This window comes from Spermophilus citellus (assembly GCF_964194105.1).
Source record: "Spermophilus citellus genome assembly, chromosome: 7".
Classification (NCBI taxonomy): domain Eukaryota; kingdom Metazoa; phylum Chordata; class Mammalia; order Rodentia; family Sciuridae; genus Spermophilus; species Spermophilus citellus.
This window is the reverse complement of record NC_138188.1, coordinates 158,915,523-159,203,880: the sequence shown is the minus strand read 5'-3', so window position 1 is coordinate 159,203,880 and position 288,358 is coordinate 158,915,523. Positions and strand designations below refer to the sequence as shown.

At 49.7% G+C, this 288,358-nt stretch overlaps 1 protein-coding gene and 1 long non-coding RNA gene across 2 annotated transcripts; one reads left to right on the top strand and one right to left on the bottom strand.

Moving 5' to 3' along the window:
• Nucleotides 1–73,227: 73,227 nt before the first annotated feature.
• Nucleotides 73,228–256,056, top strand: KCNJ6 (potassium inwardly rectifying channel subfamily J member 6; the record flags this gene model as incomplete). Its single annotated transcript, XM_081302464.1, has 3 exons — nt 73,228–73,261; nt 178,455–179,375; nt 255,731–256,056. The coding sequence occupies 3 exons, from the start codon at nt 73,228–73,230 to the stop codon at nt 256,054–256,056; spliced, it is 1,281 nt and encodes a 426-aa protein (XP_081158590.1).
• Nucleotides 167,966–170,474, bottom strand: LOC308653791. Its single transcript, XR_014023112.1, has 3 exons — nt 170,223–170,474; nt 169,200–169,382; nt 167,966–168,060 (listed from the first exon to the last, which is right to left on the bottom strand). It is a non-coding gene; the product is annotated as an uncharacterized lncRNA (long non-coding RNA).
• Nucleotides 256,057–288,358: the final 32,302 nt, after the last annotated feature.

Sequence of the window (288,358 nt, the reverse complement as noted above, 5' to 3'; positions counted from 1 at the left end):
TGGCGATGGGCATTTTGATCTGATTGATCACTAAGAATCAGGTGGATGCTTCTTCTAAGGTGACGGCTCTGCCTATAAAATCAGAAATTCTCTAATGGAAGGAGGGTCTGATCCTAACTCAGGTTGCCCTCTTGGGATTCAGAGCCTCTTCTCCAGTTCCAAAACCCCAGTCAGCTCTACCCAAGGCCCTTGGTGGGGATAAAGATGTCAAATCTTCGAGGAAGGACCCTGCAGTGCGTCTACTTAGCTCAAACCGGGCAATAGATGAAAACACTGTCAGGTTCCTTTAGAGTCATGCTTTGGGCATAAAGCCACGTTTCCAGATGAAATGCATTGCCTGACTTAGGATTCTGGGAAATGCAGAACGTGCACCTGGGATCACCAAGTGACCACACAATTCAAACTGTTCCCTATGCATTGCTGTTATATGACATGTGGAACCATCCTAGATTGTATGTTTGCAGGAGCATTGCATTATAGAACGGAGACACCACTGTACCAGCTTTCCACTGCTGTGAGTTCCTGTTGGTCTGGCCTGAGCCCACAGGGCGTGGTGTGATTCATGGGGGTCCATTGGCATGTAGGTATAAAATGGGTCCATCCGGTCTGGAGGGTAAGAAAACACTGCCTAAGCAACTGGCCAAGACCCCTAGGCACTCCTCACCCCTCTGTGGCCTCACAGGGAAATCTTTAAGATCAGCATTCCTGAGTCCTCACCTTCCCCAGTGATTCCTTTGATCCCCATATGCAAAATATATTCATCCCCACCCAGAGACTCACCCAGTCATGTTATAGGCTGGAGATTAGGATCCTTTATCTTTATCCAGAGCAGAGGGGGCTCCTTGAAACCAGCAACTCTTAATCTAGAGACTCATGAACTCAAAGGTCACAGTATCTGCCCCATACACCCAGCAAACAATGTTGAGCAAGAGCAAGATAATTGCATTCAATATTCTCATTTTTTAAAAAGTGATGAGGCACACAGCCGTCACCAGTCACAGCAATTCCAAAATACAACCAGAAACATGGGTCGGCTCCCTCCAAGGGGCAGGAAGGTTCCACGATTGAGGCTCAGCTCTTCCCAGTTCTTGGCTCCTTCTTCAGGACCATCTTTGTCTTGCCCTCTGACAGACCTTGGTTTTCCACCAGAAATGACCTGTGTCTTCACACACGTGGGTCTCTCTCCTGCTTGTGGAAAATTGGGGGACCCAACTTTATGTTTTAAAGGGATTCTGTCTTTTAATTCAAGTTGGCAAACCCCTTTAAATACATTGTGAATTTTCCAAGAGCAATGGGGATTCACCCCCATGAAGCCATGGTTTCTTTCAAGACAGACCACTCTCTGCTCTGAGCCTCCTGGAGGACTGCAGGATGCCATGCCCCTAAGGTTGTTTTTGCTTTTTGTTTTTTGGGTTTTTTTGTACTAGGGACTAAACCCAGGGGTTCTTAACCTCTGAGCCACATCCCCAGCCCAGTTCCTAAGATTTTTAAAAACTGTTTTTGCCTCACTGAGGAAGGAACCAGACACCTTCTTGAAACTTTTAGGACTCCCATAGCCACATTCTTCATTTGATCCTTATCCTGTGACTATTCCTTAGTTTGAGACTAATTCACCAATTGAAAAAAAAAAAAAGACTGAGGATGAGAAACACTTATTTTCTAACCAGCAGATTCTGCCTCTTTTTTCTTTCCCCAAACAGAACAAATTCCCTCCCTCTCTTTCCTCTCCTCTCCTCTCCTCTCCTCTCCTCTCCTCTCCTCTCCTCTCCTCTCTTCTCCTCCCCACCGCCCCCTTACTTCCTTCTAATGTGTAACTAACATCCTACCTAGAATCCTCTTGAACTCAGGGGCACTCAACCACTGAGCCATGTCCCCAGCCCTATTTCGTATTTTATTTAGAGACAGGGTCTGAATTGCTTAGTACATTGCTTTTGCCGAGGCTGGCTTTGAACTTGCCATCCTCCTGCCTCAGCCTCCCAAGCCCCTGGGATTACAAGTGTGTGCCACCACGCACAGCTGCAGGTGTGTTTTCTATGACTGAATTGTTGCAGGTGATAATTTCGGAGGATTCTGTGGATTGGTTGGAGGTTTCTCCTGCTGGGTTTTCCTTAGAGGGCCACCAGGGGCTAGGGTTAGCTGGGACACCTGAGAGGGCTGGGCTTCTCCCACCCAGAGGTCTTCCATTCTCAAGGAGGCCATGCAGCCTCAGGAGCCGAGTTCCAAGAGGGCTAGCCCCAGGGCAGAAGCATTTATATTTGATGAGGTCCCATCAGCCAAGCCAGTGTGTCCCAGCACTGAGTCCATGTGAGCTGGGGTCTAAGACGGCCTGGATTCCAGATGGTTCATTGGAGGCCATCAGTGTGATATCTAGCACAGGTATATAGGACCTGGGGCCCAGACAGAATGGAAAGTTTAAGTCAGCTGCACAGGAAAGGTGACCTGAAATCTGTGTTACCTGATCCTTCCACTTTGCTTTTTTTCTACCAACATATGCTATGGCTGAACTGTGAGTTTCCAAAACCCCTTCAAGAAGAAAGAAAAACTAAAGCCCCGATTCATTTATACCAGACAAAAATGGACTCAGGAGAGGTGGTGGGAAAGGGCAATCCTCCAGAGACAGGTATTCAGGTGGTGTTTTAAGTTATCTCCATAGAATGGAAAGAAAGGGGGTGTGGGGTACAGAAAAACCTCGATTCGTGTCACTGGGACTGGGAATCAGTGTCATGCAGTGTGGGAAGAAGATGCCCATGTCCAGAAGAGGAGGAGATCAAGGCCCATTCTCCCCTGCAGATGGTGCCATGCTTTGAGGAGACAGGCAGCCACTTTGTGACTGAGTCACTGATTACGGGGGACTCCTTCATTGGGCTTTCACTGCTAGAACAACTTCTGCCTCGTCCATTCCCACAGTATCTCTCTGAGCAAGGGTCAATTTTGTGGTAAGTTAATCGTGAAAATGGGCTGGTGACAATGGAATTCACTGGGCTTACCTCATGTCCAGGAAATGGCTATTTGGTAGAAGAGTGGAATGGTCTTCTAGAAGCTCTGTCACAGCACCAGCTGGGGGTCAGCATTGGGTGAGGTTTGGATTTGGTTTGTGACATGTGCTTTAAACTGGCAAGCAATACATGTGCTGTCACTTCACAGCCAGACGCACAGAATGAGTGGCCAATACCAATGGTATCGGGAATAATAAATATTATTTTAATAATAATAAAGATTTGCTAAACATTATTATTTAATATTATTTACCAAAAAAAAATTTGCTTCTTGTATTAGTCGTTTTCCATTGCTGTGACAAAATATCTGATAAAATCAACATACAAGAGGAAGGATGTACTTTGGCTCATGGTTCCAGAAGTTTCAGTCGGTGGTCACTTAGCTCCGTCATACTGGGCCCAAAGCAAGGCAAACACCATGGCAGGGACCACATGGTAGAGCAAAGCTGCTCACTTCATGGAACCAGGAGGCAGAGAGAGAGAGGAAGGGGTCGGGGACGAGATACAGCCTTCCAGAGCACATCTTCAGTGACCTACTTCTTCCGACCAGGCCTCACTTCCTCAAGTTTCAACCACTTTCCCCGTAGCCCATTAAATCACGACTCCATCAGTGGATTAGTCTATTGAGAACATTGACTTCACCTTGAACTAACCACCTTCCGAAGGCCCCTAGCTCTGAACCTCTTATTACTCCTTTTCTAAATAGGCCTGGAAAACAATGACAACTTGATAATGACCACACCACCACATCCCCAGTGTGATCAAGGACGGTTGGAGTCACTTGTCCAGGTGAGGAAGTCCATCCAGCCATGTGTTGACAAAGGGACAAGCTGGTGCAAGAAAAGACGGTCACTACTATGATCAGAGCCCTTAGGACCGTCTGGAGATGTGCCATAGTGAGGGGCTATGGTAGGAACAGGCTGGGACCACAGTCACATGCTGGACACCCACAGGAGTGAACTGAACCTTGTGCCTCTTCTAATCGCCTCTGGCCTTGGTGAGAGTGTCTTTCAGACATCACAAAGCTAACATCCAAAATTGTTCTAGGCGTATAATAAGAATTGTGCTGCATTCCACTGTCATGTATTTTAAAAAGGCCAAACACCCACACCTGGCCAGCTAGTTGGACATATAGAGGAGGGTTCAGAGGAAAGTGGAACAGCTGCCTTCCACTGCTGCTTCACACCGATGAAGAAGTTCAGCGGATCAGCAAAAATCCGTGCCTCTCTTGGTGTCCCCATCAAAACTTCACTTTGACACACTGTTTCTCCAGGTGTGGCCTCAGCTAATAAGAACTCTAAGAAGTGAGGGTGTGGTTGGCAGGATTCTAAGATGCCTCCAGTAGTCCTGGCCCTGCTTTACACCTTCCTCCCGGGTGGCCATCCAATGTTACCTAAGGGTTGCTGCAAACAGAATTTTCAGAGATGATTAAGATCCTAAATTAGTTGATCCTAAGGTAAATAAATGATAGAGGTAGGCCTGAATGAATCACATCTGACTGTTGAAAGAAAAGGTTTTTCCCCGGCTGGCCGAAGAAGTTGGAGAACAAAATGTGGGATAGATTCTATGTCCCTTTGCTGGCTCAAAGATGGAAGGACCATGTGGTCAGGAATGCAGACAGACTTTCAACGCCAAGTACAGTTGCCCGCCTACTACAAGCCAGTAAGACAACGGGGCCTTAGTCCTGGGATGGCAAGAAAGTGAATACCACCAACAACAGCAGTTAACACCAGAGCCTCGGGGGCCCTCTGTTTTGGAGAGCAGCACAGTGGAGGTGCCCAACCTGCTCCTCCAGCCTCACCCTGACTCCCACTCTGAGCAATGACACATGTGCTGCATTCCCCAAGTCAGATATCAGAAGTGAATGAAATGGACATTAGGTTCCAAGAGAACACGTAGCAGAGCTCCTTCTGGCCCCAGTAATTGATTCAGGATTGGGACTTGTTAACTAATCAGAGACAATAAGAAGCATTCTCAGAACTTTACGGGAACTTGAAACTGCGGTTGACATCTCCGTGGACTGGAAACTGGGCGGGTATACATCCTGATCTGCGTGAAAGCACACAACTTCACTTTTCTTGATCCCGAAGATGACGCGCGTCTACAACTAACAAACAGCTGGCATTTGTGGAGCAGTGACGGCACAACAGACCCTGTGCTGTATTTTTGTACGTATTACTGCTGGAGAATCCACGGGGTGGAATCTCTCACTTGTACTTCTCGAGGACAACTGCAGAACATACTGGGAATGTAGTGTCCTGAGATGCAGAGGCGTTGGCTGGAAGGGCGTGGGCTCTCCTGCTCCCCTAGAAATAAGACGTCTTTCAACTTTAGCCCAGTGAATCTTGTTGCCCTGAGGTTTTATACACAGGCTTTCCTCTGAAGCCTCCCCCCACTATGGTGCTAGTGGGACACACAAAGATGAGATTTTTGTCCACTCTACTCAGCTTTCCTGAGCCTGGGGTTACCAGTTTACCCTAAACCTTGGGCTGCTCTTGTCTCTCATTGCCTCGGTTTTAGTAATAGACCTACTGCGTGTAACTCATCCCTACACTCAGGTAGGAAGAACAAATACAGACCAAGGTGCAGTGGGCTGACCAATGGCCAATGGACCTGCCATTTGTGTGGATGAGATGAGCCAGATCCCACTTCAAGGAAGGACGTGGCCTAGCTCCTAGAAGGCTGCTGTAGACAGCCTTTATCTGTCAGATACAGGGAGCCAGCCTGGGTCACTGGTAGAGGCTATTTGGGTTCTGTGCAGGACAACTCTAATGGGCTGTTTTAGCTTAGAGCTCTCCATGGGATCAGACAAGGTAAAGCCCAGTTCTCCACTACCTTCCCTGGGTGTTGATACCATGGACATTGCATCCTTTAGAAATGTCCCTACTAAACATACAGCACATTGAACTCCATCTCAGATCGGTTTCCCAAAGAAAAAGCCACACCATTCTATAGATAAAACCATACAGCAGGGAACTCCCACCTCAGCCCATCACTGGACCTGTCTTCTGGAGTCTGGGGCTGCCTCAGCATTTGAATCTTGCTTTGGACTTCTCGAGGCTGATCTGGAAACTGGAAGTGGACTCTACTGTGACCCTGGGGAGGAAGTGGGTCAGGTCCTTCCAGGAGAGCTATGGAAGCATGGGAACTCTGGGCAAGAGTGACCCTCTGCTGAAAGCCACGTGGTCCATGTGTGGCCTATTGCTGGATGTCCCGTGTGACCAGAGGTGACTCACAATTATAATAGCACACAGAGAGGGACCTTCACGCGCTCTCCAGCTCAGAGCCTCTTTTCTAAGAGTATTGTTTAATTTTTTTTTAAGATTCTGGGCATTTTAGCAAATGATTAACCACAGAAAGAGCATCCTACAAATTCAATTCCCCTATTTTGGCCTTGAGTATTTCTTTTGTACAGATGTAATGTCAATTAGAATCACTTCTTGTGATAGGCAGGAAAACCAGGTTTCCTTTATGATTCCTTGTTTGTAATCATTATCTCCCGTGGGCTTTCAAAATGCATTTGAAGCTATTATGATTTTTTTTAAAATTTTCACTTTAGTGAATTCTTGGGTGAAAACTGTGATTAAAAAGGCTGAACATGCTACACAGTGAACTAATCAAACATTATAAGAGAGAATCTATCAAATGAGTCTCTGGACTACACCTCTCATCATCATGAAATCAAACTAAAAATATATAATGTCAAAATATTTAAAAGTAGTACTAACTTAAGATTAGTTAGACTAGTGAATATAGATAGCTCCAAAATAAGGAAAATGTGTAGGAGATGAAAATGGATCAGGAAAAGTGGAAGTAGTCACTGAATAATTGGGATTAGAAGTGCCAAAGACCTTACATGCTTGGGACCACAAGAAACTCCTTTCTTCACCAAAGTTCTTCATCTTCTATACCTGGAGACATTTCTTTTTCTTGTGGGGCAAGCGGGGGGGGGGGGCTGTTACTGTGGATTGAACTCAGGGGCACTGGACCACTGAACCACCTCCTCAGCCCTATTTTTTATTTTATTTAGAGACAGGGTCTCACTGAGTTGCTTAGTGCCTTGCTTTTGCTGAGGCTGGCATTGAACTCAGGATCCTCCTGCCTCAGCCTCCCAAGCCACTGGGAATATTTCTTAAGAATGCATCTCTACATTTACAAGCAGTGAAAAAAGAAAAAAAAGAGTGCAACTACTGTATATGGAGAGTCCCTAACTAAGAAATATGGATGAAATCCATTTAGTCTACTAGAATTAGAACTGTAGATAGAATAATTTTAAAACTTTTTTCTTGATACTCTTTAAGATGTCCTTTTATGGACAAAATTGTATTTTTAAAACTAATATGTCCTTCCTCTCACTTTAAGGATTGTATGTGTGTTGGTGTGCAAGTGTATAAAGGCGGACAAGGAACGGGAAAGGAAGAACTAGATTTCCACACCACACTAAGGCCTCAAATCTACAACAAGCCCTGAAACAGAGGCCAGACCCCACCCCCAGTAAACACCTGTGGTAGCAGCTTATTCAGGATAAGGCCATGTGTATGCCTGGCCCAGAGAGATAGACTAGACTGGGCTATAAATTACCACAATCGATAAAGGAGGAAAAAACGAGATTGCCCATAACAAATGACATCCTGTCGAGGTAATTCAGTTTGTCAATTTTACTAGCTAATAAGCCTCTATTGCAGTTGATATGTGGAAGAGGTACTGGCTCATTTATATAAAATAATCAATGAATCCTAAAAGCCACCATTTATATCAGATTTGGAGCTCTGGTCCACCCAGAATAGCTCCCTTGCCTTCACCTGAAATCATAAAACAAATGTGTAAAGTGAGGCCCCAGACATGCTGAATACAACGCACAGGCCTTTGAGAGAGAAGCTCTAGAGAACTCAGAGTAACGGCAATTTGCATCTCTGATAAACAGCTTCCTGATTTTCAGATGTTGCCACAGATTCCTGTTAGTTACACCAGTGCAGATCACTGTCTGGGCTCCAGGGAAGAAATGAATTTAGTTAAGCCAATTGTTCTTGTCTCTGGCATTAATCAAACCCCATGCATGCTAATGTGACCCATCTTGTGCTCCTAGCCGTTCTCAAAGAATAGAAGCCCACACCTTGCTGGCAGCTACTTTAAGTTAGGGAGATTTCCAAGCATGTAAGGAGAAAACTAGGTTATTTCCAGTTCTTGACTATCTTATTTAGCCTAATGTCTTGTAAGAAAGAGACTTTGCGAAACCCTTCGACTGGTGGAAATCCAAACACATACACACACACATACATATACAAAAACAAAATTAGCAGGCAGATCTGTAGCAGCTTTGCAGATTAAATAGAGTGTTCTTTAGACAACTATTGTCAAGATGTGCTGTTCTTTTAATGCTCCAGGGCTGTTCCACCAAAATCCTGCATCTTGTGTCCTTACTGGAGCCCCTCAGGGATTGTTTGGTCCCGTTTTTCCTTGTTTATCTTTATCTCTGACACAATTACTAGATCCAGCAGACCCTATGGAGCATAAAAATCACATGTTAGACATACTAATATCTTCTGTGTGGGGGATATGGGCTCAGAAGTAAGAGCAGGCTGGATTTCAACCTCTCAGGGAAAAATCAACAACAAATACAAGCTCCCAAGATCTGTGCCTCCATGATGCCGATTAAGGCAAAGTCATCTTTAGAGAGCAGTCAGTGTTCTTGAGGGGCGGAATTTCTGTATCATTAGAATGTGTAAATGTAGAACAAAATTATCTTGGCAATATGAGGTCTTGATGAGCTTTTTCTATAGAATAGGGTCACCTTCTTGGATGAAGATTCTGTGTCTTGTGGAAGGAAATCCACTTTGTCTATTATTGAAAGACCCATTATAAAAGTATAAACCAATAGTTTTAGTTGCTTTTACAATTTACTTGTCAATCTATGACTCCAAAAGGAAATGATGGCATAAAAGAAAGGTTTGTACATAGATAGAAGCAACTTGTAGGAAGCGCTTGGAAATGAAGAACTACTGTTTGCAACAACCACAAGAAAAAGAGGAGATGCAGGAGGGGAGCCCTACAAGATGTCCCTGAAATAACAATACAATGCAAGTTAAGCTCAAAGCCAGGAGCAGGTGATTGTCAAAGAAGGGTTCCCAACAATTCAGTTTTTCAAGTAGTCCAGATTATGCTCGGAAAAGATCACATCCTTTGTCTCCTTGAAACCCAAAGTGGGTGTGGGGTGATGCAGCAGCTGGTACCACGCCCCAGTAGGGTTGGACAGGACAGACTGAGTGGACTGGCAGAGCGGGTCACTGCCAGGTGCAAGGAAAGCCCTGGGGCGCGGCCCCGCCCCTCCGACCTAGCTTGCTCGCTGCTCCCCCTCCCGGCCAAGGGGACAACGTGCAAGCTCCAGCTCTGGCGCTGGGCTACCTCTCCGGGATTTCAGCCCCAGTCCCAGAGACCAGACAGACCCCCTTTCTCCTGATACTCTCCCCACGCCCCCTCCCAAAACTAAGGACCTAGTCCTTAAAACCAACATACAAAAACTGATCGGTGAGTTTCGACTCTCCTACTTCCTAGGTGTTTCCCCAGGAATAACCCAGTGACATGGGTGACAGGTAGGGTCTGGGGAACTAAACCCAAAAAGTTCCCCCAGGACCCACGTTTCCAGGTTCGTGCTGGAGTGGGGGGGGTGTTTTCTGCGCCCGCCGGCTCCCCCGCCTCGCTCCACCGCAATCTAAAATAACAGAGCGGATGGGCGGCGGGGTGGGCGTCCGGGGTCCAGCTCCCTGCTCTCGCCCCCGCCCCCTTTCTCCCGCGGACGCGCTGTGCGGCCGCACTTCCCCAGCGCGCGGCGCTGCGCACGCTGTTATGCCAGAGTCGCGTCGGTTGGTGAGCTGACAGCGCGGCTCGACCAGTCGGCTGGAACTGAGTAGCATTCACTGAATCTGCGGCTCTCATGACGTCTCCCTGCGTGGTCCACCACTTTGCTCCTAACCCAGGAATATTTTTTTTCTGTCACTCTTGCCTTTTCCCTCTTCCTTCCGCCGGGTCTCCCTCCCCCGTGCCTGCCCAAACGCACACCCCTCCGCCCCTCCTTCGGTCCCAGCGCCCAGCCCTCCGCTCCACTCTCGGCCAAAGGGAGCCAGTCTGAAGACGGCCGCACCTGGCTGGAGAGGTTGGCGGGCGGAGGGTGGGGGTCCGCGGGAACCCGCAAGCTGGAGCCGGAGCTGGATGGACCGCGAGAATGGAGTCTCCTAACAGCCTCCCGGGGCTGATGTGAAGTCGGACCGTCTGCTTCCAGTTTTTCGTTTCCTTCTCGTTTTTTGTATTTCCTGCCCTCGCCATCCATCGTGGAGTGAATTATTAAATGCTTGCTCCGCTCAAGAGAGATCATGATTGAGTGAGACCACCCTGTCCGCAACCAGGTAAGCGGGGCGCCGAGTTGCTGGAAGGCGAGAAGCTGGCCTCCAGCCGGGCAAGACGCTCTCTGTTCCCTGCCCTCGGGCCCCCACTCCCCCTCCCCAGCTGCAGGCACCTCCACTCCGATGAGAAACATGATGCCCAAGTCCACCGAAAGGCAAGGGAGAAGCCGGTTACATAACCGAGGGAAATCTGTTTCATATGGTTTTCATTAGCAACTGAAAACTCGCACGGGGGGGGGGGGCGGGGGGGGGAGGAGGGGTCTGCATGCCCTGGGCTCCGAGGAACCCAGTCGGTTATTGCAGACACCATTTCAACATCCGCCGGCAAAGACGAAATGCACTCATGAACTGGCAGGGGAGGCTTGCGGTGTAGTCATTTACAGTCGGGAAAAGCCCATTGTCTTTATCCAAAGCTGTATCCTTGGTCTGCTTTTGCATAACGAGGAGAGAGGAGAAGAGGAAAACAAGGAGGAAAAGTGAGAGGTGGGGAGAAATAGACAATAAGATGAGGAATAACTCCTAACTGTTCTCTATCAGTAAACCCGGAGATGTGGACATGATAACTAAAAACAGTGAACAAGAAGATCTCCCTAGAAGTAAACTGAATTATTCTGTAGTTGGAAGGGGAAAAACACCCTTCAGATAAAATGAGATGCTCATGGCATTTAGAGGGTTGGGCGAATTGGTTGACTTTGCTTCCTCCTGGGTGTATTTTCATTTGCAGCAAGACATTAAGCTTGAATTAGTTTTTAACTGAAAAAGAAAACATTAGTATTCCCCAAACCCAATAAAAAAAAAAAGCATAGGTGGATCCACAGGTACATCTTTTGGACTAGACTCAATATGGAGAGACTCTGGGGGGAAGCATATCTTAATAGAAGCAGCCACCGAAATGAGATGAGGTTAGTGGAGAAACAAAATACCAGAATTTTCCAAAGAATCCTTTCTCCTCCCCCCCCCCCGCAAAAAAAGAGGAGAAAACCCTCCAGCGTTTGGGAGTTGGAGATTCATAATATGTTTAAAGTGGCTCCTGACTGGACTGCTTCATCCGAAGTCTGAGGTCCCAGGGAGCCACGCAGCACAAGGTGCAATACCACCTCCCTATTAGCTCGGGTCCCTGCCTACCTTTTTTTTTCCGCTGAGAAACAGAGAATGGGGATGCCTGGGAACCGCTTAGAAAGAAAAGGGGGCTTCCTATAGTCAGCGATGAGCTAACTGAGCTTCCCCCATTTTGCCTGGAGAAGGAAACAGAGAGAGCTCTAGTCTCCATGGCGACCCAGGTGGGAGGGAGAAGGCAGCGCTGGTGACAGGGGGGAAAATGCCGGACAAAACTTTCCCAGCTCCCTGGCAGAGAAATAATCAGCCGTGTGCCCTGTGGAGGATCCCAGGCGTCTGCTGTGCCCAGCTGCCTGTTGACCACCCGCGAGAGGGCGCTTGGCAGGTTCCTCTCCAAAGGGGCCAAAGTTCCCGGGGCCGCAGACGTGGCTAGGGAGCAGGTGCTTAATTCAGCACCAAGGCCAGAGCACAGGCGACCATGGTCAGCCTCCAGGTCGGTCCTTAGCCCCAGAGAGCAAGCTCCTTTGGTCCTAGGAAGCTGATCATTTTCTGTCAAAGAACGGTTCCCTGCCCGACTAGAATCTGGTTATCAGATCATCCGCGGAATTATGTGGAACACTGGAGCTTGCAAATCATCCATTTCAGGCATGGCAGTGCATCAGAGTAACTATTCAAAACCAAGAACCCCGAAAGAGCACACGATCTGAGCTGAACAGAGGATGGAGGAAAGATATGGTCATTGGGGAGAAAGGGTTGGGGGCGGGGAGCAAACACACACACACACACACACACACACACACACACACACACCCCTGATGAGAGCTGTCTAACTTCAGCCAAGTCTCTTTAGCTTACAAAAGCATCCTTTGATTCCCCGCCCTCTCCCACTCCCCTCTCTAACTTTTTGCTAGACATAGATGGCAGAAAGGTGTGTGGCAGCACTGTGGTTAGTGAGAGACCAGCCAACCAATCCTGTTGTAGGGTCCTAAGACCCAAGAGGGCAGAGAAACTGTAGACTCCACGGGACTCTAAGCAGAGCCGAGTGAACTCCTAGAAAAGGAGGAGAGGGTGGGGTGAGAGCCAGTGATGAGGTCCTCAAACCAGCGTGTGAGCAAGCTGGCTACACATCCAAGGTTGCAGGCATAGAAAACCCAGAGGAGTTGTTTCTCTTAGTAAAACAAGGAAAAAACTGTGCAGAAGGGCAGGATTCATTATCATTCAACTTCGTTTGGATATTCATTCAGGGAAAAACAGGTAAGTCCGTGGAGCCATTCTGCCCTCACCTCATCAGAAGCTGGTCTTGCCTGCTTGTCTTTGGTAGTAGATCTGTGGGGACACAGATCCTAATGAGGAACAATAGTATAGGAAGGTGGTGGTCATAGTTTAAATAGAAAGCCTGTAAGGGTGGCCTGTAGGTGTTACAAGGTGCAGTTCGAATGGTAGAACACTGTCAAGGTTTGGCAACTGTAGGACATGTTGATAAGGTTTCTAAAATACCTTTGACTGCTTTTCTCTTTTGACGGTGCTCTTGTGCATGGGCTCTTAAGTTGGTTTTGGCTTGTTGTTCATAAAGGTAAACAAGACATATCCCGGTTTTCCTTGCTGGGCTTTCCAACTGTGGGCGTGTTGTTGTTTTCCAAAGATAATGCATGCAGAGTGCTCGGGTGCTGTTAAAGCAATGTGTTTACACCTTTCAGTCCTGTTTTAATGATTGCTAGCTAATAAGGGCACAGAAATTTGTTCCAATCCTGGGCAAAAGTATGAAAGCATAATATTTCTTGAATTTAAGTACCTGGTGAGTGTTGAGAAGTTTATCCATTATTTAATTTACAAAAGCGTTGTTATCTAAAATAGAGGAAGTGATACACAGAGTATTGTTAGGATTGAACCAAGTGGCTACATGTTGGCCTTGTTCCACCTGGTATGACCAGCAGAAGGGAAGTAGAGATTAGTTATGAACAAGCTACATAAGAATGTAGGTTGTTAGACATTCTAATATTCAATTTCTCTAGTGAATTTTCATAAAGGAAAGGCATGTAAGTAACTTGAGTAAAAAAAAAAATTCTCAATCAATCTTTAGTTCTGTTAAGCTCCATATTCATGTAACTAAACTAAGAATGGAAATTGCTCAATCAATAATCTTCAGTTCCTGTGGATCCCATGCTCATGGATTTAGCACTAATTTACCAAACTCTGAGTTGCTTTCTCCCTAGGTGGTTATTTGCTGAACAAAGGGTCATTATGTCGTTATGTAGTCAGTAGAATACTCCAAAATAATTGATTCACCCATTCCAGGTAAAACTTGCTTCAAGAAGGGCAACTTAGTAAAATTCACCGCCGTGTGTTTGGATCCATTTTGCAAATAAAAAAAAATATTTGAAACCTCACCCTGGTATTTCTGAACCATCAGTAAATTGTATTTTCATTTTGATGACCCAAGTCATGATTTAACTTAGGTGCACCACTTCCTTTGAGATATGAAAATGCTTTAATTCACCCTCCTTCCTTCCTGTCCTCTCACAAACTATCTCTACTCTATAGGATTGAAATATATGTAAATGTCTATGCAATAGAAAAATCCACTGGAGATTAAAATAAGCGAATGTCCCCTTATAGAATCCTCACCCCATCCACTGGTTTTCACAGGCAGAAGAAGGTGCTGCCATCAAGAGTCGGAGAAACAAACCCCACTGAAAGGCAGTCAGCAAGCCAAAGCTCCCCCTTTCTCCCCAACTCTGCCTTAATCAAGTGATGCGTAAGTGACATGTGATTAGTGAGGAACATGCACAGAGAGGCAGAGGAGAGACAGGAAGCAAGCCCAGGAAAAGACAAGCATTTGTTTTCATCAGCTTTAAAGTGATGATAACTTTCAAAAAAATTCATTGTATTAGAACTTGAAGCTTGATGAAATTGGGATGTTGAAATTTAATGAATTTAGACTTATAGCTTATTGAGATGACATCTGTTGTTTCTTCATAGTAACTGTCATGTACGTGCCAAAAAAGAATTGATTCACTCCAGAGTTTTAGAAAATTATTGAATTTTTATTGAAACACTATTGTTATAACGGGTCCCCTTTTTGAGGTGTAGTTAAAGTGTTTGGGGATAGAGAAAAATAACACATACTCATTTAAGTTAAAATACATCTTTAAATGTATTTTAAATAATTACAAATAATTATCTCTGGAAATAATTAAGACGTGATACAAAGAAGAGATGATCTTAATTGTCATTACTACTCTAATGGCATTCTAAATTTCCTCTGACAATGTTCAAGGATAGACATATACTTTATATCATTTAAAAGCATTAATTAATAGCAAAATTAGTTGCCTCAAATAAAGGACAGTAACATCTTTAAAAAGAAATGACTGTCTTTCCTTAGGCATAGCACACCTCTAATAAGTGGTAGATGTATTTATTCACTTACTTTTTATTTGAATAATTACTTAAACCAAAACTCAAAGAATGTTTGTGCCCAGTACAAAATATTAAAATAGCCATTCAAATCTCTTTCTTGTCCTCTCTCAATTGCAATATGTGAAGTTAACCCTGAATTTAACCCATAGTGATTTAATTCACCTCCATGCCATGTGCCAAGCCAGTTTATGCCCATGAACATCCCCACTCCACACTTTGCATTTCCTCCCTGCGCCTGTGCTTAGAAGCAAGGTCACAAAAGCCCTGGTGTTTTCTTTGGTGGAGAGCTTTGGCTAACACTCACCAGTCTCCTGTCTAGGCAGAGTGTGGCTTCTGGTATGAGTCCTCCACCAGAGGAAACAGCAAGGACATCTGTGGGTAAAAGGAGCCACATCCTCACCAGCAACTGTCTTGTGGGATGATCTGATCATCTCATGTGCAACCTGAGAGACATTTATACATCAAATTTACTCCTGGTGCTAGGGGAGTTTCCTCTTCAAAATTGCCAGTATGCACTTTTTTTCCTGTCCAGATGAGAAATTATTTTTTTAGTGATGCTTTAAATTTCCTTCATGTCATCTAACAGGAATTTGTGTGTCAATTGCGTGGCAGGTGGTGCTGCTCCATGACCATGATCAGGGTTTCGCTAACTGCATTTGCACTGAGATCTAAATGTATACCTTTTTTTGGGGGGTGGGAGGTATAGACTCAGTGACTGACAGCAAATCCAGCATCTCAATGGCTTATGAGATAAGGTTTATTACTCCCCAGAGCTACCTGCCTTCGCCAGTCAGTTGAGACTCTTCCCCCTGTGTTTTCTCCATTCAAGGATCCACGTTGAAGGACCACTCAAATCTGGAACATTCCATTGCAGTGTCAGAGAGCAGAATGTCAAATTAAGTAATGACCTTTAAAATTCCTACCCAGCTATGGCACAAGTGATCCATTCCCTTGACCAAAACAAGTGACATGTGACACCTCTGGTGATGTTCAATGGGATGGAGGTGGGTGTTTTATCCACAGTGAGGCACTGCAGGTCATGTGGGAACAGGTGGAGTCCGACCCTCCTCTTACAGAGCAGAAAGTGAACAACTGGGGACAACTATTTAATCCACTACACTAACTGTGTGACCTTGATCAATTGCACATTGGTTTCCTAACCTATAAAATGAAGATAAAAATACAGACATCTACCCCAAGATATTGTGAGACTTAATGTTATACTATGAGGCTCTTAGCACAATGTCCAGAATGAAGCAAGCACTTTATATACAGTAAGTGTAGCCATGTGGCGTAAGTCTGTCCTGCAGGAGGCTGCGTTACAGTGTCCCTACCCCACTTAGTGGAAGTTAATTTTCTGTAGCTTCAGTTACCTCCAGACAATGATAGTGAGAAAATATTAATATTTGTCTTGACTCTTTGAAGAGATGGAGTCCATATTCATATAACTTCATTATATATCATTCTATTTTATTATTAGCTATTGTTTTGGGGTTCTTTTTGCGGGGAGCCAGGGATTGAACTCAGGGTACTCAACCACTGAGCCGCATCCCCAGCCCCTATTTTGTATTTTATTTAGAGACAGGGTCTCACTGAGTTGTTTAGTGCCTCGCTTTTTCTGAGGCTGGCTTTCAATTCAAGATCCTCCTGCCTTGGTCTCCTAAGCCACTGGGATTACAGGTGTATACCACAGCACCCAGCTTAGCTATTCTTGTTAATCTCTTACTGTGCCTAATTTATAAATTAAAATTTATGTATTTTTCATAGTTGTGTATGTGTATAGGAGAAAAAAACATAACATATGTAGGGGTTGGTCCTATCCATGACTTCTGGCATCCGTTGAGGGCCTAGGAACCCTGCAGAACCCGGCTGTAATTAAATATCAGCTACAAGAGAAAAATCCTGAATCTCAGCTCTTTAGCAAAATAGAAGATCTTTCTCATTCCCGTTAATCTAATTGGACTGATGCTATGCAGGGACCCAAGCTGATAGACACTTTGTCATCTTTAACAAACACATGACTTCTAAGATCTCCTGAGTGCTGATAGATGGCTAGCAGACGAGGAAAGAGGGATGGTTATGCAGGAGGTTTGAATGGTCCAAGCCTGGAAGTAACTGATATCACTTCAGGCAATTCTCCACTAATTGCAAGGATGTCTGGAGATTGCAGGTTAACTCTGTGCCCAGGATTGGTAGGGAAGCTGGTAGGGTAAATTCATGGAGTCTTTGGTGTATATACCCGATATAAATGTCTGGCATCAAAGAAATGTAGCTAGTGGGGGCCAGGAGTAGGGTGGGAAAGAGCAAATACTGTCCCAACAGTGAAAAGATTCATTGTAGAAACAGTATGAGTCATTCTTCATTTTTGTACAAAATGAATGAATTGGGATCTTTTAACTTTTGGTGTGAGTGCCGAGAGTGTTTAACAAGAAGATGCAAATCCACATTGTTTGACTACTGTTTGTTGTACCATCATTCCAGTAGACACAAAGGAGGGCCAACTCCACACCCAGGCTCAGGAGCAACTTCTTCTCCTGACAAGCACACCCACGTGATGTCTGAGAACGCTGGAAAATTAGATGCTGTCTTCCAATACCTGCTACTTGCTGTTGACTAGCAATTTGTGTTCTGTTTTGTATCACACAAATGTCTATAGGTTAGACACTCGCCGTAAGTTTAAGCTGAATTGATCTAACAATAGTCTGTGTTCTCCTGAAAATAGACCATGTAATTTATGAGTAGTCTTTGAGAACCTCTGCCTGCCTCAAGGAGGGAAGGTATCTTTGGAAACTAAGACTTACACCTTTTCTCTAGAAGCTACATACAGTTTAGTGCTAAACTTATAGCCTAGAAAAGAGAAATTTCAGGGGAGAATATTGAGAAGGCTGCTAGAGACAGAACCAGAAAGACCAGGGTGTGATTTCTAACGCTTCTATCTCTTACTCCCACTCTCCTAATTCAGTGCCCAAACCACAGTCCATTTGTGTAGGCCCAACCCAAAATGGTGAGCATCAATAATACATGCAAATCCTTCCATGGGAAAGTTATACTAGATTAAAGAACTTTTAGCAACTTTAAATATCTTGCTGTTCCAAACAAAATAATGTCTCATAGTGGAATATCAATTTAATGAAGATTGCTTTTGAGGTAAGGGTTCACTTTCTATGATTTTAGTCTAAAAGGGATATAATCCAATCAGTTAAATGCAGAAGGGAGATACCAGGATGGTAGGTGAGTCCAAAGCACATACTATAAGAAAGAATTAGAGGTGTTTTCCATGGAGAATTTAAGGGGACACAATTGTTGTTTTCAGGCACATTGAAGTTAGAAGATGGTGGGCTCCAGGGGATCAAACTAGGCCTAGTGGTAGAATCTACTGAGTTTCCTGTATTGGTTCAATATGAATTTTCTGTAATCAGAGCAGGGCAGAGTAATATGGGCTGTTCCTTCCCTCGGCTCAGCACTGAATCCTCCATCCCTGGGAGGCAGGAAGAGGCTGGAGAGCTATGGAGTGGGCTGGTGCACATGCACTTTATGGTCTCTGAGACTTCTAGCCTCTGTGACACCCTCCAGTGTCAGTCAGCAAATTCGACTGAAGCTCTGTGCTACAAGGGGCCATTGCTTTATTACCTGAGGGACTATCTTCTCTATAAATCAATGAATCATATTTAAGCAGAGTGGCCTTCCATCTATGTGGTCAGTCAGAGCAGGTCTGGAGCACAGCCATCAATGACTAGGACACAGGGCTACAGAGTCACCACCCACAGAAGTGGGTGAACCCTGTGAATAGGCACAGCTTCTCTTCCATCTGAAGATGGGGAACAAAACGTCCCATTGGAGACTTCTCAAGAGCTTCAGAGTCAGGACCCCATGACACATCAACCAGAGTGACTCCAGATTGTGGACATCTCTTATCTGCAAAATATGTCATAGTTCAGTCCTTCTTCTTTTCTTTTAATCTTTGGTCTCAGGGATTGAACATATGGGTGCAGAACCACTGAGCCACATCCCCAGCCCTTCTTTGTTCATTTTTTTATTTTGAGACAGGGTCTCACTAACTTGCTCAGGGCCTCACTAAGTTGCTGAGGCTGACTTGCTACTTTCCATCCTCCTGCCTCAGCCTCAGAAGCCACTGGAATTACAGATCAGGCATGTGCCACTAGTTTATTCCTTTGTCTACTACTGCCACACAAAGGCACAACTAGAGATGGAGTTGGCCAATCTTCTTCTGCATGGGCAGATCTCCCTGGGCTCAATGCCTATGGGAAAAGAAAAGGCTTTTGGTGCAATAGATTGAATATGCATGCTCACACTACATTGCAAAGATTACGGGCATGAAGAAAAATCTGTTCTGTTGCTCTCATTATATAAATAAACCACTTAGTCTTTTGGAATTACAGTTAATCCATCCAGAAGTGGGGTTTTTGTTCTTTTATATATTAATAATGTCATTTATTATCTTTTAAATAAGACAGTGTCTGCAAATAAGAATGGTGTGCCCTTGAGAAAAGCCATATTAAGAAAATTGAATAGAGGGTTTATCATGGCAAACCTTCATGCAATCGAGTGAGGGAAAACTGTACTATATAAATTTACCTCCTTTTAAAATATATCTTGACTATCTTCATTTTTCAGAAATCAGCCTTTAATAGCTAATGTCCTGATTGTTATAGCTCCCAGGGTTAGTCAATCCACAAATCTCCAATGAGTACCTACTATGTAAAGAAGAGAGAGGAGAAATCGGAGAGAAATGACCTGGTTCCAGCCCTATGGAGGGCTGCCTCCAAGGCATTAAGAGGTGTTGATGAAACAGTAACCACAACACAAGGGTCACACTGGACCAGAAAGAGAGCAGGGCTAAGTTTCAGGTAGCACAAGGAACATTAGGAGGGCTGTCCTTTGGGAAAGGAAGAAGAATCCACCTTCTTCCTGTAGTGTTGGCCAAGCAGGTGGACCAGGCAGGTGTGTAGTCTACCACACGCTGGAGAGAACACAGAGCTGTGCCCGGATGGTACCTGAGCTGGCAGATCTTTGAGAAGTACCTGCTTTGCCTCTGGCAGTTTAATCTGCTGCCGTGATCGAGGCCGAACGGCAAGAAAATGCAGGTTTAGCAGACAACTAAGAGAGTGATGGACAAGGAAGAAGAACCACGCATGCCCAGACTCATCCACGAGCAGCCGAAAAATGGTCCAGGTTCAGCGCCATCAATAGCACTGAAAGCAGACGATCACTCATGGGCCGAGGAGCAGGCTGATGGTGGAGTCCTCCCAAAGGAAGCTCTCCCAATGCACTCCACGAGCAAGAGCAACGGCACGTGGCCATGGTCCAGACGCACTCCAGTGAATAAACAACCCTGCCAAGAAGGAGCCTCTGCAGCAGCGTCCAGGTAGAGCTGGGCTGTCACCGACATATGCAGCAACCTGCTGCAGCACTTAAGAGCCTGCCTTGGGGTGGACCTTCCTGGACACTGCGGGGTCAGGTACCACCAAGTAACAATGGGGGGTTTGCTGATCCTGAAGACAACGGGACCACTTTATTTTGTGATCAGGAGCAGAGAGTAGACAAGACTCCTATCTCAGGTGCAGAAACAAGGTTGTCTCATGACTATGTGCAAATACTACACAGGCATCAAAATATAAAATAAAATATAGAATAAAAATAGCATTGCTTTATATTCATCTCAGACCTCTCATAGGCATATATGTCAAATGACAAGCATTTTCTCTGCCCATGGAGTAAAAGTCACTTAGGCATTTATGGAAGTCACAAGGAATACAGACTGACTCTGCACCATCATGAACAGAGGCCCCGCAGGAACACAGAGTCTACACTGAAAACACAAAATGGGCTTTCAATGGAGCCTCCCTGTCTGTGAATGACCTTGACAGCAGGGCTCACTTCAGTACAGTGTTGTGTGGGGGTGGATTTAGAAACTCAGGACAAATGAAGATGCTATTTACCAGACCCCAAAATGATTCTGAGACCTCAAAAATATTAAGCTGAAATGCCTTGCTTTCAAGGCATTTTATTTTTTCGGGGAAATCGTTTGGCCTGCACCATCAAGATGAACGTCTGATCTCCATTCCTGCTGGGCGCACAAGTGGCGTTTATTTTAAATTAGCGGTGCTGAACCTTTTGTGAGACTCAGCAGCCACGTTATGTCAGGCACCGGGCTGATAGTGGCTATTGTGTGGGGTTCCAGGATCAGACATATATTTCACCTGAAAATCCTTGGCTATAAATAATCACCCAGATAAAACCAAATCTGTCCCTAACAGCCCTCCCACAGAGTGTGTACACCTGGGTCTTATCACAGCTGATGGAAAGATGACGTTATGGCTCCAGTGACACATAGAACTCTTCTGGAATGGAATTCAGTTGAAACCCAGCAGCAATTTCCAAATAAACCTCCACTATTTTCACAGCGTTAATAAGGGTTTCTAAAAGTAAGCGATTATTAAACTATACTGGACCTTTTGTGGTGACTCTCTAATGTAGATTGTCCTTTCATTGCAAAGGAAGTATGAGAGGCTATGGGCTCTGAGGACAGGCCCCGGTGTCCTGGGACAACACGGTGGTCCTCACGGGGCTACTGAGTCCCTGAAGTAAGCAAGTATCATGCTGCCTAGTCCCTTCTTCTCCTTTCTCCTTAAGAAGTGTTGATGAAACAGTAACCACAACACAAGAAAGCTGGACTTTCCTTCTTACATTTCCAGGTGAGTTTAGATATTGCTAGATTAAAGTGACATTTGGTGCTTGCAGAGTAAACACCCAGTGACAAGCCTGGAGTGCCCATCCTGGCTTTTTCCCATGCCCAGCCTTGGACATCAGGGGCCCTGTGGAGTCATCTGTGTCTCATATTCAACCACAGAACAGATCCAGTCGCACGGTCCCTTACAGCACCCCAAGATCAACTACATGAGCAAAGACAGGAGAAGCCTCATTGAGTTGGCAAAGAAAGGAGAAAGGTGGAGAGGGGCCTGGAATAGCTTAGCAACCAAGAAGGACCTGCAGCGGTGGGAGAGGTGGGCAGGCTTCCAATCAGGAGCCACGGAGACAGGCTTGGGAGGTAAGCAACAGGGCCTTGCTGAACTCCGAGGTTTGGACACCTGGAAGGGCTTTTAGAGGAAGGAAGAGGAACTGTCATCTCAGAGAAATTAAAAGGATAAATGAGACAGTTTCTTGAACTAAATAGCCAGGTTGCTGAATTTCAGGTATCGGAATAGAATCCAAGGAAATGCCACCAAAATGCAAACCACATTCCTGAACTGGAGCTCTCTCCCTCCCACCACAGGCAGGGCCTCCGGGGTCCCTGGGGCAGTCACCTCCCAGCTAATGCTTAACCTGCCCGCCAGGCACTAGCCCGTGCCAAGGAAGGCAGAAAAGGCATCACTCCATCTGTTCTGGGTCCTTCCAATGGTTTTATGAAAGAGCCGCTCAGCATACTGTGTTTGAATAATGTCTCTCTGATGCCTTAGGTTTCCAACAGAACTATGGGAAACTCAACTCTTCAAAACGGTTTTGTTCAGAAGAGGAAACACCTGTGTTTTCTGTGCAGTTAAATAGTGGCCATTTCTGTAATTTCAGCAAGGACCCCACCCCACCCCCTGCACAAGAACTAAAATACCCAAATGTGGGCTGGGGATGTGGCTCAAGCGGTAGCGCGCTCGCCTGGCATGCGTGCGGCCCGGGTTCAATCCTCAGCACCACATACCAACAAAGATGTTGTGTCCACCGAAAACTAAAAAATAAATATTAAAATTCTCTCTCTCTCTCTCTCTCTCTCTCTCTCTCTCTCTCTCTCTCTCTCCTCTCTCACTCTCTCTTTAAAAAAAAAAATAAATTAAATAAAATACCCAAATGCTCTGTGTAGAGGTCTCAGGGGAGATGTGACATGGAAAGAGTTTGTTTTCTTCTCTGAGTAACGTGCACTAATGAAAACATCTATTCTGGTTGCCACTAAGATGCAATATTTGGAAAATGGAGGAAGATGAATAACTTTGTTTCCAAGGGCCATCGTAGGCAGGTGCCATGGGTTTCTCTGAGCAATGTAAAAATTGGAGCACAGTCCAGGCCACCGGTCTCTGCTGCTCTGCTTGGGTATTGTCCTTCGAGGTTGCTTTAAAGACCTATAAAGCCAGGTTCTTGTGCCGTTAGCCATAACCACATTTCTCTTCAAGGAGCCTGAGAGACCAGAGCTAACTTTGGGTCACAGACTTAGGCAGAATGAGTTTTGACAGATACCGAGCTCTCTTAGATAAGTTATTTGACTTCTTTCTGTGTCAGGATTTCCAGCTACAAAATAGGGATTCTGGGAGAAAAATAACCTAGTAAGCAATTTTCCTGTTCTTTGCTTCTGAGAAGATAGGGCATATTACAATCAACAATTTAATGACCTTACAAAATTTCAAAATGCCTGGGATATATGTTGCTTTGGGAAGCAGATAACCTTCTTACAGCCACACTGGTGGGAGCTTAAAGGAGAAATTAGCAAGTTTAAGGCTAAGACAGTGACCCAGACACATCACAGCCCCCCACGTCGTCAGAGGCTGCCCCCAGTTGTCCACTCTGCTGTGGGGAAGGGCACGTGCAGTTGGGAAGAATGCTTACCGACGAAATTTGAAAATTGAAGGTAAAATGCTGTTTAATCGTGAGTTGAGTAGCTAACCCCAACAATCCCTTTAAGCCAGAACACTCCATTCCTGAAGTACTCCCAAAAATGTGCAGAGTCCTGGGGAGGGAGGAGCTTCAGCCCCTGTACCTGTGTCCACAGTTACAGGCCACTTTCCAGAGCCATCGGGGAACGCTCTACCTATGGAGGTGGAGGGAGAGTGAGTCTGGGGTGCAGCCTCCCTTTCAGAAACCTCTTTCTCTAACACCTTTAAGGGGTTTCCCAGTTTTAGACTCCTCCCGTCTTTCAACATTCTTAGCAAGCCATCTGCGAGTGCTGACTGCTGACTCAGGAGAGCCAACAAATTCTGACGTCCATGAACTCTGCGCTCTCACAGATCCACCATGCAGGAGGAAACCAGGCAGGTGCTGCCCCTGGGCCTTTCTCATTATGAACTGCACGAGGAAGCTTTAGCAACGGCCAGCGTCTCATTGAGGGGTTCTTCTTCCTGCTGAGGAGGGTGTAAGCCACCGGAGAGCTTAAAGTCTAAAATGATTAGTGAAGAACAAAAGACAAAGAGTCATATATGTATTTACAAAGTGGAGCCCCCGACAGATCCAGTCCACATGAGAGCTGAAACTAGACAAAGGAAAGACAGGGGTACATCAAAGGCAGGGATAAGTTTCAAGAGCGAGTCCGGCTTTGTGATGTCTTGTGGTCAGCAGGTTGATTGGCATCTTAACAGTTCACACCCATCTCAGGTGCTGTGTGGGACACGGCTGAGCAGGATAGGAATTCACAATGTGCCAGGGCAGTTACCAGAGGAAATGTCCACTAGGCTCGATGCACAGTGGCCCACATGCAGCCCATGGATGGCTCGCAACAGAGATTGAGATCAACTGAGGTTTTATGTTTTTTTGAAAAAGCAAAGAAGGAAGAAGAAGAAAGAGGAGGACAGAGGGAGGAAGACAGTAAATACATGGCTTCGTTTATGGCTTTGGACTAACGCTGCAGCATTGCACGCTCTTGCCTCCTGCTTTCTCACCTGGTCATGCACCCTGAGGTCCCCCCAGGTCCTCAGCTGAGGGTGGACAGCAGTAGCCTTCTGCTGAGGGCCACACTTCCCACAGTCCAGCTGGCCCAGGCACTTACTCTGTAGGTTGAGCCTCCTCCACAGTGCTTCTGTGGCCCAGGATGTTCCTCCAACACCCCAGTCTCCTGTCGCATCCTAGGGACCTGCCGCCATCTCAGCCGCCACTGCGCCAAGTCCTCCATCCTGGCCTGATTCCCATCAGGATACCCGTTACCTCCCAACATGCCAAGTAAACTGGAGGCTGATTTTATCTTCTGTTTCCTGTAATACAGTCCCCTGGGGTGCAGTGCGTGTCTGCTTGGTTACAGGTGGATCCCTGGCATGACAAGTATTGTCATTTGCAGTTCGGGTGGTCAATGGTGTTGAAAAAAGATAGGATATCTTTGCAATAGTTGCTCTGGAAGTAACCATAAAGCAAATTTACTGTGTCTATATTACAGCCTTTATTTTGGACTTTCGGGAAGTTTCCACTCTTTGTTCTTGTAGATAATGCAGTTATAAGCGTCCTGCCTACACTAGACCTTTGTACCAACCTATCTGAATGCCTTTATTCCCTTGGTATGGAGCATTGCACATGTCACTGCTGGGTCAAGGGTAGGCATGTTTTATAAGCTCGTGTACCACCTCCCCAGTTGCCCTTCAGCAAGGCTGAACCCCCCCCCCCCCCACAGGGCCATCTCTAGTCACTGATTCTCTGACCCCACAGCAGCCTAGTGCATGTGAGAACACTTAAATAATCTGAACTGGTCCCTCTCAGCTGGCAGGGCCTTGCTCATTGGAGCCACTTGGCCCGCAGACCAGGCCTGTTATGCAGGAGGACTTAATATCAAACATCACGCATGAACGTTCCCATGTCTGTCGGAGAACGGACATTTTTGGAAATAATACCCCATTCATGAAGCCAAAAGGTTCTCACAAGAACCCAGGGAAACAGGGACACATGTGATCCCATTTTGTAGATGGCCAACCAAGGGCCAGGTTCACATGGGAGGTCACAGGACATGACCAGTGTTTAGAGTCAGAGTCAGGAGACTCTGGACTTGAGCTCTGGACGTCAGGAGCTGGACTTGTCCCACGTCCACCCTTTGGAATTCTCCCAGACTTTATTGAGATCCACTCCTCAGATAAAATTTACCGGCTGGGAACATCCAGGATATATTCTGCAGAAGAGATTTTGAGAGTCAGCAAAAGAGTGATAATGTGCTAGTTTCTTGAATATAGTTATAAATTTTAGATCTGAAGGAAGGGGAGCAGGAGAAAGAGGCGGGGACAGAGGGAGCCGTCTAGCTGAGGGCAGCATCCTTAACAATAGCTTTCCTAGTCTAACTTGGCCATATTTCAGGGCAAAACAGTTTTTCCTCTTGGTTCACAAACTATTATTAGTTTCACATGTGCAAGAATACCATTAAAGCAAGGTCATGATTTCTACTGAGATTAGACACCAACGATGAAAATCTCTTCCTGGGCCCACCATCCTCCCAGCCATCCCCTGAGAAACAGGGTAATGGGGTTACTCATCAGAGGGTTGAAGGCTCAACTTCCTTGTGGGGAAGGGGCATCTGTTTTTCATTTTAACTATGTAAATTTTTATCTTTCTTATTTTAAAACATTGGAAAAAAATGTTTTCTTCTCAAAAAAAGATATTTAGAAATTTGTATTCAAAACTGAAGAAACTGTGAAGAGATGGTAATTATCATGAGCCACATCAATTATGCATAAACTCGTAGGAAAGGACCTCTCCTTACTGGCTGTGCCTTCCTGTTTCAGCACTATGCATCACAGACACCATGATGATTCAGTTCCAGGACCTCCAACACCCAGTGCCCTGGTCTCGCCCACTTTTCATATAGGAATACTGAGACTTAGAGGGGAAATCTTTTGTTCCCCAGCAACACATGAAGTGCGTGGATTCCAATCTGGCTCTGCCAGTCCGTCGGCCATTTACAGCCCTTCTAGAGCTATAACAAAACAGTAACCCATTATTGGCATTTTTAAAATGGAAATGCAATGAAATCCAATAGGAACTACTTTCAAAGGACATTTGGTATGACCAACCTGGAATAGAATTTTCCATGACCAATAAAAACTCTAGAGCCCATTTGATGACCCTGTAAATGAAAATCAACGGATTCCATAGATGCCAGGCTTCAATCGTCAACCAAAGATGCTCAAACGGTGGTTTACAACAACAACCTTAGGCAGGCATGGGTAGATCTGGCAGATCTTGGCACCCTCATCCTGTTCCCTTCCATGTCTCCACGTGGGGACTCCCTCAGAGCCCCCCAGATGACTGACAGAGGCAGCCAGACCTGAGAGCCCACAGTAGCTGACGTACAGGGTCAGGTGCCAGATCCCCTTTGAGGACAATGATGGAAATCTTCCCCTCTACCCTCCGGTGCACTCTTGACTAGGAAGTCCTTCCTCGTGTTTTCTCTTGATCTTTACCCTCTCAGCAAGTGGGAATCAGGTCCCCCCAAGTTATAGGTGCTGGGGCAACTCTTGGGAGACAGACACACAGCGTTTTCACACCTGCAGGAGACACAGAACATGTATGGTCAGCCCTGCATATCCAGGGCTCCACAGTCCGATGGGTACAAATAACCACTGGGGGAAAATATTGGGGAGAAAGGTGCATTTGTCCTGAACATACCCTGACTTTACTCTTTGTCATTAGTCTCTAAACAATACAATATGACAACTGTATACATGGTATTGATGTTGTGACAGCAATTTGTAAGTCGCCTAGAGATGAGTTAATGCATCAGAGAGGATGTACGTGGATCTTATGCAACATCTGCACATGTCATGCGAAGGACTGTGTGTCCCCGAACTGGGCCTCTGAGGAAGGGTCTCACAACCAACCCTCTCAGATACTGAGGGACACCATGCTCGAATCGTGATGCTGTCCCGGAGACGACACGCTGTGGCCATGAAGCTGCACAGACCTTATCTGAGCCAAGGGTTCAAGGCAGATTCCCTGGTGGACATGGCCATCGGAGGCAGCAGTAGGGGCAGAAGCTTTGGGGGTGAAGGAGCAAGCTTGAATGTCACAGGCATCGCCTGCTGCCTGGGCCTCTTGGGAAAACACAGATTTGGACTCAGGAGAGCCGGGATGGGACCTGAGGTTGTACATTTCCAACAGTTTCCCTGGTGATGCTGTGCTGCCAGGCCAAAGTCATTTCCATGCATTCGCTGATGACCTGTCTTCCTGGGGATGGGGTCAGACAGACCCCCCACCCCAAGAAGGACCAAGGAGCTCCAGAGCTGAACTTTCACTGAGACATCCGCTTGATGTCTGTGTTTTGTAAATGGTTAAGCAAGAATCATAACGTTTCTTGAAGTTGAAAAGCAGTGGGAGGTGACAGGGCTTTCATCACACCATAATTTAATACATCGTTTTAGGATTTCCCAGGACCTGACGCTGCAGAGAATCGGGGAGACAGAATGAGAAAGGAAGAAGTGCAGCCTGAGTGCAGCTTGATTGCATCTATTTCCGACACAGCTCTGGGTTGAGTGCACAGCATCGCTCTGCCAAAGTGCATTGCGAGAACTTGGATGAGGTTATGTAGTGAAGCATTTTAGAATTAAATTCTACCCTTTGCAATCCTTGTGAAATAAACACCTTTGAATGGAAAGACCAAGGAAATTTCATCTGCTATCCCAGGATTATAATCCAGAACCCAAGGTAGAACTTGCTGGAAAGCAAGGTCAGAAAGCATTATTACAAACGGGAGTGGGAGGGGTCAGGAGAGAAGCGTGAAAGCCAGCCTTCCCACGCACCCCCCCCGCCAGGTGACAGACTGCACAAGCTGACACTGACACAGGGTCCACCAGGAGCTGTGCCCATCAAAGAAACCAGCTTCTCCTGCATAGAGAGCAGGGTGTGGGGAGAGTTGTAAAGGAATGCCTGGGAGCTTCATGAAAAAGTCCAAGCAAAGCTAAATGGGTAGCGGAGGAAGCTGAAGGCCCTGGGATTATCCAGCCTCCTGAATACTGGCTTCTTCTTTAAAAACTCCTCAATAAAAAATATCGCCACCTCATTGCGAGGGCCAACAGTAGACAACCAGGGGGTGCTTTGGCTGACGCACGTCCGCACCCCTGTCCCACACCTGCCCGGCCTCAGTCTCTGCTCCTGCCGCTCCCAGCCCCTTCACTTACCCTGAAGTGGAGACGGCCTAGTGGGGACCTCGCGGAGCAGCCTGCCTTCTCTGCACGTTTGCCCAATGCACTGCAAATTTCCCAAACCATTCTGAGCTACCAGACTTTAAAAGCCACATTTTCAAGAAGAAATTGTCAGCATAATCGCAGCCATCTTCCTTTTCCCCACCCCCGGTTTATGAACACTGCTCTTATTCCCATGAAGTAGAAACTAGCACGAGATGAAACCTGCTGGTCCGGAGACGCGCTGGTCTCTCCCTGTTCTCTCATTGAGACATAGGGGACAACTTACCGGCCCCTGAGATGGGGACATACTGGTTTCCCTGTTCTCTCCTTGAGAAGATAAAGAGGCATGCTGGTTTTCTTGTCGCCCCTGAGAGAAAGGAAAACTGCCTTTGTCCCCAACAAACAGACTTGCCTTCCACAAGATCAGGGGATGCTTGCCATGTCATGTCAGTCAGGACTAAACCCGCCCTAGCACAGGGCCATGATTCTAGCCTGTGAAAAGGGACATTCAAGGGGGAGTTGTGCTGCTGCCCCTCTGTCCGCCTAGAGCAGCCCGCCAGACTTCTGACAAGCAAACCCCTTCTCATCCCAGGTGTGTGTGTGTGTGTGTGTGTGACTAGTCCTGCGCCACCTTTCTTTCAGAAATATGGTCAAATCCTAGCATCCACTAAAGCTGGAAGGGAGCACCTGAGAAGGCTGAACTCTTTTATTAATTTATTTTAATGAGGTATATAGACAGCAGAACACATTTTGATTCATTGCACACAATTGCAGCACCACTTTGCATTTCTCTGGTGGTGCACAATGTAGCGTCGCACCATACGTGCAGTCATACACGTACCTGGGGTCATGATGTCCATCTCGTTCCACCATCTTTCCTGCCCCTAGGCCCCCTCCCAACCTCACCCTCCCCTTTGCCCAATCAAAGCTCCTCCATTTTTCCCATGCCTCCCCCACCTTAGGGATCGCTGAATTCTTTCCCGCAGTTTTGGAGTATCTTGTAAGGACTGTGGAAGAGTGAAGAGGGTGACTGGATCACCAATCACGTCTGACCTGGGCTTCAGGAGTCCGTGCTCCCAGCTCCTTCCTTCCTCCTGGCTGATGGTATGGGTCCTGGGGAGGCTGACATAGGCTTGTGGCATCAGGGTGGAGTGGGGACGGGGGCTTCCTGAGATCTCAATGGCCATGACCTCCACCGAGGAAGAACGTGCTGGCCCCGTCCCTGCTGTGTCTGCTCCCTGGTCCCCACGGTGGCCTGGCTTCTGTCCAACACTGGCCTCAGCACACCCCGCCTATCACCCCAGCTCCCAGCTCTGGTCCCGGTGCTGACTCCCTGACAGAGTCACAGCTGGCCACCCTGAGCCTGAGAGGGCAGGCCTTTCCGCCTCCTGTGGCTAGTTCCATCCCAAGCGCTCAGGTGGCGTGGGCCCCTCTTCCTTCTCACCTTGAGTTTTCCCCACGGTCCTCCCAACCCCACGGTAGTGTTCTTACCTCCCATTTGGTGAGAATAACTCTCTCATCACATCCTCTCTTCCTTCCAGATATGGAATTTGTAACTTCTCTCCCGAGTTCCCCCTGCACATCTCATGCCTGAAGCCAAACCCCAGAGGAGCTGTTTGGCCCTTGCGTTGGCAGGTCTGGCACCATGGCTGTTGGGGTGTCTAGAATGTGGCCGTTTGGTCTCGCAGGGTTCTTTCTCCTGGGCCAACTAGCTCCAGCCAGGGCTTTAATGGTGGAAGGACCACGGGTGAACAGGAAGGGGTGAGAACCCTGTGCCTGGGGGGAAGGGAGAGAGGAGGCAGGGGTCTGGGAGGATCCGGAAAGGTCGGCCAGTGCTCAGGATCCCACCCGGAGGGAGACCATTCACGCCTCCCACCCTGCTCCACCTCCACATCAGCCCTGCCCAGGCCACAGGAGCCAGAGCTGTCTTCCATGGGCTCACAGAGGTGCAGGCACCACCCATCCTGAAGTGGCCAGGTGGCCCCACTGTCCCAGCAGTCTGGCTGAACAGTCCCCAGATGCCCAGATGTGGCAGCAACAAGATGAACCCTTGGTCTGGCTGACCAGGCAGACTGTCAGCTCGCTGGGCTTCAGAGGGCCAGCTGCCCAGTGGCTGCCTCGGTCACCTGGGGAGAGCTCTAGCCCGCCTCTGGTCTTGTTGCTGTTGGCTTTAAGTTGATTCACCTGCCTTTGCTTCCACATTCTGTAGGAAGGGGGCAGAAAGCTGTCTGCAGGCATTTCTGCAGTGAAGTGCTCGCAGTTCAGTAGTACAGTTAAGTAGTCCTGTACTGACCACAGGACCTTTGTGGTCCCCCCCGCCAACACACATGCACCTAGGTCACTTATTTCCCAGGAAGTCTGCAAGGCTGTTCCTTCACATACATCCGGTTTCTTCTCAAATGCCATCTCAACAGAGAGGTGACCTCAGACAACCCTCACATAACCTCCTCTCATCACTCTTTATTTTCGTTCCCTCCTTTAATTCATGGTGAATAACATATCCTGAAGTTTACTTACAACTGCAGCATCCAGCTGATGCGTCCAGCTCTTATCTCCCACAAGATGTGTGCTCCTTGAGGTCAAAGACTGTCCTGTCTGTCGCTGCAGCCCCCGGGGACCTGGGAGGCTGAGCGAATACCACAGACATTTAATGAGCAGTTAGTGAATGAGCGACAGCTACCACTGGAAATCACAGCCAACGTAATTGGGCTTGGCTTGGCCGCAAGCCGACCTGTGGGTACTAGCCAAGGGTGGGCGAGGGAAGGCTGAGGAACACAGGAGGACCCTGTGCTGACTCGTGAGCTCAGCAACGAGGTGGAACAACCCCACCGCGGCCCTGCCAGCTTGGGTAGACCTCCCTTTGGGGGCCTCCAGCACAGGGTGACCTCCACCAGGACCTGGGCAGTGGGAGAGGGGAGGCTCATCACCACTGAGTGGGCCAAGCAAGGCCAGGCACAGGCCCCGGAGAGGGAGGGAAGGGAAGGAAGTGGGAACGGGGTCCTCCCTGCGCAGAGGAGGAGAGCAGCGTAGACAAGAGGAGAACCTCAGGTTGGATCAGGCAGGACAAAGAAGTGAATTTTAACACAGAGCTGAACCCTCCCTGAGTGCTCTCTGGGTGCCTGTGCTAGGCTAGGGCCAGGGAAAGACGCCTGAGGGGGGCCTCCAGCCTTCAAGACGTCCAAGTGCAGGTTCTAGAAATGGCTGGGGAACCAGACCCGGTCTTCAGAGGGGTTGACATACAGCAAAGTCAAAAGGAGTCGCAGCAGGCAGCCCTCGTCAGCCTAGAGCTCTCAATCCCAGCGCCTCCAGGGGCCATCCAGAGACTTAATCATGGGCTGCAGTTAAGTAGCCTGTATGTGCTGCACTTTATTAAAAGCGCCTTTCACTATCTCTATTTTTAGAAGATATTAATCATGTTACCTTTTGATTTGAAATTGGGACAGGTTGGTTCTCATTATAAGAGATTCTTTAAGGAGGCTGCAAAGACCAAGACGATCCACCCCCAAGCCCCCCTTGCTGCTCACCCCCTGTCCTTGTGCTCAGGAACAAGCTCTTGGCCAGTGGCAGAGCAGAGACACAGAGATGGTGCCCAGGTCAGGGAAAACCAGGTATAATGGTGACGGGACAGGCAGCTGCACACCCCAGCCCACCATTAAAAATGATCCAGTCTCTCATGCAGACCCAGATTTACGTGCAGCTCTGCTAGAACAGGAAGATAAAAAGTACTTTTTTTAAATAACTTTTTATTTTCCCTCTTGGAGGGCTATGGCCAACATGGTAGGAATTTTGGTAGCAGTTGGCAAAGACAATTTTAGAATTGATCTAAGATCCTCTTGGCTTCCAGCCCACTCAATTCTGTGACCATACTACCTATCTGATTCTGTAGCAGACCCACCCCTCATGTCACTTCATTAACCAGGAGATAACAGCCATGCCAAGACTTCTAAGAGCAATTTATGATCCTGGGTGATTACTGAGTGCTAATAAAACAAAGGAAAACAGAGGCTGGCTTGGAGAGGAGAGAGTATGCAGCAGTCAGTCATCTATTGCTGCATAACAAATGACCACAAACTGATCATGTCCCAGCACCTCCCCACTTACAAAATCAGAAGTCCAAGCCTAGCTGGGTTTTCACAAGGCTGCAATTGAGGTGTCAGCAGGGCTACAGTCCTTTCTGGATCCTCCTACCAAGGCAGATGGTTGTCGGCAGGTCAGGTCCCCATTCTTTTTTTTTTTTTTTTTTTTTTTAAGAGAGAGTGATAGAGGGAGAGAGAGAGAGAGAGAATTTTTTAATATTTATTTTTTAGTTATCGGCAGACACAACATCATTGTTTGTATGTGGTGCTGAGGATCGAACCCGGGCCGCACGCATGCCAGACGAGCGCGCTACCGCTTGAGCCACATCCCCAGCCCCCAGGTCCCCATTCTTGGCTGTCAGTCAGGGACTTGCTCCACTCCAAGGGTTTCCTCTTGCCTTGCCAAGTGAACCCTTCCATATGCCCTTACTTACTTGAATCCCACTTGTGTTTCAAGTGTCCCTTGCAAGGAAGAACCTGTCTTCTTTTAAGCATTTACCTAATTAGATCTGGCCCTCCCAAAATTGTCATCCTTTCTTAGCATCAAATGATTTAGAACCTTAATTGTCTCTGCAAAATCCCTTCCCAGAACTCTCCATTTTGGCACTGAATAACTCAGAGAAGGTGTGTATCCACCAGTGGCAGGGAGCTTGGGACCACCCTAGAACCCTTCCTATCACAATACACACACACAAGCACACACACACACACACACACACACACACACTCATGTGGCCACATTTTCTAGGCATCAGGCTGGAGAGATGGACCTTCCCACAGAGGACTGCCTGCCCACTCAGGAAGCGTGGCAGGGAAAATAAAGGCCACTGGTGCTGAGATGCAGAGGAGGAAGACGATACCCCGAGGGCAGAGAACTTTAGACCAGCCATGAAGGAAGAGGGGGAAGGGGAAAAGAGGAGGGGGCTGTAGCAGGAGCTGAGAAGCAGAGGGCAGGGCTTGTGCAGGACCTTCAGTGCTTTATTCTGACTCTGGAAGTGAGGCAGTCCTTCACAGAGCAAACCCAGAACCTGCGAGGACACTACGTGGGGCTGTCAGCCAGTGCCTACCCGCTCCTGAACTCGGGTCAGTTGAGATGAAGGTTCTTTCACAGGGAGCCTCCATCCATCTGTGGAGCATGACTGTAACTGGAGGTGGCAGCAACACGGACACCTGTGCCTCTCCCCAAGGCCCAGAAGGTGTTGCACTTCTAGACGTTTCCCTAAGTGAGACAGATTCAAGGTGCAGGAATACATAGGGCCCAAACTACACACCTGGCAAGTCTGTCTCAACACTCGGAGCTCCACTCAACAGACTCTGCGGAATCCAGAATCCTGACAGGTGGCCTCCCCAAGTCCAGAGCCTCCTATACAGCATTGCAGCAAGGGGCTCCATTGCCTTAAACCTTTTAAGCAGTTGCCAGCCTTCTGAAAAGCCTTCCCACCATACACCACCCATGACACATGAATGTGAAGGCCTGTGAATCAAGGGGCATTCTCCCTCTGCCAAATGCAGCTTGGCTTCTAGCAAACAGGCAGCTGTTTCCAACACCAGCCTCCTGAAGCCACCGGCCTGGACAGCCAACCAGGATTTGCTCAGCACTGCAACCCTGGGGATCTGGGGAGATCGATGTTCATCTACCAAGGAACTCAAGGTGCTTAGCGATCAAGCATCACTACAGGTAAAACAGACAACATCAAATCTGAAAGGATTCGGAAGTTCCAAACACCGCTGTCCAAGGTCCAGGCTAGTGACGGGCCTGGACCACGGCTGCACAACCTGGAAGCAACAGAATCAGACCCGTGTCTGGGTCTGAAGGCTTGGACTTTAGGAATAGGCAGCCTTCAGTTTTATATGAGCTTTCCCCTAGGAATAGGGTGAAGACAGTGCCAATCTCCTAGTCCCCAAGTCAGAGCCATGTCCCCCCTCCTCTGGTATTGACTACTTGGTCAAGTGTGACATCCGATGGCACAGTACCCATCAGGGTGAACCATCCACATCAGTGGCAACTGGCCTACCCGGCCAGGGACTGTCCTGCTGGGGCAGACAGGGGTCTGCAGACCATGTTAGCACCTCATCCCCACCTAGTTTATAAGGCCTGAGCTAAGAATGACTGACATTTTTAAAAGCATTGAAAAGAGTATTCAAGAGATCACCTATGATCTACAAAGAGTAAACTACTTGGTAGCTGTCCCTTAACTGAAATTCTTGTCATTCCCTAGATTCTGGGGTGAGCCTGCATTTCTGAAGAATTTCCAAAGACCACGGGAGGGGAGAGATGCCTGGAAAGACACCCACCACTTAGAAACAGAGCCGGGAACTAGAACTCAGGTCCTTTATTGCCATTGTCTGGAATGAGGGCCTGCGCGGGCATGAAATCCTGTGAACACACGTGCACACGCACATAGACAAATTGCATGCACGCAGGCGTGCACACATGCACCTTCACCCACGAGCACACACACACACAAGCATGTGTCGTGTCTTCAAGGCGGAGACTGTTCTCACTGTGGTCCGACTTCAGTCAGTTTGGTCCCAACGGTGGCGGCCATGCCACATGCCCTGTGCTCCCTCTGCCTCCATTGGCAGCTGGAGTCCACCACTCACTGTGGTCTAGGAAGCTCTAGGAGGCAGCCAGGCTGGGACAGCATGTGTCCAGGGAGACGCTGTGGGGAGCGACGGTGCTCACCAAGTGGGGGTGGCGGAGGTAGGAGCCTGGAAGAGCAGAGATCAGGCCCAGCTGCGCCGTGCACTCCCATGCCGTGGCTTTCACTGCCCTCTGTGGATAAGGTTTATTAAACTTTCATGAAACAGCCCCATTTCCCCAGCACCTTCTGCTTCCAGGAAACCCCAGACTGCTGAGCAGATTCCAGGTCCGTGTGGGTCAACAGCCCCTCCTGCCCACACCACTGTGGAAATGGGAGGGAAGCCATCCTCTGCACATGGTAGAGGATAGGAAAGGGGAACCGTCATGGATGGACCCAGACACCTCTTTAAAGGGGAAGGATCTGGGGGCTTCTAACTGGAGGCTCAAAAGAAGTCCCACCTTCAATAATCCACTCCATTTTGGATGCTTCCCAAGATGGGGCACTTTCCACCCCACAAGGAAGCCCTTTAGGGTCTGGATGTGAGGTGTTCCCCAAAAACTCATGAGTGAGGCAATGCAAAAGGGTTTAGAGGAGAAACGATCGGGTCATGACAGCCTTCACCCAATCAGTGGATTGATCCCTGATGGGATTGACTGGGTGGTGGCTGAAGGCGGGTGGGGTGTGGCTGGAGGAGGTGGGCATCAGGGGCACGGCTTTGGGTAGACATTTTGTATCCGGAGAGTGAAGTCTCTCTGCTTTCTCGTCACCATGTGAGCCGCTTCCCTCTGCCACAATTTTCTGTCACAATGTCCTGCCTCACCTCGAGCCCTGAGGAACGAGGCCAGCTCTCTGTGGACGGAGACCTCTGAAGCCATGAGCCCCAGATAGACTTTTCCTCCTCTAATTGATTTTGTCAGGTCTTTTGGTCACAGCAGGAAAAAAAGCTGACTAAAATCAGCCCTGTTCTGTTTAAGCACTTCTAGTGCTTAAATCACCTTTCATTGACCTCCTCCTGTCACCTGAGGGCAACCCTGGGGCTCCAGCCAACCTCTCACCTACAGACGGCAATCCACTGAATGTTGGCACCCCCCAAGTTCATACAGTGACCCCCCAAGGTGGTGGGACTCAGAAATGTGGCCTCGGGGAGGTCATCAGGGTTAGATGACGTTAGGAGGGTCGGGCCTCTGGAGGGGTTGGTGGTTGGAAGAAGGGGGCGCTCTCTGCTTGCTGCACTGAACAGAGGCCATGAGAGACATGTGGGAAGTCAGCCCTGTGCCATCCAGGAAGACAGCCCTCGCCAGGCTCCAACCTCAGCCCTGCCCTCCCCCCCCCCCCGACCTTGGACTTCCCAGCCTCCGGAACTCTGTGACATAAAGGTCTCTTGGCTAATCACCATCTGTGGTATTTTGGTAGGGCAGCTCAAGCAAACTGTGACCCAGACTAAATACAGCATCTATGATCTTCCTCTGGGTCAGCATCCCCCACCTGTCCACTCCAGTGGCCCCCCAGGGATGGGCCCCAGCTTGACCAGACCCTGTTCTTGCTGCTCTGTCCTCTCCATGAAGCCAAGAGCTCTGAGGGGAGAAATAGCACCTCGTTCACAGTGTATCCGAGTGCTGTGGAGCAGGGGCCCCGCAGGTATGAACGAACCATGAAAGAGAAAGTGCAGAGGCAGGGGCCCCCCTGTCTCCCCCCGTCCCACCCTCCGCACTTTGGGGCCATCTCCATTCTCACGGACACTCTGGGCTTGGGGGGTCTTGCTCTTCCTCCTCATTGTCTCCTCCCCTCCCTCCTGAGCCATCTCTGCCCCTGGGTTCTTGTTCTCGGGCTCTAATTCTTTGGAGTCTGCCTTCTGAAGACCTGGAGTAGGGCTCTTAGTGTGGAGCATGAGACCCATGAGTGGTTCATCAGTCTTCCACCAACAGGCTTCGATGTCCACCAGCTTGGAAACACTGCAGTGTGGAGAGGCGCAGGGACCAACCAGGAATCCCTCTTGGTGAGACGCCGATTGACCTTGAAGGGCCGTGACATGGGATGCAAAGCAGGCTGGCTGACCCTCATCTGACTGTGGCCTCCTCCTCCCACTGCACTCCTGGGAATCCTAGCTGACAAGACCACATTCCCAAGGTTCCCGTCCCTGTCATTTTACCCACCAGGCCTTCTTTGTTGAGGTGACTGAGAGTCGAGAGCACCCCCATCTCCCTGACTTCCCTTGAGAGAGGAGGTGGCGACCTTGACTCATAGCCCTGGAGGGGTCCAAGCCCTTTCTGTTGGTGAGGGCCTAGATGTCCCCCAGGCCAGCACTGACTTCCAGGGTGTCTGTCCAGAGCTGGGAGGGGACATGCAAGGTGCTCAACAACCGCTGGAGTGACTTCTTCTTCTGGGCGTGCCTCTAGGGGGCCTCTTTGAAATAAGAAATGAGGTGTGAATCTCAGGCCCCTGAGAATCTGGTAGCCCATGGCACTTTGGTCCCTGCCCACAACCCCAGGTGTCTTCAGAGCCACGCTTGTAGGAGCTCTGCTGCTCTTTAAACTTGCCCCCAGCCGTGGTGGTGCCACTGCCCGCCCTCCTCTAACCCAGCACCCCACACACGGAGAGGCCGAGCTCTCCCCAGTCCTCGAGCGTTTATCTGCCTGAAGCCCTAAAAACAAGCTGTGGAGCCGGGGGTGTTATTTTGGACAATTGACTTTTCCTTCTACCTAAAAGGGACCTCAGGGACCAAGGCACACCGCAGTCCTGTTTTCCACTAACCCAGCGTCGGTGTTGAGGGCAGCCCCCGGGGGTCACTGCCGCCCCTCTTGCCGCTGTGCTCTCTGTGCTGCCTGTTCCGGGGCAGGACAGCCTCTGAGTAAGAGCACCAGGCAGAGCCCCGCCAGGGACTGCCAGGGGCCGATGGAGCCATCCAGCTCCCCGCATGCCCCTCTGCTTCCGCAGCCCAGTGGCTGACACCCTGACTCCTGTGGATTGTCAGTCCAGCTAGTCTCAAGCCTGCGTGGCCTGCCCAATGACTGGCGAGCAGTCGGAGGGAAGGGACGGTGCCACTGGTGCTCACTGCCATGGCCAGGTTCTCAGCCCAGTCCCACCCTTGGCACACGGCGGGGTCAGTGCTTGTTGAACTGACTTGCTGTCAAGGATGGGATTCCTCTCGCCTTTCTCAATCATTCCTTCTACCAACCTCCCTGAAGACATAATCCAGCAAAACCAGGTGCTCTGACCCTGGGAAAAGAGCAGGTTGGCATCAGCTGAGAGGACCAGTTTTCACAGTGAGCACGGAGAAGGAACAGGGCTTCCGGTGCGGGTAGAGCTGGTCCTCCAAATTCCCTGGGCCTCCTCCCCACCCCCGCCCCTCTCCACCACCCTCCCCCACCTTTATTTGTCCCTCTGTGACTCAGTTGTGAATATGGTGTACTAGACACTCTGTGCCCTGATAGAATTTCAACGTGGCAAAGAGAAACACATGATTGGAACAAGCAGGAGGCTTCATTTATGAGGCTAGACATATCCTCATGGCCACGGCCTGCTGCCAAGACCACCCACCATCCACGCACATCAGCCCTGGCTTCCTCCATGAGACTGGGCTGGGCTTGGCTACAAGGAGGCTGGTTGACCACAGGTCTGTGGGACGGACCACCTGGCCCACCACGCGGAGGTCCACAAGGTCGTCCTGTTGCCTAGCTCAATGCACTCAATGCATGGCAATCCCTCAGAGCTGTCTGCTTGGAAAGATGTTGAGTATGATCATCTTATGAGAAAAACTTGTTAGTTCTGTCTCTCTCTAAGAAAAGAAAACTCCCTTAAAGATTCCTATAAACACAGCAATAGTCACAACAGGAAATGACATTATATCCCCATGCCTGGAATAATGCAATCACCCTCGAAGGTTACTTATTCTGAAACCAGCATCTTGCCATATTTTCCTCCCTCGAGCCTTGACTACTCAAAGGTCAATGCATATTATTTTCACAGTGTTGATCGACAGTGGACGGGAGCTCACCAGAAGAGATCAGTCCCTAAATGAAGCCATTTAGTCACCCCTTCATTCAACAGAATGTATTTTCACACTTCAGTCACTTTTACTCTTTCTTCAGGAGAGTCTCATAATCCCTTTTCTTTCTTTTTAATTTTCTCTTCTCTGATTTGTGTTTTATCTTGCAAAATGTCAAACAAATTAAGTGCATGAACTTCTGGTACGCACCAAAGAAAGAGACAGACACCATACACCCACTTCTGTTCTGAAACCTGGCATTCCATTACGTGCAAGCTGAAACTAGAGTCCGAACCAACAATTCCAGGAACCTGAGGCCCCTTCAGAGGGGGAAGTAGGAGAGGCAGGGGGATGGGTCTCTGAACTTCCCCATGGCCCTGCAGACTGTGGGTGGTGCGAGTCCCTGGGACATTCTGTAGGAGGTGCAAGGTTGGCCTGGAGCTTTAAATCTCAGTCGCCTGTGAGCCTAACCGGGAGTGTAACGCCCTTCGCTCCACATTAGGGTAGAGGAGTTAATAAAACATGCCAGCTCTTTCCCTTTATTTGAAAAGCAAATTGCTCATCTGGATTTCAAATGGGGCTGTAAGTTTTCATGTTTGGGGAAGAAGCATCTCAGATCAGAGACACGTTCTCCAGGCATCTCCCACGGGAAGCCGTTTCAGCCCCTGGATAAGTCAGAGTCTCAGGCGGTCGGCTTCCTACCAACCACTGACCGTTTTGTGGTGGAAGTTGCATGTTATACCAGAGGGGTGGGGGAACATGGCTCCTGCCTACTCTGGAATTGTTAGAAGACACAGGCCACGGGGCTCGAGGTTGGCAGTTCTATCATCGTACACAAATCAGCAGTGGTGGTTTCTCAAATCGGGTGTTGGTCCGAGGCCTTTGTACCTAATCCTGCCACTTTGGTCTCACTGTGGTGGAGCATAATAGGTGCAAATAACCTTCCAACAGCGCCCAGGTACACAGAGGGATTTTATGAAACCACTCGACCTCAACGTGAGGGCGGATCACTTTGGAACAGGATGCACAGGATTGAAAGGCTGAGGTTCCTGCGACTCAGACCACACAGGTAAACTGAGCACCAAAGCCCTGAGATGCAAAGGCAGGCCACCCTCTCCTGGAGCGCTCACATTCGATGGTTTCTTGGGTCATGGACATGAGCTGGCCTTACTCCAAAGTGTGTGATTTCATGGATTAAGTTCTCCAACACCCAAGTCAGCCTGGCCAGTTTGCTCTTGGGCTCACTCACAGATACGTCACAGTGTGTGTGTGCTCGTTCCTTATCAACCCCTCTGTGTATCTATCTCTCTATCCGTCTATCATCATCTGTTATCCTCTGTCATCATCTATCAACCATTTATCACCTAGCATCTACCTATCATCTATCAAGTATGCTTTGCACATAATGTTGCTTTGAAACAAACAGGATCTCTATGCCCTGATACGACAGATTTGGGGTGATAATAATTTGCTTTATTTTTCAAGTGTCCTGGGATATGTGACATTGCCTTTGTAATGATACAAAAGATAAAATCATTTATAAAAGGAAAGAAAAGCTAATACAAATACTCAAATGAGACCTCTCTGAAGATGGCTTTTTCTGGGGCAGACTGCCCGGGTTAAATGCCAGCTCTCCTCTTTCTCTGTTGGGTGACTTTGGACATGTTACTTCACCCGGAAAGCCTCAGTTTACTCATCTGTGAAATGGAAATGACAAGGGTGTCTATCTAGAAGGGTTTCGTGAGGTTGAAATGCGAACGTGTGTGGCGTGTGTACCTAGGAGCGCAGCGCAGCCTGTGTCCAGTTGCGGGCCTGCAGCCAGCACAATTGCCCGGGGCCCTGCCCCCCTTAATGCTTTGCTGTCATGGTCTTGAAACTCTTAACCATTTTGAACCAGAGGCCTGCATTTTTCATTTGCACTGAGGCCTACGAAGAAGAGCTGGTCTGAGTCCAGCAATGTGGGCTGTTATTGATCCACCCTGTTGCTTCTTCATCATTTCAAAGCTTAATACATGATCAAAACTTACTAATTACCTTTTAACATATAAACCACCCAGCAACACTATTAGGGCTCTGAATTATTTAGGAATTTTAAAAGAAAACCTAGTTGTGGGCTGAGAGGCCGCGGTCCCCACAGTGGAACCTCTGACAGCCAGGGCAGCAGCTGTGTTCTGGAAGGCAGGGGCAGGGGACCAAGCCACAGTTAGGTTCTGCCTTCTGAGCCCGACTCAGGAAGTTCTCACCTCCAACCTTCACAGAGCATTGAAGTGAGAGGCCAGGACTAGGGGACAAGTCAAAGCCATCAGCTGCCAGAGGCTGCACAGCCTGCAGCCACTCGGAAGCATGAACCCAGCAGCAGTGAAGGTGGAGAAGCTCAGGCGGGGCTGGGAGCCTCCTGGGAATGCCCAGGAGAGGACCCAGGGCTGCTCACTCTCCCTCTCCTCCTGGCTCCCCAGATCCAACTGGGAGGCAAATGCCCAGCAGCAGGGAGAGGAGGCAGCAGGAGGGGCCGGGGTTTGGAAGTCATAGGAGGGTGGCGATTCCCACGGGTACCGGGCCGGGGACACAGAATGAGTCAGGTTCTTAGAGGCCTTCTGCTTTTACATTCTTTTTTGTTTCATGATTTTTTTGTCTATTTGATTGTTTTTATAAAAATAATGCCTGTTGATGGGAAAGGGTTGCAGCTCACTTTGGAAGGAGGGGGATCATGCTCCAGGGAGAGCAGCATGGCCCTGCGTGTTCCTTTCTGGGACCACCGGTGGCCATGGCCCAGGGCAGTAAGAGCTCCTGTCTCCCATGAGACGTCCCTGCTCTTTGGGACCCAGGGACTCACAGGAATGAGGCTTCTGGGCTGTTGTGTGACCCTGGCTTTGAAGAAAGAAGGTGGTGTATGTCACAGGAGGACAGACAGGGCAATTCCAAGAGCCCAACAAAAGGAGGGAGTCGGGTGGTGACCCAGTCAGTGAATGTGGAGGATGGAGGGGGCAGGGACATGTAAGTGTGCCCAGTTGGGACAGTGGGCCCCTGTATCTCTGGGCCTGTGGACAGGTTCATAGTACAGGTTTTTGAATGTCTGAGTACTTATAAATTAGGGCTAATTAAACTACCTCGAGTCTAGACTGCTATCCAAGTTCAGCTGGGTAGGTTGAGTTTGAAATGTTTATTACACACCCAGAATGGAGAAACCCGCTGGCAGTCTGATACAAGAATCTGGAGTTCAAGGGCTCCAGTTAGGAATTTGGCCACTGGGTACTTAAAACAAGAGCAAGAATGGAGGAAGGAACAAGCCCAGCCCACCTATGGGGGACGATAGGTGGTAAGGAACCATCAAAGACAGGGAAGCAAGAGAGTCGGTGGGGCACCAGGCAGGAAGCAGGGATGATGTGAAGCCACCACCCAGGGGTTAACTGGGGAGCCAGCGCAGACTCCCCCATGGTGGGGGCAGAGAGGGTCAGCACAGGAGCAGGCTCCATGGTACAGGGCAGGGAAGGGCAGACCCCGGATCAGGAGGAGCTTCAGAGCAGAGGGGAGACATTGGAGAAGTGGCCATGGGCAAGTCTGCCACGAGCTGTGCTGTGTAAGTAGCATGGTGACGGTCATGCTGTGTTGCCCCGGCGGCCAGAGTGGCCCCTCCGCTGACCCAGTGCCCCTAACAAGGAAGACTTACATCTGGACCTCACAGGCCCCAACCCCAGGTAGCCACCAGCCTGTTCAGGTTCCCTGCATCCTTTCTCAGCCTGCGACTGGTCACGGCTTCTCAGCAATGAGGCCGCCTTGAACAGACGGATCTGGGCTCTGATGAGCCGCCCTGGGAGAGGCACTCCCTCGACAGCTTCTGCACGTGCCAGTTCATGTGTTATTCAATGAGCAAACCAGCTCAGCTCCCAGGGGAGCCCCGGAGACCCGCCTGGCTCCATATGGACAGATCACAGCAGTCCTTAGGCCCGCCCGACCTGTGCACTTCCCTTTGGTTTATGTGTCTACATTTGTTTGTTTAATAATTACCCCTCCCAAAACAAAGCCTAAACTGTATTTTTTTTGTGGGGAATTTGCCTTTATTTTTAAAAAATCTACACACTTACTTTAAGAAAAATGAAATCCATATGTTTCTGACTTATTTATTTTAAACCCATCAAAACATTTTAACAGCTGCCTAATGTCCAAGAATCATTTTGATGTTTCGTAATAGGTTTTTAAAAAACTTTTCCTCAAAAAGTAAAAGAAGAAACAGGTGGCTGTGGCTTTTGAATGGGAAATAGACCAAAACACCAAACCTCCGTTGCTTTGGATACATTTCGCACCCTGAACTCGCCTCCCCATGGCTGTTGGTCTGACAGTCCGCCCATCTGTCTGGCAGCGTAGGCATCTGTCTACAGAACCACACTGTTCTTGGGCAGCTTCCTCCTGACTTGAAGAGAAAGCCCTGAGCCTTGTGGGAAGCCTGCCCAAGGCTGCAGGTCCCATCTCAGGGGAGTCTTCAGCCCTGGGGTGACTGTTCCAGACACCTGTCCTGCCAAGAGTGAGCTGGCCTCTGGTCCACCTCGACCCACCCCTGAGCATGGTGCTAGGTGGCAGGTGGGAGGCACATGGGGTTGACGTCCCACTCCACAATTCCTGTCCACTCAACACCCAGTCGAGATTTGGGGTGGAGCTCGGCATTGGTCTATGGCTATGTTCAAGCAGAGCAGAACACCTCCTGGTTTTGATCCCAAAAGGGCAGAGCCCTCATCCAGTGACAACCGTGTCTGGGCCAGGGTGTGGGGCTGGCCGCACTCCAGCCCTCCCACCAGAGTTGCTCATCTCTGTCATTACTGAGCTCTCGTGGTAGTAGGTAGCCGTGGCAGTGGATGGAGCCTCCAGTGTCAAGAACGGGATGTGAAAATAGGAAAGGAAGGTAGTTCATGGGAGAGAAGCTTCTAGAAAGAAGCATGCTCATGACAGAGATAACGGTGCATCTCTCAGGACTCAGGACTCATGTCTCGGTGTGTGAGATGGACAAGGAATTCCCCAGATCAAGCTGCAAGACCCATGTGGGTAGCTAGCCCATCAGGAGATGCAGGGACAGGAAGGGGACATTGGTGTCATCGGGTTGCCCTTTGATTTAGGTGACACCCTTAAGAGGTCACTCCACAATTTATGAGCTTCATCAAATATAAATGTCTCGTAATAAAGGAAGCAAAACATTCTGGCCTACATTGTACTGTGTACAAATCCCTCTCAAGTGATTCCTGACTGCTTTAAATGCCTTCCCGAGAGCTGCTTTTAGAACAACAAAAAAAAAAGAAATTCTTGAATTATTTCAGATATATTTTGATGCGTGATCTGGAAGGTCTCAGAATTATCCAGTGCCCTGAGAGCCAGTCGGAGGAATGGCTCCCATCCTGGCAGCCTGGAGTATTTGGAGCCCAAGAGGCAACTGGGGATGGGTCTGGGTCCCTGCCAGCTAGGTTCCTGGGCCTGAGCCAAAGAGATAAATCCTGGGCTTCAAATGAAACAGATGCTTAACAGGTCCGCAGTGCTCCTGGGATCTCTGCTTACTGCTCTCAACTGTTTCTCTAACCAGAGGGGCAGTGCCACATACCCATCGTCTTCAGCAGGCCCAGGGACAGCCCCGTGCACCCCTCGGCCTCCTGGCTGCTGCAGCACCAGTGTCCACCCTTCACAGCTCCAGAAAGCAAGCTTTGGAGAACGATGGTCTTGTTTTGTTTTTTGTTTCTTCCTTACATCCTTCCTAGGACCCGGCCACCCTGAAGAGGTCCCCCCTCTGCCTGAGCCGCCCCTTCCTTCTTAGCCCCTGCCTTTCCCACCTCAGCCTTGGGCCACTCTCGGGAGCCACACGGTCCTTCTTTTAAACGCCGAGGCTTGAAGCCCAGACTTTGCTACTTAGGCCACAGCCCCTGGTTAACCTGATGTCACTGGCCAAAGATGGGCAGGCTAGCAGAATGACCCTACCCAAGGGCCAAAACAGGACTTTGCTGCCTAATCCACAGTGTGAAGGCGGGAGGGGGGGGGTGTTAAAGCAATACGGGGATAAAGATGCCAGGGCCCCTGAAGAGTGGCAGAGGCTGCGAGGGGCAGCAAGGGGGTAGCTAGAGCCCATCCAATGCCCTCAGCTCATCAGCCACTGCATCCCATGTGAAAATGTGAGCTAGACCCAAATGGTATAGACAGGTGACAGCCCGAGGCAAACATTCCTATCAGAGTCCAGCTTAACGGATCCAAGAATCATCGGAACGGACAACTTGGGGAAATGGTTCTACACTGAAAATGCAAACCAGCAATTTATCTATGACCAGCTTCCCCTCTCAAGTCTGTAAAGATATCTCTTGGATATTCTCTATGAATTTAAACAGAGAAAGCAATGCCTGGCATATACAGTAGGTGCTCAATAAATGTGAGCCATAATTAAAATTAGAAAAGGAGTCATCTATCTGAGGACTGTACCTGAGGCCCTGGGACACCTTGTCAGTGAGGCCTCGTCTTGGTCAGGGACTCCCACCCTCCAGGGCCTGGTCCCTACTACATTACGGACTCTGGAAGCCCCAGGTGATTGTCCCACGGGCTGCCGAACAATCCCAGGAACGAATCCGCTGCTGAGAGCACAGCTCAGGGATCCCCAAGACCTGGCTCCCTCCCAGGGCCACTGTGACTCCATCATCCTTCATTTCTTTCTCTTCAAACTTGACAGTGAGACACTAATCACAGCTTGAGGACCGTGTTGTAGAAGTGTCACCCCCACAAATAGCTCCCAAGAATCTTGTGTCCTGTAGATCCTAAAGAACACTTCAGCTCTGTTTTAAAACTGCCAGCTCCTCTGCCTGCCCCAGAACACCCCAACCCTGCCCTGCCCGACGTGGGGCTGGCTGGAGTTCTGCCTGGAATGTTCTGGGTCTTGAGCCACAGGCGGTGCACAGTGACTGTCTCCTGATGGGTCTGAACTTTCTGAGGAATGTTCGTGCCCAATGCCCTCCTCCCTTTGTGTAGGCTCAGGGAGGGTGGCTGCCTGCAGCTTCCCAAGCTCCACCTGTATTTTCCATACATCCCAGACAGACGCTCTTCCACTCCTGTCGGAAGCTTAGCTTTGGTCTGGATCCCTCTGGACAGAGGTTCCTAGATGGTAAGAGGATGGATATTTTTATCCAAGTTTTATGAATCCTTTTCTTAATAAAATGTACAGCTAACTTGTAAAGGCATGCCATTTTTTATAATACACATTCAATTTAATCCTTGTGATGTTTTTCTTTACAAAAACCTTTTGGAAAATTTTTCGAAATTAATTCTGGATAGCAGGACAAATCTCCAGAATCACAGATCTCATGAGACTCACCTCCAAATGTGCAGTAATTGTGTCCATAGTTTCTAGGAAAACAATAGACTTTCCCCCTTCACTTATTACGCCATTTCCAAAGGGCACACTGACTCCCCCCACCCCCCCAACACAGCCACCCCCCTGTCATCACAGGCTGGAGGAGACAGAGGCAGGCAGAAGGACACTCGACCAGCAGGCGATCAGGGCTGCGATCTCCACTATCCCAACCGACTTCAGGGTGTTAGGGAAGTAATGGTCCCCATCCTTGTCCCCAAATTTCTATCTACAATTTCTGCTGCCCCAGACTGCACCTCCTGTTCCCACCCCCCTCCAATAGGCAGATCAATTCCCAATGAGAGCAAAACCACCTGGCTCTTTGGGGCTGTTGACACATAGATTCAAAGTGCCCAGAGCACCACACGATGCCTCAGAGCTAGCAACCTTGAGTGACCTCGCCCGCCGGCCTTCCTCCTCCATCTGCTCGTCGTCTTGTTAATTGCTGATTGTGGTAACATGTTTACCCTGTAGCCTTCTGTTACCGTTATCATACGGTTTTCCACCATCTGCTCTGTGGGTCTATAGGTGGGATTGCTCCCTGCGAGGTCACCCTGCTCCACGAGGCTTCATTCTCCCTCCCATCACCACTCGGCCAGTTCAACGGTGGTTTGTGGAAGTAGGTAGGGTCTGAGTTACAAGAACATAAGCAGATATTTACATAAACATGAGATAGTGGCTCTTTAAATGTTTTAACCATAAACGCATTTCTTTTTTTTTTTTCTTGCTTATCATCACCACTTTATTTGTCCATAAGAAATCAAGGATAATTAAGAACTATGTAATGTTTTGAACGACCAACAATTAAAAAAAAAAAAAAAGAAATAGATGTTAACCTAGAAAACTGTGAATTAGCAAAATGTGTCTTGTAGAAGATGTAAAAAACTTAAGCAAATAATGAACTATGTAAATTACGCATTTCTTAATATTAATCTCAAAAGGCAAAATAAAGGATCTATGTTTTGCCCTAATTAAAAGAAATAAAGTGCCAGGCACAGTGGTGCACACCGGTAATCCCAGCGCCTCAGGAGGCTGAGGCAGGAGGATCGCAAGTTCAAAGCCAGCCTCAGCAACTCAGCAAGGCCCTAGGCAACTCAGTGAGACTCTGTCTCTAAATAAAATACAAAAATTGGTTGGGGATGTGGATCAGTGGTTGAGTGCCCCTAAGTTCAATCCCTGGTATCAAAAATAAAATAAAATAAAATAAAGTCCTTCACTTGCTGCCAGCTTGACCGCTAGGATTTCCTGAGGGCTGGTGACACCTCTGTTCTCTCACTGAACAGATTTCTATCCCTGCATTTGGGAGCAAAGCTGCCTGTGATGGTCCTCCCTGTACATACATCCCCCAACACACCTCAGGTGCTATTGAAAGGTAAATTTCAAAGAGGGTGAAATCATGACATTCACGCAAATACAAAATGACCATGTGTAGAAGGTTCAGAGAAGCCAGAGAGAGACAAACTTGTGTGGGCTGGGTACACAGTCTACATAAAAACGAAATGGCTTTTGTACAAGGGGAGAGATCATTTGAACATCAGCCGGACAGAATTTATTTGCAGGTCTGAACACAAGAATTGTTTTGTGTTGCTCGTTATGACTGCATTTCTATCAGTTCTCTGCAATTCACAGATGGTAAAACCAGCTCAGCGGCAATGAACAGCTAGAATCAGAAAACCCGGAAGCGTGCTCTAAATAATGCATAGTCTTCCATGGAAGACGCGCCATTGATCTGCATTGATTATTCCAGTTTCCACACAAAGTGCAGCTGCCCATTCCCCACCCTCCTTTCTCCTTCTAGCAGCCATTGGCCATCTACAGTTCACTCCAGGGTTGGAGGGACATACCCCTTCTTGACCACAGCCTGGCAGCAGGTGTATCCAACTGAAGTTCGGATTTCCCAGGAATTGGCCACAGACCCTCTGATTCCTTTCTGTACTGAGTTTCTGATCTGCACTTTTCTTGCCCGTTCTCCCTCTCCCACCCAGTGGCCCGCGGGCAGGGACCCATGCCCAGTCAGCCATTGGATATGAGTGCAACTCTGGCCTCACTGTCCAGCCAGGTCTAAGTCCTCTCCTTTGGCAAAAGCTACACAAAGATATATGAAAGTTCTGCTGGTTCCATGAAATAAGAGTCAGGCCTGTGCCCACCAGGGCCCTATCTCCCCATTCACCTGCAGAAACCCAATGACATGGTGTGGGTTAGTCAGATTCACTCAGTAATGACAATGGCTTCCTTGGTGTGGCAGCTGGGGCTCAATCAAAGTTTTATTCAGCCATGAAGAATAATGAATTTATGTCATTTGCAGGAAAATGGAAGGTAGAGCCAGTAGTTTTGGTGTATTAAGAGATTTATTGCAAAGAGGAGAGTTATGCTGTTGTGGGTGCTGGCGAGTCCCAGGTCCATAGAGCTACCCATCACAGGAGCAGGCTGGGAATCCCAGGCATGAGCTTAAGCTGCTGTCAATGGTGGTAATTACTTCTTTTCTCAAGAAAACCTCCAGCTAGCATTTAAGGAGTGCAACAGAATGAGTCAGGGCCACCCAGATTCTCCAGGATCACCTCCCACAATTTAAAGTCAACCCATTATAGTCACAACTACGAAATATCTTGATGGCAGCACCTACATTAGAGTTTGAGTGGACAACTGGGGGCAGTAACCTGGTCAGGTTGACATAACACTTGAGAAACGCATGGTTGAGTTGATGTTACAGGTCAGGTTGTGCTATGATGGGGTCACATGATGCTACTGGCCATGAACCCTGGATTCTATCAAGCTCTATTGCTGCAAACTCAGAGCAATAGAGCTTGATAGCTCTATATTACAAACTCATTTCTTTATTTGTAAACTGGGTGTATGTGGGATTCCTGGTCTACTAAGCCAGTTAGAATGTGATGTGTTGTATCTTTAAAAGGGATGTTACTGATACCTGTACTAACAATTAAACACCCATTTGATGTGCATCTTCCAGTTCCCTTTCAATCAAACATCTTCAAGTTTCAACAGAGAACCTTGATAGAATCTGTTGCAGAGCAGAAGTGAACTAACAGAGGAAAAGTCACCCTGGTTAGAATAGGGAGGAAAGGACAGAGCAGGAAGTTCAGCTGTGCTTCATAGCTGGGGCAAGAACAGTGCTACACGGGTTCAGGAAGAAAATTCTAAACCCACGTCCATAATTATGCTTCAGTCCATGACATGCAAACATAAAGAGAGAAGCTGATTCCTCACGTCCTCAATTTTGAAGTTCAAAAGCTAGTGAGACTCTGCTTTGGAGGGGGAAATACTAGACTCTCAAGTTGGAGAATTTGCATATTGCAAAATTTAGCCTTTATACATTTGGGCTGAAGGCTTTATTCTGTTCCTTCTTTTTTTTTTGTTAGTGTTTGATGGACTTTATTTATTCATGTGTTTGATGGATTTATTTATTTATTTATTTATTCATTCATTCATTCATTCATTCGTGGTGCTGAGAGTTGAACCCAGTGCCTCACACATGCTAGGCAAGCGCTACAACACAGAGCTACAACCCCAGCCCCCTTTCTTTTCTTTAATCATGGAAAATTACACCCAATGCTTCCAGCACATGGCTCTGTTAATCTCATGGGGATGCCATGAGAGGGGACAGCAGCTTGTTCAAGTTGGAGACTCTTCCCTTGTTAGTCTCTAAGGTACTGAGAATTCAAGGGAATGCACCCTGCCTTGATAAGCCTCTCCTCCAGGACATAGAAGGCCTCCTTGTTCCTTTACCACTGTCCTTGGCTTCTAACTCAGCCACTGAATCATAAGACGCATCATAAAAGCTCAAGCCCTGAGTTGACTTGAGGCGTTATCCTATGTTAAGCAGCAGCAGAAGCACCGAGCTCCTTGGCCATCACAGGGAATTTCTACCCAGTGCTCAATAAAACAATGTGAGCCTCATGGAGGTAATGGACAATTCCCTCTGAGTTGGCTCCCCATTTACAGAATGGTTAATCAGATGAGCCCCAAGGAGTCTGTAAAGGCTGCTGGCTCTACTTCTGGCTCTCCAACAGAGAAGCGGGGCTCATGCTCTTCCGAAGGAGGTTGTTCGAGTTCAGAAGGACGGGCCTCCTCCCGCAGAGTCTTCCCTTTCTTTACTTGATCTTGCAAAATGGCCACAAACTGGAGGCAGACATGGTGGCATGTGGGTAGCAAAGAGGAATAGCCACAATTACCTGATAATATTTGTATAATGTAATGCTTCTTCCTTTTCTATTCTGTACAATGTTAACTTCTTTTCTTATCAAGTGAAGAAATTTTTTCTTAGCTATTTCAGTATCACACTGAAGATACCGTGCTGTCTCTCACCTGGCTTGCACTTTGCAATGGCTTAAATTCACATTTACATTCAAAACTCACATGAGAAGTAAATCACCTGATGACTTCAGCTTTTCTGACCCTCCTAGGGACCCTCTTTGCACCAGTTAGGATTGGCAATGGAGTCAGGGCATTCTCCAGGAGAGACTTGGGGTCTCATTCTAAGGAGACAAGGACACCATATTTTTTATTGGTGCATTATGATTGTACAAACAGTGGGATTCACTGTTGTGTATGCCCACAATAAAACCATATAATTGGGCCAATACTATTCCCCAGTGTTTTCTCCCTTTCCTTACCCTCCTCCCTCCCCCTAGTTTCTCCCCTCTACTGTACAAATGTCCCTTCAATTTCAGGAGATCCATCACCACCTTTATTTTCCTTTTTCCTCTCTAGGTTCCACATATGAGAGAAACCTACAACCCTGGACTTTCTGAGTTTGGCTTGTTTCACTTAACATAATGATCTCAAGTACCTTCCATTTTCCTGCAAATGACATAAATTCATTATTCTTCATGGCTGAGTAAAACTTCATTGTGTACATACCGCCCTTCATTCACTGACACACATTCATCCTGTGCCTCAGTTTGGCTATTGTGACTTGCACTGCTGTAAACACAGGTGTGCATGGATCACTGTAGCATGCTAGCTTTTTCCTGAGGATAAATACTGGGGAGTGGTGACGCTGGGTCATATGGTGGTTCCATGCCTAGTGTTTTGAGGAGCCTCCATACTGATTTCCATAGTGGTTTTACTAATTTACAATCCCACCAACAGTGAAATGGTGTTCCTTTTCTCCACATCTTCTCCAGGATTTACTATTTTTGGATTCTTGATGGCTGCCATTCTGACTAGAGTAAGATGAAATCTCAGTGCAGTATTGATTTGCATTTCCCAATTGATAAAGACATCGAACATTTTTTGTATATTTTGTCCATTTGTATTTCTTTTGAGAAGTGTCTGGTTAGTTCATTGGCCCATTTATTAATTTGGTTATTTATTTTGGGGTGTGTAAAGTTTTTTGAGCTCTTTCTATATTCTGGACATCAATCCTCTGTCAGAGAATAGCTAGCAAATATATTCTCCCATTCTGTGGGTTCTCTCTTCACACTCCTAATTTTTCCTTTGCTGTGCAGAAGCTTTTTAATTTGCTATCACCCCATTTATTACCTCTTGGCATTACTCCCTGAGCCTTAGGGGTCCTTTTGAGAAAGTCATTGCCTGGGCTTATATGTTGGAGTGTTGACCATACATTTTCTTCTAGGAATTGAATAATTTGTAGTCTAATTCCAAGGTCTTTGATCCATTTCAAGTTGACTTTGTGCAGAGTAAGAGACAAGGGTCTGGTCTCATTCTTCTACATACGGGTATACAAGTTTTCCCAGAATCATTTGTTAAAAAGACTACCTATCTCTTCTCTAGAAATGTGCCTGGCCCTTTGATCAAGGATCAGAGGATTGTACTTGTGTGGGTTTGTCTCTGAAATACCAGCTTCTCCTGAAGCCTCATGGGCGTGGAGGGCAGCTTTATTTTTTTGCCTCTTCTATTTGTGCATTTGGGAAGACTGGAGGTGAGGGGCCTGGGAGAATCCTGAGACCCCTGATGCATGCTTGGTGGCTTCATTTTGTTGAAATAAAATAGCAGCATCCTCTTCCCTGGTGTGAAAGGGCTTGTTGATGTGCATGTTACCTTTGACAAGACTGTTGCTGTCACAATCCTAATAAGACAGCCTAAGTCCTGGCTGTGCTGGGAGGGTCTGACTCCCCCGCCACCCTGAAATGCCAGCACCCCTTCCAATCTTTGCATGTTAAGGCACCTAATTACCCACAGAGAATATAATTCTTCATGTGGTTCTGTTTAGGTTTCATCTATTACCTGACTTTTGCAATGAAATAAACATTGGCAAAAAAAAAAATACTTGAGATGAATACCAATACTTCTAAGTGGAAGATGATTAAAGATTTGAATGTTCCTTTCCCATGTCCTTGTCAAAAACCAGCTGTGGGCTGATGTGCACCTGCCTGCAACATGGCCTGTGGTACTGTCAACTCATGGCCCTGAGAAGCTCCTATTTCCCATGGCCTCTGCCAGGGTCCGGTCATTCCAGGCAGGTTCTATTCAACCTCCAAACTGCCAATATCACAAAAGCTCATCTTCCCACCCTGAACTCCAAAATAACAAGCTCTGATTTTTAAATGGCTTAAGGAGATAGAACCTTGGAACAGTTTGTTTCTTACCCAAGTCGCAGCAAGGCCGCAGGCAACAGCCCAACAGCCCAAAGTCTCCGAGTGAGCCTTTGTGCTCTAAGCCCATTAGCGCTCAACTCCAGCTAAGTGTGCATTTTGTCACGGGGAGCAAAGCACCTGTGGAGACCTATTTTAGTAATATTTTAATAACATTATTTCCTTATGGGTAAAAAAAATGATTTTAGATGTCAGTCGCACAGTGAATAAAGCAAAATCCCCTCTAAGACATTAAAATTGTGAATGTCTGGCACCAGGTGGACCTCTGAAAAGACAAACTGCCAAGGACCCAATAGTCCATAAACAGAGCCCTGACAGCGTGTCTCCCTGCATCTCTGGAGGCCAGACTTGCCAGAGCCCCAGTTGGTACTTGAGACATGCTCATCAAAATTGGGAAGAAAAGGGAAGAGCATGTGGCCCAGGGGTTCTTCCAAGTCCCATCCCATCACAGAGGCCACCACCTCGGTGCTTTTAAAGGCAAAACATTCTGAATTTCTAAAACCTAAATTCTATTACTTGATGTTCTTACTTGTTTAAGAAAAGGCAGACTAAGAAATCAGGAATTAGCCCACCTAAAATACTAATGCACCAAACAATCCCAGATAAAGTCACACTTAAAGAGACAGAAGGACACACAACACATCCCGCCTCGTCCCCGTGTGATTGGGCTGGTCCTCAGCCCCTCCTCTTTCACCTGGTGAGGTCGGTGACTCTCACCCCGTCGTGGGCGCTGTCTGCCATTCTCTCTCTTGAAGTCACCTCATTGGAATATTCTTGGAAGTTTCCATTCTGCCTCCCAGAAAGGTCAGTGTCAAGTGTGTGCATGAGGGTATGTGCGTGTGTGTGTGCACGCCTGCACACACAGAGACAATTTGTGTATAAGGATGACACAAAACAGAAAAGGTAAATTAGAATCCTTCCCTGCTGCCAAAAGAGGCAAGCTAAATATTTACTTTAAATAGAGACACCCGCCCGACCCTGCCTATTTAAGGTAGACTTTGACTTAAAATTCACACCAGCTTTGGGGAAATTCAACTACTTGGTTTTGTATCCATTTCTTATAGGAAAATATTAAAGGGAAAATTCCTGAAATAGACGATTCATCAGTTTTTAAAGATTTCCATTATAATATATTGTTATGATTTTTCTTTTTACTGTTATTGTTGTTAATCTCTTACTGTGGCTATTTATATGCTAGACTCTATCATGGGGTTCAGTTCTACCCATCCTTTCAGGCATTGACTGGGGTCTTGGGGTGTCCGTCCCTGGTAGATGAGGGGGACTGGCATGTACAGGGAGGATGACCAGACTGTGAATAGTAGCATAGTCCTTTTCTACAGCACTCAACCAAGAAAATCCCGCCACTTGATTCTGACATATGCGTGAGATCCAAAGTCACTCTCAGAAGGCCGACTTCAAGCCTCAGTCAGGGTGTGCAGGACCGGGGGGGGGGGGGGGGGGGGGGCAGGGAGGGGCCTGGCTGCTTGATGAGCGTGCAGATGTGCCCAGCAGTGGGGTGTGGGCCACCCCACATCTGTGCACTGACCTGCAGCCCTGCGCCTGGGTGCTGAGAGTGACCTGTGACCTCTTTCCTGTCCAGTTGCAAGTGGCCACAGAGCCCAGCCGCAGCACCTCAGCAAGGCTGGTGGCCCCCCACTTGACACTGGGTTGCAAAGGAGTTATTTAAATCTTAGGGGACACAACCCAAGGCCCAAGTCGTTCTGCAGCCTGGGGCTTCTCGGGATGTCCCTTCACTCTCAGGCTGTGTGGGTGCGGGGAAGGTGGGCGGACAGCACTCCTGTGTTTTTGAGAACTGGAGTGTGCTGGAGGACGGTGCTGCTAACTCTGACATGCGGCCAACCAAGTCGCAGACCCTGCCCTCCAGATGCAGGCTGAAAGGGGTCCCCCCAGGTTGACCCATCAAGTGCTAACCCCTCAGAGAGTGATGTCTGTTGTTCAAGCCACCCAGTCTGCCTAGCTGGTCAGGGCAGCTCTCTATTACACCAGAGCTGACAGTCTGTGGTGCAGAGTCCGGCGATAATGATAAAATAAATGCCTACTTTGTAATAATACCAGATACTTACGTAATCCCCGCCTCCTGTCTACTGCCTTTCTATGTCGTTTTTACATTGCCTGTTCTATAATCCTGTGACATATTACACTATCTCCCCCCGTGTACAGGGGAGGAAAGGGAAGCTCAGAGAAGTTGAGGGTTTGCCCAGTGTCACACAGCTTAAGCCATCCAGCTAAGATCTACAGCCCGGAAGTCTGACCCCAGATTACACTACCCATGCACACACATAGTCAGGACGAAAATCCAAAGATAAATTAAGCAGGGAAATAGTTAGAAAATGGTGGGTGGTGGAGAGGGGCACTAGGCTAGGTAGCGTGTCAGGGAGGACCTTGGAGGAGGTGCCATTCACCGTGTGGCATAGACAGCTGTGCAGGGAGGCAGCGGAAGAGCTTTCCTGACAAGTGCAAAGGTCTTGGGGAGGGAGTGACTGTGCAAAGGGTAACAAGGAGGTCGAGACTGTGGGAGTGAGTGGCGGGAGGGTGGAGGGAGCCGGAGCAGACCCGGCAGGGACATGAGGATCACCTGAAGGTGAGGTGCTCTTGCAAGCAGGCTGGGAAGTCCCTGAGGGTCGAGATTATCTGACTCACTTCTAGGCTAGCAATGGCTCCAGATGCAGAAGAAGAGACCAGAGGCAGCAGAGGAGGAAGGGCAGGGGACCAGCAAGGAGCAGACCAGGCAAGTGGCTTCCACTCAGCTGTGAGGCGGTGGGTCTGGTCAGATCTGGGATCTACTGAGACCACAGAGCCCAGGGGTCTTCCCACTGCAAGAGCTGAAACAGGAGAAAATGATTGCTGATGATGTCACTGGAGAAAGTGAGGGCTCAGGGTAGAACGGAGCATCAGGGGAGGGTTTGCCCAGTGTCACACAGAATAAGCCATCCAGCTAAGATCTACAGCCAGGAAGACTGACCAGGGAGACAGCAGGAGCAGGATGGACAGAAGCACCACTCTTGTGTCAATCAGCCCCTCAGGAGCAGGGCATGCGGGGGCCATGTTCCCCTGGCAGCCGGAGCCAAGGGCAGAGTATATTGCACAGAGGTCCCAGGAGCCACGTGCAAGGACCCACAGGTAAAGGTAAGGGACAGCAAGGCCTGGGCCACAAAGAGATGGGAGTCCAGGAGGCTTGCCAGGAAGCCGTGGGGTTCACGCAGGGAAGCTGGACTGGAGGCGCTCCAACACAGTGGGCCAGGGCAGTGCACATCTGTAACCCCAGACTCCTCAGGAGCTGAGGCAGAGGACGACAAGTTCAAGGCCAGCGTCTTAGTGAGACCCCGTCTAAACATAGGAGTTAAAAAGGGGCTCGGGGTGTAGCTCCGAGGGAGAGGCTTGCCTAGCAAGTGAGAGGCCCTGGGTTCCAGGCCCAGAACTAGAAAAAAAAATGTGTAGTATAAATGGTAACAGAGAGAGTCCCAAACTCCAGGACACGAGGACTTCATCATTGAGATTTCTTTTTTACCTTTTTTCACTTGACTATAACCTTGTTTTGAAACCAGGAGATTTCAGACACAGGAAATCAATAAGACTATTTGCTGGTCTGCCGAAACCCACATGAAATAGAGAGAACGCGATCATGGTCTCTATCCCTACCACTGAGACACAATAAAACCCCCGTTAGAGTCCTGAAGGGAAAACCAGGGCCGCTGGGCCCCGGTGCTGCTCCAGGTCACCTGTGGAGCTTTGCTGTTTTTAAAAAGTGCCATCAGCCATTGGCAGAATAAAGAGGACCGAATCATGGGCAGGGAGGACTGTCTCCAGCCCTCGCTCCCAAAAGCAACGGCTCCTACCAGTACCTTGTGCATCCTCCAGGGAGATTCCACTTGTCCACACATGTGTGTGCATTCACCTGTCCTTAGACGTACATTCTATAAAATTTTAATATATGTAGATTCTTTTTAAATTAAACACACACCTAAGAAACATGAAACTACCCCACACACCTCTTACTGTCTTTTTTTTATTATTTCAGAATATATCTTAGAGAGAGTTTAATAATAATTACCTAAAACTATTTTGATCTTGGATTTATGTGAGTTGTCATTTTCCACTAAGCCTACAAGTATAAGAAAAATACTTTTAATACTGGAGCCTCCATAGAAAGTGTTCCCAGTTTGCTGTACTGTCCTGGGTTCATTGTTGTTTTGGTTGTTGGTTTTGCCACTTGTGATTTTGTAAATCTGGCGACTAGCAGTTGCGTTCTGCTCTTCCCCCGAGGATCCAGTACTTGCAGCTCTGCCGTGCAGCAGGACTCATTGTCTCTCCACCGTAAACTACGTTTAAATTCAGGTTCTGGGCTTTCTGCTTCCACCTACTGTTCCTCTGTCTCCCTTGCTGCCTGGTTGTGATTTGTTACTCCTGGTCCATCTGGCATTTACCTTTATTTCCTTAAATGATATTCTGATAGTTCCCTTTATTAACTAATTTAGTTATTTGCCATTGACTGACTGATTGATTTTGCTTTCCGCGTGTCTGACTCCTCCGATGGTGTGAGGGCAGGAATTTGCCTCTCTCTCACCGCCTTTGATCTTCTCTTCTCTTCCCCTGTGTATATTCTGACTGCAGCGTTACCTCTGGTTTTCCCTTCTCTGTTCCTTTCTGTTGTCACCCTCTCCACGACCAGTTTATCCTCAGGTCTATATGTAAATGGACCCAGCACTCGCTGTGATCCTCTGTGTCTGTTTATTCTTCTCTTAGGCAGCTGAGATTTGTCTTCATGATGTGTTCCAAAAGCACTTGGAGAATGTTACCTCCAAGTGTTTGCATCTCTGAAAGCCATCTGTCTGGTCATCTTTTGCTTGAACACCAGCACAGCTGGGTATAAAATTGTTGTGTCTCACTTTCTGCTTCTGAGGACTTCAGATCAGACTACATTGTCTTCTACCATTGAATGTTTCTGGAAAGAAGTCTCAAGATAGTTTTGCTATTTATGCTTTGATGCCTGTAGAATTATTTCTTTGTCTTTAAAGTCTGGAATATGTATCAATACCCGTGGATTTTCTTTCCCCTCCAAAACACAGCATGACCTATCCCTGTTAAGAGTTGAGTTTTATCTGAAAATTGTCTGAAGTGATATATTCAGTTATTTCCTGAAGACTTATTCTGTTTTCTTCTCGCAGGACACAAATTCTGTATATGCCCAGTCATCTTTTTCTATTTTCCATATCTGTCATTTTCTGTTCAATCTCTTCATTTTCTGTTTTGCCCATTTTCTCAAGTCCATACTCTGTGTTCTTGAGTATATTTTTATGAGTGTCTTTTCTCTTTTTTCTGAATTCAACATTGCTTCTACTTCTGCATTCCCTTCACCATCTCTGCATTCACTGTAATATTTATTATTTACTAGACTTCTCTCCTCCAAGTCATTTTTCAGTCTCCGGTTTGTCTGTTTTTTCTGTAAGGCTTTGGTTAGATCCTCTGCTGATTCCCTATGAATGAGGAGTTGGTTTTCTGGGTCAGATATCTGTGAAAAACAGGGTTGCGAAGGCCCGGGGACATGGCCATGTAGCAGGGGGATCTCTCAGGAGAATCCTGGTCAGTATTAGACAGGGCCTTAATTTGAGCCTGAGAGATCCCTAATGCATAGCAATGATCCCTGAACACTCTCATCTCCGTTCTTATCTAACAGAGAACAGGTGGCTCGTACCTCCCCACAGCCAGCACAGACTGGTGGCATCCACAGAGCAGCCAGCCTGCCAGAGTTTCTCCTCCCAGCCATGCCGACAGATCGCCTCCTGCAAGACGGCAGCTCTGAGCATTCCCTCCCTTTCCCCCGCGCCCTCTGACCCTCCTGTGGTTACACGCTGACCAGGAGACCCCACAGCCCTTTACCTCACTGTGCTACACATTAGTCCCCCCTGGACGTGGTCCCAGGGTGGGGAAGGCCTGGAGCAGCCAGCTCGCCGGGGGTTTCCAGTGCCACCCGTCCTTCCTCACCGCCCACTGCCACCCTGGCCACGTCTGCTTCACCCAGCAAGAGTCCTCTCTTGGGGTCTCTTGGTCTGGGGATATAGGCATTTCCTAGCCTCATTGAAGATGAAGACTTTTTCTGTTTTCCATCTTTTTACTATTTTCCAAAGGGAGCAGAGAAGTCTATGTCCTACTATTTCAAAATGAGACATCCCTGGTGGGGGCCGGGGCTCAGGGTAGAGCTCTCGCCTAGCATGTGTAAGGCACTGGGCTCGATCCTCAGCACCTCATATAGATAGATACATACATACATACATACATACATAAAATTTTAAAATGAGATATTTCTATAGAAAAAAAATGCTTAAAGAAATACATAACTTTTGCTTCTGCACCCAGAGATTTTGACTTAGTTGGTCTGAAGTGAAACTTCGGCATCTCAACTCCGGGAAAGAGCCACAGGTGTTAGATTTGAAGTGTTTGGGATCCCGAGCCATGCTACTTCTATCCAGAGTATTGACTGGGGAACCACATCAGGACAACAGGCACCTGACCACACAGCCCTCCCAGGACGGAGACCCGTTCAGACCTGAGGCTGAAGGGAGGCAGATTACACAACACCACACCTTCCCCTCACCCTCTTTTTTTTTTTTTTTAAATTTTGAAAACTTTGGAATCTACAGCAAACTCACAAGAATAACACAATGCACATGATGGATCCAGGGCCCACATTTTCCACTGTGCCCATTGCCAGCTGTGACTTCTTGTGTGTTCCTCTCTCTCTCTCTCTCTCTCTCTCTCTCTCTCTCTCTCTCCCCCCCCCCACCTTCCACTGGAGAGTTCACTGTAGACATGAGGACACGTGACCCCTAAGTTTTGGGTGTGCATCTCCTAAAAACAAGGACATCCACTTTCCATACTGATCTGAAGCCCACCTGGCCCCGGGCCCCACTTGCTCATGTAGGTAGAGACAGAGAACCAAAGAGTCTGCCTCTGCCAAAGTCTAGAAGCACAAACTCAGTGAGTTCAGGAGCAGAGGGCAAAATAGACGGCAGCAGGGTTTCCAGGAGAAGGATCCAAGTGACAGGGTGGATATGGAAGCATTCCTGCTGGTTGCCACCTTGGGTACTGTGATCCCTACCCCAACCCTCTAGGCAGCGTGCCCTATGAACTCCACGCCATGGTACAGAACTGCCTCCACGGTGGTCAGAGAGCAGAACTGTGTGATTTTAAAATGCAGAGCACCTGAAGAGCTTCCAGGAACCACGTTTGGACCCCTTCCCTTGCCGTCCCACCCCATGTCTCTGGCTGTAGCTGCCTGAGCATCACCATCTGGCCCAGCGCCTGGTCTCCAGGAGGATCAGACCTCAGGAAGTCATTTCTGCCTTGCACTCCCTGGGTCCTGCTCCCCCTCCCTGCCTTCTGCTGTCCTCCGGGACAAGGAGCATGAACAGCTGCTGCCTGTCAGAGAGGAGGGCCTGAGGATGCCTTGGCCAATGGCCCACTTCCTAGCTCGTGTGTGTGTGTGGGGGTGGGGGGAATCGGTTTTCATTTCCTACAGATAGATATAAAAATCGGAGCCCCCAGAATTGTCCACAAGAAGCCGTTATTGGGAATGCATGGTTTGGGGAGCAGTCACCACTTTGGAACGGGATGAATTCATGGCGCAGCAGTGCTGAGCCGGTCATATGACCACAGCGTGATTACGCAATGAGTGTTCCACAGGGGAGGAGAGAGTCCCCAACAGACACAGTCACTCTGACTTCTGCCTTTTGAATTGAAAGTTTACTGTTGAATTTTGGTCTCCTAAGGAAGGCTATTTTTCTGCTCTATTTAATTATTTTGTTTTTGCCACAAAACTGTTTCAACTCACACATGATGCAAACCCACCTTCAGTGACACAGACTTCAGCTGTCACTATCCTCTTCTCTCCTCTCGTTTCACCTGGAAAGGACAGTCACAACACAGATAGGTGAGGCTTGTGAAGAGAGAAGATTCCAGGAGGGGCCAGGAGAATGGAAATCGTATTCCTCCCTTTCCTCTAACCTTCTGGGCTTAGAAAGTCACATGCCACCCCTCAACCTCCCCCAGAACAGCACCCTTACTGTAGCACTTGGAGCAAAGGAAGGAGGAATTGGGTGGCACAAAGGGAAGAAGGTGAAAATGGACAGAAAAAAGAAGAAAGATTTAAAAAAAATACCTTATGGTATTTCCTTATGGTTAGAAAGCACACTTTGTGTGATTTTAATTCTTTTGTGCACTGGGGTCTGTGACGTGTGAACCAGATTGCAGTCAGTCCTTAATGCTGTGTGTTCTGGGAGCACTTGAAAGGAAAGAGTACTTTCCTGTGGTTGGATGGAGGTGCTGGGAATACTGACCAGGTTCTGTTGATAGTGCTACTGAGTATCTCTGTGTCCACGTTGATTTTCTCCCCAGTTGTTCTGGAAATTGTGCCGTCAACTGGGCTTGTGGATTTTTCCACCTCTCCTTTCAGTTCTATTGGTTTCGTTCACGTATTTTGCATCTCTGTTGTTGGACGCATACACTTCTAGGATTGCTATGTATTCTTGGTTGGCTGAGCTCTTATTTCTGTATACTGGAATCTTTCCATCCCTTTCTTTCCATCCCTCATATATTCTTTGCTCTGAAGTCTACTTTATACAACCACAACTGCTTCATTTTGATTAATGTTTATGTGGTATATCTGTTTCCACCCACTTACTTTCAACCTACCTAATCATTATATTTTAAGGGAGGTTTTGTCTTTTTTTTAAGTTGAGTTTCATTTAAAAATAAGTTTCATTTCCAGCATATAATGGGCTTTGCTTTTAATACACTTTGCTACTCTTTGTCTTTTGATTGGTAGATTTAAGACATTTACATTTAATATAATGATTAGCATGTTAAGCTTTAGGTCTGCCACTTAATTTTTTATTTTCTGTTTGTTCTTTACATTTTATAGTGCCCTGTTTTCTTTGTCCTGAATATCTCTGGGCTACTTGAACATTTCTAGAATTCAGTTTTTATTTATCCATAGTATTTTTGAGTGTATCTCTCTGTTTACCTTTTTCAGTGGTTGTTCTAGGCATTACACAATACATGTACTGGAAACTTCAGTCATTTTTCCTTTGAATATTGAAAGGTTTTTCAGCCCTACCTTCTTTCTCCTTTCTTCCTGATAGTGTATGTCACAAATGTCAGATCTTCCATTATAGCCCACATATTCCTAAGACCCTGCTAATGTTCCAAGTCTACCTTCTCTCTATTGTTCAGATCAGATAATTCCTACTGTTTTATCACCTAGTTCCTGCTTCTTTCTTCTGTCATCTGCATCCTGATGTTGAGCCCAGCACTGAATTTTTTATTTCAGTCAACATAACTTTTAGTTCTAAAATTTGTGTTTGGTTCTTTGCTATACCTTCAATTTTTTTCCCCCTGGAGACTTACTATCTCTTTGTTGAGACACTTTTTGTTTTAAGTCACATGCATAATTGCTTGTTGAGGCTTTTGTATGATGACCTGCTTTGTGATATGATTCTAAAATCTGTGCCATGTCACTGTTGATGTTGATCTTACAGTTTGAGCTCTTTCTGTTCCTTGGTGTGACATAATTTTTGTTTAATTGAAACCTAGACATTTGAGGTATTATGCCTCAAGGATGGATCTCTTTAAACCCTGTATCACAAAAGACTTCCTCTGAACTCATCCTGGTGTGCTAAGAAACGCATCATCTCAATGCTCCCTAGTCAGGGCTCAGCCTCAATTAATAGCTGGTGAGTAAAGGAGACTTGTCATTGCTGGTTGGGAACCAAAGGTTTGACTCCCACTGGGCCCCAGGGACACCCCCCTGGCTGAGGCAGGGAAATTACCTCATTACTACTTCCCATGTGGGCTCCAGTGACCCCTTGGGGGAGTGGCCTTGAGTGGTGGTATGGTGGTCAGTGCTCTGAATGCAAGCTCCACACATGCTCTCTAGGGAGTCTCACTCCACAAGCATGAGAATCCCGACTCCCCACTCAGTCTCCTCTGAGACAGAACCCGATAGCAGGTCATTGGTAGCAGCCTAAGGTCCCAAGCTGACCTTGGTTTTCATAGTGGAACTGCCATTTTTCCTTGCTAGAGTAGAGAGTTGTTGTAACACAAAGTTCTCTGTCTTGCTAGCCATCATTTTCTTGGTCCTTTGGCTGGAGAGGGCAGGTTTTTCTGCATCCATTGACATTTCCAAGTTGCTGGCCCCTCTGATGTCCAGTCTGAGATAGACAAAGCATAAGAAAACCCAGAGAATCCACTCCTACATCGTTCCTGGTCTCAAGGTCCCTAGTTGGTCTAACTTCTCCGCTTCAGCTTTCCATCTTCTAATGCTTGCTTAATGTATAGTGTCTGAGTTTTTAAATTATACTAAGTAAGAGGAAAAGGGAAAAGTATCTATCCCATCTTCTCAAAACCTGAAATCAAGAAATTATAAGTAGAGAGAAATTACAAGTAGAGGGAAAAACAGAAGTAGAAAAATAACAACAACAAAGGGACTAAAATGGTGTTTCCTTGTTTTCCTTCTCAAAGATCTCTGCTGCTGAGAATCAATTACTAGGTACTTGAGGATGGGGTCTTCTCATCCCCTTCCACTCCTCCACCCAGGTGGAAGTTTGAACTGAGAACATGTGAAAGAAGAACAATAAAATAATATGGCTTCTCTCCCTAAAATTTTCTCAACTTCAGCCCCAGGAAGTATCACATTTGGTTATGAAGAATTTTTCAAACATTCCTCCAACTTAGTCTTTTTCAGAACTATTGACACAGTTGAGAGGTTTAAAAATTACCTGTCCTTATGCCCTACACTTTCTGGCATGTGTAAGTTACAGCTGACATTCTGGGTGATTCCAATGACCAGCGCTCTCAGCTGTCCCTCCTGCAGGCTGTGACAGAGCGCAGAGTGGGGTGCTCCATTCAGAACAAGCACCCTCATCACTTCCCTGGGTACCACATGCCCCTGGGTGATCTGGTTAGGGAAGGAGGCATATTTTGGTCCCTGGGGTTCCCTGTCCAAGTGAGGGACTCTGCGTGGGTTTCCAGTAGTGGGAGCTTAAATCTCACCATGGGAGCAATCTCCTGCTGCAAAACTTGACCACACTCTCCCCAAAGCTGTGCTTTATTGCAGCCTCACACAGGCTGAGCCATGAATGGGTGAAGCACTTTCTCATCACTACAGCCCAACCAGCTCTTGAAGGGAAACATGGCCACCGTCTCCCAGCAGCACCGCGCAGCAAGCCCTGGGGAAGGAAGCCAGCTTGGTCCTGCCAGTGGAAATGGTTGGCAGAAGTTGAGAGGCAGGAATGCCACGGTGCCTCTGCATGGCTTCCTGACACAACACTGCAGCCCAGACTAAGCATTCCAGGGGCCGCATCCACCTCTCACTGCACTTGAGTGACTCCTTCAATCTAGGTCAACTGCTGGGTCAGGCACTGTTTTCCCCAAACATTCCTTATACGTCAAAATCTGGCCTTTTATTTGCTACTCTGTCATCACTCCCACATGATCTATTACCCCACCATCCACCTCTGATTGGAAAAAAGAAACAGCTCTACATAAACGAAAGCAAAAGGAATCAGTTGGTTTTTTTCTCCTTCAACTCTGAGTGCAACCTCTGAGACAGTTTCAGAAGGGCTGTACTGGTCACTTTATTCAACTGCTTCTTGGAGCAGAAAACTCTCTGGAACATTCTGGACAAATGATCAGTCAGTCTCCTAGCTCTGGAAATTCACAAAAGCTCAGTGAGACCCCATTTGTTCTATTTATTTCTTAGCTTTATTCTGGGATCTTGTTTCCTCTTCTCTAGAAACAAAGGGATCCATCCTTTCTAGTTCGTCAGCTGTCATGAAGTTGTCAAGACCCTTTTCTTTGGCTGGCTCCGCCGCTTGGTAAGCCATGCCTCCAAGAAGGGCAAGTCCTGTGACTGAAGTGTGCGCAGATGCTGGGCTACAGAGAGGACAGGCATTGGGAGTGGGGTATCCAGGGAGGACGCTGGACAGGAGGTCACACTGCACAGGAAGGAGTTGACTTTACCAGTGAAGAAAGCAGGAAGAGAGGGATGGAGCAGCGCACATGTTCAGGGGCAGCGAGGGGCTTGTTTGCCCAGAGCATAGAATAGAACCCAGAAGCAGCAGGAGGTGGGCCTGGGGAGGAAGGCGGCGGGGGGGGGGGGGGGGGGGGGGGGGGGCAGGGATTCAGGGAAGGGTCCTGACTCAACAGAGAATGGGGCAGAGCTGGAAATGGGCAGATTAGCTGCTGGAAGACCCAGTGCGCCCACCACTTGGATCCCAGGCAAACAGGAAAAGTCAAGGGAAGGGAAGGAACGGTTGACGTCTGCCCCCTTTCCTCTCTGTGAACAGTGAGGGTTTGGCAGTGTGTGCTCCGGAGGAGGAAGGTAGTGGAAGAGGCATTGGCTACTCTCAGGTGAAGGATCCCTAGAAGATGGCCCCAGAGGCAAGACAAGAGGCCTCAGAGAGATTCTGGCCCAGAAGAGAGGCCAGAGATTGAGCACAATGAGACCAAGAGGAAATTTTAGGCAAATTAGGAAATTTTGGCATTGCAGTTGAGTCCTCCAATGCTAGACACCCCTGAGAGGTGCATCTGCAGAACAGGGGACCCTGTCTGGGAAAGGACAACAGAGGCCTGCCGGGGCGTGAGGGCTCCGCCTGCTCTGGTTTCCCAGGCACCCCAATGCCTCTGCAGTCTACTGTGTTTCCTTTAAAGGAAACTTGTGGATGGGGTTTTGGTGACCATGCTTGTCCTATATTTTATATTTTGAGGAGCTCTAGGAAAGGAGAAGTGAGTCATTCATCCATATTCCAAGAAACTAACTGCATTGGGGGAATTGAGGAAGCATTGTCTGGGTATTGATGCTGAGAGTCAAGAGCTGGTCCACGGGGCTTCCAGCTGGGGGGCACTGCAGGGCTGGGTTCTGCAGAGACTCTGCTGCCATAGGTCCAGCAGATTTCTAGGTCTTATTCCCACAACCCACTTCCCTCCGAAGTTCATGAGATCCCTGGACTTCAAGAAAGCATGGGGGGTGAGGATCCAACCCACTCCTCCACCCACAAGCTCACACTGACCCTTAGGGTTAGGGCAATGTTAGCCCCAGAACAACCCTGAATGATCCGTTGACTTTGGTGGGACATCCTGACACCTCAGGGCATTAAGACCCTCTCTAGTCTGTTCAACAAGGCCACGGTGATGGCGTCCTGGGAAACCCAGCAGGGCCACTGTACTTAAGAGATCTGATGAGGCAGGGGCTCTGTGTCCCTTTGCAGAGAGGCTATGACACCAAAAGCACCCTGCTGGCCTGTCCTCTAAGGACTTCCCTTCCCCTGCAAATACCCCCATGGATTTTTTTTTTTTAATCCTGAATCGTGAACATTTCAGTTCACTTTGAGAATCTTGTTTCTTTAATTTTCGAATTAAATGTAACTGGGACATAACAACATGGGACACAGTACGTGTTGATGGGATTCCGCATGATGTCTAGATACCCGTGCATGGTGCCAAATGCTTAGATCAGGGTGAACACATCCATCTCCCCAACCGTGGGTCATGTCTTTATGGTAAAATCGTCCACGACCCTCTCTTCTGCCTTTGTGAATGGCCCAGCCCCTTGTCAACGGCTGCTGCAGCCAGATGCTCCTGTGCAGGCATAACCTGGCTCATCTTAGGAACCGCTAACCCAGGATACGGAGACCACCTTCCCTCTGTACCCATTCTGATGAAAAGTTCTTAATTCTTTAAATCCCTGTCCCCTTGGCTTCTAGGAGCAAACATTCTCTGGGTGGCCCCCACACCCCCAGCCACCTTCCTTGACCAGCAGGATCACGCACAGGCTCGCCCACATTCCAGCCTCAGCCCCTCCCTCCTCCCCCAGCCTCTGCCTCCCTCCTCGCCCACTCCCTGGCCTTGCTTCTCTCTCTCACACGTGACTCACCCACCCACTACCTGCTGTTCCTCACACACCAAGGATGCTTCCCTATCTGGAATGTTCTGGAATAATCTTCCCCCTTCCTCATCACTGTCTCCCTTCCCCCGGTGAAGCCTGCCTGGTCTGTGAACGAGACCTTTGCTCTTGGCATCTCTTCCTCTGTCTTTGCTCTCTCTCGTTCTCCTCCTCCACCTCCCCCTCCACCCCTCTTTCTCCTAATGTCCTGTAGAGCCCTGGGCAGCTTCCCCTCAGGACTGCGAAGGACAGTTGTGGAAGCCCACGTGCCGCCTTCTTTGCCTGCCCACAAGTCCAGCCGGCAGCTTCCTCCCTGTGTCTCACACCTGCTCTGCTGGGTGCACACCTCGGACATGTGATGAAGGCAGCAGCAGCAGATGACTCCATGGAGGGCCTTGGCCGGGGTCCCCTGCTGCCCGCAGCTCTGCAGTCCCAGACCCTCTGGCCAGTGCCTGGGGAGCGGGTGGCACCGTGATGAAACAGGTGTGAAAGGGAGCCTCCCCGGGTTTGACGCCCAGCTCTGCTCTGTCCCCACACTCACCTGCCCCTGAGGATGTGGAATTTTCCACTGAAGCTAGGCCCGTGTGCCTCCACGGCCTAGTGTCAGGGAGGTGCTGAGGGCCTGCAGCTCCTCATGCAGAACCTGAAGGGCAGGGTGGAGACCCCAGGGCCCCTGGATCTGAGGTCCCTTGAGGAAGATGAGGTCATAAAATGGCATTATAGGCCCCTGCTTTGCATAAATGTTCCTTTACAAGGTTGTGGCGCAGCGGGGTGGGAGGGGGCAGACTCACAGTTTTCTGGTGACTGTAAGCACACGTTCTAGAGAGAAAAACATCCCCAGGAGCCCTGGGCAGCAGGAAAGCCCCTTTCTCCATCCCAAAACAGCACACTCCTGAGCCAGTCCCCCAGCCACTCCCAAGCCCCAGCCCAGCCCCACACCTGCACACACACACACCACGCACACACAGTCACCATGCGTACACACACACACACACACACACACACACACTCACCACACACACACACTCACCACACACACACACTCCCTGAGCAAACTGCTGAGCCCTCATTTACCTTCCCAGATGCGGCAGAGAGAATACAGTCAGACAAAGAGAACATGAGACCTCATTTCTGCCCAGGGTCAGTGCTGTACTGAGATGTTTGAGACTGTGACGAGACCCTGGCCTTTCCTACGGCACTGTGGACGTGCTTTGCTGAGACTGCTGCCTGCTCCCCCTACTCCAAACGCCTCCTTCATGCCCCGACAGGCAGCTCCTCCAGCGGGAGGGGCTCCCCCAGAATCTCCATGCAGGCTCTGGACCCCCTTGCTCTGGTGGAGGAGGGCAGCGCACGTGGGCTGCGTGGATGCCCACCGCCCACCCTCCTGAGGAGTGGTCCGCTGAGGGGCTGGTGGCCTGGGGTCTCACTAGCTCCAGGGAAAATAGCTGCTGTTTTCAGCACAAATTTCAGACTGAGGTCACCATGACTTGTCCTCAGATAGCAAGAGAAGGCCGTACCGTGGGCCCCACACGGCAGCCAAGGGAAGGAGGACCAGGGGACACCGCACTCAGGTGTGCTCCTTGTCCTGCGTGCTCCTCACAGCGGTCTGGGAGGGAGGGCGGGTTCCACGTGTCCCCACTCTGCAGGTGACAAAACTCAAGCTCCCAAGTTCTAGAGAGTGGCGAAGAAGCGCCCCGCCCAGGCCTCCCCTCTCCACGGCCACCCCGTCCTCCACACAGGACCTTCCCCCCAGCAGGACCCAGCCGGGAGTGAGAACAGGGATTGCCAACCACAGCCGACTCTCCTTTCTGGACACGGAGGGCCCTGCATCCCTGGCTTCCTCTTCATCTGAAGAGGGTGATATGGCTGATTACCTCCAGCACGAAACCCGGGGTTCCCCAAGGAAAGAGATTCTCCATGGAAGTTCTTGGAGCAAATGTATCTGGATTGGCTGGGTTCTTTCTTTCTTTTCACCTTAAAACACCACTGAGCCACACTCCCCTGTAAGAAGCCCATCCAGGCACCTGTCTGGCAGCTGTGGGGTGGGGGGACAGTCAGGGTGGGTGCCCAGCAAGCAGCAGGCCATTTCTTTGGTGTTTATATGTGTGTGGTATTTATTGATCTCTAAATTTTTAATATTTTACTTAAAATTGTCTGACTGATACATAAGAATCTAAAGTCATTCATGTCTGTGGGCATCGTGTTAGTCAGTGAAACACACCTGTCCCTCAAACATTTATCCTTTCTTTATGGTGAAAACATTCCCACCGTCTCTTCTGGTTTTTGGAAAGACACGGAGCATTACCATCATCTTTAGTTGCCTGCCGGGAACCAGCACCCCAGAACTTCCTTGAAACTTCCGGAAACTAAGACCAAAAAAGTAAGAGGATGGGACCAGGATACCAGGGACTTTCAGTGGCCGGGCTTCTGGTCCACCACACCTCGCCTCCCAGCCATGCTGGTGGGGCTGCCAGGAATGCCCACAGGAAGCTGCTGGGGTGGTGCTCACATCCTGCAAAGCATCAGAAGCCCTGGCCCCATAACAAACTCTGCCATGCAATACCTGGGTGCATTTGTGTACGAACATAGTTGTTTAGAAATAAAACTCAGGAAAGATGGTCAGAGAGAGTAGGGAAAACTGCAAAGATTGGTGGTGTCCAGTGGAATTCTGGGGAACACGTTTGGGAAGGGCTAGGATGGAGTGGAAGCCAGGGCATCCGAGCAGAGGCTGTCATGCCTCCAGGGCAGGAAGGCCCAGGACTAGGACCAGAAGAAAGGGGCTCCTCGGGTCAGGTGCATGTTTTCCACGGGTCCCAGGGGCGCTCTCAAGGCCAACCTTGCGGGTGAGACCAGAGGTAGGTGGCAGCACGGGAACCTTAAAGGACAGCATCTGGGACAGACCAGAATGAGGGAGTGTGGAAATCTAGGGCTGAGGAGGAAGAGGCGATGCTGGGCCTCCCTCGGCTCGCGACTCTCCTCGGGCTTCAGCTCTGTGGCTGTCGCGCTGTGGGTTACACTCGAGAACCTCCAGCAGCGCCTCTTCCAGATTTACGATGCTGTAATTCGAAATCTCCCCAGTAATGTAAATCCAACAACCAGGAAATTGACTGTGAAGGAAACTCTTGGCTGTGGAATATGGAGGAGAGTTTGCTTGCCACCAAGAACGGAATGTAAATGCTTTATCGGGTATCCACACCACAGGATTGCAAACATCAACTCTGCGATAATGAGGAGAGGACAGAAGGAGTTTAAAGACATCCAATAGAATGACTAAACTACTTACCCAAAAACATATGTCATGATTTCCACCATAAGTTATGATACAAAGGAGTCGGTCTGAGAGCACTAAATTTAGGATTGGAAGGGCCCCTCCCCCCTCAGTGTCAGAAGCTTCCATTTAACTATGGGAACAGGAAAATGCTGATCCACGCAGGATTCGCCGTCTCTGGGACTAAGATAGCCACCACGGCGGAACACAAATAGCTGCTAGGACCACCCATCAGCAAGACTGGGGTCCCAACTGTGGCAGGGTCCTGGGGTCCCAAGGGAGGAAAGGGTGACATAATACATAAGAATACAGGTGAACTTGATGGGCTTTTTAAGGATCCAATGCCTGGGTACCTGTGGCTTGTTGGGGACGGGGTCTCACCACCATGGCCATCAGATGAGGGCCAATCTGAAGGGATCAGTGATCCAGGTGAGGACAGGAGGAACCAGAGCAGGAAAGTAAAGAGTCCCAGGGTGGGGAGCAAGAGCGAGAGCAGAGCTCAAGGGACCAGAACAGCAGAGCTGGGCTGAGGGGGAGGCTGAGGGCCAGCGAGAGAGCAGACCAGGTTGGACAAGGCTCCCTCGGGTCAAGGACGATGTCCCTGAGCTCCTGCCATGGAGCTGTGGTTACTTGTGCGTCGATATAGCCCACTGGGTGATGGTCACTGAGCAGCCAGGGTGCACACACATGGGAACCTGGCTGCCATCGTATCAGCCTCCATAGAGGACACACTGGGCCTCCACTGGCCCACACCGGGCTGGTTCTCAGCATCTCCCTGTAAACCACCGAGAACTAAAATGTCCCAGCAGGCAGGGTGGACGATTATAGCTCCTCTGCCGCTTCTGTTCTCAAGGGCAATTAATGGTTAAAATAGCAGGCAGCGTGCTGGCTTCCTTGTTGTGCACACGGGCTTGTGGCAACCAAGGCCACCTGTGCCCCTTAGTCAAAGCATACACCTTTTGCTTGGGAATAGTGACACTAGAAGGGTGAATGACGATCCTGCTCACTGGGCCACAACACCCAGGCTGTGACACGTCCACCTACGAGCCAGCCGAGTGGCTGCAGTGTGCTCAACACTGTACAAGACCCACAGGGAAATAAATGCCACTCTGGGTGTCTACGAGCCCAGTGTTGGTGACAGAAGAGCCGTAATCCTGCAACACAATATGGGGACTTAACGGCCTGATTGTGTGAGAAGGACACTGGCCGTTCATAAGCAAGGGGGCAGAAAAAGGAAATGGGGTTTTAACAGGATGCCAAGTTTTACCCTGACTTTGTCACAGGCTGAGAGAGGAGCCCAGTGCCCCAGGAGAGTCAGCAAGACTTAAGGAAAAGAGCAGCCTCACTGTCAAATGCCACCATCCTGTGAGGATGGGCAATGGGTGTCAACGTGTTTAATAGTCACACTTTTGATCAAGTCATAACTAACCTTGGGTCATCCTCACGGCAATAACAGCATGAGTTCACAAAGACAAGGGTTCAAAGGTGCCTGTGATGGTGTTTTATGAAATAGCAAAAAAGTCTAAATAAGTTAAATGGGAAAGGAAGAAATCATGGAAAATAAGTTAAACGGCAACTTCTTGGCTAAGGAAATTTTGTTCTAACCTGCTGAAAAGTGATAATGTGCTTCCCCTTCACTGACACAGAAAGATGGTCTGGTGTGAAGGAACAGTGGCTTACAGCTTGGTACATGCAGTGTAGGCATCTGTATCTGTTCAGGGGGCTGCATTTCCACTCTGGCCATCCCCACAGGTGTAGACCTGGACCTAGGCTGTTCCCCAAATGTAGCGGTGATTTCTTGGGTATGAAGAGATGAGAGAAATAGGTTGTCAGACTTACCATTTTCAGCATTTTTTGAATTTTTAAAATAATGAACATGTTTTATTTTCACAATCAGCAAAATAAGACTGCTAAACAGTAAAATAGTAATGGCCAATGCTTTCATTATTCATGTTAGGAACCCAAGGTAATAACGAAAACCTCAAAGACATTGAAGAAAGCTTTTCCGTAGAGCTGGCCGTTATTCTTAATAGCTCCAAAGTCACTTTTTAATGTGGGTTGATTCAAGTTCTCTGTGTATCAGTGTGGTTCTCAAAGGCACTGAGTTATACCCTGTATCCCAGGTGACACAAAATGTTTTCAGCCCAAAAATAGATGAGGTTATAAACCCATCAAAAGTGATGACCTTCAGAAGACACGAAAGGCACCCAAAAAAAGTAAGACCAAGAGACATGTAGAAAATCTCTGTCGTTTTTTGGAAACGAAATGACTACAAAAATATCAACTAGAAAAAGCATCCAAAAAAAAAGCTTCAACAGGGGAGAAAATAGAGAGCAAAATTTTGGCATATGTATGTCAAAAATCCAGTGTCAGAGAGGTTTTGGAAACCAGTTGTGCATCACTAAGTATATTTATCCAAGATCGGTGTGCCAGACGCTCATCACCAGGAGCAATGGGAAATTTCTGATGCCCTAAAAATCTCTTTTCAGTGACTTCCTGATAACACAGCGATAATGTGAGGATTTATTTATTTATTGGATCACTGGTGACCAAAGCTGACCTCGGGGGAAGAAGGGAGAAGGATACAGCTGTCCCCAACCCATTGTCTCAATGCCCATCTAAGACATAGTATGGATGTAATTGTCTTTTCTTCTCACCTCCAGGAAAAGCACAAACAAGAAATGACAACGATGGCCAAGTTGACAGAATCCATGAGTGAGTAACCTCAAATTCATTACTGGTTTTGATTCTGGTAGAAAAGCTCAAAGACCACACCCCTCTGGGATGGTCCTATTGGTCCTGGTCGCCCACTCTTGCTCGGGCCAAACTGTTTAGCATGACACATCGCACCGTGCCATGCATGTGTCTTTAGGTATTATTCAGAATTCATCTTGCTTGGGGTCAAATTTCTGTGCTGAAGCTGTTACCCAAACTACAGAGCAAAATAATGAAAATGGATTTTATCTGTAGCAGTGCACTGGGGATTGGGACCCAAGGTAATTTCAACCTGAATTTTAGAAAGTTTTAATGTAAGTCAGCTGAAGTTTAATGTGTGGCTTTCCTGTGGGTCTGGCTGATCTAAAAAGAGGTGGAATGTGACGGATCATTGCTAAATCTTTTCAGTGTAGTTCAGAAATTTCAGACAGAAGTACTTTATAATGGAGTGCTTGGGGTGTCGCTGGCTTGTCATGATTTAATTTTGAGTATATCTGCATCATAACGCTCTAAGCTCTTAAGCTAAATAAACAGAACACACAAAGCATTTTTAATAGGAAAGGGGGGGGATTAATTATAATGAATCATCCTGCAAATAAGAAATGCAATTTCCTCTGTGGAAGTTTAAATATTAAAGGCCCGTGCTTATTGTTGCCTTTGAAAATATATATTGCTCCTGGAGATAAGGTTTTTCATGGAAAGTTCCAAGAAGCTTGCACACACTTCTGCATTACCAATAGGGCTATTAGCACCTTATTAAATTTGGCCTGAAAATTTAACCATTAATCTTGCCCCCACTTAACGGGGCACCTTCTTCCTTCTATTATTCCTCAAACCATAAGACTATTAAACACAAGTGTTCCTCTGTAGCACAGCCGAGAATCTTTACCCCTATATCTGTCCCTCCCCCAGGCAAGATAATGTTAAAAATTGTTTACACTTCTCTAATTCCTGGCCCCAAACCCCTGCCTAAGTCCATGCCAGTCCTGGTGGCATGCTCATGTCACCATGCAGACGATGACTTAGAGGGACCAGGTAAGGAGCAGACCCCTGGGAATCTCTGTCCCTCTCTTTAGCCCCACTCTCTGCCCTACTGTCTGTCCACCTCCACCTTCGTCTTGCACATTGAGAATTGTTGAAAGGATTTGCCACTTAATTTGAAGAACCCCAAACTGGTTGTTGGTAAGTGAAGGTATCTGGAAGTCATGGAGCGTCCTCGCAGACCTGGCATGAAATGGGGAGGTTGTCAGGCCCAGCTCGACCAGAACAGCCTGTGTTGTCAAAATATGGAGCAGAGGCTTAAGACGGCACCAACATGTCCCTGTCCCCAGACATGAGCAGACTCAGTTCTAAGCTCTCCTCCAAATGACCAGCGCGCAGGCTCATGGGTTCTCAGCGCACAGGCTCACGGCTCAGAACCTAGCTGCATTGTCGGTGAACGTGGTCTTGGATATCTGGGTGAAGTCAGATAGTGCTGACCATGTGTCCCGGGACTGAAAGTGTTCACAGGCTTCCGTTAGAAGTTGATATCCTAGTGTAGTTACTCACCCCGTTGGATTGTAAAACAGGTGGGCGCTGAAGTGGTCAATATATCTGACAAAGGTGTTTTTATTTTTCTTCCTCTATGGTATTTTGGATTCCAGATGCATTTTAGTAAGAGTCCCTCACTTGAATGTTGCTTAGCCGGACTGAGGTTTCAGGTTTGCTTCGATGAGAACCCTTATGACTTTGGTCCAGGAATCCATTGTCTTAGGAAAACTCAGTCGACATTAAATTTCAGAACTTCTGGTGGATGAAAGGGACCAGACATTCTTCTAAGTTGCTCTGTCTTTAATAAAAAGATCATATAGATATATTCAATGTATAAGAAATTCAAGGTCTGATTGCACACCTTGGGGTTATACCCAGCATTGTGGGTTCACTGATTCTCAGAGACAGAACCTTTTGTGACTCTCCTAGCTGCTATGAAATGCTCATTATGTGGTCAACCCTTACAAACACGGCATGAACATCAAGTTCATGAATAATGAAATGTACAATTGTACATTTTATTCTGAGCAGGAAATCTATAAGAAAATAAATACATAATTTTTAAGGAGATTCCATCAGTACACTGAGCAAAGAATGACACACAATTACCCCTCCATAAAGCTGATGGGAACATCAAAGCCATGGCCATCAGAGGAGAAGGACATAAACAGAATCGCGAACACCCGGCACACGGTGCTCTGAATGGGCTTCCAGAGCCAGTCAACACTTTGCTTGGTAAACTGCCAAGCAAAACCCATCTGGTTACTAGAACATCTCTCTGTTTAACTAGAACTGGTAGTGATTCTTCTCCTGCCACCGTCCCCGACCAAATGCTTTCAACGGCTAAGCAGATACCATGCCTTCTTCTTCTAGAGCAGGAATGAGGAACATTTCATTCCATCATGTGCCACTAATCAACCACCTCGAAAGTCAACTGCACTCATATTTTCTAAAGGGCAACCAAGAGAGATAAAAATGTTAACAGATGTTTAAATGTCCAATTAAAGGCAACTTTACTTTTTTTTTCCTTTTTAAAATTTTATTTGTCGTTTTTGATTTTACATGATGGTAGAATCTGTTTTGATATATTTGTACATCAAAATATTCTAATTAGAATCCCAGTCTTGTGGATGTACCCAAGATAGAGACTCACTGGGGTGTATTCATTCACATGCATAGGAGAGCTATGTCAGATTCATTCCACTCTCTTTCCTATTCTTATCCCCACTCCCTTCCCTTCATTCCCCTTTGTCTAATCCACAGAAACTTCTATTCTTCCCCTCTCCCTCCCCTTGTTATGGGTTAGCACCCACATATCAGAGAGAACCTTTGACCTTTGGTTTTGGGGTATTGGCTCACTTCACTTAGCATGATAGTCTCTAGATCCATCCATTTACCTGCAAATGTCAAAAAGCCATTCTTCTTTATCATTGAATAATATTCCATTGTGTATATATACCACATTTTCTTTATCTATTCATCTGCTGAAGGGCACCTTGGTTGGTTCTACAGCTTAGCTATTGTGAATTGAGCTGCTATAAACATTGATGTGGCCATGTCATTGTAGTATACTGACTTTAAGTCCTTTGGGTATAGACAGAGGAATAGGAGAGCTGGGTCAAGTAGTGGTTCCATTCCTCGTCTTTTTGAGGAGTCTCCATACTGCTTTCCAGAGTGGTTGCACCAATTTGCAGTCCCACCAGCAACGTATGAGTGGACCCTTTTCCCACATCTTTGCCAACACTTATTGTTAAGGCAACTTTATTTAATATTAATCTTAATATTTTAAGATAATGCTTTAAAATACTTTATATCTCCTTTATTGAAAGGATAAGGGGTATGATAAAGAAAAAAAACACAGAAAGAAAATAGATATGAAGGAAGAATAAAATGGCAAAAACACAAGGAAGAAAAATCAATAGAAAAAAATAGATGTACATGAAAACAGATCCAGAGATGGCCTGTTGAGGAGAAGAGAGACGTGATCCCAAGGAGCAAGGACAAGACACACAGGCAAGAAGGGAGAGGAGGCGGCAGGGTGCTGGCGGAGAGGATCCCCCAGTCCTGCAATTTGGTCAGCTCACTGTGGCCTTGCAATCTCCCAAAGCCTGTGGCAGTTTTCATACTGCCTTTTTAAATTTTCATCAGTTTGCACCCTTGAAATGGATATTTGCACACTTAGACCACCAGAAGCCCTGCTCAGGGGCAGCAGGAATACCCTCATTGGAGGAAGCGCTCAGAGCTCGCGCTCTACCACCCCACTGCCCACCTACTGAGATCAAACCCAAGCTGATCAGTAGAGGTTCTGGCCCTGTCTATAAATAGACTTGCAGTGACCCAGCCTGTGCCGTCATCCGAGGTGATGCTGGGTGGGTAGGCTTTCTCCTGGGCTGGCAAATCAAAGCCAGACTTTGACAGATGGAGGTGTCCAGGGGCCTGCAATAACCCGGGGGCTGGGAACCACATTCAGTGCTTTTGCAGACTGTCCTTACATAAAGTTCATAGGTAACTTGCTTCATGGTCATTGCCAGCTGGTGTGACCTCTACCCCCACCTAGAGCTGCAGGAAACATGTCAGAGAGGGCTCAAGAGGTCTCATCACAAGGTTCCAGTGAGAATGTGTATTGAAATCCGATGGCAATCTGTGGCATGGAGATGGAGTTCCAAGGACAGAACGGGACAGAACTCAGCAGCCACAACCTGTGGGCTGCAGGGCCACTCCTGGGGCGCCCACTGTCCCAGACGATTTGTCTGCCTCACCTTGGGATTCAGCCACCCACCTGAAGCATGTCACTGCATCTGCAGATTAGAAGCCCTGACCTGCCTGCAGTCTGCTCTGATGCTGGAGGACAGACGTCTTCCTGCCACTTTCTGCTCCACTTTGCCAGCCCCTCCCACACATGTGTACCCCATGTTCCTCTTTTCCTAGCCAGAGTGTCCCTTGTGGTCCTCCTCATGTTCTGCCCTGGCCGTCCCCATCTGGACGTCACCACCGCAGCACGGCTTTTTTGTCAGACAAGCAGCCAAGCAGCCATGTTGTTCCCAGAGGTCCTGGGGCTGTGTCTTCGTCCAGGCAGGGAGAGGCGAGTAGCCCATGGTTCCTTTCACTGCCCAGAGCCAAGGACCTGCTCTGAGCAGTGTTCAGAGGTCTTGACTGTCTGCTTTGAAGTAGAGGGAATTCCTTCTGTGATTAAAGAAACAGCTCAAATTTAGCACAAATGTGAAATCTTCTCAAGTCAAATGAAATGAGGAGAGGGAGCCAATTATAATCACCACACATTAAATTAGCTCTTCAGGGCAAAGTGGTGTTTAATCATTCATCCCCTCTTTTTTAGAGCAGCTATTATAACTCTGGCATTGTGTCAGGGCATGCAAGAACAAGAAGGGGCTTTCTGCATGCACCATACTCAGCGTCTTGGGGCAAAGGAGGTGGGGCTCACAAGTAGGACCCCGGGAAATGGGCTCCTGCACCCTGGATCCAAGGGTTGCACCCAGAATGAGCAGAGTTCCAGTGGCAAGCCAACGGGAATGTAGTGCCAGGACCCAGGACCCGGCACAGGGGAGGACAGAGGTGGAAGAATGTGGCCAATCAGGGGAAGAGCAGAGCATTGCTGGCTCTGGTGGCCCGGAAGGGTCAGGTGGTAGAAGGGCTGAGTGCCGCCTGGGCTTTTCCGTGGGTGATAGGCTGTGCACAGATGCGCCTTTCAGAACTGCTCCACTAACAACCCAGGGTAAGTTGAGTTTGGACAAAGCGGAGGGAAGCAGCTGGTGGGGCTCATCAGGCTGAGGCTGGGGGCTGCACCTGAACTGAACTGAAGAGGTGGTGGCCAGCAGGAGCTGGCAGAGGAAATGCCAGGACTTGGAGATGGAGTCGCCATGTCTTGTGCATAGAGGGGAAGCCTGGCTGGAGTTTCTGGGGGCTGGGAGTGCAAGGAGTCATTTGAGGAGTCAATGCAAATTCAAAGACGTATTGACTCGGGATCGGTACAAGTGCAGGTACAGGCTTTGGTTGTTGAGAGTCATTTTGGGCACTCTGTCATCATGCCTTTATGGAAAGGACCTACTCTACAGACCAGTGGGACAGGGGTAGTGTGCCAGCAGAGGAGGCTAAGGGTGCTGCAGGAACAAGACACCTCTGTGGCCCAACACGCACAGGCATGATACACCAACCCACCAGGTGGTGCTTTCTTAAAGGCCCTTCTCCCTGCCCACCTGACAGCCAGGTGGGACGGCACTAGTCCATCTCTATCAGCAGTGAAGTGCCCCTTAAAGGGCCCTCTGCAACCCTAATGGTGTACCTTCCACCTTTCCCTGTTGAAGGGTGCTTCTCTCTCCTCTTCTCTCCAAAACCCCTCCCCTTTGCCTTCTGCTTTGACAGTGGGCAGGTCATAATGACTCCGCAGTAGCTCTCCATGGCTCCCTTTTGATTAGTCTCCCACTATCTTCTTCTGTGGCTGGGGTGCAACCCCTGAATGTGAGCCTTTCCTGCAGGTGAGCCGATGCAGGTGAGCCGATGCAGGTGAGCTGCAGGGCTGGATGTGCGTGCAGCTTGTGACTGGCCAGCACAGGTACTGACGGAGCAGCTCAGCCCTCACCCCGCGGGTCTGCTGTGCACTTCTGTGCTCCTAGGTCGGAGAGGCCCAGCTCAGAGGCTGGCTCATCCATTCTCCCCTGCCTCTGGGAGCTGGCTGAGATCCCCTCACCGTCCCCATCTGCTCACCCTCTCCACATCGATTCCTGTGGTCTCCAAAGGATGCGGTCCCCTTCTGTGCATTTGTTCCCAGCCTCCCCACAGGACAGGGAGGCGCAGAGTGGATGCTAAGAGGGGCCGGCTCCGAGAGGCCCCAAAGCACCCATTATGCTTCCTGTTCACAGGGACACGGCCATCACACAGTGTGTCACTTCAGAAACACCTTTAGGCAGAAGCGTGTCCTTTGATAGAACACAAACTAGAGCAACAGGGCCTTCCTCATCTGTATTCTCTGAAAAGCCATTACTTTCCCCTGTAAGACCTATGGTTATTCTTTATGGAAAACATTTCAAATTCAAGGACAACTGCTTCCTGGTTTAGAGTGCAAGGGTGTTTATTCAGGACCAGAGACCTGGCTCTGAGGCTACAGGGGCTGTTGAGGACCCGCGTCCGTTCACCCTGGAGCTGCATCTCTGTGTGGGTGGCCTCACACCCTGAGTTCCCCGTCCTCCTGTGATTGTGGAGATCACCTTCTGGTGAATGTTTAGGTGACTGAGAAACTCCCTGCTTTGTCTAACACTAGGAAAATCAGGTCTGGGGCTTCCCAACTTGGGCACCATTGACATTTGGGCGTTGGGAAGTTCCGTGTCTCACAGGGTATCCAGGCGAGGTAGGTTAACACCACCCTTGACTTCCACCCACCAGGTGCCAGAGGCACCCTTCCTCCAGGTGTGACAACCAAGTCTTGAGACATTGCTCCATTTGCATGGGAGCACAAAGTCCCCCTGGATAGAAAGCCTGAGAACCACTGCTGTAGATGAAGCCAGGAGAAGGGAGGCCATGCACCCCCAGTTGCTTATTCTTCCGCAGCAGCGGCGGGGTTCATTGGTGACTGTCAGACCCTCCCTGGGCCTGAGGTCTCCATTAGCAGTCATGCCTCAGCCTCCCATGTCCAATGCTTAATTCAGGAACGGTCAACCCAAACCGGGTTGACCCCAAACCGCTCCTGGCAGCCACCAAGAAAGTCCATCTGCTCGGCCACCTGACTTCAGAGATGGCCAAGCCATTAGTATTTCTATTTTATTGATGACACAACTGAGACTCAGAAAGATGAGGGAAAATTCCAATGTGCTGATGTTCAAGAGGAGGAGCTGGAAATCCCACAGAAGTGGAGAGCAGCAGCGTGGGCGGGCGGGGGAGGCTGGTTCTGAGACTGAGTTGTCATTTTCTCCCGGAAGCTGGAAACCCGTGTCATTCTTTCCAAAACAGCAGTTTTTAGGACCTGCCCAATGACTTCCTCAATAATAATTGCTCTCTCTCATTTTGCCTTTCTGAGCCATTGGTCCCCGGTATAAAGTGCAGCTCTGGGGCAGCCACATCGTCTTGGGCCTTCTTCACCTGTTCCCATCAGCGCCACCCTCAGGGGGACCAAGGTCATGGGCAAAGCCTCTGTGGCATTTTGCTCAGGGTCTTCCCCTCTCGTTCAGGACCACAGGGACCCGGGTCCTTGCTAGTTTCCACTCCCTTTACAGAAGGCAATCACAGCAAAGCAGCTCTTCTGGCACAAGTCCCTGTGCCACAGCCCAGCTTGGCAACTACAGCCCAAGCCCAGCTGCCACCACCATGCACTGGGGCCACCAGCTCCAGAACTCTCAGCTTCTCTGACTCTGGCCCCTCCTTCCTGCTCCACATCCCCAGCAGTAGCTGAGCTTCCAACTCCACAGGCCTCTCTGCCAGCGAGGGTGCTAGGTGATGCTCAGGAGCCCTGGCTCCCCTCCATACCCAGGGCAGAGCCACCTCTCCAAAGCTGGGGCCCAGCCCAAAGGGATCGAGACATGCCCACCCACACTCACTTTTGCTCCCACCCAAAGGAAAAAAGTAAACAAACACATTTCTAAGGCTCTGCCTGGCTTCCTCCCACCCACTGTCCTTCCCCTCCCTCCTCCCACAGGCTGCCACCTGGCTCAGAGAGCCTGCTCCGCCCTCCCACCACCTGCCAGGGCTCAGGATCCTTCCCCTCCCTCCTCCCACTGCCCACTCCTCCCCCTCCTCACATCAGCCTGACAAGAACAGGTTTCAAAGCAAGACAGAGGCAGAAAGGGAGAGGAGTCTACCCGGAGGCACAGCTCAGGTCAGGCCGTGGGCCTGGAATTTGGGTGCCAAGCTTCCCTCTGCACCCCCAAAGAGCAGAGAAGACCTTCAAACAAACGTCTACGGAAGAGATGCACAGAGGTGGGGCCCTGTAGAGGCCACAGGGCCAGAGGGAGATGGCCAAGGTGGGCAGAGAGCTCCGGGGCAGAGGTGTGGAGCCCATACTGGCAGAGATAACAGTGGAGGAGCAGGTGGTGGGAGGGAGAGGCAGGGAACCCTGCACTTCCTGGCGCAGACGCCCCAGCGCCAGCAGAAGGGGAGGGAGGAGCTGGGAGGAGCCTGGGCCTGGCTCAGACCCTGAACACCTGCTGGAGCAGCTGGCTCTTGACCTGGTGCTGCCCTCTTTGCCCCTTATTCCATTCCCAGTGACAGGGAACAGATCTCTTCAGGGAATGGTCACCAATAGTTCATGACCTGCTTATTCCCTGAGTGGGGCTGCACCTCGCTCTTGCCCTGGTGACAGGTATGTGATCTGGGCCTGCCCAAGGCTCCCCGAGTCCATCTGAGGAGGGGAGCAGCAGTCCCTTCTTGTGCTGTGGCAGATTAAAGGCAAATGAAGGCAAAGGACACCTGGGGGACAAAGCCACCCTGCTCAGTGGCCTGCGCTGGAGGAGAGAGCTGGATGTGGAGCAGAGTAGTGAAGGCCTTGATGCCTGGGTTCTGGGCTCGCTCTTCTGCTTTGCTTCGATTTCATCTTTCTCACAAGATATTAAATTTCAGGCTCAAATTTGTTGGGGCAGGTAGTTCGGGTTTTTTTTTTTTTTATTCTGTTTTGTTTTTGTTTTTGTTTTGTTTTTGTTACCAGGGAATGAACCCAGAGGCACATAACCACTGAGCCACATCCCCAGCTTTTTTATTTTTTTATTCAGAGACAGGGTCTCACTGAATTGCTTAGGGACTCCCTATGATGCTGAGGCTGGCCTTGAACTCAGGATCCTCCTACCTTAGAACTCCCGAGCCACTGAGATTACAGGTGTGCGCCACCACTCCCAGCTGGAGCAGGTATCTGATGCTTAAATATTAACTCAGTGAGTTGCTCTGCTGTCCAGAATTGTGTTCGTAAGGGTTTCTACACAATTAGCACAACCTCCCCCACAGCAGAGGGCAAAGTCCTGGGGTCTTAAGAGACACAGGGAGCTAGTCTGACTGGCTCAGCCCCTCCCAGCTGCAAAGCCACAGGTAGCCACTCAATCCCTCTTCTCTGAGTCTTCGGGACTGAGCACACAACTACCCAGCAGGGTCTTAATAAAATACATAAAGCTAATGAATACGTAGACACATGCTAATATCTATATTTATAAATAATTGCACTGTATATATATATATATATATATATATATATATATATATATATATATATATATAGCTAATAGGTACATTGAAAGCTAATACATACGTATTAAATATACATTCATATATGGAAAGCTCACATATAATGCCTATAAAATTAGCAAGCAACTATCCCATATCAGGCCCTTGACCCTTTTCCCTATGCCACACTTGGCTTACAAGTCCATTGTGAGAACCTTCATATTACCAAATGGCATCACCTATACCAGAGTTCACTCTGGAAGACGAGGGATTGTGGCTTGGCTCCATAATTTCATAAGTTGGTAACAGACGTAAAAAATGATCATGGACTGATTTCCAATACTGCTGGGATTTTACAAGTGGCGTCTGTCACCTGCACACTCTGTTGGTGGGCAGCACTGCATCCCATAGTTTATACAGCTGAAGACTCTGTCTGCAGAGATCTGCTAAACACCAGGCATCTTTTCCACCCAATACGGAGATGCTTCCTTCCTGGTGCTATACTATCCTCTGGAACAAAGGTATCAAGGGCACTTGCTCCTAGACTCACATGTCCAGCTTGCAGAATTAAGAAAGATAAAGCATGCTTATCAAACCCAAACCCACACATCTCCCTGTCTGGTGTCTTCAGATTGCTTTTTTCTTAGTAGATATTTATTTAATTCGGACTATTGGTGCTCACCCTCAGCCAGAAATGTCCGTTTCCTGAAGTATATTCCTAGAGACACTATTCCCATGATGTCTTGAAAATAGATTTTTATAAGCAGGATTATGGAAAGTTATTGATGATTCAATAATTTTAAGAAATATTGGCCCCTTCCCTTGAGAGTCCCAATGCCCATTGGTATAATAAAGTTTTTAAGATGTTCCACAGTCTAGAAATCTGCCTAAATACTTAATAGACTAAAAATGGACCTCCACAAAAATCCCCAGATCCTAATTCCTGGAATCTGCAGAGATTATCTTACATGGACAAGCGGGGGTGTCGTAACAAATGTGATCGAGGGCCTGGACATGGAGAGACTTTCCTGCAGTAGCAGCCACTGAATGCTGTGTGTCTTCTTTAGAGGGAAGTTCAGAGAGATCTGACCAGTGGGGAGGTGGGACAGAAAGAGATCTAAAGACACTGATCTTGAACTTTGGAGTGATGCTCCCACAAGTCAAGGACTGCCCACAGCCACCAGAATCTGGAAGAGGTCAGACAGGATCCTACCCTAGGGCCCCGGGAGGAGGTGCGGCTCTGCTGACACCTTCATTTCAGACTTGCCACCTGCAGAACAAGAGGAGAAATTTATATTGCTTTAAGACACCCAGTCTTGGGCCATTCGTTACAGCAGCCCTAGGTGTTAAATGTGACATTAGGAAAGGAAAAGATTTGGTTTGAAGGAGATCCAGAGGAGTCACCAAATTGCAATTTTGAATCGTTGTGATGCATGCCGGCCCTGCCCTCGGAGTCGGCCAGAACAAGAATATGCAATAATTAAGGTATAATTGACAAATCAAATTGTAGGGAGTTATGGTATAGAATATGGCTCCTCAACAAATTCCCACATTGTGAAATGATTCAGTCAAGCTAATTAACATATTCATCATCTCACAGACTTACCATTTTTTGTAGTAAGAATTTTTAAAATCTACCCCGTTAGCAATTTTCAAGCATGCAGTAAGTAACTGTTATCCACAGTCACCATGTGACACAATAAATCTCCAGAAGTTGTTCACTTGTTCCGGCTGAAGCTTTGTGCCCTCCCACCTCCTTAGCCCACCCACCCTGGCGACCACCACTTGCTTGCATGAGGTCAGATATTACAGAAACCCTACGGAAGAGAAAAATGCAGCATTTCTCTTTCTGTACCTGGCTGACGTCACTGAGCATAACATCCACACAGCTCAACTGTGCTGCATGGATTTCCTTCTTATTTAAAGCTGAATGACATTCAGTTGTATGGAGGGGTGTGTGTGTGTGTGTGTGTGTGTGTGTGTGTGTGTGTAATGGAAACAAATGGAGGCAGAAGAGCATGAGGTGTGCTTGGTGAATAGATGGGGAGGTTTCCTATACAGAGATAATTTATTCATCTGTTCCTCGGTGGATAGACACTTCCTTGATCCACATCTTGGCCACTGTGAATGTGCAATGAACGTGGGCACACGGGTGTCACTGACATACTGACTTCAGATCCTTCAGCGGTGGACACAGTGACAGGACTGCTGGATCATGCAGTAGACCTAGGTTTGATTTTTCTGAGGAAGCTCTGCTGTTCTCCATAATGGTCGCGCTGATCACATCCCCGTTGGTAGGGTGCCAGAGTGCCCTTTCCTCGTTGGTAGTATGTAAAGGTCACCTTTTCTCGATCAATAGTGTGCAAGGGATCCCTTTTCATTCTTTCTAAATAACAGCCATTCTAACAGGTGTGAGGTGATATCTCTTTGTGGTTTTAATTCACATTTCCATGATGTCTAGAGATGTGGAACATTTTTTCATATATGGGCTGGTCATTCACATGTCTCCTTTTGAGAAATGTCTACTCAGATCCTTTGCTTATTCTAAACTGACTGATTTTTCTTGCTATTGGGTTGTTTTCTTGTAATTCAGTGGGTTGGACTCTTTACATACTTTGCTTACTAACTCCTTAGCAGATGTATGGTACAGAAATTCTTCCTTCCACGGTGCAGGCTGTTTCCGCATGTTGGTTGTTGCCTCTGCTGTGGACAAGCTTTGTCATTTGGTGTGATCCCCTGTGTCCATTTGTGTTGCCTGGGCTTTTGGAGCCATATCCAGAAGAGCATTGCCCAGGCCTAAGTCACGGAGCTTTTCTCCTGTTTCTTCTACTGATCTGACGACTTCAGTCTTACGTTTCAGCTTTTATCTTAAGTTGATTTCTGTGCATGGTATGAGGGAGGGATCCAACTTCACTGCTCCTCGTGTAGACGTTGGTCTTCCCAACGTCATTTCTGAAGACACCCCCTGTTCCGCTCTGTCCTTGGCACCTTTGTAGAAGATTGAGTGACTGTAAGTGTGGATTGACTTGTAGGGTTCTCTGTTCTGTCCATTATTCTATATCTGTTTTTTTTTTTTTTAATGCCAATACCATGCTTTTTATTACTATAGCTTCGTAGCATGTTTTAAAATCCAGTACCATGATACCATGAGCTTTGTTCTTTCTGACCAAAATTGCTTTGGCTAATCCATGTCTTGTGTGGTTGGAGGCAAATTTTAGAATTATTTTTTCTATTTCTGTGAACCATGTCATGGGAACTTTGAAAGGTGTGACATTGTATACATGGGTCACTTTGGATAATACAGACAACACCAGTGTTTCTGATCCATGAACACAGGATAGCTTTTCATTTACTTCAATTTTTTTTCCTTGACTTCTGCTTTAAAATGTGCAGATCTTTTACCTGCTTGGTTAAATTTAATCTTAAGTGATTTTTATACTACTGTAAATTTGACTGTTTTCTTGACTCCTTTTTCAGAAAGTTCGTAACATAGATACATTAAGGACTTTTATGTGACAATTTTGAATTTGTTTATTAGTGCTGATATTTTTTTGGTGACATCTTCAGTGGTTTATACATATGAGATTGTGTCATCATCTTATTTCTTCCTTTTCAATTTTTTTTTCAAAGATTTAAGAAGGAGTGACATTAACTTTTCCAAAAGGTTTGTTATAATTCACCAGGGAGGATGCTAGGTCCTGGCCTTGTCTTTATTGAGAAGGTTTTGACTGTTCATTCACTTTCCTTACTTGTTATTCATCTGCTTAAATTTCCTATTTTTTTTCATCATAAACACACACACACACACACATACACCATGTTGATGAACTAACCCCTTCATCATTAGCAGAATTGTCTAATGTGAGATTTCGTGACTTAAAGTTAATTTAGTGTGACATAAGCAAGGCTAACCTTGTCCTCCCATAGCCACCACCTTTTCTCTCTGTGCCACAGCTGGGTGCTGTAGCCCAACCAGTATCCTTAGCTCTTGGGAAGGTATTTTCATGCATGAATCATTGTTCCAATTGATGTTTCAGTGAGGGAACAGGTACTACAGAGTCCTGTTTCAACATCTTCCTAAAATCATTCTCAAGAGCCTGTTTTTAATACTAATACCACTAAAATGATTTATGCCATCTCTTACAACATGGTCCTAATGTTCGTTACAAATGGCTTGACTCCATGACTCCAAGACGGAGCACCCCCTCATGAGTGACTAGTAGTGGGTCTTTCATCCTCCTAAAAGAGAGCAGAATTGATAGACATCCACGTTCTGGGAGAATCCCTCACTCTGATCTTTGTGAGCCAGCTTCAGCAAAGCCACAAACTCCAGCATCTCATGTGAGGCCAGATGTTTTCTCATGAGAAAATACACCTCTTCCTGCTGAGGAGGGAAGCAGCTCACAGCTCTTTTGACAGATCATCTTCCACTTCAAACCATAGCCCTCAGTCACGTAGAGGCTTAGAGAGCAGGAGTTTGAGTGGGTTTTCAGAAAGGAGAGTTCCCAGGCTATAGGAGCCCTGGAGCAGATCTGGAAATGCTATCCTGGCAGCTGTCTCCTGCTGGGGACAGGCAACCAGCCCCAGGGGCCAGCCCCAGCTGTGTCCCCCCCTCCCCATCACCAGGGGCGCCTGTCACGCCATGACGTGCTCTGTATTTGAAATGGTGTCTGTAAATCAGTGCCTGGCCCCTCGACCGTACCAGATCCCGGCACGTGCATGTGGGTGACGCTGACAGCTGTCTGTCCGAGGACAGCCCCTGCGCGCCTGGCATCTGGGAGGAGAGGGCTCAAGTGGCCGTTTAGTCCCACGCGCCTCTCTTGAGACTCTGAAATACGTAATCCAACACCCAGCTGCGGCAGTTCCTGAGTGTTGATCCTCCTCCTCTAAATCCTGGCGTTGACTTGGGTCTGCTGTCCCGTCTCTGGCTTGCTCATGACGAATGCGTGCCTAAAGAAATCTCCAAAACGCTATCACCACTAGAGGATCTGATTCCCATTCGCTGCCTCTACAGGAAAGTGCCGTCATTCCACATTTATTATGTACTTGCTCTGTGTCTGAAATTTTGCTGGATGAAATAAAGGACATAGACTTCATCTATGGAGTAGGATTTATTACTCAATGAAAAAAATAGAAAGGGAGAAAAGGAATACAAGGAGTAGCCATAATTGTCTGTCAAGTCGATACCTGATAAATATTTAATTTAAAAAGGAGTACAGAGCCCCCTTTAGAAGTGATGCAGATGTTCAGGGGCTGGGGAAAGGGGGTGGCTGCGCCATATCCTGAGTGTACTAAATGCCCACTGTGGCCAGGGAGCCTTTGTGCTGCGAGACCTGTTGACAGAGCAAAAGCACTGTGGGAAATTCCGTGTGTCCTCCAACTTATGGTTCCCTTAAGTTACAGTGCCCATTTGGAGTCTGGTTTGTGTGAAGCCTTTCCCATAACTACAAAGTCCTCAAAATGAAAGGACGTCATATCCTAACTCCCTGGGCCCTCGTGCCGCTGTCACATGAGACACCCTGTTGTCGTGGAGGGTCCTCAGGCGGATCACTGGGTCGATGATGGGCTCCAGGTGGGGAGAGACAGAAACAACCATCCAAGGGGGAGACCTCCTCTCTCTCCACTGAGGGAACGATGTTTCCCATAAAAGTCCAAGTTGGAATAGGTGAAGAAAGAGAATAAGATGATTGAAACTCAACTTGGAAGATGGGCGAAACCCATGTGCCACGGCATTCTGGTGTACGGGGGCAGAAATCAATACAAATGACCAGATGAAAGATCAGACATTTAACAGTAATGCTAAAGGGAAAGTGAAGCTTTAGCCAAGATGTTCCCAAAGCAGTGTGTGCCTGAGGTTGAGGGGGAAGAGAGCAGACGCTGGCAGGGACTTGTCAGTTACTCATGGACTGTGATATCAGGAAGAATAGACTGTGTCTGGAGTCTGTCCCCAGGTCCTGGCACTGAGCTTCCAAAACCTTTTCAGGCACCTGAGCTTTCAAAATCCCTGGGTCCCTGAGGTGTCACAGTATCTTTCCTAGGCTAATGGGACAGCTCTTTGGGTCCTCAGCTTCATGGCAGTGTGGTCACCGGGCAGGACTGCCCACGAGGGCAGGGAGACGGGGAGTGCCATCATGGGGCGATGATCTAATTCATCTTGCCTGGTTGTGGACCCTCAGTCCAGGCCGTGGGTGCAGAGCTCCATGGAGCTTCCTGGTTGGTGAAGACGTTGACATCTCACGAGGAAAACACACCCTGACCCCGTGGGGACGGGGCATGGGAGCTCCAGGGTGCTCCCCAGATCTCACCTCTGAGGATCCTTCATAATTAAAAGAAATCTCATAAGTTCAGCCTTCCCTCTGTGTGGACGGGCAGTTGGTCCTCCAGATCCTCTCTAGACGACCTATGATACCTACTCAATGTGAGCTGTGTAAACAGTTGTTACGCTGTATCTTTTAGAGAATAGTAACAAGACAAAAAGATCAACTTACAGTCCTTGCTTGGTAGAATCCAGGGATGTGGAGGGCCAACTGTGTAGCACTTTCTTGAATTCTCTAAGTCAGTAGAGTAAATCATCCAACCTGAGGGAGCACGTGAGAATCCCAGGAGGTGTAGCCCAGAAGTGTGATCAGAGTACAGGGGATCTCGAGATACCTGATCTACAGCTGGCATCTGAAGTGAGGCAAGTGGCAGAGGACTGAGCTCCTAATTTGTGGAGTCTGAGATAACTCCAGGAGATTCAGGTCAGGACTGAATTGCAGTACACCCAATTAGGATGGGAACATACTTCAATTACTTCCTCACCAAACAAGAAACAATGTGTTAGTTGGCTTTCCATTACCATAACAAAACACATGAGATAACCAACTTATAAAGAAGAAAAGCTTATCTTGACTTACAGATTTGGAGGCTTAGGCCACAGTCAGATAGACCCATTGCTTTGGTGGCTGTGGGGAGATAGCCCATCATGGCAGGGGGTGCATGGCTGAACAAAGCTGCTCACCTCCTGATGGCCAGAAAGCAAAGGTTCAACCTTCCTCCTTCAAGGTCCTGCCCGCAATGACCTGGGACCTCCCACCTGGCCCCTCCTCCTGAAGGTCCATAGCAGCTCCTAATAGCACCACAGGCAGGGACCCAGCCTTTAACACACAGGCCTTTGGGGAACACTCTAGGTCCAAGTGTAGCCACCTTTGAACCGGTTAAATTCTGACATTTTACCTCTGAAGCAAAGCAGGGAACCCTCTTCTGGAACTCGCTGTGCAGAGGATTTTACTCATAATGAGGCACTCTGAAGGACTCCTAAGGCTGCCTTCAGCTCTCCCGCCCCCAAGAAGAAATTTTTTTTTTTTATTCATGCAAAAGTAAAAATGTAGGTGAGTCTTTTGATCTGTTTTTCCTCTCGTTATTTTTTCTGTTGGAAAAATTACTTAGAATTTAATCAATCCCCTCTCAGTGCCCTGGCTTTCTTGACAACCCAATGTAAAAATAAACGAGCCAGCTCTCTGCACTTCTGAGGCATGCCTACATCAGAAGGAGCAGCGCAAAGTAGCAGGCCCAGTCTCAGGACTGACAGGTTTGCTGAAAAGCAGATCCATGTCATCTTACAAGCAGTACATTTCTTAACAGGGACTACGGCTCTGGGGAAGCTTTGTTTTTTCCTTAGATAAATAATTTCCCTTCAGGCTTGTGGGATGGAACTTCAATCTCTGAGCTGTTTTCTCTTCCCATAATTCTTCTAATAGCAGGAAAGGGTGGTTTTGAATGCCTGGCCAACAAGTCCAAGAGGCAAACAGGATCCCCCGGCCTGGGTGCGCTTTCCTAAGCTCGGCTCTAAGATGAGGGACGCCTGAGGCAGGCTGCTTCTGAATGACCTGATCCTGCGATTCCAGAGCCTTCTAGGCCAAACAATCAGCTGAGACCTGGAATTAAACACTATTTGCTGCCGGAAGGATCCAGAACACAAAAGAAACAAAAAGCAAAACAGTCATCAGCTGAGGCAGATGTCCAGTGGATTCAGGGGTGTGGACAGGCAGGTGAGATGACAGGGGAACTGTCACATCCCAACACTCGCCATGACCCAGAGGAGTTCTCATGTCCACAGAGGGGTGGGGTCGCAAACCTGTGGAAAGTAACGGGGGCTCCATTCTTTAGCTCACCCACACCTCTCGCCCCATCTGTTCCCACCCCTAAGCTCCCAGCCAGCCTTCCCAGTCCCGATCCCCAGCGGAGCCTTCGCCAGCAGGATTCATGACTGTGTTCACTCCTGCCAGAAACAGGACAAGTCGGGTCTGTGTTGTTTACAGCCCAGAGATCCATTTTTCTAATGAAAAAAAAAAAAAAGATAGAAAAGGCAGAGAAAGAAGAATTAAAAAAAAAACAACATGAAAACATCACTTCCCTTTTCTCAATGAACTAGAAACTGCGGTGGTGACCGGCAACATGACAACACACATGACAGCTGGTGTGGCCTGGGGAGATGGCCCCCTTGAACGGCCTGTGGGTTCCTGTAGGAGTCACAGTGAGCAGGTGGGGGCCGCGGGGGAGGGAGCCCCCAGGCTGCAGAGCCAATGGGCTGGTGGCAGTCAGGCCCAGGGGGCTGAACACGGGCTGCTTTCATCACTCAGATGCAGTGGCTAATTAGGAGACAGAGGAATGGGCATTGTGTCCTAAAATGTCACACGGTGGTGCGTGTTCCCCGCCCGCCTTTGGGATTAGGCCTCCGGCACTCTGGGGCCTGATGGATTGAGGGCTGGTTTCCATGGAGACGCTTTGCAGCTTTGCGGCTATTCCCTGCAGAAGGAAAGAAACTGCCGGGCACTCGGGGTGCGCCCAGCTTTCCAGCTAAACCCGATGGCTAAAAATAGCAAGAAATGTGCGGTCCATGAACGGGTGCTGGGTGTGAGGAGTCAGGGTAGGGGTGAAAGAGCAGGAAGAGGGAATGGATGCCATTTTCCTCTGCATTTGGGGCCCAAGGCTCAGTTGGGCAAGGCTTGGCTAACAGAGGGAGGGCAGTGCTGGCCTGGGCAGTGCAGACCATCCAGATCCTCCCAGTGAGCCGGGGACAGAAGGCGCCGCTGCCCAGAGCTCTCGTCAGAGTGCAAAAGCGAATCCCCACGGACCTGACAGCAGCCCCCACACATCTCACCCTGCGCAGTTATCTCTGCACCAGGCTGTAGAAAGTGCTGCCTGCAGCCTAAGGCAGCTCGGGTGTGGGGTGAAAAGCTCCTTCTCACTTCAAAGAAAGTTCTTAGGAAAAAGGTGGGAACACACCAGATCCCCTTTATCCAGGAATCTGATCTTGCCATGGTCTCAGCGCCAGCATTTATTAGCCTTGTGACGTCTCTAGGACCTCAGAGAACTTACTTAATTTCTCTGTCTCCTCATTTTGAAACAAGATTAACAAATTAACATTTATACGCCATTTAGTATACGTCAGGTCTTTTAAACCCTTTTATTTTCTCACTGATTCCTAGCAACCACGCTCTGGGGTGAATACAGTTATTACCCTCATTCTACAGGTGACAAACCTAGGCACAGAGAGGTTAAGAAACTGGTTCAAGATCACATAGCTAGGAAGGAACAGAGTCAGGATCCAAACCCGGGTCACCTGGCTGCACAACCTCGTGCCTCAGCACGTCACTGTGTTGCTCAACTGTCCTCCGTGACTTTTATATTCCTACTCGTTAATATGAGTGAGATCTCGACGGTGACTCTGGGTGGATGGTGCTGATGGATTTCCACCTCAGGAGGCACAGAGAGGAAAATCACGTGTCCGAAGCCACGGAGCTTGAAGGCGAGGGGATTGCCATTTCACACAGTGGGGCTCTGAAGCAAATTAAGATGGAGGATCTGAGAGGATGACAAAAGAAGCCACCAGAAAGTGGCCCGCCCATGGGGACACCTGTGGCCAGTGCCGGGATCCGAGCGGCATCTCAGTTTCTCCAGGCTGTGTGAGTGAGACTGGGAGCCACTGCCCCCTGCAGGACCAGTCCACCCCACTAAGCAGGACAGCAAGGCCCAGCGGGGGAGCTCCCCTCCGCATCCCTTCCTCTGTCAGAGACCGGTGCAGCAAGCAGGTTCCTCTGCCAGAGCCACAGAGGGGCCCCTGCCACCAACCACAGTGACCCTGCCCTGTGAAGGTCTAGGCCAACAATCAGGACGATTGTGCAAGCTCAGGCAGTTCACGGACTCCCAAAGAGAACAGGAGCATTGGGAAAACAACCATGAGAAGTTAGAGTCAGCTGGTCCTTGGGTGTGGGACACACTCCCGTGGAATCAGAGCCACGCAGACTGGGACCCGCGCCCTTTCCCTGGGGCAGCACGCGGGGCAGGAGCATCCCAGGCCCTCCCCATAACTGCTCTCAGTTCCCTGCTGAGGATTCTCGAGTGGAGGCCAGGAATCGGAGCCCGAGCTCCTGAAACACGGGGACTTATCTGTCCTCAGGGCCTGCGCCATCGACTACTGGGCCTGGCACAAAGCCGGGTCCAGGGAGGTGTCCCAGGAAGGTTGGCCTCAGCCCCAGCCCCCGGGGCTCCTGAGACTCTTCAGGACTGCAGTTCAGGGAGGAAAGCCCACACCACACTGGGCCTGGCCCGGGCTCCTGGACTTTGCTCCTTCATGGCTGCCACCTTCTCTTCAGTGACCATGAGAACAGTGGATATGGGCTGGGGGCCAGGGCAGCTGCAGAGCCTTTGCTCCCCAAGGCAGGCCCTGCCAGTCTGCTGCAGGGACAGCCTTGGCTCCCAGCAGGGCCCTGTCCCTGCCTGCCCTGCCACATCAAGGGGTTCACCAAACCCCGGAGTGAGCTGAAGTGCTCGCTGTGTACTGATGTGAATCCACACGGGAACAGGAAACTGGGCCCCTCTCCCGGAGGCTGGGCCCGCGCACCCCTCACTGGACAGTCAAAGGGCTTCTCGGCACTGCAGCAGGGCAGGACCCAACCACAGTGCCTGCCGCAGATCTGATGGGATTCCAGGACCTCACCAGAGCGCCAGTCTCAGGGCTTCACCTGAGGACCAGGGTCCTGGACCGGGCCTTGGAGCCTTGGCCTGCTCTCTGCCCTAGGCAGGTGGCTGACCGTGGCTCAGATGTGTACACCACACACAGCCACCGCCTCCCAATTGTCCTGCCCGTTTCTGTTTCTGTTTTGCTTAGTACATAATAATTGTATGTATTTATGGGCTACAGCATGTGTGATAACCAAATCATTTGTTAGTTAGCATTTATCTTTTCTTGTTCTGGAAGCATTCAAAATCCTTCAAGTTATTTTGAGATGCACCATGAATTCTAGTTTAACTATGATGACCCTACAGTGCTAAAGAACACGAGGACTTATTCTTCCCAAAACCCACCTCTCTGCCTCAAGAAATGCCTCTTCTGCCCTCTGTTTCTACGAGGGCAACTGTTTTAGTTTCCACACAGAAGCGAGAGCCCCGAGTGTGTCCTTCTAGCCTGGCTCGTCTCACTGAACCTGGCAGCTCATCCTCGACGCAGATGACACAACTTCATTCTTTTGGGTTGTTGAGGAATATTCCATGTGTCTCCACCACCTTTTCTTCACCCATTCGTCCATCAAGGGACACCGGTGGAGCGCACAGCTCGGCTGTTATGAACAGTCCTACAGTACCCCCGAGCCCCTCACACCCACGTCTCTGTGACAGAGTGGGGTGGGGTGGGGTGACCCTTTAGGTAAATGCCCAGCTCCAGGGCCAGGCGACTCAGGCACCTCTCTTGTTCTTTATCAAGCTGGCCATTGGCTAGAACACGGAATCTCGGTGACTAAATGATGCCTCACCCCACTCAGCTCTCTCAGCTCACAAAGAACTCCAGGGTGTGACCCTCAGCGTCACTGCAGTTGGTGACGGGGCCGAAGTACTAATTTTAGCAGGAAGATCTCTCGTGCGCTAGAGCAGCAGGCCGTGGTATGACTTAATCAGCAAGTTCGCCATGGCCTAAGCGATTTTATTTATAATGCATAAAGTTATTTCATGAAGTTTCCAACTTCACAGTGGAGGAAGGATCCCAGAATGGCCGGGTTCGGTCAGCAGCTCGGCTCCGAAGGTGGGAGACCAGCACCTTCTCTCCACTGAGAGGCCGTGCCCTGGCCAGCCTCCCCGTGTCCTCACTCCTGGCAGACACCTGTGTCTCTAGGTGAATCTGGGAACTGCTGCAGATGTGCAGCTCTCTGGCAAGAGCAAAGGTGGGGGGAAGCTCCCCAGAGCCCCCAAAGACCACTTAAGTTCCAGTGGTGGGTACTTCTTCCAGCTTCCATTCCAGGACATTCCACTGGCAAAAAGCAGAAATAGGAAGAGCACAGGACAAGTTCTTGCAATTGAGCATGACGGGGACAAAATCCCTCTGCAAACACACCATCTGCACTCTCACGGGACACTTCTGACAGTAGATGTGTGCGTTTGCTCCAGACCCACCAGCCAGGAGTCCTCATCTCGATTCCAACACCTCTGCTTGGGGCTAATGTCAGTGCCCTTAAGTTAGACCCCTGCTTCCACAAGACTGTGCCCCTCTTAAGAGGCCAGCATGAGTCTGGGCCTCCTGTGCTTCTGACAACCTGCTACAAATTGGGGGTTCCCTCAACGCCCCCCCCCCCCCGCAAGGTTTGATGTGCTAGAATGGCTCACAGGACTCAGAAAGCACACTACTGACATTTTCCAGCTTATTATAAAGAGCACTGAACAGGACCCAGAGGAAGGAAGTACAGGGGAAAAGCCCCAAAAGGTCCCAAGGGCAGAAGCCCCTGAAGTCTGCATCAACTGCAGGTGTGTCCTTGCTACCCATCTTGGACCTTCAAGCCCTGTAGTGGAGGGGGTTCGGATTTGTTGTTGTTGTTGTTGTTTGGTTTTCGGAGGTTGCATCACATGGGCTTGAAGGATGATCAACTCAATGTCTGTTCCCAAAGGATTCTGCGTCATACCCAAAGCTCCAAGCTTCTAATCATGACTTGATTTCTCTGGAGAATAGCCTCCATCCAGGAATCCACCAGCAGCCACCCCCTTAGAACAAAAGGCACTCCCCTCACCCAGGAAAGTCCAAGGCTTAGGAGCTCTGCAGCAGGAACTGGAGACCAAAACCAGTATGAGAACAAAAGACGCACCCTGATTGCTCAGGAAGTTAGCTCTATGCCAGGAACCAGGCGAGGCAAAGACCAGATATGTTTCATGTTATCAATCACAGTATCACACTGCCTAGTAGGAGAGAATGGCAAAAGCTACCAACAGATCATTCACAAAAGGGAAAATGCACACGGGCAGTGGGCAACACATAGGTGAGAGGAAATTCAGTATCAGAAGTAACAGACAAACACAAATAAAATCACTGCTGTGAAATCCCCATTCCTAGGGAGCGAGCCGAGATCCTAACAGTCAACAAACCAGGTGGATAAAGGCAGCCAGGCAGGCACTTTTCCTTGGTCTTAGTGGGCAAGTGGATTATCCTAATCTTCCTAAGGAGCAGCGTGGCAGCACAGGTCAAAGCCTGCTCTTGAAATTCTCCTTCTGGCTCTTTATCCAAAAGCTGTAATTGGTCCAGTACCTAAAAGATATTCAAATTGTTCATCCAATATTATTTATTTAAAACAGACTAAATGTCAATCAGTGAACATTAATTTATTTAATTGTAGTATAATCATTCAGTGAAACCCCATGAAGCCCTTTATAAGGATGATATATATTAATGACACCATGATCTGCACTAGACATAGCGGAGCATAAAAGGTACATGTAATCCCCCTTAGAACATGCGTTTGTTGTGTGTGTGTGTGTGTGTGTGTGTGCACATGTGCATGCTCATAGGCATTACCCATAAAGAGATATCAGAGTTACACACTCAATAAACTATTACACTGTTATTTCCTGTATAAGATAGTACAACAGTCAGACAGGGTGAACTATGCCACATTAAGAAAGAAACCCTGACCTGTAATGATCCAATGCAATGGAACCTTATTTCTCAGCCACGTAAAGTCCAAAGGTAGGTACGTGGATTGAGTCTATGGTAGGGATGTAGAGGGAGGCACCAGGTGTGGCTTTTATTAGCCTGATGCCTTAAGGCCTTGAGGGGCCTGTGGTGAGCTAAAGATGCTATGGGGATTTGTCTGCCATCTTGTTCTCTGCTGTCTTTGGAGTATAGATCCCAAGATCACTTTGTGGGTCTTCCATTCTAGTCTGATGGCAGCAGCAGAGAGAAAGACAATGCAGTATCATAAGAGAGTCTTTTAATAAGTCTGACCCAGAAGCAGCACCTGTTCCATCCACATGGCCAACCTAGCTACAAGGGAGGCTGAGACACCAGTACAGTCCCCACAGAAAGAGGCGACGGAGCTGGACTGAATATCCCAAGACCCAACTATATGGATTTTTTTCCCTACTTTTTATATTTTTTTCTGTATTGCTTGAATTTGCCAAATGAGCTTGCTTTATTTTAATAATCAGAATAAATTATAGCAGATTTCCTTTTTAAAAATAATGGTATCTTTCCTAAAACAAAGAGAAAAAGAGAAAGAAATCAAGCGCATGTGGAAGAGCTAACCCAGGAGGACGCGGGGGCTTGGAGTCTTACAGAGCCTGTGCACTTGTGGGGTCTGGCTCTTATTTCCCAGGGCTCAGGTGGTTTCTTTCTCTAGGTGTTTATATTAGTCAATAATTCAGAGAATGAAATGACCTTGGCCCTTGAAAACTAATTTTTCTGTTCTAGTGGGGCTCAAAGCAGGAAAATCTTATTAAATTTTATTTTTAATACAAGGAAAGTGGATTGTATCATGAAAAGATTAGCTGCTGTCTTTTAAAAGTGCAGGTAAGGTCAGGCATGACCTCATCAGGTGAACAGCTGCTGTGTTTTCGTGCGTTTCTGGGATGCGGTGGCAGTACTCACTAAGGTTTTCCAGTCAGGTTTTCAAATGTCTGTCCAACCTTTTGTTATTTTTCTTGCTCATGACTTTTATGGTCTTTTATCTTCATCTTCAGAATAATGTGGCAAAGCTAATTCAATAGCCTGTGACCAAAGTAATCAGCCATCTGAGCCAGGTACCAAGTCATGATGAACGTCTTAACATGGTTCCCAAGCCCAACCAGGGGACAAGTGCCATGGGTCTCAGGAGACTGTTAAATGTGTTTGAAGGTCATCTCACTGGCAGGCTGCTGTTTATTCAATTCATGAAAGATGTCATGCAAATCATGACAACCTTATCACATAGCAAGTGTGTGTGTGGATGCCATGAATCCTTCAGAGAAAAGATTCTGCCAGAAGAGAGTCGCAAATGGGCCACTAATAACTGAGTGACCCCATGGCAAGGCCTTGCCAATTCCCCCTGCATGTCATTGGAGGGCATGCTCCCTCTTGGGTGGTTCCCAGACCTAGGTAACCCCGGAGGTCTTGGGTGCTGAGAAGTACACGTAGTTCTCAAAGATCCTGAGGTCACCAGGTCCTGCCAGGCCTGGCATGACTGACACTGCTGCACCTATCTGTCAGGAAGGAGGCACCAGAAGGCAACCAGGTCTTCCACCCATGCCACAGAACAAAATGGGCTCCATCCCATGTGCATACTCTTAAATGTGGCGACCTTCAGGAAATACCTGGTGGCTGGGATCGAAAGGCTCCTCCGGGCTAGACAGTTGTGTTGTTTTGAATGGCTTGACTTAAATGCATCAGAAAGTTCTGTGCACATTTCTCAAGGCCATGAGAAAATGGAATAAATTATCCCCAAGCACATCCACAATTGCTCTAATGAATATAATTTTTCCAAAGATTATAGAACATTAGATAAACTGCACCCAGTGTTCCCCACGTCTGGGGTAAGTGTAGGTCATTAGATGTTAAAAGTTGTCCCCAAATGTGCAGCTAGGTCAGCAACTTCAAAATAAGCCAACCCTCTTTGGGTTTCTTGATAAAACGAGGAAAGAATTGAAAAACGATCTTTCTGAACTGTTGTGAAATATTTTAAAAGAAATTATACAGAGAAATGGGACATCGTGAATATCCTATTTCTACTCACCACTCCCAAAATAAGAAGACAATGTAATCTATAAATATTTTACACACCTTTCTAGAAATGTGTGTCAGGCACATCGCCTAAAAAAAAAAAAAAACAAATACAGAAAACCCCAAAAGTTTAAGGTTTAGTAAGTTGTGTCTCATTGATTGGTTATATTAATCATCTTAGCAATTCATCCTCTTGAAAGGGCAAAGTTATACTGCAAATATTAAAATTTATCTTACTCCATGGCACACAGAAAAAAATTATATCTGTGTGTTTAGATCAAAATCACTATAGTAGATAACTAGAAAACGGAAATACTGAATTTTTCATTGACAATTTAGTTCTCAGGGTGAGTAGATTCTGATCCTTTGCCAAACACACCTGAAGGGTCCGGAATTGAAAACCGCCTGATCAATAAGTCCCTCTTGCAAAATCAGGAGAAGTGAGACCTTGAAGTCACAGAAATTCGGAGAGGAATTCCAGGTTTGCCACGCACTAAGTGGCCTTGGGCATTCAAGCTGATCTTGGTTTTCGTGACAGTTTCCTAATTTGCAGAGGTAAGGGCAAGAAGGCAGTTTGCATAGGACCATGGGGACATCACAATGGACCCAGGACCCGATGCTGACTCAGGGATTCTTGCAGAGGGTCATCTCTGTTTTCTATCCCTTTCCTCTAACTAGGAGTTGGAAGATCAGAGGTGAACTCTCCCTTCTGGGCTACCTCCGTGGGTAGATGTCTTCTTTCTCTCTCTGGATTCCTGCCCCCTAGACACGGGGTACTGACATTTCCACTTTTCCTCAGTCATTTGCTGGGACTTCCTTCCATCTCAGCCATGACAGATCACATAGAAGCAGAAGATTCATTTGTTCAGCAAACAGGACTGGGCTCTGTGTGCAAATCCTATGTTGGAGGGCTAATGTTAGCTCCCTAGGACCACTGCCACAGAGTGGCCCAAAGTAGGCGGCTTAAGACACAGAAGTTTGTCTGCTCCCAGTTCTAGAGGCTGGAGTTCCCAGTCAGGGCACCAACAGGGCTGTGCTCTTTCAGGAGGCTCCAGAGGAAGATCCTTCCTGGTCCTCCAGTCTCTGGGGGTGGAGGCCAGCCTTGATCTGACTTGAGTTGGAGGCTCCTCACTGCAGCCTCTGCCTCTGTCCCCACGAGGCCCTCTCCCTGGGTGCCTTCACATTGTTTTTGTATCTGTCTCACACACAAATTTGCATCTTCTTATAAGGATGAGAATCACTGGACTAGGACCCACTTAAGCTAGCACGGCCTCATCTTAAACTGATTACTTCTACAAAGACCTTACTTCCAAAAAGTCACAGTTGCAGATACTGGGAGTCAGAATTGAGCGTAACTTTTGCAAGATGCAATTCAACCAAGATGGGAGGGAGGAAAGACAGCAGTGCCTGAGGTGCTCGGGGTTCCCCAGAAGAGAGGCAGGCTCAGAGGTACACACATGAAGGTCAGGGTGCAAAGGGTAACAAGAGACCCTTGCCCAGGTACTCAGGAAGTGGTACTCAGGCACCAAGTGCCAATGGTGGGAGGGGTATCTGCAAAGATCAGCAGCATATTTTCCTTTTATCATAATCACTACCATCTTTTCTAAAATAATGTCACTTTTTTAAACTCAAGCAGAATAGGAGCAGCGTGGAACCCCAGAATCACTCCCCCCGAGGCGAAGTTTTTTTTCAGATAATTTTTTACTAAAAGAGAATTCATATACCATCAAATCCATACTTGTAAAGCGTACTGTTCGGTGGGTCCTGGGGGACTCACAGAGCTGTGCACCCATCACTGCTATCAAATTCCAGATCACTGCATGACCCCACTCCACGTGTCCCCTCTTCTGGCCATCACTAACTTACCCTCTGTCTCTACCCATTTCTTGTTCTGATATTTCATATAAGTGCGATCGCACAATACGTGACCTTTGGTGATGGTCTTCTTTTGATTTAGCGTCCTGGTTTCAGAGTTCATCTGGGTTCACTCCTCTGCGTAGCTTACTATTCCCTGTATGGAGAGGCCATAGCAGATTTATCCTCTCACCAACCAGTGGGCATTTGGTTTTTCCCACTCTGGGGCCTTGTGTGTAGTACTGCCATAAACAGTCATTTTTGTGTGGACGAACGTTTTTAATTGTCAGGTACCTTGGAGTGGAATCACTAGGTTCCTGTGGCAGCTCTATGTTTAGTCTTTGAGGAACTTTGCAGTTTCCTGTTTCCCACAGCAGCTGCGCCATTTTGCAGTCCTAAAAGCATCCAGTGAGGATTCCCATTTCCCCACGTCCTCACCAAGGCTCCTTCTGCCCTAGAGTCCTCCTCCCTGATTGGAAGGAGGTTCCCCCCTCAGGGTGTTGGCTTGCGTTTCCCGGGTGACTCATGCCGCTGGGCACTTCTCAGGTGCTCAGAGACATCTCAGATCTCCTTCAGACAAACGTCTATTCCAGCTCGGCCATTGTTCTAACTGGAGGCAGAGCCTTTCACACAGATTGTGAGCCCAGAAATAAAATTCAAAGAGGGAGACTTGGACAGAAGCCGAGGAGGAGACCACTGGCAAGAGTTTTCCCCCAAAGACCCCACTGTCCCAGGTCTTGCCTCCTTTCCCCACAATCCCGGAAGTTGAGACTGCAGGGCAAAGACACGGACAACAGTTGACCCCAACCCGATGTCCCCACGCCCTGAGGGCAACGGAGGTAGACAGAACACGGTGGTTTCCTCAAGTGGAGAGCGAGTGTCACCTGTTGGTTTCAGTCTGAGGCACACAGGGTCCCCTCCTCGCTGTTCTGCCTTTGGTCTGTGGTCTGCGTGGACAACATGGAGATGTGGTGGGGTGGGGGGCGCTCCCTGACGACTTTGGGGAGCAATCATCAGCCACCATGGCGAGGCCTGCTGGAAACCCACCCTGGAGAGCACATTCCCGTAAGGAAATACCGACCTGAGAAGAGTCGTAGAAGCCAATGAGCAGGGCAGGAATGAAGACAAGCTCACAATGACAGCAAGCCTCCCTCCCCCACTCCGTCCCAGCACCACACACCTCGCTCCATGCAGAACGATGTCCTGTTCCGTTGAGTGACTCTCAAGAGCACTCGCTCGCCGTGGTAGGGAAGTGTGGTTACGAGGTCACAGAGTCCCAGCCAGGACTGTCACTTGAAGGAAGATTCCAAAACTTCAAGGTCTCATGAGCAGTTCTGCAGCCAGCGGTGTGAAGAACCATCTCTGGCAGGGAGGTGCGTGGATCTGCTGTCCCCTCACCCCGCTCCTGCTTCCCACTGACCAGAGAGAGGGAATTAGACTTTTCATATTCTACAGGCCTTCCGCAGCCACAGGCTCTGCGTGCGCAGATTAACCAACCACAGATCAAAACGTTGAAAACTTGTGTCTGCACTGAATGTCTACAGACTGTCTGCTCTTGCCATCATTCCCCAAGCACTGCAGGATAGCAATTACTCATTTACATTGCATTGGGTAGTAAGTAATCGAGAGGTGATTTAAAGTTTACCGAAGGCGGTGGTTAGGAATACACAGATACCATGCCATTTTATGGAAGGGGATTGATTGAGTGTGCATGGGGTCCTGGAATCAACCCCAGAGGACACTGAGTGGCACCTGTAATTGTCAAAGTCTCAGAGCTTAACTCCCCGAGCCATTGCAGTGATAAGCCAAGAAAGCCAACCACTTTAAAAAACTGCTTCCAAAGATCTTCAAAGTCCTTACCAAGTCTGAGAGAGTCAAAAGTCCTGCTGAGACTGGCAGGTAAAGCAGATCAGGATTTGATGGCCCTCCAGTGGCCTTTGATGGTCTGGCCAGGGTGCTTGGGACAGGGCACTGCTGGCCACGGGCAGAAGATTCTAGCGCTGGCACTTGTGTTCCTTACTGCGGAGCTGAATGGCCCTTTAACTTCTTCAGACACCTCTTCTCCCAGTAGCTTTGTTCCTGAGCAGGTCTGTCTTGCCGGAGTCTCACATGAGCCTCTAGATGATTAAGCCATTCTTTTCCAAAGGAATGGCTACAAACACCTAGGTTTGTGTTTTTTAGGCCACTGTGTAGCAGTTGTCATTTGTTTCAGCAGCAACAAAAAAAACTCCTATAGATTCCTTCTATTGATATTCTTGCAGTTAGAAATCCAAATGGGTGGCCTGGCATGTCCCCTCTGCAGGCTCGAAGGAACAGTCTGTTACCCTCCTCTTCTAGCAAGGTGGCCGACCTCCCTTGAGTGGCCTGGTTCTGTATCTTCCAAGCTGGGCATCTTCCAGCTTCTCTGCTGCTATTGAAGCGCCACCTTTTCCTTCTTGGGACGGCACTGCCTCCCCCTTAGACAGACCCCGGCAGCCATGCTGAGCCCACCCAGGTAGTCCGGGACCCTTCCCCATCTCAGGGTTCCTCCTCTCACCTGCAAGCCTCTTCACCAGGTACACAGCCATGCGGCCCAGGGATTGGGGTGCAGGCATCTTTGAAGGGACATTATCTAATGTGCCCAACCTGGACACCTGAAATTTAAAAATATTCCCCTGTATAATGTCACATTCTTGCTTAGGGAGGAGACTGAGAAAAGACCGTACCATGGGCAGTGATCAGCCCTGAAATGCAGCACTGACAAAGCCCTGATTTTTGTTCACAATTTGGAGCAAATCATGCCCTATCCGAACATCATCACTCTAAATCCTGCTTCGTTCGTAACCTGTTTGGGGACAATGTCTTTCACAACTACCCAAAATGATGACTATGGGGAGATTTCACATAATTCATGTAAAGGTGCTTTTAGAATAAAATGTGAAATAAATTTTAGTTGTTAGATGCTATTCCCTTTGTCTTCCCCACCCCACAGAGTCCACTCAGAGAACCAGGGAGGAGGACGGTGAGCGTCCAGTGGCCTTCCACGATGGGGTGAGGGAGATCAATACAGGGAGAACTATAGTCATAAAAGGTGAATGAATTACATGGAACCACCTGGGGTCACAGAAATGAGGAAGCAGAAGTTGCCTTAAACAAGAATATTCCCAAAGAACCGGACACTGTTAACCATTAGCTGCTCTTAGGTCCAGCACCTGCCCCCTGCCCCCTGCATCTCTCTTAATGGACTTAGACATCAGCTTCATTACAGATCAGCCCAAGGCCTGGCCTCCTAACCCAGCGCAGGTGGATCAGAAGAAACGTGAAATGTGGCCGCAGGTTCGGGATCCCACGAAGCCATGGGCAGTGAGGGTGGGCATCTCCCCCAGGCTCAGGGTGAGGGATGTCATCAATCAGGGTGACCTAACAACCGAGAGGAGGAAATGTCAGGGAAGCTGGCAGCTGGGACGTACCCTTGAGGACACTGGTGGGTGTGAGGCTTGGCAGAGGCCCTCGGGGAATGAGGGGCCCCTGCAGATTTGCACAGCCGCCCTCCTCGTGGCCTCAGGGTCAACTCGTGAACCCACAGATTCTAGTGAAAACCATCAGGTTGCACTAACATGCATTTTTTTGCCAGAAAAAAAAAATCATCCAGATGAAAAATCATCCACAATTAGTTCCTGCTTTTTTTCTAAGAACTGGAGTTTAGTCATAACCATCGCCAAAATTACGTTCAATGAAAGATAATAGGTGATTTTTCAGGAGAAAGCCACAGTACAGCCACACCTTTTACTTCCTTACCCTCGCACTGCTCAGTGATGTGGTCCCCATCCTACGAAGCAGGTTCCCCGGTGGCCTTCCGCCAGCATCGCCAGGGCCTCCTGCGCCCCGTCCTCTCTGCCCCCCGCGCAGGGTGGAGTGAGTGGGCACCTGGGTGTGTTGGCAGCTCACACTCCGCCAGCTACTCCTGAAAAAGTCTCCGTTGCAGTGAAATAGGGCACGGTCTGTTCCTGCAGAACAAAGTCTTCCTCCTGCTCTGAGGAACTGCTCCATTTCTAACTTATGCTAGGACTTGAGCTGAGAATTACAGCTGCAGCTGAGCCACCTCTTACGAAATGTAGGATAAATGTGTCAGAGGCTCTTGATGCTCTCCAAGGGGTGAAGAGTCCAAGACTTGACAGGTGAAGCCCTGTGGGTGCCTCTCTTACCAAAACCACATTCACATAGCATTTTGTGAAGAAAAAAATAATAATAAAATGTTGACTTTAAAATAGAGGCCACAAAGCAAGACACGGTGGCACACGCCTGTAATCCTAGCCACTCAGGAGGCTGAGGCAGGAGGATCATAAGTCCAAAGCCAGCCTCAGCAACTTAGCAGGACCCTGTCTCAAAATAAAAAATATAAAGGGCTTGGGATGCGGCTCAATGTTAAAGTCCCTGGGTGCACTCCTTGGTACCGAATAGAAAAGGAAAAAGAGGCCAGAGTTGAAATAAAAAGGGAAACCAGTGTACTGTCAAAGCCCTCCCTTGAAATCAGGATTTCCCTGAAGACACTCAAACCAAACCATGTTTTTAAAAACTGTGTGTCAAGGATAACAGCCATGCTGCCGAGTGTCACATAGGAACTTTAGTGGGTGTCCCAGAAAAATCAAACAAGTTATTTTGAGAGAACTTGCAACAAATATCTGAGTAGCTGTTTCCTGGGTGTCTGTTCTCCTGCACAAGATGAAATGCTGGGCTTCCTCCCCGGGTTCTGTGATCTAGCTGCGCTCGGCCTGGCTCTTCTTGCGCCCAACGGGAAGAACCTGCTCAAGCGAGTGGAAGACAGAAGAAGCCGGTCCTCCCCGCCCCTCAGTCGCCCTCTGCCCCCAGCTGCGCCCCTCCATCCCCGTGAGCTGCTGCAGCCCCAGCCTCCCTGCGTTGGGTGACCCACTAAGGTCACTCAGGTGGTCCCGCTCGCGGTGCTCTGTGGTTTTTAACCTCTTCACTGAGCTACAACTCACCTACCATTCAGTTTACCCACTTACTGTGCCCAATCCAGTGGGTTTAGTATAGTCAGGGACATGTGCAAACACCACCAAAGTCGGCTTTAGAACATTTCTTTCACTTCCAAAGGATCCCATACTCCAGGTGCCACCTCCCTGCCCCACCACCCCCTGCCCTTAGTGACCACTCATCTGCCCTCCGCTTTGGCCGATTTCCTATTCGGAATAGGAGTGTACACTACGTGGCCTTTGGGGACCGGGTCCTTCCACAGGACGTGTTTTCAAGTTCCTCTACATGGTGGCTGTATCACTGCCTCGTTCCATTCAAGGCGAGGAATGTCCCTTTATGGACACACAGTTTTGCGTCTCCGTCCACCCGGTGGTGGGCATGCGGGCGTCCCTGCCTTTGAGCACCTTCCTTCTTCGGCTGTTTGAATGACACTGGGTGGAGGCTCATGCCTAGGTTCTCCTGCAGACAAGGGTCTCCTGTCTCTTGGGTGGCCCTGTGATTCAGCCACACTGGGGTGACTTGTCACTCCTTAAGGAGTTCGGAGGGACAAAGCTCGTGGGACACAGGGCCAGTGGGGAGGAGGATTCAGAGCAGAGGCAGAGCCTTCCCTGGGCCTTTTCAGCACCTACGTGGATGGATGGCCACCCGCTGCTGGTGCTAGGAGCAGGCAGAGGGGCGTTGAAGGCACAGCTCCAGCTCTGCCACTCCCCAACCTCAGGTGGAAGGTCAGTTACTTCCTGTCTCCGGGCTTTGGTTCTTCAGCTGTGAAATGGAACTGACCGTAGCAGTACTTTGGGGCTGTTGTAGTATCAGAACCTTATAACAGGGAGCCCTTCCTGCAGAGCCTGGCACACAGTCGTTTTGCTTTAGATTATCAAGTAGGAAGCTGTCCCCTGCTACCAAGAGAAGGTCCCACTAATGTGACTTGAATATGAGAAGATTGTCAATAAAACTAACCTACAAGTCACCTACAGGTAATCCATCCAGCTCAGCAGCTCTAGATTCTCAGCGCTAGAGTGGATCTATTTCCCTTGCTTCTTCTCTTGACTTTCCCCTCTTGGAGATGAGAAGGCTGCCATAGCTCCATACATCATATCTTGCTCAGGAGGCTTCAATGCTAAGACAGAACATCAGATGAGTCTCCCTTTGTCTTATCCACCTAGCCTTTCATCGGCTGATTACTCCTCGGGAATCCTAATTGTAATCCCAATTGTAAGAGAGACTGGAAAAGTGGGTATCTTAATCTGTGGTGGCAGATTGGTAGGGGCAAGAAAAAGGGTACCAAGTTGGTAGGGTCACCATCTTATTTTAATCATTGCTGCAGTTTTGTCATGGAGACACAACCGTATGAATTGCAGACTCCTAACTTCCATATTTGGCCATTCCACTTGCACCAGAGAGTGGGGTCCTTGGATTGCCATGGCTTGTGGGAGTCGCCCTTGTTTCAATGTTCATGACTCACACCACAATCCCAGTGTGTGTGTGTGATAACTGCAAAAGGGCCCCAGGGGAACCCAGAGAAGGCAACAAAAACCATCAGGAAATCTGTCTCTGAGGACAGTCGGGTGTGAGGAGGTCCCGTTCTGACCATCCGGAATCTCCGTGCGAGACCAGGAGTCCTGGAGATGGTTCATCCAAGAACTTCACTTTGTACAGGACAAAACCAAAGCTAGCAAGGAAGCCAGACCCAAATACTTCCAAATAAAACGAAGGCTCCTGCCCGGGGCCCTCGGGTCAGGCTGATGGCTGGGAACCTGCCACTTCAGGCTTCCAAAATAGCCAGCTGCTCTGCCCCTTCCAATCTGAAAGCCACCCTTGTCCTGGGTCACAGCTTAATCCATTTAATGGAGCCATCCACTTTAATACCACTCTCACTTGGCTTAGTTTCCAACACTCCCTGCTCCTAAGAAAAGGCCAAGTGTGGCCACTGATCCAGAGCAGAACAATGACATCAGGCCTGCTCAGCAGCCCTGCAGTGTCCAGCTTGGTCACCTCCCTGCAGTGCCATAAAAGGGCCTGCAGAAGGGGCCACAGGCCACCCGGGGCAAGGCACAACCCTCCCAGGCCCCCTGCATAGGCAGTGCCCGTCAGAGCACTGTCTGTTCCAGCAGGCTCCTGGCCCAGAGCCCCTGTCTGCGCTGTGAACTGCCTTTAAGACCCCAAGCCACGTTTCAATTTCAGGTCTTCCGTGGCCCACTTCACATCAGCCCCCTCTGTCTCCAAGGGCTAGAAAAGTAGTGTTGATAGGGGCCTTACTCCACCATCTGGCTCACAGACACGACCGCAGCCTTCCCACACGTGCCCTCCTTTAATTCATTTTTTAATTTTGTAAGTGAAAATATAGATACTAGTGTCTCACTTAAAATAGATACATTGTTGAAAAGTCTTTGGTGATAATAAGGACGTACGGCAAAACCTAACTTAATAAGGTGTCGACTTTGGCCACTCTGGTTTAAGCACTTCGTGGGCATTATTTATCTCATTGATAAAACAGTTCTGTGAGCCAGTACTATTTTACTAAGCCCATTTTAGAGAAGAGGAAACTGGGACTTGGGGGTCAAAGGTCTTGTCCCAAGGTCAAACAGCTAGAAGCCCTGGCTTCCAACTCCTCCTATCCCAGAGATCTGGCCCCTATTAACCAGAGTCTGTAACTTGAGCTCATGACCCACAGGCTGTGAGATGAGATCAATTTAATCAGCACTTTAATAAACAAGAAATTAAGAAAAATGGCCTAGAGACTCTTTCAATGGGGAGTGAAAGACAAGGAAGAAATAACCGTTCCACGGAGCACAGGAGCATGCACACATGTACATGTGAGTGTGTCTACTGAGTCACCATGAAAAGTGCACTTCTTACTGCGAGGTTGTCAAAAAGAGGTTTAAAACCAAGGCGCCAAACCACAGGGCCTGTGGACACACGTGATCTCCTGTTCCCCACTTGCAGTGAAGGGGGAAGGGATGGACTTGCTTCAAGCAGACTCCCACCCAGATGGTGAGCTAGGCACCTGCCTTGCCTACGCTGTGTGGCCATGTGATCAGGACTTGAGCTCTGTGGTCAGACTCGCCCCAGTTTGAACCCCAGCTCTTAAAGTTCAACACCTCATTTCGGAGCTTGCGCCCAGTGCTCACCCTCCCTGGGCCTCAGGTTGCCTGGGAACTAGAACTTCCCCTGGCCTGGCTCTTCCAGGACCCCAAGCCACCTGCAGTGGGTACAGTGGGCGTGCTGAGCAGAGGACAGTGCCAGGGACTGGGCAGCACTTGCCCTTCAACCTCACCTTCCGCTCTAGAACAGAAGTGGCCCAGAGTGGTGCCTTTGAATTCTGCTCTGTCTCCTGTGTGAAGCCCCAGGCATCAGCCCAAGGCTGACGGGTGTTGGGTTAGAGGGGACACATGGCAGGGCAGAGCTGGGTGCACCAAGATCCACTCCTCACCTACTCTGCTCACAGGTGCACACATAATAACCTGCTGTGCTTGACAGGCCCTGAGAAATCAGCCTCCCAAATGGAAGAGGTGTAGGTTAACTGATAGGGAACATTCTAGAAATAGCACCTAAACCATGAAAACTTCCTAACCCTATACCCTTTGAGCTTTGTCATCCTGCCACACGGAAAGACTGTCTTCCCCTAAGGTCTGCTGAGGTATCGACATGAACTTGATCAGCCTTAGACTCCCCAAGGCGCTAAAAGAGTCAAACAGTTCCTCCTGGGGCACCCTTACCTTGTGCACCCTCAGAGGGTGGCCTCAGGGCTCCATGACCCTGCCATGTGGCCAACCTTCACACACCACCAGACCTTGGTCAGTCTGTTTTGTGGCCTTGGCTCTTCAGAAAGTGGACACTGTCTTGATGGAGAAGAAGGACGGGTGTCAGGGACCACAGCTAATGCTGGGGCTTCCGTTTACAGAAATGGAAGTGGCTTACTCTCCCCGGGACTCAGTCCTTATCCAGCAAACGCAGACAATGCCTAAGCCCTGTGAGCAGTAAGCCAGACAACAAGCATAAAGCCCTTGGCGCACAGTAGGTGCTGGACAGGTCTCCCTGAGTGCTCCCTCTGGCTTCCTCCGCCTACTGTTCTGGACTCCAGAATCAGTGCTCTCCCTGCAGGGCTGCACGGAGGCTTGCCTTGCTGCTTCAATTTTTAACGTTCTGCTCTTCAAAGAGAGGGGCAAAGAGAAGTATTGTGCTTTTCACATTAGGCCCCAGGGATAAATGCAGAGGGGGGAATTGAGATCAAAGGAAACAAAAATCATTAACTTGGTGATTGATCTGGGCAGCTGGCGACTCTAACCACCCAGAGGTGGGCGGGTTTGCTGGGAACTGAGGTCTGCACCCGAGGACAACTGATGGATGGCAGAGGAGGAACTCGGAGGGTGGCGGCTGAAGTCCAAGCACCGTGACCTGTGGATGACGCCGTTCTTCACTTGCCTGGTCTCTGTGCTCTCCTGACCCACCTCCAAATGCAGGAGGAGGCGCTGCTCCGTGTTCATTAGCAAGTAGACGGCAGCTCCCAGCTCAGCCACCCATCAAGTCACATCTCCAACGGCACAGTAAAAAGCCCGGGCCAAATTTGTTCAAAAAAAAAAAATTAGCTTGGAAGCAATAAGAACATTTTAAAGTATGTTTAAAAATGGATAAATAAAGAAAGAAGCAACCCCCCCCACACACACACAAAAAAAGTACTTCGATCTTTGCCAACCGATTAGAGAAGCGATGCCGATGGGCTGGTTTATTAGCCGCCTCCTTAGGGAAGTACCGCAAGGAAGAGGCGATAAAACCTCCCAGCGGGAAAAACCTCTTTAAATATTAGACAGCTAAGATCAAAACTGTTCTAGAATTGTATCTTCTTTACGTATCTAGGTTCCTTCTTTAATTGCAAGCAGGACTGTGCCAATAAAAATACTGTCCTCCCAGACTGCAGACCCCTTCCCTAAAGATTTTTCTGGAAACCTTTCTTTCCTCCCAGCCAAGGAAAAAGTGCTTGCTCTCCCCAGAGCCCTGGCAAACCTGGCCCCCAGCTCAATGCACGGGTCATCCCAGTGGACACAAGGCCTCTGAGAGAGGACAGGGAGGTGTCTTTCCCCGGTGTGAAGCTGGGTTCACAAACCTCTCGTCCGAGGCTCAAGGAGCAAGGCTGTCATCATTTTTCATTTTCGAATACATGAGGCAATTGGGTCTTAAATGCCCCAAGGGTTAGGTTGATCAGAAACTGCTCCGGAAGAGAGGGGGAGAGCTGGACATGTGTCCCAGGACAAAGGTCTTCCGCCACCTCATGCTCAGTGCAGAGGACACCATGTGGCTGGAGGACAAGGTCCCCCCTCGGGACTGACGTTCCAGCAGCACCCTGGAGCCAACACTTTCTATGAGGCGCCCAATTGGATTGCGAGACACGTTTAAAAATAGACAGCCAAGCTCTAGCAGAGGAGCAACCACAACGTAAATTGGCTTTTGCGATCCAACTGTGATAAACAGTAGGAAGTAATGGAAATGTAATTGCGGAGCCCTTGGATGAGGTAGTAAACTTTGAACAGGAAGGATTCGCATTAGCAAATGCCAGTGTGATCCTCTGGGGTGGAGGGAGGAGTTTGATCTCATGAGCTTTACCGTTTCTGTCCTGTTAATAAAATTCTCTTCCAATGCTCATGAAAGCAGGAGAGGGTCAAGTTTGCATCCTGAAGACAGTAACAATCCCTTAGTCCCCTAGAGTTAGCAGAAACCCACCTTGGCTGTAAATCGCTTGGTTATGTCATGCAAACCTGGGCAGAGCAGAGCAGAGCAGAGGTGCAGACAGTGCCATCCTGCCTCTGCCTCCTGGGGACAGCACAACCCTTCATCTCTAATGTGCTCCTGACCTGGGGGGTGGGGTGAGACCAGGCTGGAACAGCATTCTCAGAGGACCTGGAAAGTGCTCAGTGATGCTGCTCGGCATGAGAAGTTAGTCATGGTTGCTTTTCAGTTTCCCCCTCCCCAATTCCTGCTTCTCCCACTTCCCTTTCATCTTCCTTTGATAAGAATATCTAAGGAATGTTTATCTCCTCCCCGCCCTCCGTGCAGCCAAAGCTGAGGAGGACATATCAATTCAAGCGGTGGCAACTCTGAGCCCAAAGAAAGACTATGATTTCAAACGCAGTAGAGTCTTTAAACCTGGGGCCACAGGGTTAGTCTTGAAGGGACCACTTTCCTGCAAGTCTGGATCTTGAGTCAGACCCATCAGAGGCAGAGAGACGGGGCCAGTCACAGTTGAGACTGGACTTTGCTGCATCCCAAACTCACTGGAAGTCAGGATGGTCCTTATCCCCAATGCCTGGGCCACTAGCCCTTCTTGCCCCACCTCATCAGTCACACATCTGGATATGCCATGGTTTTGAATTCTTCAGTGTTTTGGTCTTCCACTCAGACCACAGGCCAATGCCTGTGTGCCCAAAGGTCTGGGCGCAGGACACAAAGTTGTCCCCCAGAGGAAGGGTGTATCCACAGCTTCACTTAAGGAAGGCCTCTGGCTGCAAGTAAAGCCTCTGAGCAAGTGCTTCAGAGCAGAGAGAGGGTCAGCGTTGGTGATGGGAGGGACTGGTGTGGACTCTGCTGTCCAGGGGCCATCTGAGGTACTAGGCTCCCCCTTTGTCTCTGCCACCCACCTTTCAGCCTCAAGCTTGTCACCTGGGGCTTCCATAACAAGACACCACAGCCTGGTGCCTGGAACAACAGGAGTGCCTCTTCTCACAGCTCAGGAGGCGGAAAGTTCCAGATGAAGTCAGAGTATAAAGATGACGAGCACAGGAAGGGGCAGAGGAGGGCCTTCTCGCCTTTACAGTCACAGGCACAGGGGACAGATTAGAGCGAGCATGCTGAACCAGGTGAGGGTAAGAATAAGGAGATTCTGAATCAGCATTTTGTTGAGCTATGTTAGTCGCCACTCCCAAAGAAAATTAATGGGAATCTTCTATACTTTATCAAAAGAACAAGAGGAGCTTCACGTTCCACGGGTAGCTACTGGATCTGAGCCCAAACCCTGTTCACATCGTCACCTTTCATCAAAGCAAGAATGACAAGCACTTGGGTGAAGATTATTTGTCTAAAATTAATGCAGAACTCTGGAGGAAAACTGGAAATCCATGAACAGCTTCATTAAGTGATCAATAATTGCTGAAGGGTATTAAATCTGCATGAGCACTGGCTTCCTGTCCATGAACTTAGGGAAGAAGTGCCCCACCTGGGACCGTAGTGATGCAGGCCTGAGGTGGAGGTGCTCCAACCCCATTATTCTCTTAATTAAAGTTGCTGCTGATGGAATGGCGACCTTAAGGAACACAGTTCTGACCTTTCTGTGACGAGGTTCAAATCTGTAACTTTGATTAATAGTTCCTCTGCCAGTTCCTTCTAACTCCATTTCAGACTCATATGTTTTTTGTTGTTGTTTTTTTTTTTTTTCCCCAGACCAATTCCCTTAGGCTTTCAAAAACAATCCATATCAGATCCCCATGGACATGAGGCACCAATTTTCTGGTTTTATTTTTTTTCCCCTGATAGTATGACTGTGTCTATTAACACTCACTGCAAGTGTCCAAATAAATGTGCTTGTGGAGGTGAGGAGCCCGCGTCAGTTTTGAAGACCCACCCTCCTGGATATGCCATGTAAAAATTCCCCGAGTGTCATCTACTGAAGGGCACCTAGGTTGGCTCCACAAGCTTAGCTATTGTAAATTGAGCTGCTATGAACGTTGATGTGGCTGTGTCACCGTAGTATGTTGATTTTAAGGATTCTGCTGTCATTTACAATTAAAAAGTAACAATAAATTAAAAATAAATTGCAAATTAAGAACTTCCCGAATGTGGCTGTGAATGGAGAAGCTATCAGAGGCCTTCTCCTTTGCAGGGAAGAAACTGAAGTTCCTTGACATTCTTTGGTGTTCCCCAAGTTGAAAACACTCAGCAAACTTTAGGAAGTCCCTCTTAAAGAAAGGATAAGCATGACCCTAGCCTGCCTCCCAAAAAGCGTCACAGGAGAATCCCAGCGTCCAGGGCCGAGGAGCTGCTGGCAGAAGGTGAGGTTGCTGCTGGGTTCAGCCACTCTGCACTTCTGCCCTCGGGTCCCTTCCAGATTCAGAGTTGCCTAAGGAGGCCCTCAAACAAGTTTCAGCCAGCGCTTGATGATCTGTTTGGTACAGACGATGGGAGCTGTTCAAGTTCTAACCCCCTATTCATTTGTTGTTTTTTTAAACTACTTTCTGAGATACTGGCCTGAATTCAAGACAGAGGACAAAGGAGAAGGGAATCCAGGTCATCTGAGACCATGATTTTAAAAATAGCAACATCCACCATGATTCCGGGAATACATCTATTAGGTCCTACTACAAGTAAAGCAATCTGCAGAGGGTGCTCCATGGGATACCATGATTTTAAAGAATTCATAGTCTACCTGGAAAAATAAAACGTAGGCACAGAGACAGTGCTGTTAATAATCATAGTTAGGACTTTCTCCCGTCATTTATTGAGCCCCTGTTATCTGCCAAGATCTGCATCAAACCTTCCCAATAGCCTTATTAAAATAAAGATGTCATGATTCAGAGAAATTAGACGTCCAGAACCACAGCACTAGCAAGGAGCAAACCCAAGAGCCACACTTGGCTTCCTCTCAATCTAAGACTCCACCCTCTGCCCGACTCTAGAACACAGGTGGCATTATCCAGGGGGAGATGATGGTGGGAAAGTGGAACCAGGTTGGGCCTGTGGTCTTTGATGCCACCATAATCGGGGCAGCTTCACCCATCGTTGTTAGTCTATTGGTCACTGGATTGTTGGGTATGTAGTGATGACCTGTGTCCTAAGGGGATGACCAACAAGAAGGAGCCAAGAAGTCTGAATGCCAACCCCTGTGATTGTCCACCTGGGGAAGCACATTTGGAGAACACCCACACCCTACACATTCCCCACTATGGCAACTCGTCCTTCTGGTCTAAGTAACCAAAGGGACAGCCTCATGTCCCCAAAATGGGACCCATCACATCACAAGGGGTCACAGAGGTGCCATGTTGCACACCAACACATCTCCAGCCAGTTACTACTGATATCCTAGAGAGCTGCCCGTACAGGATTGCAGCCACCCCAGGGCTCACCCAGCCTCATTCCATCGAGGCTGCTCTCACCAAACACTTCATTTATAAACAACAGGAACTTGCTTCTCTCAGTCCTGGAAGGTAAAAGCCCAAGATAAAGGCAGATTCTGTCTGGGAAGGACGATCTCTCTAGTTCTTCCCACAGCTGTGTCCTCACGGAACAGAAAGACGTAAACAAGCTACTTTGGGCTGAATTTCTCAGACCACTAATCCCATCCAGGAAGGCTGTACCCCTGTGACCTAATCGTCTCCCCAAAGATCCCACATCCCTACACCATCACCTTGGGTAGGGTGGGGAAGATTTCCACATGCGAAAATTTTGTGGGGACACAGGCATTCAGAGCGTAGCACTAATCTTTCTGACCCCCAATTTCTTCACACATAAAATGAAAGCCCTCCTAGTGACTTGTTTCAGAAACTAAAAGAAAAACAATACTTGGCAGGCACTTCACCTCTGGGAGAGTGGGCACTGACCACGGGCTCGGCCCAGTTTCCGTTGGCTGGTATCTCATGTGACCAACGCCTTTGCTATCCTGTGTTAACACAGAAACCACACACACCCACCATGGGAAGTCCATGCACTGAGTTCATGTCTCCATGTTCCGTCCTTCCCTGCTGCTGCAGATGCCCGAGAGCTGGGACCCCAAGGGTGGCCTTTGGAAACGGCTGTGGGTTTGACTTAGCAACCCAGCTGTCCTCCCCTGGCCAACACGCAGCTCCTTTCAATCTTCTGAATGATGAGCTCTGGACATTTCTCTAGTGCTGGGAGCTCTCCTCTAACAGAGCTTTTCTTGGTGGTGCCCACCTGGGGTGACCGTCAAGTCCTTTACCTGACCCCCTGGCCCTCACCCCATGTGTCCATGTGGTGCTCAGCTCCAGTCCAAGTCTCTGAGGCTCCCAAGAGCCAAAGGACACCCCAGTAGCCATCGCTCAGTAGCCATCTGCCCCTGCCAGCTGTGGTGGCACCCGGGTCTCTGGGGTCCTCAAGGCCTACTTGAAACTCCTGCTCCTAAGAGCAGGAGGAGATGAGGCGGGGGGCTCCTAGGAGCCCATCCCCAAAGTGGGCTCTCACCCCCCACCCCTGTCTGACTGAGGCTTAGCAGAGCTAAGAAACAGTGAGTTTCTGAAGGAAAATATTAAATTCTCCTACCAGAACCGTTTCATTAGAACCCCAAGAGCATTTCCAGGAGATGAGTCTCAGCAAGCAGACGGGCAGCTGGGGAGCTGGCGGGAATCTTCACATCCAGCGCCGCCAGCCGTTCTCACCTCCCGCAGCCAGGCGGGCGGGTGCTCGCCACGCACTGCGAAACCCAGGCCCAGCAGCGGGCCCTGAGCAGCAGGCTGTGTGGGGCCTGGGGACTGAGTGCAGAGCCCTGTTCTGCACAGTTTCTGAGTGTGGGGAGCCAGGGGGGTCCATCCAACCAAGATGAGGAGCCCTCCTGAGGGACAAGGGTGGAACCCAGTGTCTGGACACGTGCATGTGAGCTTCCTAGGGTCCCCACCACAAATCTCCACGAACTTGGTGGTTTTGAACAACAGAAATTTGTTCTTTCTCAGTCTTAGATGCCAAAAGTCCAAAATCGAAGTGGAGCAGGGCTGTGTGCTCTCCAAGGTCCTAGAAGAGGGTCCTCCCCGGCCTCTTCCGGTCCTTCTGTCTCCTGGCCCTCCTTGTCCTGGGGGAGCATCACTCCTGTCCCAGCCTCCAACTTAAAAGGACCCTCTCCCCTCTCTGTCTGTGCCCTCTCCTCTTCTTATACAGACATCAAACTCTAGATCCAGGATCCACCTCAAATCCAGAATGATTCTGAGTTTAATTACATCTGCAAAGGACCCCAGATCCAAACAAGGTCATGTTTTGAGGTGGACATGAATGGGGGGGCCACTAGTCAACCCATCCCACGTGGCCATGTGGAGGCCCCACTTACTCCAGCATCAGCAGCAGGAGGATCAGTCTGTCCGAGGGTCAGGGGAAGAGGCCTCCTCCAGCTGGGCCTCAGCCTGGGGCAGGATTTCACTTGTGGAGCTGGGAGTTGTAGCTCGGAGGAAGGTCACTGAAAGTCAGCAGGGAGAGGGCAGACCAGGCCCAGAGCTCAGAGACAACATGCCCCATCAAGAGGTGGATGGTTTATGGGGAGGAGTCAGACAGCTGGAGAAGAAGGGGCACACGCCGAGGGGCTCGAATGCCAAGCTGTAGATGGAATGGAAGAGGCTGTGCCAGTCGGCTGGCACTGCTGTAACAAAATGCCACAGATGGAGTGGGTGAAACGACAGAAATGTACTTTCTCAAGGTTCTGGAAGCTGGAATCCAAGATGGAGATGCCAGACAATCATTTTCACTTTCTAGAGACAGCTCTCCTGGATTGCACATGGCCACCTTCCCAGTGAGTCTTCATGTGGCCCTTTCTCAAGACATGTGCAGAGAGAGAACAAGGAGGACTGCCTAGTGTCCTCTCTCAAAGGACACGAATCTTGCAGGATCAGGGCCCCACCCTGACGACCTCACTTATCCTTAATTACCTCCTTAGAGGCCCATCTCCAGAAACAGCCACACTTGAAGTTCGACCGTCTACAAGAGAGAAGTAAACAGTCCATGATAATAACAAAAATGGTTAAGCTGAGAAATGACACCCTCGGACAAGAGACTACAGAACCGCTAGTATTCAGGCGTCATCCAGGCAGGATCCAGATGTTTTGAAGGGTGCAACCTCCCTCGTGGTTAGGTTCGGTTGGGCCAACAATCCCACCAACAGAGAAGCTCTGTGAATAAACAGGACAGATCCTCACAGAAGCATTGCTAGTTAAGTCAGGATTCTCGAGCTCAGGCCTGGTTTTAGCACTGATTTCTGTGTGATCTTAACATCTATAGACTGGTATCCGCCCCTATAAGATTAAAGGTTTGGGCTTGACAGTCTTTTGAGTGATCCCGCAATGCAGGGTGGTGGTATTAGGGGTGGGCTGGATGACAGCAAGAAGCCAGCCTAGAATTAAAAATGTTCAGGGACCACGTCACAGGCAGACAACTGAGAGGTGAAGTGAGAGGGAGCCACCCTACAATTTATCATTCAGAACAGGTCACATTTCAGACTGAACGAGGGAGTTGTGTACCAGGACAACAGGCCTAGCCCCGATTGTCCTGGGCAACCTCGGATTGTGGATAAATATCAAACTCTGTAACAAGAGGTCAAAATCAGCAAGCACAGTGCCAAAGGAGCATGGCCGTACCTAAATGTATTTAAATATATATGTGTGTGTGTTACGTATGTGTATTATGTATACATGTTCATTTCCGATTGCTGCTATAACAGATTACCACAAACTTAGTGACTTAAAAATGTCTTAGTCCATTTTCTGTCACTGTAACAAAATACTGGAAACTGGGTAGTTTATAAAGATTAGAAGTTTGTTTGGCTCCCAGTTCTGGAAGCTGGGAAGGCCAAGAACATGGCACCTGCCTCTGCTCAGCACCGTCCTGTATCCTAACATGATAAAGAGGATCTCATGGTGAGACAGCAAGAATGCTAGCTCAAGTCCCTCTGGCTTTTCTGATTAGGCCACTAATGCCACCATGGGGCCCCACTGTCGCGACCTCCTCTAATACCTAGTTGCCGGCACAGGCCCTGCCTCCAGGTACCAACAGTACACGAACTTAGGGGTTAAATTTCCAACATAAGGACTTGGAGGACACTTTCAAACCACAGCACAAAGCAACACAAATTCTGGCTCTTCCAGCTCTGGAAGTCAGAAGTCTTGAAACAAGGCGCCTGCAGGGTGACTTTCCTCTGGACACTCTCGGGATCTTTTCTGGCTACGAGAAGCCACCTGCATTCCTCAGCTCATGGGCCTCAGCTCTCAGCCTCTGTCCCTCCCCGCCTCTTCCTGCTCTGGTCTTATAAGGGCCCTGGTGACTGTCCTGGGAACACCCACGTAGCCCAGGATGATCTCCCAGCTCAGTCACACATGCTAAGTCCTTGTGGTTCTGTAAAGTCACCTGTTTTAGGCTCTGGGGTTAGGACAAGTGCATCCTTGGGGGCACGTTGTACAGCCCACCATGTGGTATGTGCGTGTGCGTTACATGTGTTGGAATTTCTAGGTAGGAGCAGTTTGCTGTCTATCCCTGGGGCTGGGAGGTAAAGGGCTTACAACTGTCACCTGTTGTCGGGGGAAGATCCGAGGCCATGTGGTTGGGTGAAACGCCACAGAATCTGCAGCTGGAAGCCTGGACTCCAGTTCCTCTCTGCTTCGTAGGGACTTCACGGTCTTATCCAAGTCACTTAATCTGCAAATATCCGTTTTGCCATGTGCAGAGTGGGGCAGCACAGGCTCTCCCCCGTTAGTGTGTCGGGCTCCTGGTGATCATCAGCAGATGTTGCTGTCACCGAGTTCCTCATGGTCGTCCTAGTGCACTGTACACGCAAGCCCCTCTGAGAGAGTGTGTCCTCTCTGTCCATAGCAGTGAATCCTGCCCTGACCAAGGCAGAGAGTGGCCGCCTGGGGAGCTGTGTCCATGATGCAAATCGCCTCCCTCCTCCGATACCCAGCACGCCAGGCCGAGAACACGCCTGTCACTGCTTCCTGACACAACCTCCCGAGGTTCACATTCTGCTTCTGCAAAAATGTGTTTGTCACACCATCTAGGTGGCTCGTATGTTCTGCAAAAGAGAGGGACAGCCTTGACAGTGCCAGGGGAGCCCGCGCCTGCAGGGCAAACGCCCATCACCACCCACATCACCCAGAGCTCCGTGTGACCAGGCGCAGGAGAAGCGATGGACAGGAAAGGGGGGCTACAGTTCCCAGCCGGTCACAGCAGCAGGTGACGGGCCGTGTGACGGACTCCACTCAGGAAGGAGCCAGGCCTCAGCCCACCCCAACTTGCCCACTTGTCCCCTGACGTGGTCTCTACAGGACGTCTCTTCCCTCCTCCTCCCTCTCCTTCCTTCCTTTTCCTTCTCCTCCACGGTGCTGGGGTTGAGCCCAGGCCTGCCGCCGGCCAGCAGGCTCTCCACCCGACAGCACGCGCCCTGCTCCCTGCCAAGCGTGCGCGATTTCATTCAGGACTCCAAAAAGTTTCCCTCCGTGCCCCATGATCCAGCAGGCCAACCTCCAAGGCTGGGTCGCCTCGAATCAACAGGGTCTGAGAGAGCCATGTGGGCCTTCTGCCCACCAGAAGCTCATGGGGCCAAGCTGACTGTGAGCTTCCTCCTGTCCACTTGTCCCCCGTGGTTTCTCTTCAGTCAAACTCTTCTCAACTTGATGCCGGCTGTCCTAACAAATGAGCACTGAATTTCTAAAGCAAAGAAAATCCACTCTCTAAGCCACAGTGGCCAGCACTTGCGGCCAGCCAGGGCTGGCCACTGGGTTTTCCAAGTTCATGGTCCCTGTCCTCTCCGCACCTTGAAGTACAGGAAGTGGCAGGTCTGGCGGGCTCTCCCGGGAAGGCCAGAGGAGAGTGGGCCACAAACCGCCCTACAGAGCCCTGGCCTGGGCAGCAGGTCATTATTATGAACTGGGGCTGCAGAACCTCCACAGGTACCTCACGGGACGATAATTGAAGGTTTAAATGAAGGTGCAGAATTTAAGAGGGCACCAGGGATCCAGACAAATGTTATTGTAACACTGTATTTTGATTTTTTTTTCGATTTTTATTGTTTTGCGGAGCTGGGGATGGAACCCTGTGTATAGGAGGGAGGCAGGCACTCTACCTCTGAATGACAGTGTGACTCTTGCACTGCTTGGAAAAATCAAAATGAATGCAAAAAAAAAAAAAATCAGTAGAGAACAAATATCCAAATCTTACATAAGGCAGAATCCCTCCCAGCACCCACACCAGGGGGGTGAGCAGCTCACTCTCCTCACCCCAACCCCCATGACCCCCCCACTAAGACCAAGTGACAGACACGAAAACTACAAAGCGCTCTTCAAAGGCCAGCTCAGGGGACTCCGCAGGTCATTATCCTGTGGACAAGAGGGCTTAAAGTTCAGAGAAGGGAGAGCCAAGCTTGGAGGCCCCAGGTGCTCCACTAGAGGTGAAGGGGGGAGGGGACATTTCATGTGACAGAGCAGGGTAAGCCAGGGTACAGGCAGGGAGGAGGGGGGGAGTGGGGGAGGTAAAGGGAGGCCAGAGATGAGATGAGACGGTCTTGATTCACACAGAAGATGAGTGGAGAAGTGGAGAAAAACAATACAGTGGGTAAGACCAGAGTCCAGGGGCCTGAAAGTCCCACCAGCGTCTGGGGTGCATGCAGCAGCCAGAGTAGTTTCTCACACACAGAATTATCTACTGTCAATTCAAACGCAAGATCTAATGAATAGAGGCAATGCTCTTGCTGCTTTTTAAATCTATAACTTATTTTTCCATCATAAAAATAGTTCAAGCTATTTCTAGAAAATCAGGGAAAAAAGAAACACCCAAAAGTGCAGGAGAGACACCTCCAGAATTGTGATATCTTCTCTTCTCGTGCTCTCCAGGAAAAGACGGCTCTCCAGGGAGCTGTTTGGGGGGCGGGATGACAAGCTAAAACAGGGCACTCAAAGGTCAGGTTTCTGGAAACGTTGACTTTGGGAAAGCAAAACAGCAGGTGCCCGGGGAGTTGTCCTCCATCAGGAGTGTTCGCCTGTGGGAAACCCAGACCAGGAATTGCACCCCGATGGCCTCTGCTCAGATCAGACCTATGGCTCAAACACGCTTCTTTTTCTATCACGGCAAGAAAAGCAAAATGACTTCCATGCTTTGGGCGAGGTTTCCTCTCTCCTTGGTGGGTGAAGAGCATCCGGGACTTTCATTCCTGGGCCTTCGACCTGCCCGCCAGGTGAGGCTCCTGGTTCCCACCCTGTCTTCTTAAAAGTTCCCGATGCTTTTCCAAGCACCCATGAAGCGTCTCTTTCTATTAACGGATGCCGGGAACACTGGGGACAGAGCCAGATTGCGGAGTCTGCACCAGATGCTTAATTTCCTTCAAGCGAATAGGCAAGATTTGTGTTACGCAATTCCCCAAAGTGGTAGCTGATAAAATGGCCATTAACTCTACATTATACGAATCTTTAAAAACGCAATTCAACTTATCCAAAAAGGCATCAATTCTCCACCTTTAATCAAGTGAGTGTAACACTTGGTACCTAGTTCTTAATAAAAATACCAACCCGAGCCTCCTCCTAAAGACAACAGGGCTCCATGTCTGCGGGAAGGACAAGGAAGGCCTCTCAATTCAGGGCAAAATAACCCAGCCTGGGCACAGGGCCTCAGGAGTCCACACCGGGAGCTGGATCATGCTGGTACAGTCAGAGAGAACTGGCGAGGGAGAAGCTGCCCTTCAGACAGAGGACATCCCAGAGAGGTCCCAGCACGTGTGAGGGTGGGGCAGACGGCAATGACCTTTGTTTGATAGGAGTTTAAGCACCTTGCTAAGAAGAGTCTTTAGGTGTATCCCCAGTGTGAGTTATTAATATCCCCTAAAATCCACCGTAAATCATTACTTAGCACCTTAGCTAATTCAATAAGGCAAATGTTTAGTTGCCGTTTTACAGATAAGAAACAGGAGGCCCAGAGAACTTAAGAAAGTTACCTGAGGTCACCCAGTTAATAAGGGGCAGACTGACTCCAGAACCCTTGCTCAGACCTGCTGGGCTATAAATAATGACAGGATAGATATAATGAAGGAAAGGCAGGATGGGGACATGGGACCCCGATCTGCAGTCAGGCCAGGGAGGTGGGGCGTGGCCTGATCAAGAGGAGGCCATCTTCAGTTCTTAAGGGAAGAAGATGATTATAAAGACAGTGATTAGGAAAATCACCACACCAGGGCGACCGAGAGGGAAGACAGGCCGGAAGGACAGAGGCCAGGTGTGAAGCCAGGAGGGTGTGGCCCAGGGGAAACATCGTTGGCCAGGAGTGGACACTTGAAACTGAAGCTAGAGAAGGGGTCTCCAGAAATCCACGACCAGGCTGGTAAAGCAACAGTATCCCCAGGACTATGGGGTAGAATTCCCTGGAGCCACCAGCCCTGGGCAGGCTCTGGGCAGGGCGCCCATTTGTCTCCCACACTGGGGCAGCTGGAGGTGATGAATTTCACATGCCACCTGTTAAGTTCCAGTTTCCAAGTTGAGAAGACAATTACAAAGGAACTCTGGCCATCCACCCTGCCCTCCAAGGAGCCCACTTCCACGTGGGGGCACAGCCACGTGGGAAGGGCAGCGAGGTGCAGGGCGGGGTGGAGGGAAAGCCTCAGTTAGTGCCTTCACATGTCTCGCCTCTGTCTTTTCCTAACAAGGAGAAAAATAGCAGCTACAGTTTCCTATCCCAGGGCCGCCATGATCCTGGGGGCACAGATGAATAGCACAGACACGGCCCTTGACACAGGAAGGGCATGCAGCCTGCTGACGGCGCTGAGGCTGGGGGGAGCCCGGGGACGGCAGAAACCTCCAGACTGCCTCCCACTGCCTTCCCAGCCCTTCCCAGGAAGGCCACCCGGTTACAGAAGTCCACGGTGCAACCTCCCAGGGGCGCAGAAACCCACGGGGCCCTCAGACCACCCTAGCAGGGCTGTCCTGGGAGAGCCGTGGAAAAGACAGGTTTGCTCAGCAGTTATTCCCTGATGAACTGTGGGTGGAAGAACCAGACCTTTCCCACGAAGGCATTTCACAGAATCCTGTTGAAGTCCTGCTAAGGTTCAGCATGCTGTGTACACAGCATATTTGATACAGCATAAAGAAAGAAATATGAGCAGACGTGTGTGTGTGTGTGTGTGTGTGTGTGTGTGTGTGTGTGTACTGGGACTGAATCCAGGGGTACTTAACTACCAACCCACATCCCCAGCCCTTTTTCATATTTTATTTAGAGACAGGGTCCAGCTGAGTTGTTTGGAGCCTTACTAAGTTGCTGAGGCTGGCTTTGAACCCTGGATCCTCCTGCCTCAGCCTCCCAAGCCGCTGGGATTACCGGTGTGCCCCACCATACCTGGCCATAAGCAGATACCTTGATACTGCTGACACATGTAAATTACTTGTTTATATTGGTTTAAATGTGCTTTCTCATCTTCACTGAGGAATACAAATTTTTAGAAGAAATGGAAAAGCAAAGATGAGAAGAAAACCATAAGCTCCCCCAAATTTTTGGCTGGAAGAGATTAAAGAGCAAGAGACACATATGCTCTACAGATAAAAACTGGAAAATACTGAAGTGGCAGCATAATCATAAGACTTTCTACCCAAGTCTCTTGAGCTTTATAATTTTGCCTTTTAAAATTAAACCCATTTAGAATATTTACTTTAGTTTCTTTTTTCACTGTTGGAAAAATCATACAGCAGAATTTAAGAGTATAATGATTTTAAAATAAATATTAAGTGCCTGGATTAAAAAAAAACAGGTAATTTCCATCTTATGTAGCCTGTAAAGTGGTTGAATTTCTACTGTAAAGTTGTGAGGTGTGTGTGTGTGTGTGTGTGCGCGCGCGCGCGCACATGCGTGCATCTATCAAGGAATCTTAAATGTGCACACTATAAGATTTTCATTTCACCAACTGGGTGAAAAAATGTAACATGTTAAACTAATAATAAATACTCTTGGCACACTCTCTTTCCACCGGGAATACTTTTGAGGTTAGGATATGAAAATTCTTCTTTCGAATATAATTCTGGAGTACACTTTAATTTTTAACTCTTTGCTTTTATTATAAAATATTTTAAATAGTAGGATCGTGGTCTGATTATAATTTACCATGGGTGAAATAAAAAGAAAGCTAGTGAGATTAGAATTAGAGAAGATCATTTCATCTCATCTATGGACCATGGATGTGGGGAGAAGTGTTTCCTAAAATATCTCTGGTGCAATTCATGTTGCAATACCCAGAGGGGTGAACATTTGTTCCATATTCAAATAAGATGGGTAGATAATGCATAGCATATTCTGTTCTCTTTTGAACTTCTTGTGCCCAGAAGCATTGTAAAGGCCATGAAAAATCCTGAAATAGAGTCTATTCAACATCATTTCTCAAACTTATTTGCCCCCAAGAAACCTCTGACCCTTAAAAAATTCTTTTTTAAAATTTTGAGAAGTTCAAGTAATGCACATAAAACTACATCAACCTCAGCCACCACCCAAAAAAAAATCATTCATGATAAACCAACTGGTCATTACAACATAATTTTCTATGCATCAAAGTAAGCGAGGTGAAGAGTCTCTCTGGATTCAACACAGCTTGCCACCTCAATTCTGAGGTCCCCTGTAGGATCTCTATGCTAATGAATGCTAATGAGCAGAGACACCCCCTCCAACACCCACTAGGTTAGCTCAAGGGTCAGTCAAGGTCTATCAGAGAAGCAGAACCAAGAGAGACATAGAGTGGGATCTATATTGCACGTCACAGTGGTATGTCATCACCTGGGCAGTAGGCAAGCCTGAAAAATGCCAGGCAGGTCATCAGAAAGAACAGCCCGGAACTCTCCAGCTCAGACCTGAAGTTTCCGTGCACAGGCAGAATTTGTTCTCACAGAAAAGCTTCAGCCCAGCTTTTAAGGACTCAGGCCACGTGGGTGACATAGAACAATCTCTCCCACTCAGAGTCTACTGATTAGGGACCTTAATCACAGCCGTGGAGTCTCTTCACAGCAGCATCCTGATTTGTGCTTGAGTGAATGAGTCGCTGGAGATGTAGCTAAGCCAGTCAGTGCAGGGTTGGAAGCCCAACGCAGTCCCCCCTTGTCAAGTGACAATCGTGCACTCCCCTTAACCCATACATAATCCCCAAATAAAGACAATAGCAAAGTCACAATTCCGCCTTCGGTGACACAAATGTTCTGTGTGCACAAAAAGTACACTAACTCTTTGCCCAAGAAAAGAAGAACGCTGTGATGCCTCTCTTCTCCCTTAAATTCTCAGACAAAAAGTTTACTGCTCTACATACATCTTATCGATAAATGTATTGATTGATGATAGTTACGTGAGGGGATGAAAGAAGCAAGAAAATAAAAACATGGTAAACAGGTGTGTAAATAGATCCCAAAGAAAGAGGAAGAAATCCTCAGTACTGTCACAGTCCTTGTTTCTGTGACTGTCTCCTCATCACAGCTGCCATTTCATTTAGACCTCTCGTTTACCCACTTCTATCCCTTTTGCCCTCGGTAAGCTCCTCAGACAGACATGTTCTTTGTTTAGTGGGTGGCCAAACCTTCATTCTCGAAGGTCCTGTGGGAATGGACATTTGTCGTATTCTGTTGACTTTAGCCACAGATCATGGCAGTCCTGAGACAGGCCCCAAAGGAGCACCCAAATTCCAGGCACACTCTTCATTACCTCCTTCATGTAGTGCCAATCCAATTCCCCCCATCATCAGGACCAATCACCCTAACCAGTATGTTGACCCCCTTTTATGCCTGTTGATGCAGAGACTTGAGATGACACGGTCACAACTTCTGGGTTGATGGACTCATTCTTGGGGCTCCCTGTGGAAGCCTTCTTCCCTCTGGGTCTCAGACCTCTAGACCTCTAGACCCTAAGACCAAGGGGGAGGAAAGCAGGAAGTTTATTAATGGAAAACTCAGGGTAGTAGTGAGTGGAGTCTCTCTTGCTTCCATCCTTTGAATCCTGGATCTGTGAACCCTGGTTCGGGGAGAAACTGTACCACAAGTCAGACGCTGATTTAGAGCACACACTGTACCCTAAGGGACACGGCCCACACCTTGCAGGTGTCTCCACCTGGCTGGACTGTGCTGAGTCTTCAGGAGGCAGCCCACTGTCCTAGCAGTGCCGTGGCTGCAGCGTGATGAGGGACTTGGGAAAGGCCGTGACTTCCCCGGGCCCGGGCACACTGCCGCCCTTCACTGCTGGGGAGCGAGCTCTTTGATCTGAAGCAACTCTGTGGTGGAACACCATGGCAGTGGATGAGGCCTCCCCAGATCAGTGGAGGGTAGTTTGGACAGAGCGTTACACGCAGGGAGTATCTCTTCCTATAGAAACAAAGTGCCACCCCTTCCATGATGGCCCAGTGTGTCCGTCTGTCCCTGGGTGGTAGCTGATCACCCTGGTGGAATGGTGTCCCACTGGGGAATCAGTGTTGGTCCAACCTGCTGCTCTCAGATCAGACCTTTAGTGGTGGCTGCAGCCAGAGTGACCTTGGGGATGGGAAGTCTGCATTTCAGGCTCACACGGAGCCTCTGTCCCCACCACCACGGCCACATTTCTCATGAGCCCGTCGGGCGATGAAGAAGTGGCTGGGAACAGAAACAGGCTGATTCTCAGAAGAGGTCATCCTACCCTTTGTTTAATAAAGTCCTTCCTGCTGAGACCACCCTTTGGTGAGGATTTACATGGAACATAAATATCTTCATGTCATTTTCTCATTCCAAGAGGTCTGACCACGTACCTCTGTCACCCGTTTTCCTCCCAACAAAAGGACCCACCAGGTGCTTGTAGCTCACCCACTTGTACATTCTCCGCCATCCATGACACTCCCCTGCTAATGGAGTCCCGCTACACCTGCCCAACTTGCTGGCTCATGGATGGGATGATACCCAGTCCTCACAGGGCAGCTGAGTTGGCCTGGTTAGGTGACCGCCAGAGGTCAAGTGTTCAGTCTCTACTAAGGCCTAAGAGCAAGTCAAAAGCTTTTATCTCTGTTGTTTATTTTTTCTACATTTTATTTTTAACAGTGACATCATAACTGTATAAATATATGGGGCACAGGGTGCTGTTTCAGTACATGTAAGCTTTGGATAGTGATCAGACCAGGATAATTAGCTTATGTATCACCCGAAGCACGTGTCATTTCTTTTTAGTGAAACATTCAAAATTCTCTTCCAACTACTTTGAGATATGCATTGTTAGTGACTATAATCACCTGATGTGCAACAGAACACCAGAATGTATTCCTCCTACCAATAACCTCGCACCCACTGGCTGACTTTGCCCCCGTCCTCTCCAGTCTCCAGGACCCACAGACACCTCTACTTCTGTGAGGTTGGCATGTAAGGTCCCACATGCAAGGGAGGTCGTGTGGTATTTGTCTTTCTGTGCCTAGTTTGCTTCACTTAACACAATGTCTTCTAGGTCCACCAATACTGCCACCGATGACAGGATTGGGGTTTTTTCCAATATTAATTTTTTTATTAATTTTTTAATTTATTTATGATGGCAGAATGCATTACAATTCATATCACCCATATAGAGCACAATTTTTCGTATCTCGGGTTGTATACAAATTATACTCACACCAATTTGTGTCTTCATACTGTACTTTGGATAATGATGACCATCACATTCCATCATTATTTCTAACCCCATACCCCCTCCCTTCCCCTCCCACCCCTCTGCCCTAACTAGAGTTTGTCTATTCCTCCCATGCTCCTCCTCCCTACCCCACTATGAATCAGCTTCCTTATATCAAAGACAACATTCTACATTTGTTTTGGGGGGGATTGGCTGACTTCATTTAGCATTATCTTCTCCAATGCCATCCATTTACCTGCAAATGCCATGATTTTATTCTCTTTTATTGCTGAGTAATATTCCATTGTGTATAAATGCCACATTTTTTTATTCATTCATCTATTGAAGGGCATCTAGGTTGGTTCCACAGTTTAGCTAGTGTGAATTGTGCTGCTATAAACATTGATGTGGCTGTGTCCCTGTAGTATGCTCTTTTTAAGTCCTTTGGGTATAGACCAAGGAGAGGGATAGCTTGGTCAAATGGTGGTTCCATTCCCAGTTTTCCAAGGAATCTCCATATTGCTTTCCATGTTGGCTACACCAATTTGCAGTCCCACAAGGAGTGAATGAGTGTACCTTTCCCCCCACATCCTCGCCAACACTTATTTTTGTTTGTCTTCATAATAGCTGCCATTCTGACTGGAGTGAGATGAAATCTTAGAGTGGTTTTGATTTGCATTTCTCTAGTTGCTAGCTATGATGAACATTTTTTCATATATTTGTTGATGCATTGTACATTATCTTCTGAGAAGTCTCTGTTCAATTCCTTGGCCAATTTATTGATTAGGTTATTTGTTTGTTTGATGTTAAGCTTTTTGAGTTTTTATATACCCTAGAGATTAGTGCTCTATCTGATGTGTGAGGGGTAAAATTTTGCTCCCAGATTGTAGGCTCTCTATTAACCTCACAGATTGTTTCTTTTGCTGAGAAAAACCTTTTTAGTTTGAATCCATCCCATTTATTGATTCTTGGTTTTAATCCCTGTGCTATAGGAGTCTTACTAAGGAGTTGAGGCCTAACCCAACATGATGGAGATTTGGTTCTACTTTTTCTTCTACTAGCCACAGGGTCTCTGGTTTTATTCTTAAGTCTTTGACCCATTTTGAGTTGAGTTTTGTGCATGGTGAGAGACAGGGGTTTAATTTTCATTTTGTTAGATATGGATTTCCAATTTTCCCAGAACCATTTGTTAAAGAGGCTATCTTTTCTCCAATGTATGTTTTGGGCACCTTTGTCTAATATAAGATAATTATAATTTTGTGGGTTAGTCTCTGTGTCCTCTATTCTGTACCATTGGTCAACCTGTCTGTTTTGGTGCCAATACCATGCTGTTTTTGTTACTATTGCTCTATAGTATAGTTTAAAGTCTGGTATACCATTTTTATAGCTGAATAGTACTCCCCTATGTACAGATGCCACATTTTCTTTTTCCGTTCATCTGTTAATAAACACATTGATTCTATATCTTGCCTATTGTGAACGATGCCTCGGTAAACATGGGTACGTAGATCTCTCTTCAACATGGAATATCACATGCAGAAGAATAAAACTACCTCAACCTATACAAAATCAAGTCAAAAGCAATTAAAGACTTATATGAAACCTTGAAACTATTAGGATAAAACAGGGAAATGCTTCATGACATCGAATTGAGCAAGTATTTTTTCAGGATAAGTCCCCAAAACACAGGCAACAAAAGCAGAAATGGACAATTTCAAATTTAAACCCTTCTACACAGCAAAGGAAACCATTAACAGAGTGAAGAGATACCTGCTCTTAGGGGAAGATGTGTGTTAGCCATAAATCTGATAAAGGATTAATATCCAGAGTATATAAGGAACTCAAAGCATTCAATAGCATAAATAAATAGACAAATAAATAAATTCTGATTTTTACAAGAGCTGAAGTCTAAATAGTCAGTTCCCAAAAGAAGTCATACAAATGACCAATAGGTATGTGAAGGAATGCTGTCCACCACTAACCACCAGAGAAATGCAAATCAAAGCCACAGTGAGACAGCGTCTCTGTCTACTTAGAATCACTATTGTCAAAAAGACAAAGGATAAGTGCCAGAGAGAATATGGAAAAAAAGGGAACTCTTAGACACAGCTAGGGGGAATGTAAATCAGTACTGCTATTATGGAAAACAGTGTGGAGGTTTCTCAAAAATTTAAAAATAGAGCGACCATATGATTCAGTAATCCCACTACTAGATATACACCCAGAAAGCCTGCCTTCCCAAGGAGAGTCGTTACTCGCAGAAGACGGCAGAAAAATGGTAAGGGTCTGGTTTGTAATTCCACGGCGTGAGCCTGCCAATGGCTTCAAATAGCGTATCTGCCACTGACACTTCCAGCATGATTAGATCTGCCGGATCATATGGCCCGAGTGGCAGAGCAGCTTGTACGACAGCCTGGACCTGTTGCAAAGCCTTCTCTTGTTCTAGGCCCCCTCAAAACGATCAGCCTCACAATAAACGGCCCAGAATAGGGATATGTTGCCTCTTAAATCTAAAGGGGCCCACTAAGCACTATGACACTCTTTTGGTTGTAGGAGGGGCAGTTATGACAATCTATCCTTGGCCTTAGAAAGACTTGCCCAAGATGCCCCACACCCCTGAACCCCTAAAGATCTCATCAAGCTGTCGGTCCTCCAAACCCATAATGAGATTTTTCCACCCTCTCCCTCATCATGCAAGGCCTAAAGTCGTTTCTACTTCTTGCTCACCAGGTCCAACCAGCAAACCAATTTCATGAGTGAGCATGTTGTTCTGTGGAAGCCAAGGGCAATCAAGGTCCTGCAGATGTCTATGACGCTGGACTGGAGAGTTTCCACAGCCCTGAAATAGGACAGTGAGGGATTCTTGCTGGTCTTGCTAGCTGAAAGCAATCCATGTCTGGTAGTTTTTATTAACAGCTATCAGGGGGAACAGCATGTTCCAGATCATTAACTGCCTACCAGGTACAAGAGTACGGATTGATTTGCTCAAGCAATGAAATCACATCTAGAACAGCAGTTGCAAATGGAATCACCATCTGATTGAGCTTATGATACTCCAGTGCTGTCCCCCGGGACCTGTATGTCTTCTGTGCAGGCCCAATGGGCAAGCTGAATTGGTGATGGGAACCACTCCCCCAGCATCTTTCAAGTCCTTGATGGTGGACTAAAATTCTTCAACCCCTCTAGGAACGTGGCTTTGGGCTTACTGGTTTTTGTAGCCAGAGGCAATTCTCGTGGCTTCTATTTGGCCTTGCCTACCTAATAGCCTTCACTCCATAGGTCAGGGAACCCATGTGGACATTCTCCCCGAAGGTGAGGATGTCTGTTCCAGCTGTGCCTGCTTGAATTGAGGAAATAAACACAAGGTGGGTTCAGAGATCCCTGGGCCCCTGGGAGATGATTCTGAGCTAAAATTCTCTGATCACTCCGCCTGCCTCCACAGGCCCCAGCTGCAACTGGGGGCCACCACAATGATGTGGATCTCCTAGAATAGTGTCGGTTCAGAGCCGTGTCTAGTAAGCCCTAAAATGTCTGATTATTTCCCTTTCCCCAAGCATAGCAGCCCTGACTATGGTCTCTCTGAGGAAACAGAACAATAAATGGTTTAAGATTTTAACCATGCAGTAGGGTCCTTCCCCAGGGCACCTGGACTCCTCCTGTGCATGAGACAGTTTCTAGGTCTATGGATTTGCCCAGGTGGGGATTTGAGAGGCCATAACTCTCTGTTTAGTGAGTCAACTTAAACTTCTGTTCCCCAGACCTAGCGTTCCTTCACAGATCAAGTAAGAATTTCATAGATTACTCGTCTGTTTCTTTCCTAAGGACACCATCGAAACTGACCAGGTCTCTGTGGGTCAGACTGGAAAGATCACTGGTTTGGCTCCAGTGTCTGTGACAGTAACTGTGCCCGTCTGTATTTGGTCATTGATTGGCAACTCTTGGCCCCAGGGATCCAGTCCTTCCCATTGCATTGAACTGGGACCCCAGGTCCCACTGTAATTTCTGACCTACAGAGAAGACTGACCACACAACTCTTCAGTCATCCTGGAGCTTCCCTCTTACTCCTGATGAAATCTGTGTCCTCTGGGCCCTCTCGGGGCAGGTGAGCAGGTCCCCCAAGCCTCAGGTTCCTTGTCTACACCAACCAGAGGCCATTCCAGCATTTCAGCTTCACTGAACATGAGCCACCTTTGGATCCACATTTCAACTTTTAGAGCCTTTTCTAACCTCTCATGATATAATATCAAATCCTGAATTTCTGCCCAGTTGGCCTTTGTCAGTTTGGTCTGATCCTGCTTCAGATTTCTTCCACAATAAACTCAGGACCTGACGATCCTTCCCACTGGGTGTGGTGGCGCACACCTGTAATCCCAGTGGCTCAGGAGGCTGAGGCAGGAGGATCACGAGTTCAAAGCCAGCCTCAGCCACTTATGAATTTATAAATTCCAGAAGTTTGTTTTCTCACAGTGCTGGAGACTGGGAAGTCCCCGGGTAAAGCCACCATGGGGTCAGTTGTCTGGTGAGCAGGCTCTTCTGCCAAGCTGGTTCCTCTGGAGGGGAGGAGCTGTGTCCTTACGCGGCAAAGGGCAGAAGGGCGAGAGAAGAGGGGTCGAGTGCTGTGTGAAGCTCTTTGACAAGGACTTCAGTCCCACTCGGAGGGAAGCTCCGCCTCCTGAAGGTCCACCTCGTAACACCTTCACCAGGACCTTGGCTTTCAACACCTGGACTCTGGAAGGGACATTCCACCCACAGCAGTCCCCAGACGTCGGGCTCCTGTTCCTCCCCAGTCACGTCCCTGGTCTGTGGTGGTTTTCCAGCTCCATTCTCTGGGACTCAGAGAGATCTGAGGTGTCTCAGGAAGGAAAGGGGAAGTGAGCCCTGAGCCTCCGAGTCCCAGATGCCCTTGATGCAGAGCTGCTAGGCCGCTGCTCATTTTCTATGCTGGGTTCCTTTGTAAAATTGTAATTGGGAAAAAAGTTCTTTTACTAAAAGAAAAGAAAAGAAAGTTACAGAGGGAGTAACTGTATTAGCAGTGCCGAGGAAAACAGTATCTGGGTGGGATGAAGAACCCAACAACCTCCCACCAGAATGAGGCCGATTCCCTGTGCGCGGAGTTAGCAGCACTGCCTCGGCCCAAGCTCCGCGGGCGGCTTCACTGCGGCCCATGCTTCTCCTAAACTTTAGACCTGCAGGCAGTGAAATTCCACCCTCAAACAGGTGGGCTCCCCAAGAAGGTGTTTCCACCCGAACTCAAATGATAAATCCCCTTTCCTGTCCACCGTGTTCTGCTATTTCATTGTGTTATTCCATCTTGCACTAAGAGACAGTTAAATCAATGAAAAAGCACAGAGAGACACCCTACGTGGGACCTCCAGACCAACTTCCTCCCAGAAGAACGGGACAGTCTCCTCCGAGCCAGTTACCTCTCCTCCTCAGTGGAGATAACAACACTGACATCGGAGTGTGGGTGGGCATTAAGTAAATCAAGTGTGACAAACTCATAACACAGTGCCTGCGGCACGACATGAAGATCCGGTGCTTACCTTTTACAAAACAGCAGGGGAGATGGAGAGGGCTGGCTGGCACGGGCTGCACTCTGCAGGCCCAGTGTCACCCCCCATCTTGTCAATTCAACAGTTTTATTTTGGTGGCTCGGTTTTTCATTTTTCTTTTCCCTACTTTGTCCTTTAGCTGCATCACAGGGGAGAAGAAGGAACCCCCAGAAACTTTAAAGACACAGTGCAGTAAGGCCTGAATGTCTTGCTGCAGTGTTCTTAATAATGGGAAATTTCAGAGCCCGAATATAAGCACATGCTCCACAGAGGGCCCCACAGATGTCCACGTGTCCCTGGTCCCCATATTAGGTCATCAATGGCCTAAACGCATGTTGCCGGCTAGATGTCCCTAACTGCCACACCCCAGTGACCTGGGTGGGGTGGCCTCAGAAGACCGACTGTATAAACCACACGGTTCAGGGAGGACCAATAAGCTGACATGTGGCCCAGAAGACAAAGTGAGACAACTCAAGATGACTCACACAGACGCCCGAAAAATTTAAAGATCCACACACAGCCACCTACGGTATTTGAATTTAAAATTTTTGCCCAGATCCTTTGGAAATAGAATTTGCATGAAAACCCACATGTCTAAAAAGATTTTTCAGTCCCCACATATGATTTCCCAGACCTGCAGACTTCTGTGTCTCCCTCTAAGTACAGATCATTTTTCAAGCTTTGGTGTATGAAATACAAACACTGGTTTAAGCTGAAATCTAATCAATCCACTCCTTTAGAGGAAACATGAAAATCTAATTCTCATCTCAGAATTTTTTTTTTAAAGGCAACTGCAGCATTTTTAGAGAGAAAAGGAAAACAAACCTTCCGACCACCATCTCTTTCTTCTGGGTTCTGACTCCCGGATCTCCCCCGCCCCCTCCTCCCACATGCCCATCACACCAGGGGGCAGTGAGAGTCAGGGTCAACAGCCAGGCAACCATGAGTGGCCCTACCTCTGTCTGGAGCAAGTCAGGGACCCACTCTCTTTGCTTCCTCTTTCTTGGAAGGTGGAATTTAAACTAGAGAGTTCCAAGTCTTGGGTACCACACTTCTACTGTACTTTGGACCCTGTCCCATCTGATTGTCATTCAGAGATTTGTTCAACAGCCAGTCTGTAAACAGCAAGGAGGGGACCAGCTCACTGGAATCCCTCCCCTCCCGTGTCTCTCCTCTGGATAAAGATATGTGATTCCTCAATCCCCAAAGCCAGCACATCGAGATTCAGAATGTTCCGGTCCTTCCTGCAGAGCGCTCAGCACTACAGTGAGGGCTGTGGGGATGGAGACCCTCAGCCCAGCAGAGCTGGCTCCTTAAGCCTTCCAGGCCAGCCATCCACACTTGGTCTGTTTCCTGGGGTGGGACTGACAGCAGGTAAAGCTTGGCTCTTCTCTTCCTTCGGAAGCCTCAGCTAGTTCCCTCAGTATGTGTGTTCTTTGATGACTTTTACTGTGCAGAGTTTCATCAGAGGGTCCCTTGTTGCATTCTAACATCCGGGACTTTCCCATTCTATTCCTGCTATCCGAATCTCCGGGGCCTGTTGGACATTTATTCTGCCTTCGGCTCTGGATGGACTAGAGTAGCATCTAATAGATTAAATGCATGATCAAAATCCTGCCAAAGCTCCAGGCAGGGCCTGGAACCCACCCCCTTCCCTTCTGTCCCTGCACCCATTCCTTTTTAGCCTGGTGACAACCCACCTTGTCTCCACAAAGGCCCACGCCCAGCACTGGAAACAGTCCCTGGAGTGGATATTCAGGGGGCTGGATGTATAGCCTTCCAAGCGCCCAAGTCACGGTGCAAGGGGGGGGGGGGCGTCCTGTTCCACCCACCCAGACAGCCAAGCTATGCCCACGTGTGCATTCAATCTTATCCCTTCCCCAATCCTCTCCGAGAACAGTTACCCAGACAGACGCTGTGCTCTCTCTCCATGTAAAATTCGTGAACATATTGTGTGGGATACAGAATGAGGGCATCACATTTAAAATCAGATAACTCTGCAGTTTCTAACTAGTGCTGTGCTAGGGAGCGCTTACCTTCAGCAGCTCTTGGAGAAGAAAAAGGCACACGTGTAAATTTGACTGATCCTAATGATGCGTGGTGCCACATGATTCACAACCAGACACCTAATAACAGCATTGTGGATTCCACGTAGCCCACTGATTCTTCTAGGATGCTTCGGCTCATCTGCTGAACTCCTGCTTCCGTGGATGAAGGCACCCAGGGCCAGCGTGCAGGCTGGCTGGTCTCTTTCCTTGGTCCAAAAGAGATGAAGACGCAGGTCAGAACGTCACTCAGGCTTTGACAACATGAACAATGTCTTTGCTGAATCAGATAATAGTTGTCAAGTACTGGAAGAACACGTCCTCGGTGGATGGAGGGGCGTTCACAACGTAACCATCAAGATAGGACACAACCTTAAGCTTATTTTATGCTCTTACCACCTTCTTAGATCAGGATTTCTTAACTTTAGCCTATGGACACTTTGGAACAGAGGATTAGACAATTCTTTGTTTTCAGGGAGGCAGAGAGGAGTTGGACATTGTGGGTGGTTTAACAGCATCCTGGGTTCTGCTAGATACCAATAGCCCCCAGGCCCCCTCCATTCATGACCACCAGAGGTTCTGCAGATGATGCCCAGTGCCTTCTGTGGCAAAATCGAATTCAGAACAATTAACCTTGAGAATTGGCCCAACAATTGACCAATCCTGACTGACTGGGTTTGACAGTCTCCCTGGTAGATACACTCCCATCATAGCCACTTCCCTGGTACCAAAGTGATGTCACAAACACAGATTGGGAAGAGATGTGCAGCAGCACACGATTATGCAGTGATTCCACCAAGTAGGTGCGATGGTGGAAATAACCCATGAACAGAGACACAGTCAAATAGCGAGAGGTGAGAAGTTCGAGTATCAGCACCTTTGCTTTTAATATGTGCACGGTTACCGAGGTTGACTTTTAACCCTGGCTGTGCTTAACAACTCCCTCCTAAAGTTCCTAAAAATGTGAGACTCATCTCACAGCTCCACTCCAGAGCAGCTTCGATCTGGGAATGAAATCTCCGTGGCAGCTCTTAGCCTGTGACTGGAAGCAGCCTCTGGCTGATTGTATGGCTTCTCTTTCTGCTCTGTCCACCCATGTCAACTCTCCCCTCTGGTAGGGCCTTTCAAAGCACAAGATCATAACAAAACACACGTTCTCCCTAAAAAGCCCTGGCCACAGATGGCCTGGAAACTTGTTTTGGAAAGTACCGTCCAGAGGCACAGATTTCTTCCTACATTTCTTCTGATCCTCCCGGGAAGGGCTCCCTCCTGGTGTAATGCCTCCAAACACCCTGCTAATGGCCTCGTTCCCTTCCTCTCTGTCCATTACTTTGGAAGAAGAAAGACTCTTGAAATCAACCACTTCTGTATTCAGTGCTGTAACAAGATACCTCTTGCCACGCCAGGCCCTCAGCCTCACCCGCCCGGGAGCTGACCACCCCGCAGGTGGCATGGGACCTATGACTCACTGTAAACGGATGATAATCCACCTCCTGGATCAGGGACTTGGTTCTGCTTCTAGACAAATATGACCTTTGAGTAAGTACACGCAGTCAGCACCCCACGTCGGTGCCTTCCTCAGAATCAACCGACCATGGGTGGAAAATATTTGTAAAAGAAAGACACCTGGACTGAGTATGTACAGACTCTCTTCTGGTCCTTCTCTCTAAAGAATACAGCGTGGCAGCCTCTCATAGAGCGTAGGCGAGGTATTTGCAGACACTGAGCAGTGGTGGAGCTTGGGGTTGAGGGTCTCCACGGCCCAAGGCGCTGAGTTAGTAAGTGACCAGCAAGCCAGAGCCCAGGCTTCCAGGGTGAGAGCCAGCCGCTGTCCAGGTTGTCAAGGGCCTGGAGGTGGCAGGTGTTTGCCTGGCGGCCCTGTGAGGCTTTCCAGGAAACGGCTCAGACTGCCTCGTGCCTCTCGGGGCAGTGAGGTAGGCGGGTGTCAGCTGAAGGTGCCTGTGATGGACTGGATGTGTCCCCCCGACAGATTCCTGGGCTGGGAGCTGGTCCCCAGGGTGGCAGTGCTGGGGTGTGGGAGGTAATCAGGTCACAGAGCACCACCCTCAGAAGAGGTTGATGCAGGTCTCGTGAGACTGGACTACTTCACTCAAGAAGAGCAGGCCTGGCTTCTCCTTGACCTCCAGCTTCCTGTCTGGCTCTGTTCTCTCTTCTGCACACACTCCCACCATTGCAAGACCATTCACCCAGGGCTTTCACCATAGCTGAGCGGAGATGCTGGCACCATGCTCTTGAATCTCCAAAACTATGAACTAAATAAACCTTTTTTTCTTTATAATGCGCTGTGCCTCAGGTATTTGGTGATAACAACATGAAGCCAACTAATACAGTACTCCAGGATACTCAGAGAAGGTAGGCAGAAGCCACAATTCCCCAGGTCACCTGATCTCTCCTCATCCTAGCACAGGGATCTCAGTGAGGGGATCCTAGCATATCTTACAGGACCTGAGTTTGGCTCAAATCTTTGAATGGACTATATGGGGGACATGGAATAGGGTCAGGGCATCCCTGGGAGGGCATATCTACCAGACCCTGTTTCCCAACACTTAGTCACCTTTGTCACCCTTTACCCCATCTCTGGGACTCCCCCAGCCTCATCTAGCTGCTGCCACACTTGCTTCTGCCCACACCCCTCGCCAGTCCTGTGGGATCTGGGGAATGCAGGGCACAGTTATGCCAAGGGCACACCCTGACCCTGAGGCAGCTGGCTTCTAGAAAGGTCGGGGTCTGCCTCAGAACCCTGGGGTGATAGGAAGGTGTGAGTCTCCTAAAACACGGACCATGAGCCGGGAACTCCCTGACACGGGCAGCCCTTGCCACCCACAGTGCCCAGCCCCCCTACTGGGGCACAGTCCCAGCCCCCTTGCTCAGGAGTCATTTGGTCACACTGTGCTCAAGCAGAGTCCCCTGGGGTCCTGGGTCAGGGGATTGGGGCGGCTTCAATGGGCCAGGGCCTCGTCCAGGGGCTGCCCACACCCCAAGCTCCACATCACCCCTCATCGCCATCAGGACTGGGGTGTGGTGAGGTGGTTGGCTTCGTCCTTCCTCTGCCAGTGGCAGAGAAGGTCCCGGGAGTGGGCCCAGAGAGGGCCTGTGTCAAAGAGCCACCTTCCTGGGGGAGGTCCCATCTGCACAAAGCAGAGGCAGGGGGTTCCAAGGCCCTCCTGGGATGAGGAGTAGGAAGTGGGGAAGGGGGACTTAGGAGGAGGAGGGGACACTGTCCCAGGTGCTCAGGGAGCCACCTCCTTGCTGGATGAACACTGTCAAATTGCAACTGCCCCCCAAGTCCCAACCTTGCCTGAGGGCGCCTCACAGGGCCCAGAGGCAGGCAGGGTGGGAAGCAGGAGGCAGGGTGTGACCCCGGGAAGCAGCCCACAGCAGGGGTGCAGGACAGCCTGCCTCACGCTCCCCCAGGAACTTAGCAAAATTCCTCTTCCTGTGATGCAGGTTCATACCAGATGCCTCCCATCAGTGGTTTTTGATGAATCTGGGCTGCTCGGGGGCCAGGCAGTCCTGGGAGGCTGTGCTCCCTGAGAGCAGCCTGCTGCCAGCGCCGGGCTCACTCCTCCAGTGGGTTCTGTTTGAAGAGAGAGTTCCCCTGGTGAAGGGAGGGCTGAACGTCACTCTTCCCCGCCGCTGGCTCTCCCCCGCTGTCCATTAGGAACAGTGGGGAGCTGCAGGCAGGCCCACGCAGCCCCGGGGAGCTGCCTTGCAGCGGCTGGGGCAGGACGTGGGTGCTGGAATTTTCCCAACATCCCCCAGGGATCCTCCTGTGCAAGTAGGACTAGAGCTACAGCCAACCAGTGCTGACTGTAAAGCCCAGCTACAGGGGTCAGTGCCAGGCCTGGCCTTCCGCGTGCAGCCTCCATCTCTGCAGCAAGCTCCTCAGATGTCTTCCGTGGGTGCAGGCTGTGGGTGTTGGTGGCATACAGGAGTAGACCCCTAGGGGATCCTCCTGGCCTCTTACTCAGGTGCTTGGCTTTCTGCAAAGCTGTGGGCATCCCTGTGTGGCCAGCCTGGAAGACCAGCCCATGTTTTCTCCCTGAGTCTCCGCACCCAGCCTAGGACTGGAGTCCCTGGGGGCAGGAAGCCTCCACCTGCTCATGGCAGCCCTGGGTCTGTAACTTCGTTGATGTTTCTCCCCACCGATGGGCTGTCTGACCACTTGCACTCCCGAGAAGCCCTTGGAGGTGTGGCTTGGCTTCGATTCCAGGAAAGCAGGAGCCACACTGAACTCACTTTCGTGGCCATGGGAGTCTTCATTCTTCCTGAGGGACCTCTGGGTGAGGGGCTGTAGACACAGAACTTAATGTCCATTCTTCCAGCAGCTGGGACAGGTTAAGGTTTTAGAGAATCTTCTCCAAGAAAAGAGGCAACAGTGGAGAGACAGGGCCAGGGGCAGCACAGGAAAGCAGCGGGGAGGCGGAGCCCTCTCTCCAGCTCACGCTCTGGAGGAGAGGCCAGGGCTGACCAGGGCACAGCTGGGAGGATCTTCTGCAGCCCGGAAGATTACACAGGGATTGCAAGGAGGCCTGTCATTGGGCAGGAACTGGTCACCTGGAGCTCGGGTTGCACACAGGACGGGCATCAGCCTGGGGCCCTGGGAGGCCGGTGGTCATGAGGCAGGATGCCCTCCTGTGGACACTGGCTGAGTCAGAGGGTGCACACTTTGGAATGCATGGACATGCGTGCGGCTGGCGGGGGAGGATCCTGCACCTGCACCCCGCCACTCAGTGCCTCATTCAGGTCACGTCATCCACAAATCAGAAGGGTTTGGGGCCAAAGGCTGACCTGGAGAGAGGCACAGTGGTGCCGGCAAGGAACCTGGGACAGGCTGCCTGGGTCCCCTCCCCCTGTGTGGCCTCCCTACGTTTCCTTAATCACACAACGAGGAACACTGATGTCCTTTAATGTACGTTGATTCTCTCTCTCCTTGTAACCCATACCCCAAACTTAGCAGCTTAAGATCGCAGGAACCATTCTCTGGCAGTTTCTGTGGGTCAGAGCTTCAGAGCCAGCCAGGAGGACAGGGCAGCCATGGAACATCGTTTTAGGTTCCACCAGACGGTGGCTGGGGTGGGAGGATGTGCTCCAACGAGGCCCACGCCCATGGCTGGCAGGCCGGTGCCGGCTGTGGGTGCAGCACCGCACTCCCCACCTGGGCCTCCCTGGGCTTAGGCGCCCTCCAGCCACCGCATCTGGCTGTGCCCAGAGACAGGAGCAGCTAATCTTGTCAGGATCCCGCATCGCAAGTCGACACCACCCTCCTGCCACATTCCAGCCATCCCAAAAGTGTCCCTGGGTCTGGCCACCGGGAAAGGAGGGCAGCGAGCGCCACCTCTGGAGGGGAGGGGTCTCAGGGGTCTCAGGAATGAAGGACTGGCTTTGAAGTGACCACAGTGTGTCTGAGCACGCGAGAGAATCCAGGGCTACAAATGCCCAGAAGGAAGGAAGGGCCTGGGAGTGACCAGGAGGGCGCCTCGTGGGAAGACCTGGGAGGCTTCTCGGAGGACTCCAGGCCCTGAGGAGGGGAAGCCCAGGGAGCACAGGAGGTCCTGGAGACGGAGGCCGTGGGTGAGTCGGGGTGGCTGGGACGGGTCAGAGGCAGAGCCTGGCTCTCTCCCGCCAGCATCTCCCCTCCCACCCTCTTTCCAAGTCCTCACCTCATCGGCCAGTTAGGTGCAGTTTCACTGTTTGTCATAGAGTGGCACGTTCAAGAACAGGAGAGGAGGCAGAGGCCAGCAGGGGACATCAGAGACTGAGAAATGCCCGGGTGCAGCAGCAGAGCCCGGGAGAGCAGGGGCGAGAGGGCCGAGAGCACTGTGGCGTGTCCAGAACAAAGCAGCTCCAGGCCAAGGGGACCCCAGCTAACTGAGGCCCAGGAAGCACAGTGAGAGATGACCTCTGGCCAGCCTTGGACACAGGACAGTGGCCACTGGACTGAGACTCAGACAGTGGCCAGCAGGCCATTACAGAGGGCATCAAAGCCGAGGCCCCGGGGGTCAGGCTGGGGGTCGGTTCCTACCACCCCACATGCACATGGGTGAGCCATGTGACCTCTCAACCTCAATTTCCTCACCCAGGACTTGCTTCCTGTTCCTGTAAAACCCTGTGAAGAAAGATGGTCTCTGACTCATGTCGGTTCAACTTACAAGGGAGGGAGAGTGACGTGCCTTAGTAGAAATCAAACAGTTTTGAGTTTTGATCTTTTCCCGGGCTCTCAGTGCGTGGTTTGAGCCACTCTTTTGGTGCTGGCAAGTGGTCACAATTGCCATCTCAAGGGGAAAAAAGTGGCAGTCTGCGATGTGCTGTGGAGCATTCTTGATTGATGACATTTCTGACTTAGCACCTGTAGGCAGTAATTCTGTGAGCTGGTCATTAAAGATTTGGTTGATAAGCATGGAATGACAGGAAATATTTACACCATGGAAATTGGCAAACACTACAAACCAGAAATGGTTTTTTTGTTTTTCGTCCTGGTGCATTGTTTTGTCAGCCTACCACCGTGCATAGTCCTAGTTTTGAAAGAGGAGGTAATATCTACGATACCTGGCACTTGGTAACGTCTCCCAAAACAGCTGCCGTGATTCTGCACCACTCTCACCAGTGCAAACGTAATGATCTCAGGACAACTTTTAAATCAAAAGATAATACACCACAGGACCTCAAAGCCCTTGCCCACGATCCGCCTCCCAGACATCTGCAAACACCCACCCGATGGGTGATCAGCTCTCACTCTGTTGATGGGTACAAGATCCAGGAGCACCGAGAGGAAGGGCAGCTGGATGCCCCCCCCCCAAAGCTCCCCCACTGCTAGGTGAAGCCTGCCAGGTCTCCCTCCTCACCATCCCCAGTGACCTTGATCTGCCCACTGAGGGCCCGGGGGCGAGCAGATGCAGGGGTTCTGCCCAAGCCTGATCTGAGGCTAGGACTTGGGCTTCTCGGCCTGGTTGCTGTTTTAGGTAGGAATGATTTTCAAGGACAAGCGGTTTGTAGGAATCAGATTTCAAGTCAGACAACCCAGGCTCAAGCCAGCCACTCACTGGAGCCATGACCACATCCAAGTCCAAGTCCCTTTCCCCCCTCCTGTGACACGGTGACCAGCGGGGTCCTTGTCCTGTGACTCCTGAGTGCTCACTGGGCTCCATGCAGGGCAGGGCAGTGACACACGCGGGTGGCCATCCTCCCAAGGAGGTGGAGAACAGTGGGGGGAGGTGTCAGTGCAGCCCAGAGCCCCTCCCCCAGGCCTCAGCTCTGTGCTGCACAGTCAGCATTCTCCTTGGGGCCAAGCCAGCCCTGCCCCACCGCCATTCCCCCTGCAGGGGTCTGTGGCCCACGTGGTCTTTCAGGGGTGCCCTGCCCTCGGGGTTTGTGTGTCCAGGCTCTTGTTTCTGAATGAATAGCTCTAGGCCTCGTTGATTTCCCTTGAGCCGGTTTTCTACTTTTTCTGTTCTTAATGACGGCTCTTCCTGGGTATAAAGGAACATCAAATGCTCGGTGGAGAGCCAGGCACTCCATGGTGTCCCTCACAAGAGCCTTCAGACGATGCCACCAGCCCTGGGCTGCAAACAGGAGTCTGTGATGGCATCTGTAACCCACAGAACCAAGAGACCTTGACCCAGGCAGCTCAAGGAGGCTCGCCCTTTGTGTATTTCTTTTCAATCTTGATCTGCGTTCCACGACTGCTGAGAACCACTGAGTAAATCTTCACCCAATCCGTGAACTCAGCACAGAGCATTCACCAGGTGGGGCCTCCAGGGGCCAGAGGCTCGGGGTGAGACATGCCTGGGCAAGGTGGCAGCCCTCACCCACACTCTGAGGCCCCGAGCCTGCACTGTGACCTCCTCTCCCACCCTGGGGAGCAGGAGCACTCTCCTCACCTGGGCGACTTTTCCAGCAGGGCCAGGGACTCTGCAGCTCAGGTGCAGCACCTCACTGGCCAGCAGCAGGTGCGGAAGCCCTGTGTTGCTCAGCTGTGAATGCCAAAGTCACCAAATGGCTCAGGGTCCTTCCTTCCTGTCACTGCCCCTGTGGCAAAGGGCACACATGTGCTTCCTAAAACCATCTGCTGTGTTCAAGGCAACCTGGCATCTCCTGCTTTCTCTTTTGGTTTTTTTCATCTTTTTTTTTTAAGACTTTCATCTCTGCATGAAAAGCTCTCAGGTAGCATTTGAAGATTTGCAGGAATGAAGACAAGAAAGAAAAGAGTCTGGGCAAAGAGTCTTATACCCCTGGGGCTCCGCCTTCTCCTGCCTTCTCCAAGAGCCTTCTCAGGGGTGTGTGTGCACACATGTGTGTGTGTGCACGTGCACACACGCACACTCGCGTGTGTGTTCTTACCACTGAACATAGACACCAGAAATAGAGAACCGGGGATTATAAAAGTCAACCAAGTCTTTTGTTCTATTCCTTCTTTATTATAATTCCAGCATAGGAAAATTCTGTTTCTCTTGATCCTGATCAGCTAAGACGGGCACACATATCTTTACTCAGTTAGAAGTGGGTCTCACCGGGTCCTGGAGGAGCGGAGAAGTCTCTTGCAAGCCAGCTTCCAGCGTTGGGTGTTTTTGACGAGCTGATCTTAGAACTGGCAGTTCCACTGCTCTTGAGAAGCCCCAAACCTCAGGCACCCGTAGAGCCCTGGGGTGCTGTGCCCCTGCTGGGTCTGCTGTCCCTGGAACAACCCTGGGGGAAACCAGCCCTCCCTCCGTCCTGGAGGAAGAGATCAGGCCTTCCCTCCGCCCAGACATCTCAGGAGGAATGTGCCCGAGTAGGGGTCATGCAAACCCAGCTAGCACCGTGCTTCCTCCCATGGTGCAGAGTCCTGTCTGCAACACCCTTCTGTGTGACTGTCACTGGCTTCTCACACACCCACCTCAGAGGTGAGTAAACTGAGGTCCGCGATGGCTCGTGTCCCTTGTCCTGCCTGCAGCAGTCTTGAAACAGATGAGCCAGAGCCTCAGGAATGAAGGCATCCTGCGTCTCACCTTCCTTTTTAATCTCTACTTACTTATTTATTTAACAACTGACATTGACCGAGCACCTACTGAGTACCAACCGTAAGAAAGGTGTCAGTTCCTACCACAGGCTCGACTGACCAGTTGTGTGTTCTAACAATCTGTAGAGCTAGGAAAACCCTCACAGAAGGACTTTTCATCCTGGAACCTCGTGGTTTCTCAGAAAGCCAGGTGCGTCTTGCTCATCCGGCCACCCTGGAGAGCCGGCATGCTCTGTCTCCTGGCAGTCCCAGAGACTCTCCTGCCCAGGGAAGCCTCAGTGTTCCCCAGACAACAGGGACACGGCCTCAGTAGCTGCCTGCCAGGGCCCTCTTTCCTTCCGCCAGTCTCTCTGATTTACAAACCCTGGAGAAGGAGCTTATGGACAGCATCCACGTTTACGTCTCGGCTGGTTGCAGAATCTGATGCCTCACTCAGGCCCCCGATAGTCTCAAACATGCAAGAAAACTATAGTGTGCCACCTTTGACCCCGGGCCACACAAGGGAGCCACCCTAAGCACATGTCATGGTCCAGGCTTGTTTCCAACAGATTAAGACACAGCAAGGGAGGCAAGAGCATCCCAGAGGAGTGGGGGGCAGAGCCAGGTGCCTCATCAAAGGAGGAAAGTGGAGACTGAGACCAGCCCCTGCTTGGCCCATCCAGAGAGCCGTGGGGATTCTTTCCAGCATATTCTCTCACTCTGCCAAGGTTAACCTATAAAACCCACCAGCATTCCTTTATTCTACAGGTGACAGATATTACAAATGATAAAAAGAAAAAGGAGAACAGAGAGCCCTCCAAATGCTTTCTTCTCGAGCCTTGGCTGTCTTCAGGTCCTCACCTGCTGGGGCTCCAGATGTCCCTTGGAGCACCAAGAGGAGGGCCTGGCCAAGACTTGCCTCCTGGTTCCCTGGCAGTCTGCTCCCCAGATTCAGCCTTGTGTGTTTTTATTGAAGGCTGGGACCTACCATCGCTGTGGGTATGGAACACTCCGTCACCCTTTGCAGTTTACGCCTGGCTGAAGTTTCTCACATCATAGTTGATCTTCATCAGAGAGCCGTGGTTCCCAGGAAGAGCCACAGATGTGCCCTCCAATGTTCTGATCACAGGGCACTCGGGAGCATCTAAGATCGCAGCTGTCCCCCAAGCCAGGAAATACCATCTGGGGCCCTAACTGCTCACTCATTGGTTCCAAGAGCTCCATGTTGTGCTCCTGGTCCCCACAGATTCCCAGGAACACGGGCGCCTCCTCCTCCCAGCTACACACAGTGCAGCCTTCGTTACTGACACACACGTGTCTGCAAGGAGCTCTCTGCCACGTCTCACCCACACTCAGCACCCAGCCCCCAGCTCAGGAGCCTCTGCTCAGAGCCCTCCCCACATCCCTGCCCGGCCACATGGCTGTCTGTCTTCTGGCCCCTGCAAGCCCTCATCTGCCTCCCACTTCAGCAATGTAGCATATGCTACCCCATATGTGAATCCCCACCTTGGGTACCAAGGCCTTCCCATTTCCTATAGCCCCCTGGGTTCCCTAAGCACATAGAATCCCACAGCCACAGATCTCAGTGCTGCGTGGTCTAGATCAGCCTGGCTTCGGGGCCCAGGAACTGGGGCTCGCTGAGGCTGTAGGACATCCAAAAATCTGCCCCCAGTCGTAGGGACTCTTCAAATGCTCCCAGGGTCACCTATCTTGTTTTCCTGAGAACTAACGTTCTGGAGACCAACGGCCGAGAGTCTGCCATCTTGGAGTCCGGCATCTTCTGTCTCCTCCTCTGCCTGGTCACATTCTCCTTTGTTTTATTCTCCTCTCCTCTCTCCCCCCTCGAAGTCTCTGCGTCTTGCCTTCTCTGTGTTCCTCCCAGCTCTTGACACTACTTCTATTTTGCTCACATTCAGACTTGCAGGGAGAGAGGGAGTTTGACTAGGTGATCTGGCCACCATTCCCATAGAAGTCTCCTAGTGGACAGGGCTCCTTGTCTGTCCACTTCCTGGGATGTTGGCCAGCCTGGTGGAGCTGGCTTTTTGATCAGGTGTCCCCCTCTGACCTAACCACTGGAATCAGAGCAGCGGGGCCTTTGGACATGAATCAAGGCACCTTATCCTGAATGAACCCCCTAATAGGGGGCTGTGGGCATGCAGTGCTGTGCCCCAGCTCCAAGAGGACCCAGAGCAGCCTGCTTTCTGTAGGATGCGTCTCCACTTCCCACGGGGTGAACAACACATCCTCGAGATTCCCAGAGAGCTCTTGTTTAAGAGACAACGCTTTTGGGAGTCGGTGAAGTCTGACTCAATGTGTGAAGGAACAAGATCACAGTGCCTTCTGCACGTCCTGGTAGCTTTCCATGGCCGTCCGTCTCCAGCTACTCCTAATGCACCCTCGGCACCCACTGCACTCCATTCACAGTGGAATGTTCTCCAACCCTCGTTCTTTGCTCACTGAGAATGCATCGAGGAATTGAATATGTCCAGCCTTGTGCTGTGGCCTGAGGATACACAGACCCGGAAAACACAGCCCCTGTTCTCAAAGACCTTGTGATAAACTAAAGGTGCGCAGGATGGCTTTGTTTGTGGTGCGTTCATCACTTTTCCACATCATTTTCCTTTCTAGTGAGGATCTGGCAGGAAGTCTATTCAAAGGTACCCAGCGCTCTTTTTCGCAGTGCCTGAACTGCTGTTAGTCAGGACCTTCCTGGGGCCCTGTAAGCACCACGTGACAGGGGAGCCCCCTTCAGGGCTGCAGAGTCCCAGGACAGCAGGATGCCCCCCACCCCAGTCCCAGGTCTGCTAAGCCAACACCTCTGTCACTTCTCAATACACTTGGCAAGTGCAGACTCCCCCAAAGGCAGGACTGTGGACTTGCACCTTGTTCCCGGGGGACCACTCCTCGCAGGTGTGAAATAGGTGCATCCTAATAACATGGAGCCGCCCATGCCCTCCGCTCTCCCAGTCCTGTGCTACCACAGGGAGAGATGGGCACACACCCGCACTCTGTGGCAGCTCGGCAGGTGGCAGGTGGCATTCCTGTGTTTTGCTGCCCAGCAGAGCAGGACGGCTCCCTCTCCCGCTCCATGGTGAAGTCCTCCAGGCCGTGAGAACTAGAGCCCATTCTCCTGCCGTCCAGGGTAAAGGTCGGGGCCTCCTCTCTCCTGTTTGCTCAGACTTCCTTCTATGGTCTCCCAAAAAAGACTGCACCTTCAGGACCCTCAAACATGTTCCCTCCCCGCTACCCACTGGTTTCCTCAAAGGGATGTCATAAAACCCAAATGCAAGCAGGAATCTCTCGTGTAAGAGGCTTCGTGGTTTTGTGCATTTTGCTAACCCTAAATACGTAACCAGGGCTGTGGGTGGTGGACAGCAGCTCCAGCAGGCCTCCATCTTTACCAAACTTTAATTCCTAATAAGAACACTGTATTCAGGGCCGGGCGCAATGGCACACACCTGTAATCCCAGTGGTTCAGGAGGCTGAGGCAGGAGGATCGCGAATTCAAAGCCAGCCTCAGCAATGTAGCCAGGCTCTAAGCAACTTAGCAAAATCCTGTCTCTAAATAAAATATAAAAACAGGGCTGGGACCTGGCTCAGGGGTTAAGTGCCCCTCGGTTCAATTCCCAGAACCAAATTAAAAAAAAAAAAAAAAAACCTGCATTAATGTGTCTTTAAGCCCTATTACCAAAAAACAGGCGTCGTTTTAGATGTACAAATACAACTGTTTTCTCCCACACATAAAGGCTCAGGTGTGTGACCTTGTAGCCCAGCCCACCTCTCCTGAGTTCCCGTTTTACTGGTCCTCAGCTTGCCCTGGCTCAGAGCCCTCTTGGCAAAGTGTGAGGAGGATGGGCAGGTACACTCCAGCACTGCGTCCCCAGGCTGTGGCTTGTCGTCCAGCCCACGCTGCCTCAATGGACTGTCCCCTTGCAGCCAGCAGTGGACCAGCCTGTGGAGCTAAACTAACAGAAAGAGCTGCCCCAGGGTGAGTAGCTCTCGGGAGCGCCCAGCGCACCACGGACCAAGTAAACCACGTGTGATTTCACAGAGGCTGAGGCCGGGGACCTTTCTAAAGGCACAGCGGGGAGGGGGTTGTAAGTTGTTCAGGCAAACTGATCCTTGGCCACAGGATCAAGAGCAAGGGCGGCGACCCCCCGAGGTGGACAGGCAATGGCTAGACAGATGTCCCTGAAGACGCAGCCTTCATGCAGGTTGTCGGGGCCTGGCTGGCTCTGGAAGTCCTCGTGATAGCTCTCATCAGGCACATGCATGCCCATGTCCCATAACCTCCCGCTAGAATTGACTTCTGGGTTAGGTTTGACACAAGCAACTCCATTTTTTAATTTTCCAGTTCAAAAAGCCTTTGAGATCCAATCCTTAAACTAAATAGAATAGAAGTCACTTAGGATCACAACTTCAAACCCACCTTTTTTAGCTCCTTGCTATAATTCTTAACCACAAATGAGCAGACCTTTGCCGCAGTCTTGGCTGGGCACAGAATCACGAGCCACTCAAGCAGGAACAAAACTTTATTTTTGAAAAAGCCGCCAATACTCCGTAGGCGCCGGTAAGCCAGAATCGGTCCACCCACGCGCGCGTCTACCAGAACGTGCGGTCCCGGACCGGTGGGGGGGGGGGGCGCCCCCCACCTCCCCCGGAATTCCCTCCTACTATCCTTCCCCAACCAATGGGAGCTCTCCAGGAGTCCCGTAACATGAGTCCGGTAGCAGGCCAAGGTGAACAGCAGGAGTCCAATTTCCATATGAATGTAAATCTTAACATAATCATATCATCTCAGTGGCTAGCTGGCGTCACTTTACAACCAAAGGTGCCATGCATCATATCATTTGCTTGTGGCTCCTAGCAGACCTTGAGCATGTACCTCTTCACAGTGGAGTATAAATCCTCTTGGAAAATGGCCAGGACGGCATTGACATCTGCGCTGTGTCCCCACAACATCGAGTGGAAGCTGAGTTCCAGGCTGGGTGCGGAAGTTTCCATGTCGCGCCATCTAATGCAAATCTGGTACACAGGTATTCACCAGGCAGCCCCTGCCATCCCTGGCAGGATGCCACAGCCTGTTCCCTGGTAAAGGATGCTTCTCCGAGCAGGTTGGTGTTTGCCCAGGCTTCCCCACACCTACTTACTCTCTGCTCAACTATGTCCCAGGTAAAAGTGGGCCACATGCACAAGCTCAGCTGCCTCAAAGTGATGCTGCTGCCCATTGCCTTCCAGGGCAAAGATGCCCTATGACCCACCAGCTAGGAGGAAGTGGACATATCTGCTGCTTTCACCAACCCGCCACCCATGCTCACCTGAAAGCAACCCCAGGCCCAGAGCTGTTGAGAGCCACAGCCGAAGGGGCCCCAGCAAACTTTCAGACTGCCAGCTGATGATTGGCTCACAGCGGCCCCAGCAACATCTAGCTGATTGGCTCCTCTGCAGTGATGCTCTTTGGGCTGTTTCCCTGCCCTTTCAGACCACGGAGCTACTCATTGGGGGACTTCTTTGGCTCCGCCCACACGACCCAGCCAATCAGCCTCAAGAGCAGGAGGATTGGGGGAGGTGGAGAGGCTGGTGTGGGGGAGAGAGGCTTGTGGGAAGCCGGTGGTGGCAGTTGGGCTCTGAGGGTTTTTCCTGAGGAGCTGTTTTGTTTGGCGTGTGTGGTTCTAAAAATAAAGTTAGTTTCTTTTGACAAGTGGCTCCTGAATTGTGCCTAGCCAGACTGCGGCACAGAGCAAAAGGTAGAAATTAGGGAAATGACCTAGGACACCTCCAAAATTACCACCCCCAATTAAGAAGCGTGTGTGCACCTACCCACATTCATAGCAGCACAGTTCACAATGGCAAGTTGTGGAAGCAGCCTAGGTGTCCACCAGCAGATGAGTAGATAAAGAAAATGTGGTATGCACACACAAAGATTTTATTCCGTCATAAAGAAAAACAAAATTATGTCATTTACAAGAAAACGGATGAAACTAGAGAGCATCATGTTGAGTGAAATAAGCCAGACTCAGAAAGTCCAGGGTCCTAGGTTCTCTCACACGTGGAAGCTATGGAGAAAAAAAAATGAAACTAAGAAAGGGACCTCACGAAACTAGAAGGGAGATCAGTAGAGTAGAACAAAGGGGTCAGAGGAGGGGAGGGAAAGTGAGGCACTGGGCAATGAGAGGATGTTTTGTGCATATACAAATTGTCACATGAATCCCACAATTATGTGTAATCATAACACATAATAAATATGTATTAGAGCTGGACATAGTGGTGCATGCCTGTAATTCCAGTGACTCGGGATGCTGAGGCAGGAAGATCACAAGTTTAAGGCCAGCCTCAACAATTTAGCAAGACCCTGTCTCAAGATTAAAAATAAAAAGGGCTGGAGATAGAGCTCAATGGTACAGCACCCTGGGTTTAAGTCCCAGTATTCCCCGAAAAATGTATTAGAAACCAACATAGTCATCGTATATATTGTTATAATTCTCAAATCACCAGTTTTCTTGCTGGATGAATTGAAATATGTTAAAGAGCCTAGTGTAATCCAAGAAAAAAAAGTGTGTATGTATAGGTGGGTATAAAAAACATTATAGATAGATAGATAGAGATAGATATAGTATGTGCGCATAAATGTCCTTCCTCAGTAGCCGCAGGAGATTGGTTCCCAGACCCACATGTACCAAAATCTGAGGCTGCTCAAGTCCCTTGTGTGCAAGGCTCAGGACTTGCATATAACCCACGCATATTGTCCCATGTGCTTTAAATCATCTCTAGATGAATTATAATACCTAAGAAATGGAAATGCTCTGTAAATAGTTGTTGTTCTATGTTGTTTAGGGAATAAGGACAAGAAAAAAATCTGTACAGGCTCAGTAAGTACAGAGGCAGTTTTTTCCTAATACTTCTGATCTGTGGTTAATTGCACCAACAGATATGGAATCTAGAGAGGGAGCTGTCCATCCACACACACTCGTGGGGAGTGTGTGTGTGTGTGTGTGTACGTGTACATGTACTTGTGTGGCGTCTGAAGGCTCAGTGCCCCTTGCCCAAGGATTGCCCTTCACACATGAAACAGGCCAAGGCACAGCTGGCCCTGGCCTCCCCGTCCTTGGCACACAGCTTCGCCCTGCTCCCTCCCCCTGCTCCCTCCCGCTTGGCACTGCAGTTCTGTGGCTCTTAGACCCCAGGTCAATACCTCAGTGGGAGAGCTCAGACCACTGCTGAGTCCTGTGTGCTAACAAGCCAGGTGCGAACTTGTGTCAAGTGAACAAAAAATAAATTAAACTGCAAGTTCCTAGAGCAGCTATCAAATCACAGCCAAGCTTGCTGGGGGTTAAGAGCCCAGGAAAGAGCAGGAAGCCCCGGCTCACATTGGAAGAAGCTGGATCTTTGTAACGTTCTGCTGAAACCTGGCCCTTTTGATTACAAATGCTTCCATTTTCTATAACCAATTGGGTATTGTTCCCACCAACACAAAACTGGGTTCTGAGAGACGGTGCTGTTGAGATTTCCAGGGATGGAGTTCTGACACCCATTTCTGAGAGTCTTGTCTCCTCCCAAGTCCTTGAGCCCAATCCCATCTCTCTACTCCCGCTCTGTCCACATCACAACTAGAAGCTCAGCTTTGTTATGAGCTTGCTCTTACAAGTGCAATTCTGGCACAATTAACATATTCTTTTAGGAAAATCTCCATGAGTCCTGCAGCTGGGAATCTGTTCACCACCCTCAGGTGCAAAACACATTACCTTAATTTCACTAGATCCAACTCAACTGGCTCTGAGCACCTGCTGCCCAGGGTTGGTTGCTGTCTGCACTGATCATTGCTGAGGGACACTGTCTCTCCCTGGGGAGGTATGAGTGGCTCAAGGGGTTGACACAGTTCATAAAATTTATGGAGGAGGCTCTGATCTGGTCTTGCATCCTAAATCTGCACAATCCATTTGAAAACATAAGACTGAAGGTGCATGAAATTTACTCCTTTATACCCAGAAAGCCACCAAGACCTGTGTGGTGTCTCCAAGGTCTCAGCCCTTGTGGCCCGCTCTCCAGAAATCTCCATGGCACCCTGTGTTGATTTCCCAATACTCCTGGAAGAAACCGCCATATAAACGTGGTGGACAACACAAATTTATCGTCCATCAGCTCCATAGTCTCCAAGTCTAACACAGGTCTCGCTGGGCGAGTCAGGTGTCAGCAGGACTGTGATGCTGCTTCGGGAGGAGGGAAGAGTGCAGGGTCTCATTTTTCCCATCTTCTGAGGCTGCCCACACTCCTTGCCGCATGGCCTCCTCTCCATCTTCAAAACCAGCAACGTGGGATCCAGTCCTCTTGCCGCCATCTTTCTGGCTCTCCCTTTTCCACCTGTCTCCTCCACTTATAAGAACACTTGGGATGACAGCAGACCACCTAAATCCCTTCCTCACCCAGACAATTAGTGTACCTTCTTCCCAGTCCCCTAGTCAATGGACTGAACCCTAAATTCCATACGTCGAAGCCCTAACACTCAAAGGGATGATCCTTAGAGAGGGGCCTTTGAGTGGTGATTAGGTTATGAGGGTAGAGCCCTCATCATGGGGTTAGGACCCTTGCAATAGAGACTGCAGAGTCTCATTCTCTCTCTCCTGCCATGAGGACACCTTCAAGCCAAGAAGAAAGCTCTGGCCAGATCCTGAACAAGCTGGCACCTCGATCTTGGATTCTCAGCCTCCAGAACCATGAGAAGTGATCATCTGTGGTATCTTGTTATAGCAGCACAGTGCTGACTAACACACCTAAGTCCTGCATTCACCTCTGTGGGCCATGTGCACTGATCTCTCCTTCAAGGCTCAAAGCCCTTGAGGGAGGGGACAGTGTCTTTAATGAACCTAGGCACTGAGTACAGGAGGTGGCACATAGTGGGTGTTCAACATGTATCAACTGAATTAAACTGCCTCTTCCTACTGACCTAAATTGTTTCCTGTTGCTACCATAACAAAATATCAAAAATTAATTGAACTAATTTCACAAATGCATTTTCACAGTTCTGGAGGACAGAAGTCCAATGTGCCTCACTGGCCTAAAATCAAAGTTCCAACAGGGTTGCTTTTGGAAGCTCCGGGGAAGAGTTCATCTCCTCTCCATTTCTAGCTTCTAGGAGCCATCTGCAGTTCTTGACTTGTGCCTCCTTCTGATATCTCAAGACCAGGAATGTGCAGCTGAGTCTTTTTTTTAACTTATGTATTTATTTATTTTTATGTGGTGCTGAGGTTTGAACCCAGAGCCTTGAACATGCAAGGCGAGCGCTCTACCAGTGAGCCATAACCCCAGCCCCTGCAGCTGAGTCTTTATGGTACCATATCCATTTCTCTCTTCTCCCTCCCTCTTTCACTTTTAAAGATGATCTCCCAGCTGAATAGCAACTGTAACTCCATCTGCAACCTCAATTTCCCTGTGCCATGTCACATATATATTCACAGTTCCGGGACTCAGGATGTGGACATCACTGGGACCATTTTTCTGCTTACCATATGCCATACAGAGGTTTGAGAAGAGCTAGATTCACTTTGTGATGTCTGAAACTCAGAGTAACCCCAACACTCTTTCTGCTACTATCTCCTAAGACAAGTGTCCCAATAAACCTGTTCTCTAGACTTAATTATCTCAGGAATAGTTAGCAAAACGTTGCATAGGAGATAAATCACCAGGTCTGCTAAACTTGAGTTATTTCTTGATGGTCCTGAGTTCACCAACCACCTAACCTCCACTTCCCTCCCTTGAACTATTACCATGAGTGAGGACAGTCTTCCGGAGATACTCTGGAATGAAGGCTCTGCCACTTTTGTTGCCCCTGGCCCCTCCCAAGAAGACATGGCTTGGTGAGTGGGAAATTGAGATGAATCCCGTACCTAGTCTAAGCTGTTTTCTTTTTGAACCTCTATGTTCTACCACAGGACATAGAGTTTCCAGTATATTCCAGATCACCTGCACATCTTCCTGGTTATTTCTTCTTTAGTTCTCTCCTTCAGGAAAAAAATAGATACCCAGGCTATCCATTATTTATAAAGCAGCGTGACTCCTTATTGATTGGAGGAGAGGTGGATTTTCCAGCAAACAGTTCAAAGCATCTTCATGAATAGAACATTTTGCACCCAAAAAAATCTCAGTGGGATCATAGACAAGAGGATGGAGAATGAGTATATGGACGTATCACTGGCCACAGTGAAAAGCAATCACTGAGATTCCTTTAATTGCCCTATGGAAAGGAAGAGCTGCTGCAGCTCAGTACTGCCTTCCTCTGCTTGCCGCTACTGCACCGTAGCCTGGGTGATCATGAATAGAAACTCAGTTCCACCGTTGTGGAGACTGGTGAGCTGAGATAGAGGAGGTGCATCTGCAAAGGCTTCTGAGCTGGGTCATCCCAGGGGAAGGTCAAAGAGACAGTGAGAGAGGAAGGCAGGAAGGAAGGAGGGGAGAAAGGAAGGAAGGAAGGAAGGAGGGAGGGAGGGAGGGAGGGAAGAAGGAAGGAAGGAAGGAAGGAAGGAAGGAAGGAAGGAAGGAAGGAGGGAGGGAGGGGTGAAACATCCTTTTGAAGGAAACCCCTCCCCAGATGGGTCCACTGCTTCCTTCACCAGGGCAGGTCCCCATGGCCTCGTCAACCCTTAAAGGTCCCCTACCTGATACGTCACAATGGCAACTGAATTTCAACACAGGTTGTGGAGGAAATAGCCATTGAAATTGCACCAGGCTCCTAAAAATCGGCCCAGTGTAAGATCTGTCCATCAACAGGTATAGGTGGAACACACACACACACACACACACACACACACACATGCGCGCGCGCGCTCATATAATTTCATCCTTCTACCAACTAGTTTGTTCAGGAGATGTCCCCTGAGCCTCCACTCCATCACAGACACTGGGCTACGGAGAAAATGCGTAGGACACGGTCCAGGGCCAAGACATGTGGGAGTCAGCTGCTGTCCCAGGCTGTGCGGAGAGCTGTCCTTGAGGCAGCCACCAGGGGTGGGGATGCAATCCAACCACCTTGGACCCTTGGATGCTTCCTGGGCAGGCTTCCTGGGGAGGGTCAGTTTGAGCTGCGTCTGAGGGTTTGGGTGAGTGGTAAGGGACAGGTGACCCTGGAAGACAACAGAAGCCACAGGGCGATGAGCACACACAGAGCAGGCACGGTCCTCAGAGAGCCCTGAGTTGTCTCAAGCGTGGAGAGGAGACGGAAGGTTGGACGGAGAGTCCGCCATGCTCACGTCACCAGGGGCATGGGGAGCCTTTCCGAGGAGCTGGACCTACGAATGCCACCACTGAACTTCACGGAGCAGGGTAGGAGCACAACCCAGCTGAACCGCAAAGAGCCCGTGGAACAGAGGCTCTGTGGAAAAGCAAGTGCAGGCATCCAGACTCGGGGTGGTCAGATCTGGAGACTGCCCAGCGAGCCAGGTGGAGAGGGAGGGGAGGCCACCAAAGCCCACACTGAGGCCAGTTGCTCCTGTGGGGGTGTGTGATGGAGCTTTGCTCATTACAGTGTGAACAGTGGTCACCTCTGGTGGGAGGATGTGGGGTGAATTCTTTCATTTTCCTTTATAATTTTCCAGATTGCTTAGAATTTTCTACATAAGAAGGTATTCTTTTTATAATCCAGGGCCAAAACAAAGGCTTTGTTGTTGCTTATTTAAAACTGTCAAAGACCCTAAGAGGCCTACCTGCCCAAGGAACAAACTCTGTGTCTACAACAGACAACCCAGGAAGCCAGCCTACTGTGAGTCCCACTGCAAGAAGCCAGATGGCTATCTCTAGTGACCCTCCGGGAGGCTAAGCAATAGCTGCTGGAACAACTAGGAACACAGGGCCAGCACTCGATTAATAACTTCCCTGATTTTTGTCTCTACTTCCAACTGGGGGCCAATTGCAAAAAGCCAAATAGGGCTGCCAAGCCACCACACCGGAGGCCTGGCTCGGGAGCCCAGCGCAGCTCCAGGCCACAGCTCCAGGCCACAGCTCCCGGCAGACCTGGGCCTCCCCTTCCTCCCACTCCTCTCCTGCGCCCTGCTGGCTTTTGCATCTCTGCCAAATGCAGGTGGTGGGGGCGGACCACCGACTCAGCCAGCCCTGAAGAAATGGGCTGTGCTTTCCTCATGTGGGTGCTCAGTTTGGAGGTGGCTTGGGTGGGCACCCGGGGGCTCACATGTCGGGAGCCTGGTTCTCCGTGTGGCAGTGTGGGCAGGTGGTGTGGCCTAGGGGGAGGTCACTGGGTCATTAGGGGGCAGTGTAAACGGTGAGGAAGGATCTGAGACGGAGCCAGATGTGGGAGTCGTCTGTACCGGCCAGTTTCGTGGGGAGCTAATCCCCCAAGAAAAACTGAGGGATGGAAAGAGAAGTGGGCTGGGGACGAACCCAGCCGTGAAGGGGAAGGCAGGCGAGGAACTCAGGAAAGTCACTGCGAAGGAGACCACGGGAGCCCTGGAGAGGACAACCCGAACGTTTATCAGGTTTTCAGTCTGCCGTGGGTTGGATTTACTCCTTCAGCACCGGATCCTGACTCTTAGTCATTTTTTTTAATCTAAGAAACTTTTAATAGACTAATATTTTTAAATAAATGAGTAAAACTTCCTTTTACCAAAGTTAAAATGTACTCAGCCTTCTCTCACTCACCTTTTCCATTTGTGGGTGCCCATGTTCCACGTGCCCCTCCCCCACCTCCTTACGCCCAGCACCAGCAGAGGACACGGTGGGGGGTGGTGCACAGCTCTCCGTCAGGCACAGAGGCGGTTATTGGTGGTGTGAGGAACACTGGCACTGCATGGTCAACACTTAAAAAAAAAATGGAAAAGTGAGCCAGCTGGCTAAAATGGGCACAGCTTCCAACTAGGAAGCAAGATGCTCACACACACGTCAGCAGTCCCCAACCCTCTCTCAATAGCTTGTGCTCAAACCCTTATTGATGTCTCCAGTTCCCGAGCCTTCAGTAATTCCTTCCCAATCAAAAGGTAAATCCTGCTAATTGGTGGCCTTTTTCCATCAAGCTAGCTGCCCCTCTGCATCAACTCCATTTCCACATGCTCGGAGTAGGTACTACTGAATAACAGGTGTTCCTTCCACGGAAAATGCAGTGCCAGCCACGTACAGAACCCTAAACTCCCTGTAGGCACATCTGAAAGTAAAGGATAAGTGGGTGGATTTAACATAATGATATATCATTTGACTCCATATATCCAGAGCATTATTATTGCAACATGTCATCATTATGAAGATCCATCATGTACAATGTTGGTATATTTCACATTATTACTCTTCACATTACAGCTCCAAAACCCATGTCTGTCTGCACTTCTGTCTCAGTTCAGACCAGGCTCATTTCGGTTGCTCGATAGCTCCCGTGGCTGATGGCTGCCATATTGGAGAGTGTTGGTGTTTGACATCCCAAGACACGAGGGAGCTTCCTGTCCCCTCCTCTAGTGACAGTTACCAAAATCACTCATTTTTCCCACATAACTTTGCCCTTCAACCCATCCAAGGAGGAACTTGCAGATCCAAGAGGACTTTTTGTTCTGTATGAATCGAGAAGCTATTAGAGTTTGGGTGCTGAAGTAGAACCGGCCAGCTCATAATCTGCCTCGCCTGGCTGGGTGTTTCAACAGCATTATCCAACTCAGCGTAAGCAAGACTGCTCCCCGGTCCAGCTGAAATGTGTTTGAAGAACATTTCTAGTGGCTCAGAGAAAGTGCGCAAGTTGGAATATTAGAATCGAGGCCAGAGGCACCCGGATCTCTGACTTTACGATACAGGCGTGAGTTTGAAGAACCGGATGGAGACATGGGTTCTCAAGGACCCATCATTCACGAATGTTGAGTTCCACAGACAAGGCAGAATGAGGGAAGAGCACGGATTTCCATTTTTCCTTTTAAAAGGGCAGATGTAATGACTTCAATGTCTATACTTAGGCTGAGAATTCAATCAAGTAACTTTAAGGAAACCAAATAAACTTTTGCTGAAGACTTAAAAGAAAAGAGTGATTCAGTGGGAAGCTAAGAACAGCACACAGAGAGTGTCAGTGGGCCCCAGGGGAGGAACACAGAAGCAGAAGAAATGTGATTTTAAAAGGGCCATATCCCAAGTGCATGAACCCCATGCACTTGGGATATGTGGTTTGCAGCTGACAAAGCCCAGAGGCAGGGAAACTCAAGGCCATTTTTCATCTAAGGCTTAAAATATCAGCCCCAAGAGGCACACAGTGCCAAACGGGCATGGTGGTTACCCCAAGGACCTCCTATCTACATGGTCCATGCCAGTTATCTGTGAGCAGAGACTTGAAGACTCAGAATCTCACTGTCAAAAAAGGAACACGATGTGAACATTCAACAAATACAGCCCTAGAAAGCCCTGGGAGCCACCATTCTGGAATCCAGATTTCCTCCCAGGCTTCCAGGAGAGCCCGGTTGACCCCAGGGGGAAGTTCCTCAGACTGAAGCCTCAGTTTTTCTGCTTTCTACCGAAGGCATAACAAGCACATCTCAGCCACATGTCCTTCCATCTCTGCCACGATTCACTCATGGTCAGCTTACAACGTCGACTTTGCAAACCCAGGGCTGTGCCCAGACAGGGTCACTGCAGGGCTATACAGGATCACCAGGCAGGAACTTCTTTCTCTGCAGAAGCAGTCCTGAGCCAGGGCGTGTGGTTTGCAGGACAGGGAACCTTTGGGGCATGCTCAGACCCCGTCTCCAGAACTCCTGTCCCCAGAGACCACTCAGGCTTGATCCTCAATAGACGGCGAATGGACAGGAGGGATGAAGACCCCTCTCCACATCCCCTTCTCTTCCAGGGCAGAAGACTGCATTCAAGATCAATTGGGATCAGAGCTGCCTAAAAATGTTGTAAGGCAAGTATATGGCTAAGGAAAATGTTTCTTCCTTTTAGCAAGATGACCCTGGGGGGAAAAAAGAAAGGAACCCTGGCAAAGAACACAGAGAAGACAGCCTCACCATGTCTCCACTTTGCTTTACTAAATCACTTAATTTTGCAAGAGAAACACCTCTTGCAAAAGGGAGAGAAAGGAATATGCAAATATTTTCAGTGCCTGCTGAAATTCACGCATATTTCAGATTAAATCAGGAACCGCCTCCAGGAGCCAATGAGTGATGGACATGCATTCTAACCCTAAATGAGACTTCCTCCTCTGGCTTCCCTGATGTGGGAGCAGGACGGCCACCAAAGAACAAGGGGTGCTTCCTAAGGAAACTGTGCGTTTCCCCCATGACACGTCAACCACACAGGAAAGAACACTGAGCAATAAAAGGGAAAGTCCAACCTCACAAAAGAAAAGACATAGAGTCCCCAAAGTCATCTGCGAGGAAACTCATCACAGAAGAGCCGCGCCACCTGTCACCTGTAATGGCCCTGTGTGGGGCCTTTTATCTAATTTGCATAAGAATATCATTAAAGACAGTGCCTCCCTCAGATGACCATGAAATGCTACAGGGGGCTGAAGTCCAGGCATTCATCTCCGTCACTGGTTATTAATGGCTTGCCAGATGTTCCAGCCTAGCTTCGGGCACAGTTGCTGGCGCTGTAGACTGCAGAGAAGAGCTCATTGCCAGGGCTGGGAGCAGGTCTCTCCAGGCTGCCGGGCTGCCCCCACTTGCTTCACCCGCACGTCACCCAACATGCCCTGCCCAGCCGTCCATGTGCACAGCCCCGGTCCTTGAGGTTAGGCAGATGGAGCAGTGTGAACTTTGGCAGACCGTAGGACTTGCGGATTCTTCCCATGCAGAGCAGCCTCTCTTTAAGTGACATCCACACACCATCCTGAGCAGCGCATCTCAGTGGCATTGATGCTGGGCAGCCACCACCTCTGTCAAGTGCTGAAACACTCCCACTACCCCGGAGGGAGCCCCCAGGCCCCTGAATCAGTCACTTCCTCCTTCAAAACAACAAACAACTGTCAACCCAGCCATTTACTGGCACGGGATGTCCCACCTCCAGAACTGTGAGAGATGGATTTCTGCTCTATGAATTTTGAAAACTAACCTTTCAAAATAACACCTTATTAATCCTCAAAAAGGCTTCTACCCCTATGTCCACCTCAGGACCTTGGGCCAGTTTCCAGCCACAGAAGAACCTGAATTGAGAGCAAATCTGCATGGCAGGGGGTTGTGTTATATGAGTCTTCATGCGCCCAGGGTCAAGCACAGGACTTGACAGGCGGTGGTCACCTGTAGAAGTTATGGGGGAAAATGACAGACAGGGCACCAAGCCTACCTCTACAGCTCAGGTACACATATGCCAAATCCTGTTTTAGGGTGACCCCCCTGCTGCATTTCAGTGTAGACACCATGTAAAGCTCACCTGAGGTCCAAGCTACAGAAGAAGCCAGAGAGGCGCAGGAAGAGAGAAATCTCCTTCCTTTATGATCCTGACCCAAGTTCCTTCTCAGAAGGCTCACCTCATGGATGGAGCTCCATCCATCACAGGTTTCCCTTCCCTTTCTCTTCCTTAACTCAAACATGAGAGGCCCAGGGGATGGTTTAGTGGATGGGATCTTAGTCACTTGGTGCAGCTATAACAAAATACCTGAGACTGGGTAATTTATAAAGATCAAAAATTTGCTTTCTCACAATTCTGGAGGCTGCAAATCCAAGATCAAGGTGCCGGCAGGCTCAATGTCTGGGGAGGGCCCTGTCACCGCTTTCAAGATGGCTCCAGTTGCTGTACCCTTCAGACCCCTCACATGGAAGACGGAACAGAAAGGGTGAAAAGGGAGGGCGAGAAACAAACTCCTCCCTCAAGCCCTTCCGTGATGACATTATTCTACCAGGGTGGAGCCCTGGTGGCCTAGACACCTCCCAAGAGGCCCCACCTCCTCACACTTGCTCCGGGGATTGTTCCCAACCGTGAAATTTTGGGGAACACGTTCAGACCACAGCGGATGGTGAGGTCACAGCGGGGAACGGGGCTCTTCTGGGGAAGGCTGTAATGATTCTGCCGGTCCCAGGCCAGGAGCCCAGCCACAGCTGCGGTACTTGGAGCTTTGCCCTCAGCCTCCATCAGCAGGACAGATCTGTCCCTCATTCACAGCAGCTGTCCCTTTGTCCCCCACCCCCAGTTGTGGATTTTCCCCCAAAGAAAGGCACTGAGCCCTTGGGGTGGGGCCCAGGATACCCTGAATCAGCTCACCCAAGCCAGGAGCTTGGGGGCAGGGCTGGAGGAGGGTAAACCCCAGCCCTCAGAACCCGGAGAGCCCAGCGAGGTCAGCGCTTCCTGCAGCCTCAGGGCAGCCCAGCCTCACGGATATGACAACTGCATTTCCAAGCCCACAGGAAAAGCAGGAGTGGGCGGAGGTGGAAGTACCCTGCGTGGTGGGTGCTCCCGGCCCCGGGGCGCCCCTCTCTGGCTCTGTGGGTCTATCTGGAGTCTTTGCTGTCATCCCACCCTCCAAGTCTACCAACACTCGGAGCCAGCCTCCCATGCGTGGCAGAGAATCTTCCTCTATTGGGATAATATGTCACTCTCGCTTTTGTTCGCGGCTGGTTGACTGAGTCACATCTCTCTTTACCCAGGGAGGGAGGGAAAGGGGAGTCGCTGCACCAAGGACAAGAGGGAACGCTCTCGGTGACGTACAGGCTGGCAGCTTTGGGCTGACTCAGAGGGAGACGAGAGCCATGGGGCTGTCCCCACGGGAAGGTGAAGAAGGCAAAGCAGGGACCCTGACCCCCCCCCAGTGTCCCCCTCCTTCATTCAGGATCCGCCAAGCCAAATACATTTCAAATACTGGTTCCGCAGAACCAAGGTGTGTGTAGGTTGCCCTGGGCTCAAATCAGCTTGGGGGGTGCTGGGGGAGACAAGTCCAAGAATCGTATTCATTCTCAGAGTCCTTAGTATGCTAACTTGTTCTAGAACTCTCTAAGAGTAAGACAGAGTAGGCAGGACGTCCTAAACCCATGATCTCTTCATTTCCCATCTCCTTGGCTCCCGGCTCCTCCCACCAATTCCCAGCAAAACAGGATCCCTCAGCCCCCGCTTCTTGGGGATAGGACTTGATCCAGCCTGGTGAGCTCTCACCAGCCCGTGACCACCGGTTGTTGGATATGGAGAGTTTTGAGAGCTGGATGGCCTGATGTGAGCCACGGTGGGGCTTTCACTCCACAAAAATTGGGGAATGCTCCAAATCAAGGCTTTCCCCCACCTCCCGGAGAGCCAGTTCACCAGCACAACACTGGACTAGCCTGACCCGTAGTCTTCCAGGAATGAGAAGAAATCTAAGCATTCCTCAGGTCTTGCTCTGTCCTCTGTAGACCTCGGGCCTGGCCCACTGTCAGGAATCTTTTGAGACATCAGCAATCTCCCACTTACACCTGCCGGAGGGCAGAGGCCATGTAGGGAGCCTCATGGCACTCACTTCTGGCTGGGCAGCACCTCCTACCTCCCTGATCTGGGGACCACCACCACGCGTCACCTAGCCCCCCCTGCTGGTGGTGCAGAAGGAAAACAGCCAAGAGCCACATCCAGCCTAAAGAGGGTGCCGGTCCACACTCAGGGTCTCAGGTGCCCAGCACCGTGGATCAAACAAATGAGGAAAGAGCACCCTCCGCTCTCTGAGCAGGAGCTGGTGGCCGCCTCAGCCACCTTGAGGAGAACACAGACGTCCGCGTCTGCGCGAGGAGACAGACCGTGCCCTCCCGACAGCCGGAAGCTGCAGAAGCCTCGGAGAACGTACACTGAAACTGTTTCATTTGCTTTCTAGAGAAAATAAGATGCTGGATTGAGGCCATTCGGAATCACAGCAAGCTTTCTTGTAAAAGAAACTTCTTATTTCACCCTCAACAAAATTGTAGATGCTGTAGTGGATGTTTTTCAAAGTGGAAGATGATGGAATAAACTGTCCGCTGTAGTCCTTGGACATTGAGATGCCGGCAGGTGAGGCTGCTGGCCCAAGACGAGGTAACAAGTGACGGTCTGAGGGTGGGTGTGAGTCCCCAGATCCCACTCCCCTCCACAAAAGCCAGGCTCGGGGAATATCTGTTTCTGAGAGCTCAAAATCTGCAGCCAAAGGCTTCTCTTTGACAGACTCTGAAATACCAACCACAGATTTCCCCAGAAGGACACAGGCTCAGTGGAGTGAAAAATGTCGGCCTTTTGCCCTCCTAGCAAGTATCTCCCGGAAGCTAAGCCACATCTAAGTAAAAGCCCTTCTGTTTTATTGACGTACGAATTAGTGTGCGCACTGGAGCACACTGAGGACCCAGCCCTCATAGGAGAGGAGGTCAGAATTAGTCTGTTCAGAAGGCAGATTCTCAACATGCAAAGTCAAACCACACAGCGCCCAGAGATGGTGCCCTGAGGTGAAGCCAGGGGGTTGATCAGACAGCGCCCCTACCCACCTGGGTGCCAGGAGCCTTCTTTTTGCTGGTACCATAGAGAGCCACCCAAGGGGTGTCTGGCTGTGGGGTCAGTCTTCCCAGATCCCTCAATCACTTGGTCACTCTAAGTGACTTACCCAGGACCCAGTCTCCCCCTCTGAACCCAGTTTTCCGCATCCCCAGGAGGACAGCAGAAGAAATGAGACTCATTTCCTGCTCACCAGACAGAGTTCATTACAGAAAGGGGCTGTGGGAGGTGGCTTGGGACTTGGTCTAGGATCAGAAGGGTGGCTAATGCCAGGGTTTGGTTGGATTGTCCTTCCCTCCGTCATAGGAACCGTAACGTGGTGGGGTTGAAGCAAGTCCAAATGGGTCTCCCCCCAGAGGAGCGCCATGTCCCTCAGGCTAGCGATGTGGATTCTTCTGAAAGAGTCTCCCCTTCCCTCCCCCCAAGAGCTCACCAAAGCACCTTCTAGAAGAGGAGGCTTTCCACGGTCCTAGACCTGGGCGGGGGCGCCGTGGGTCTCAGCTATTCTCGGGAAGGCCCCTCCTCAGACTGGAAACCCCATCTCAGCCTGGCTCTCCAGGATGGATGGGCGCAGCCCTCCACAGGACTGGAACTGCCGTCTCCGTCCCGCTCCGGGCTGTGGGAGCAGCCTGTCCCCGCTGCCGTCCCTGCATGTGCCCCTGATGACAGAGGGGCTGGTGTTCCCTCCGAGGGAGCACGGTGTCCTCTGTGCCATCTCCTCCTTCCGTCCCTGGGAGGTCCTGGTGCTCCCTCTGGGGTCCCATTGCTCTGTCCACAGGTGGCTCCCTCCCTCACGTGGGAGCCAGGTTTCAGGTTCATTGTCCCTAGAATGTCTCCAGGGGTTTCCTGGGTGCTAAGCCCACTGCCCTGTCCTCTGAGGAGCGAGTCCCCACCGGCCTCCCCGTCCTCAGCTCAGCTCAGACCCCCCCCCCTTTCTGCCTGTACCTGCTCCTGGGAGCGGTCTGCCCTGGCCCCTTGACCCCCACCCGCCTCAACACCTGGGGCACTTCCCATTTCAGGTGCTTGGTTCACGGGACGTGCCCTGGCTTGGAGGCAGAGCCCTGAGCGGAGCGTGACGACTCTGCAGAGCTCGGTGCCAGCCACCGAGGCATTCCACAAGCGCACATCCATCCTTCACGGGCCAGCTTCCTCCCCACGCGGGGATTTATAAGGTGTCAGGACTTCCCCACTGGCCAGATTGTCCTCTGACATTGGCCCCTTCTCCTCCTCCTCCGCCCTCCCCATCTGACCCCGGACCCTGTCCCAGGCACAGCCCCTGGGTCCCCACTCCATACTCCACCTCCTCTTCTCCACTGGGGAAATTCACTCCTCTCACACACCAGGGAGGTGGATTCTCCTCATGGCCTCACACTGTGTGCACACACACGCACACACGCACACACACACGCATGCACGCGCATTTCTTCTCATCTGCCTCTGAAGCCAGCCTGACACCAGTCCTGGCCCCTGTCTGCCGCTCGAGATGGGTCAGCTTCACCAAGGAGCTGGACCTGCAGCCCTGCCCATCTCTGTCCATGGTCAGCCCCTCCCTGCGGGCTGTTGGCCTGCCCAGTTTGGCACACAGTGAATATCCGGTAAGAGCAAGTGCTGGCTCTCTTGTCTCCATCCTATTGTCATGATCAACCCCTTTCCCAGTGAGTCCAGCACCCTGGCTTCTGTCTCTGGTGCACTAGGACATCCTGGGTCCCTCAGGTTGAAGGCAACAGCACGCTGAGGTGAGAGGGACTGCAGGCTGGGTGCGACCCAGCACACGCTCAGCTTCCGGACGGTCTGCCCCATCTGCGCTGTAAATTCCACAGTTTCCAGGACAGTATTGAGCTTATAGAAAGAGAGATTATCATACTTGAAAGTTGTGGACCTCCTGTGACCTGGATGTGACCTTCATTGTCCCCATTTGTTGGATGTTGCCAGGTGTCACACCTAGCCATTCACTTTCCTCTCATGGTGACTCTGCCAGGTGGCTCTCATCACTCTCACTTGATGACTAAAGAAACTGAGATTCAGAGACGGGAGCAGGAAGTGCGGACTTGCGCTCCAGGCCTGTCTGGCCCTGGCCCCCGGCCAGGTCACAGGGCCACCTCGCCTCATGTGTGATGTCATTTATTTCCCTCAACAACCCAACAAGGCAGAAGTGTCACCCTTTGTGCCAGTGAAGAGCCTGGAGCTCCAGGCCACCCACAGGCAGCAGGACTGGGGTCCCCAGGCCTGGCTGTCTCCGAGCCCTGGGCCAGGGTCCCTGGGGCAGGGGGGAGCCCAGAGCAGCCACCGCTCTGCGGAGCTCAGAAGGTGGAGAACAGACCAGAAATCCAGGGGCTCACTCAGAGCAGGCTCCACCACCCCCTCCAGGATCCCCTGGGCCTCGCTTCTCCACGTGGGTACAAAACAGGAAGAGGGTAGAATAATTGATATCCATAGTTCCAGGAAGGCTGTTGGCTCCTAAGGGGCTTTTTAAAAATTCACAAGAGGTGCCCTTCCCTCTGAGCACCAAGGGCCTCTGAAAGGGCAAGTGGCTTGGCCAACAAAGCACCACTCTATTCCAACCTTCGAGTCCCCTCCTCTGGGTACCTTTGTGTAGTGGGCAACATGCACAACTGAACGCGGCAGTCCTGCAAGGTTCCTAATGGTTCTGTCTAAGGTTCTGAACTTTGAATTCCCTTTAAAAGAGAAATTCGAGTGCTCAATGTCTGTTTCCTTCATTCAGCCCAAAGCGACCTGTCATTTGTCTCCTCTGAGCAATGAAATTTGCACATTTCACAAAGCTACATCCTACTAGCAGCCACCGTCAGCATTTGACCTTTCAGTGGGCACCAGACATTCTAAATTTAAATTCACATTGTGAGACCCTTAAGCTAAATTTCTAATAGGATCCTTTGCCCTTTAGTAGCTGTCCCAAGTTCCCGGTGGAAGGTAGGGACTGTTTGACCATCGGCACCTCCGACTTGAAGCTTCCACGTCTGTCTAGACTTCTGATTATAGCAGCCTCCCGTGGTCCCAAGAGCTCCAGAACAGATAGAAGCCGGCTCACCTTCACACGCACAGCAGACATGAACAACAAGCCCGCTTACCAGGCCCTGTCGGGGAGAAGCTCCAGATAAGGACACGTCCAGAGGGTTGGCGTCAGGGCCAGGGCCAGAGGAAAACCAGTGACCTGAATAGCAGCAGCCCCTGTAACCACGCTCAAAATCCCCTTCCCGGATCATAAAGAGGGAGCTTCTCCTCCGAATCTCCTCTCAGCATCCACTTTACAGTTCCAACATTCCTCAGTACGCCCAGAGGCACCGGAACTGGTGAGTGGCCACAAATGGAAAAATGCAAAAATGAACGCGATAATAAAAGTCCCATCCTTCCTCGTCTGCAGCATCATAACTCTGTGACCCTTTTCCTAAAGTAAAGCAGGGGAGCATTTCACAAGCGAAGCTCTCGTGTGAAATACACAGATATGCTTTTCTTTATTTCATGCCATTTCTTTTTGTTATGGCAAGATACACATAACATACACTTCAGCACTGGGACGTTTTCTAGCTATGTGTCAGTGACATTGTGACCCTTCACATTGTCCCGCAGTGGCTACCGCCACCCGTCTCCAGCACTTTCTCATCTCCCTGCACAGGAACTCTGTACCCATTAGAAACAGACACTCCATTTCCCCTGCCCCAGCCCAAGAAGTCACATTCTGCCCCTGGTCTCTGTGGATCTGACCACCTGGGGAATTCCCACAAGCAGAATCAGAGCGTGTTTGTTACTTTAGGAGCATTCCTTCCCCTGGCACAGTGTCCTCAAGGTTTGTGTGGGGGGCAGCCTGTGGCAGAATCTCTTCCTCTTGCAGGCCAAGTAATGTCCCACTGTGTTGTAAACCCCTGTTGGACACCTGGGTTGCTTCTACCTTTTGGTGACCGTGAGGGGTGCTGCTAGGAACGCGGGTCTGTGAGTAGCCATCTGCCATCTCTTCCCTTGACGCACTGAGCTCAGGTATCCACCTTGCTGCAAGCAGATCCAGCTCAGTGAAGCTGCTGAAATAGGTTTTGTTGAAATTCACTCTCCAAGAAGAACGAACGGGAGGCCCCTTTGCAGCACAAAGCCAGAGGGAAACGTCCCAGTTTCTCCTCTCTGGGGTGCGCCCACCTCCCCGCCAGGAAGGCAGTGCCCACCCTTCTTCCTGTGCTGGAAACTCCCAGTTCACACGCGCACTCATGGCCCAGGCAAACACGCGCACACACGGTGTGCTCGAGGCCCTGTTCCCACCACCTCCTCCAGCGCTCCCTGCCTTCAAACTCAGGTCTCACCGACTGCCTGTCACGTCCTCACAGACCGCAGCCTCACCTGGGACCCGCCACTCCCACTCCCCTGAACCAACCTCTCCAAAGCGCCCCTGGGCTGGTTGGGAGCCCTGGGCTGGTTGGGGCTGGGGTTGCGTGACCCATTACGGTGAACTGACTGGCGCAAAGCATGGAAGCTCTTCCCCTCACAACTCACGAGGTCAGACTCCAAACCCAGGTCTCCCTGCGAAGCTCCACAGGAGGACCCCCTTTGCCTCTTCCAGCGTGGAGAGGAGGCTCCGGCGCGCCCCCCCCCCCCCCCCCGCATGGCAGCTTCCCACCCACCTCTGCCTCCGTCCTCGCTGGCCCCTGGCTGTCCGGCCATTCAGTTCCAGGTGGTGTGAGGAAGTCTAACTGGGTTTAGGGCCTGACTGATCCAGTGTGATCTTAGCCTCATCCTTACCCCAGTCACTTCTGCAAAGTCCCTGCTCCCATGGAGCCCCCTCTGAGGTTTGGGGTGACGTGGACGTAGAGAGGACGCTCTTCCACCCACTGCGTGTGAATCCGACTGCCAGTGGACACGTCTCAGGACGCCTGGGCAGCACTGGATTTGGCTATTCAAGACAGAAATGGTTTTATGTTTCCTACTGATTTGTTTTAGATAATAGGGACATATTAAGGGAAATTTAAATATAGAAAAATTGACAGGAAAAGCAAAAACACCCACACAAACTTTCAACCCAGAGATGGTCCAAAATTGATACTTTGGAGAACCTTCTTCTGTAAACACACACACACACACACACACACACACACACACACACACACTCACTCACACACTGTTGTAAGAAAGAAATGCATGCAAAGATCTCGTGTTCCTTTTTCTGCTTTACCCTTAACACCAGGGTAGGGATGATTTTCCAATCAATAAACACATTTGCCCTCATCCAGCTGTAGGTGTGAGAGCCCAGTCTGTGTGCCAGGTCCTTCTTCCAAGGTCCTGAGCTCTAGTGACTCAAACAGATGGATCCCTGCCCCGGGGGAGCGCCCTCTCTCTTCCAACAGGGGCAGAGAGGCTGTTAAAAAAAAAATGAATGTAGCCAGGCACAGTGGCTCACACCTGTAATCCCAGAGGCTCAGGAGGCGGAGGCAGGAGGATCGCAAGTTCTAAGCCAGCCTCAGCAACTCAGCAAGGCCCTAGGCAACTCAATGAGACCCTGTCTCTAAATAAAGTACAAAAGGGGCTGGGGATGTGGCTCAGTGGTTAAGCACCCCTGGATTCAATCCCTGGTACACCCTCCCCAAAAAAGTGAATGTAGTAAGTAATGTCCACTAAGTTGAGGGTGGAAAGAGCTGCAGAAAAAGCAAACACGGGTGAAAAGATGGGTGACCACTGCGGGCAGTGGCTGCTGTTTTAAATGCAGGCTTCCTTGAGAAGGTGGTCTTCAGAGGGCAGAAGGCCTCAGAAGAGTGGCAAATCATTTTTTTATATTTTTTAGTTGTAAATGAACCTTTATTTTATGTATCTATTTATAGGCGGTACTGAGAATCGAACCTGGTACCTCACTCATGCTAGGCAAGTGCTCCACCACTGAGCCACAACCCCAGCCCTGGCAAATCATTTTTAATGGCCACGTGCTACTCCATTGATGAGACCTGCGACCGTGTGTTGAACCAGGGCTCTTTCGATGGACATGAAGTGAATTCTCATTATCACATAAGAGGCTGCAGTACCTTCCCTGTGTGCATCCCAGGGACATTCATGAAATTAATTCCTCAGAATGGTTGTTAATCCAAAGTGTATTCTCTTTTCTAATTGTGGCACCCACTGTCCCCCTTCTCTACAGAAAAACTGTAATTCCACGTGTCCGACAGCACCCAGGAGCTCAAAGTCCCACTTCCTCTCCAACACTCACCCTGCATTTGGTGCTGATTTTTAGTCTTGCTGATCTTAGGTTCAAAAAAATTGCCATTTTCCGTGCGTGGCTTTGACTCTGACGCTCTCCTCACCTGTTCTTCAGCCCTGTGTGTCGCTTGTCTCAGGAACTCCCTAGGTGTCTCGACCAGGTTTCTATCAGACTATTCACTGCCTTTGTACATGGGGACCATATGTGTTATGTGCTGCAGATATTTTTCCTGGTTTGTCTTCTTACTTTTTACAGACATTTAAGTTTTTCATATTGTCAAAAATATCCATCTCTTAAAATAGTTTCTGGGTTCCTATTATGGCTTTAAAAAAAAAAAAAAGGTCTTCTCAACTCTTAGAATTATTTTTAAAAATACATCTTCTACTTCTGTAGTCTTATTTTTTGCATGCAAATCCTTGATTTGCTCAGAATTTATTGTGATCTGGAGAATAGGGAGGGGACTCATCGTCTTCTCCTCAGGGAGCCACCAGCTGTCCCCGGCCTGTGCTGCCTGACGCCCAGGGCGCTGCTCCCTGGCGCCTGCCCCCCGGGGACACGCGGCCCAGGCAGCGTCCTGCCGGGACTCTTCTCCTCACATCTCTGGGTCCCTGCCTCTGCTCCCCTTGGCTGCTGGCTTCTTTCTGTAGTGGTTTTCCGGGATCTGGAGTCTCCGTGTTCTCGCTCTGTGTTCTTGCCTGCTCCCCCACCCCGCCCACCACCCCTCAGCTCACCTCCATTTCCATAGCTACAACTTTGGCTGACACCTCCCCAGTCCAGAGCCTGGCCCAGGTGGCCCCTCAGCTCCAGCCCAGGCACCTGATCTCCCAAAGGTACGCTCACCTTGGATGGCCACCTCTGCCCAGCCTACCACCCCACCCCCAGTCCGCCCACTCCCTCCCACTCACTGGGCTCCAGGCCGTGCCTTCTCCAGCCCTGGACCTGGCCACCGTCCAGGCCCATAGCTGCTCCGTGACTCAGCACCAGGCCTCTCTCCTCCCTACTTGCCTCCCCCTCACCCGGAGGCTCTGCAGCCTGCAGCCCAGGGGCCAAACGCCACCCGCAGGCTCTGTTCCTACCACCCTACCCATGAGCTAGAAGCTAAGAATAGTTTTATGTGTTTAAAGACTTGTAAAAAGTTTTAAAACAGAAGATGACTATGCAGCAGAGAGCTATGTTGCCCGACAAGCCTAAAATGTTTACTATCTGGCCCTTCCCAGAAAAAGGTTGCTGGCCTTTCTGTTTAATCTATACTCCAAGCCATTGGCTTCCAGAGGGATCTTTTCAAAAACCCATAGATGATTCCTTCATAGCACTCCCCAGCTTAAGAGCAATCTCCTCCGCCGACCCAGTGGCCTCGGGGTCCAGCCTGGTCTTCATCTGCCTCTCTGTTCTCTTCTCTCTGCGTTTCCCCCTGCACACCCGATACATAGAGTCTCTGCCATCACCAACCAAAGCTGTTGCCCAGCGCCTAGACTTTTACATTCGACTATTGTCTCTTGTCAAACGCCCCCACTATCCCAGTGTTTGTCTCTCAGGAAGCAAGCACGTACCCACCACTTCCTGAGCAAACCCATCCTGTCCTCCACGTTTGCGGATACCTGGGCCCCTTTCCTTGCTCTGTGTTTGCTTTGGGTTTTAACTCACTGAGTACTTTCAACCAAGGGCAATTTCTTCCCAAGGAAGTTCTGTTAGGACTTAATAATAGATCTCACATGGCAAGATACCCAACATTTTAAGTTGGTCCCTCTGTTAAAGAATGAAACTTCCTTTGAATTTGGAGAGGTAGAAAAGAAAAAGAAATAAAGTGGCATAGAAGTGAGGCTTATTTAGTACACCCTCTAGGGATTCTCAACCGCACAAGAACCATTGGAGTGGGTTGTATGGGGCTAAATACACGGAACATACAATTTACCACTTCAGCTATTTAGGTGTACAATTCCGTGGCATGCACACGTCCACGATGTGGTGGGGTCGTCACCACCATTTCCAGAACATTCTATGGTCGCAGACAAATAACTCTCCCTCCCCTCCTTCCCCTGGCACCTGGTCAAGTCCACTCTGCTTGCATCTCTAGGATGTGTCTATCCCGGGTTCCTCCTGGAGGGGACTCATCCATTTGTCCTGTGATGTTTATCTTATGTCACATAGCACAGTGTCCCTGAGGTGCATCCGTGCCATAGCCCGTGGCGGGATTTCCTTCCTCTTTAAGGCTGCCTGGTAAGGTTGGAGGTGTGTCTGCGCCACGTTCTGTTTATCCACTCCCCTCCTGACGGGAGGCCCAGTGGCTCTGCCTTCCCGCTGCTGGGAGTCCTGCCTTCAGTCTCATGGGTTGACCCCCCAGAGGTGGATCACAGATCTCAGGGGAACCCGGGGTTGACCTTCTGGAGCGCCACATGCTGTCCCACACAGTGGCTGCCCCACCCCCTGCACGACTATGGAGATGCACAGGGTTCCAGTTTCTCCACATCTGGCCGAGCCTCCTCTTCCTTCTTTGCTTCTTTGTTATGATACCCCCCCCCCCCCGGGTGTGGAGTGGTGTCTCCTTGCATTTCTAATGACGAGTGAGGCACCTTTCCAAGGGCTTGTGGCCACCTAGCCACCTTCTTTGGAGAAATGTCTATTGAGTTCTTCGTTCCTTTCCGAAGGGGCTGTTTTCTGTTATGGAGTCACGGGAAGGAGTTCTTTTCTGCACTCTGGCCGTTCATGTGTTATAAAATATATGATTGGAAAATGGTTTCCCCATTTTGGGTTTTGCCTTTTCATCCAGCTGGTTATTTTTGATGAGGGAGAATCGTGCCTCTGTGTACTAAGGGTCACCTGAACCCCTGACACTGGACTCCACCCAGCAGGAAGACTGCACCCACTCTCTTCCTGCAACCAACTGCAGTGGCACTGGGGTCCCCAGCCGTCCTCAAGGACCTCCTCCTTCAGGGTCCAGCCAGCCAACCCCAGGGAGAGCTGACTCCTGCAGGCCCCCGACTCTCCGCCACTCCTTCCTGTTAACACCCACCCTCACTGAGGACCCTGCAGAGTTCGCTTATGATTTTCTGGGGTTCAGGTCAAATAAACATCTCGGTTTCTAAACTGCCAGATGCATGGGATGAGCTGCCTTCAAGAAAATGTTTTATAATTATTTAGATTTCTGTGTGATCAATTTCTTAAATCAGACATCAAAAGAGGGTCTCAACAGATCACTTGAAAATTCCTGGGTTTTTTTTTTTTTCTTATTATAGAAATAATATAAACTCATTTGGAAACTAAGAATGTTTAACAGGAGACTAAAGCCTGGCACAAGACTCCCTCCCCCAGAACCACCCTGCTATCGCCCAGGGGCTCTCCCTGCCCAGCTTTGCTTTCACACATGCATGGCCCAAAAAACGGAGTGACCTTGCTTTTCTCAGTTTGGCCTTCCCGAGGCACTAAAAGGACTCGCAGGAGTGTCTGTACCTTTTCTTGCACACTGGAGGTTTCACCCAGCAAACTCCTATGTAACTTGGAACACAAGAATTTTGCAGGAGGGGATCACCTACCAGAGAACAGGACCCCCAGGGCAGCCTCCCTGGACAAGAAGAACTCCTGCTTTGTGACAGGGCCACACTGATTAAGGGACCAGGTGGTGATGAGCAGCTCGTGGCTCATCATTTGTTATTGCTTCTGTCCAGATAGATTTTGTATCTTAGCTGCTTCTGTGCAAATTGATCCGCTTTCTAAGAGGGAAAGAAGGAGGAAAAAAATAGCAAAAGAGAGAGAGAGAGAGAGAGTAACAAAACAAACACCTGGGCTTCCTCACACAGACCCACATTTACACCAAGCCAAAATCCAGAAAAGCAAGTCCCTGAGGCAAATCCGGGGGCATGCCCGACCCTTTTGCCCATTTGCAGGGCACTTACTTCATGGGTAGCAGAGGGGGCCTGTCCTCTGCACTCTCTGTGGCCAACACACCTGTGGGCTACTGGTGGAGACCAGCAGGAGCTAGTGCTGGATGCTGGCCCCACGCACCGGGTGGCCCGGACCAGAGAAAGTTCTGGAAGGGTTGGGGGAGCGTTTGTGTCCTTGCTGTGCAAGGGAGCAATGTCTGCTTTCCCACCCAGCTGCAGTTCGCCTGCTGCTCAGCTCAGAACACCCTTGGAAATGCAATTCAGATCCCCCCGCTGAAATTCACACCTGAGCTCCCAGAGAGAAAGAAAAACCAAAAGCCACTGTTCACATTCCCTCCCGAGTTCCCCTGCCCAAGGTGCATGCATGTCAGCGGGCTTCTGTGGCTCCGCTCCTGGCTCTGGCCTGGAATGGCCCTTCTCTTTATGCAGTGGCCCTTCGATGACTCAGGACACAGTCATGAGGCGCTCATCCCCTCTCCTGCACCTGCAGCAGACCCAGCCCGCCCCCACGCCCACGCCCTCTCCTCCTTGCTGACCTGGCCTTTCTGGACCTCTCAGGCCCTGGCTTCTGTCTTCCACCCGTCCAGGGCTCACATCTCCTGGGCTTTGGCGTCTCCCTCAACAGCACTCCTGCTCCTCCCGACTGCCACTGTTGAGCCGAGGCCCACCTCCCCGCTTCCCTTGGTGCACCCGGCCCGCCTGCATCACCACCGCAAATGCAGCAGTCCCACCAAGCCCGCCTGTCAGTCACAGTCTGCTCACAGTCCCAGGGCGGTTTGGCTGGCCTCATTTATTTGTGAAGGCACCAACATGGGCTGTGCACTTACATCCCCCCCGCAACACACACACACGCCAAATACAAGCACTTGATTAAGCACGTGCTAAATCTTCCAAACACCCTCAGAGCACTCCATCTTCCGCTTCTCTTTCCCATAACCAGTCCCCCCGATTGATAGCTCTGCCTTCTGCTTAGAGGCATCACTTATTTCTGCCCAGAAAATTAGAGATAAGTCTTGACTTGATGATGGAGACAAAATACATAATGGTTCAAACACAGTCATGGTTCTTCTGGCTTCTACACAGATGGCAGATCTCCACACCAACTCAGGACCCAGGATCCCTCCCCTCTTAACTCCAGTGTCCCCCCACAGCAGGGCAAAGACATAAGGAGGGGGCATGTGCCCTGTTTGAGACTGTGGCTCAGAAAGACACCCCCCACTCACGACAGCCAGGACTGTCACCACGGCCACCCTGACTGCAAGGAGGATGGGTGATGGGATCTTGCCTTGCAGAAAGGACAGGGGTTCTGCAGAGGGTCTCCTCAGGTGCCCAGATCACCATCTCTCCTCGTTCCCTGGCCTTCCAAGCACATAGCCCCTGTCAGGGCCAAATGCCTGGAACTTGAAGTTTGAGCCAGAAAGGGGGAAAGCAGCTTCAAGTTGGGAACAGCAGGAAGGCAGAGAGAAATATCACAGGAGACTGGGAGAAGCAGTTAGTCTAACAACCCTCTTCTTCCACCTCAAGACCAGGGCTCAGGGAGGTTTGGCAGAACCAGCCAGGTTACTGGCAGTCAAGGCCAGAGCATGACCTGGGCCTGCTAGAACCTTCACAGGGCTCTGCAGACTTGGCCTTCCCAACCTGGCAGGGTTTGGACCCAAAGGTCCTGCCACAGGGTGTCACGTCTGGAGACCAGTCAGGGAAAGTCAGCTGTGACATGCACTCTGACATGACCATTCGGCAAGCAAGCATCTGCCATGTGGGGTGCTGGCCGTGAGCAGGATGGGACTCTTCTGCCCATACTCCACTGGCCTGCAGCCCAGTCCAGCCTCTCCGCCAGGCCTGCCCCAGGCTTCTGTTTTAAGAAGAAAAAAAAGCAAACTTTCTCATTTACAAATGAAGGGCTATTGAGAGCAATGATCTAAAAGTCAAAGCTATCAAACTAGACATCAGGCTCCGCAGACCAGGTACATCCTAAAAACAGATCCATGCCATTGACTCTCAAGGCAACTCGCCAGCTGCGAGCAAGACAGGGCCGTAAGACAAGTTGGTACCACTCAAACCCCAACCCGCAGCCATTCTCCTGTTCAGACAGATGATGTTTCTCACCAGATCTCGATTCTCCTTTAACTAAGAGAAAAACACAGTCTCACTGCAGATGAAAGGCAGAGCTGAGTCAAAGGACCTCGAAGGGAATCCTGGAGGGAGAAGCTGCTTATAAAACTTTCAGAAGCTCTAAAATTATTGGCTAAACAAGTAATTTCATGCATCGGTTTACACACTTTTTTAATAGAATCAGTTCCAAAGTTCCCTCCACACTCAGACTCTAATAAGAGAGGCTTCCTGGCGCATCCTTGGCTAATGGTTGTGCCGATGCATTAATCACAGAGGCCATCAGAAAGAACATTGCCACGTGCCAAGCTGCAGATGCTAGATGTTGAGGCAGAAATCAAATCAAATGTATGAACACTTTTTCTCTTGGTATTGAATAAACCATTAACGTACAATGCATGCATACTTACCAACAAAAACCAGAAAATTTTAAGCCCTGAAATTTGAATAATAATTTAAAGACTTTTGTTCAAAAGTCTTGCCCTAGATGTTAAAGGGAGTAGTTTATTACCAGAGGTAAATGTGGCCTGTCTCATGCAGGCCAATTCACGCATGTGATTTCCTTTTCCTTGTAACAACTCCAAGATTGGGGAAATGCAAATCAAAACTACACTAAGATTTCATCTCACTCCAGACAGAATGGCCATGATCAAGAACACAAATAATAATAAATGCTGGTGAGGATGAGAGGGAAATGGTATGAATGGTGGGAATGCAGATGAATACAACCACTCTGGAAAGCAGCATGGATATTTCTCAAAGACACAGGAATGGAACCACCACATGACCCAGCTATCCCACTCCTTGGAATTTACCCAAAAGATCTAGAATCAACATACTCTAGTGATAGAGCCCTCTCGATGCTTATAGCAGCCTAAGCCATGATAACCACGTTATGGAACCATCCCGGATGCCTGTCAATGGGTAAATGGATAAAGAAAATGTGGTGTACGATACACAATGGGGTTTTACTTAGTCATAAAGAAGAAGGAAATGATGGTATTTCCCAGTAAATGGATGGAAATGGAGAACATCGTGCTAAGCTAAATAAGGCAGAATCAGAAAGTGAAGGGTCTATCTTTTTTGGTCAGATGTGTAAACTAGAGTAAAATAAGAGAAAGGAGGAAGGGATAGGATGTCATAAAGATACAGAGAAGACCAAAAGGGAAGGAGGAGGAACAGGACGGGGGAGAAAATACAGAGTGAATTTAATGAAACCACGGTATGTGCGATCGTAAATATACCACAGAGAAGTCCACCTTTGTGCCTAAGTAGGAAGAACCAACCAAAAATGAATGAATAAATGAGTGAAGAGAGGTAAAGCAGAGGGAGGAGAAGAGGGGAAGGAGGAGGGGGGAAGTGGGGGAAATCAAATTCCATGAGTGTATGATTTTGTCAGAATGAACCCAACAGTAAGCCTCACTCTAGTGTGCTCGTAAGATGACTAAAAGGGCATTAAAACACCTATGAGTTTGGTGATCATGTTTTAAGTGCGGAGACCGAGGCTCAGTGCACCTGGGTGGTGCCTTGGTCGGCCGAAGCTGCCACAGCTGTTCTGGGTGCTCCAACAACAGAGATCTGTTTTCTCACAGTTCTGCGGTGGGGGCTGGAAGGGCGGATCTGGGTGTCCTCAGGGCCGGTTCAGGTGAGGCCTCTCTCCTGGGCTCGCAGACGGCACCTCCTCCTGGTGTCCCCCATGGCCTTGTCTCTGCTCCTGTGCATCTTGGTGGCTTTTCCTCTTCCTATGAGAACATAAATCCTACTAGATTAGGACCTCACTCTTTTAGCCTGAAATTGTCCATTTCTAAAGACAGTCACACTGGGGGGTCAGGGCTTCAACCTATGGGTTTTGAAGGGACATGATTCAGTTCCTAACAGCATGGCTTGAACCCACGTTTGCTAAGAGGTAGAGATCAGATCGTCTGCATAAAGAGATGTCTTCTTGCCACAGCATCTCAGACTGAGCCTGGGACATGGGCCCTAAGAGCTCGCTCAGTGGAAGCTGCTGGCAGGGAGGTGATCTTGCAGCGTTGAGCTCCGTCCTGGTGGGCTGGGTGGCGAGGTGCTGGCGTGAGCACAGGAGCCCAAGTCAACCAGAACCCAGATAGCGCCAAATAAAAATGGCTTCGTTCGCCTCGTTCATAGCTATACAAAGGGTGTTTGGTGTCACCGCCATACACAGAGCATGCAGTTCTGTCACCTGCAGAGAGTCAGCATCTCAATCAGTGTTTCTTTTCTTTTCTCCAAACACCAGCTAATGTCCTGGAGGGGGACTCCATGGATCAGGATGTGGAGAGCCCCGTGGCCATTCACCAGCCAAAGTTGCCTAAGCAGGCCAGGGACGACCTGCCCAGACACATCAGCAGGGACCGAACCAAAAGGAAGATCCAGAGGTACGTGAGGAAAGACGGAAAGTGCAACGTCCATCACGGGAACGTGAGGGAGACCTACCGCTACCTGACGGACATCTTCACCACCCTGGTGGACCTCAAGTGGAGATTCAACCTGCTCATCTTCGTCATGGTTTACACAGTGACGTGGCTCTTTTTTGGAATGATCTGGTGGCTGATCGCGTACATCCGAGGAGATATGGACCACATAGAGGACCCCTCGTGGACTCCCTGCGTCACCAACCTCAACGGATTCGTCTCCGCTTTTTTATTCTCCATAGAGACAGAAACCACCATCGGCTATGGCTACCGGGTCATCACAGATAAGTGCCCGGAGGGAATTATCCTCCTCCTAATCCAATCTGTGTTGGGGTCCATTGTCAACGCGTTCATGGTGGGATGCATGTTTGTAAAAATATCTCAGCCCAAGAAGAGGGCAGAGACCCTGGTCTTTTCCACCCACGCAGTGATCTCCATGCGGGACGGGAAACTGTGCCTCATGTTCCGGGTGGGGGACCTGAGGAACTCCCACATCGTGGAGGCCTCCATCAGAGCCAAGCTGATCAAATCCAAACAGACGTCAGAGGGGGAGTTCATTCCCCTGAACCAGACGGACATCAACGTGGGGTACTACACAGGGGATGACCGGCTATTTCTGGTGTCACCGCTGATCATCAGCCACGAAATTAACCAACAGAGCCCTTTCTGGGAGATCTCCAAAGCCCAGCTGCCCAAGGAGGAACTGGAGATTGTGGTCATCCTGGAGGGGATGGTGGAAGCCACAGGTAAGACGGGCCGTGGGGGCCCTCTGAGGGCTAAATGCTCCACTTCAACTGTGCCCGATGTTCTCACTTGCTACAGCTACAGGATGCTGAACCCAACCCCTGTGGACATGGCTGTGTGCTTGGTGACATAGCATGCCTGTGTGCCTTGTAGTCTTAGCACATTCCAGGAGTCCAGCCATTTAGGTTCTTAAAGTCCTTTAGAAATAAATTAACGAATGCTAAAAACGCCACTGGATATATTTTAAATTTCCAAATGTTTACTTAAATTAAAATTTGATCAGTCTCTAAAGCACTTTTTAAGAAGCTTTAAAACATTAGTAATTTAAATACTTGTGGTTGTTTATTACCAAGCCAAGAGGAAGAGGTTAGATTTAAAAAAAAAAAAAAAAAGCTTGATGAGCTGCTCTGATAAAAATGCAATTTTACCCCTTCTTGAGGCACCATTTGGAAAACTTGTCACGTTGGTTATTCTGTTGTATCAAGTGCACCCAGTGTCTCTCCACACTCTTCTACCCCCATAGAAATCACAGTGCAGACCTGGTTTAAAAATAAGTCAAACTTAGTCAGCCACCCTGGCGCATACCTATAATCCCAGCAGCCCTGGAGGCTGAGGCAGGAGGATCACAAGTTCAAAGCCAGCCTCAGTAACTTAGTGAGGCCCTAAGCAACTTAGTGAGACCCTGTCGCAAAATAAAAAAATAAAAAGGGCTGGGGATGTGGCTCAGTGGTTAAGTCCCTCTGGGTTCAATCCCTAGTACAAAAAAAAAAAAAAAAAAATTTTTAATGAAAATGAAAAACTCCAGGAGGAAAGGGAAAGATTGTGTGAAGGTCCATTCACTGTCATCCTATTGACCCTTCTGCTGTTCACATGTAATCTTGGGTGTGTTTTAGGGGAGGTGGGCTTTTCTGCCAGATCTCAGGAAATGACCTGTTTTTACTGAAGTCTTCCCTCAGTTCTGAACTTCACTCATGCTGCACATCCCAAGAGCAAAGTGGTTCCTGCCCATGTTCATCTGTAACTTGCACAGTGAGCCCTGACCAGCTGACAGTGTCACCTCCCGGGAGGATGCACACTGGAGCGCTCATTCCCTGACTCCTCACCTGTTCTGAGCAACCGCTGCTCACCTTGGGACCCCCTTCGTTCTGCAGTCTCTACTTCTGCAGTTCTAAATCTTGCATTTGAGGCTTCGAGTTGGCTCGTATTGTTACAGGGCCGGGTCTTCCAGGAAACGGAAGCGGCACAGTTCTTGTGATCAAGTCAGAAAGGTTTCAGACGTGTCCCTCAGAGTAACAGGCATGAGCTCATTGAAGAGAAAGGGGGCACGCTCCAGGGAGAGAGCGGGTCCTCTCAGAGAGGAGAGGGACAGCAATGCCTCTCTTGCACTGCAGTTTTATTGAGGATCCCAGAGAAGTTTCTGGAGATCTTGCGCTCTTGACTTTTGACTGACAGCAGGATGACATGAGAGTTTAATGTCCCCTCTTCCATGACAACTCTAGGTCCCCTTGGCCCATGCTGACCAGTTCTAATTGGATTCTTAACTATGAATTCTTACAGATTGTGTGGTTAGGAGGAATTTTCCTGATCTCCCTGAGTTCAGGGATCTGGTCTGTTAAGAGGGTCCCAGAAGTCTTCCCCCTTCAGGGTAATTTGAGTGCCTCTTATCGTCATTATTTCAGGCCTCCGTTTGTTCTTCAGGTAGCAGGTAGTTTGCTGAGGAACCTGACATATCGGTCCACCTAAGCCAGGCAGGGCTGCAGGTAGATTGTTTCTTGGAAAAGAAAATGTGTGGGTCAGCACAGTGGGGGTCGGCACAGTGGGGGTCGGCACAGTGGGTCCCTTCTATAGAATTAGTCCCTTAACCTCATGCTCCCACCACTCACATCCGTCTGTCCCCATCAATATCATCCAAAAATTCATGCTCAACACCAGGCTAGACTCTCCATCAGCTTATAACAAGGAACCTAACCCCCTGTCCCTTCCAAAGGGAAGTCTGTGACTGCCTGTTCCTGTCTCCCTGTCCCAGCAGGCAAAGTCTCCTTGGTGGTACACAGTTTTATGATTGATAAGTTTTTGAAATGCAGCAAACATTGAAAACCTGAGAAAAGGGCTTTGCATGGAGCTCAATGCCATAACTCAGGAAATGGCCCGTTTTTACTAAAGACTTCACTTTCCTTTCCATAGAACAAAAAGAATCTGAAAACAGCTTTAAAGAGTCACAGCCCACAGTGGGCCCTCCATCGCCAATGACCCAGGTCTCGGGGTTCCACGTCTGCAAAGCCAACCAACCATGGGCCTAAAATATTTTTCAAAGCATCTGTCTTGAACATTGACTCCCTTTCCCCTGTGGTTATTCTCTAATCACCACCACGTAACAGTTACTTACCTAGCCTTCACCTGGGCCAAGAGGGGCCGGCGGTCTAGAGAGGACAGAGGCATGTTGGAAGGTGCCAGTGGGTTCTGTACAGATACCATGCCCTTTTTGCACAGGGGACCGGAGCATCTGTGGATCTGGGATCCTCAGGGGTCCTGGAACCTGTGCCCTGTGGATACTGAGGGACAATTGCACATGCATTCCACACCTGCTGTGTAGCCAGGCACTGACCGTGTACTCGGGACATAAACATGAGTGAGGGAAGCTGACGTGGAGCACTCTGTGCTGCGACGGACGACTCCCTGTTTCCCACCCCTGAGCCCCACATTTTCAAGATTTCTCTCGTCTCGTGAACTGTAGCTCTTGTGAGATATCAAATAAGTGCTGCAGGTGTAACAGGCTATTTGTGCCTTGGGTCTGACCTTTGGAGGACTCCTGAGGCCACCCTTGTATGGGGAGATGGGGGGGGGTGCGAGGAAGGGTAAGGGGAGTGTCACTCAGGCAGGGAGCTCTGTCACTGTCCCACAGACCAGAAGCTTCTCCAGCCTCCCTGAGCATGGGTGCCGCAGTCTAGCTGGGCACAGAATCACGAGCCACTCAAGCAGGAACAAAACTTTATTTTTGAAAAAGCCGCCAATACTCCCTACGCGCCGGCAAGCCAAAACCGGTCCACCCACGCGCCTCGTCTACGGGAAGGGGGGGGCCCGGACCTCCCCCAGAATTCCCTCCTACTATCCTTCCCCAACCAATGGGAACTCTCCAGGAGTCCCGTAACATGAGTCCCAGTAGCAGGCCAAGGTGAACAGCAGGAGTCCAATTTCCATATGAATGTAAATCTTAACATAATCATATGATCTCAGTGGCTAGCTGGCGTCACCTTACAACCAAAAGTGCCATGCATCATATTATTTGGTTGTGGCTCCTAACACATGGGGACTCTGGATCCCCCCAGTGGTGTCCTCTGGGCTCACCCCAGGGCAGCACGGACTGACCCCTCTCAGCCAAGGGTTTCTGTCTTGTTTTGACTCCTACAAAACAGGAGGGTTCCCTGTGACATACTCAAAGATGCATGTCAGTCCCCAGCGCTTCTTCTTTCCTCTCCTTCTCCCTCCCTCATCCCCTTCCTCAACTGTTATTAGCCCTCCATTTATTTTTGTTACAATTGAACATATTTGTTGTGATGAATTCATACACACACGTGGTACAACTGGCCGGTTTCATTATCCAGTGAAGTCTTTATATCAGATTCTCTGAGGATTCTCCTGTAAGACAGGAGGGAGGTGGGGGCTCCTAGTTGCATCACAGAGCTCAAGAAGCAGCAGCCGCTGGAGATGTTAACCTCAGCTTCAAATTACAGAAAGGGCTTTGCACTCCCTCAAACCAAAAACTCAATGAATTTGGAGTCAGCTGATTTTCTCTGTGATATACCTGAGTGGGAATTCTCCCTGGGGCGGACCCTGTCTTTCCGATGACAGCTTGTAATGAGTGAGAAAATCCAAAGCAAGAAACCTCTTTTTCTTGGTAATTAGCAGTGATACTTGCCTCTGAGGGCTTGGAGGCCTTTTCCAAGGCTTGCTTAGGGAACCCTGGGTAGTTGCCAGCAAAAGAATCAAGACTCTTGCCCCTGTCCCTGAGAAAAGGCAACCACTATCTATTTCCTTTGGGGGAAAAAAAATAGTTTTCTCCATTTTTAGAAAGTGGAGGAGAGGTGTTCTAGAATGTTCTGGAAGTGTCTGGAAGCTGGACGTGCCTTGGTCCTTCCCTTGTGGGATTCATACAATTCAGCACTTCCAGTGCTTCGGATCTCTTAGGCTACAGCAGGATGCTTTTTCTTTGTGAATGAAAACCACAGTTGGGATTTATGGGCACTAAACAGGCCCTTAGGGAGGAACAATGTTCAATATATCAAAGCCACAGGAAAAACCATGTGGACCAAATGCACACTCGAGGAAAACAAATTCACAAGGATCTAATTATTCATTGTAGTGCAGGCTGGAAATCGGGAGCCATGAAAACAGCAAGCTGACACAAAACGGCTTCTGCTGTTCTCATGACTTCCTTCAGAATATTCTTAGCTGACCTTAAGTGACGTTCCGTGGTCTGGATGAGGGGACATCTGCCAGGCAGCATCGTGGCCTCAACACACCCTTCCTATCATGCATGCAGTGGGCACACAGTGACCCTGACCTGGAGCTGCCCTACAGTGGTGGACCTCTTGGGTTCCTCTGTCTGCTGCCCCTCCTGCCCATCCTCAGTGCCTCGAAGGATCTGGTAAAAGACAAACTCCCACTCCTAAAGGACAGACCCACCTCCTCCACAGGTACCTTCGTTCTGCTCCGGCCTGGAGTCAGAGGGGTGCTCTAGACCTGGCCCTGCCAAGGGATGTTGGAGGTGACCTCCGGAGACCATTCCTGTCATGTGACTCTATTTTTGAAAATGAATCAAACCCTGGAAAATTCTGACACCAGCCACCCAGACATCCAGGAGCTGGCCGCGTCTCATCTGCAACTATATTTTTAAAGGGGGCCCTTTATGTTCCTGACACATGGGCAATTTTGAGATAGTGATGTTTACAGAAGGCTTCACAGCTACGTAAACAAACATGATCCGCAGCTGTGGCAAATGTGCGTTAAAATAGTAAAGCATTCACATAGCCTGTTATTTATAGAGGGCAAATGGGCCTGGAGGCTAGATGGCAGCCACACAGAGCTGGGACCACTGCCAGCTAGCGCCTCGCTGCAGCCTTTCTGATTGATGAACTTCCATATTTACCCCCAACGATTATGCAGCGATGACAGCGAGACCTTCCCTACACCCCGCAAATGTGCCCCAGTAGATGAATCCCGGCAAGCCTTTGGGGGTTTTATATTTTACATTTTTTTGTTATGAAAATTACAAAACGTATACCAAAATGGACCACATAGTACCATTAACCCCCGGGTACCTGTCACTCGGCTCTGATAACTGTCAGCCTGTGGCCCACGTGCGTCATCTGCATCCTGCTCACTAGCTGCCCTTGGTATCATCTCATTTTATCTGCAAGCATGTCAGCTGTTTCTCCAAAGGATAAGGACACTTTCCCTAGCACAACGTGATACTGTTGCAACAGCTAAAATAATCACCAACAATTCCTTAAGATCCAGTGTCTACTAATGTTCAAACCACAACTGACTCATGAATGTCAGCTTTCGTTTGTCTTTTATAATCTGTTTGTTTGAATCAGAAGAGATTCTCACCCAGAATCTGTCCCTGGGTGAGATCTCTCGTAAGCCTCTCAACTTAGAGCTCCCCTTCCATCTCTGATTTCTTCCATCCTATGTTGGTTTTGGTTTTGGTTTTGGTTTTGGTGTGTGTGTGTGTTATCTCAGAGAACAGAACTTCTGAAAGATTTCAATCCTGCATAGAAAAATGGGGAAAGCGAGGTCAAGAAGGAGCCAGCCCTCATGAAACATACTAGATAACACTCTGCAGTGGCTCTCCCTGAATGTTCTTTCTGCATTTGTGAATTCAACCAACCAAAGATTAAAAACATTCAAGAGAAAAAAATTCCATCTGTCCTAAATATACAGAGACTTCTTCTTGTCAATATTCCCTGAGCAATACAGTTTACCAACTATTTGCATAGCCTCTACATTGAATTCGGTATTGTAAGTAAGCAAGAGATGATTTAAAGTCTATGTGAGGGTGTGCACGAGTTATATACAAATTCTACACTGTTTTACATAGTGTAGGGACCTGAGATCTGCAAAAGTGGATATCTACACGAATCCTGGAACAATCCCCCTCCCCAGATATCAAAGGACGAATGTGGACCAGTAAGCGATGCTGGTTGCCCGGAAGCCACTGTCTGTTTGTTACCGAGGAGAAGCACTGGCACACCCAGAACCAGGTGAAGGCAAGACATCCCCCGCTCTGGGGAGGCTCGTTCCACTGGGAATTGAGCCACATAAGTCACATCACAGATCCCAGGACTCCTGAGCTAGATGGATCCTCATCCAACTCTTGTTTTAAGGATGAGAAGACGAAGGCCAGGACCAGTGACTTAGCTAAGGTCAAACAGCCACTAGCAGAGCAGGAACTGAAGGTCCACCCCACCCCCACATGGTGCTCCTCCAGGTCCCCATCTTCACATCATGAGCACTCCTGGTTCATGAAGATTCTGCAGAGAAATGCAGACTCAGAAAGGTAACTGGTGTTAACAGGTAGACAGCTCGTATTCCTGACTCTCTTCTCTCTTCTCCCACCATTACTTTGCCTTTTTCTTTAAGGTCCCTTCCTTGGTTTCCAAATGCTATCCATTCACTTTAAAATTCTCTAGGCATTCACATGAATCACGTATTTAAACAAGACGTGCCACAAAACAGTTCTGAAATCCAAATGCCCCTGGAGACCTGGGTGTTCCGTCTGGTCTTATTCCCAGGTTCCAGTTTTCTTTGTTGTAGTCACAATGCCACCCTGCTGTCACGGGGAGGACTGTGAGATGGACAGTCTGAAGACGAGGTGGTTGAGGGTTGACCTACAGTGCTCGTAAGCTATTTCCAGCAATGATAGCTCATGGCCATTACAGTTCCCAAACCTAATTTTCTCCTTTGGATAAGTACAGCTAATCCCGCCTCTGGCAAGCCATTATCTCTGAATGCACGATTCTTCCTTTAAGAGTGATAAGCCCAACTACCTAGATTGGGAAAAGAGTTGGTTGATAACATCTGAAATGCTAAAACTTGGATGAAAAATCTCTACAGAGGTATCCTCCTTGTAAATTTCTGTAAGGAGTGATTTTTTTTTTTAATTAAAGACATGGATATCTTTTACCAAGGTCAAAATCGACCATCCATTGTCATCAAGAAATCCACTCCTTCCTTCTTCTTTGAACATTAGCCTCGGCTTATTTACTCAGGGCTTCCTTCCAAAATGTCCGTCTCAATAGAATCTACCACAGTGGATGACCCCGAATATGTGAAACTCTGTAATCAGCAGCAGCTGGGGGCACTTTGGTCTGTTGATGGGACATCCTGACAACCTGAGGTGGGCAGCTGTAGAGGACACACAGCTTCTGAGACTCCTCCAGCACCCCCCAAAAGAAAGAATACTGTAAGAGACCCGACCCAATAGCTCTAGCCAACAGGTCCCACCATCGAGAAGACAAGGTATCGAGGTCACCGTGTCGTTTCTAGTTGAAAAGTCTAAGCTGCTGGATACAATGTGTCATTATTAAAAGAACCAGTGCCAGAAAACCCACCATTCATCCCTCACCCAACAGGTCATGGGGATCTGCTAAAACAGATGCTCCCTGGCAGTCACTGGTGGTCATACCACACGCTCAACGCAGAATTCAAACTCAAGGCAAAAGTGGACAAGGACCTAGAGGTTAGCTCGGGCTCAAACGCTGAAGTCAACATTGTCAACATTGCAGAAGGAGGCGGGTGTCAGATAGTGCAGCCTCTGGTTAGTGTCCTTAAGTGAGTAGAGTGGGGTTATTTCCCAGATCATCAGTCGTATGAGTGCTGTGGGATGCTGCCGGCAAGGAGTTCTCCCTGGTGATTTCCAATGGCCAGAAGAAATCATGCCAGTCATTCACACACACACACACACACACACACACACACACACACACTCCTGCCGATGGTGAAGAGCCAGGGCTGCTGCTCCAGAGGGCCTGGCCCTTGCTCCTCTGCCCCACACCCACCCACTTACAATCTCCTTTGTTTACTAATCACTTAGTCAGCTTCTTTCCCCAAAGCCATCTCTCTCTGCCACAGCTCCACCCCTCTGTGCCCTCTGCTCCATTCACTCAGCCTCTCCGAGCCTCTCTCTGTCTCTCGGACTTTACGAAGGGAACGATAAGGACGCCAGCCAGCGCACAGGTGGTCATTCCGCCTCCCAGATTCCATCAGGGCAGATCGTTTCTACGCCCACAAGCCACACGGGTAGAATGACAATAAAGAACAAAGCTTTGCAGAGCCGAGAAGGCAGGCAGTTGGGAGGGCCAGTCCTAGCAAGGCATCCCCTGGTTCCCAAGGACCTCGGAGCTGGGCCTGCGCAGATGATAAACACGTCCCCTCTGAAAGCTGTCAGAGCCGCAAACGCTGACCTTGAGAGCCAGCAGTCACTCGTGAGTGCACACGCCCAGCTGGCCTCTGCCCTGGTCACCTACCAGGAGTCACTAATCGACGGGATCTGAGTCACAGAGGGTCACTGGACTCCAACACAAAGGACTTCGCATTCCTATAAAGAAACATTTCATCTTTGCCATCTCTGCCGAAGGTGGACGTGAATGTAGATCACTCTCCAGTCATCTGAGGCCAGAGAGGACCGACCAGTAGTCTGCATTTAAAACCATACTCATGTTCCCAGTTCTCCTTCAGAGGTCTCATCTCATGTCCCTACTTAGGAAATTCACTTTTGTACTATTAACTAAATAACTTTTACTTACATGAAAAGTACTTATAGGCACTTTTGTTTTAAAGTATAGACTGACTTCCAAATGGCAAATGTGAATTTCAGCATTGCCCATTTCATCATTCCCTGTTACAAAGAAAGAATGATTAAGATACTGTATCAGTCTGCTTTGGCTAAGCTATGCTGCGGTAACAAACAACCCCAGAGGCTTTAAACCACAAAGGATTGTTTCTCCTTCATATTACATGTCCACTGAGATTCTGTTCACATCCTGTTTACTCCAGGATGCAGACTGAGGAGCAGCCCCACATAGGACCTGCCATGCTTATACCTGGGGAAAAAAAGATAAACGGACAAACCTTAACTTCAGCTCCCCAATTAGTTGGTCATAGTGAATCATCTGGCAGTGCCTGATGTCAGTGGACAGGGGAGCAGAATTCTCTCACAGGGAGCTGGAATAAATAACTGACGACAGTCATTCAGTCTACCACAGATGATCCAGTGGCTTTGAAAACCAACATACAGAGCTGAAAACTTTCTGTGAGTCAGATCTGAAAACGTGCCGTGGTCATGTGCGTGTTCACCAGAACACCCAGTCTTCAGCCTTCTGATCCTGGCCTGAGGTTGTCGGGATGGCATTTTCCTGTTCCCACTGAAGTCACGGCACGTCACTCAATGGTCCCGTCAATGGTCCCGTCACTAGAAGCGTAAGTGCCGAGCATCACTCTCCTGGAACCTCTGCAGCAGCGTGTGCTGCTCCCGCCCACTGGCGCTCTCAGGAGAGCACCAGCCACTTGAAAACTTCCTCCCTGGATCCTTGACGGCTCTGAGAGGGCCCTTGCCAAGTCCCTTGGGACACGCAGCAAGACTGAGAAACCACCTGATGTCGGGTTGAGCCACTGAAATTTGGTTTGTTTGTTACCATGGTAAAATCTAGCCTCACTTGCCTGATACAAAACGTCACGTTGACACTTTGACAGGTTGGCCATTGGACTCTGCCAAGCACACTAGACTTGCCAGGAAACGAATGTGCAGCTAGAACTCTTTGGAACATCTCCTCCCTCCTTAAATTGTCTTCACTGGTTAAGACTTTGAGGCCAGACAGGCTGAGTTCAAACTCTGTCTCCACTCCTAACTCTCCTGTGATGGGGCGCACCACGTTCCTCAACAACCTTTTTTTCTTTCTGAAAAATGGGAATGAAATTCGCATCTACACCAAGATTCCATGGAATCCTATGTGCAAATCCTTCAACTTAGGAACTGGTGCATAATAAGTGCTCAGTAAATTCAGAGAGGGAATCTGTGGTCCGTAAAGCATCCTGTCCTCGTCACTGTCATTCATTTGGGGCCCACTGGAGGCCAATCATTTTATCTAGATTCTTTATGTGGCTTATTTTTCAGACCACAAAACAATTCTGAAAGACAGGTGTCGTCCCTATATGACAAAGGAGGAAACGGGCTCTCGGGTGGGGGGCTGGGAGGGGGCGACCTGGTTCTCTACGTGATGGGCTGGAGAAGCAGTGAAGCCAAGGTGGAGCCTCGGGGCTGCCCACCCCCCGCCCACCCCCCCACCCACCCGCCGATGCCTCTCCAGGGGAGCCTGGTGCACAAAGGCACATTGAGGATCCCAACGCAGGTTATTGATTGGGATTCATGAGTTCCCAGCGACAGATCAGTGACGAAGGACTTGGTTCCCGGCCTCGGCTCCCCTGCCAGGCTCACCTTGCCCGACCGGGGAGGCAGACGGGGGCACTCCTGTGTTGCATAACTGTTGGCAGCCGACTGGTTCCCGCTCTCCAGCTCTGCCCCGTTCAATGTCATCAGGCGACCGTGCCAGTGGAAGCACTAAGCTAACCCCATCCCAAAGTGCCTGGTGCCAAGTATAGCCCACACTGCCACCAAGCAGCCAGCTTACCACCCTGAGGGCAGGAGAAAAATTGAGTTTCACATTGAGAGGGAAGAATCAATTTTGACTCTGAACTCCCTGCCAGAAAGCACCACCAAAAAAAAAAAAAAAAAAATTGCTGGCTTTGTCCAGCCTAATTAAACCCTGATGAGGTTTCCATTTCGCTATAAGATATCCAATAAGACCCTCTTCAGGAAATGACGGTGACGGTGACAATGATAATGAGGGGGATCCACTAGTTTTGAGGTCTTCCTTGGAAGGTTTTAATTCAGCATCTGCTAAGTAAAGACATTTCCTTCTACGTTTTCTCAAGCATATTTGACATGGGGTAAATATTAACAGAAATCTGTGAAAGCAGATGGATAAAGGGGGTGTTGGGTAATGACTTAAGAGAGGTACATACACAGGGGAACACGGAGACGAGACTATAGAGACTGAGTATAGAATATGCTGAGGTTCCTTGCTGTTGGCCCCCAATTAAGCAGGTTTAATGCAACCCCAGAAAGCTAAGTAGTAACCAGGAGCAGACCTGCTCAGTTACACAAACTGTCCCCCCAGACAGTGGGAGGAGGTGTCCAACCCAAGCAGAGAAAAAAATGTCGTGGTTCACAATTCCTGGAGAAGCTCTGGAGAATCCACGGCACTGGGAAGACCCGACAACTCCCTGGATCCTTCGAGCATGATTCCTTTGTGTTCACCCAAAGGCACCTGGCACCTTCTCCCTCCCTGCAGACCCTGGGTCTCTCCCCACACCCCTAAGGCTAGGGGGAGAAAGCAGCCACATTTACTAGCCTACAGGTGGCTCACACATGCCAGGAGGAGGGAAGCTTGGCCACTCACAGGGAAGGACGGGAAGAGCTTCCACCAACCCCTCCCAGCTGCGCTACCTGGGCTCCGGGACAGAGGCACAGCTGGGCTGGGTGAGTTAGCAAAAGCCTCACCTTGGACTGGAATCCCGTCCCTGATGTGTAGAGGCTCCTGTGGGACTTTGAGTTCCTGTGTGGGTGAAGCAAGGTGTCCCCTCCTGCCACACTGACAGGCAGAGCCATACAGTGGCACTCCTTCCCCCGAGTACAGTCTCATCCATGCTGGGCCACGTGTAAAGGGCACCTCAGGAACAATGGCCACCATGACCCACGGGGGTGGTGGCCCTGGGCAGGGGGCAGAGAGGATGCTGGAGTTGTCTCTACTTGCCATCAGGGGGCACTCGTCACCTACCCCACCCTGGGGTCTCTTCCTAGGGTAAAACAAACCTGCACTTATATCCAAGAAGGAACATTTACTTTAGATGCTTAGCCTGCCCGTCTTCCACCCACCAGAACCCTGTTCCCACTCTCCACCTCCCGCTGAGAGAGCAACCTTGTCTCATGCCTGACGAGAAACAGAAGCAACCAGACTGGACCACCGCAGGTGCGCCTTGCCCACCGCCACGTCTGCCTCCCACTGGGCCTGGGCCACCCTCTGGTTTTCCCGCCTCCTCCTTCCTTCCAGGGCTGGCTCTGATCCCCAGAGTCTCTAAACTACACCGTCGTCTTTCTTTCCTCCCTCTCCAAGTTTTTGCCCTACTAGTTGATTTTTGCCAAGATCAAAACATTCACTAATATCCAACCCCTTAAAGAAAAAGCAAGCAGAAATAGAAAGCAAACCCCTTCTCCTGACCCCGGGCTCCTTCCTAGTGGTCTCCCATTTCTCAGTTCTTCTGCCCACGTGACTTCTAAGCGCACCACAACGACCACCCTGGCAGCTCAGAGGCCATCCCAGCGGTCTTCCCGGCCTCTGGGCATCATGAGTGTGTCCTCACTGCCGCCCTCTCCAGGGCTGTCCTGATCCTGGCTTCTCCCTCCCTCCTACCGCAGAGCACCTTCCTTTCCCACTCTCCTCTGCAAACTTCCTCCTCCTCCCAAACGCCTCTGGCCCCACTCCATCCAGAGTGCTCGTCTCCATTTTCCCTCTTGGTGATTGCAGCCAGGCCCTTGGCTTTAATTACCATCTTTTTGCATGTGACACTGAATTTCTATTTCTGTCTTAACTTCTTCCCCGAGTTCTGCACTCGGAGATGCAATTGCCTACTTGGTGTTCCTATTTAGATGCCCAACAGGCTCGTACAACCAACATGGCCAAAGCAGAAATGAGAGATTTCCCAACTCCCCAGGGTCTGTCCCCTCTCTGTTTGTAAATGTCATCGTCAGCCATACAAGGGCACAAACCAAAACTCGCAGCATCCCCCTGGCTCCGTCCCATTCCCTTTCTGCGGAGTCCATGGGTTACTGCCCAGGTGACTGTCTCTACAGATGAAGCTGTCATGATGTGCAGGCAATGGCTGGCCTCCCAGCTAACGACCCCCACAAGAGTCCATTTGACCGGCCACAAACAGCCAGGGCACTCTTAATAAAATACGTATCAGGGCAAGTCACTGCCCTGGAGTAAACCTGCCAGTGGGCTCCCACTGCCCTGGGGAATCCAGATTCCTTTCTAGACTGGCTCTTCATGGGCAGCTGCCTCACCCCCGGCCACCTTCCCACCTTTCACTCATGAGCACACAGCCCTTGCTGGGGGAGTCTTCCCGACCCCCAGGAACCCCTGCCGAGGTGCGTTCCACCTTGCTTTGGGGTCTCGGTTTATTTAATTATTAGCAATCAGACAATGTCCTGCTCCTCATGATACCCCCAGCACCCAGTTCCTGGGGGCACGGTAGGTGCTGGATGCACATGCACAGACAGAGTGGAAGAATGAACAAAGCATCCTATAGGGTCCCAAACCAGACAGGTCCCTTAGCCACAGAAAGGAAGTTTGGGGTCATTTAAAATTGCCAGGTAGCCGGCATAGCCAGGGCCCACTGGCTCCTTTTGACAACAGGAGTGGCTCTGGGGTCACGGGGTTTGCAGGTGGTGCCCAAGCACAGCCCCACACCTCTCTCCTGAAGGACAGACTCAGGCAGAAGCAGTCCCAGACAGCTCCACCTGGGTAGCTCTCAAGTCCCGTAAATCTAACCTGCCCTAAACTCAGACGCAGGCCCCCTCCTATGTCCCATACTTTGATGAATGGACCACTGGTCTCTCAGTTGTCCGGGTCATAAACCTGGCCATCATGTGACATTCCTCCCTCCCTTGGGCTCTGCAGCCACCTCTTCCCCAAAGCCCTGGCATGAAAACCCCTGGGGCTCCTTCTGCAGATGAGAAGGCCTTCCTCCTCCAGACGCTCTACTGCCACCTGCTGGGACATTTACGGAATAAATGTACTGAATCTGTGCCCCTTAGATCGCCGTGGCAGTCCTGGTAACGCTGGTCCGTTCCATCTCGCACCTGTCTTGGATACCCAAACATCCTCTCCTCGCCATCGTCTTGGGGCCACTGTCCACACCACCACGCCCTCTCCCTGGGCCATTCCAACGCCGCTTCCAGCCTGGTAGTCTAACGGCAGCCTCTCAGTTTACGACCCCCATCCTCATAGTTGCACATCAGACTTGGTGACCTCAAATACCTTCCCTCACTTCCTGCTCAAACATCCTCAGTCGTTTCTGAAGCTGAAGAATAAAGACCTATCGCCTTGGCAAGTCACAGACAGGCCACCTGTCTGAATGCCCGTCCTGCACTCGGCCACGTGCCGAGGCTGAAATCGCCATGGGTTACTTCACCCCAGGCCTCACTCCTCCCAGACTGTCCCCTCCGTCTTCCTTTACAATGACTCCAGCTCACCCACCAAACCCCGCAGAACCTTCCTGATGCTCGCAGACCTGGGGGTCCTCTCCCTGCTTCTGCTACGTCTCTGCGGTCACCCTCGTGGGTGACTGACCACACACGGAGGCCCTGTCACACGTCGTGTGTGAGCATACAGGCTCTGCCTTCTTTTTTCTGTTCCCAACAAGTAGCACAATCTGGTGCTCAGAAAAATGGGACAACAGAATAAGTGAGGTCTGTCCTTTCTAAATGTGTCTCTGTTACTGGGAGGTCTCCTTCTCCTCTGTGCCGTGTCATGTGGGCTCTACCAGGAGCCAAGGGCCACCTCTGGCTTCCCTACTAAGGCTGCCATGGCATTACGTTTAAGAACTAAAGACGTATTCTACTAAAATGTCTGGTTATTCTATAGGATCCCTTCCCTGGCCAACATCCATCGTGCATTTTATAAACCCCACCTGACACTGAGACAGATTGTTCAAAGCAGAAATCCAAAAGGCGAACCTGATCTCAGAAATCAGCCTCGGGATCACAACATGAGGTTCTGCCAAGCGAAGACACCTCTGTGCCCCCTTTTTTGAAGAGGATCGAGTGCAATGGAGACATGCTGGGTGGGGAGGCCCAGCTCCGGGACCAGTTCTTCCTCCAGAATTTACTTCCACCTAACTACATGCTCAGAGTTGCCCTGTGGTGGTATCTGGTTTTGCTCCCAAATCTCAACAGGCAGAGCTCTCAGAAGAGCAGAGCTCGGGGAAGAGGATCCCTTCTCACAAGTTTCTGATCCCTGAAGAACGTTCCTCCACCTCCCACCCATTCCACTGCAGCGGGCAGGAGGGGTCTGAGGCAGGAGAGGCTGGGGCCTCCGGAGGCCTCCAAGAGGCCCCCCCACCCCAGGGTGAAAACTCTCAGTCAAGGGGTCTGAGGCCGAGGTGTGCTCTGTCTGCAGGCCAGGGTTGTCCAGAGCCTTCCGTATGCCTGGCACTGTGAAAAGATAAGCAAAAGAGACATAGCACTGCCCTTGGGGAACTGGCATTTTAGAGCGAGGAGTTAGCAAAATGTTTTCTGTAAGGGGCTGGAGAGTAAATATTTTAAGCTTTGTGGACAGTCTCTGTCACTCCCACTCACACAGTGGCATGAAAGTGGCCAGAGGCAATGGCAAAAATATGAGCACGTCTGTGTCCCAATAAAACCTTATTTATGGGCACATTATCATTTTCACGTGTCGTAAAACATTATTCTTCTTTGGCTCCTTTCCAGCCATTTAAAAATGTCAAGACCATGTTTAGCTCTCCCCTGTTCTAGATGATGAGTCTGACATAAAAACAAATTACAGTACAGTGCAAAATGGAATGACGTCTGTAAGAGGAACATTATAAATTTTTAAATGCAGAGGGTGGGTCCCCCCAAATGCAGAGGGTGGGTCCCCCCCCCCACTGAAGACCACGCAGCTCGCACACACTCCCAGCCGGAGTCGCACTTGGAACCTGCTCCTGTGGTTGTTCCTGAGCCCCAGCCAGCATGGCTGGTCCTGGGGAAGCAGGAGCAGGCTCCATCCACTGTCCCCACACAGAAGAAATCATTTGCATTTGCTCTCCACGTTTGCGTTCTCCCTGAATGAAAATATAACAGGGAGCAGAGGTTTCCTGACCTTTCGGAGAGCTAAAATTGAACTTCTGCTCAAGAGCAGAGCTCCATCAGTAAACAGTACTATTATTAACATCACGTTTTCAAAGAAAAAGATCAAAGAATAAGAGCATTTTTGCTTCACGGGTGTTTGCACCAACTCCCCGATTTCCGTTTCGCTTGCTTTGTTGAAGAGCACTCCCACAGCTCCGAGTTCCCCACCTCCTCCCATGGCAACGCTTATTCTTAGCATCAATTCATTTGGCGGGTGAAGGTCCTAAACTCCATTCCCTCCTGAAAGGGCCCTTCATTGTCCAAACTCTGCCTGCACCCCCAGCTTGCTTCCCGAGTGACCTACAATAATAAGTCACCTACGAAAACACTCCCTCTCTGCTGTTCATCCACATCCACCCAGAAAGCCTTGCCTTCTATGGGGCCATTGTGGGACTCTGCTATGCATCAAGGCACCCTTTACAACCTCACTGGAAATACTTCCAATCATATGGAAAAGCTGCTGTCAATGGGCGCCCCACCACCACCCACCCCCGTGACATTAATAAAGCTTCCTGGTCACCACCTAACCTAAATATGTGGCAGGGGGCAAGCTCACAAGACCCAAGGATATGCCTTGGCCGTGTGTCCACTCAACTGCTGAATCTTGGACCAGAATAATTACGATGAACTCTTGAATGTTCAGCCACGGCATGAAGGAACTTTCTTAGATAAAAATCATTTTCCCTAGAATGGATTGCGGCTGGAAAACCCGCATCAGGAAGTCTGGGGTTCTCTCCTCATTGGCTTCCGTCCTCTGTCTTTTCCACGCTGCTCTCTGTGGTTCTTTGTCCCCAACCAACCTGAATCCTCCCCACCCTGGTGGTCCAACCAAGCAGCTCCTCCTCCGTGGGCCCCAAGAGTCCCCGAGTGCTGGCTCATCCCTCCAGCCCATCGCCCGATCAGCTCCTGAGTCTCCGTCAGTCCCCTGTGGGTGGTGAAGCCCTGGTCTACCCTCTTCTCTCTCCCTCCTCCCTGTGGCCTCCAGTGCCTATCCACGGTGGCTTAGCGGGCTCTTCAGGCACTTCCTGGCCTGCCACTGAGGATCCCAGCCACACCAAGTTCACCGACAACCACCTGACAAGGGATCGGGCTCCAGGGCCCACTCCGCACCCCCAGCACGTTGACCCTGCCCGCCATGCGACCTCAGCAGCCAGGAGCAGAGGAGCGCTCTTCCCCGTTCTGACCCCCTGGCTTATCATTCCCGACAGAGGTGGACATGGGGGTGTCTGTCTACGTATCTGGGATCTTTTTTCATCTTTTGAGAGTGGGCAGTAGGCATGGTGCCATCTGACCCTTGAATTTAGTGCGCAGCATGGAAAAGCCTCGGTGCAGTTCTAAGACTCAGGCGGTTGACACTGTAGTCATGAGATCTGCAGAGCGGATGCTGATCTTGCCAGTCTTCCCGTCAGTTTGTCTTAGAGGAAAAGGAAATCCAGCCCTGCTCTGCAGCCACGTGTCTTCAGCTCCTATCACCTGCCCATCTCCTTTCTCGGTCTTCGTCTTTCATGACATCAGTTTTGGAAGGGTACAGGCCCGTTGTTCTGTAGCACGCTCCTCCACGTGGGGTTTTCCCGGGTCTCCTCATTAGACTCCAGACGATGTATCTCTGGCAGGAATGTCACAGTGATGGCCTTTCCCATCTTGAGTGATGGCAACTCCCGTGGGTGTAGAAGGTGGCATCTGACAGGCATCTCCTCTGTCGAGTTATCATCTCCACTTTGTGAAACAGTATCTTCCGGGGAAGACCTTGATAGCAGTTATATATCCTCTTACTCCCCCAATTTCATCTTAGCCTTCACTGGTGATTCTCATCTGAACCCGTTATTCCTATGAAGTGCGTTCTGTTAGTCAGCTTTCTGTTACTGTGGCTCGAGGCTTCAGAGGTGACAAGATAAAGCCTTCCAAGTCTCACCTTTGGTGACCTACCTCCTCCAACTAGGCCCCGCCCCCCAACAGTGCCAGGCTGTCCACCACGCCCTCAGCACCTGGCCTTTGGGGGACTTTGGAGATCTAAGCTGCAACCAGCACCACCCGGCAGCCTTGTACCTGCACAATCCTTTCTACATTTTTGTGCTTTTTCAATTATAAGAAAGAGCGTCCCTCCTCCCCTACTTCTCTAGCTCTCTTTATTTCTACGGACACGTTGATTCTTATTGATTCAGCGGGTTGTAATCTGCTGACCTCGTTGTTTACTTGTGACACTCAGATTATCCCAGTTTGGGCTGCGGGCACCCCCTCCAAGGGGCTCCTCATTCCATCGTCAGGTTTTGAGCTTTTCCTTCCTTGTTGACCTACAAGACGACGTGGGAGGCTCACCTTCACACCCCCAGCCCCAGCTCCGGGATCAGAGAGACTCCCGTTCCGTGTGGTAGTGAATGACTAGAAAGCCACGTTCTAGGCGTGAAGGGTTCTGTGCAGATGCTGGGCTCCTCTGTCTGCAGAACAGAAGGCCCGCTCCAGCCCCATGCTAAGGCTGCACACTGCCCAAGGAAACGCTTCAGGAGAAAACCGGGCTCAGCAGCTCCAATACGCGTCAGGAGCTTGGTGACCACGTGGGGGTTGGAGCTTGGTGACCACGTGGGGGTTGGGGGTGCTGCATGGAGTCACACAGTTCCCACTTTCTCCCAGAGGGTCTCCAGCCCAGCCTTGACACCCAGAAGTGGAGGAAAACGTAACCCTGAGCTCAGAAGCCCACTGTGGAGGGCTTTGGCTGAGGGTCCAAGCCTGTGTCTGCAGCAGATATTGACACCCACACTGGCCACCTGGGTCGAGGACTGCTCTCAAGAGAGGATTCTCTGTCATAGCACTAAGAGCAGCTGGACTCTGCCTTTGGATGGATTTCCTTTATGGACCGTGCTGTCATTTCTGTAACTGACCAGCCCTGCCACCCTGTGGTTGTGACAATGCCCAGAATCAAATCTGTGGCGTGGGTCCCAGGGCTGCAGCGATGATGGTGTGTCGTGGTGCTCTGCTCCGGGTGCTCCCGGGCCTCGTCCTGGGGGTTCCCCTCCCAGTGCCAGCCCGTGGTGACTTTGCTGCTTCACATGCCGCACATACTTGTCGGCTCCAGAGACCATCGCAAAATATCACCGACTGGGCGGCTGAGACAGCAGGCATTGATTTTCTCACAGTGTGGAGGCTGGAAGTCCCAGATCGAGGTGCCAGCAGACTCGGTTCCTGGTGAGAGCTCTCTTCCTGGCTTGCACACGGCGCCTCCTCTCTGTGTCCTCACATGGCCTGTCCGCTGGGTGGGCTCTCGGTGGCTTCCTCTTCTCATAAGGACACCAGTCCTTTGGGGCCATCCCCCCCGTGACCACATGTAACCTACTCACCTCCTCGGAGGCCCCATCTCAAAACGCAGTCACATCGGGGGTTGGAGATTCCACCCACGGACGCGGAGGGAGAACTCAGTCCCTCCCACTGGGTGAAGTGTTTCCGTCCTTCCTGGACCAGAGCAAGGACAAAGGGACACGCTGTTTCCATCGATCACCACTAGTCATAACAGCCTCTGCGTCAATCCCCACCCACCACTGATGCGGGAACCCAGAACCTGACATTCACACGCTGAAGCGTGGCCAGGGCCACGCTGTGACTTGATCAACAAGGCAAGTTCCAGAGATGCAGAAGCTGCTGGTCGTGCCTCTCAGTCAGCCACATTAAAATCCAAAACGCCCACCCCCCCACCCCCAGCTTCATTTGATCACGTGAACTTGTCACTACTGCAAGTCACCCCAGTGAGACAGATGAGGTCTGGGTTCAGGTGACGGTGGCTGTACTGGTGAGAACCACACGGTCAACACAAGACAGTGGCACCCAGGATCCCCCGGTCATGCATGTCATCCCGCTGTAGCAAGTACCCTGGGGGAACCTCTGAAGCATGCAATGACCAGGGCTGGAGTCCAGGGATATCATGGTGTCCCCAGCTGGGACCTCTGTCCCCCCAGAATGTTCTCAATGCTCACCTTCCCTGACCCTCGGGAAGAAAGAGATGGTTTGCCCAGCAGCTGGCACAGCTCTGGCACAGTGGTCTGCAGGCCTGGGGGCACCATCTCAGCTCATCCAGTGACGTTTGGACTTCAATCCCAGAATCACATGCAGAATCGTCCTGAATTACCAACTGTGCTGGGTCATTCCCTCCCACAGTCCCCTCCTGACTACAATTGTCAGGGCAGGTAGGAGAGGTGGTCCAGGTTCCCCAGGAAGCAACTGTCCACTAGGGACGCTCAAGGGACACACAGTTATCCCTTCCCATCCCTTGGTGTGTCCCAGGCCCATGAAGCCCACCTTGCTCATCTGGACTGTGGCTTTGACCTCCCATCCCATCCCCGTGTCTTAGCCTGATCCTATGCATTCCTTCATATTCTTTAGCTCAGACCAATCCCCCTCCCTTTACAAAGAGGAAGTTGAGCCCTCCTCCTCCAAATGGTGACATCCCTGCTCACGTGTCATTAAACTTGTCATTGCTTGGGTAACATCCTTGGGTGGTCAGCTTTCCATCACTACAATGAAATACCTGACATAATCCACTTAGAAAGAGAAAAGGTTTATTTTGCTCACAGTTTGGGAGAATTCAGTCCATGATCAATTGACCCCATGCCCTTGGGCCTGAGGCCAGGCAGCCCAGCAGGCAGCAGTGTGTGGCAGAGAAAAACCACTTGCTTCACAAGCCAGGAGGAAGACGGGGCCCCAGACACCTTTGAGCACAAGCCCCCGATCACCTCAAGACCTCCCACAAGGCCCCCCTCCCTCCATCCACAGCAACCCCCTGGGACCCAAGCCTCTAGCACATGGGCCTTGGGGAACACTCAGCACCCAAACCAGAGCACATTTTAACATCTCTTTTACTTCAAGTAACAAGAAAATACCCACAGCATAGCTGTTGGTACCGTCCGTCTCAGAAAGAAAAATCATGACATTTAAATAGGTCACACGATAGATTTCCAGATGAGACTCATGTTATTAATTTTCTGCTGTCAAAGTAGAAAGTGCCACGGGAATATTTCTTCCCATCCATTCACCTTCTTTTAAAAAGATGAAAACCAAACTGCAACATAAACAGGGTGTATCTGGTCATTAGCAAGACTATCTCGAGACGCTGACTTAAGGAATGAGTGCTCCCGTGGCTAGTAAATAAAGACTTGTGCAGATATCAGTTCCTTCTCCATATCTATGTCAAGAATAAAACTTACCATGTTTTATTCAGTCTTTTGGTTCTAACTTAAACTAAGTAATCCCGTATCTATAGGCAATAACTTCAGAAATCTGGGCCAAGTAGATGGCTCCTTGGCGTATCGCTGGGTAGCATATGGATCCCAGTGAGAATGTTTTGTTTCTTAGAGAATGTCAAATTGTCATCACTCTACACTAGTCCCTCTTATCCATGGTCTCACTTTTCATGTTTTCAGTTAACTGTGGTTAATTATAGTCCAAATTATTAAATGGAAAATTCCAGGAATATCAACTTACAAGTTTTAAATATCCTGCTATTCTGAGTGGGGATAGACTCTCACACTGTCCCACTCCATCTTGCTGGGACTATAATTATCCCTTTGTCTGGTGTATCCGTGCTGTATAGGCTACCCCTCCCATTAGTCCCTTAGTAGCCATTATCAGACTGACTGTGTGGTATTGTAGTGTTGTGTTCGAGTAGTCCTTATTTTACTAATAATGACCGTCAAGAATAAGGATGATGGCAATTGTATCACAAAACATTATTGTTGTTATTCTATATTATTAATGTTGTTAAGTTCTTATTGTGCTTAATTTATAAATTAAAATTTACCATAGGTATGCATAAGGAAAAACATAGCATATAGGGTTATTCATCCACTGGGGTTCAGGAGGTATTCCGTGTGGACGAGGGGAACTGTAAATGTCTCTTTGAAAGTGAATTTTAAGTGCTCTCCATTCTCCTGATTCACTCCTAACTTAACTCTAACTTTTGGAGAGAGGGGAGGCCTTGACCCTCAGGCCCACAAGTCCCGTCAGGATAAAGAGAATGTCCTAGGCCCAGCGGTGTCCCATCCCCACATGTTTACATTGGCCCCCTGTCGCCGTCACTGAGGTTGGGCTCTGGGACAGGGTATTATTCTCATGGAGGATGACGTGGGGCATGGGACTGGTATGGCTGAACAGATGGCACCACTTCTTTGTGTCCACTTTAAACCAACAACCTTTAAACACAACCCACACCCCAGATGCTGCTCCTTGGATGTTATTCTGGAAAAAAAAAAAAAAACACTGCCCTGGTTTCTCAGCTGTAAAGAGAATGCAGTGGAAACACCCCTGTTAGTGGGAATGGGGGTTCCACTCAGCCTGGGACCTCTGCAAGTGGACCCACACCTCGGAGGCCGTTGCAGCAAACCCCAAGACCTTCCAAGTGTGCCAACCAGAACTGCTTAAAATAAACAGGCATCCACCGAAGTTAGAGCCACCTCTTCTAACTGTACAGCAAAACACCTCAACACAGGCATGGGACGGACCAAGGTAGTGGATCACAGCAAACAAGCCCCGTGAGTGGGCCTCCTCCAGCCGCTGCACTATTTAGCTCCTCTGACTTAGCAGGCCTCGGGGGCCCATAGAACCCTAATGGCTGTTCTCCTGTAAGCCCAGGTGTGCCACTAATGACACGGATTCCACCTCTGCCAGGTGGCCTCCAGCCCTCTCTCACGACACCCCGCTGACTTTATTAGATTTCAACTCTTGCCAAAAACCAAGCAGAGCTAGAAAGGAGTCCCACAACCACCAAGAAGCGGGCAGAAGCTGTGGCAGGGAAGTTCCAGCCGGAGGCCAGTGGAGAAGCAGGAGAGCAAGACGCCCGGGGGGCACCTTCAGAAGTCTTCCTCCTTCTCGAACCCGGAGGCTGCACCCTCCTCCCTTCCCTCCGGAGCTGCCAGGACTCCACAGGCCACAGAGCAAGTGCTTATTCCCCAACTCTCAGCCCACATTGAGGTAAAGCATCAGAAAATCAAGATTCAAGAATGACTTGAGACCATCACAGACTCCCGGCGTGGGGGAGGAGGAGAGTCTCTTGCTTCAAGCCCAGAATGAAGGCCCTTGGGGGGTTTTGGGGGGTCCTGACACATGCTCCTGGGCCCTAGGAGACACAGAACCCCTCTGCCCCACAGCTGGCCAGCTGCCCCCACAGTCTCCTTCTCCATCCTTCCTCCTCCAAATGTGGCTCAGCTTGCTCGGTCTGAACCAAGAAGTGATGGAAAATGCTCCCACTGATAGGAGCCCGGACCTACTCAGGTCACACCCATTTCCTTATTTGGAAAGAGAGGGGCTCTGTGGAACCTCTCAGCTCCTGTATCTCGATGGCAGGCACAGATTAAGTGGTCCAGGTGCCCACTTGGTAACTATGGTACTGTCCCCAAAATTCAGGGAATGCTATTAGTCCTTCAGCAAATTCAAATGTGAGGTTGCTGAAGATGCTCAGGCCGAGGCCTTTTACCTGGCCACGCCATTGCCAGTACAAAGATGTAGGCTCCACGTGCCAGCCACTGAGGCTGATGGCTCACCCCACAGAGCACCCAGTCATTTCAACAAACAGGAGTTTTATGGCAAGTTTTGTGGTTGGCAGTCCTTGAGCTTTTATAAACTTAAACACAGATTGGAGAGAAATACAGTCAGTGGTCCAGATCCATGGGTTCCATGTCTGCCAACTCAGCCAACTGCAGAAGAAAAATATTCTTAAAAGAAAGAATAGAAAAGAAAAAGAAAAGTTCCATCTACCCAAGCAGACACGGACCCTTTCTTTGTCATTAGTTCTAAACAGTTCGTCATGGCATCTATTTACACTGGGTTAGGGATTCTAAGGAATCCAGGGTGACTTGAAGAACCCTGGAGGATTACGTAGATTACACTATTATTTACTTGAAGGATTTGGGCATCCTCAGATTTTGGTATCTCCCCACCAATACCAAGAGACAACTTTAGTTATTATCAGGTTCCTGCTGTAGAATAGAAAGATTAGAATGTGAAAGAGTAAATGAATGAGAAATGAGACATCTTTGAACATTGAACAGTTCGTAATAGCAACATAAAGAATCATAGCCGTCGGTAATTTGCCACATAAGTGGATGTTTTCAAATAATCACATTGTACATTAATTAAACTCCATTTCAACATGACCCTATACTAGGAAGGAAGGGGTGTTTACAAGGGTGGATTTAGTTGGTTGCCATGGAGGGTCTTCCATCTTTTGAAACCATTAAAAATAGTTCCTTAAGGATAGGCTACCGCAGCGTGGGCTGTAGGTGAAGGATCGATGACGCTGCCCATCTGAGTCCCAGCCTTGGACTCCCTCCTGACACCCAGGCAGCCCTGCCCGCCTCACTGACATGAAGAGGGGGGCGGGGGCTGACACCTGCGAACACCCACCTGATCCTGACGCCTGAGCGGTGTTCAGTAAGAGACAGTTTGCCTTTTCTTCCACGTGGAGGATGAGATTCGACACAGGAATGGCCAGGATGACAGGTGGCCTTTCTGACACTTGGTAGTAAAGACTATGAATTCTTGAAAGGAAGGGAAAGGGGAGGTGGAGGGGAGGACAGAGGGAGAGAGACGGGAGGGTGAGAAACTACTGAGTGCCTACTGTGTGCTCAGATCCAGGCACTGTGGGAAGGAAGGAGGGACGGATGGGTCACACCCTGGAATTCCAGCCTAGCCAAGCTATAAATGTTTCCTTAGGGGGGTGGGGAGCTTTGAGACAGAAAGAGAGGAACACTGAGCCCCTTCAAAAAGCACAGTGAGAGAAGAGAGAAAACACACTCGGCCCGTGAGTCTGCCTCCAGTCACCCTTCCGGGGAGCCCATTGGATTCCAATGTGTGGTGAGAAGTGAGCCCAGAGCAGACGATCATCCAGGGTTTCCTCCCACCAAGGGTGGTGGGCCGTCAGAGGCCAGGCCCCATTTCTTCATCACGGGGGTCTGTCCACTCTGAAAGGGCAGCTTTTGGAAAGCAGCAAGTCCTATAAGCTTCTCTGGAGCAAGACTTCTCATTCCCTCCTGAATGCCAACAGACAGAGAAGCAGATGGCTGCAGGTGTGTGGTACGCTGCACGTGTACACACACACACACACACACACACACACACACACGCACACAGATGCACATACACACACGCACACAGATGCACATACACACACACACGCACACAGATGCACATTGATGCACATCTCTAACACACAACCAAGTGCATCTTCACTACCATCATAGTCTCTCGGATCTGATACTTGAGCCAACACTTCACCCATCATGTTGCTGTGTCTCTTAAATAACTTTTCCAAAATAGTAGGACTAAGGGAAATACTTATTAAGCAGCCAAGTCTGGGTTCTGGCCAAGTATCTTCACAGACAGATCTCATTAGTAAATGACCGTGGGTACTTCATCTGACCCCACCCCTTCCCGACCCAGAGGTCACAACCCAATGTCACCAACAATCTGGCCAGCTGCAGGTCATATCGCACGTTCCACGAGAGATGGGGGGATTCTCGCTGGGAAAAGCCCTGGGCTTCTGGTCACCCGTGCACTCGGGTCTTGATGCTGCTGATGATCTGCGTCCTGACAGCGACCTCTCATTTCCCTGGACTTTGGATTCTGTATCTGATGAGACCCCTGCCCAGCTCGCGGTCAGTGATCATTAAAGGAGGATAGGAAAGAGCAGAGCTTGGAATCTGAAATGAAGTAGACAATCAGGGAGGAAAGGTTGCCTTTAAAACACTGGCATGTCTTTAGTAGTGTTTCTACTCTCCTGTAAAATGACAGATGGTTCCAACGTCTAAAAATGTCAAGTTAGAAAAAGTGCTCATCCTCCCTATTAGCTGGCAATTCTTTCTTAGGTGGAATCTCAATGAGATGAGCTGGGAATCCCATCATATATAATTCAAATGTGTTAGAACACTTTAGCTCTAAAATTATCCTTATGAGAGGAAAAAGAAGAAAGACCTGTCTGCCAGGCCCTTAAAAAAAATCAGCTAGACCCAAAACCAGTCCTCCTCATCCACATGTTATATACCTGGAACAGATCAGACCAGAGGGACACCTCCCACTGTGGATGGTGGGCCCAGTGAGCACAAAGTTTTAGATCATACAGACGATTCAATAGGGTATAAATAGGACAAGGACATTTCGCAAGCACCCAGCACTTTTTTGAAATGCAACCAAGAACCCCAAAGTGAAGGGAGAAATGCTACCCCAAAAGACACACATTAACCAGCATTTTGATACGACTTTGACCCAGCACCCAAGACTGGCCTGAAGACCAGCAGGGCCCGGTCTCTTCCTTCCCTCTTCCCTCCCTCTCTTCCTTTTTTTCTTTCCTTCCCAATAAGAAATCCTCACAAGTTCAGGTGACTGGATCCCCAGACCAGAGTGAACTAGAAGCAGGAAAAAAAAGTCGGTGGGGAGGAGTTGGCTGAAACTGGTTCTAAAAGGAGAAGCAATTCCAACCATGAGTGGAAAAAGCCCGGAGCTATAAATCAAAGAAAAGGAGCCCAAACATGTAGCTGTCTGAACCATTTGTTAGAGCAGCCTTCGTTCCAGCCACCTTCCAATCTCCCCCCAGGTCTGCAGTGAAGGACACAACAACTGCTGAGGTTTCAGCCTGGTGGCCCAGGGACACAAAGAAGGGCTTGAACCAGCTCCATGCAGTCAGCCTAGGAAGAAAGGGGCAGGTCTCCCCCTTTGGGAAGGAGTCTGGCCTCTCTTGGGAAGTGTTTGCCTGTTTGTACGGCAACCCAAGGGGAGAGACCCTGGTCACTGGGAGCATTTACCTTGTGGCATATAATCCATGTTGCGGGGATCCTGGGGCAGCCCAGTGAATTTTCCCCCTCCAGGGGCCCCAACCTAGGAAGCTGTCAAGCTGTCCTGAACCAAGCCCTGCACAGAAGCACCTCTGAGGGCTTGGGGCCACTCTTCTGAGTGCTGGGAGAGGCCAGCACCCTCAGCCCAAGGCCCCTCCATTGGCAGCCCACTGCCTGCTCCTGCAGGCCGGGCACACCTGTGCAGCCAGGGACCTCATGTGGCCTCCTACAGGCAGCCCTGACCCTAACCAGTTCTGTCTCCTTTCACAACCGTCTCTCCGAGCAGCTGTAACTTTCTCCAGAAACAAGCCTTTAGGAAAAGCCCCCAGGGTCCCCAAAGGCCACCACACCCCTGCTGCCACCCATCTTTCCACCCCTCCTCCAGGGTGTTGGCATCCTGGCACTCCGGTTCAGTGGCGTCTAGGCCTTGGCCAAATTCTTACATGTGTCCTCATCAGCCTGTCACAGAGAGAGTGAAGGTGTGGCGGTTGCACCCCACAATGACACATATCGTCTAAATCCTAAATTCTTTCCTTCCCTGATGGGCCTCACCTGACTTTCTGCCTCGACCACCCATCAGCTGGGGTGGCTAATCTCCCTTCATTTGCTCCAGTCTAAAGCCATTAAATTTGTCCCGTCACTGTCCTCAACCTTGTGTTAAGGAGGAGCATGTAAGACCGCCCAGAGCAACACCCCTTTGCTGACACAGAAGGGTTGATGTTTTTTTATTTGTGTTTTCAAATTAAAATAGCACTTGCACGTGAGAGGACATCCAAATAGCATAAAAGAATACGTAACGGAAAACTCCACACCCTTCCACCTCCAGCTCCTCCACCCAGGCAGAACCCATAGGGCCACTTGGAGGCTCTTCCAGAAAGGTCCTCCTCCTCTTCCAGCAGGCACCACGCGCATTCATACCGACTCATCTTTCATTACACAAAGGGGCGCGTGAATTTTGGCCCACGGCTAATTACTTGTTAAAAATGTAATAGACACTGTAAATTTTTATCAGCACACTGACATGTCACTCTTTTTAAACTGCAAAATAATATTCTCTTTTATGGATATAGGACCATTTATATAACCAGTGCTCTGTCGAAGAATTTTCTAGACAGCTGCTTCTTTTTTTTTTTTTTTGGTACAAGTAACCCTGCAATAAATCTCTTTGATTTCCATGGAATAGATTCTTAGAAGTGAGATTGATGGGATTAAAAATATATAATAATATGCGTATTTTGCTTTTAAAGATATTGCCAAGCTGCCCTACATGTTGGCTTGTCAAGCCTTGCTTCATAGGGAGGAAATCAGCCCCTGGTTGGGGTATGATTTGCAGACCTCCTTCCCAGTCTGCCTTTGTCTCACAGATTTCTTCATTAGTGATCTCTTTATTTTTTACGTCTTTTTCCTGCAGGCTGTTCTTATTATAAGCAGTGAAATTCACTGGTATTTTCCTTTCCAAGGTCTGTTTTATGCTGTGCTTAGAAAGACCTTCCTTATTCCTGTATTATTAATTTAAAATGATTCGTTGATTTCGGGTCGTACTTTTAATGGTTTGATTTTCAAACTGAGGCCTCTCATCAGCTGACTCCACTGGGCAGCCAGTCCACTGTCCAGCTTGCTGACCAGCCCAGCCTTCCTCCACAGACTTGAGTGGCCGAGGGCTTTGTTATTCCTTCTTTTGCCTGGTCCTCCTCAACAAAAGAAAATAAAAGTCAAACAAAACCCCTAACCTTTGGGCTACAGCCACTGTTCCAAATTCAGTCTGAGCTCCCATAGCTGCCCAGGATGTCCACAGTATTGTGCTTGAATTTTATCCTCCCCATATTCATACAGTAAGGTCCTAACTCCCAATACCAAAGAAAGTGACCTCTGAAATAGAGTCATCCTAGAGGAAACTAGACAGGACAAGGTCCCATGGAGCAGGGTGGCCCCAAATCCAGTGGAACTGGTCTTCTCTTTAAAAAGGAACTTTGGAACTCAGACTCTGGACAGGGAGAGGGCCAGGTGAGGTGAAGGCAGAGGGCAGGTAATGCAAAAGAAGCCCAGAGGCCAGGGAGGAGCCTGAGACAGGTCCCTCCCCACAGCCCTCAGGAGGAGCCAACCCTGCCCCTGACCACACTGTGATCTGAATCAGGCCTCGAGAGCTATGAGTCATGACTTTCCACTGTTCAAGCCACCCAGTGTGATAGTCCCAGGACACTAATACAGCAGTTACTTGGGCAAGTTTTACTACAGTAGTTTCCCCTTATCTGTGGTTTTACTTTCCATGCTTTCAGATGCCTGTGGTCAACTACAGTCTGAAAATATTAAGTAGGAAATTCCAGAAGTAAAAATAAATAATTCACAGATTTTAAATTACATGTCATTCTGAGAGACAGAACTAAATCTTGTGCCATTCCACTCCATCCTGCCTTCGACATAAATTATTCCTTTCTCCAGTGTATCTCCACAACATAGGCTACCCACCCGTTACTCACTTGGTTATCGGATCAACTGTCACAGTATTGCAGTTCTTGTGTTCAATTCACCCTTATTTTACTTCACAGTGTCCCCAAAGCTGGCAATTGAATATGCCAAAGAGAAGCTATAAAGAGTCTCCTGTAAGTGAAAAGGTGAAAGTTCTTGATTTAATAAGGAAAGGAAAAAAATTGTACACTGAGGTTGCTAAGATCTATGTTTGTTGTTGTTAGTTTCTTACTGTACCTAATGTATAAGTTAATTTTCATCCTCCCCAAATGCACAGCATGCCATCTCCACCCGAGAATAAAAACATAGCTCACGTAGGGTTTGGTACTATCTGTGTTTGGGGGTCTTGGAACAGATCCCCTGAAAGCGAGTACTTCTTATTTCTTTCTGGGGACCAGCGTGTCTGCTGTTAGTGGAGGTGGGACGGATGCAGCCACCTGTCCACTGTCTAGGTCAACCTCCCATAGACCACTGTCCCAGGTCATCAGGGGAAATCACGCCTGGCCTCCGGTGCCCTCCTCCCAACCAGCACAGCAGGCCCTGCAAACAGCCAGCTCCGCCCTGCAGAAGCCATCCTCTGTCCCTCTGCCTACCAAGTATTGTCCCTTCCCTGTGACACCTCAGGAGAGAGCACTGGCCTAAGGTCCAGACCTCCAACACTATGTAAGGGCTCCCCCCACCAGAACCTGACAGTTCCTCTCCCCTGCTTCTCGTCCTGCCCCCCTCCCCACCACCCCACCAGGCTCTGATCTCTTCCTGCAAATAGACAAACTTGCTGAGCACAGAAAACAGACCCCGTGACCCTTAAAGGGACAGTGCACCCAAATCTCCTGAAACTCTGGGGCTGAGAAGTATTATCTGCAACAGTGCAAACAGGAGTAAAGGGGACAAAGGAGGAGGAGGGCGAGAAGAGAGAAGAGGAGGGAGGAGAAAAGGGGATGGTAAGTTCAGGGAGCCTGAGGAAGGATTAAGTTAAAGCTGCTCTCTTTAAAAGCTGGCCTTAAAAAGCAAGAACCTTGAAAAATCCCTTCCGGGAGGGAGGCTTCTCCCTGCCACTGGGTGCTGGCTCCTGGGCTCTTCGGTCCCTGGGGAAGCCACACTTGCAACATGGGCTCTTTCTGTTTTTGCAGATATGATGTTTCTTTCAGGCTTGCTTTGTGCTTATGTGCGAATCTTTGGTGAGGTCCTGTAGCCAGTTCTCTCCCTCTGGGAATGCAGAGCTGAAGAAACGATCGTGTAAATCAGAACAGTCATGTGATCCAGAGGACACATGTCCCCAGGAACGCTTCCGTTGCCTGACTCCAGAGCAACCGCGGGTGGAAGCGAGCTGGTGTGCCTGGGAAAACACCGGCTGGCCGTGAAGGCTCCAGCTCAGGTTTGGCCAGAGTGATTTCTAGGGCCCATCCTGCCGTCCCGTCCGGCGTAGCCTCTAAGCCTATAGAATCCTCTACTGGCAACACGCTGCAGGGACAAGTGACCCCAAGACTGGTGGCAGGACTGACACTGGATCTACCCCAAGGAACAAATTTCAGTCATTCGAGTGGTCAGAGGGTTACCAGAGGGTCACCCTGGTCACTGCCAAGCCATCCACAGCAGGGCGACTGGTACCCACCAAAAAGGTCTATCCATACCCTGGATTCCAGGCCCTACTGGAGAAAGGATCTTCACAGATGAGCTCTCAAGGTCTGAGATCTCAAGAAGAGTTCGTCCTAGACGATCCAGGTGGCATAGCTATATGCAGCGGGGAGCAGCCTGACCATCTGCCCTTTCGGCTCAGGCAGTGAGCACCCTTATCTTCTGGCTCAGCCACAGACATTTGTTGTGTGGTAGGGGTCAGGTAGAACATGATAGGGGACCATGGAAAGCACAAGTCCAAGGGGCAGCCCTGTAAGGAGGTTGGAGATGGCACGCCGTGACAGCAGCTGAATGTCCCAGAGGCCAGCACTGGGCTATTGCATATGCTGGGCCTGCCTTTCTGCAGGTGCCCTTCACTTGGCCCGATGCTTACCTGGGTCTTGGCCATCAGACCTGGGTCAAGCATGAGGAGAGCTCTGTCCCATCCCACACATGAGTATCGCTCACACCTGTGACTCTGAACTGTCTTGAGAGGCTTGTGCCCTGGGGAATTACTACACTGAGTTAAAACTTAACAACTTTCTTTCACCTCAAAAAAAAAAAAAAAAAAAAGAACCTGTGGACCGATTTTAAGCCACCTCAGCACATAAGGGGTACAGCTGGGGTTTAGCCCCTCAGTCTGGCTCCAAAGGTCCCATGTCCCCCACTGTGGCCAGTGCTCCCTGGGTTCCCTGGTAGCGCCACCTCTCAGCCCCGCGCACAGACTGTGTCCCTTGCACAGTTAGGAACTCCTTCTGGCTCCTTGCCCCGGGCTAGAGGCCAGGCGCCATGGCTATCATGGAGGCCCTCTGGGTGTCACCGGGAAGTATGACCCTAGGACAGAGTTTCCCAAACCCACTAGAGAGTGCGGAGACAATTAGGAAGGCACCCTGGGCCCTCTGTGATTCTGCTTTGAAGCCGCAGTTCCGGGCGACAGTCTCCGCTCCCAGAGACACCTAAAAACACCCACCCGAAGCTCGGTGCTGCCCAGGACTCTCTTCAAGAGCTCTCATTCTGCACAGCTTCCATGGAACTTCCTCAGATGTCCCTGGAGGCCTTTCACAACTTCCTGGGCCTAACTTCCGCCTGGTCTTCACTTCCACGGCCCGAGCCTCAGTGCTAATGAGCCAGCTAATGGCTGCTCCCTCTAGATACCTGCCAGTCCCCTGCCCTGCCCTGTCCTCTGCGGCTTTCCTGGTAAAACTCCCCATCTTTGAAATCCTCCCTGATTCCCCCACAAGTTAGCTACTCCTTCTCTTTGGTTCCATAGGACTTTGTGCAGACCAGTCAAGCTGCCTTTGACACTCTGTGTTGTGGATTTCGATCCTCCACTAGAAAGATCTCTCCATGAGAGTAGAATCTTCCGTAGAGCTGAACAGGAGGTAGACACTCCAGACGTGGCCGATAGATGGATGGGCAGACAGACAGGTGGATGGATGAACTCTTGGCTGGAGGAAGGATGAGTGAATGGATGGGTGAGTGGATGGGTGGGCTGATAAATAGGTTGAATGGCAGACAGGTGGGTGGATGGGAGAGTGGGTGGGTGGACGGATGAATGGATGGGTGAGTATGACGTATCGAGTGGGTGAAGGAAGAGAGACAGCTTCTGACCTCATGGAACTTACAATAGTCAAATAAATATTAACTATATATTCTGGAGAAAGTTATTGAAGAAAAATGTTATAGAAAATGGTCTAGTCAGGATTAACTCCTATGAAAGACAAAGCCTAAATTAAAAATAACAAGCAAATATAAGGAGGAAGAAGAAAAAAAAAGAAAAGAATGTTTTGCCAGCCCAAGGATTTGGTTCTCTTGAGCAAAGTGGGGCTGTTTGGGGTTTTTTAAATTGTTTTTCCCAAAATAATTGAAAATAAGTCCCTTGGGCCAACCTACCTGCGGGTGGGGCACTGGGGTCTACGCCTACAGGAGCAGGGTGGGACGGGCTGCATACCCAGGACCATGGCAACCGCCATGGAGGACCTGTCATCTCAGGGTGGTGCTTTCCAGAGTCCCCTCCCTCCCCACTGCCCAGCTGTGGCACAGCAGCAGGCCCTAAGCACAGCCTGCAGGTCCATGAAGTTTATCTTTGTGTTTTTTCACCAGGGGGACAGCTGTTGAGGCCACCCCCAACTGCCCAGCACCCTACACACATGCCCACAGCCCTCTACCCTCTCTGGTGAGCTGACAGCCCACCTTGCCTACAGAGAGGTCCCAGGACAGCGGCTTGGCCCGTGCCAGGACCATCTCCTGGAAGAAGGACTCCTGTGCCCTCCGTCTCAGCCCTGGCCCAGTGGAGAGTTTACCAGAGACAGGCCCTGCCAACCCTGCCTCACTGCCCCCACACGGTCCTCTGCGGCACTTCTCCTGCTTGGCAGGGTCCATGAGTCACCTGGGAGTCGTGTTAGAATGCGGCTCAGTTTCAGCCAGTCTGACTTCTGTTTCCCACAAGCTGTGGGGGTGCTGATCTGCTGGGCTGAGGACCGGGCTTGTGCGCTGCCTCCCACTGACACACTAGTGCAGGGGCCTATGGGTAGGAATCTGGGAGACAGTCAGGGTAACAGTGATGGATTAGTCAAGCGCAACTCCAAGTTCTTCCTGGAGCACAACGAAGGCTGACAGTTTCGCTTGCTGGTTTGATGCTGCTTCCTGGAGAAGCAGGGTCAGAATCTAGAGGTCAGCCTCCTGTGGCCTCACATCCTCTCCTAGGCTTTGAAACTTCTGCTCAGGTTAGGGCAGAGGCACAGCACCCAGGGACTGGAGTAGCCACACACCCCCAGAGCGCAAGCCATCGCAGCAGCCCCTCCCAGAGGTGCGGACCCGGAGCAGCAGAGGTGCAGCCCCAGGCACTCTGGGCAGCGCTAGTGGGAGCAGAATCACGCCTGGGTGCTTCTGACCAGCCCAGGAAGACATGCGAGCGCCAGCGCCACCTGGTGGTGAAGCGGCCACATAGCGCGACCCAGCGCCGGCCACTGACTGGAGAGGGACCTCAAGACCACAAAGGTTCTCTGCCTGGAAAGCTGGGGGACGACATGGTGGGAGGCGTTTTAGGAAGAGCGGCCCTTGCCCCTTCCTAGCCACCCTAACTGAGTGAGCTGTCTGGAGGTCTTTCATCCACTCACTCATCATGGGCACCTTGCAGGCTGTGCCGTGTTGTCGGGGTAAGGGCTCAGCAGGCAGCAGACCCTGCTCATCTCCAGTGGGCAGAGCTGGCCGAGCAGGGGTGCTGGAGGAAAGGAAGCCAGGCTCAGGAGGGGACGCAGGGGCACAGGGGAGAGGGGGAGTCTCCCTGAAGGAGCTGTATTAGGCCCCCCAATAATGCCGTGAGCCAAGCAGCCAGGACATGGGTGCAGAGGCCCCACAGTGAACGGCAGCTGGCACGGACACGAAGGGGCCCATGTGGCTGGAGCCCAGTGGGTGAGGAGCTGGATGGGCAGAGCAGAGGGCAGTGGGCTCCAGACCAGGAGGGCTTCCTAGGCCCCTGTAAGAACGCAGCTTTGCCTCTGAAGAGGAGCGTGGAGGGCACTGTGCTGGGCCCAGCCTGAGAGCATGGCAGAAGCCACCCGTGGGCTCGTGATGACCCGAGTCCTGGTCTGCCTGGGGTGGAGGGTTTCCAGGAGGCGGGACGTTGCATGCTGAATGTGGGAAAGTCTAGGCAAACTGGAACAAGTTGATCACCCTATGCGTGGCTAGCTGGTGGGGACGGGGTGCTGTTATAAAGGTGAAAGGTGACGGGAGGGGCAGGTTGGGCTGAAGGTAAGAGGGAGGCTGATGAGTTGGGGCGTCCACAGTTGGGGCGTGAGGCAGGGAGAAGCCAGTTCTCCTGGCACTACGCTCCGGAGTGACCTGTCTGTACTGTCTGGGCCTGGGGTGGAGCATGGATTTCATGTGAATGTGATGTGCCAATCACTGAGGAGAACCAGGAGAGCAGACAGGTAGACCCCAGGGAAGAGCAGGGCTCCCCCTGCCCTCACCATCTTCCCTTCCAACACTCCAGGTTCTCCCACGTGGCCACAGGATGCGTCCCGGCCAGCTCCTCTTGCCTTCTTCCTCCAGGGTCCACCTGATAAGCTCCTATCACTCCTGCAAGCCCAGCCCATCTTCTGTGAAGACTGGCTGGCTTCGAGCTTATCCCTCCCTGTTCTGTGCCCCCTTGAATTCTGAACACACCTCTAAAATTAGACACACCCTCTGTCTGGCTCGTATGCACATCAGTGTCCGTGTCCTCTGGCCTGATGCAGCTCTGTGTCCTTGTGCCCGGCAGAGTGTCTCTTCTGTGCAGTGGGGAGGTAGACCCAACCAGACAGCTGCAGCTCTGGGGGGAGGCTGCATGAGCTCCCAGAAGCCAGCCCCTGGGAAAAGCAGGGGTGGAGGAGGAGGCACCTCAGCTGCCCACTGACCTCGGGGGACAGGGACAGCCTGGCCCAGGGGAGCTGCACCCAAGGGCACTGGAACCTCCCAGTAGTGAGGCTGCTCAGGAGGCGGGGGGAACACCCTCCTCCCAGCAGCCCCTGGGGCCAGCCCACTGGGGGAGGCACATTAGAGGCCAACTAGGGCCCCTTCCCCTTTCTCCTCCCCTCACCCCGTTTCCTCATTCATTCCCCCATCTCACCTGTCCCCCACTTCCCCTCAATTCTTCTTCTTTATTTCTTTTTTCTCATTTCACATCGAAGAATGAACACAGGTCATTAAAACTATTTTGGAAAAAAAAATACATTATAAAAAGATAATTTTTTGAAAAAGAGGCTTTTATCTCATTTAAAAGAATCTCCTTGCACCTGTACCACATCTTTATTAGCTTTTTGACTAGGTAAAAAATGTAAGGGAAACAACCAGAACAGGCAAATTTAAACTAAGCTAAGGATACACAATGTGCCCTGGAACTTCTAAAACACTTTAAGCAAAAACCTTAAATCATAGTGAACCCAAACTGATGTATGCAAAAGGGAAAAAAATCAGATCAAAAGTGACCACAGTCCCTGCTCGGTCCCCGCAAATCTCTGGCTCTGCCCTCCTCCTGCATCACCACCCTGTTCAGCCACTTCTCTTGTGGTGGAGGGAGTGGCCCCCACAATCCCACATTTCAAATTCCCCCCGGGAGGAAGAGGCATCATCTTTTCCAGAACCTTCCTCCCAAGAAGCTCAAGTCCTGAAGTAGATCGAATGCCATCCTGACCCCATGGCTGGGGTCAAGCAGATGGGCTCTGTTGACGGACAGGCAGAGCAGGGTCAAGCCCACCTAAACCCCAGGCAGAGAGGAGGTCTGCAGGAAATTCCCTCTGGAGCAACCAACAAGGGAAGAAATGAAAGGTATCCCGACTGGGGAGGAAGAAGTAAAACTGGCTCTATCTGCAGAAAATCCCCAAGAATCCACAAAGATGCTACCAGAGCCAACAAGTAAAGACAGTTAAGTTGCAGGATACAAGATGAAGGTACCAAAACCCGTTGTGTTCCTGCTCATAAGGAATAGGAAGTAACAGACTGGGCTGCTCCTGCTTCACCCTCGCGACACAGAGCACTCTGGTGGCCCAGATGTGGGGCTCAGATTGTGGACACCCACTGGCACCCTTGAATGAAGTTCAGTGCTGACACTGCCCACCTGGAGATAATGTCCCAGCCTCTGTGTTAAGGGCTCAGTCTCATGAGAACACCCAAGCACCGGTGGTGGCCTGTGCTTCTCTAACTGGCTGTAAGTTGGGGTTCCCACAGCCCCTTCCTTGGGTTTGACTAGTTTGCTAGAGGGGCTCACAGAACTCAGGGAAGCACTACTCTGTCCACCCATTTATTATAGAGGGTATTATGGAGGGTACAGATGACAGCAGGACAGGACAAGGGAGCGGGCATGGAGCCCCAGCCCCCCACACCACCCTCAGGAACCCCCATGTTCAGCTACACAGAAGGCTCCGGAACTGCGTCCTTTGGGGTTTTTATGGAAACTTCATTTTGTCAACATGACTGATTACGTCACTGAGCCCAGGTGATCAGCTTAACCTTCAGTCCCTCTCCCTCCAGGGGAAGGGGCTGGAAGTCCCAACCTTCTCCTCCTGCGTTGGTCTTTCAGGTGCGCAACAAAGGCTGACTGTCACCTCCTCAACATGCAAAAGACACTCACTACTTCAGGGATTCCAAGGACTATATATATATATATATATATATATATATATATATATATATATATGTATGTATGTATTTCACAGTGTCACAAAACTCTAGCAATGAATGACCCGAAAAGTAAATTGAGGAAACAGTTCCCTTGACCAGAGCACCCAAGAGAAGAGAAATATCTAGGACGTGAGTCGCTCATAACCAGAAAACTGTAAGATGTTACTCAAAGTTGTTAAAGATCTAAATAAATGGGACAACATCCTGTGTCACAGCAGGGAAGACTTCACATGTCCAGGTGGCAGTATCACCCAGGTGATCTTAGGTGCAACACCTGCCAGAATTCCAATGGCCCCTTCTGTAGCCCGGGGAAGGCCACGTGTTCTCAACTTCATGTGGAGTTCGTCAGCTTCTCATCGCTGGGACAAATAACGGACTGTTTTGGCTGCAGCCCTGGCTGGCCAGCAGCATTGCTGTGGCCTGAGTGAACAGAACACCCTGGCAGAGGAGATGGCAGAGGGAAGCTGTCAGCTCATGAAGCTGGGATGCAGAGAGTGACAGGGAGGAAGGGGTTGGGGACAAGAAATGCCCTCGGGGTCCACCCCAGGGACCTAGTTCCTCCAGCCATGCCCCACAGCCCACAGTGTCCACCACCTCCAGGTAGTCCATTGAGCTCTCCAGGGATATATCCTCTGATGAAGTCAGAGTCCCCGAGACCCAAAAGCCCCACCTCTGGATCTGCTGCCTGGGGACCAGGCCTCCAACACGTGAGACTTTCGGGAATTCCAGAGCCAGACCATGACAAACGGCAAGTGCCAAATTGGAATTGCAAATAGCCAAACAATGCTGGAAAAGAACCAAGTTGGAAGAGTCACACTCTCTAATTTCAAAACCTACTGCAGACTATGGTGATCAAAGCAGTGACTGAATTTAACTGGCCCAAAGATGGACATGTAAACCAATGGAATGAGATGGACAGGCCAGAATTACTCCAACCACCTGGCCAATGGATTTGTGACGAGGGTGTCAAGACCATTTCTTCAACAAATGGTTCGGGAACACAATATCCACCTGCAGAAGAATATGTTGAACCCTATCTCATGCATATATAAAAATTGACCCAACATGCATCAAAGAGCTGAAACTATAAAACTCTTAGAAGAAAACATAGAGCCAAATCTTTGGATTTGGCAATGAATTTTCAGATATGACACCAAAATAATAACAACAAATGAAGAAATGGGTCAATCTGACTTCATCAGAATCAACATTCTTTGTGCATCAAAGGGCACTATTAAGAATGTGAAAGACGGCATAGAGAAGGGAAGGAAATGTCTTCAGTTATCTATCAGGTAAGGACCCAGCATCCAGAATATATAAAGACCTTTTGCAATGCAACAAGACAAAACATTCATTTTTAAAATAGGTAAAGGATTTGAATAGACATTTCTCCAAAGAAGATATACAAATAACCCACAAATAGCCTGAAAAAGGGCTGACAATCACTGGTCACTGGGGAAAATTCAAATAAAACTCAGAATGAAATATTTCTATATACACTCTAGGATGCCTATAATAATGATTTTATTTAAAAAAAAACAGAGAAGAACAAGTATTGATGAGGGTGATGAGGGTGTGAAAAAATTAAAGCTGTCCTACATTGTGGTAGAAATGTAAAATGGTGCAGCCCTGTAGAAAATGGTAAAAAAGATAAACACAGAATTAGCATATGACCCAATTATTCCACTCCCAGGTATTTAACTAAAGAATTAAAGACAGGTGTTCAATTACCCATGCACAAATGTTTATAGGATCCGTCATCATAATAGCCAAAAGGTGCACACAATCCAAATGCCCATAAGTGGAGAGAAAACCAAGGTATCGCATATACATAAAAGGAGTGCTATTCGGCTATGAAAAGGAATGACATGCTGATCATGCCCCAGTGTGGATGTGCTTTAAAAACATCATTACACTAGGTAAAAGAAACCAGTCACAAAAGGTCGAAAATTGCATGATTTCATTTAAATGAAATATATAGAATAGGTAGATTCCTAGAGACAGAATGCAGGTTTGTGGTTGCCAAGGGCTGAGAAGGAAAAGTGGAGGGGTGGCTGCCTAATGCATGAACGCGTTTGGAACTAGAAAGAACTGGTAATTGTTCATGGTGGATTATTGAACACCCTGACTTGTGTGTTTTGAAATGTTTAATTTTATGCTTTGTGAATTTCACCTCATTTAAAAAGAAAAAAAAAAGGAGAAGAAGAATAAATCCCCCAATGGAAAGTCAGCAGGAAATCAGCAGGGAAAGAGCATCCTGGGAAGTGTCCATCCCATAAGTATTTGGTGGCACCTGTTCCAGTTTCAGATGTGATCCCAAGCTTCTCAGGACCAGGGATATGATACCTTTGACCTTTGAGGGTGAAATTCCAGCTGTCCCAGAGAGGCCCCTTCCAGATACCAGGTCACATGAGAGTGTTCATCCATAGGCAGGCACTGGGTGTGGTGAGTCCCGGGCCGGCCTCTGTCCTGGACACCAACACCACTGTAGCCACGTTGCTCCGGCTCTGCCTCCGTGTGCACAGCCCAGGTCCCCGTACATATCCTTATGGTAATCTCCGGGCAACCGCTTCAGCATCGTGGAAGGGCCTGAGGCATCATTCCACAAATGCACGCACTCCCCGACACCCTCGTGTGTCCAGGCACACGCAGGCAGACCTCGGGCTCCCGCCCACCAGCTCCGGGAGGTGCAGAGGTGGGAAGAGCTGCAGGGCACTATGGGGAGCCCTCCTTGGGCTTCCGTGTCCTGTTTCCCCCGACCTTTGTGTTCATAATACCCAGAATCTCCAGGAGGCTCGGCCTGTTGCACCAGGAACCCATGTGCTGATAGCTGAGGGAATTTTGGAAAACAGAGTTCAGAAGCTTTAGGCCAAAAAATAAGGACAGTAACCACTCTCCTAGCATCCGGGTTCCCATGCAGGGTGGGACAAGCTCTCCTCCGGGGTGTCCCCTGCTCCTCCTCCCTCTCTCCCCTCCCCTCCCAGCCAAGCCCGGGAAGCCCTGCCTGCCTGAGACCTGGGCCCCGTCCGCCTTTACCTCTGCCCTCTTCTCATGTGTCCTTACACCACCCACCCACCCACCCTGTCCTTCCCTGGAGAGAGAGCACCTGCAAGCCAGGCAGCACCTCGGGCTGGGGAGGAACTGGTAACCGCAAAGCTGGTGCCTCCTGCTCAGCCTGATACCACGGTGGCCCTCTTTGTCCAGTCTTCACAACAGGCTGTGACACTGGGACCCTTGCTCTGTTTCCAGTGGAGGAAGTTTTGCAAAGGTACAGGACAGAGGCACATCAGAGAGCTGGGCAGGGCCCCCCCGCCTCCCACTGCGGGACCCAGGTGGCAGCTCCCATGGTGACAGTGCTGCAAACACAGCCCCAGATTGTCCCAGGGGAAGAGATGTCTCTGGAGAAGGGTCCAAGGAGTTCCCAGAGGAGAGGGGGAACTGGCCTCAGGACCAGCAGGGTCCTTGGCGTCAGTGATGGAAAAGAAGTTCAGCTCGAGCCCCACAGAGACGCAGGCGGTTTGTTTAGGAAAGAAGATACAGTCGGAGGGGAAGGGGGCGGTCTGGACAGTGCGCAGCTCTGCCTTGGGCTGGGGGCCCATGTTTACAGAGGGGCCGGATCAGGGGCCTGAGTGGAGGCGCAGCCAGGGAGGAGCTGCACATTTCTGGACAGTTTTCCCTGCGTATTTCCCTCTGGCCAAGGACCTGTGGCTCAAGATCTGCAGCTGTGCCTTCCTCCTCTTCATGGCTCCGGGCTCTCTCTCCGGGACCCCGTATCTCCCTCTCTGTACCTTAGATCCCTGTCTCAGGACGCGTCTGTTTGGGAGACTGGTGCTCTTTCTGCAGATCTCTGCTGTGGCTGCAGACTGGAGTGGCCTGAACCCACCGCCTTCCCCAGGGGGTGGGGGGGCCACCCATGCCTGGCCTCAGCCCCTGAACAGAGAGACGTGAGGTCCAAGCCAAGCCACCCAGCAGACAGCCTCACCCTGTGGCCCCCCAGTGTCCTAAAGCAGCACCCTGAAGTCACCTCCAGGGACCTCAAAGTCAGGAAATCCACCTCCTTCCAGCTCACACCTACCCAGCCCAGCTCAGGGTGGCCGGGTCTTTTTGTTACTGTGTCGAGTGAGCCAAGCTGTGTCCATTGCTTCTAGACAAAAGAATGAGCTTATCAAGTCCCACTTCACAGCACTGAGGGACCCCGGGTAGGGGCATGATGAGGCCAGCACCAAGGGTCCCTGACGTCCCAAACGCCTCTGTCCAGGGCTCCTGATGACTGCTTTATGATCCTCCTTCAGGTTAAAACATCCCAACGTTTAAATATTGACTTGAGCTGCAGAATGAAATGCTAGGACAGTTGTCTCTGAAGGGAGCAAAGGGAATTGGCCCAGAGCCAGAGACCCCAGACAGACAGCGGGGTAGAGGGTGCAGACAGTATTGGCTTCCTGTGGCTGCTGTAACAAGTGACCACAAACTCAGTGGCTTAAAACATCAGGAATGTCTTCTCTTACAGTTCTGGAGACAGAAGCCTTACAGGGCTGGAGGGTGGTTCCTGTTCCTCTGGGGGCTCAGTGGAAGCCTCTGCTTCCTTGCTCTTTTGGCTGCCAGAGGCCACCTGTCCTTTGGCCTGGGGCTGCCTTCCTCTGTTTTCAAAGCCATGTCTGTCTCTTCCTCCTGTCTCCCTCGTCAATACCACATCGCCCTCCTTTTCTTCTGACCATCTTGCCTCCCTCTAATACTGACCTTGTAACTACATCTAGGACTCCCCAGAATAATCCAGGATCATCTCCCCATCTCAAGCTCCTTGGCGTAGACACCTCTGCAAGTCCCTTTTGCCATGCAGAGTAAGAGACACAGGTTTCAGGGATCAGGACATGGCAGCTTTGGGGGCCTTTATTCAGCTGACCTCGGGAGTGACTAGGATCCTCCCCAGGGACCACAGCCCTCAGGCCTGAACCTGGTGGGCTGCACCAGCAGAGCCCTGCCCAGCACCCACCTTCAGTCCAGCTGTCTCCTGACAGATGTGGCCAGCACTCCCTCGGCACCTGTGGTACAGGAAGGGCTCTAGGGAGCCTCGGCAGCAGGGTGTCCAGGGTTCCCCTGGGCAAGTGGCCACTCAGGCTTCCAAACCTGGCTGCGTCCTCTCTGTCCTGGCTGGAGAAGCTAGTGATGCCAGCCCAAGTCTTTCTTGCTTTTTAATTATGCTATCAGGCTTCTTTGCAACAAGAATATGTCTATAAATCTAAAATACCTAAAACTTCCTCTGATCACAAGACTGCAAGGATTAAATTGCTTTCTTGCATACAGATATTACAATATAAGCAGGACACAAATGATCAAAACATAACCATGGCAAATGTTGGTAAATAATTGTTAGGAAGAAAGAGTAAACTTTTATTGGCAATCTCTCTCTGAAGGATGTGGATAGGACTTCTCATTCTGGGCATGTAGCTGGAGGTCCTGATGACTTCCTGGGGGCCTGAGTCAGGGGGCAGCACTACCTTATCCCAGTCTTTTATTAGCTGAGATACAAAAAAAAAAAATGATAACATGGTTCCTGTAGAAACAGGAAGGGAAGAGAGTGAGTATTGATACAAAGTGTCACTGGGTACTTTGACCTCCTTAGGAGTCTTTTTTTAAAAAAAAAATCACTGGTTCATCATGAAAAGTGATTTTAAATGATCCCTAAGCTGAAAAGAGTTGGTTTCAGTTTTGTAGAAAGCAAATAATTGAAAACCACCCAACTTATAAAAGGACTTGTCCCTAGTCCTTATAAATAGTTACATTTTAGTTCCAAGAAATTGCACTAACGGGAGGGGGTACCAAGGCTTATCAAACAGCTATTAATTATACGTGACTCTTACTGTTAGAGGTACCTCTTTTGGTCTTCTATTTTCCAAACATACCAAAAAAATATATAAAGTGTTATTAATTTCAATAGAGTTTCATCAAGGAAAAGTTGAATATGGGTTTACAGTATTCAAACAATTTTGGCAAAAGACAATGGAGGTGTCCCCGTAAAGCATGAATCAGTGCAAAGAAACCGAACTGCTGTCTTGTTGATGGATTCCGGCACCTTCTCTCCAGGGTGTTATACAGATTGCCTACATGTAGGAATTTCCCTCTTTTCCTTTAAGATCATGTAGATTACCCAACAGAGGCACAGACAGGAACACCAGTGGGATGACTTACCAGGGTCAGTGGGTCTCACAAAGGCTATCTGTATGTCCCTGGCGCTGGTCCCTGGTCACAGCCAGGACACTCACCAATGAGCTCCTTCCACTCCTGTGGATGGCGAGCTGGAGAGGGTGGGCTCCAGAGCCAGCAGGGTCCCCAGCGAGGCCTCGCCCAGTGCCAAACATTTCCACACAGAGGGGCTTGGCGCCCTCAGTGACGGGTGGGGCTGATGTGCAGGAGGCTTTGTTCTGTGCTCATGGGAACCCTACGCCCTGGGACCACAGTAGAGCCACACGGTAGAGGCCCAGTCCTTAAAGAGAACCCAGCACTCCTCTCCAGCCCACTCTCACCACCCATGAACTCAGAACATCCCCACCGGCATCTACGCCACATCTAATGCTTCCCATTTAGGGGAGAGTGTGGAGAAAGGGGAGCCCCCGGGTGTGGCACCCAGCTGAAAAGGGCGTCCACAGCCCCGGGGCTCCTCCCTTCTTGCACCTGGCCTCAGGAGGCTCCTGCACTTTGGGACATTGAACCTGGTGCCTCAGCTGTTCTGGATCAAGCGGAAGGAGGTCAATCAATTGTGAGCGAAAGGGCAAGGAGGGCTGTGGGCGTGTGCAGGCGGACAGGCTGAGGCAGGTTCCCAGGACAGCCGGCCCTGTACCCGCCCCCCCACCAAAGCCAGAACCAGGAAGCGGGCTCAGGGCCTGCACCTGCACCAGGTGGCCTCACCCCACCCCCCATTCCTGTGGCTCTCTGGACTATGTTTCCATCTCCTCTCCTGGATTCTGGTGGCTTTCCTCTCCCTCCCACTCCACCATTGAGCTAGAGCCTTAAGTAGCCCCAAGGGGCACAGTGTTTCAGGTTCTACTGAGATCTACACTGCCAGAGAAGAGTGTGCTGCAGAGGTTTTATAAAGCATTTGAATCAAGACCGAATCCTGGAGCAGCAAACTAGGGAGAGTCATCACCCCTGGCCAGCCCTGTGCCCTGACCCTGTCTGTGTTCCAGGCCAGGGGTCAGAGTCATAGGACTTCATCTTCTCTGAGTCCACAACAGGTGAGAAGCTGAGGCGGCGGCCCTGGGCCCACCAGACTCCCAGCCCCCTCAGGCAGGGCACCAGACCCTCCTGCCAGGGCTCACCTCAGCCTTTGCTCTTTCCCATTTCACCTTCTCTCTGTCTCCCCTTTTCCACACTCATCTTCTCGACCACATCCCAGGCCTGCAGGTCCACCCCGAGAAGGACTAACACCATCTGCAGCCCTCGGGGTGCAAAGAATCTGCTGTGTACACAGGGCAGCCTCTATACCACCACACTTGGGACAAGGGCTCTGGAGCAGGGGCAGAGCCCCGCGGGGTTGTCCACCCTCCCTCGCATCACACCTGTGGTCCACATCTGGGACTTCTTTGGTGCTCTGTTCACAGTCAGGAGCGCAGCCTCAGCGTTCCCCACTGTTCTCCTGGAACGCTGTGGTCTGATCCGTGATGTGGCTCCCGGGAGTGCCTGGAAAAAACAAACAGTCAGGGACAGCACGCAGCTCCTGCTCGCAACTCCTCAGCTCTGGGAGCACCACTGGAGGTCGGTGAAGCGAGCTCTGAGCAAGTTCAGCCCTGACAGCGGCAAAGCATTCGATGCTGGGAAACTATTAAAAAACATCTCATTTGAAAAATGAGTTAGGCGTCTTTTCAACCGGGTTTCCAGCTAATGTAAACACTGAAAGCAAATTAATCATTTGGAGAGCAAGAACAAGGAGTTTTATGTTCTGTAGTGTGGCAGCCAGCATTTCCAGACAGGGACTTCACGTTTGGGGAGCAGAATAGAAAGAGGAGGGGCCTGGGCATTCAAAGATCCAGATGCGCCCTGAGCTCTGCAACCAGCCAGCTGAGCAGCCAGGGCCAGTGGCCACTGTCTCGATTCCTCCAACTGCAAGAGAAGAGTGGGAACGGCTCTGCAGCCCCTTCCACCCAGAAGAACCAGGACTTTGCCCTGCGGATGCTCTGGGCCCTGGCATCCCCTCCCTAGGTCCCAGCTCTGGTGCTTACTGTATGCTTGGGCCAGTGCTCTGTATTTGAGTACACATTCTCTTTTCACCCATTCCACAAACAAGCAAAAACAAAAACAAAAAAATAGAAAAGAAAATTCTCTATCAACCACCATCCACTTCTGCAGAGCTTTTAAAATCCATCAGAAAGTTGCGCGCAGGCACAACTGGGCCGCCTGCAGCAACCTGCTAGCAAACAAAAAGCCCCTCTCAAATGCTCTGCATTGCAGATATTTTAGGACCAATTTTAAATGGCTGCAGCACAGCAGAGATGTGACCGAGGAGGCCATGCGCAGGGTGGGCATTTCCAAGAGACCTGGGTTTTCTCATCCGATTGACTAAATGACAATGTCGTGCTGGTCTTCAGGGACCAGGTCCTTCCGTCTCTCCATTTATATATGCATTCCTGCCATATGCTCGAGATGCCCAGATCTTGCTTTTTATTTTTCACTTAATCTCTGAAATGGATGTCTCAGTCATGCGGTAGCCACTAGCAAATCAGTTAATTGGGCCCTGACTGCAGACCGCCCCCACCACGTTTGAAGCAATTCAGTTCCACAAGTGATGAGGTGATCTGCACAGATTCACAGAAACAGGAGCCTCGTTTTTAAGAGAAAACTTCCAAGTTACAAAAATGAGGCCGGAAGTTTAAGTCCAGCCCTATGTGGCACAGTAAGGGCTTACAAGATCCTTTGCCCCCAGAATTCACTTCACGCTGCAGAGACCCTTCCACCCTGGGGGTGGCCTACATGGTTTAGCGAAGAGAAACTGCCACTTCCTTTGAAACTCCCTTTTCACTACCTCCCAACTTAACCAGCTTTTCACCTGGAACAATATGGCAAAATATAAGGAGTGATTCTTCACCGAGTGCAGAGAGGCTACTCCTCTGTCTATTATGGTCAGCCCAGCAGATCCCCCCTAAGTCCTCCTGGTCCCTTCAAAACAGGAAAAAGAGAAGAAGAAGGTGGATCCAATGTTCCCATCAAACTTGGAGCCATGGGGATGGCAGGCAGGTTCCACCCACCTTAGATCCCTCCATCCCCCATACTGAAGAACCTCCAGGCTTATGGGACCATAGCTAGAGCATAAATAGGACCCCACCTCGGCCCTCCTGCCCTAACTCCCCAGTTTTCCCAGTGGGGGTCCTTGAGGGTCTTTGTGGGTTCATCCCAACGGGCGTGCCTGAGCTCCATGCATGCCCCTAACCCAGGGGTATCCAGCCTGTGTGGGCCTTGGATCAGGCCCTTGGGGAAGGTATTCCTGAGTCCCAGGAATCACCTGGGGATGAGCAGAGGCTGGGGCCTGGCTTCCAGATGGGCTGGTCCTCTTGGACCTTCAGACTCCTCACCCCAGAAAGAATGGCCAGCATGGGGGCCAGGGCCAGAGAACACAGTCCCTCCTCTCTCCAAGAGGCAGCCTCTGTCCACCGCCTCACCTTCAAAGCAGAGCAGGTGGCACCATCACTTGTGGCCCCAGGGACTTCTCTGGGTAAGAAGAAGCACAGGCACCACTGACAACCCCCAGGGCTGGGGGAAACTTGTTGGGCCCAGGAAGAGAAACACCCAGTCTTCCCAGCCTCTTCCAGCAGTGAGACAGAGAGAGAGAGAGAGAGAGAGAGAGAGAGAGAGAGAGAGAGAGAGAGAAGGGAGACAGGAGGCTGTGGACACGGGTGCATGCTACCTGCTCCATCTCAGGCCCTGGCAGTTTCCTAGAAGAAAGCCAGAGCAAGGGTCAGACCACCAGGCCACCATCCAGCTCCGGCAGGCAAGGGGAGAGCAAGCATGAGGGCCGTCCTCAGTCCAAAGCCAACCCCCAGCTGCCCAGAGCTCCTCCAGCTGTGTCCCCACTGTGCAGCCAGGCTCAGAGGCTCCAGGGACACATGCCAGCCTGGTGGAGGGCCACCAAGCCAGAGCTCACCTTCTGCACCACAAACCAACCACTTTGAGTCAGCCCAGGTCTGCATCAAACCCTCAAAAGAACCAGGAGAAAGGAGAGCTGGTAGGGCATCAAGGGAAGCCCCTATTGTCTGTGGGGTCTGAGGCTGGCAGGCACAGACCACTGGTGTATCTTCTGAGCAAGGAATTCTTCAGGATTTCACGGACCCTGAACACAGGGCAGAGGGACCAGGGCAGGTGGCTGAGATCCTAGTCCCCAGGAGTACTCACCATCCTGAATGCCCAGGCAAGGAGAAGAGACATAGGCAGAGTCCACAAGTCCGCAGAGCAGGTTGGGACCTGGGAAGGGCACAACCAGGCCTGCGATGTCAAGTGTCATTTCTCATTACCATCCAGTAACCTGTGCTCACAGCACCTGCCCTTCCCCCACTAGTGGCGCCATGAAGATACCGTCATGTAGCAAAATCCCTGAGTCCCGGAGGGTCCTGGGCGGGCCCCCCAGGGGCTGTGGGGGTGCAAAGAGAAAAACTGAGAGAGTCAAGGGGGTGGAGTACCAGGGTTGCCTGCACCGTCCTCCCGTCTGAGGTGCCTGTGTGTGGCGGAGGGAGAGCGAGACCATGCCCACGTGCCTGCAGGAACATCTGCCTGGGACAGAATAGGCCCGGGAGCCGGGCCTCCTCCTGGCTCAGTCTTGCTTCTTTTCTGAGGTCAGACTGCGGCCTGGAACCTCTGAGGGGGAGGTGCTGCCCCACTGTACGAGTCTCACATTCTTTGTTATAACAACTCTAGAAGAAATGGGTAAAATGACTCCATACTATAAAACACACCGCGTAAAGCAATCTCAGTTCAGCAGAGACCCCAGGATGCCATGTGACTCAAGAGGCAGTGTGGGGTCCTGACCGTGTCTGGACCAGGCTAAAGAGACTGAGTTAGGAAATCTGGCAAAGAGACCCTTGGGACACCTTCTGCCATGGCTCAGAACCTGATCTGAAAATTCCACTCCTTTATTCTTATTTATTTATTTACTGTGAGCATTAGAGATCGTGGATACAGAGTGTTGGGCACAGAGCGGGCCAGGCGTATACTTGTTGATGAAATGAGTGATTGTCTCCAACACTCCTACTTCCCAGGTGCTGGGAAGGTGCTAGGACAATGGAAAGGAACTCAAATCCAGCCCACCCCTCACTGCACTCCACAGATTCGAGTCCCTTAGCTCTTCTGTTACTCTGGCGGGTCTTTGTTGAGGGCCACAGCCAAGTCGGGATGACGCATGGCATTTTTGCCAGAAGTAGTGGTTGAGAGGTGACGCCAGCAAGCCATTGAGATGATGACTTTTGAGTTCTGACGGAGTTCCCGTTGAGTTCCGCTTGAGCTCTCGCGGGGATTCCCGGAGAGTTCCCATTGGTTGGGGAAGTGCCGGAGGAGGGATATTTCCGATTGCTGGTTCCTGGAGGAGCCGAGTGGAGAGTTCCTGGGAGCGTGTGGGGAGTGTGCTGGTGGAGTTCAGAAATAAAGTTTGTTCCTGCTTCAGTGGCTCGTGATTTGTGCCCAGCCAGACTGCGGCAGGTCTTCTGCTTTCTGGATTTAACCTTTGCTGTATTCACCGTCGGGGCAAAAATATTTTGGCGTCACCTAATAACTCTACCAGTTGGCTTTCCTTTGATGACGGTCTCACGTCTGCTGTCCCACAACCCCCAAATACAGTATTTTACCTAATTTTTCCAGCAGTTGTTGTAACAAAGACCATGAGTCTCCAAGTTTCTGTGGGAAGTGTTTTGGTGACTATGAGGTCATATATTCTTACCCAGTGCAGCCTGATAAGAATGAAAAATATTACTTTGGAGAATAAGGCAGGATAATTTTTAAAAATTCTTTGCTTGGAATACCAAACAAGGAATAGGCTTGGAGTTCGGGTGAGGAGAGACTCCAAAAAGAGAAAATACATCCAATATTGACTGGAGTCCTACAACATCAACCTCCTGGACTGGAGGCCAGCTGACCAGGAGACTTCCCTGAGGCACTGAAACACGAGGGTTTCATTTCTCAAGCAAGCTTGAGAGTGTGCTGCTGTCATGGATCACTCGCCCCACTTCCTCCTGGAGAACCCAGGCACTCCCCTCTTTTGTCATATGTCCCATAAAGAGGACACACATGGAGAGGTCCCAGCCTGCTGGTGCGGCCTGGCGGGCTCCGTCCCCCCCAGACACTCCTGTGGTTTGCACTGACCTTACTCCCAACCCGCCTCCTTTCCTTTCTTCTTTATTTATCCAGCCATGGCCCATCAATGCGGTTCAGCTCTCAGTATCTTAAACTCCCTTTTCATACGTTTGTTTGGCTGTCACCATTGTCACACCACAGGGACAACGTAAGCTCTGGAAGGAGCCGGCCATTGGCCTCCTCCACTCTGCACCCGAGCTCACGACCTCTGCTGCTTTATCCCACAACCATGCGCAGACAAGCACCATGTGAATCCACTAAGGCCCCTGCCCAGGACTGTCAGCAACACAAGTGTAGGTCTCCAGACCGCCCGCTGGCCTGGGCTCCACCAGGAGGGCTTTGACCCTTCTCCACCCGTCCCCACCTGTGGTTCCAGATCAAACAATCCCACAGACCTCCTCCATCTGGATCCATCCTTTCCTTCCCTCATGGAGAGCAGGTGCCCTCTCACTGTGGAGCCAGCTCCCACTCCCTCTCTGTTGTCTGGAAACAAGGGCGACCCAGCCTCCCAGTTGGTCCACGTCTGTCCAGGTCTTAGCACTGAAAGTCCTGCACCCTGGAGAGCCTCTTAGTCCTGGCCTGCCCAGAACAGCCACACACACTAGGACACTGTAAGTCACCCCTGCTTCCTCCTGACAGGTCCACCTCTCTCTTGACAAGGAATCCTGGTGTCGGTATGTCACCATGTCACCATGCAAGAGTCTCTCCCATTAAAACATAGCGAAGCCAAACAAAGTTGTCCTTGGCCTCCCAGTTCCCTTCCCACCGCGGCTCTCACACCTACCAGAACAGTCTTTGGAAACGTGTAGTCTTTCTGTTAATACATGTGCTTTAAATCAGCCCACTATGGACACTGCAGCTCCAAACCACCTTTCAAAACGCAGGATCCCGTCTGCTTCCTCCCCAAAACTCTCCAGTGGCTTTGTACTGCTTGCAGGGGAAGGGGGGGAGGCAGAGTTGTAGGCACGGCACGGCCCACCAACAGTTGTGTGTGCCTCTGCCCCTCAGTATCTTAAACTCCCTTTTCATTACTGTCAGCACGTCATGACTGTCTCACGCCATGATGGCCCCCATCACCTCCCACGCAGGGCCCGGGTCCCCTTGGTCTAATAACGCCCTGGCCTCCCCACCCCCTCACCTGGATAACAGCCTGAACATCAGTAACATCAAGACAGCCTTCCCTACTCGTCAGGTGATGCTGAGTCCCTCCCTATGTGTTTCTGAAGTCCTCTGAACCTTAATTTCACGAAACCCACTGTAGTTGTTACACCCTGGCAATGTCTGCTGATCACCCTCCCGCCAGCCACAGTTTGAACAGAAGGGAACCTATTTCATTCTTCTGTCCCTTAACCAGCCCAGGGCTGACGCATACAGTAGGTACTACTACTTGCTGACCTACTGAATGGTTACATCCCTAGCACCTGATTTATGATAAAAAGAGATTCATGTAGGGCCGATGGAATCCATTCAGTGTCCCACTCTTGAGTTGGTGCCGAGTATCATCATTAAGGTATTTTTACCAGGTATTTATCGAGCTTGTGATAGGCAAAAGATGCAAAATCCACTGTGGTGATCTGTTAGAGGATGAAGGTGGATGTCCAAAAATATGGAAAGCCTACTGACTGACCGAACCTTAGGGGTCTACAGCCTAGGCAGGGAGGGAAAACTTGCACCCAAACTCTTGATAGCAGTGTAAATAAAACCAAGAAAAAAAATGGTCAGGGAAAAGTACCAGGAGGCCTAAGGACAGACCAGTGAGTGGGGCAGACCACGGATGAGGTAGGACTCCTGGAAGAACTTCCACATGCAGAGGAAGATTTCCAGGGTGGGGGGAGCATGTGAGAAGCACAGCATGCAGAGGCTGCCCCACTGTGCGCCAGGTGAGGTGCGTGCACATCCTGTCTAGTACACCTCACAGCCCCCTGGTAGATACTATTGTTCCTCTTTTATGGGAAACTGGGGCTCAGGGAAATAATTAATTTGTTCCAGGTCATGCAGCCATTTTGAGATCAAACTAGAATTCAGCCCAGGGGGAGCCTCTGTGTAAACCCACACTCAGAACAATTCCATCCCGCCTCCTCCTGTCCACGCCCACCATGCTACAGGCAAAGAGCTCAAGGGAATGGGCGGAGGGAATGGGTGTCCAATACTCCACATGGGCCCAAAATGTGCCAGGCTTATCTAAACTCCAGGCAGGACCAAAGCCACATCATCTGCAGACAGGCCTGAAATTGCCTTAGACATTGGAAGACACAGGTGAGGACAGCCTTTAATTTGCCAGATCCTGAGAAATGAGTAGAAAAGGCAGGTTTTGTTTTCATACCCACCTTGAGTCCTGGAAACATTCTAAAGCATCTTGCAGGAGTTTGAAGACATGCAATCCTTACGAGCATTCACTAGATAACTAGTCTCTAGGAAAAACCAAGCCACTGGGTTTTCTCTCGGACTCACCAAAAATTTCTTCCTGTTAGAAGAACAGTGTCACTTTTGCAAAATCCAAACTTCTTATAAGAGTCCTACAATAATGAGGTAGAGAGAGATCCCTAGTCAGATAGTTGATAAAAACCTTAGAATCGCACTTGAAAGACACCACCTCCATCCTGAGAATCATTGTCACTGCTTAGTCAAGTAAGTATTTAACTAAAAAAAAAAAAAAAGAAAGAAAGAAAGAAAGTGAAGACTCTTCTCTAAACATTAAACATCTAGCCAAAGAAAGAGGCTATAAAATGATCCAGCAAAAGCAAAGCACCAAGTCTATTCTGTTGCTTATTAAAAAGCAGAGCTGAGGGGCTAGGGTTGTGGCTCAGTGGCAAAGTGCTTGCCTGGCATGTGTGAGGCCCTGGGTTTGATCCTCAGCACCACATACAAAAATAAGCAAATAAAATGACGTCATGCTGTCCATCTACAACTACAAAAAATTTAAAAAAAAATTTTAAAGGCAGAGCTGAGAGCCAACAGTTGAGGGCAAACAGGGGAGCCACGTCAATCAGACATGTGAAGCCCTGGAGAATCTCCATAGACTACCACTGCCCTACGAGGACTGGAGAAAACCTGGGCAAGAGCAGGCGCACCTGAGGACATCTTGGCCAGGGTTTGCTGCACCCTGCAGGCTGGAGCGTGCAGGCCACATAGACCGGAACGCCTGTGTCCACTGCTAACCTTCGTGAATAGAACACTTGAACACAGTAAGGACAACAGATCAGAAAACGAAGCCCTTGAGAAGAGAGAGAGGTAGCACCGTGCCATTGGGACCACCCCAGATATCGAAGGATGAGAATACAGAAAATAAGAGATACGACTAATCCATAAACCTAGAGCCAAGACGTTTCTGCTCCCACCCCAGCCCAATCCTACTCACAGACACCCATGTAAAGCCAGATCTTTACATCTAATGGGTCACCGTAGAAAGATCAAACACTCATGGGATCCCAGGAATGAGCTAATAAGTAAGAACTGAACCAGCACCTTCAAACTACCATGTGGATAACGATAGTGGCCTGTGCCTAATTCGTGACGTCATTAAGAACAGGTCGATTGCTCAGAACTGTGATATCTCTTAAATTGCTGTCTTAGCTCATCTATGACCCATCTCTCTCAATCTGGGACAGATGAAAGGGTCCCATCCCTGCCCTTCAGTCTGCTCCATGCTCACGATCTATCGCAGGACTGCAGAAGTGCTGCTGTTGAACTTGAACTCACTGTAAAAACGTTGTGACCCAGAGTCCTGGTACCTGGGTTCCTGCTGTCTCCAGCCCTCTGCCAAGCCTCTCCCGGCACACTGGCTGCTGGAGTTGGTACGTGATGGACCCCCCTCCCAGGAGAGGAGAGGACAGAGATTCGCCCAAGGAGGAGCACGGTGCTGACATTCCGTTCTTCCTGGTCTTTAAAAGGCAGAGTGGGAAGCGAATACAGGATGTGATATGAATATCACTGCCCGGGCAACAGCAACCTGGAGGTGTGGATACATCTTGACGGGACACTCCTGCTACCACTGGAGACTGATGTCCAGGCAGAACGTGGACACCTGTGGTGACTCCTGAACCAATGGACAATGTATGGCAGAGGTTTAGGCCACCACACAGAGTTTTCATTTTTTCCTGGAAGTGTTTGATTCTCACTCCATATGTTAGAAATATATATATTTGAAATGCCAAGTGCTCCTATTTTTTCACCATAAATGGTTTGGGATGAGGAATGTAGGGATCCGTTAATACATGAGCTTTACATCAAGACTTCAGACCTGGCTTTAGAAGAGACGACACTCTCGTTCCTGACAGTACCGCGCACACATTTCTGAGAATGCGCTGATTCAGAGGGCTTGTCTCGTGCTCTACAAACAACACCAAATGTTTGACAGGTCAAGAAAGATTCCAAGTTTAAAGACAGATTACAGTTTCCTTAGTAGAGGCTTAAGAAGCCTTTACTCTCATGTCATCAACAGTCCCCGTTAGCTGGGGGACAGCTCCCCGTGTGTCACAGGAAAGGCCATGTGCTTTGCTAGACGCTCGGACATCACAGGTCAGTCCTGACCATTCGAAAGAGTCAGTTGGTGAGGAAGTTCTACAAGACCTGCAGCTCATTACGTTTGTCATGAAGAGTGACCCTCTGCATAATGTTTTCTATCCAGTGGCTGCCAAAGGAGCAGCGGTGTCTTGGCTGATAACGAGATGCCCCACCACAGTCACCACAGTCCCAGGGCAGCCTGGAAACTCTCAGGCAAACGCTTACTAAGATTTTTTTCAATTTTGCCCAATATTTCAGTGCTTTTATCAATGTGTCTTTCTGTATTGCTTCTGGCTTCTGTGGTTTGAGTATGTTCCCCCAAAATCCACGTGTTGAAATCGTCATTCCTCAAAGCTGCAGTGTTGAGAGGGGAGCCTGCCGGGAGGTGCTGGGGTCATGGGAGTGGAGCCCTCATGTGGGAAATGGGTTAGTCACCCAGGGAATTCAGCCCAGGGAATTTCCTCTCATCTGCACGCACCTGCCTGCCCTTCTGCTTTCCGCCATGCATTGAAGCAGCATGAGACTCTCACCAGGAAACCAGCAGATACCAGCACATGTTCTTGGACTTCCCAGCCTCCAGAACCATGAGCTAAATAAACCTATTTTCATTAAGAATCTCCTACTCTCAGGTATTCTGTCGTAGCAACAGAAATGGACGAAGACATTGGCACTGAATTTGTGAATCAGACTGTATGGGTCTTGTTTGTTTTTTAAGATCTGCTGCTTTTGATTAAAAATCCTTTAAAGTCTATTTTCCAAAGAAAAACCCTTGTTTCTTGGCATCGATGCCCTCTCCCTGACTTCTCCTTCCCTTGCCCACCAGCCCTCCTTCCCCACGGGAAGGACACTTTTTGTATCTTCTTGAAAATGACTTTGAGGTGAGGAGAGAGGGTGGGAAAATTGACAATTGTTTAACTCTCATGCCATTAACTTTAGGAGTTTAAAACATACTCGAGGCATTTCTTTTTGACAGGCTGTTAACAAGGCAGAGGACAAACTGGTCCTCAGAGAACAGGGAAAGTTTATCACTCTGCAGACTGATCAAAAATGGCTCCCAAGGTGCAGAATGAATGAAAACATAAACAATTATGAAAAGACAGTAAAAGTGACGTATGGCCCGGCCAGGCTCTGCTTGGTTCCCTGTGAATGTTCCCGACTCCTGAAATATCGAGCAGATTCACAGCCCCAAAGGGAAGTTGGTTTGAGGGGCGGGTTCACACATTTGGGTCCTTTCCGCGAGCAAATTACCCAGTTTCTAAATCGGGCGTTGGACACATGCATCTTATAAGACAGACGCATCTCAGTTTGGGGGACTAAGTGTTGTTTTCATAGGCATCGATGGCTTTATATTCTTTGGCAAATTGAACACAAATCAGTAAAAATTTAAACTCTGGAGCCATGTTACCCTCAGGGGACCCCGTCTGTTTTCACCTTTCCCAATAATTGCCTGATCGCAAGTTTGCAGCAATAGGTGGGCTAGAGAGGTAGGCCCGGGGAAGGGGCCCTTCTAAACAGCATCACCTTGGTCTAGGGCTTGTTGTCACACGGCAGATGGAGACTCCGAGACACACGTGGGCTCTGCTAACCTGCACTGCCCTCCTGACCCCTCACCCCCCTCCCTGGTCCCACTCAAGGGCTCCTTCCTTCTCACGAGGCCACCCCAGCCAGCCCCAGCCCAGAGAGGACCCCATGGCCCTTAAACTCAGACATTCTCTCTGGGCTGCTCACCTTGTCCTTGTGCACATGAAGCTTCTCACTGTCCATCACGTTTTCCGTGGGTGACGGCATTGTCTCTCCACCTAGATTTATGTCACTGTAAGGGTTAGGGGTGTGAGAGGTACTGGCTACACTCTGTAATTTTCATGCACTACCAGGGGGCCTTCAGTCCCTCTGAGACTCCCCATGTCCCACCACAGACACCATTCTGCAGGACAGATGGGGTGCCCATTGTCAGAGCTTGTGGTCCATCAGGACATACAGGCTTTTTTTTTTTTTCTCTCAGTACTGGGCATGGAACACAGAGACTTTCTACCACTCAGCTACACCCATCACTAAGTTGTCCAGGCTGACCTCCTGAGTCTCTGGGATGACACAGGTGCCCCATGGCACCCAGCAAGAATACAGGTGTTCTATAAAGAATTACAAACATGGTGATAGCCAGGACACAGAGGGAGGTCACATGCAGTGGGCGTGTCAGAGAGGGAAACCTGACCCAGCGTGGAGATCAGCAAATAACCCCTGAGCTAAAACTCAGCCAGGTGTGAGGAGGTGGGGGAAGGAACCAGCCCAGCAGGGGAGCAGGGACCCCAGGGAATGCTGTCAGAATTCTGGATTTCACCCTAAAAACAAAAGGAAGTTCCTGCCATGCTCAAGACGGGTCTGGATATAATCAGACCTGCTCTGTTCAAAGGTCACTCCAATGACGGGGGCAGAGCCCAGAGGTGTGTGGGGAGGCTGGAGGCAGGGGTGCCTGCCATCAAGGCTGGAGACGAGGGTGACACGGGCCAGGGCGATGACAATGGGGGAGAGAAGCCGAGATGCCGGAAGCACCCAGATGTCTGCTGGACCGTGTGTGTTAAGGAACCAGACACCGGGGCCAGGGAGAGAATTCTGTCCAGGGAAATCGGGAACCTAGGTGAGGAAGAGGTCTGGGGGGGGGGACAGTGCTGGATGTGTTGGGAATGTAGGCCATCCTGACCCAGGGGGCAGGGGAACGCGGGTCTGGGGATGAGGAGTGAGGGTGGGGCTGGAGACGTAGGTGTGACAGTCAGCCACCTGTGAAATCACGTGTGAGGGACATCATCCAAGACGCAGAGTGTAGACAGGACAGGAAGCTTCAGACACCAGAGGGGGGATCCTGAGGGCCAAGAGGACCCAGGAGGAGAGGGTAGGCAGGGCGTGTGCAGGGCAGGTGCAGGGCAGGTGCAGGGCCCACCCAAAGGGCGCGTCTGGGGCAGGACTCTAAAACACGCAACTGCCTCCGGCCCCTTCCCTCGGCCTGCCTTGCCCAGGCTGCCTCCCATCCACGATGCTCCGGCCTACGGGTTTGATGAGGAGTGAGCTGTTGGCCTCTTGGCCTTTAACCCTTGACTGCCACAGAAACCTCGCGGTCAGTGTTGCCTGGGAGCTCTAGTGCTCCAAAGCCAACGCCTCCTTCACACCAGGAATCCACAGGTGGGACAAGGGCCCAGGGCCCCTCACACTGGCCCTTCTGAATGCCCTCTGCCAGCAACAAAGACCCTCCTTTTGCTAACGCCGCCCTCATACTAGTCGTTGTCCTGATCACCAAGCTCAAACGTGGAGATCTGGTTGATTCTTAACAGAATCTTAGTCAGTTGGAATAAGAGGCCGGTGCTCAGATACCACGGGGCTCCCCAGGCTCCACGAAACCGCCAAAGCCTTCAACATCTGCTTTTCTTCCTTCAAGATGAAGGTACCTTAGGAATAAACATCCTTCTTATTTTATTTGAGAAGGAAGAGTTAAGAATTTTAAGCCAAATTTTTAAGGATATGTTTGAGGAGAGTTTGTGATTTATAGTAGCTGGGACGGACTCCAGGTCCCTGCCGTGGAATGGAACCGCCCTCGCACGCCGAGTCCCAGGAGAAGCACTTCAACTCCCGACTGCGTGACTCAGTCACCTCCAGCTTTCAACCTGGTCCCTTCTGTTGACACTGTCATTCATCAGGTTCCCTCCCCCTAGGACTGATGAGTGGAGGTGGCATGACATCCTTCTGCCCCAGGGTGGGCCCAGTGCATCCTGTCCCCTGGCTGTCCCCTGGAGCTCTGGGTGTCATCTGGCAGCTGCTCACACTGCAGGCACCCACCGCGGGCTGGTTAGGCCCTGCCAGGGGCTGTCCTGGAAACCCCGGCCTCTGCTCTGGTGGGCACTCACACTCACACACACTCACACACACACTCTCTCACATACACACACACTCACACACACACACACTCTCTCTCACATACACACACACTCACACACACACTCACACACACACACACACACACTCTCACATACACACATACACTCTCACACATATACTCACATACACACTCTCTTACTCTTACACACTCTCACACATACAGACTCTCTCACACACCCACACTCTCTATCACACACACACTCTCTATCACACTCACACACACTCACACACACACACTCTCTCTCTCACATACACACACACTCACACACACACTCTCTCACATACACACACACACACTCTCACACACACTCTCTCACATATACACACTCACACTCACACACACACACTCTCTCTCACATACACACACACTCACACACACACTCACACACACACACACACACACTCTCACATACACACATACACTCTCACACATATACTCACATACACACTCTCTTACTCTTACACACTCTCACACATACAGACTCTCTCACACACCCACACTCTCTATCACACACACACTCTCTATCACACTCACACACACTCACACACACACACTCTCTCTCTCACATACACACACACTCACACACACACTCTCTCACATACACACACACACACACTCTCACACACACTCTCTCACATATACACACTCACACTCACACACACACACACTCTCTCTCACATACACACACACTCACACACACACTCACACACACACACACACACACTCTCACATACACACATACACTCTCACACATATACTCACATACACACTCTCTTACTCTTACACACTCTCACACATACAGACTCTCTCACACACCCACACTCTCTATCACACACACACTCTCTATCACACTCACACACACTCACACACACACACTCTCTCTCTCACATACACACACACTCACACACACACTCTCTCACATACACACACTCACACACACACACACACACACTCTCTCACATATACACACTCACACACACACACTCACACACACACTCTCTCACATACACACACACACACTCACACACACACTCTCTCACATACACACACTCACACACACACACTCACACACACACTCTCTCACATACACACACTCACACACACACACTCACACACACACTCTCTCACATACACACACTCACACACACACACTCACACACACACTCTCTCACATACACACACTCACACACACTCACATACACACACACTCACACACACACTCACACACACACACACACACTCTCACATACACACATACACTCTCACACATATACTTACATACACACTCTCTTACTCTTACACACTCTCACACATAGACTCTCTCACACACCCACACTCTCTATCACACACACACTCTCTATCACACTCACACACACTCACACACACACACACACACACTCTCTCTCTCTCACATACACACACACTCACACACACACTCTCTCACATACACACACTCACACACACACACTCACACACACACTCTCTCACATACACACACTCACACACACACACACTCTCTCACATACACACACACTCACACACACACACTCACACACACACTCTCTCATATACACACATACACTCTCACACACACACTCTCACACACACACACACACACTCTCACATACACACATACACTCTCACACATATACTCACATACACACTCTCTTACACACTCTCACACATACAGACACTCCCACACACCCACACTCTCTATCACACAAACACTCTCTCACACACACACTCTCACACACACTGACACACTCTCACACACATATATTCTCTCTCACACCCTCTCACACACACACTCTCACATACACACACTCTCTCACACCCTCTCTCTCACACACACAGTCACAAACACCCTCTCATACACACACAGACATACACACACCCTCTGACTCGCACTGACTCTCTCACACACAGTCTCTCTCGCACACACTCTTTCTCTCTCTCTCTCTCTCTCTCTCACACACACACACTCACACACACAGTCTTACCCTCTCTCTCACACACACAGTCACAAACACCCTCTCATACACACACCAGTCATACACACACCCTCTGACTCGCACTCTCTCATACACACTCTCTCTTGCACACACTCTTTCTCTCTCTCACACACACAGTCTCTCTCGCACACTCTTTCTCTCTCTCTCTCTCTCTCTCACACACACACACACACAGTCTTACCCTCTCTCTCACACACACAGTCACAAACACCCTCTCATACACACACCAGTCATACACACACCCTGTGACTCGCACTCTCTCATACACACTCTCTCTTGCACACACTCTTTCTCTCTCTCACACACACAGTCTCTCTCGCACACTCCTTCTCTCTCTCTCACACACACACACACTCTCTCACACCCTCTCTCTCACACAGACAGTCACAAACACCCTCTCATACACACACCAGTCATACACACACCCTCTGACTCGCACTCTCTCACACACACTCTCTCTCGCACACACTCTCTCTCTCTCTCTCACACACACACACACACTGTCTTACCCTCTCTCTCTCTCTCTCACACACACAGTCACAAACACCCTCTCATACACACACCAGTCATACACACACCCTCTGACTCGCACTCTCTCATACACACTCTCTCTTGCACACACTCTTTCCTCTCTCACACACACACACACACACTCTCACACCCTCTCTCACACACACAGTCACACACACACTTTCTCTCTCACTCACACTGACTCTGGGGACCTGGGCTGGGCACGGGCTGGGGCTGCTCCTGGACAGTCCCTGGTGGTGTTCTCCAGGGCTCCCGGCTACTCCGGATGCTAGAAATCTTCCAGAACTTCCCAGAAGTGGGCCTCAAGCTCCTGGCACTGTCCAGTTCTCCTGAAATTCCCCACCCTGGTTCCATCTTGGCCTTTTCCCACACACGGGTCAGGCCCAGGGCAGGGGTCCCGAGGCCCTCCTGAGCAACCTGGGCGGTACCCAGACCCTAGGCCTGCCCTCCACGGCCCTGACCCTGCCCATCTGCTCTCCAGGGAGGGCGGGAGACCTCAGTCCCCATAGCTGTGACCTCTGGGGCTGCCGAGTCCTTGGTTCCTCAATAAGCTTTGCTCCTGCCAGCGAGAGCCCTGCTCCCTGGGCCACTGTTCCCATGTGGACTCAGAGTGTGCAGCCTGCCAGGGTCAGAGCTGGCCTGTGCCCTCCGCAGCAGCCCTCTCCACCCACCCCTCTGCATCCACCCCTCTGCATCCACCCAGCTCTCTCCATCCACCCCTCTCCATCCACCCCTCTCCACCCACCCCTCTCCATCCACCCCAGCCCTCGCCACCCACCCCTCTGCATCCACCCCTCTCCATCCACCCCAGCCCTCTCCACCCACCCCTCTCCATCCACCCCTCTCCATCCACCCCAGCCCTCTCCACCCACCCCTCTCCATCCACCCCTCTCCATCCACCCCTCTCCATCCACCCCTCTCCACCCACCCCTCTCCATCCACCCCTCTCCATCCACCCCAGCCCTCTCCACCCACCCCTCTCCATCCACCCCTCTCCATCCACCCCAGCCCTCGCCACCCACCCCTCTGCATCCACCCCTCTCCATCCACCCCTCTCCACCCACCCCTCTCCATCCACCCCAGCCCTCGCCACCCACCCCTCTGCATCCACCCCTCTCCATCCACCCCAGCCCTCTCCACCCACCCCTCTCCATCCACCCCTCTCCATCCACCCCAGCCCTCTCCACCCACCCCTCTCCATCCACCCCTCTCCATCCACCCCTCTCCATCCACCCCTCTCCACCCACCCCTCTCCATCCACCCCTCTCCATCCACCCCAGCCCTCTCCACCCACCCCTCTCCATCCACCCCTCTCCATCCACCCCAGCCCTCGCCACCCACCCCTCTGCATCCACCCCTCTCCATCCACCCCTCTCCACCCACCCCTCTCCACCCACCCAGCTCTCTCCATCCACCCCTCTGCATCCACCCCTCTCCATCCACCCCTCTCCACCCACCCCTCTCCATCCACCCCTCTGCATCCACCCCAGCCCTCTCCATCCACCCCTCTCCATCCACCCCTCTCCACCCACCCCTCTCCATCCACCCCTCTCCACCCACCCCTCTCCATCCACCCCTCTCCATCCACCCCAGCCCTCTCCACCCACCCCTCTGCATCCACCCCTCTGCATCCACCCAGCTCTCTCCATCCACCCCTCTCCATCCACCCCTCTCCACCCACCCCTCTCCATCCACCCCTCTCCACCCACCCCTCTCCATCCACCCACCCCTCTCCATCCACCCCAGCCCTCACCACCCACCCCTCTCCACCCACCCCTCTCCATCCACCCCAGCCCTCGCCACCCACCCCTCTGCATCCACCCCTCTCCATCCACCCCAGCCCTCGCCACCCACCCCTCTGCATCCACCCCTCTCCATCCACCCAGCTCTCTCCATCCACCCCTCTCCACCCACCCCTCTCCATCCACCCCTCTCCATCCACCCCTCTCCATCCACCCCTCTCCACCCACCCCTCTCCATCCACCCCTCTCCATCCACCCCTCTCCATCCACCCCTCTCCACCCACCCCTCTCCATCCACCCCAGCCCTCGCCACCCACCCCTCTGCATCCACCCCTCTCCATCCACCCCAGCCCTCGCCACCCACCCCTCTGCATCCACCCCTCTGCATCCACCCAGCTCTCTCCATCCACCCCTCTCCACCCACCCCTCTCCATCCACCCCAGCCCTCGCCACCCACCCCTCTCCACCCACCCCTCTGCATCCACCCCTCTGCATCCACCCCAGCCCTCTCCATCCACCCCTCTCCACCCAGCTCTCTCCATCCACCCCAGCCCTCTCCATCCACCCCTCTCCATCCACCCCAGCCCTCGCCACCCACCCCTCTGCATCCACCCCTCTCCATCCACCCCAGCCCTCTCCACCCACCCCTCTCCACCCAGCTCTCTCCATCCACCCCAGCCCTCTCCATCCACCCCTCTCCATCCACCCCAGCCCTCGCCACCCACCCCTCTGCATCCACCCCTCTCCATCCACCCCAGCCCTCTCCATCCACCCCTCTGCATCCACCCCAGCCCTCGCCACCCACCCCTCTGCATCCACCCCTCTCCATCCACCCCAGCCCTCTCCACCCACCCCTCTCCATCCACCCCTCTCCATCCACCCCAGCCCTCTCCACCCACCCCTCTCCATCCACCCCTCTCCATCCACCCCAGCCCTCTCCATCCACCCCTCTCCATCCACCCCAGCCCTCTCCACCCACCCCTCTCCACCCACCCCTCTGCATCCACCCCTCTGCATCCACCCCAGCCCTCTCCATCCACCCCTCTCCACCCACCCCTCTCCATCCACCCCTCTCCATCCACCCCAGCCCTCTCCATCCACCCCTCTCCATCCACCCCAGCTCTCTCCATCCACCCCTCTCCACCCACCCCTCTCCATCCACCCCTCTCCACCCACCCCTCTCCATCCACCCCAGCCCTCGCCATCCACCCCTCTCCATCCACCCCTCTCCATCCACCCCAGCCCTCTCCATCCACCCCTCTCCATCCACCCAGCTCTCTCCATCCACCCCTCGCCATCCACCCCTCTCCATCCACCCCAGCCCTCGCCATCCACCCCATAAAGCAACGGCTCGGGGCAGCCAGGAGCACGTGGACCAACAGGAAAAACCACACGTCATCCCCCTCCAGGAAAACGCAGCTTCCAGGCACCATCTAGAAGGTGACGTGTCCTCGGCCCTCAGCGGGGCAGTGAAGACCCATCAAGGCCTCCTCCAGGCTCCCGATGTCAGCAGCACAGCAGGCTGACCCTCGGGTGTCGCCCGTCGTGTGTGGGAAGATCACATAGGGAGAAAAGTCTCACTGTCTCCTTCCCACCCCTTCAAAATCGTATTTCTACAGAAGACAAAGTAGCTTGAAACGAATATCAAGAACACTCTGAAGGAGCACTGAAGGGGGTTATTTGTCGATTTTGCTTTCTAAGGCCATAGTCATTCAGGAAATATGGACCAACTCCCCTGGATCATCTGGGTGATGATGGGAAGCCCATCCATTCATTCCAATTTGGGGAGAATTTATCAGTGGTGTTGGGTCCTTGGACCTGTCCCTGTGCTGGACAGTGGACTGTGGGAGGCTGAGGCTCACCACTGAACCTCACCACCAACCACAGGATCTGGCACCTGCAAGGCTCCAAAACTCCCTGCTCAACAGGTGAATGTGCTGGTCTCAGCCGGCTCTGACCCAGCAGGCAGCCAAGGCCCGGCCCTCCCCGCTGCTGTCATGTGTGAATGAAGTAACACGTGAGGATAAACTGGTGCCTGGGCCAGACGGATTGTCCTAGAATGCTGGTGACAACCCGGCTTGAGCAATCCTGAAGCTCACTGCCTCTCCTAAGTACAAAGTTGATGGACAGGTGAGGCGTCTCCACAAGGTAGCTTACGATGGCCATCTGAGCTCCCAGTCCCATATGGTGGCCGACCACCAGCAGGGTGCCATGTGCCCTGGTTCACAACCCTGGGGAGGCTCACTCCTGCCAGCCACTTTGGGCCATGGTCTTTAAATTCAACCTGAAGGAACCATCAGTGTCCCACGTGGACAGGGAAATGGAACACATTATAAACGTGGGCCAAGGGGGCCCCCCAAATTCATGGACTACAATGGGGGAACACCTGATACAACTCTGGGCACGAAAGCTGGCAGTGCTAATGCTGGGGAGGGGTAGATCCTGTGATCTGAAATGTTATTGTGCTTCATGAGACCACATCAAGAGGGAAAGGAAATGGCTGTGGGGGTAGAGAACCAGTAAGTACTCACTGAAAAGTCACAAGTATCCACCTGTCTAAATTCTTCTTCGTTTCTCTGATCAAACTACTCTGCACTTTGCACGGATTTCAAGTCTCCCCATGCACACCCCTACCTCACCCAGAAAATGGCACAGTGGTATGTTCATTTGGTGCCAAGCTCCCCTCCACTCACCTGTGAGTTCTCGCATCACTGTATTTCTCAGGAGCTACCCTTCCCCACCATTAGCATGGCCAGCTTTAGTGCCCACTCACTAATCCTCCTCCAGTTCCTCCAGTGACCCAGGACTCTCCTGTGACAGACCCTCCTTCTGCTCCCAGGGTATTTCTTCCCACCCCACCCACCTCTGCTAACCCTCCAAGTCTCAGCTCCAATGTCATATCCTCGGGGACACTGTGGGTGTGATCTAGTGTGGGAATTAGTGAAAAGGACTCTGCCTTTTCTCCGCTGCATGATTTATTGTGGCAATCTATGTGGATTTGAATGTCTACTTGGTTCTCAATGGACTACGAATCTGACGAACCCAGGGACCATGATCATTCTACCCCAGAACCCCTCGAGGGGCCTGGCACACACAGACAGACCTTCAGTACATACGTGGTGAATGGACAGATAAGTCACCACCTCCTGGGTCCTCTTTGCACTTAGTCCTCAGCCTGTCTTTATTGGACACATTGCTGAGCACAGTACTCGGGGGTGGAGGTGAGCCATCCACGGCCAAGACAGCAACCCTGCCCAAGGAAGCCCACCCCAGACTTGAGACGGACTCATGATGGAAACTGCGATTCCTTGAGAAAGTCCGATGGGGAGAGTTCCCGATACTGCAGAGTCACAAGAGGACCCTATGACCCTACGGTTCAGTCCTGGTCTAAGCCCATCCTCTCTTCCTATTCCCCCTCTCTCCTACTCCTATTCCTGAAGCTCCCTCCCCTTTACATGCATGGACACACTTTTCCCAAAAACAGAGCGGTTTCTTCTTCTGTTTTGTTCGTTGGTTTGAACTTGTGACCCCACGGTCATCTGACCGTTCTCAAAACTCCGTCCGTGTTACGTTTTAAGAAAAGAGAGTCTGTGGGTCTCCTCAGATTCCCCCAAGAATCCCCGACTAAAGGAAGAGCTGCTGTCTGCAACACAGACTAATGAGGGCCACTGAAGATCAGAGGGACTCTTCAGATATCTAGCATCAAAGAGTGTTTTGAAATGTTCAAAGAAGGACGATGCATCAAGTAACCCCTGACATCAATGGCGAGTCCAGACGCAGCGCACCAGATCTCCCCGGCAGGGCTTTTGTTCCTTTTGAGTCAACAAACCCCAAGATGCTTGAGGCAAGGGACAAGCTATGGATCAGCGCTGCTAATTCTGCTAGAGGGGGCAGCAGCTCTCACACCCCACCACAGGGAGGAAAGGAAGTGGGGAGCGGCCAGGGGGTCCCCCAGCAGAACCCTGTGCTCAGCACTTCAGGGTGTGGACTCCAGGGATGCTCAGGCCTCCACTTGGTCATTACCCCCCACATGGCAGAGAGGGACTGAGCCAGAAAGGTAGCCCCCTCCACTCCACCCGCACAGCAGGCCCACGGCTCCCCACATCACGGAGGAGCCTGTCTTCTGTCCAAGGCAAGGAGCACATTAAGTGGTTCAAGTGGCTTCAGCAGAAAGAAACTGTCGTTGGGTGTCTCCCCTGCGGCACTCCCTCTGCGGGGAATAAGACGCGGTGCCCACACGGGAGTGGGTATGTTGGCTTATTTTTGCTAAAAGAAGCAGGAAGGATAAAGCAGAAGGAGAGTCGTCTCACACAGGAGGTGGGCAGAATGGCTGGGGAGCGCGGCAGGCTTTTAGGCTGATTGAAATCTCAATAATTCAAAAGGGTTTCCTAACTAAAAAACAAAAAAGAGATGACAAAAGCAAAGGAAATACAAACAGAAATGAATCCACCCAACTAGTTACACCCTGGATAACATGACTGCACATTAAAAAAAAAAAAAAGAAGAAGAAGAGCAAGTTCAAGAGACTGTTTTTAATTAGTTCTTTTTAGTTTTACACAACAGTGGAATGTATTTGGCAGGTTATACACACACAGAGTGTGACTTATTCTATTTAGGGCCCCATTCTTGTGGCTGCACATGCTGTGGGCTATTCTGGTCATGTACACAAATCAATGCTAGGAAACTGATAACCAACTGATTCCACTGTCTTTCCTATTGCCGTCCCCCCTCCCTTCCCTTCATTTCATTTTGTCTCATCCAATGGATTTCTATTATTCCTCTCCCCAACCTCCCTTGTTTTGAGTATCATCCACAAACCAGAGAGAACATTTGGCCTTTGGTTTGGGGGGGGTGATATTTGGCTTATTTCACTTAGCATGATGTTCTCCAGTTCCATCCATTTACCAGCAAATGCCATCATTTCATTCTTCTTTATGGCTGAGTAATATTCCATTGTGTATATATACCACATTCTCTTTATCCATTCATCCATTGAAGGACACTGAGGTTGTCTCCATAGCTTGGCTACTGTGAGTTGAGCTGCTATAAACATGGATTTGGCTTCGTCACTGTAGTATGCTGATTTTAAGTCCTTTGGGTATATACCAAGGAGTCAAATGGTGGTTCCATTCCAAGTTTTCTGAGGAAGCTCCATACTACTTTCCAAAGTGGTTGCACCAATTTGCAATATATGAGTGTTCCCTTTTCCCCCCACATCGTCGCCAACGCTTATTGTTATTAGTATTCTTTATAACTGCCATTCTGACTGGAGTGAGATGGAACCTCAGTGTAGTTTTGATTTGCATGTCTCTAATTGTAGAGATGTTGAACACTTTTTTTGTGTGTTTGTGTGTGTGTGAGTGGGTGGTGCTGGGGATTGAACCGGGGGCCTTGTGCATTCGAGGCAAGCCCTCCACCACCTGAGCTACATCCCCAGCCCTCCACATATTGTTTGACCATTTGTTTCTTCTTCCGTAAAGTGCTTCCTCAGTTCCTCTGCCCATTTATTGCTGGTGTTTACTTTTCTGGTGGTAAATTTTTGAATTCTTTGTATGCCTTATCTGAGGTACTGGTGGTGAAGATTTTCTCCCCGTCTGTAGGATTTATCAAGAGTCTTTTTAAAAAGGTGTTTTGGTGGCATAATCTCAATGGGAATATTCTAAGGTTAAAAAGTATTTTCAATTTTACCTCCTAGGTCTTGTTAGTGTCAACAACAACAACAAAATAAATTACGATCACTCGATGAATTAACCACAGGCTGTCTATTCACCTGGCACAGGTTGTTGGCTACCGTCATTTCCTTCCAGTGGAAACTCAAAGGACCCGAAGGAGAGTGAGTTGTAGAGAGAAAAGGAGGAAGTCTTGAAAGAGAGCCCTGGAGTGGCCCAGGTCCTGCTGCGTGGGACTCGGGGAGCAGGGAGGTTCTGATTGGCTCTTGAGGGCACATGGCAGTCTCTGATTGGTGCACCATCAACTGGCCCCAACCTGGGATTAGACCAAATGAAAACGGTTCCCGTGGATTTTCCTGTTTCAACTGAAATAATGTGGGTCCTTGCCTTTGAGGTCTGAGTCTGTGTAAGGGCTCCTCAGAAGAACGGCTGGTGTGGTAATTCCTAAACTGCTCTTTGTGTTGGTCACATGGAACCAGTGGTAAAGTACAGCTTGTGGGGGCTTGAGTCCTGCCTTTGGGGAAGAGAGAGACGGAGGGGAGAGAGATGGCTTGGGAAGGGGATCTGCTCCTGGTGAGGGCTCTCTCCCCAGCTGGCTGGTCCTCACACGGCCTTTTCTGGGGAGCCTGGGCAGGGAGGGGGAGCCGTGCTGTCTCTTCCTCTAGGAAGACGCCAGTCTTACAGGATCGGGGCCTTTAGAACCCACTTCATCTTCATCACCTCCCTAAGAGGAAATCTCCAGGGACTCAGAGCTTCAAGATATGAATTTGAGGGGCACACCATTCAGTCTATAGCCTGTGTGACCCAGGAAAGTTACTTAACCTCTCTTTACTTTGGAAAAGCAAATCACCTGTAAAGAGAGACCGCAGCAGCATCCGCCCCAGAGGGCTGCTGTGAGGATGGGGTGGTGGACAGGAAGCAGCCAGTGCCTGGCACTGGGGGAACAGCACCTGGTGCTTCCTTCAGTCCTTCATCTGTAAGTGCATCCGTTACTTTGGTAAGAGTAGGATTAGGAGTATCAGTGGAGAGCATCTCTTTTTTCCAGCCATTTTTAAATATGCACATTTTGATTTGCTTCTGCAGCCTGAAAGTACACCTCACCGGCCTCCGATTTGGGTGACAGGAGACACAGGACTGTGGATGGGAGGCATTTCTAAGCATAAAGCATTGCTCATTGCTGTTTAAATAATGCACGAGATTCCCTGACCTGCCGCTTTGGACACCAGGCTGGGCAAATCGCCAGGATCATTCTTCCCCATTGGGTGACTCGGTGCTAGGACTGATAAACAGAGTGCTCAGCGCTTTACAACCGGGCTCACCCAGGCCGTTCTTAAAAAGAACGGGCACAAGGGTCAACCAGCAGGAAAACGTCACATCACATAGCCTGGTATTTGAAATAAAGTGGCAGAGCATCTGTAATCAATTCTGTTTTTTTTTTAATATATTGACAACATAGCCTTATTCTGCAGCATTCATAAGTGGGGAGGGTGGATCTGTCCATCTTGTTTCCCCGCCGTCTTGCTCGCCAGCAGCTTGGATGTTTGCTCTCTACTGACTGTACCTGTGGCTTACCCAGGGCCCTCTGAGCACAGCTCTCGTCTGTGTGGAGTCCACGCATCACTAAAGTCCAAAGCAGAACTTGGCCTGTCCATCCCCGTCTTGCAGGGCCTGCCTCCCTGTTTGCTCAGTGCTCCTTACAGATTCCTTAGCGGGGCCTCAGTTTGTGGTCCTGGCTCCTAGGTAGGTGTTCAGTCCCTCTGTGACCAAAATACCCAACAACAACTGACAGGAGGGGAAGCTCATTTGGCTCATGGTTCCAGAGGTTCATTCTGTGGTCACCTAAGTCCCCTGTGCGGGCCCAAGGTGATGAGGAGCGTCATGGCCAAAGGGCCCCTTGGAGGAGAGCTGGTCAGCTGGCGACAGGATCAGGAAGCAGAGAGAGGGAAGGGGGCCCCAGGGCTCACCCCGGTGCCCCCCTCCTCCAGCCACACCCCACCTGCCCACAGTCACCACCCAGTCCACTCAAACTAGGATGGGCTGGTCAGGTTCCAGCTCTCGCAGTCCAGTCACATCACCTTGGAACATTCCTGAATTAACACAGGAGTTTGGGGGACACCGTATCCAAACCATAACAGGTCTCCCTCCCTCCACCTCCACCCCATCCTTCCCACACGGTCTTCCCAAGGAATGAGTGCCCACCAAAAGACGGATGGTCCCCACACCCTACCCTGCAAGTTAAACTCTGAGAATATCAGCTAGGAACCAAACAGAGAGGGTCCTGGTGGAGAAATGTGAGCGGGCATCAGCTAATCCATCTACTTGTTTGCCAGGTAGAGCAAATAGGCAGGGAGAAGGTGAGCTCACTCTGTCTTCCAGATCATCAGCAACTCCAAGTTCTCAGACCTTTGAACTTCAGAGCTTCTACAAACAGCAGCTCCTCCCGCAAGTAAACATTCAGAGCCCATGGAATCAACCACAGGACCCTTGCACACATGATCAGAGGCAAGCTAATGTTCCAATGAGAATGGAATTTGGTGATTTTTTTAAACAGTATGTGATAAATACAAAATGATCACGCCACAGGTTAGGTCACGAGCATAATGATAAAACATTTGAAATCTGACCACTTATTTTAAGAGCTAGAACATCACACTACCAACTTTTCCTTCTCTGGGCCTTCTCTATTGTTCATCTCCTATTTTACTAATTTATATACTGACCTTTACTCCCTATTTCTCAGGGATCGATTCTGTTGTTTATTCTTCTGATTTCTTAAGTTGGACATTCTGCATATCAGTTTTCAGATTTCCTCCTTTGCTAATACTGTCATTTAGGTCGATAAGTTTGTCTTCCTGACGTATAACCCACAGTTTGACATTTAGAATTTCAACGCTATTCAGTACTAAGTGTTGTTGAATTTCCTTTACTGCTTCTTCGGTCGTCTGGAAGCGTGACTATGTCATGAAATGCAAGGTCATTGCTTCTGTTCATCTGATTGTTTTCTGTCCTTCATGTGCAAAGCTCAGGATTGGAGGGGTTCCTGATGGGACTCAGGAACGCCCTTCTCCAGTCCTCCGCTCGGTGGGGTTTCCCGCCCTTTTCAGGCCCTGGCCCTCTTTTCTCAGCCTCCTCCTTATAAAGACAAGGTTTCTCAGCATTTTTGCCATCTGAGCTGCTGTGTGCTCTCAGGCAACTGGGGTCACTGTTGGGGAGAAGAGGCAAGAGGAGCCCGTGGCAAGAGGAGCCCGTAGCCACAGGATCCCTTTGCCAGGACTCCTGTCAGCCACAGTCCTCGGGCACTCAGTGCCTCTGCAGGGCAACTGGTTACAGGCTGTACTCAGGCCGGGCTGGAGCCTCACGCTTGGCAGAGGGAGCCCCACCCGCTCCCTGGCTCCAGAGCACCTGCTCCTGGCTCTGCTCAGGGAGACGGGGTCTCCTGAGAGACTCTGCCATCAGCACTCGCTGGCCCTGGGGCCACTGGAAAGCCAGGGGTGAGGGAGGAAGCGGGACAAGGAATTCCCCTGGACAGGTCAGTCTTCAGGTCTCGCTCCTGGCCCCCTCCTCCGGCCACTCTGGACTTTCCAGCCTCTGGGGCACCTGCTCTCTGTACTGTGCAGCGGTCTGGGTTGTGATGAGTGGGGAAGGAGCAGCGGGTGTCCGGCCTCTTCCCCAGCACCAGGAGTCCTGGCTCCTACTTTCCGCCAACTCAGGTGTGATTCAAGCTGTGGTTTGGGAGGTTTCCAGCATCTCAAACTCTAGCTGAGGGTCCTTCCTGTGTAAGTCAGAGGCAGAAGTCTGCTCTTTTCTAAGGCATCCTTTTGTTTAGCAATGCAGCTCTAATGTCACCAGGGAGCGACAGCAAGCCGTCCCTGGGCACCTCCTCTTAGCGTCAAGTACCTGCTTGGAGCGAGGGGGGGGCTCCTTTGTTGAAGCGTCAGCCAAGGCCAAGGAGGCAGGTGGCGTGTGAATCCGATGCGTTCATTAGCATGGCTCAGTATCAAGACACGCTGCTGCTGCTGCGTGCGGCACACCAGAAATAGACACAAGTTTATTTGTCAACCAAGTTCCTTAATAAAAGGGAAGCAAAACAAAACAAGAGGCCAGCCAGCCCGCAGGGCCACAGGGTGTGACCAGAACTAGTCTCCCCACCCTTCATTCTTCACCAATGAGGCCTTTTTCCAGAGTTCCTCACCCACCGGCCAGGCTCCTCGGGATCACCTCCCCCTGACCTGCAGAGCAGGTACGGACACTGACCCCATTCGGCAACTCCACCTCCTCTGAGACCAGCCAAGTTGATTTCACTCTATCACTTTTTCAAATTCAGTGGGGGGGGGGGGGCACTGAACTGGGACCAAGGCCAGTATGTGAAAAAGACTCTTTCTAAAGAAAGGGAAAATTACCAATTTACCTGAGGAAAGCTTTTCTAATAGACAAGCACATTAATGTGCTTTCTCTATCGCTTTTAAAATGAATTCAGATGCCAACGATGAATAAAAACTGTAAAAGCATCCAAGACCATGGGCTTAAATCTTGCTTCTTTTTAATACACAAATTAAATACTCCTATTAAAATGGCATTAGAAAGAGGTATTTTGCTCTTCCTACAGATCTCAGTAAATCTATTTGTTGGTTAGAGCTGCTGTAATGTTTCACGGATTTGATGGCTTAGACATCACAAATTTATTTTTTCACAATTCTGAACTCCAGAAGTGTGAGAGCAAGCTGTCAGAGGATTGGTTTCTTCTGAGGACTCTCCCTGGCCTGCAGATGGTGACTTCTGCCTGTCCTCACACGGTCATCCCCCTGCATGGTTTGTGTCCTAATCTCCTCTTAAGGCCCACCCAGATGACCTTATTTTAACTTTATTACCTCTTTTAAAGATCTCATCACAAAATGCATCATTGTGAAATACTGGGGGTTAGGATCTCAACCTGTGGGTTTGAAGGAACACAATTCAGCCATCTCAGTACACTTGGGCCCATAATAGCACAATTTTCACAAAATTACTCAATACTATCAACATTGCCCTCAAGAAATAGCCATGCCACATACTTTTGAATCACATCATTTTATTTATTGAATTAACTATAGTATATCTACATAATGGAATAACAAAAATGGCATCAAAATGAAGTAACCATAAAATTACACTAGAGAAAAACATATTTATGTATTTACCTTTACCAGACCTTCCTTTTTTGTTTCTTGATGAGGTCTGAGTTATTGTCTGGTATCCCTTCATCTCGCAGAAGGACTTCATACGTTATTCTTGTAGTGCAGGATGGCTAGCAGGCTAGTCACAAATTCTCTCCATTATTGTTTGTGGAGAGAGTTAATTTCTCCATCATTGGTGAAGAATAATTTTGCTGGATATTAAGTTTTTGGTTGACAGTCTTTTTCTTTCAGTGCTTGCTTTGAAAAATACCTTCCCACGGCCTTCTCACTTCCATAGTGTTTTATGAGAAATCAGCTGTTAGGATTATCAAGGATCACTTCTATGTGATGAGTTACTTATCTCTTGCTGATTTCAGGATGCCCTCCTTATGATTATGCTCCAACAGTTTAATTAAGATGTGCTAGGTTCGAATATCTTTGAGTCCATCTTATTTAGAGTTTGTTTAGCTTCTTGGATCTGGTTTTCAGCCATTACATCTTCAATTATTTCTTCCTCTCCTTTCTCTCTGTATTCTTCTTCTGAAACTCCCATTATGCATATGTTGGTATCTCAGTCTCTGAGACTATGCTCATGTTTCTTCATTCTTTTTTCTTTATGTTCCTCGGTAATCTTCATTGCGCTCACTGATCTTTAAGCTAACTGATTCCTTCTTCTGACAACTCAAATATGCTGTCTCTCCAGTGAAGCTTTCTTTCATATATTGTACTTTTCACCTGAAAATCAATTTTGGTATTTTACAGATATTCTCTACTTGGTGAGACATCATTCTCCTAATTCCCTTCATTAAAAAAAAACAAAAAAACAAAAACAAAAAAAAACATGACTTACTTTAGTCCTTTGGATATGTTTTAAATAGTTCATTTAAAGTTTTTGTCTAATGACTCCAGTGTCTGGACGTTCTCTGGGACAGTTTTCCTTGACTACTTTCTTTCTATGTATGGGGCATACTTTCTTCATTCTTTGCATTCATAAATTTTTGTGGAAAATAATATAATGTATCAACCCTGAGAATAAAAATTCCCCTTCCTCTCAAGATTTCTGTTGTTGTTACAATGTGTATTTTTTAGTGGCTTTTCAGAGGAAATTATGTAAGTTTTTTACTCTTTAGTGTATGATTACTGAGCTCTCTGCTCAGTTAACTTAGTGGCCAGCTAATGATTAGACAAAAATTTCCTTAAAATCCTGTAACACATAAGTCTCTCAGTCTTTGTCAAAAGGCTCTGCATGCATAGTAGGCCTACCTGAAACATTCAGGCAGGCACTTTACAACTCTGCCTTAACCTTCACCTCCTGCTTGCACAAGCCTCAAGGTCAACCAGAGGTGAGCTCAGGGCTTTCTCAGGTCTTTCTCAGGTCTTTCTCAGACATGTTCACAGTCCCACACTCTGACATATTCCTGAAGTCCCTGTGCATGAGTTAACTTACAGAACTCTAACTTATTTTGTCAATTTTTGCCAGTGTTTTCATCTCCTTTATGAAGAAATGAGATTTCCAAAGTTTTCATTTTGCATTTCTAATGGCATCCTCTTGACTGTATCCTGTGTAGCTCCTTCACACTCATTGCCAAACTTCTAATTCTCTCTTCAGCCAATTCCAACTACTGTAAAACTCCATTTAGACTTTAATTTGAATATTTGTATTTATTTCCAGTTCTGTTTGGTTATTTATGCAGCCAGAAATGAAAGTCTGGGTAGATTATATTTTATATTATGTTATGTGATTTCCAGAAACAATCAGTAGTAATTGTTTAATATTGTGTCTGTCTGGGACAGTGATAATATCTGGAGAAAGCAACAAGGTAATCAGAATATGAGAGGAAAATCTGCAGAAAGATGGTCATGGGGGCTTTGAAGCACTCTGACATATTCCTGAAGTCCCTGTGCATGTGTAGAGCTGTAAGCACACACTTCCATTATGAAAATAAAGTTGTTTAGCATCCTTTCCCCTGGTTTCCCATTCGTACCTCATTCTGAGCCCACATATCCCTACCATCCCGCCTGCCCCCACCACCCCCAGCACAGATAGAGGAACTCAAAAACCATTTGAGAAACAACAGGAAGGCAGTGTTGATCTGCTCTTCTCTGTACATAGAAGCCCCTGCAGGGCTCATTTTACAGGTGGGGTTTTGTGGGATTGACCAGTGGAAAAGGGCAGGAAGAGAGCTGGAGTCGGGGCTGGTGCTGGCTGGGCCCTCACAGTTGCAGCGGAGTCATACCCGTAAATCCCAGTTTCTTCTTCTAGACACAAGAAGAAAGTGCAATGCCTCAGGAGTATTTTGTGGCCCTGACTCTTCTGAATAAACCTCATACGTCTCCATTTCCCCTACCCCACCACAAGGCAGTAGCCTAATACGTGTTACTGGCTGTCCTGACAAATGACATACTGACTAGCTGACCAGCCGCTGTCCTGAATGAACTCAGGTCCACAGCAAGACTATCATGAGTCTTTGGTTGTGTTGCTTTGTGGGTCCCTTGCTCTACTGAAAAGCTGTTGTCTTAATTATACTTTATAACTGTGTTGGTATAAAGGTGAGTATAGTAACATTTTCTTCTACATTTTCTTAATCCACACTTTGAAGGAAATTAAAACATTTTGTGAGCCCCTTATAGCATCTGTGAGTGCAAACACTATACCTACTTGCCGAACAGAAATTTGGTCCCGAGCAAATGACCACATGCATGCCTCCATTTCCTAAGAACGTTAATGAAAGAGCTCAGGCCTGGTTTTTCCAATAAGATACACGGCTGCCCTTCATTCTGTCAGGTCACATTTGAAAGCCCTTTTCCTGGTCTGTCAGTAGTTCACATGGCATTTTGTGCAAATAAGAAAAGGGGGAAGCCCTTAAGCTCCTGATGCACTATCTGAGCAGATTTCCCTGGTGGCCGAGGGAAAGTAAAAATTCAGGGGTGCACCCTTCCAGCCAAGGCCAAGGCCATGGCCTGGGTGTCATGACAGTGGGAGGGGAATCCTAGCCCCTGCCCCCAGCTCAGAGGCCACCTAAGTTTAGTTCCATGAGCCAGACTGCATTCCAGGTCTGTGACCAAAGAACTCAAGTCCCACTAGCGCTGAAGCAGAGCCTCTGAAAGCACAGGTGACCAGAGTCGTGACCTCAGGACTCTCCAGGGTGGAGGGGACAAGGCAGAGTCACAGACACATATACCCCTGTGTGCACACTCACACTGGCTTTCCTGTGGGAATGCACAGGGCTTGCAGGCACCTGTGGTCCCCTGAGTCCTGGAACCTCCATGGCTCTGTGTCTACAATGTGAATGACACCTCCACGGTGTTGGCCCCTTGTGCATCTCTCAGTGCACCTGAAGGCCACCCCAGGCAGCTCTGCCCGGCTCACTGAGCGTCCTGGGCCTAGGAAAGCTCACTAAAGCCTCCCTTCTCCTCTCCGCAGGGATGACGTGCCAAGCCCGAAGCTCCTACATCACCAGTGAGATCCTGTGGGGTTACCGGTTCACGCCCGTCCTGACGCTGGAGGACGGCTTCTACGAAGTTGACTACAACAGCTTCCACGAGACCTACGAGACCAGCACCCCGTCCCTTAGTGCCAAAGAGCTGGCCGAGCTGGCCAGCAGGGCAGAGATGCCCCTGAGTTGGTCTGTGTCCAGCAAACTCAACCAACATGCAGAACTGGAGACTGAGGAGGAAGAGAAGAGTCAGGAAGAGCAAACAGAAAGGAATGGTGACGTGGCAAATCTAGAGAATGAGTCCAAAGTTTAGTGCCTGGCTGGGCCCCCCTCTCTCCTGCCCCAGACGTGGCCTTTCCTCGTCACTCATCCTCTTTCTTTTGATCTCTCTGGCTTTGTTCTTTATACTTAATTTTGACATCACCAGAAAACAAGTCTTCAAGGTGTAAAATTCCTACCTGCCCTCTCTCAGCTGTTCAGATTGACAAGGTAGACCAGATGGTTAAGGAGCCGTGGGCCCACATTTGTGGCCCAAGTTTGATCTCTTCTCAAAATACCCACCTTCAACTCCTAGAGATTTGAGCTGCTAACCTGCATGTGTTGAACAATACCAGATCACTCTAAAGGGAGTGTCCAAGATTTTACCTGGGATGTGACGAACGAGGTCTCAGGTGCCTATCTACCGCGCAGCGAGTCATAGGGTACAGCCCTGAGTTTTATAGATCCCACACATTTCATCTGCTACAGGGTAAGGTGCTTGCCCGCGCGGGCACTGCAGGTACAGGACCCAGGTGAGCTAAAGACTAACCACTGTACATATATATGCCTTATGTAATTTTTTCTTTTGGCAATTAGTAATAAAGCCCAGCATGTACAAAAGTACTATAGAACAGAACTTCTATTAAATAATGTATATAGATGTATCATTAATGTAGTTTTAGATATCTAACTTTAGAAATAAGAAGAAAAAAAGATTCCCAATGTACAGTAGGCATTTCTTTTTTGATATCTGTGTTTTCCAACTATTTTGATTTCATGAACTGCTGGCCCTTTAATGCATGGCCTTTGTTCTGGGTCCCAGACAGGCAGCCGTTAGGGTCCCTCTCTGTTCCCTTGCTGACCCTTTTGTTGAATCTAATAAGCCATAGGTTCGGGGGCAGTTGGGAGATCCAGTAGACGGGAAGACCCACCACCAATAAGCTGATATACTGTGACATGTTTACAAAACAGGTGTCATTTTCTTCAAGAGAACAAGGGCCTCACTAACCAGCCAGGGAGAGACTCCCCGGAACGGCCCCTTCTCCAGCATGTCACCAATGATGTGTTGACGCTTTTTGTGTGAGCTCTCGCCCTTTGGGATACAACTGTTTAGGGAACTTTTCTGCAAATCCAGCTGATCCTCCCTGTAATCATGAGAACCACAGGAAATTAGGAGAACGTGCACTCTAGGGCAAGATGGGTTGGGTCTGAAGCCACGGAACTAGGGAGGGCCATGATGGGTGGCACACAGTGTCCTCAATGAGCTCCCCTGCCAGGCACCACCTGGCCTGGAGGAGGGCATCTTGCCTGTCCTGAGGGCTGAGCCATCCACACTTCTTGCATTGGGATTTTTTTCGTCTTCTTTTATAATTACGAAGTGACCAGTATTCAGTATTCAAAGATTAGATCAACAGTTTTAGTCACTGTCTAAGACATCTCTCTAGGGTGTGCCATTATTTTAAAAAAATCAAACCCAAAGCATCTGTCAATGAAAAGAAAGCCAAAAAAACGTAGCCTTAATTCATTTTAACATGCAGAGATGAAAGAAGGAAGGAAGGGAAGGATGGATGGAAGGGAAGAAGGGAGGGAGGAAGGAAGGAAAAGGGGGTGATTTTGTACTGCAAACCTAAATTTCAAAATGAAAATAATAGAGAAGGAAGAGGACTCAGACAAAACTTCAAGGGCAGGTGGAGATTTTGCACTGAAAAGATCCTTTACGTTAATTTCGCATTTACAAACTGTCTGTTCTCCAACACGGTGGCCCATCATAAATATTCATTGAGTGGATCCAAGTTTATTCTCAGCTCCTACAGCTGTGCGGTTTGAGGCTTTGGGCTATGAGGTCAAGGAGATCAAAACGGCTGTCCCTCTGTGACCCCTGGCCTTGCCCGACCGTGGGGCACGGGCCTTTGCTCTACTTAGGGACCCTGTCTACCAGAAAGGACACCCCAGAGATAAGGAAGGCAGCCCCTCTGGTGAACGCATCAGGACAACGGCTTCTTGGCTCTGGCTGCAGAAACCACACCTGTCACCGCGAGCCCCGGCGCTTTCCGAGTGCCAGCATCTCATCCTTGGCGTCCATTGTCTGTTGAATCCTTTATTCATCCCACAGGGTCTAAGGAGGAGTCGGCAAGGAGGAGCCGGCCAGTGCTCTTCCTGCGCTCTCTGGAGGCTGTGGGGAGGTAGGGACCTGACCTCGCTGGAGCCTTAGGATGGGCGCCCCTGGCCCTGGGCACAACCTTCAGTGTCCAGGGCTTTGGGGGCAGCGCCAGTAGCACAAAACGGCCCAGGGCTGCGGCCGTCTGCTGATCTAGCTCTTGAAGTACCTTCTTGAATCCGGAACTGAGGTTCGAAGGACAAACTCTCCAGTGAGGGCCTGGTCCCTTCTTGCCTGACCTTTAGCACAACTGAAGCAAGAGCGGACCCCTGGGTCTCCCGGCAGGTCTGACCCCAGGGCACCCAACCGGGGGAAGGTCCCTCCCGTGTCCCTCGGTCTTGGTGTCAGTGTCGCTGGGCACAGAACTCGAACCAAATCTCGTAATTTTCATAACGTGAGCTCTGAGTCTTTAGAGGAGGACGCTCCTGAAGGACTTTTGTTAGAATGTCCCTATAAAACACGTCTATTTTTCTACAGTTTAACAGTGTTTTTTGTGTCAACTGTTAAAATTTGGAGGTGAAAGAAGTTCGTTAAGACTGAATTTTCTAAGCAGCAAGTAGTGAGTGGGGTTTTCCATGACGACGGCTGGACCAGTGGACCCCACGGTTTCTGCCCTTTGTACTCCACCACGCCCAGCCCTCGCCCACCGTCCCTCCCTCCGGGCAGCAAATCAAGTGCTTTGAAATAAAGAAGGCGGTTCAAATGCACCACCGATCCCACGGCCATGGACTCGCTCTCCACTCGGGTGAGAGGTGCGGTCTGGGGCAGCTGAGTCGCCTTTCGGTAAAGCGTGGTGAGGTCCGTGAGCCAGGGAGGCTGGAGGTGAAGCCTGACCCGGACCCCGTGTGGCGGAGTGAGAGGCGCCGCAGGCCCCACCTCCGGGGTGCCCAGTCCCTTGGAGGTCTCACCTCCCCTGGCCCAGCCGCTCTCCAGTTCATCTCTAAGTCCTGGGTGTCGCTCATCAGGTTGTGTATGCTGCTGGCTGTCCCCTGCCGTCTGCATCAGCCCATCCGCAGCCACCGTAATGGGAGGCGCTACCCCTCCCAGCCAGCCTGCGTGTCCCCATGACCACTCTGTGTCCAAGAGGCAGAGCTCTTCCCCTGCTGCCCTTGTCCCTCTGTCCATTTCTTCTGCTCTTTCCCCTGTTCTCTGGTTTCAAATCCATCGATTGGATTCAGTATGTTGGGTCCCTAAGAAATCCATCTGCTCTCTCTAAAGCTGTCAGCCTATTTGCCCATTTGCCTATTTCTTTGTTTTTTTCGGTTTTTTGTTTTGTTTTGTTTTGTTTTTGGTACCAGGGGCTCCCAACCACTGAGCCTCATCCCCAGCCCTTTTTATTTTATATTTTGAGACAGGGCCTCACTGAATTGCATAGGGCCTTGCTAAGTTGCTAGAACTGGCTTAGAGTTCAAGGTCCTCCTGCCTCAGCCTCCTGAGCAACTGGGGTTTGGCGGGTGCCCCTGCGCCCAGCTCTGTCAGCCTATTTCTTAAGCACAATTTTCTCTTCCAGGCTTAACCACTCCAGGGCTCTGACTTATCTATTTCCAAAACACTCTGATTATTTATGATTTCATGGAAAAGCCTAAATTCTCCATGCTCCAGAGGCACACTCTCAAGACCTCCTTCCCTTCTTACATTTCATTGATTGGAGTCAGTCTCTTTGGGTTATTCAGAAACAGCTTATAAAACACGGGAACATAAGAGCATAAGAGAGCCTTGGAAACTCCACGGCTCGCGGGGAGAACTCGAGGTGGTTTGATTAGCTTGGAGGACACACTTAAAATGCTCATAGTAAGTCACTTCAGAAGGGCTCACGGGGAGAGTCGACTCAGTCTCTCCCTCCTCCACTTGGGTGATATCCAGTGAGAGTCAGAAGGGTCGGGAAGGTAGAGGACAAGAAAATCCATGGCACGCATTACCTTCTATCACAACTCCCTTCCCACTGTTGGCTGCAAAGTTGGAAAACATGGACAACATATGTACAATAGACAATTCGTTGATATTACACACTGTCAAATAATACCTGCTTTCTAGACTTCACAGCCAACCTGGGTTTAAGAAAATTGGATCCTTTAATCTGAAATGGAGTCAACCACCACTCTTCCCACTGTTTCTGCCCTGTCTTGGAGGGTTTTGATGCAGAGTATCATCCAGAAGGGAAAACTATGTCAGAAACCACTAAATATTTGAACCAAGCACAGCATGTACAGTTAACACCCCACACCGTGTGGCAAACTCAGAGCACTCACCCCAAGGACTCCTGCAATTCTAATCCATCCGAAAGGTTGAGGATTATAATTTACTCTTTTGTTTGTTTGTTTGGGGTACCAGGGAGTGAATCCAGGAGCATTTAATCACTGAGCCACATCCCCACCCCTTTTTATTTTTTATTTTGAGATAGGGTCTCGCTAAGTTGCTTAGGACCTTGCCAAACTGCTGAGGCTGACTTTGAACTTAGGATCCTCTTGCTTCAGCCTCCCAAGCAGCCAGAATTACAGGCATGTACCACCATGCCTGGCATAATTTACTTTTTTATAAAAGGAAAACTAGGGTTCTTAGCAAACTGAGTAACTTCCTCAAGGTTCCAAGGTCAGTAATTCATAGATTCTGGTCTCAAACCTGGGCCCCGAGGCTGAAAATGTCAGGCTTTTTTGACTATAAGAAACATTTGGCAAGCCACGCCTACTGACAGAATCTGGCTGCCTGCCTGTTATCACACCACCTGTGAACTAAGACTGATTTTTGTATTTTTCTAAATGGTTGGTGGAGGGGACAAATGAAGAATATGCAACACATGAAAATAATATAGAACCCAAATTCCAGGGTCCATAAATAAAGTTTCCTTAGCACACAGCTGAGTATCACCCAGCAGGAGAGCCTGGAATATTTACTGTCTGGCCCTTCAGAGGAACAGCTCCCAGCCCCTCACGGCACTGGAAGTGCTATCAATCATCGAGTACTTAAAGGACTAGCAGAACTGCTGGGAATTGTGCTGTCCTTTAAGAGACCCCTGGGAAATGCAGAAAGGCGTTTCCAGTACAGATCAATTGAGGTCTCTCACAGGTCCGTTTCAGGAGAAAGAACACGGATTTTGGTAAAGGGACAAGGGTTTCATAGGTCTTTGAGAACAAGTCCTATAGTAGGGGCTCACAGGAGGGGGGAAGGCTGCCTCCTCAGACTGTGGCCCCCAGGGTGGCAGGGTGAATGGCCAGCTGGGATCCAGGGCTCAGCTCAGTCAAACCACTACCAAAAGAAAAGAGAATTCCTGACCTGTGACTGAAATGTCACTCTGCCGGTACCCACAGGCATCGGCTTCTACAGATTGCTGCCCGCCAGATTCTGCTCCCCCTGTAGGGTGAGGGGACTTGCAGTGGGGTCCCACAGCAAACCAGCCTCCCCTCCCCCATGGCCTCCCTCAGGCACTCTTGGAGGAGAACTAACCAGGCTACTGAGATGTCTCTCCCCATTTCCGTTCCTGTTTTCTCTAGCCTTTAGTGTATGATCCATCCACGTGGGAAAGAGGAGCTGGAAGCATTGCCCACGTTAAATGGTACCAACGTGGCCCTCTGTGGCCACCTGCTGGAAGTTTCACATGCAAATAAGGAGCTCAAGGAGAAACAGGGTGGTAGAGGGTGGTGGGGTCATAGGTCACCCTCTGTGTCTAAAGCACAAGGTAACAGAAACATTGGATGGAAAAAATCCAGATAAGGGGGGTTGGGGATAAGTGACTATTAATGACATTCTTCAGTGTCATGGGCTTGACTCACTTGTGTTCTAAGGAAGCGTTTCTCATGCTAGACATAGTCGACCGAGTGTAGTTCTTTATATGAGTCCTGCTAAATAACATATCAAGTTCTTTTATGAGTGCTTTCCTGCAAATTAGGCTGGAAAGAAAATATTGTTACTTTGTAGCAAATCTGTGCAAGTTGCATTGTTGAAAGAAAAACGATGGATTCGATCCTGTGTCTGAAATCAAGTGGGTCGTGGCGTCTGCAACAGAAACCATGCAGAAAGCTTGCAACCCTTCAGCTGCATGGAGAGGGAGGTGACTAAGTGGGAGAAAACAAATCTCAAATTTCAACACCATAAAACTTAAATAAATGTACAAGGAGCCAAACTTTTACTTGGCCTCATTGCCTTGGCAAAAAAAAAAAAAAAAAAGAAGAAGAAAAAGTACTTTCATGCATCACCTAATTTAAGTAGAAGAGTCCTAGGGAAAGGGAGGCAAAATACTTCTAGAAACATACAGGGATTGAGGCAATCGATATGATCCAGTGGTGGAGGGTTAGCACTAATAGAGATGTATCCCTAAAGTTATTTTTAGACACTCTGCCCCTAGACACGAATCCTAATGTACATCGTGGTTGGCCAGAGGATGCTGACCACTAGTCAACAGACCTCAATTTCAGAGAATGAAATGTTCCTACCATCCAAGTGTAATTGGCCATTTCAAGACCAAGGCTCAGCACCCATTGTAATAACACTGATCATGAATACTGTGATATCAACTGAGCCAATCTTTATAAGAACACGAAGGGCTGTTTTTCTCAGGCAATGTAAATATCTGCTACCAAGGAGCACTAGTGAAATAAACATGTAACTCATCACCATTTCCAAAATTGTAATGGAAGTCATAAAATGTTCATCCAAAGCAACAAGGTATCCCAGGAGCCTGAGATCAGACTTCTGGCCACGAAGACCCTGGTCCAGGCCCAATGCCTTGCATATCAGGGTTAGATCTACCCACCACAAAATCCAGCTAGTAGAACTGGATCCACCGGACTCCAGCCGGCTCTGCGTGATCTGAACCTCTGGGTCTTCAGCCAGTGTTCTCAGATGAGAGAGGAAGGGGCACTGTTCTCAGATCCGCCCTGCAGCCTTCATGATGCACCACCTCAACACCACCCGGGGGTGGGTACGGGCAATGCGTTGGCCAGTGCATGAGCCTTGACCATGCCACCCGTCCATCTGTGGGAGTGTCTTAGAGCGCCCTCTGAGTCAAGAATGAGGACTGAATGAGGGGGCCTCCCATATGCAAATCCAAACAAAATGATACAAAAGAACAATGGGGGAGTGTGGTGGAACCCCACGAGGTCAGGTTTTCTCACAGTGATTCTGTCAGTGGTTTTTGTTTTGTTCTTCGGCTAGATAAGTCTTCACCTTTAGAAATCGTCCCTCTGGGTCTCCCAATGCCGTGAGGACTGACTCCGCCAATCCTTGGGCAACTGCAGTCGTCCTTCTGTCTCCTCCTGTTGAGTCAGTCTGAGAGTTTGGTCTGTGCGAACCCCCAGCCAAGAAAAGTCCCCTCCTGGTCAAGAAATTTCACACCCCCTTCCTTGTGTCTGTGATGGCCACCCAGCGAGGACCCCAGTGTCCTGTCTCTACTTGCAAGGGGCTTGCCTAGATTGCAACACTTAGAGATAGGACTTGCACCACCCCCACGTGCCCACACAGCTTGCATGTGACCTCAGGCTGCCATCCAAGCATTCCACCCATCTGCCCTTTCTTAACTTCCTTCTCATCTTGCCACCAAACTTTGACCTTTCCTGGCACCTTCCTTTTGAGGGTTAATTTCATTCTTGAGCAGTAGCCACAATTTAACAGCCTATGATTGGAGCTAGTCCTATATAATACATGACCACTTCATTGGCTACCACTAGTTTTAATTGAGCATATACTGTGGCCCGCCCAACTGCCCGAGATCGATTATTATTTTTCTCCTGCTTCATAGACACCTTGAGTTTATGAGTAACGACAGGACCTCAGCCCAAGGAAACCAACCAAGCAGTGTGAAGTGTCTTGTGCTGAAAGGGCAGCTGGACTTTCCCAGCAGGGTTGGTGGGCCTTCATTCTTTGCAACACATCATTAGCAAACCAGCTTCCAAAGAAGGTCCCAAATATCTGTATGCAGCCCAGTGGTCCTCATCTAAAATGAGAGCTATACAGGGACGATGGAGAGGGCTGCTCCACCTGCAGGGAGCCTTATGGGAAACTGAGGAGACACAGGGCAGGGCACAGGCAAACGCATGTGTCCAGCCTGCTGGGGAGGGACATGCCTTTTCCTTCTGAGGCCAGCAGGCCCTTAAGTGGCCAGATTGCTTCTTAAAAAAAAAAAAATCTATTCTCTCAGCAATCCTTCCCACCCACACACACGCCCACACCTAAATTCCCTTCACCTTAACAAAACCCCAAAGCTACATTATCCCATGTAACAGGTGTCCAAAGAGCTGCCATTGTCTGAAACCATCATGAACTCTGCCTACAGGATTAGGATTGGTCCACAACAAACAGAAGCCCAAGCACAAACACAAGCATTTCTAAAATTTACTTGCACATTCTTCTTCAAACCTTGATTTCAAGCCAGAGGGATTCACCTTCATCCCAAGATGCAAAGTCCCCCAGAAAGCCCCTTCTCCTTGGACTTGCCGGTTTACACCTGGCTCTGAACCTTTACGTGGACATCAAAGGCGAAGGGTGATTTAGCACTGATGCCATCAGAGGTCCATTTGGTCTGGCCCCTGGGCCCAGCAGGAATAAGCTGCGATACCCAGGAGCAGCTCCAGTCCCTGGACACCAACCGCAGAGAGAGGGTGGACATGCCACGCTGGTGCCGAAGATGATGGGGACCCTTCAGAGAGACCCTCCACACTCAGACCTGACCCCCGCCCACTCTGAGGGGGCCAGGCTCATCAGATCCCAGCGTCTGCAGCTCACCTGGGGGCTTGCCAGCCTGCAGTTATCCTGACCACTCCTGCAAATGTCACACAATGCAGTGGTGGTGTCCCCAGTCCTCTGTGACTAACACAGAAACTCACAAATACCAAAACTGCCCCTGCATGCACACACACACAGGCACACGCGCACACACACGCATGTACACACACTTATCCTTCCCGGTCAGGTATGAGCTCGTCCACACAAGGCCAAGGCCAGAAAACCAAGGCCTCAAAAACTACCTTCACTTTCCCTTCTGCCAGCCCTCAAACAACAATGTTCGATCTTGGGCAGTCAGATGCTATATGCTCCATTAAAACTATTATAAATTTCAGAATATATTATACGCTTCCCACAGGCAAGGGCCATAAAATAGCCTTTGGTTCAGCATTTGCAGGGATCTTGGACTCAGATTTAAGAGACCAGGATTCTGGTCTCAGTTCTGCCCCCAAATGAGTCATCGAGTCCTGGATAAATCACTGAACTTCTGTGGAACAGGTTCCTCCTCCTCTTTTTTTTTTTTTTTTAATTAATAAGCATTATTTTTTAGTGAAGCTTAAGGTTACAGCAGCACTGAGCAGAAAGCACAGAGTTCCCCACACACACAACCCTCCCACCGCACATGTCGCACCACAGTGTGCATTGTTACAGTCGAGGGATTCACACTCCACATCACCGCCACCCCAAGTCCTCGGTGTGCACCGGGGCTCACTCTGCGTGGTGACCTCCATGATCTTGGGCAAATGTAGGGAGACATGCATCCACCATTGTGTGTCTTGCGGAGTCCTTTGGCTCTCCTAAAAGTCCTCTGCACTCTGACCCCAGTGGGATCTCCATGGTTTCTCTTTTTCAGAGCCTCATGCAGTTGAACGCACCCCCTGGAGCCTTTCCAGGTGGGCTCTCTCCGCTGGTGACATACACATAGCTTCCTCCATGGCTGGCCATGGCTTGATGGCTCCTTTCATCTTTAACACGGATGATATTCCATTCCCTGGTTGGACCACAGGTTTCTACCCGTTCACTTGGTATCTTGGTTGCTTCCATGTTCTGTCAATTATGAATAAAGCTGCTATAAAATCTGTGTGAAGGTTTTTGTAGGGACATAAGTTTTCAGTTCATTTGGGTAAATAGCAAGAAACAGGCTCCTGTGTGGGGAGACTGGGTTTGGTTTTGTAGGAGGCTGCCCGCTGTCTTCCAGAGGACCGTAGCCCTCTGCAGTCCACCAGCCACCCATGAGAGTCCCTGCTGCTCACGTCCTCACTGGCTCTTGGTGCCGTGGGTGTTTGGACTTGGCCTTTCTAACAGTTGTGCAGTGGCATTTCATTTCCCGTTTAATTTGCATCTTACTTTCTTCTGTGCTTCCTTTCCTTCTGGGCTGCTTCTCTGGTGACCATGTCTGCCCCAGTCTTGGTCCATTTTTAACTGGGTCGTTTGTTTTCTTGCTGTTGCGTTTTAAGAGTTCTTTGTATATTTTGGATAATAGATCTTTATTCGATGTGTCTTTTGCAAATATTTTCTCCCAATCTGTGTCCTTGATATCTGTGACTCTATTTTTTGCCGAGCAGTTTTTAATTTTTTTTTTTTGAGAGAGAGAGAGAGAGAGAGAGGAGTTTTAATATTTATTTTTTCAGTTATTGGCGAACACAACATCTTTGTTGGTATGTGTTGCTGAGGATCGAACCCGAGCCGCACGCATGCCAGGCGGGTGTGCTACTGTTTGAGCCACAACCCCAGACCCCAGTTTTTAATTTTAATGAACTCTGGTTTACTAATTGTTTCTCTCATGGCTCATGCTGCCTTCTAGCTAAAAAGCCATCTCCGTCACCAAGCTCTTCTCCATGTTCTCCTGTGCCATCTGTCTTGCTTTTCTGTTATAGTTTTGCCTTGTACATTAGATCAATGACAGATTTTGAGTTAGTTTTTGTGAGGTCTGTGCTTTTTTTATTTGAATATGAAAGTCCAATTGTTCCAGCACCATTTATTGAAAAGACTTTGTTCTTTTGTCAAAAATAAGCATCTTCTTCTTTAGCCTGTTAATGTGAATTATGGTGACTGGTTTTTGGAATGTTGAACCCAGACCTGTTCACCTGGGCTAAATTCCAGTGGATCGTGGTATACAACTCCTTTTACACAGTGTCAGATTGAATTTGTGAATGTTTTGTTGAGGATTTTTCATCTGCACTCATGAAAGAAAGTGTTCTCTTTTCTCGTAATGTCTTTGTCTGGTTTCAGTATTAAATGAACTGGACACCCAGAATGAGTCGAGAAGAGTTCCCTCTATCCTACCTTCTGAAAGTGATCATAGAGAATTAGTATAATTTCTTCCTTAAATGTCCAGTAGAATTCAGCAGTGAAGCCATCTGAACCTGGCGCTTTCTGTTTGTGAAGGTTATTAATCATTTATTAAGTTCTTTAGTAAATATAGATCTGTTTGGATTTTCCATTTCTTCTTGGGCAAGTCTGGCAGATTGTATCCTTCAAGGGGTCGTCCAACTCATCTCTGTCGTCTAATTCGTGGTCAAGGAGCTGTTCATAACTCTCAGTCTATTTTTAACAGCCATGGGATCCGTACTGATGTCTCCTCCTTCGTTTCTGATAACAGTAATTCATGTCCTCTCTTTTTCTCAGCCTCGACAGAGGCCTATTGATTTATTAATCTTTTCAAAGAACCAACTTTTGCTTCCATTGATTTTTAATGGGTGTCCTATTTTCAACGTCATGTTCTATTTCTTATCATCTACTTAACTGTGGATTCAATTTGCTCTTCTTTTTCTACTTTCCTAAGGTGCAAGTTTAGATGATTGGCTTCCCACCTTCTTTCTCATGGATGCACTCAATTCTGTAAGTTTCCCTGGGAGGAGGACTGCATTCACTTCATCCCCCATATTGTAATTAGTTCTGTTTTCATCTTTATTTAGTTCACTAATTTCAAGTGTCTCTTGAATTTTCACCAACCCGTATTTAGAAATGTGTGTTTAATCTCCAAGTACTTGGGGATTTTTAGGTTATCGGTCCACTGTTGATTTTTAGCTTAATTCTACTGTGATACTAAAGCAGACATTGTAGGATTTGGGGACGTGTAAATGTGTTAAGATGTGTTTTGTGGCTTGGAATATAGTCCACCTTTATGAATGTGCCAAGTGAGCTTGAGAAGAGTATCTAACCTGCTATTATCTCCTTGTCTTCTTCAGCAAACACTAGCACCCCACATTCTCTGCTTTGGTCATTCTGACCCTAGTTCCCCCTATACCACCATCAGTTCAAGTCTACACCACTTCCACACTAAATGGCTCCAGACAGATTGGCTTTTATGCCTTGTCATTTTTTTAGTCATTTCCCTGATTCCTTTGCTAGAAACCATAAAATTCAGCTACCGACTACACACTTTTCTCTAGCAGCCCCTCAACAACTGTGTTTTTCTCCTCTCTGCTCTACCCCACCTCTAAACCTGCCAGCAGATTGGTCAGTGCTGAGGTAGATGGATGAAGCACTACTGGACAAGCACAGTGGTCTCCCCTACAGTGAACGCTGCCCCACAGCGGTCAGCATCACTGATGAAAAGTCAGTGTGAGGCTGCATCTCCGGGCTCAGCAGCTCCGGTGGGTTGCTGGCAAGTGGCTTTTAACCCAAATCTAGCTCTGCCCTCCCTGAAACCTGCATCTAGCACCCAGCTTCAAAACTAAACCAAACAGAACATAATTAAGAGGGCAAAAGGCTTCAACCATGATATTTTAATCCAGCCACTTCTTTTCAGCTGTGTCATTCTTTTCTGCTTTTTTAAAAAATCATCTGTCAACACTAGAAAGCAGTAGACACTTCCCACTATTAATTGAAAGATAATTGAATTTGTCTTTCCTAATAAAGTAGCAGAATACAAAGGCCTGAAATGTTTGCCACAGCCTAGCAAAATATGAGGTTGTTCTGTGAGATGTTTCTGAAGATGGAAAGAAAATTATTCTGGACAGCTTTCTAGCTCCAAAGTCCACAGCGATGCCAGTTTCAACAGTCCTAATTCTACCGTTATTCTAAATCTATGAAACAGGGGATAAGATTGAAACTAGTTTGGAGGTTGTACGTCTGTAGACATTCATGCTCCTATTGACCTGGAAGTTCTCACTCTGACCATTCTCACAGAACCACCAAAGCAACAGCGAGCAGCCCTCAGAACGGGGTCACCACTGGGTGCCATTGAGGTGCCCACTGGGCGCCAACCCTAGTTCCACTCCTAGAGAATACAATTCTTCTAAAAACAGGCTGGGCCTAGACACACTTGATCTTCAACCTTGTCCCCAGCAATTTTTCTAAGAACTTGAGTTTTTGATAAAATGCCTACATCCTGCAGAAAAATAAAGTGTTTCATCTTGGAGGCAGGTGAAATCTGCCAATGCTGAGAGCAGGCAACACTTTTATTTTTGTTCTCAGGGATCCCAGCAGCCAATGAAAACTAGACAGACAGAACTCCACACAAACATCCTGAACGGCGTCTGATACTCCCTATTTTATTGTTCACTTGACGGAATGTTGGCCACAAGCACTTAGAGAAGAGTATACAGTGGGTGAAGGCCCAGTTTCTATGAAGAAATAGTAACAACTCAAACAAGCCTACAACGCACGGCTCCAGCTCTTCCCACGTGACAACACTGTGAAGTGTACAGAGCCACACAAAACCCTGTGACCAAACACCAATGTCCACTTAGACATGGAGAAACAGAGGCCAGATTTAGGAATCAGACAACCTACTAGAGAGGGGCAGGAGGAACGAATGTACTAGAATTTAAAGAAAGCAGACTGGCTTCTGGGCACACGGTAAGAAAGACTTTGTGAGGAAGGAAGAGACAATGTCCTGACAGTCCTCAGAGACTGGGCGGGCTCGGGAGACCCAGGGAGGAAGGCAGCTCAGGGTGAGGGGCCAGTGTGGAATGCGTCCCCAGGCGGACACGCTCAGGCAAGACCTGGGGAGGGTGCCCAGGCCAGCCTCGACAGCGCGGATGGCTTCCGTAGGATTTGATAAAACACATTTGAAAAACTGGTGCTAAACTGGAAGCTTAGAATCCCAGGTAAGGAACACAGACTAAGGAAGGAATGTCACAAGAGCATTTACTAATAAGCCCGAGAGAGTGCCGAAAAGACAGAAAGTCTTTAGCATTGAACAAAAAGAATCATTTTCACTGGACAAAAGCAAATGTCTTTGACACAACTGTCAGGCCCTCTGAAACAATTCGGCAAACACATGAAAACCAGTAAAAGTCATTAGGGGCATTTCAGTAGTGTGAGTGGTAAACGATGTCCAGCAGAATTTTAAGGCAAGAGTGGTCGTAGGAGGGATCTGTGGACACTGAGATGTGTGTCTGTGAATAAAGCTTTCTCTGAGCAAAATCAACGATCCTTTAGAGAAAAATAGGAAGATAAAAAAAAATTAGGAAATGCATCTTTCAAAAAATCCTACCAAGGCATCTCACTTTTCCTCATGATAAAGCCACTAAAATTTGCTTCTGAGGTCAATACCGCCAACATTTCCACCATGCTTTTTAAAAAGGAAAGCCGGGTGGGGCTCAGGTACTGGCTTGGCTCCTGGCCCACCTTCAGTCCTTCTCTAGCTCCCTTTACTCAACTCCAAGTACATCTGTGCACGCACAATGAGACGAAAGCATGCTAAATGCGAAAGCACAAATCATGTATTGAGAAATCACTACAATGCCAAATTTTTTTAGAATAAATTATATATATCTATATATATATATATAAATATATATCTTTAAGAACTCGCTGTGTTAGGGAAACTGTTTACATATTGAGGTGTTCCTCTTTTTTTGACTGGAACAATAAAAACGAAATTTGATATGGCCTTGGTTTCTTTTTTATGTGTGTGCGTCCAAGTCAGGTGGGGGTGGGAGTGGCTTTCAAAGTGCACACCCTGCTGCAGGGCCACTCAGGATGTCGGACCTCCCACCCAGATCCCAAGGACAGTGCCATGGGTTTGGAAGGGTGTCCCTCTCTTCCTCCCTCCCCTCCTCTGTCTCCCCCACCTTTCCCTCCCCCAGTCTTTCTCCCCACCCACCTTGTGCTTTGCCTGTGGCCAGACTGCAGGCAAGGGTCTTCCCACCCAGGAGGGACCCACTGGAGACCCATTCCCAGTCTGCACCTTATGAAACTTGAAAAAACAGAAGGAACCTAAGGACTTGCAGAGCGGTTCATCCCACCTGTATATAACTCTAAGAAGGAGCGTTTAATAGTTCATGATAAACTCCAGCACCCAGCTAACAAGCTCTGGGTAGAAGCTGGGGCTCTGATTCACATGTTGCATGGGTTGGGGTTGCCGTCTCCGAGGCCTGGGCTCCCACCCCTGCCCAGGAAGCCCTGCAGCCAGGGGCTTGGCCACCATCCTTTCTAGGGAGGCCTGAAAGCCAAGCATGATTTCTTTCAGCCTCACAACACCATGGGAGGTAGGAGCTGCCTGTGCATAGTAAGGCACGGAGGGATGAAGTGACTTACCCAAGGTCACTATGCTAGGATTAAAGCCGTGGGATTGGGCTCCAGGGCAGGGGTTCTTCCAAACATACTGTCCAGGCCACCGTCAGCTAATCAGGGGAAGCTGGTGAGGGGAGACGGCACTGGAAACCCACACAGGAAGTCCAAATGGTCACACCCCAAGGCAGGATCCTCTGTGAACCCAGGAGAGGGAGGAGAAAGGGGCATTGAGGAACGTGGCGTTACCCCCCACCCGGCTTCTCACATAACATGGAACAGAACCCAGATGGAAACCAGGTACCCGCAAGTGGCAGTCTTCACCATAAGGCCAACATGAGGCGCCAACTCTTCGTGCCCTGTTCTCAGAGGGCAATAAGGAGGCGCCCAGGAAGGTGGGCCTTGCTGAGAGAGTGCACAGAGAAGAGAGAAGGGAGCCCGGAGGTGATCCTTGTCCTTCTGCCTTTGGCTTCTCTTCCCTTTCCCGGTACGTTCTAGAAAAAGAGGAAATACTCAGCGCTGGGTGTGTCTGGCCTTCCCTTCTGCTGCGTATTTGTGGGCCTGTCCTCTGAGGGCTGCATCTGTCAGCACAGAGCAGGCCACAGGCCTAGGCAGGGCTCCTTCTGGGAGGTGACTGCCCCCCTCTTGGCCACAGATGTCACAGGGTCCCTGCAGGGAGGTGAGACACGGATCTTTCTGGAACTCTTCCTTCCAGAGGAAGAGTGCAGAGTGGACTCCACAGAGACAGCAGCCAGACTCTGTGACCTCGGGCCCTGGTGCAGGGCAGGCTCTGCCCTATGCCTGGACCCACTCTCTGCTGACATGGCCCTGGGACAACACAGGCTACGAGACGTTGCCCAGGAGCAGTCGAGGGTAGTGCAGGCTTGGTCGGCTCTCTCTGCTCACCAGGGCAGGACAGAGGCCAACCAGGGCAGGACCAGGGGCCAACCAGGGCAGGACAGGGGCCAACCAGGGCAGGACCAGGGGCCAACCAGGGCAGGACAGGGGCCAACCAGGGCAGGACCAGGGCTCCCTAGGGCAAGACAGGGCTCACCAGAGCAGGACCGGGGCCCTCCAGGGCAGGACAGGGGCTTACCCAAGAGCAATACCAGGATCACTCAGGCAGCACCAGGGTTCCCCCAAGGGCTGGACCCCCTGGGTCAGTGTCTGTGGGAGTCCTCCGAGCTAGCTGAGGGTGCTCTTCTGGAGGGGCAAGCAGCACAGTGTCGATGTGTACCTGCTCTGGGCTTCGGAAGCCGTAGGGCCATGTCTGCTGGCTCTTCCTCTTTTTCCTGGGTCTCTTTGGGCAAGTCTCTAACTTCCCTGAGCCTCAGTAGAAAATCTGCCCAGCAGTAGCTGTCTCCAAATGGTATTGGAGGGAAAATGAAATCTAGTGAGTAAAAGCTCAGCCAAGCATCTGGACACGCGGCAGTTACACCCGGGGACTTTAGCATAGGTCACATTCCAGCTGGTGCACGGGAGACAGCCCTGGCCGTCCTGGAATTGGTACATGCCCCATGCCTGGACCTGAGGAGCGTCAGGAGCCGACCCCACGCCCACTGTCTCCTCTCCAGGGAGGGCCCCTTCCACACCTGTCCTTCCACTTTTGTCACCCAGTGAGACCAACTCAAGTCATCCTTAGGTGGGCATCATGGCCCCTGCTCCCTACTGAGCCCCAGCAGGGGAGCCCCCTGCACCACACAGCTCAGAGCTGCCCACCACCTCCAAATTCAGAGGCAGCTTCTTTTTGTGTGGGGGGTTGGGGTCATTTTGTTTCGTTTCTCCTGGCAGTATGAGCTTGGGGACACGTGCCCGGTGCTCCTAGAATGGGAGGCGGAAGCCAACACCACACCGTGTCTCGCTGACCTTCCCCAGCTCAAGATCGTCTCTGACTGAGCCTGTTCCCCTGTGACACCAGGTGCACAGAGGAAAATGACCACTCCTGCACCCCCCACGTGCAGGCCACTCTGTGAGGTGCATGCGTGCCCATGCCCCAGAGTACCCACTGTGGGCTAGTGGGTGGGCTGGGTCGTGCCCCACATCAAGGCAAGGAAACTGAGGCTCAGAGAGTTCTTAGGCCTCACTCTATCCACAGCCTCCTGGGGCATCCTCACCAGGAATGTCCAGGCCCCTCCAATGTCTAAAACAAAAATTTCCGGGTGTTCACTGTCTATAAACTAACAGAAATCTCTGAAAGCCTTGAATACGGAGGTGGCAACAATTTATCCATAAAATATCCAGATTAGGAACATTTTTTCCAGTAAATCTGACTGTCAAAATGCCTGTCAAACTCATCTATCCCCTTAAATTAAAAATGTCAGCCTTTATTAGGAGTGAGGGCCCTCTAAGCAGCCACCGACAACTATTTCATTACCACCCTTGGCTGCTTACCATGACCCCTGAGACGAATATCTGGGGCATGACTGACAGCTATCACTTCTTCCCTAACGTTGCTCTCGTGTTAGCTAATGTGGCCCCTAGAATAAGATTATGCATGGTGGGTTTGAACAGCCTGGGCGTCTTACTGAAATAAGAAGCAACCCTCTGGCTCAAAAAGGAAGGCTCTTCAGAGAGAGAGGAGCGGTCTCTGCAGGGAAGTAGCACAGCTGGCCGGGGTCTGGGCACCCCAGCACTCACCGCTTCATCAGAGCCCAATCCAGAGTGCCCCAAGCCCCAGTCCCAGCAGTGTCATGACACGGTGGGACACAACGCACTCCCTAGAAACCTAGGCGTGAAAGGACACTGACCATGCCCAGCGCCATGCTGGACTGCCACATCAGCATGAGGTTCTAGCAGAGCAAAGCCGCTCGTCCCTGCAGCCAGAGGACAAGGAAATCAGAGCCAGGACCAGGGGGCAGGGCTGTCTGCCTCCACTTACCCTCCAAGGCCAGGCTGAGGAGTCTGGGTCTTAACAGTCTTTACGCAGAGCATCAACATCCTCCTGCTGCTTCCAGAAGGTTCCTCTCAGGGTTGAGGAGGGGGAAGGTCAGCAGAGGCTAATCCAACATGGAGACATGGGCACAAAGGGGTAGGGACCATGGAGGGGACATGGTCAGACGTGATGGGCACAGAGGCCCCGTGGGAGACTCTGGCCCGCGCACGGCTCTGCTGGGATGTGGGAGGGAGACAGCAAGCTGGGTGTCCAGCAGGGACACAGAATGGGGAACGGAGGGAGCAGGTGGCAGCTGTGCGCAGCCAAGCAGTGACTTGAGGTCAGTTCAGCCCAGGTCAAAGGCTCGCTTACAGACCTGACTCTTGAGGGACTCAGCCTGCTGGTTCTGCTAGCTGTCCTTGCCTCACGGACCTCCCAGGCAAGCCCTGGGCTCCATTTAACTCTAGGAGTGGGTTGCTCGCAGTCTCCACAAAGAAAGCCAGGCTTAGGGTGAGACGATGAGATGTGCTCACAGGAGATCAGGCTCCGTGTCCTCCGCACCCTTAGCTGGCTTCTGTGGCACTGACTTCCCAAGCAGGGCCCAGAGGATCAGTCCAGGAAGCAGGTGCTGGGAAGGGTTCTATGACAAACTAGCCGAAGACCTTGACCATTATGCAGAGCTAGTTTACAGAACTAAACAAATCCCGCCCCCTGCTTTCCCTGCCAGGCAGTTTAGAGGCAAGGAAATTGTGAATTGAGCCTTGGATTCATTCCTAGTGCCAGGAACAGCCTCAGAAGGAAGCCTTGATGTGGGGCTTCCAGCCTCCAGAGAACTAGAATTTTCTGCTGGTTAAGCCATCAGTACTTTTGTTACAGCAGCCTTACAACCTCGTACACTCCCTGATCTGGTATATGCTTGTGCATGTTTTCCTTCCTCCTCTTGGAATCCAAGCCCCATGTAAGCAGAGATACAGAGATTTTTATATTTAATTCACTACCATATCCCAAGGGACCAGAATAGTGTCTTGTTTGAAGCAGCTGCTCAAGAATATTTGTGGAATAAATGGATGAACGTGTTTATCTATCTCTCTGTGGCACCAGCATCATGTCATCCCTCCCCCAACCCACAGGAGTGGAGAGGCTGTCCCTGTGGAAGTTTGGACTCTGTCCACTCCAGCGCCTCCATCAGGGGATTCAGCCCAGGGGTGGACTCCTTCCCTACACTGCACTGCTCTCCTACCATGAGCAACAGGAGCCGGCTCTTAGGTTGAACCAGAAACGTGGAAGGGAGGAAGAAGACCTTTGCAGACCCACATCACCTACACCAGGCCGGGACACAGCCCTGAACTTGGGAACAGTCACCTCCAAGGTCAGGTGATCAGGACCAAGGTTAGACATCAGGGTAGGGTGAGAGTCCACTGCTCCGGTGTGACAACTGCTCTGACTCCCAGTTTTTACACTGGAAATGCTGAATTTTTACCTGAAATGCTATGGTTACCTTATGCTCATGGAGACCAGGTGGCTGATTTCAGTGCATATTTATATGAATTAAGAGAGATCTTTGTAATTAAGAATCTGTGGAACACTCTGCTGAGGAATCTGCTCTGTTGCCTTCCTTATTGGGAAATGGAAGCTGCTGTTTCCCTTCTGAGCTTCTGCCTTTTGCCCTCCCCGGCCTTGGAGGGCACTCTGGGCCCATCCCTGGGCCGTGTGGGTGGACGGCACCTCTGTTGCAGACACTGGGCTCAAGTGGACATGGCACCATCCTGCAGTCACCTCTTTCCCAGTTCTGATCAGGCTCTGCCCGTTGGAAGACAAGAAGCACCATCCTGAGAGCACCCTGCCAGCTCCAATCACGTTAGCAACAGGCCACACGGCACAGTCACACCTGGGACACCTGCTTCCTCCCCAGCACCTGTTTGAGCCACGGAGCCCTGGGTTGTGTTAAGCTTCACCGTGGGGCACCTGGAGAGGTGGGATTTTGCCCAGGTCCTGTATCTGCACAGGCTGAGTGGGAAACACAGCCCAGGTTTGTTTTGTTTTTGTTTTGTTTTGTTTTGGGGACCGGAGGTTGAACTCAGGGGCACTCAACCACTGAGCACATCCCCAGCCCTATTTGGTATCTTATTTAGAGACAGGATCTCACTGAGTTGCTTAGTGCCTCTCCATTGCTGAGGCTGGCTTTGAGCTCGAGATCCTCCTGCCTCAACCTCCTGAGCCGCTGGGATTATAGGCGTGTCACCACACCTGTCAAAGCCCAGGTTTGAGGCACCGGCAGCCCTGGTTCAGGCCCCCTGTATCAAGATCTGCTGTTCAAGTGAGCTGTGCACTGGGCATCTGTTCCCACTGGAGTAAGCCGGGCCCCCCAGCACAGTCCCGGGCCCCTGTGTTGTCCTGGTTACTAGTAACTTAGACACCAGCGGCAGCTTGGACTGCAGAGATGATACACGGGAGGAATAGTAAGTGGTAATGATTGTTATTGTCACTTTATTTTGGGGTGAGTAAAATGGGCCCTAAAACATTGTACAGGTAAGTGCAAATTGGGGGTTCCCCCCAAAAAAGTCATAAGAGCCTTTGTCCTGAGAGTCAGCCCAGGAGAGGAAGGAGGCAGGGCCTGCGGCCAAATCCTCCCTACTCTTTCAATAGATGATAGATTAGATAGACAGACAGACAGATAGACAGATACCCCTTCTTTCTCTGCCTTTCCACTCTTTTCTTTCTCCCTGTTCTCTCTGACTCTCTTTCATTCTCTTCCCCCTCCTTTCCTCATCCAGCTCTCTGCATCTCTCCTCTCCCCCCCCCCGCCCCACCCCGCCCTCTCCTCACCTCTCCCCCTTCCTCCCTGCTCCCTCCTCATCTCCCTCTCCCTCTCTGTCCTAGAGGCTCCAGCTCTGGACAGCCATGTTTTCTGACTGCTGAATGAGTCTGGGAGACCAGCATCCCTGGCTGACTCCAGCCAACTGACCCAATCCAAATGACTTGGAAATAGCAAAAACCACCAGAGAGGGTCACAGGTCCCAGCCAGCTTCAGTGTCAGACCCTCCTCCAGGGCCCTCGTGCACCAGCACTTTCCTCCTGTGGAAGGGGAACACAGTGCTGCTCAGGGTGCTTTCAGGGTGGGACAGTTAGGAGTTTAAGAATGTCAGGGCCCAGGGAAAGGCCCAAGGACTGCAGAGTACATCACAAAGCTTGGCGCTAAAGTCAGGGACCCCGTGGGGCAGCAAGCCCTAGGGAGACCCACTGACAGTGAGCGACATATAGCTCCGTTCTTCCTCCAGCTGGTAAAATGAGCATGAAATGCACAATACAGGCTAGCTCTTTAGCCAGAGGAAGAATTTTGTCCATAATGCCGAAAACCTTTCTGCCTGTATTTGTTAGGATGACTGACTGACTATATGTCATGGGGCAATGTCTAAGACCCTCTTTGAACTAGAGGAAAAATGATTTTCCCTCCAGAGAAGCCAGGACCTCCTGTCCTGGGGTAGGGAGCATACGTCACCTCCCAGGGGTGGCAGGTCTGCTGGTCTATAGAAATGCAAGTCAGAGTTCCGCTTCCCAAACCCCAGCTGCACTCTGTCCTCCAGGGAGGCAAGTGCAAATTATCCCCCTCTAAGAAAGAAAAGTGGGACTAACCGACAGGTTCTAGCAAGTTCTATTGTGAGGAAGCCAGGTGCTGGAAATTCCTCCCACAGAGCTAGGGGGCTGCTCAGACTGCTTGTAAGGACAGTCATGGGTACAACTAGGCAACCTGGGCAAAATTAATTGTGGTTGATTTTTTTATAGTGATACAAAAATTCACTTCCCTCTTCCAGAGACATCATCAACTTTTACAATCTGTTGTTGCTGTTGTTGCTCCTTAAGTCGTTACGTACAAATGGCCTGTTTTCAATGCCAGCTCTGAGCCAGGTGGGTGCCGGTGATGAGGTTGCAGAGGGAAGGAGACCAGGCCGGAGTCGCCCGACAACTTAGGAGGTGCTCAGCCCCTTGACTGCACTCAGCGTGGAGAAAGAGCAGGCCTGAGTCACACTGGATTTAAGAAGGTGCATCAGCCACAAATGGTCCCCAAAACCCAATGGGGAAGATGATTTCATCAAACACCACTCCTCTGAGCTAAGGCGGCCTTCGACATTTTCATGCCAACGAGAGAGTTGAGGCCTCTGTCTAAGCAATTCCATTCAATTCAATGACCATCTCTTGAGCGCCCATCTCGGGGGGCCATTATTTCTGATTATTAGGACTTCAGTGGCGAAGAAGATAGACGAAAACATTTTTCCTTTCTAGAGTTACATCCTACTCCAGGAGATGAATTAAAACAAATGAGGTAAAGTACATAGTGTATTCAGGTAGTGCCTGTTCATAGGAGAAGACTTAGGGAAGGAAGGAAGAGAAATGCAGGGGTATCTAGTGAATATTTTAGCTGACTTCGCTATGAAGGGCCTCCATGGGAGGGTGGCATCTGGATAAGGACCTGGAGGAGAAAACCCAGCAGACAGTAGAAGATAGACATGGTAATGACAATTTTGACATGGAGGAACAAACAGGTTATCAAGACATAGTGTGACACCAAGCAACCACAATATTGTGGCATTAGCATAGGAATAGAAAATAAAGCAAAGACACAGAATGAAGATTCAGAAACAGCAAGTGTGGGTTTGTAAAATATAATTTTAAAAGAGCCTTTTTTGGCTGGGCATGGTGGTGCACACCTGTAATTCCAGCAGCTCGAGAGGCTGAGACAGGAGGATCAGGAGTTCAAAGCCAGTCTCAGCCAAAGTGAGACATAAGCAACTCAATGAGAACCTGTCTCTAAATAAAATACAAAATAGGGCTGGGGATGTGGATCAGTGGCTGAGTGCCCCAAGATCAATTCCCAGTTACCCCCCACCTAAAAAAAAAAGCCTTTTTGGGAGGTGGGGGAGTACTGGGGATTTATTCCAGATGTGATTTACCACTGAGCCACATCCCCAGCTCCTTTTATTTTTTATTTTGGCACAGGGTCTCCCTAAGTTGCTGAAGTTGGCTTTGAACTTACAAACCTCCTGCCTCGGCCTCCTGCTGGGATTATAGGCATGTGCCACTGAACCTGGCTAAAAAAAAAAAAAAAAAAAAAACCTTTAAAAGAATAAGAAGGGCTGGGGTTGTGGCTCAGTGGTAGAGTGCACATCTGGCATGTGTGAGGCAGTAGGTTCAATCCTCAGCACCACATAAAAATAAATAAATAAAATTTAAAAAGTATTGTGTCCATCTACAACTAAAAAAATATTTAAAATTAAAAAATAAGAAAAAAGATTCACTAAATGGTGAAGCAACAATTGAAGCAATTTATTAAAATTTTTTATTCTCACCTCATTTCATTCACAAAAAGAAATTCTAAAATATAAGAGGGAAAATTATAAAAATATTAACAGATGATATGAGACTATATTTCTGTTCAAAGGCCAGGATGATTTTCTTATATAACACACAAAAAAAGAGCTAATATCATAAAGAAAAAAAATCTCAGTAAACTAGGGAATACTGGAAAACTTTAACTTTACAGAGAACATTTATAAAACCCTACAGCTGTCATCTTCTTTAATGGTGAGAAACTGGAGTTTTTTCCCCCTGCAGATCAAGAACAGAGCAAAGATGAACTCTCATCACTCCTATCCAACATCACATTAGAAATACTAGCTAATGCAATAAGACAAGAAAAAGAAATAAAATATATGCAAATTTGAAAATGAAGAAATAAACTGTCTTTATTTACAAATGAAATAATTATCTATAGAAAATCCCAAAAGAATTTTAAAATTATAAATTTTTCAAAAATTAATAATTTTTGAAAATTATGAATACAATAAAGTCAAAAGATCCAAGGGTAATTATATAATTGTCAATCACTCTCTTAAATACCAGTGATCAATTATTAGAATTTAAATGTTAATATTATTTATAATATCACAAAAAATTAAATACTTAAGACACAAATTTAACAAAATATGTACAAGATATGTGTCTGAAAAACTACAAAACACTGATGAAATAAGTCAAATAAGATCTGAATAAATAGAAAGATATTACATATTCATGGACTGGAAGACTCAATATTGTTAAGACATCAATTCTTCTGAACATAATCTATAGTTTCAATGCAATTCCAAACAAATCCCAGAAATCCATTTTATAGATACTGAAAAGCTGATTCTACTTCTTATATAGAAAGGGAAAAGACCTAGAATGATCAACAATTCTGAATAAAAACAAAGTTGAGGCCAGGTGCAGTGACAAACACTTATAGTCCCAGCCATTCAGGAGGTTGCAGCAGGAAGATTGCAAGTTCAAGGCCAGTTTGGGCAACTTGGCAAGACCTTCTCTTAAACTAAAATAAAAAGGACTGGAGTTATAGCTTGGTGGTAGAGCACTTACTTGGCTAGCATGCCTGAGGTTCTATAATCAAGCCCCAGTATGACAAAAAAAAGAAAAAAGAAAAGAAAAGAAAGAACAAAAGTGGAGGATTCACACTACCTCATTCAAGACTTGCTATTAAACTACAGTAATCAGGATAACATAGAATTAGCAAAAGAACAGACACATAAATGAATGGAAGAGGAGAAAGCCCAGAGACAGTCACATGCAAATATGGTCAAGTGATCTTTGATAAAGGCACAAAAGCAATTCAATAAATAAAATATTGTCTTTTCAACAAATGATACAATTGGACATCCACACACAAAAATATGCACTCCTGCACACACCTTGCACTTTTCACAAAAGTTGCCTCAAGTGAATCACAGACCTAAATTTTAAATGCAAAGTTATAAAAGTTCTAGGCTAAAATTCTATGTAACCTTGAACTTAATGATGAGCTTTTATATACAACCTAAATGCATGATCCATTCAAAAATTGGTAAGTTGAGCTTTATTAAAATTAAAACTTCTTGCTCTGCAAAAGACACTGTTAAGAGAATGAAAACACAAGTCACAGATTGGGAGAAAATATTTGCCAAACATATATCCAACAAAGTAACTGTATCCAAAATAAATAAGAAACACGTAAAACTGCAACGAGAAAATGAACAGCCCAAAATAAAAATGGCCAAATGTTCTGAACAGATAGTTCATCTAAGAACATATATAAAACACAATTATACATATAAAAAGGTTTTCAACATCATTTGTCATTAGGGAAACAAAATTAAAATAATGAGTTACCACTGTACACATATAAGAATGGCTAGCATCTGAAGAAATAAAAATACCAAGTGCTGACAAGAGTTTACGGCAATAGGAATTCTCATTCATTGCTGTTGGGAATGAAAATGATACAGTTTGGAAATTTCTTATAAAGTTAAAGAATAAAATGTTGATGAATTTAAAAAACAAGAATAGTGGATATTAATTCAACTACATCAACAAGCACTTTAAACACAAATAATCTAGATATAATGATTAAAAGACTAAGATTACTTTTACAAGAGTTAATTCTACATGTTACCTACAAGAAATCCATTTGAAATAGAAAGCTCAGATAGGTTAAAGGAAAAGGATAGAAGAAAAATTAATCATGCTAACTTAGCACTAATCAAATTGCTGATTTGTTAACAAAACGATGTAAGCCAGCAGTCAAGGGAAATACTTCATAGACCTATAAAGCTATAGTTCTATATCAGAGATTATATCCTTCAAAACAAAAACAAAAAGGCACATTTTCAGACAAACAGAAGAAACAACATCACCAATAGCCTTTCACTTAAAAATGTCAATGAAAGTTCCAGCTGAAGAAAAAAAGAAATACATGCTTATTAAAAAAATAGATCCAAGCCAGGCACAGTGGTGCACACCTGTAATCCCAGTGGCTCAAGAAGCTAAGGCAGGAGGATCACAGGTTCAAAACAAGCCTCAGCAATTTAGCAAGGCCCTAAGCAACTAAGTGAGACCCTGTCTCTAAAAAAAAAAAAAAATTAAAAAGGCTAGGAATGTGGCTCAGTGGTTAAGTGCCCCTGAGTTCAATCCCCAGTATAAAAAAAAAAGATAGATCTACATAAAGGAATAAGGATCAACAGAAATGGTAGATATGTGGGTAAATATGAAAATTTTTCTCATTTTTAAAAATATCTTTAAAAAAATAAACCAAAGACACTAATAATTTGTTATGGAGTATGTAGTGTATATAGAAATGAAATAAATTATAACAATAGCAGAAAAGATGGAGGGAGTTTCTATATGTGAAGTCTTGCTGTATTAGTCAGCTTTCATTGCTGTGACAAAATACCTGAGAAAAAGAACATAAAAGGAGGAAAGATTTGGCTTATGGTTTCAGAGTTTTCATATACATCTCAAAGAGGACTTTAATAAGTTAAATGTGCTGCATAGTATAAACCCAAGAACAACCACTAAAACAGAAAAAAAAAACCAATATACTGGCTAGTAAGGCAGCAGAAGAGATAAAATGAAATCCTTTTTAAACATTTTAGAATGACAGAACCCACTCAGATCAATAATTATATTAAATATAAATGGTCTAAATATTCCAATTAAAGGCAGCAGTTATCAAAGTGGATGAAATAAGCAGAACCCAACTATATTCAGTCCATAAAAAAGCAGTTTAAATACAAAGATACAAACTGGCAAAGGATTACAAAAGAAAAAAAAAAAGTTAACTGATGATGTGCCCCGATGCCAGCCAGTTGGAGTATTCTGGATGACACCACTGTCGCCCAGGTTGGGGGCCAGACAGACACATGGCCCTCTGTGACTGTTTGCAAGAACCCCGAATCTGAACTGGTTCCTTTACACCTCGTATTTGTTCTATTATGGGATGCATTTTTATTCGCCCAAAAGTCCTATGTGAAGTCCTAACCTCAGTACCTCAGAATGTGGCTGTGTTGAGAGATGGGACTTCAAAGAGGAACTCAGATTAAGGCCACCTGGGCGGGCCCTAATCCAATCTGATTGGCTTCTTTATAGGAAGAGATTAAGACGCAAGGGAGATGAGGATCTTCTGCAGGCCATGGAGAGAGGCCACAGGGGTCATGAACCAGGAAGTGGATTACAGCTTGGTCCTTCATGGAACAGCCTTGACTTCCCTAAGGAGTCACCTTGACCTTGGACTTCAGCCTCCAAGCTGTGAGGGAGTAAGCCTCAGTTGAAAACCACCATGTCCTTCCAGGTTGAATAAATGACTTCCTCAGGGCCCGAGTCAAGCAGCTGTATAAGGAGGTGACAGGGAGAGCCAAAGGGGGCCCTGGAGTGACAAGAGTAGGAGCCTAGGGCCCAGGGTGTCTCTTGCCAGCCGGACCTGATTTCCACTCCCTCAATCTCCTTTTCCCTGCAAGCAAAACAAGAATGACAGCCGGGTGCTGTCACACCCCGGCAGCCGCCACCTGAGCTCCAGACATTCGCTTGCTGAGGCCCCGCGGCTCATCCTCAGGCGCTGCTCCAGGTGGGGAGACCCTGTGACAGAGTCTGTGTGGCCTGCCCTTCGTGAGGCTGGCCTGGGCAGGCTGGCTCTGGTCAGTCTCCACTCTCAACCTCTTGTGCATCTGCAGGGTCCTGCTGGGCCACAGAGGAGGCTGGGCCCTGGGTCAGCAGCACCAAGAGAAACTGGGGATTTTTGCAATTGAATCCTCAGCCCCCTGGTGGACAAGGTCACTGAGCAGAAACTCTGGAGGTCTAGAGAAGCAGCCCAGAAATCGGCGCTGAACAAGGTCTCCGGGTCACTCAGCCTGCTCACGTTTAGAAGCACTGACCTAAATGGTCTCCAAGGCTTGGTTCCAACTAAGGAGGGGACGAGGCAAAGCATCAGCGAGGCAGCAGATGGAACAGGGAGCAGAGGGAGAAACAGGGACCTGGGGACGCAGTTCTTAATAGGTGTATGCACCCCGTGTGGCCCTGTGGAGGAGGAGGCTGAGTAGGTCTCAGGGGCTCCAGCCTCCCACCTCAGGCTCATGGGAGCAGGTTGATACCAAGACAGTGGGTTGTTATAAAGAAGGCCACCTCACCTGCTTAGCCCCTCCCACATATGGCCACTCCCTGTTCTGCGTCTCCACCATGTTGAAATGCAGCCAAGGGACCCTCACCAGGACACCAGTGCTATGAAGTTTGGACCCTCCAGCTGACATTGTGAGCCAAATAAACCTCTTTTCCTTACAAAGCATCCACCCTCGGGTAGTTTGTTACAGCAAACAAACTGGTATCTGCCCTGATGTGGTTGTTCTGTTCCAAAGAAAGACAAACAAATTTCCTAGACAAGCAGAAGTCTGTGAGACCAGCCAAAGTCAGAACAGGCCAGAATACAGGAGCCCAGCACCAGAGAAAGCCCGCAGCCAGAGAGACCTCACCCTCCCCACAGCCTTGCTCCATGCTGCTCTAGCTTGACCCTTGTCACTCCAGGATAAAGGCTCCTGGTCACACAATGGGAGAAAGTGGCAAAAGCCCCAAGGGGGAAGATTCACCAAACCACTCTGGGCAGAAGGTACCAGTGTTCACCACCCAGAAGGACCCCGTGGAGAGACATCACAAAAAGGGAAAAACATGCTCCCTAAGAGAAACAAGCCAGGGGCCCAGAGGAGGGACGGCAGCACCCTGGGAGGGTCCCAGCCCTGGGACATCCCGAGTAGGGGTAGGACACACGCCGGGAAAGGTGCTCGGTTTCAACACAGTTTGAGCGTGTCCCTGGAGGGTTTGTGTGCTGAAGCTCGGTGCCCAGTGTGGCCATGTTGGGATGTGGCAGAGCCCTCAGAGGGGAGCCCGTGGGAGGTGTTGGGTCCCTGGGTGCCCTGCCCTCAGAAGGGATGAAGTGGATCCTGCAGGAGTGGGTTGTTAGGAAGGAGCAAGACTGGACTGTCCCTGCTCTCTGGCTCCTGGTCCACAGATCTGTCTTGAGAGGACTCCTGTCATGATGCCACCTGCCATGAGGCACTCACCAGAAGCCTCCAAAACACTGAACTAAATAAACCTCTTCCCTTTACACATTATCCAGCTTCAGGTATTTTGTTACAGCAACAAAACCAGACTAATGCAGAAGTCAGTGTTCTGTGAGAGGAATTTTGACCCCAAGAGACAGAAAGTAGGGTTCTAACAGATAAATTCTCCCAGCTCCTCCCCCTGGAAAAGCAACAAGTCTGTCCATACAGCCTCCCTGGAGGCTTCCACAGGACCAGGCAGCCAACCATCTTTCTGGAGAAGCTGGGACAGGTCAGAAACTCACCCACCCCCACATTTGCTTGCTTCCTGCCCTGCCTCATCCCTTGGTCTTCTGCTCTGGTCCCTAGGAATCTCCACGCGCACACACTCACCAATAACGTGGTAGCTGATCATGTCTGTTCTTCCATCCTAAAACAGCATGTCAGGTTCACACATAAAGTTTATATTCCATTCTGCTGTGTAAAGTGTCCAGATCAAAAGCTCCCCCCCCCCCCCGTGTGAAAGGAACTTGGGAAGAGAGGACGGTGTTCTAGGAGGGGAGGGCCCGGGAGGGAGGGCACAGGCTCTGGAGCAGGGGCAGGCTGGAGGACAAGGCCAGCGGGCAGCGGGGCAAAGCCGCAGCAAGCGGCAGGTCTCGGGCACGTGCTGGAGTCACACGGGCTGCAAACAGGGGAACTGTCAGGACCCACTTTTCCAGAAAAGCCAAGACACCGAGCCCCAAAGAAGTTCACTGAGAAAATGGCCGACTCTCAGCAGGGACCCTGAACTTGGCAGCGCCTTGTCCTGCTGTCACCTCCTCTTCCGTCTCATGGCAGCGGCAGAGTCAGAAGCCTGCAGCACCGGAGGGAAGGGGCCAGAGGACCCCCCAGGCCCACTTCCAGAGGCTGCCATCACGACTTGTCCTGGAGGTCCCAGAAACTTCCAGGGGCCACTCGTGACAGCAGCACAGACCCTGCCCTGCCCCGGGAAAGGTGCGGGCGCAACACCAGGAGCCCAACTCCCCACGACCCCCCAGGACCCCGCCACAGGGCCTCGCAAGGCCAGCTGGCCACAGAGGAGACGGGAGAGAAACGCCACCCAGGGAGGGAGACCGGGTGAGCCACAGTCACAGATGCTGGGTCAGCGTGGGCAGGACGTCCCAGAGCCAGAGGAGAGCAGAGGTGCAGAGGCGGCAGGAGGCCCCTGGACGCAGCAGAGGAGCCGGTAAGGGACGGCACTCACGCAGGCTGAGGTGTCAACACAGCGAGGTCACCAAGGTCACCGGGCACACCCCCCCAACCCCCTCCCTGCCTGGACGCTAGCTGCGCCTTTGCTCCATGGTATTCCCCTGTCACAAGGTCCTGCCTCACCACAGGCCCAAAGCTATGGCCACCAACCACGGACCGAAACCTCCGCCACAGTGAGCCAGGTGGACCTTCCCCTCCCTTGACAGCTGCTCACACGCGGTCATTGTCACAGCCACACAACACGGTGGCCACATCACCTCCATCAGGCTCAGTCAGGTTCTCGTCCTTTCCACCAGAAGATCCCACCAGAACGGCTTCGAGGAGGAACAGCTTCCCTGGGCTCAGGGTTTCAGAGCCGTGGTCAGCGGTCAGCTGGTGCCAAGCCTGGGCCTCAGGCAAGGCAGAGCCTCGTGGCAGGAGGGCACGGTGGACAAGAGCCGCTCAGCTCATGGGGCTAGGAAGGAGAGCTTATAGGGAAGGGTCAGGGATGATACAGTCCCCAGGGACACCCCCAGCGACCCACCTCCTCCGCCGTGCCCCCTGCCAACAGGTACCTCTCTTTAATCCCAATTATTAAGCCATCAAACAAATTCATCCACTGATGAGTTACAGCTCTCTCAGTCACGTCACCCGTGATCACTCCTGCATTGCTCACACATGGGCCTTTGTGGCACACCTCACACCCAGACCATAACACGTCCAAACCTACCTCTCGGAGGCCCCACCTCCACCACCATCACACTGGGGAGTAAGGAATTTGAGGAATGGGTCAAAAACGTCCAATCCATAGCAGACAGAAAACGGAAGTTGTTTAAGTAACAAGCAGTGCCTCAGGGACCTCAGAACACTATCAACTTTTATACATTCATATAAAAGTAAGTCCAGAAGGGCCTTCTGCCACAGGACATTTGTATCTACTGCCTGAGTTGTTTTTCCTTTATATACAAACATGGGTTACTGCCTTGCCTCTTCCAGGTCTCTACGCAAATATCACCTCCAGTGAGGCCTTCCCTGAGCAGCCCCCACATAAGAGCAGCTCTTACCCCTCACCCCACAGAGCACTTCAGACCCCCTGCCCTGCTCTACCTTTCTCCATAACCGCTACATATCTGGCCTTCTGCGTGTCTACTGGGGTATGTGGTTGTGGTCCTCTTCCTTCCTTGAGGTGAGTTCCAAGAAAGTTCAGAGGCTGCACTTGGGTCCCTGTCACACCCCTACCTGCCAGCGCAGCCCTGAACACCTGTTCAGCAAATTCTTTCTGAATCAGTGAATTCTGTCATCCCCAGAAAGTCTCCACGCTTGGATCCAGCACACGCACTCCTGGGAATTAAGGCAAATGATTCAAGAGAGAAGTGATGTGGATGCAAGTCCCTGTAGCCACAGAATCACATCTGCCAAGCTTCCTTTTACCTAGAACAAGGGCACGGCTAATCACGAAACTGCAGTGTGATGAAGGCGGGTTGCTAGGAACAGGCCTGGGGAGAGAGACCTGCGTGGACCTTGAAGGAAGGCGGACTGCGGCAGAAGAAAGATGCTAGCTGATGCGGTGGGGGGGGGGGGGTGACGACTGGCTCCTGGCTGGGAAATCCGAGGGCCTCTGGTCACCTGAGTGGGTGGACCCTAGGGGAGTGGAGTTTGGGAACCAGAGAGAAGGTGGTGGGGACGTGAGCTGGAGGGTCACAGAACACACCTGAAAGTCAGCACCCACACGGCCAGCTCTTCTCAGCAGAGACTGCAGAACTCCAGGACACCATGACGGAGCGTCTGCATCTCATAAAACCCTTTGACAGCACCACACCTGCCAGCGTGTGAGACAGGAGACCTGCCCTTCCCGCTCGGGAAGTCGCTCCGCAGCTCCTGGCAGCTCCTGTCAAACAGACACCCACGGGGCTCCACAGCCACACAGAGCGCAGGCAAGGGGGCGCCCTGCCTGGGAACACCTCCAGCCCATTAAGGATCTGCATCCCGTCATTTGGGGGCTGTCACTACAACTCTGCCAGAAAAGATCTGACAG